Source organism: Durotheca rogersii (genome assembly GCF_024521655.1).
Source record: "Durotheca rogersii strain YMJ 92031201 chromosome Unknown GGS23scaffold_38, whole genome shotgun sequence".
Lineage (NCBI taxonomy): Eukaryota > Fungi > Ascomycota > Sordariomycetes > Xylariales > Xylariaceae > Durotheca > Durotheca rogersii.
The window spans coordinates 10,153-273,266 of NW_026251269.1; the positions used below are offsets into that span (position 1 = coordinate 10,153).

At 53.1% G+C, this 263,114-nt stretch overlaps 70 protein-coding genes across 70 annotated transcripts in view; 34 read left to right on the forward strand and 36 right to left on the reverse strand.

The window, feature by feature from the left end:
* The first annotated feature begins 24,069 nt into the window (after window positions 1-24,069).
* On the forward strand, window positions 24,070-26,393 carry GGS23DRAFT_341329 (uncharacterized protein). The gene is made up of 3 exons (XM_051513044.1): window positions 24,070-24,175; window positions 24,232-25,901; window positions 26,117-26,393. The coding sequence occupies exons 2-3, from the start codon at window positions 24,456-24,458 to the stop codon at window positions 26,312-26,314; spliced, it is 1,644 nt and encodes a 547-aa protein (XP_051367727.1). The 5' UTR covers window positions 24,070-24,175; window positions 24,232-24,455; the 3' UTR covers window positions 26,315-26,393.
* Window positions 26,394-26,982: 589 nt separating this feature from the next.
* Window positions 26,983-28,577, forward strand: GGS23DRAFT_341421 (uncharacterized protein). Its single transcript, XM_051513047.1, has one exon. It carries the CDS (start codon window positions 27,197-27,199, stop codon window positions 28,313-28,315), a length of 1,119 nt encoding a protein of 372 aa, XP_051367728.1. The 5' UTR covers window positions 26,983-27,196; the 3' UTR covers window positions 28,316-28,577.
* A 2,018-nt stretch (window positions 28,578-30,595) lies between these two features.
* GGS23DRAFT_341356 (putative sugar transporter) lies at window positions 30,596-33,206 on the forward strand. The gene is made up of 9 exons (XM_051513045.1): window positions 30,596-30,852; window positions 30,917-30,945; window positions 31,011-31,109; window positions 31,195-31,831; window positions 31,996-32,025; window positions 32,078-32,219; window positions 32,277-32,373; window positions 32,426-32,642; window positions 32,716-33,206. The coding sequence occupies exons 1-9, from the start codon at window positions 30,786-30,788 to the stop codon at window positions 32,916-32,918; spliced, it is 1,521 nt and encodes a 506-aa protein (XP_051367729.1). The 5' UTR covers window positions 30,596-30,785; the 3' UTR covers window positions 32,919-33,206.
* A 1,274-nt stretch (window positions 33,207-34,480) lies between these two features.
* Window positions 34,481-36,162, reverse strand: GGS23DRAFT_341414 (Metalloprotease). Its single transcript, XM_051513046.1, has 4 exons — window positions 35,716-36,162; window positions 35,316-35,657; window positions 35,024-35,199; window positions 34,481-34,950 (listed from the first exon to the last, which is right to left on the reverse strand). The coding sequence occupies exons 1-4, from the start codon at window positions 35,968-35,970 to the stop codon at window positions 34,878-34,880; spliced, it is 846 nt and encodes a 281-aa protein (XP_051367730.1). The 5' UTR covers window positions 35,971-36,162; the 3' UTR covers window positions 34,481-34,877.
* A 4,387-nt stretch (window positions 36,163-40,549) lies between these two features.
* Window positions 40,550-41,910, reverse strand: GGS23DRAFT_600762 (uncharacterized protein; the record flags this gene model as incomplete). The annotated part of the gene is made up of 2 exons (XM_051519117.1): window positions 40,550-41,734; window positions 41,794-41,910. The coding sequence occupies 2 exons, from the start codon at window positions 41,908-41,910 to the stop codon at window positions 40,550-40,552; spliced, it is 1,302 nt and encodes a 433-aa protein (XP_051367731.1).
* Window positions 41,911-43,368: 1,458 nt separating this feature from the next.
* GGS23DRAFT_600763 (uncharacterized protein) lies at window positions 43,369-43,917 on the forward strand (the record flags this gene model as incomplete). Its single annotated transcript, XM_051519118.1, has 2 exons — window positions 43,369-43,401; window positions 43,468-43,917. 2 exons carry the CDS (start codon window positions 43,369-43,371, stop codon window positions 43,915-43,917), a joined length of 483 nt encoding a protein of 160 aa, XP_051367732.1.
* Window positions 43,918-45,006: 1,089 nt separating this feature from the next.
* On the reverse strand, window positions 45,007-46,829 carry GGS23DRAFT_341796 (uncharacterized protein). Its single transcript, XM_051513049.1, has 4 exons — window positions 46,640-46,829; window positions 45,827-46,554; window positions 45,659-45,771; window positions 45,007-45,591 (listed from the first exon to the last, which is right to left on the reverse strand). Exons 1-4 carry the CDS (start codon window positions 46,710-46,712, stop codon window positions 45,273-45,275), a joined length of 1,233 nt encoding a protein of 410 aa, XP_051367733.1. The 5' UTR covers window positions 46,713-46,829; the 3' UTR covers window positions 45,007-45,272.
* GGS23DRAFT_341782 (uncharacterized protein) lies at window positions 46,635-47,746 on the forward strand. The gene has a single exon (XM_051513048.1). It carries the CDS (start codon window positions 46,790-46,792, stop codon window positions 47,612-47,614), a length of 825 nt encoding a protein of 274 aa, XP_051367734.1. The 5' UTR covers window positions 46,635-46,789; the 3' UTR covers window positions 47,615-47,746.
* Window positions 47,747-47,938: 192 nt separating this feature from the next.
* Window positions 47,939-48,556, reverse strand: GGS23DRAFT_600765 (uncharacterized protein; the record flags this gene model as incomplete). The annotated part of the gene is made up of 1 exon (XM_051519119.1): window positions 47,939-48,556. The coding sequence occupies one exon, from the start codon at window positions 48,554-48,556 to the stop codon at window positions 47,939-47,941; it is 618 nt and encodes a 205-aa protein (XP_051367735.1).
* Window positions 48,557-50,353: 1,797 nt separating this feature from the next.
* GGS23DRAFT_607768 (S-adenosyl-L-methionine-dependent methyltransferase) lies at window positions 50,354-51,895 on the forward strand (the record flags this gene model as incomplete). The annotated part of the gene is made up of 3 exons (XM_051520102.1): window positions 50,354-50,533; window positions 50,760-51,688; window positions 51,736-51,895. 3 exons carry the CDS (start codon window positions 50,354-50,356, stop codon window positions 51,893-51,895), a joined length of 1,269 nt encoding a protein of 422 aa, XP_051367736.1.
* A 526-nt stretch (window positions 51,896-52,421) lies between these two features.
* On the reverse strand, window positions 52,422-53,994 carry GGS23DRAFT_341841 (DEAD-domain-containing protein). Its single transcript, XM_051513050.1, has 3 exons — window positions 53,788-53,994; window positions 52,652-53,692; window positions 52,422-52,583 (listed from the first exon to the last, which is right to left on the reverse strand). The coding sequence occupies exons 1-3, from the start codon at window positions 53,903-53,905 to the stop codon at window positions 52,525-52,527; spliced, it is 1,218 nt and encodes a 405-aa protein (XP_051367737.1). The 5' UTR covers window positions 53,906-53,994; the 3' UTR covers window positions 52,422-52,524.
* A 187-nt stretch (window positions 53,995-54,181) lies between these two features.
* On the forward strand, window positions 54,182-56,132 carry GGS23DRAFT_587375 (uncharacterized protein). Its single transcript, XM_051517480.1, has 2 exons — window positions 54,182-54,476; window positions 54,537-56,132. Exons 1-2 carry the CDS (start codon window positions 54,387-54,389, stop codon window positions 55,974-55,976), a joined length of 1,530 nt encoding a protein of 509 aa, XP_051367738.1. The 5' UTR covers window positions 54,182-54,386; the 3' UTR covers window positions 55,977-56,132.
* Window positions 56,133-57,894, forward strand: GGS23DRAFT_587376 (uncharacterized protein). Its single transcript, XM_051517481.1, has 2 exons — window positions 56,133-56,832; window positions 56,898-57,894. Exons 1-2 carry the CDS (start codon window positions 56,378-56,380, stop codon window positions 57,631-57,633), a joined length of 1,191 nt encoding a protein of 396 aa, XP_051367739.1. The 5' UTR covers window positions 56,133-56,377; the 3' UTR covers window positions 57,634-57,894.
* A 4,420-nt stretch (window positions 57,895-62,314) lies between these two features.
* Window positions 62,315-68,878, forward strand: GGS23DRAFT_341973 (jumonji superfamily protein). The gene is made up of 5 exons (XM_051513052.1): window positions 62,315-63,098; window positions 63,221-63,269; window positions 63,326-64,144; window positions 64,473-64,570; window positions 64,648-68,878. Exons 1-5 carry the CDS (start codon window positions 62,637-62,639, stop codon window positions 68,548-68,550), a joined length of 5,331 nt encoding a protein of 1,776 aa, XP_051367740.1. The 5' UTR covers window positions 62,315-62,636; the 3' UTR covers window positions 68,551-68,878.
* Window positions 68,879-73,202: 4,324 nt separating this feature from the next.
* GGS23DRAFT_587388 (carbohydrate-binding module family 1 protein) lies at window positions 73,203-74,751 on the reverse strand. The gene has a single exon (XM_051517482.1). It carries the CDS (start codon window positions 74,651-74,653, stop codon window positions 73,502-73,504), a length of 1,152 nt encoding a protein of 383 aa, XP_051367741.1. The 5' UTR covers window positions 74,654-74,751; the 3' UTR covers window positions 73,203-73,501.
* A 2,488-nt stretch (window positions 74,752-77,239) lies between these two features.
* GGS23DRAFT_342032 (mitochondrial carrier domain-containing protein) lies at window positions 77,240-79,209 on the reverse strand. The gene is made up of 2 exons (XM_051513054.1): window positions 78,650-79,209; window positions 77,240-78,544 (listed from the first exon to the last, which is right to left on the reverse strand). Exons 1-2 carry the CDS (start codon window positions 79,064-79,066, stop codon window positions 77,477-77,479), a joined length of 1,485 nt encoding a protein of 494 aa, XP_051367742.1. The 5' UTR covers window positions 79,067-79,209; the 3' UTR covers window positions 77,240-77,476.
* Window positions 79,210-80,206: 997 nt separating this feature from the next.
* On the forward strand, window positions 80,207-81,231 carry GGS23DRAFT_342094 (ferredoxin). The gene is made up of 2 exons (XM_051513055.1): window positions 80,207-80,539; window positions 80,651-81,231. The coding sequence occupies exons 1-2, from the start codon at window positions 80,304-80,306 to the stop codon at window positions 80,991-80,993; spliced, it is 579 nt and encodes a 192-aa protein (XP_051367743.1). The 5' UTR covers window positions 80,207-80,303; the 3' UTR covers window positions 80,994-81,231.
* A 238-nt stretch (window positions 81,232-81,469) lies between these two features.
* GGS23DRAFT_600776 (Rrp15p-domain-containing protein) lies at window positions 81,470-82,474 on the reverse strand (the record flags this gene model as incomplete). The annotated part of the gene is made up of 1 exon (XM_051519120.1): window positions 81,470-82,474. One exon carries the CDS (start codon window positions 82,472-82,474, stop codon window positions 81,470-81,472), a length of 1,005 nt encoding a protein of 334 aa, XP_051367744.1.
* Window positions 82,475-82,791: 317 nt separating this feature from the next.
* GGS23DRAFT_600777 (uncharacterized protein) lies at window positions 82,792-84,642 on the reverse strand (the record flags this gene model as incomplete). The annotated part of the gene is made up of 2 exons (XM_051519121.1): window positions 82,792-83,623; window positions 83,723-84,642. 2 exons carry the CDS (start codon window positions 84,640-84,642, stop codon window positions 82,792-82,794), a joined length of 1,752 nt encoding a protein of 583 aa, XP_051367745.1.
* Window positions 84,643-85,666: 1,024 nt separating this feature from the next.
* On the reverse strand, window positions 85,667-86,764 carry GGS23DRAFT_342179 (uncharacterized protein). The gene has a single exon (XM_051513056.1). It carries the CDS (start codon window positions 86,608-86,610, stop codon window positions 85,990-85,992), a length of 621 nt encoding a protein of 206 aa, XP_051367746.1. The 5' UTR covers window positions 86,611-86,764; the 3' UTR covers window positions 85,667-85,989.
* A 1,383-nt stretch (window positions 86,765-88,147) lies between these two features.
* GGS23DRAFT_607777 (putative benzoate 4-monooxygenase cytochrome P450) lies at window positions 88,148-90,044 on the forward strand (the record flags this gene model as incomplete). The annotated part of the gene is made up of 5 exons (XM_051520103.1): window positions 88,148-88,520; window positions 88,581-88,772; window positions 88,832-89,163; window positions 89,238-89,772; window positions 89,857-90,044. 5 exons carry the CDS (start codon window positions 88,148-88,150, stop codon window positions 90,042-90,044), a joined length of 1,620 nt encoding a protein of 539 aa, XP_051367747.1.
* Window positions 90,045-91,305: 1,261 nt separating this feature from the next.
* Window positions 91,306-92,520, forward strand: GGS23DRAFT_342296 (HotDog domain-containing protein). Its single transcript, XM_051513057.1, has one exon. The coding sequence runs from the start codon at window positions 91,585-91,587 to the stop codon at window positions 92,299-92,301; it is 717 nt and encodes a 238-aa protein (XP_051367748.1). The 5' UTR covers window positions 91,306-91,584; the 3' UTR covers window positions 92,302-92,520.
* Window positions 92,521-92,739: 219 nt separating this feature from the next.
* On the reverse strand, window positions 92,740-94,483 carry GGS23DRAFT_607778 (tannase and feruloyl esterase; the record flags this gene model as incomplete). Its single annotated transcript, XM_051520104.1, has 3 exons — window positions 92,740-93,849; window positions 93,915-94,049; window positions 94,115-94,483. The coding sequence occupies 3 exons, from the start codon at window positions 94,481-94,483 to the stop codon at window positions 92,740-92,742; spliced, it is 1,614 nt and encodes a 537-aa protein (XP_051367749.1).
* Window positions 94,484-96,973: 2,490 nt separating this feature from the next.
* On the forward strand, window positions 96,974-98,109 carry GGS23DRAFT_587470 (uncharacterized protein). Its single transcript, XM_051517483.1, has 2 exons — window positions 96,974-97,631; window positions 97,684-98,109. Exon 1 carries the CDS (start codon window positions 97,053-97,055, stop codon window positions 97,620-97,622), a length of 570 nt encoding a protein of 189 aa, XP_051367750.1. The 5' UTR covers window positions 96,974-97,052; the 3' UTR covers window positions 97,623-97,631; window positions 97,684-98,109.
* Window positions 98,110-98,435: 326 nt separating this feature from the next.
* GGS23DRAFT_587480 (uncharacterized protein) lies at window positions 98,436-100,180 on the forward strand. Its single transcript, XM_051517484.1, has 4 exons — window positions 98,436-98,664; window positions 98,816-99,132; window positions 99,196-99,819; window positions 99,923-100,180. The coding sequence occupies exons 2-4, from the start codon at window positions 98,852-98,854 to the stop codon at window positions 100,023-100,025; spliced, it is 1,008 nt and encodes a 335-aa protein (XP_051367751.1). The 5' UTR covers window positions 98,436-98,664; window positions 98,816-98,851; the 3' UTR covers window positions 100,026-100,180.
* Window positions 100,181-103,649: 3,469 nt separating this feature from the next.
* Window positions 103,650-105,644, reverse strand: GGS23DRAFT_587482 (heterokaryon incompatibility protein-domain-containing protein). The gene has a single exon (XM_051517485.1). It carries the CDS (start codon window positions 105,571-105,573, stop codon window positions 103,996-103,998), a length of 1,578 nt encoding a protein of 525 aa, XP_051367752.1. The 5' UTR covers window positions 105,574-105,644; the 3' UTR covers window positions 103,650-103,995.
* Window positions 105,645-106,102: 458 nt separating this feature from the next.
* On the reverse strand, window positions 106,103-111,190 carry GGS23DRAFT_342427 (phospholipid-translocating P-type ATPase). Its single transcript, XM_051513058.1, has 2 exons — window positions 106,854-111,190; window positions 106,103-106,787 (listed from the first exon to the last, which is right to left on the reverse strand). The coding sequence occupies exons 1-2, from the start codon at window positions 110,993-110,995 to the stop codon at window positions 106,214-106,216; spliced, it is 4,716 nt and encodes a 1,571-aa protein (XP_051367753.1). The 5' UTR covers window positions 110,996-111,190; the 3' UTR covers window positions 106,103-106,213.
* A 448-nt stretch (window positions 111,191-111,638) lies between these two features.
* GGS23DRAFT_587484 (uncharacterized protein) lies at window positions 111,639-113,375 on the forward strand. The gene is made up of 2 exons (XM_051517486.1): window positions 111,639-111,880; window positions 111,980-113,375. The coding sequence occupies exon 2, from the start codon at window positions 112,195-112,197 to the stop codon at window positions 112,765-112,767; it is 573 nt and encodes a 190-aa protein (XP_051367754.1). The 5' UTR covers window positions 111,639-111,880; window positions 111,980-112,194; the 3' UTR covers window positions 112,768-113,375.
* Window positions 113,376-114,812: 1,437 nt separating this feature from the next.
* GGS23DRAFT_342483 (homeobox-domain-containing protein) lies at window positions 114,813-117,284 on the reverse strand. The gene is made up of 3 exons (XM_051513059.1): window positions 116,827-117,284; window positions 116,565-116,770; window positions 114,813-116,506 (listed from the first exon to the last, which is right to left on the reverse strand). The coding sequence occupies exons 1-3, from the start codon at window positions 117,186-117,188 to the stop codon at window positions 115,257-115,259; spliced, it is 1,818 nt and encodes a 605-aa protein (XP_051367755.1). The 5' UTR covers window positions 117,189-117,284; the 3' UTR covers window positions 114,813-115,256.
* Window positions 117,285-122,511: 5,227 nt separating this feature from the next.
* GGS23DRAFT_342555 (uncharacterized protein) lies at window positions 122,512-123,289 on the forward strand. Its single transcript, XM_051513061.1, has one exon. The coding sequence runs from the start codon at window positions 122,629-122,631 to the stop codon at window positions 123,025-123,027; it is 399 nt and encodes a 132-aa protein (XP_051367756.1). The 5' UTR covers window positions 122,512-122,628; the 3' UTR covers window positions 123,028-123,289.
* A 3,865-nt stretch (window positions 123,290-127,154) lies between these two features.
* Window positions 127,155-129,252, reverse strand: GGS23DRAFT_342597 (uncharacterized protein). The gene is made up of 3 exons (XM_051513062.1): window positions 128,756-129,252; window positions 127,925-128,473; window positions 127,155-127,830 (listed from the first exon to the last, which is right to left on the reverse strand). Exons 1-3 carry the CDS (start codon window positions 128,832-128,834, stop codon window positions 127,253-127,255), a joined length of 1,206 nt encoding a protein of 401 aa, XP_051367757.1. The 5' UTR covers window positions 128,835-129,252; the 3' UTR covers window positions 127,155-127,252.
* A 331-nt stretch (window positions 129,253-129,583) lies between these two features.
* GGS23DRAFT_587502 (uncharacterized protein) lies at window positions 129,584-130,869 on the forward strand. Its single transcript, XM_051517487.1, has one exon. The coding sequence runs from the start codon at window positions 129,850-129,852 to the stop codon at window positions 130,426-130,428; it is 579 nt and encodes a 192-aa protein (XP_051367758.1). The 5' UTR covers window positions 129,584-129,849; the 3' UTR covers window positions 130,429-130,869.
* On the reverse strand, window positions 130,870-131,687 carry GGS23DRAFT_587503 (actin depolymerizing protein). Its single transcript, XM_051517488.1, has one exon. It carries the CDS (start codon window positions 131,360-131,362, stop codon window positions 130,922-130,924), a length of 441 nt encoding a protein of 146 aa, XP_051367759.1. The 5' UTR covers window positions 131,363-131,687; the 3' UTR covers window positions 130,870-130,921.
* A 655-nt stretch (window positions 131,688-132,342) lies between these two features.
* Window positions 132,343-135,539, reverse strand: GGS23DRAFT_342775 (glycoside hydrolase family 78 protein). The gene is made up of 3 exons (XM_051513066.1): window positions 134,293-135,539; window positions 133,758-134,198; window positions 132,343-133,685 (listed from the first exon to the last, which is right to left on the reverse strand). The coding sequence occupies exons 1-3, from the start codon at window positions 135,380-135,382 to the stop codon at window positions 132,607-132,609; spliced, it is 2,610 nt and encodes an 869-aa protein (XP_051367760.1). The 5' UTR covers window positions 135,383-135,539; the 3' UTR covers window positions 132,343-132,606.
* A 3,257-nt stretch (window positions 135,540-138,796) lies between these two features.
* Window positions 138,797-140,878, forward strand: GGS23DRAFT_342673 (MFS transporter). Its single transcript, XM_051513065.1, has 6 exons — window positions 138,797-138,923; window positions 138,987-139,388; window positions 139,453-139,474; window positions 139,527-139,912; window positions 139,982-140,086; window positions 140,148-140,878. The coding sequence occupies exons 1-6, from the start codon at window positions 138,876-138,878 to the stop codon at window positions 140,622-140,624; spliced, it is 1,440 nt and encodes a 479-aa protein (XP_051367761.1). The 5' UTR covers window positions 138,797-138,875; the 3' UTR covers window positions 140,625-140,878.
* Window positions 140,879-141,601: 723 nt separating this feature from the next.
* Window positions 141,602-143,468, forward strand: GGS23DRAFT_342648 (lytic polysaccharide monooxygenase). Its single transcript, XM_051513064.1, has 5 exons — window positions 141,602-141,671; window positions 141,738-141,897; window positions 141,949-142,095; window positions 142,167-142,844; window positions 142,897-143,468. Exons 2-5 carry the CDS (start codon window positions 141,799-141,801, stop codon window positions 142,942-142,944), a joined length of 972 nt encoding a protein of 323 aa, XP_051367762.1. The 5' UTR covers window positions 141,602-141,671; window positions 141,738-141,798; the 3' UTR covers window positions 142,945-143,468.
* GGS23DRAFT_342611 (amino acid transporter) lies at window positions 143,201-145,649 on the reverse strand. Its single transcript, XM_051513063.1, has 6 exons — window positions 145,629-145,649; window positions 144,492-145,469; window positions 144,216-144,415; window positions 144,076-144,162; window positions 143,528-144,012; window positions 143,201-143,463 (listed from the first exon to the last, which is right to left on the reverse strand). The coding sequence occupies exons 2-6, from the start codon at window positions 145,086-145,088 to the stop codon at window positions 143,297-143,299; spliced, it is 1,536 nt and encodes a 511-aa protein (XP_051367763.1). The 5' UTR covers window positions 145,089-145,469; window positions 145,629-145,649; the 3' UTR covers window positions 143,201-143,296.
* Window positions 145,650-146,888: 1,239 nt separating this feature from the next.
* GGS23DRAFT_587565 (NAD(P)-binding protein) lies at window positions 146,889-148,837 on the reverse strand. The gene has a single exon (XM_051517489.1). The coding sequence runs from the start codon at window positions 148,708-148,710 to the stop codon at window positions 147,535-147,537; it is 1,176 nt and encodes a 391-aa protein (XP_051367764.1). The 5' UTR covers window positions 148,711-148,837; the 3' UTR covers window positions 146,889-147,534.
* Window positions 148,838-149,081: 244 nt separating this feature from the next.
* GGS23DRAFT_616628 (uncharacterized protein) lies at window positions 149,082-151,209 on the reverse strand. The gene has a single exon (XM_051520797.1). It carries the CDS (start codon window positions 150,785-150,787, stop codon window positions 149,558-149,560), a length of 1,230 nt encoding a protein of 409 aa, XP_051367765.1. The 5' UTR covers window positions 150,788-151,209; the 3' UTR covers window positions 149,082-149,557.
* Window positions 151,210-156,193: 4,984 nt separating this feature from the next.
* On the forward strand, window positions 156,194-158,852 carry GGS23DRAFT_607791 (putative alcohol oxidase; the record flags this gene model as incomplete). The annotated part of the gene is made up of 12 exons (XM_051520105.1): window positions 156,194-156,267; window positions 156,330-156,555; window positions 156,612-156,730; window positions 156,780-156,827; window positions 156,883-157,009; window positions 157,072-157,208; window positions 157,270-157,388; window positions 157,443-157,607; window positions 157,667-157,889; window positions 157,954-158,443; window positions 158,505-158,641; window positions 158,714-158,852. The coding sequence occupies 12 exons, from the start codon at window positions 156,194-156,196 to the stop codon at window positions 158,850-158,852; spliced, it is 2,004 nt and encodes a 667-aa protein (XP_051367766.1).
* Window positions 158,853-159,841: 989 nt separating this feature from the next.
* Window positions 159,842-160,711, reverse strand: GGS23DRAFT_616638 (uncharacterized protein; the record flags this gene model as incomplete). Its single annotated transcript, XM_051520798.1, has 3 exons — window positions 159,842-160,022; window positions 160,113-160,271; window positions 160,328-160,711. The coding sequence occupies 3 exons, from the start codon at window positions 160,709-160,711 to the stop codon at window positions 159,888-159,890; spliced, it is 678 nt and encodes a 225-aa protein (XP_051367767.1). The 3' UTR covers window positions 159,842-159,887.
* A 7,000-nt stretch (window positions 160,712-167,711) lies between these two features.
* On the forward strand, window positions 167,712-168,416 carry GGS23DRAFT_343181 (uncharacterized protein). The gene has a single exon (XM_051513067.1). The coding sequence runs from the start codon at window positions 167,807-167,809 to the stop codon at window positions 168,158-168,160; it is 354 nt and encodes a 117-aa protein (XP_051367768.1). The 5' UTR covers window positions 167,712-167,806; the 3' UTR covers window positions 168,161-168,416.
* A 904-nt stretch (window positions 168,417-169,320) lies between these two features.
* On the forward strand, window positions 169,321-171,997 carry GGS23DRAFT_587575 (MFS general substrate transporter). Its single transcript, XM_051517490.1, has 2 exons — window positions 169,321-170,185; window positions 170,552-171,997. Exons 1-2 carry the CDS (start codon window positions 169,669-169,671, stop codon window positions 171,835-171,837), a joined length of 1,803 nt encoding a protein of 600 aa, XP_051367769.1. The 5' UTR covers window positions 169,321-169,668; the 3' UTR covers window positions 171,838-171,997.
* Window positions 171,998-174,585, reverse strand: GGS23DRAFT_587579 (uncharacterized protein). Its single transcript, XM_051517491.1, has 2 exons — window positions 174,126-174,585; window positions 171,998-173,872 (listed from the first exon to the last, which is right to left on the reverse strand). The coding sequence occupies exon 2, from the start codon at window positions 173,845-173,847 to the stop codon at window positions 172,141-172,143; it is 1,707 nt and encodes a 568-aa protein (XP_051367770.1). The 5' UTR covers window positions 173,848-173,872; window positions 174,126-174,585; the 3' UTR covers window positions 171,998-172,140.
* Window positions 174,586-174,662: 77 nt separating this feature from the next.
* Window positions 174,663-177,146, forward strand: GGS23DRAFT_587581 (glycosyltransferase family 21 protein). Its single transcript, XM_051517492.1, has 2 exons — window positions 174,663-175,450; window positions 175,522-177,146. The coding sequence occupies exons 1-2, from the start codon at window positions 175,353-175,355 to the stop codon at window positions 177,065-177,067; spliced, it is 1,644 nt and encodes a 547-aa protein (XP_051367771.1). The 5' UTR covers window positions 174,663-175,352; the 3' UTR covers window positions 177,068-177,146.
* A 1,251-nt stretch (window positions 177,147-178,397) lies between these two features.
* GGS23DRAFT_607796 (uncharacterized protein) lies at window positions 178,398-183,919 on the reverse strand (the record flags this gene model as incomplete). The annotated part of the gene is made up of 2 exons (XM_051520106.1): window positions 178,398-183,562; window positions 183,865-183,919. 2 exons carry the CDS (start codon window positions 183,917-183,919, stop codon window positions 178,398-178,400), a joined length of 5,220 nt encoding a protein of 1,739 aa, XP_051367772.1.
* Window positions 183,920-190,714: 6,795 nt separating this feature from the next.
* On the forward strand, window positions 190,715-191,505 carry GGS23DRAFT_587591 (uncharacterized protein). The gene has a single exon (XM_051517493.1). It carries the CDS (start codon window positions 190,719-190,721, stop codon window positions 191,433-191,435), a length of 717 nt encoding a protein of 238 aa, XP_051367773.1. The 5' UTR covers window positions 190,715-190,718; the 3' UTR covers window positions 191,436-191,505.
* Window positions 191,506-192,342: 837 nt separating this feature from the next.
* Window positions 192,343-194,299, reverse strand: GGS23DRAFT_607797 (glutamyl-tRNA synthetase; the record flags this gene model as incomplete). Its single annotated transcript, XM_051520107.1, has 4 exons — window positions 192,343-193,437; window positions 193,513-193,732; window positions 193,914-194,077; window positions 194,114-194,299. 4 exons carry the CDS (start codon window positions 194,297-194,299, stop codon window positions 192,343-192,345), a joined length of 1,665 nt encoding a protein of 554 aa, XP_051367774.1.
* A 332-nt stretch (window positions 194,300-194,631) lies between these two features.
* Window positions 194,632-195,886, forward strand: GGS23DRAFT_343808 (50S ribosomal protein L1). The gene is made up of 2 exons (XM_051513069.1): window positions 194,632-195,034; window positions 195,120-195,886. Exons 1-2 carry the CDS (start codon window positions 194,763-194,765, stop codon window positions 195,787-195,789), a joined length of 942 nt encoding a protein of 313 aa, XP_051367775.1. The 5' UTR covers window positions 194,632-194,762; the 3' UTR covers window positions 195,790-195,886.
* On the reverse strand, window positions 195,887-197,262 carry GGS23DRAFT_343809 (COG complex component, COG2-domain-containing protein). Its single transcript, XM_051513070.1, has one exon. The coding sequence runs from the start codon at window positions 196,875-196,877 to the stop codon at window positions 195,984-195,986; it is 894 nt and encodes a 297-aa protein (XP_051367776.1). The 5' UTR covers window positions 196,878-197,262; the 3' UTR covers window positions 195,887-195,983.
* A 1,754-nt stretch (window positions 197,263-199,016) lies between these two features.
* GGS23DRAFT_343842 (uncharacterized protein) lies at window positions 199,017-200,922 on the forward strand. The gene has a single exon (XM_051513071.1). It carries the CDS (start codon window positions 199,111-199,113, stop codon window positions 200,881-200,883), a length of 1,773 nt encoding a protein of 590 aa, XP_051367777.1. The 5' UTR covers window positions 199,017-199,110; the 3' UTR covers window positions 200,884-200,922.
* A 1,755-nt stretch (window positions 200,923-202,677) lies between these two features.
* GGS23DRAFT_600807 (uncharacterized protein) lies at window positions 202,678-203,096 on the reverse strand (the record flags this gene model as incomplete). The annotated part of the gene is made up of 2 exons (XM_051519122.1): window positions 202,678-202,967; window positions 203,063-203,096. The coding sequence occupies 2 exons, from the start codon at window positions 203,094-203,096 to the stop codon at window positions 202,678-202,680; spliced, it is 324 nt and encodes a 107-aa protein (XP_051367778.1).
* Window positions 203,097-213,735: 10,639 nt separating this feature from the next.
* Window positions 213,736-214,532, forward strand: GGS23DRAFT_616647 (uncharacterized protein; the record flags this gene model as incomplete). The annotated part of the gene is made up of 1 exon (XM_051520799.1): window positions 213,736-214,532. A coding segment is annotated over one exon (759 nt), but the record flags the coding sequence as incomplete, so codon positions are not given.
* Window positions 214,533-214,967: 435 nt separating this feature from the next.
* Window positions 214,968-218,241, reverse strand: GGS23DRAFT_616651 (uncharacterized protein; the record flags this gene model as incomplete). Its single annotated transcript, XM_051520800.1, has 2 exons — window positions 217,485-218,241; window positions 214,968-217,411 (listed from the first exon to the last, which is right to left on the reverse strand). Exons 1-2 carry the CDS (start codon window positions 217,705-217,707, stop codon window positions 214,968-214,970), a joined length of 2,667 nt encoding a protein of 888 aa, XP_051367780.1. The 5' UTR covers window positions 217,708-218,241.
* Window positions 218,242-220,318: 2,077 nt separating this feature from the next.
* On the reverse strand, window positions 220,319-221,822 carry GGS23DRAFT_587605 (uncharacterized protein). Its single transcript, XM_051517494.1, has one exon. It carries the CDS (start codon window positions 221,597-221,599, stop codon window positions 220,436-220,438), a length of 1,164 nt encoding a protein of 387 aa, XP_051367781.1. The 5' UTR covers window positions 221,600-221,822; the 3' UTR covers window positions 220,319-220,435.
* Window positions 221,823-222,673: 851 nt separating this feature from the next.
* GGS23DRAFT_343927 (Mu homology domain-containing protein) lies at window positions 222,674-224,443 on the reverse strand. Its single transcript, XM_051513073.1, has 4 exons — window positions 224,313-224,443; window positions 224,121-224,249; window positions 222,972-224,066; window positions 222,674-222,917 (listed from the first exon to the last, which is right to left on the reverse strand). Exons 1-4 carry the CDS (start codon window positions 224,349-224,351, stop codon window positions 222,837-222,839), a joined length of 1,344 nt encoding a protein of 447 aa, XP_051367782.1. The 5' UTR covers window positions 224,352-224,443; the 3' UTR covers window positions 222,674-222,836.
* A 4,215-nt stretch (window positions 224,444-228,658) lies between these two features.
* Window positions 228,659-231,073, forward strand: GGS23DRAFT_344037 (transcription factor Opi1-domain-containing protein). The gene is made up of 2 exons (XM_051513074.1): window positions 228,659-229,369; window positions 229,471-231,073. Exons 1-2 carry the CDS (start codon window positions 228,748-228,750, stop codon window positions 230,727-230,729), a joined length of 1,881 nt encoding a protein of 626 aa, XP_051367783.1. The 5' UTR covers window positions 228,659-228,747; the 3' UTR covers window positions 230,730-231,073.
* A 785-nt stretch (window positions 231,074-231,858) lies between these two features.
* On the forward strand, window positions 231,859-232,350 carry GGS23DRAFT_600814 (uncharacterized protein; the record flags this gene model as incomplete). Its single annotated transcript, XM_051519123.1, has 1 exon — window positions 231,859-232,350. One exon carries the CDS (start codon window positions 231,859-231,861, stop codon window positions 232,348-232,350), a length of 492 nt encoding a protein of 163 aa, XP_051367784.1.
* A 262-nt stretch (window positions 232,351-232,612) lies between these two features.
* GGS23DRAFT_344233 (acyl-CoA N-acyltransferase) lies at window positions 232,613-233,798 on the reverse strand. The gene is made up of 4 exons (XM_051513075.1): window positions 233,577-233,798; window positions 233,523-233,527; window positions 232,717-233,412; window positions 232,613-232,647 (listed from the first exon to the last, which is right to left on the reverse strand). Exon 3 carries the CDS (start codon window positions 233,405-233,407, stop codon window positions 232,778-232,780), a length of 630 nt encoding a protein of 209 aa, XP_051367785.1. The 5' UTR covers window positions 233,408-233,412; window positions 233,523-233,527; window positions 233,577-233,798; the 3' UTR covers window positions 232,613-232,647; window positions 232,717-232,777.
* Window positions 233,799-234,837: 1,039 nt separating this feature from the next.
* Window positions 234,838-236,858, forward strand: GGS23DRAFT_607806 (FAD-binding domain-containing protein; the record flags this gene model as incomplete). Its single annotated transcript, XM_051520108.1, has 5 exons — window positions 234,838-235,062; window positions 235,141-235,229; window positions 235,283-235,688; window positions 235,740-236,633; window positions 236,685-236,858. 5 exons carry the CDS (start codon window positions 234,838-234,840, stop codon window positions 236,856-236,858), a joined length of 1,788 nt encoding a protein of 595 aa, XP_051367786.1.
* A 998-nt stretch (window positions 236,859-237,856) lies between these two features.
* GGS23DRAFT_607807 (Gtr1/RagA G protein conserved region-domain-containing protein) lies at window positions 237,857-239,169 on the forward strand (the record flags this gene model as incomplete). Its single annotated transcript, XM_051520109.1, has 4 exons — window positions 237,857-238,029; window positions 238,138-238,834; window positions 238,946-239,101; window positions 239,146-239,169. The coding sequence occupies 4 exons, from the start codon at window positions 237,857-237,859 to the stop codon at window positions 239,167-239,169; spliced, it is 1,050 nt and encodes a 349-aa protein (XP_051367787.1).
* Window positions 239,170-240,486: 1,317 nt separating this feature from the next.
* Window positions 240,487-241,484, forward strand: GGS23DRAFT_600818 (uncharacterized protein; the record flags this gene model as incomplete). Its single annotated transcript, XM_051519124.1, has 3 exons — window positions 240,487-240,588; window positions 240,713-241,003; window positions 241,233-241,484. 3 exons carry the CDS (start codon window positions 240,487-240,489, stop codon window positions 241,482-241,484), a joined length of 645 nt encoding a protein of 214 aa, XP_051367788.1.
* A 281-nt stretch (window positions 241,485-241,765) lies between these two features.
* On the reverse strand, window positions 241,766-243,345 carry GGS23DRAFT_344277 (SEP-domain-containing protein). The gene is made up of 3 exons (XM_051513076.1): window positions 243,166-243,345; window positions 242,640-243,040; window positions 241,766-242,566 (listed from the first exon to the last, which is right to left on the reverse strand). Exons 1-3 carry the CDS (start codon window positions 243,235-243,237, stop codon window positions 241,789-241,791), a joined length of 1,251 nt encoding a protein of 416 aa, XP_051367789.1. The 5' UTR covers window positions 243,238-243,345; the 3' UTR covers window positions 241,766-241,788.
* Window positions 243,346-244,252: 907 nt separating this feature from the next.
* Window positions 244,253-245,342, forward strand: GGS23DRAFT_587633 (TOM13-domain-containing protein). The gene is made up of 2 exons (XM_051517495.1): window positions 244,253-244,520; window positions 244,604-245,342. The coding sequence occupies exons 1-2, from the start codon at window positions 244,296-244,298 to the stop codon at window positions 244,709-244,711; spliced, it is 333 nt and encodes a 110-aa protein (XP_051367790.1). The 5' UTR covers window positions 244,253-244,295; the 3' UTR covers window positions 244,712-245,342.
* Window positions 245,343-245,378: 36 nt separating this feature from the next.
* GGS23DRAFT_344452 (60Kd inner membrane protein-domain-containing protein) lies at window positions 245,379-247,826 on the forward strand. Its single transcript, XM_051513078.1, has 3 exons — window positions 245,379-245,576; window positions 245,665-246,705; window positions 246,865-247,826. Exons 1-3 carry the CDS (start codon window positions 245,502-245,504, stop codon window positions 247,345-247,347), a joined length of 1,599 nt encoding a protein of 532 aa, XP_051367791.1. The 5' UTR covers window positions 245,379-245,501; the 3' UTR covers window positions 247,348-247,826.
* Window positions 247,827-250,714, reverse strand: GGS23DRAFT_344435 (DUF1688-domain-containing protein). The gene is made up of 5 exons (XM_051513077.1): window positions 249,912-250,714; window positions 249,564-249,839; window positions 249,222-249,438; window positions 248,459-249,108; window positions 247,827-248,389 (listed from the first exon to the last, which is right to left on the reverse strand). The coding sequence occupies exons 1-5, from the start codon at window positions 250,329-250,331 to the stop codon at window positions 248,306-248,308; spliced, it is 1,647 nt and encodes a 548-aa protein (XP_051367792.1). The 5' UTR covers window positions 250,332-250,714; the 3' UTR covers window positions 247,827-248,305.
* Window positions 250,715-253,681: 2,967 nt separating this feature from the next.
* GGS23DRAFT_600823 (uncharacterized protein) lies at window positions 253,682-255,155 on the reverse strand (the record flags this gene model as incomplete). The annotated part of the gene is made up of 2 exons (XM_051519125.1): window positions 253,682-253,918; window positions 255,063-255,155. 2 exons carry the CDS (start codon window positions 255,153-255,155, stop codon window positions 253,682-253,684), a joined length of 330 nt encoding a protein of 109 aa, XP_051367793.1.
* Window positions 255,156-257,168: 2,013 nt separating this feature from the next.
* Window positions 257,169-257,631, reverse strand: GGS23DRAFT_600824 (uncharacterized protein; the record flags this gene model as incomplete). Its single annotated transcript, XM_051519126.1, has 2 exons — window positions 257,169-257,513; window positions 257,578-257,631. The coding sequence occupies 2 exons, from the start codon at window positions 257,629-257,631 to the stop codon at window positions 257,169-257,171; spliced, it is 399 nt and encodes a 132-aa protein (XP_051367794.1).
* Window positions 257,632-258,614: 983 nt separating this feature from the next.
* On the reverse strand, window positions 258,615-261,568 carry GGS23DRAFT_344974 (P-loop containing nucleoside triphosphate hydrolase protein). Its single transcript, XM_051513082.1, has 2 exons — window positions 259,053-261,568; window positions 258,615-258,997 (listed from the first exon to the last, which is right to left on the reverse strand). Exons 1-2 carry the CDS (start codon window positions 261,191-261,193, stop codon window positions 258,814-258,816), a joined length of 2,325 nt encoding a protein of 774 aa, XP_051367795.1. The 5' UTR covers window positions 261,194-261,568; the 3' UTR covers window positions 258,615-258,813.
* An 863-nt stretch (window positions 261,569-262,431) lies between these two features.
* GGS23DRAFT_607812 (aldehyde dehydrogenase) overlaps window positions 262,432-263,114 on the reverse strand; it is a gene marked incomplete at both ends in the record, with an annotated part of 1,712 nt that continues 1,029 nt past the window's right edge. The window contains one exon of the mRNA XM_051520110.1: window positions 262,432-263,114. This exon is cut by the window's right edge and continues 331 nt beyond it. Within this exon, the coding sequence (XP_051367796.1) occupies window positions 262,432-263,114 (683 nt within the window).

The following is a 263,114-nucleotide window of genomic DNA, read 5'->3' on the forward strand; positions in this document are numbered from 1 at the left end:
TTATTTAAGCGGTTTTTAATTACCTATATATATTAATTACCTTTCGATAGAGATAGGTTTACGATAAAGTCCATTTATATATCCTTAAAGTAGCGGTTCGGTATAGAAAGGGATTTAAAGAGATTTTTTTTATATTTCCTTTATAACTTAAAGCGGCCGTAAACGTTATAGTTACGGATAAATCTCTTTACGTATTAGTAAAGTATCGGCTAGTAAAAATCTCGGCTTAGGATCGCTATAATATCCTCCCGACCGGGGTAGCTAATAACGTATAAGTCGTAGGTTTTTTAGATTATTTTCGTCCGTAGTTCGTTAAGTTAATCCGTACCTAGGGAGTTTATTCCCGCGTCTCCGGAAGGCGGACCCCCCGGTACTTATATCCGGTCCTTAAATAATAACCGTCCTCCGGCGTTTATCGTATACTTTGCGATTTATACTTTTAGCTTTATAATCGGGACGAAGGAACGGGCGCTTTATTTTACCGTTTAATACGCTTATTAATATAACGTATCGAGGTACGTCGTCCTTTCCTATAAGAACTAGAGTTCGTTATTTTTAAAGACTTTAATATCGGGTCCGGCGGGCTAGAACGCTATTACTACGTAGGTTTAGTTTTAGAAAGCCCTTTTAAGGATAAACTATAAATACCGTAACTCCTTATCGTTAACGCTTAACCGGTCTTAGTTCTTTCGAAAGAACGCGTCGGGAACTACGGCTTAATTATTAGCGCGGTAAACGAGGTTAAAGTTATACCGGGATAGGAGTTCCGCTTAACGCGCTTACCGCTCCGAGAAGCGCTAGCGGATTATAAAATATTCGAGGTTCTTATAGTCGGTTAGGATAGTAAATTTCTTATAACTCCTTAACTCGGCGTCTTATTATTTTAAGTACTTAATAATAGCTAACATTTCCTTATCGTAAATCGGGTAATTAATTTCGGCTAGCCCTAGCTTCTAAGAATAATAGGTTACTACCTTTCTTCCCTCCTCGGCCTATTAGGATAATACGCCGCCGAGCGCCTACCCTAAGTAATTTACTTCTAGGAACGTTAATTTATCTAGGTCTTACTACGTTAAAATAAATACCGACGTAAATAAGGTCTTTAAGCGTTAAAACGCCTCTTCGTAGGTAAGGTTCCATTTAAAAGGTTAATTCTTCTTTATTAGAGCCGTAAAAGGGGCGGTAATTTCGGAGAATCCGGGGATAAATATACGGTAGTAATTAACGAACCCTAGGAAGCTTCTAACTTCCTTTACTAAGGTAAGGGCCTCTTAGTTTAATATTACTTTTATCTTTTCCGGGTTTATTTATATTCCCTTATCGGTATATATAATAAACCCTAAGTACTTAATAATCGTTATTACGAACTCGTACTTCCCGGGGTTTAAGTAAAGGCCGGCTTCGTAAAAACGCTCCAGGACTATGCGTACTTTAGCCATATAATCCTTACGGAACCCGCTCGTATAAATAAGGACATCGTTTATATAAGCGCTAGTAAAGTTATCGAGAAATCCCTTTAAAACGTTATTTATATATCTCTAGAAAGTTACCGGGGCGCTTATTAACTTAAAAGGTATTACTAGCCATTCGAATAAACCGTATCGGGTCCTAAACGCCGTTTTAAATTCGTTACCTTCCGTAATACGGACTTTATAAAAGGCCGCGACTACGTTTACTTTTATAAATTACTTTACCGACGTTAGGTTACGTAAGGTATCGCCGATAAACGGAAGCGGGTAACGGTTCCTTTAAGTTAAGCGATTTAACGCCCGGTAGTCGTAGTAAAATCGGAGGCCTCCTCCTAACTTACGGACGAAGAGGATTAAGGCTCTTACTTCCGAGCTACTAGCCTAGATAAACCCCTTATTTAATAAGTCGCGAAGCGTTTTCCGTAATACTAGGAGCTCTTCCCGAAATATCTTATATAAGGAACCTTAAGGTAATAACTTCTTCTTTCCGTTTAATCCTTTCTCTATATCGATCTTATAGTTAACGCCCGGGCGATACGGGGCGAAACGATTAGCTTCTTCCTTTTTTTATAGCGGAAATAGGTCGTAAAACTTCCGTAGGATTATCTTTCGTAGCTCCGCTTTCGTTTTTACGGGTTTCGGCTTTAAGGCTTTCTTTATATCTACTAGGAAGGCCGCGAATATCGATATACCCTCCGTATTTATTCCTTCTTTCTTACGGCGGCGCATCCTTTTAATTAAGCCTACGAACGTATTAGTTAATACGTACTAAGCCTCTTTTAGCTTCCTTATAAGCGGGGTCGTACGTTCCTTTCCCTTATATTATACGTTTATTTATACTCTTCCGTACTATAATCGATTTTCGTATAGATACGAAACTACCTCGTTATATATCTACTACGGTTTTCCTAAAATTATTAGGAATTCTAGTAACGGAATAACGTATACGTATATTAACTACGTATACCCGTTAATTTCTAGAGCTATATAAGTAATTCCTTAGATTACCGCTTCTTTTATAGCGCCTAAAGCGCCTTTAATACTACGGAAAGGAATAGGAATAAGGGGTAGGTTAAGGAATCTAAATAAGTCCTTACTAATAACTATAAAATATAAGTAACCTTCGTTTATAAGGGCTTCCGATAGCGACGTTTTATTAACTATAACTAATAATAACGAGGAATTACTTTTTATTCTATCCTTATAGGCTTCCTATTTATTTATTACTTCCTAGCTAGGCTTCGTTACCCGACTTCGTAACGGAGCTACTTTTTTCCTACCGTTATATTAACTAATATATTCTTTAATTCTTTTAATAATGGTTCGATAACTTACGTTATCCGTACCGGTATAAGCGGAGACCGCCTTTAATTACCCGGGCGAGCTACCGGTAGGTAAAGGTAGTCCTTAACCTAGTATTAACTAGCGCCGTAGCGGAAGTAACTACCTTAGACCTTCCTTTTTTCGTATTCTTCCTAGGGTACTTACCTTATCCGTCGGGTACTACTACTAAGCCTATTACTAAACCCGCCGTAGGCTTAGCGGGGCTTCCCTTACGATTTAATAAAGCCCGCTATAATCGTATCGCCCTAAGTATTTATCCGGGCGGAATCCGAACGTTAAGTAACGGATATTAATTCGTAGTTCGGGGTCGCCGAATAGCGTTTATTTTCGCTTAATTAATTCGTAAGTCGCTTAAATTCGGCGGTTTATTCGTAGCGCTACGCGATTAAATAAATTTAGGCGATAAAGGTATCGTAATCCTAAGATATTTAAATCGGGATTAATATATTTTAAAGGTAATTAGATAATACCGCTTTTAGTTACGTTAGCTTATTATCGTTATCCTAGCTAAAGCCTTTAGCGTTCGTTAGGACTTCTTCGAAATCGGATAGGAAGCTCCCGAAGGTCTTCCCCTTTTTCTACCGTAGTTTCCGTAGTTTCTATTACGTATCCTCTTTAACCTAAATATTATTAAACGTCTCTTTTATATACCTTAATAGGTCCTTAGGTTAGAATCCGCCTTTTAGGCCGCTAGATTTCTAGAAGTATTTTATTTTCCGCTACCGATCCTCGGGTATCGTACCGAGGATAGAGTACTATATCGCGTTATTATTACCGAATAACCCGTTTAAAGCGTCGATTAGGATTTTCGCTTATAGTTTTTCTAGGTAGAAGTAGAACGATATAGCCTTCCCGTTTTATTCGTATTACTTAAGAGGTTTTCGTTAAGTTCCGTTTACGCTCGTAGGTAAGGTAGCTATAACCTCCGGTACGGGTACGGGTACCGGTAGTACGGATACTAAGGAGTTACTTCGTAAGAAATCGGTTATATACTCTTTTATGGAGTTTAGGAAATAAAGGTTTTATAATAATACGTAATAAGCTAACGTCGCCTCCTAAGCGTTCGACTACGCCTTAGATTTATCTTCCGCTATCTAGGAGTCGGATATCGGAAGTTTAAGTACTAACCTTACGGAAAAGATAGTATAGCTTTTTATTACGGTTTTAAGAGCTATTCGCTAGGTAAAAGGATATAAATTAAAGAAATAAAGTTATACGAGGAAGAAAAGGAAGAAAGGTACGCTTTATTAAGGCCGCGCCTTTAGGAGCTAGCTATATGCGGGAGGAGCGGTTACGTACCCTAGTATTATGCCAACCAGGGTTCTATGACTGGGCGTAGCCCATTACAGTAAGACTTCGATTACTCGTTCCTTAAGGGGTATTAGGATAGGGATGCCCTTAGCTTATTAAGCGTTATATAGTACCGTCCTAATCTCATAATCGGAATAAACCTTAGGTCGGATTTTCCCGATTTTAGAGAAATCCTAGGCTAAGGCTATCTCTCTTCGGTATAAGATCTTAATAAGTACGTCTTTCTTTTAATCGGTTAATTCCGTATCTAATAAACTTACTTTAATAGCGTTAAGTCTTTCCGTTATTAGTCTAATACCTCGGGGGTTACTAGCGAATCTTAATATAATGTTTTTATAGGATTTATCGCGTTATAATACCTCTAGCGGTTCGTACTTCGATTTAACCTCTTTTATTACTTAATCCTTTTAATCGAGTATTCCTAGCGGTATTTAACCGTTTAACGGTACGTTATTTACGGGCTAAACTTTACGCGACTTAGGCTTATATATGGTATTAATTAAAAACGTACGTTTAATTTAGTAAGCTAATTCCGAAATAAGGGCTAGGTTTCGCTTATATTATTTCGATTCTTACGTCGTATATCGAATTACCTTCGTAACGGCTTTATTAAAGACGTAAAGGAATTCTTCGTCGCTTAATCTAACGATCGCTTTATCTCCTTCGTTTAGATTAAGTTCGAGGGCCGATAAGTCCTTAGCTTCGGAGATAAGTATTACCTCTATATTATCGTTATAAAGGCGGATATAATTAATTTTAGCTTAGAAGCTAGCGTTAGTTTCTAGGTACTCGGCTAGGAACGCGTTTTCAGGCCTATATACGCTATTAAAGCGGCCTAGGGTATTAATAGCATTTAGTTTTCTTAATCGCCGAATATAAGGCTTAGTAGCGTATCGCTTTTTAAGTTAATAACGAAAAGGATTATTATCCGGGCCGAGCTAAAGTTAACGGTTCCTATGAAGGTATTTCCGTCGAATTTAAGTTTTATACGGGACTAGAAGATAAAGTTTATATTAAGTAATAAGGGATAACTAACGAACCTATCTTTAACGACGTAGATCGGTAAGCGAAGGTAATAATCGGTAAATTAAATAAGACCGTCGATTATTCCTATATATAGGATTTCTATAGAGGATTTAAAACCTCGCTATGTCGCTTTAGTACCGGTTATAGGGAAACGCTACTTCTTTATATAACTTTCTACGATTATACTAAACTACGCCCCTATATCGATTACCGTAGATACGAAAGCTTCGTTTCCGTTAGATCTTACGTTAACTATTAACTTAGGAAGAAGCCGGATATAGTTTTTAATATCCTTCGCGATAATAGAATTTACCGCTATTTTACTCGAAGGGTTAATAAACGGGGCGGTAGTTTACGGTACGTTAGATATCTTAACGCTTTCTTCCCGATCCTTTTATACCTATTCCTTTATAATCTTAATAACCTTAGACTAACCTTCGTTAATCTCTATAGCGCGTATCGTAAGGTACTTAACTACTTATTCCGAAAACCCGGGTATAAACTTAATTAAGTCGTCCTACGAAACCTCGAAGCGTTTCCTGCTATTCTTATTAATCTTATCTAACTAAAACTCTCTTAGTAGCTCGTTAATAGTCTTCGTCTTCCTAGCTAGGTCGTTCGTATTCGAAGTAGCGTTCTTACCGGCTTTAGTCGGTCTACGCCTAGGCTATAACGATAGGACTTCTATATCCTCTTAATCGGGTATTTCTCTTTCGATATATTCGCCGTTAGGACCTCTAGCTCGCTTAATTACGTTAACTTCGACTAGGTTTATTTTAATAATATCCTTATAATAATAAATACCTTCGTCGTCGATAAAATTCTTAGTTTAATTATAACCTAAGATCCCCGTTTCGTATAATTCGTAGTTATATTTACGTTCGACTATTTAAATAACGTTAATTTCCGATATAGCTCTTAATATCTCTTCTTACTTTAATATTACCTCCTCGTTCTTAAAGTATCGTAAGTTAAGGGATATAAGCTTTAGCTTTCCGGCTAAGTAGTAATATATTATCCTACGTACTTACTCTAGAGATTCCTTACTTTAATATACGTAAAATAAGATATAATAAGCGATCGGTTCTTCTTTACGCTTAGCTTAGGTAATAATCGATCCTAAGACTAGCGTTAATTCTAGCTTATCCGGGTTTCCGTTCTCGAAGTAATATAATCGCTTATTACTCCTATGGTAGAACCGATTCTACGTTATATTTATTAATAGCGGGTAACGGCTATAGTTATAAAGCCGATCGAAAGTATTATAAAACTAATATTCGAATTTCTTATAATTACTTATCTAGGTTAATAAAATCTTATTACGTATACTTCGGTAGTTTAATATGGTACTACGTTTAAAACCTACTAGGGTTCTTTCGTTAGTTTATAGGTTATAAAGACTTAGGTTTCGAACCGCGTTTATTAGGAACGGATTTTCTTATTAATATTATTAATCGGCGTCGTACGTATCCTTAGGGCTATAAGAGCTATTATCTTAACGGTAGTTCTACGAAGTTATCTTTATCTTTAAAGCGTTAAGTCGGTTATAAAAGGCTTATATACTAGCTTCTTAATTAATACTTAGGTAGCCGTAAAAGGATTTAGGCTACGAGAAAGGCGGTAGTAAAGGCATTTAAAGGCTAGGAGTCGTTAATCGTTAAACTATTTATATTATAAGTTTCTCGGGTTCCTCGAAGGTTACCGTCTTTTATTATCGTCGTTCTTTAGCTTAGGTTTTATCGGTAATTTATATTACTATACGACGTTCCGTTTACTTATAAAGCTAAGTATAAAGAATCCGGTAGTCGATATTTCCGATCTTATTATAGTTATAGTCTCTCGTTTTATAGAACTTTATAATTAGGAATATCCGGAGTTTATCGGTTAGGTATCCTACTTTCTAGGGAAGCTTTCCGTTATTATTTACGAGCTTAGAAAGGCGTTTATAGTTTATAAGATACGTAAAAATCGCCTTAGGATCGTTAATTACGTTGCCTCGTTCTAGCTATACGAGTTTACGTTTAACGTTAGCTTAGCTTAGTTTATCGGTAATCCTAAAACGGTACTTTAAGGCTATAACGATAACTCTTTAAATCGTTTAATCCTTCGTAACGTCGTTAATACGCTCCTTAATAATTTTAATCGTAGTTTATTCGCCGATCTTCTTAATCTTATCGTCGTTACTTATACGGTAGCGGTTAAATAATCGATCTACCTTCTTTAGTTACTAGGTTACGTTATATTCGTTAAACTTAAGCCTAGGGTAATCGGTAGGGTTAGGAAACCTAATGGCTAGTATTACGATAGTCGGGATAGCTATCGGTATATTTTAATTACTAGAGGCCCCGTTATTATTATTTTAAAATAATACCATAGGAATTAGCGGGATAAGTATAGAGCCGCGGGTAAGGAGTAGCTAAGTAGGAGTTTTATCGTCGTCCTCTTTTTCTTCGGGCGGATATAAGGGCGGAAAGTTAATATCGATTCTTAAGGTCTTTATTAATAGTTTAATCTTTATTACTTCGGGTCCTAACGGCGATTTACTTCGTTTTCTAGCTACGGATTCCGTTTAATTTATCGATACGAGGTATAAAGTAGAAAAGAGGGTAGTAGGGGTTTTATTATTTAATATAGGGGTAAAGATATAATAGCTATTATTTATATCCTAATACTTTTCCTTTAGTATAGGTATATTATTATTTATTATACTATCCCGATCGATAGGGTTCGGGTATTATACGAGCTTCTTTAATCGGCTAACGCCTAACTAAAGTACGATACGTATTCCTTAAATTAATAATTTAACTATTATAAATAAGTCGACGATAATTCCTCTTATTAAGATTTAGAATTCTTAACGTATAACCTTCGTTAAGGTAATATATATAAGGAATAAATCCCGAGTAAAGGATCGCGTTAAATACGATACCGGTTATAGCTATAGGCCGGTTTCGATTTAACGGGGGTTATTTAATAATATTAACGGTATTACCGCTAGGCGCCGTTTTACGCCTATATTAATACTTCTCGCTATATTAATTATTAGTTAGTAATATAAGGCTAGCTTATATATAGGTATACCTATTAGCTCGACTTTAGTTCCGTTTCCTTAATCCTTTATATTTACGTAGTTTTATTAATATTAATTCCTAATTCTTTTTAAAACTATCGGTTACTAGTAGCTATTAGTTTATTAATTTTTATTTATGCTATTAATATAAATATCTATATTATATCGTATATTATATCGTCGAATCGCTACGCTTAGGTATCTTAAAATGCCTTTAGTATAATAAGTTATTAATATTTATATATTTAATTTATATCGATTAATAGGTTTAAAGGGAAAAAGAAGCTATCGTAAGATCGGTTAAGGTATAATTATTATTAGCCTTTATCCGCCTTTAATATTAATAAGGGAGTAGCGGATCGTATAGGTTATCGTAATTTATGCTAAGGCGTTCGTACGTTCTTTATATAGTAAGTAGGTAATTATAAAGGGGCTACCTTAATCGTTAAGAGCGTTATTTATTTACGTAAGATATACTATACTATTAGCGGTTCGAGGAAGCGGTTAGTATCGAGGGCTAAGTATTATTCCTAGTAGCGGTAATATTATAACGATAGTTTCCTAGGCTTACGGGTTCCTCCGTATAGGTAGGTAAATAACGATACGAGGGATATCCTAATCGGTATAAACGCGGTTTAATCGTCGTATTATATCGTAGTATCGATAGCTTATTAGCGTTATAAGTATTAAGGGCTAGGTAGTATCTTAGCGGCTATAGTATCGTAATAAAGATTTCTAGGCTTATACGTACCTTTTTATAATAGATAAATAACTATAAAGCGGGATATTTTATTTAACGTAAAACGCGGGCTACTTCGCGGGTTAAATAACGGCGCCGACGGCGATCGGTATCCTTTAAATCCTAATAGCGTAATAAAAACTCCGTAAATTAAAGGTTAAAGGGTCGAAAAAGTTATAAGGTAATCGCTACTAAGGAGAAGTAAAGCGTACGCGATATTAAAGACCCGGATATATTTATTCGTAAGTATATTTTATCGAAGACTATAGTACGTACGATAATCCAAAATAAATAAAACTAATATCGCTATATTAATCGAAAGGTAAGGAATCTAATGTAATTATCGTATCTTAGCTATAGCCCTTAATCGTAGAGATATAGTAGTCGCTAGCCCGAAGACATAAGAAATAAAAAAAGAAAAGGGGTAAAACGTAAAAGTTACTTATTCGGCTATAGCGGTACGATAAAGTAACTTAAGCGCCTATAACTAAAATAAATGTACTAATCGGAGAACGACGAATCTAATAATAAAAACGAATCTTTAATTAAGGTAAAAATAATAAAGATAGTAATCTAACTAGGTAATAAACTAGATAATAAGCATAGCATATCCCGTACTTATGGGAGCTATGGTTACTCTATATAGGTATAAGGCCTATCGTAACGTGTTACGTAATGCATCAAGAGGGCATGTCTTACCGCACCACTATAATAGGGGCGGAGAATTAATATCGACTCTTAAGGTCTTTGTTAGTAGTTTAATCTTTATTACTTCGGGTCTTAACGGCGATTTATTCCGTTTCCTAGCTACGGATTCCGTTTAATTTATCGGTACGAGATATAAAGTAGAAAGGGGAGTAGTAGGGGTCTTATTATTTAACATAGGGGTAAAGATATAATAGCTATTATTTATATCTTAATACTTTTTCTTTAGTATAAGTATATTATTATTTATTATACTATTCCGATCGATAGGGTTCGGGTATTATACGAGCTTCTTTAATCGGCTAACGCCTAATTAAAGTGCGATACGTATTCCCTAGATTAATAGTTTAATTATTATAAATAAGTCGACGATAATTCCTCCTATTAAGGTCTAGAACTCCTAACGTATAACCTTCGTTAAGGTAATACGTATAAAGGATAAATCCCGAGTAAAGAATCGCGTTAGATACGATACCGGTTATAACTATAAGCCGGTTTCGATTTAACGGAGGTTATTTAATGATATTAGCAGTATTACCGCTAGGCGTCGTTTTACGCTTATATTAATACTTCTCGCTATATTAGTTATTAGTTAATAATATAGGGCTAACTTATATATAGGTATACTTATTAGCTCGACTTTAGTTCCGTTTCCTTAATCCTTTATATTTACGTGGTTTTATTAATATTAATTCCTAGTTCTTTTTAAAACTATCGGTTACTAGTAGCTATTAGTTTATTAATTCCTATTTATATTATTAATATAAATATTTATATTATATCGTATATTATATCGTCGAATCGCTACGCCTAGGTATCCTAAAATGCCTCTAGTATAATGAATTATTAGTATTTATATATTTAATTTATATCGATTAATAGGTTTAGAGGGAAAAAGAAACTATCGTAAGGTCGGTTAGGGCATAATTATTATTAGCCTTTATCCGCCCTTAGTATTAATAAGGGAGTAGCGGGTCGTATAGGTTATCGTAATTTATATTAAGGCGCTCGTACGTCTTCTATATAGTAGGTAGGTAACTATAAGGGGGCTGCCTTAATCGTTAAAAGCGTTATTTATTCGCGTAAGATATACTATATTACTAGCGGTTCGAGGAAGCGGTTAATATCGAGGGCTAAGTATTATCCTTAATAGCGGTAGTATTACGACGATAGTTTCCTAGGCTTACGGGTTTCTTCGTATAAGTAGGTAAATAACGATACGAAGGATATCCTAATCGGTATAAACGCGGTTTAGTCGTCGTATTATATCGTAGTATCGATAGCTTATTAGCGTTATAAGTATTAAGGGCTAAGTAGTATCTTAGCGGCTATAGTATCGTAATAAAGGTTTCCGGGCTTATACGTACCTCCCTATAGTAAATAAATAACCATAAAGCGGGATACTTTATTTAACGTAAAACGCAGGCTACTTCGCGGGTTAAATAGCGGCGCCGACGGCGATCGGTATTCTTTAAATCCTAATAGCGTAATAAAAACTCCGTAAATTAAAGGTTAAGGGGTCGAAAAAGTTATAAGGTAGTCGCTACTAAGGAGAAGTAAAACGTACGCGATATTAAAGACCTAGATAGGTTTACTCGAAAGTATATTTTATCGAAGATTATAATACGTACGATAATCTAAAATAAATAAAACTAATATCGCTATATTAATCGAAAGGCAAGGAATTTAATATAGTTATCGTATTTTAGCTATACCCCTTAGTCGTAGAGATATAGTAGTCGCTAGCCCGAAGGTATAAGATATAAGGAAAGAAAAGGGGTAAAACGTAAAAGTTACTTATTCGGCTATAGCGGTACGACGAAGTAACTTAAGCGCCTATAACTAAGATAGATATACTAATCGGAGAACGACAAATCTAATAATAAAAACGAATCTTTAATTAAGGTAAAAATAGTAAAGATAGTAATCTAGCTAGGTAATAAACTAGATAATAAGTATGGCATATCCCGTACTTACGGGAGCTATGGTTACTCTATATAGGCATAAGGTCTATCGTAGCGTATTACGTAATATATTAAGAGGGTATGTCTTACCGTACCACTATAGTACTACCTATTTATACTAAGTACTAATATAGCGAGTAGGAATCCGTACAGAGTACGAGGGAAGCCCTTGGAAGTAATAACCGCCCTAGGATTATGTTAATAATGCGATAAATAACGTAGCCGATATTAAAACCTTAAACTATCCCGTAAATCTCGCTTGCTAGAACGCTTCGGGTTATCCGTTTATACTTAGTAGACGATTAATGGATAATATTACCGTTAATCCTTAGCTCGTTATCCTAATTAGTAGCCGTTTTATTACCTAAGATAATAACGAAGCTTATTTACGAGTTTATATCCTTATTATTAGCGAAGAATCCGTCGACGAAGACGTATAGGTAGAGGTTCTACGGGTTAAGCTTAATATACTTAAGGCCTCGGTCCTTATTATTTATTTATTACTTAATCTTAATATTAAGAGCCTTAGCTTCTTTAATACCAGGCTTTATATATTAAGCCGCGGTAAAGTAGTCGAAGGCGGTCTCGGGTTAATAAATCGATAATATATAAGTATCTTGTGCCTTTTACTTAATATATTACTTAGGTATATCGGACGCCTTCGGGTTTAACGGTTTTAATCTTTCGGCTTACCCCTTCTAGATCGTCGAGATACCGAACCCTTCCTTATATATTACGATACGTAATCCGTTAAAGTCCTCGATTACGCCGTTCTCGAGGATCTTTTAAGGTCGTACTTTAATGCCTGCCTTAGTTAGTGCCTTATTTTCCTCTTCTAGGAATTCCAAGGTACTAATGTTAAGGATATCGTCCGTTTAAAGGCCTATTATACCGAAGGATTAATCGGGTTTAGCGATTAATAAGTATGGGTCGAAAGCCGACGGTTCTATATATAATTCTCGTTAGTAGTATTTTAAATACGTTTCGAATTAATACGTACCTAATTCCGTTAATCTATATAGCGGCTTTATAATACGTAAAAGCGTTCCCTCGGGATATTTATTTTTTAATTTAGAAGGTAAATATACGAAAATTACTCGTTATATAGGTATTTTAAACTATATATATATTATTATAATATCTCGAATTATAATTATTATGCTTTATTAGCGATATATTAATACTAAAGCTATGATTAACCGTTAATTAGCTCTTTATATTATAGGTACGTAGGTTATAATAAACTCTTTATTAGGGTTTCCATACCCTTATACGATAAGTCGTAACTTCTCGTACGGGATTAGTATATTCTTCCCCTTAACTTCCCGTATCATTCGTAATTTAAATATAGTAGCGTTTCGGTAAGTTACTTTATCGTATACTATAGGCTATAGTATTCTATCCGCGAATAGTACGTTTAATTTTACTATATTTAACGCCTTATAAGGTCTACTTAGTATCGTAATCTTCCCTTTTGCCCTTAGCTTTATCGTTAGCGTACGGTTATTCTTTTTCTTCGTACTAACGTATATAGCGTTAAGGTCTTACTTAAAGACGATCGTATAATCCGAGGGATTAAACCGAAGTTTAGGTAGTTTAATTTAGAGTTCTTAAGAAGGCTTCGGGTCGTTCTTAGGTTAGACGTAGGGCTTAATATGGGAACTTCGGAAGGATAACGTTCCTTCCGAGGCGTTAAAAGCGATAGTTACTTCCTTATTTATAACGGCTATTACCTTATATAGCCCCTTTTATCCGCCTTTTTCGCGATAGATTAAGACTTCGTTCCTTAGGGGTAGTAACGTTAATAAAGTCCTTAAGGTATTAGGTCCGTTTCGTATGTTTAAAGCGTCGCGGATAAAGCGCTAGGCCTTAATCTTCTTAACTTCTATTATTACTTTCTAAACTACTTAGGCCTTTTATAATTATAAAGCCGTAAGTAACGAGTTTATATTAATTTTTAGATAGGCCCTAAAGACGAGAAGTATAGGTATAAGGTTATTTAGATTCGCCGTATCGTTAATTACCTTAACTACTATCTATAGACGCGATATTCGGGATCCCTATACCTCTTTTAAGATAATCTCGTAGGCTCGGCGAATCGGGCCGTAGTACTCTTTAACCTTATTAATGGATTAATACGCCTCTACGGGTACCTACTTATAAGTAACTCTTACTAGGCGTGCTTTATTACGGAACTCGGTACTATCGAAGTTTATATTAATATTATAGGTAATAATATCTAATAATTCCAGGTAGGTATCGATTTAATATTACTTTAATATCTCCTAAGTTTCTTTAGCGGAAATTACTTTAAGGAATCGAACTACCTAGAAGCTTATAGCTATATTAACGATATAAAGTACGGGGCGCTCGTCGAAATATATAATATCGATAATAATTTCGTAATTAAAGTCGATTTCGGGATCCTTAAGATTAAACCTAAACCATTACGGCGCTTTGCCTTTAACCTAGTAGTAATAATAAAACTTATTAATTTCTTTAATATCCGAAACCTCGACGTCGTATCTTACTTTATTTAATAAGTCGTATAATTTATTAACGGATAAGTAGCTAAAGCGAGTATATATTCGTCGAAGCTTTACTTTAATAAGATAGACTATAGTATTTAATTAAAACTAAGGATATCCCTACTTACGGATAATCGGAATTATTACGCCGTTTCGGTAAATAAGTTAATTCGTAACGTTATTAAGGTATACTCTTATATAATTTATATTCTTAAGCGAGAATAAGAATAATATATTTATTTTTATAATATAAAAGTCGACGTAACCGAATGGTATTTTAACCGTTACTACTTTTAAAGATTTAATTAGTAATCCATTCCCGAATTTAATGTTAGCCTTTCCGGCCCGGCTAATATCTATATTCAAGTATTACTCGGGATATTCCTTAAGTAATGCTAAGTATTAGCCCTTTCCGGCTATTAAAACTCGTATTATATTTATATCGGATATAATTCCCTAAAAAATATTCCTAGTATATCTATCGAAAACGAATATTATATCCGTTTCCGGCTTTTCGATAGGAAAGTAAATCGAAATAATACGATATTAGAAGGCTTGGTTAGAGAGGTAGGCCGTAGTTATAAACTATTCGGTATCGTCGTCGTTTAGTTATACTTTATCGTCGGGCTCGTCCTTCTTCTCGCTTTTTATATCCTTTCCTTCGAATCCTTCGTATTCGGCTAGGAAAGTTATATAGCTTTCCTTCGACTAGTATTTCTTAGTTTGCTAGTTCGACCGTGCCTTCTCCTAATCCTTACTTAAATGCTTAGTAGATTAGCATCTTATTTATTTATATACCTAGTATCTTTTCTTAGATATGCTTCGAAATTTATTCGACTTATATTTACCTTCTTTATCGTTGCGATAGTATTTCCGATCGATATAAAATTATTCGTCGTCCGAGTCGCTATTTTCGTTATTAACTATAAATTACTTAGCTTCTTTTATTACCTTATAGGTATTAATAAACGCGCGGAATTTATTAGCTAAGTCCTCGAACCGATGGAATGGTTCGAAGAATACGTATTATAGTTAAGGAATAGCTCGGTATATACGGTAAATTATTATAATAAGCTGCTATTCTCCCTTAAAATCGGGGCTAAGTACTCTTTAATATAATGCTAGTTTATTTAACATTAATTATAGGACTTTTAGATCGGTCTTGCCCTCGTTACCTTTTATTACCTTCGTATTAAAAAACGTAATTACCGTTTAATTATAGTAATATTAAACCTTGTTTTACTCCGTATTAAAGTATCGCTTTATAGCGGTATATATATCTCCGAAATACTAGTAACGAGAGACGTTATATAGAAAGTATATAGCGGCTTTTCCCGATAGGATTATTAAAAATACGGTATGAAATTATCCTTAGCGTATACCTATAGTATAATAAACGTTTAGGAAGAACCTAAACTTATCCTCTAGGATATTATATATCTCGCCCGTATAGTTATTCTCCTTATTTTATGCTTTCTTAAAGTATTTTACGATAATCGGAGGATATAATTCGTTTGGAATACGCGCCGGGGGAATGTTATAATAAGTCTACTCCTATTAATTCCTAATAAGCATAGGAAATTATCGTAGCGGTTTATTACCTCCTAGCGTACGTAATAATTCCGTCGGGTAGTAAGAACCGGAGCCTCTTAGGGGTTACGTATACCTCCGTTCGGCGTTTAGGTAGTCCGCTAGAAGTTAGTATACCGGGGTTTAGCTAGGTCTTAGAGTAGCGTATTAATTCCCTTAGGGGGGTATTAGTATTAACGGTTAGAAGCGTTCGCTTATTTCTATTAAGGGATATATAAATAATAGTAGTAATACCGGAGCTTATTACTTATATAAATCGTACGGGGGTTATATTCTTAGGTTAATATATCCTTAGTTTAAGGGATATATTATTATTTAGCTCGGGTAATAATATACGCCTTAATGTTAGTACCTTATAGAAACTAGCGGTTGCTATAGTTATTAAGGAGGGAGAGGTAGTTATCGTTACCTTAATAGCTCCTAGGGGGGTACCGGGATTAGTTATGCTAGAAGATTATAAGGTAACGGTAAGGGAGCGGTAGGAGGGTTATTAGTCCGAGGGTTACGCGGGAGGGGTTAAGGAGGATTACGAGGGAGGGGGAGGGAATTATTATATAATCCTATATAGCTTCTTAGTTAGCTTTACGGTAGTAGTAGCGGCTATCGTTTTCCTACTTATAGGTTCTTAGGTTCTAGCGATAGATGCTAGGAATAGGAATAACGAAAGTTAAATAGATTATTCGATAATCCGCTTAGTCCTATTATATGCGGTATAGGCCTTAGCTTAGGGGCAAGTGGTTTTATTTAAAAGATACTTAATCGGGTAGGGGTTTAGAACTATATATTAGTTAGGATAAATAAGAGGTTTCCTTCGTAAGCTACTTAGCGAAATAGGATAGGCGTTTACTACGCTAATAATTCTACGGCTACTTCTTTAAATCTTAAGGATTAGGATTTCCCTTACGTCGATTTTACCCGTTCGGGGTATATAATTCCTTATTCCGTTTTAATTATTAGGGTTCTTTAAGCTAACGTATTAGGTTATTTTACTTTAGCGGTTATTAGTTCCTAGTAATTCTACTAAGGAGGGCCTTCCGCCCTTACTAACTTAATTAGTTCTCGAGAATACTTTACGTTACTTCTTTCTATATAAATTCCTTACCGCATTAGTATATTCCGTAATATAGCCCGAAGCGGGGGGGGTAATAACTCGAATTCCCTTAATAAGTAGCCTCTAAAGCGTTCCTAATATTCGCTTAAGGCCTTATCCGTGATACGAATATTAAGAATATTAATATTAGTTACTTTAAAATCCGCTATCGCTATTAATACCTATGTTACTTTTTATCGTATGTTTACGTTTTCCGGGTTAAATTATTACTATTTAACTACCTATAGATTAAACTAGGTTATTATTATTATTAGTCGTCCTATAATAAGTTTAAGTAGCTAAAGGAGGTCTTCGATATCTTTAGGGTTCCATCCTCCTAGGGGGCTACCTAGGGGTTCTCTCCTAAAGATAGGATTAAGGGATATCTCGGGTTTAGGCTAAGGTCTTACTCTACCGGCTCCTTGAGCTACTATCTTTAGTTATTTACCTTTTAATATCGTAGATTATAGGATATAAGAGGAATAAGGAGATAGTTAAGCTAAGTAGGGAGTCGTTTAAAAGGTATTACTATTTATCGCTTATATTACTACGGTTATTCTTCCGATTTCTTAAAGTAATAGTAACTCTTCTAACCTTATTAATTTATGTTATTATTCTAATAATACTAATTAGTATTAATAGGTACGTACGTAAGTAAAGTAAAGTAAACGAATATAAGTAAGAAATAATTAGGATAAGACGATATATATTATAATATCTAAGGGAAAAAGGTTCCTTCCTTAAGGTAGCCTATGGAAAACCATCTACTTATAGGCGTAGGTACATGTATACACATGCTATGGGCCGCCATGTATTAGTTAACCATCAATATAAGATACCGATAAAATACGATCTTAAAGGAATAATACGAATAATTACGATAGCTTTATTAAACCGTTACGGCTATATAAGTAACCGGTATCCGAACTATAAAAATATAAATTAACGAATTCTAAAGGTAGGTCGTAGAGTAAAGTACTTACTTCGCTTAAAACGTATAGGAAATAATAGCTAAGTTTACCCGATAAAACGAGGTACGAACCGCCGCCGTAAACTAACTTAAAAACGCCGCCTTCTAGAACTAACGGGCCTTAGTTTAGCTACGTAAAAAATATAATAAATTAATAACGGACGTTAACTTATAAGCTACGTAAAAGAATAAATAGATTAACGAAATCCTTAGTAAGGAATATCTTATCCCCGGGGCTATAAAAGAAAAGACTTAGCTAATTAAGGACGATCTTAAGGCTTACGCCGCTAGTTTAATTAAAGAATATTAATAGCGACGACTAAGTAATAAGCTAACGGATATCGAGTTTATTATAGCTAGAGCTAGCTAAAGGACTCGAATACCTACCCCCGTATTAGCTACTCGCCTTACGACGGTATCTATAGGACGATATATTAATAGCGAGGCTAAAATAAGGGAGATTATTTCGGACGGCGTACTTTAAAACGCCGCGGTTAAACGTACCGCCGCGCGCGTAAGAGCCCGGTTTTAAAACGCCGTAATAAGCGCCTTTATATTAAGAGGAGCCGGGTAAGGATTACCGTAACCGCTAAAGACCCCGCGGAATACCTTAAGAAACCTAAGGAATTCCGACGACTCGGACGGTTTAAAATTAAGGGACCCGTAGAAGCCGCGACGCTTACCCGGTACCCCTAAAGAACCTTAAGAATCTCTCGACCTAGCTAAAGAACGTATGGTTCGGGCCTAAACTAAAGCTATAAATAATCGACGAAGTATTACGATAACGATTAACCCGGTATACTTTATTAAGCCTACGGCTTATAACGGTAAGGACTTAATTAAGTTTTAACTATAATAAATTAAGGTTAAGTCTTACTTCGAAACCTACGAGGAAAGCTTTACTAGGGACGTTTAAAAGATTAACTAAGTAAGATCGATACTTATTAAAAAGGCTTAGCTTTAGTATTAATAACGATTAACCTAAGTAAAGAGGCTAATAATCGTCGATACTTAGGTAGGATATTCCTAAGCCCTCTAAAAACGATTTAAGGATCTTACCGAACGATATCGTAACTCTAAGAAAATATAGGAACTTAAGTACTAAGGAAACGTCTCTTAATACCTTACCGAACTTATAAATCTTAACGACGTCGTCTAATAATCCGGAACTACCTTCTAAAATTATATCGCCCGTACCTTACCCGACGAAATAATTAAGCTAGTTTATTTACGATTAAATAATATCCCCGAAAGCGACGAAGCCTTCCTTAAAATAATTAAAGAAGCCGGTTAAATCTATAAAAACATAATAACTAACCTAGGGATTTCGGGAAAAGGAGGATCCGCTTCGTAGAAGAAGTATATAAAAGCGGATTAGTAATAAAGGTAACCCGTAAAAAAGACTCGCTTCCGCTTAAGCTAACCGGTAAACGAACGTAAAAGTAAGGAAAATAAAAAACCCGTACCGGCTAAGGACTTACGATAGATAAGTAATAAAAAGGCTTTAACTAAAATTAACTAAGCCGTAATCGATTAGCGAAAGAAGGATAAGAAAGCCTACTAGCGATATAAAAAAAATAATTACTAAACCTTAGCCTACTTCGTAAAAAAGGACTTAGAAGGACGGGACTTACCTATATTACCTAAGAAGGTCTTATCGGGAAAAAGAGGAAGGAAGGAACCCGAACCATTACCTAATAAAAGGGCTAGAATCGATACTATTATACGATAAGAGGAAACTCTTCCCCGTATTATGGAACTATCTGATTCCGATAAAGAACGGGATTTTTAAATACCTTCCCGCAAGCGTTAATAAAAGAAAGGGATAATAAAGATAACGTAAAGATTACGGTTATAAAACGGCCTAGAACGCCCGAAGTAACGGAAGTAGTACTAAGGGCGAAGAAACTACGAGTTCCCTAGCGTAACCTAAGTAAACCTCGGTCGGGTAAACGGCTTATTTATATAATATAAATAAAATATTAAAGAAAAGAATACCTCCTACGGGTCCTCTTAAATACCGGTAGCGAGATACCTTTAATTAACGCCGCTAAGGTCGAGTAACTACGCCTTCCTATTAACCGACGCTTATAGCTAAGAACTTTAATAGGATTCGACGGCTCGGAAATTTCGTTAGGAAGGCTTTAGTATACTAATAAAATAAAGCTCCGTAGCTATAAATATATCTACCCTATCGCTTAAGAAGTTAGTAAATTAAACGAAGAGGTCGACGTTATCCTACCTTAATAATAAATAAAGGAATATCCTCCCTAAGGTTTATTTACGGAAGGACGGTTATATTTTAACGTATCTTAGTACCGGAATTATCGCCCTAGGCCGATCCGGGTAAGAACTACGCGAAAAAAGGACGCTTTATTATAAGTACCCGAATAATTCCGCGACTTCGTCCCTATTATAACTAAGGAAACGGAATAACGGTTCCTTAATCGGTAATTATAAGACTACGCTATCGAACTTCGTCCGGGAACTACTCCCTTATAAAGACCCTTATACGCTATAAGCGAACGATAATTAAACGCCTTAAAACCTTAGCTCGACGAAATAATAACCATGGAAAGAATCCGGAAATCCAAGGCCCCTTACGGCGTATCTATAATATTTATACATAAAAAGGACCCGGACGCCCTAAGACCGGTAGCTAATTACCGGGGGTTAAATAAAATTACGATACCCGTCTGATATCCGATCCCGTTAATTAACGAACTATAGAACCTATTTTAAACGGCGTAATGGTTTACTAAGATTAATTTAAAGTTTAGCTTCTATATAGTACGGATTAAGGAAGGCGACGAATGAAAAACTACCTTTAAAACGCGTTATAGGCTATACGAATATATTATTATATCTATAGGATTAATTAACGCCCCCGCTACTTTCCAAGCTATAATAAACCATATCTTCCGCGACTTCTTAAACGTAAGAGTTATCGCGTATCTAAATAACGTTTTAATTTATATCGATACGCTAAAAAAACATAATAAACTAATTAAAAAAGTCCTAAAACGGCTTATAGAAAATCATCTAGTAGTAGCCCTAAAGAAATATACCTAGCGAACGTAGGAAGTCGAATTCTTAGGGTATAATATAAGCCTTAAGGATATTACTATATCTAAGAATAAAGTAAAAGCTATCCTTAACTAACGTATCCTAGCTATACTTAAAGACTCGTAAAGCTTTATTAGGTTTGCTAATTTCTACCGTAAATTTATACGTAACTTTTTAGGTATAATTACGCTAATTATTAGCGCTAATAAGGGAAACCGTAAGCTATAGAAATAAAAAATCGAAATAAAAAGGGCCTTCTAGGAATTAAAAAGGACCTTTATAAAAGCCCCGGTACTTATATATTTCGATCCTAATCGAGTCCCGATCGTTAAAACCGACGCCTCAGACTTTATTATTTCGGCTATCCTCTCGTAAAAAAACGATAAAGAAAGACTAAAACCGGTAGCCTTTTTCTTAAGGCGACTTATTCTAACAGAAATAAATTATAAAATATATAATAAGGAATTACTAGTAATCGTCGACGCATTCGAAAAGTAGCGATACTATCTTAAAGGTACGTAGCATTAAATAAAAGTATACTTAAATTATTAAAACCTAACGTACTTTACTACGGTAAAAGTATTAAATCGACGATAAACCTATTAAGCTTAATAGCTTTTCTCGTATTACTTTATGATATATTACCGCCTAGGAAAGTAAAATAAAAAGGCCGATATTTTATCTAGATTATTATAATATCGCCTTAAAAAAGGAGGAATTAAGGACTAGCCGATAGTAACGATCCTATAGGAAAAGCATTTTTTAAGAAATTCAGACTTACTTACGGTAATACTTTCTAACGTACGGCTAAGTAGCATTCTAATACCCGCTTAAACCCTAAAGTTCGTTAAATAGGTTAAAACGGTAGCTATATAGGACCCGGAATATTAAACTAAACTAATTAAACTACTTAATAAGGAGATAGTATTCTAGGAAGGCCTTTTCTATCGACGAAACCATCTTTAGGTACTTAAGGACCTATAATAAAAAGTAATTAAATCGGAATACGATACTAAAGTAACGGGATATATAAGCATAGATAAAACCATGGAACTTATTACTCGAAACTTTTAGTAGCCGAACCTAGAAGTAATAGTTAGGGAATTCGTTAAGGGATATCGTAAGTACTAGTAAAACAAGGTACCCCGATATACCCCGTTCGGATTATTATAACCTATGGAACTATATTACCGACTATAATAAATAATCGCGATAAACTTTATTACGGACTTATTAATATCTAACGGCTACGATTTTATATAGGTTATTATCGACCCCTTTACTAAAATAACGTACTTTATTCCGCTAAAAAAGGACGGTAAAAAAGCCGAAGACCTAATACTAATTTTTATCCGTAATTATTAGCGGCTATATAGGATCCCCTTAAATATTATCTCCGACCGAGACTTACGATTTACCTCCTATATATAAAAAGGCGTCTTAAAATTCCTCGGAGTTAAGCCTAAAATAAGTACCGCCTTCTATCCCTAGACGGATAAATAAATGAAAAGACTTAACTAAATCCTAAAAACATACCTACGCGCTTTTGTAAACTACGAAATAAGCGACTAGGAAAGTTTACTTCCTACTACCGAATTCGCTTATAATAATACCGCTTCGATAACTACCGGTATATTACCCTTTTACGTTAATTATAAATAGTACCTAATAATATATAACCCTTCTTTAGGTACCCTTAAGAATCTAGAAAGTAACCTCTATATTTACTAAATAACTCGGGTATATAACGAAGCTAAGTAATATTTAGAAAAGGCGCGATAACGGATAAAAGGATAAGCGGATAAGTATAAAAAAGAGAAACCTCCTTTAGAAATAGGATAGCTCGTTATATTAAATACCCGTAACATTAAAACCAAACGCCCGGCTAAGAAAATAAATAAGAAGATACTCGGTTTCTTTAAGATCTAGAAGGTCGTTTCGCTTATTACCGTAACCTTAATACTCCCGAAAGGCTAACGTATTTATAATATTTTCTACGTATTCCTTATCGAACCTTACCGCGTTAATAATTAGGAACTACTTAACCTTAACTAAGTCTTACGAAAAGTAGCCCCGATCGAGGTAGAAAACTACGAGGTAAATAAGGTATTAGATTCCGCTAGGACCGGAAAAGTCGTTAGGTACCTAGTAAAGTAAGAAGGCTAGCCGATTAAGCGCTATTAAACTTAGGAACCGTAGAAATACTTTACTACCGAAGGGGCGAAAGGAACCGTTTAGTTATTTCATTAATAAAACCCTAATAAACCTATTAACTATCGAAGTTTAAGTAATTAATCCGCGCTTAAAGACGAGCTCCTCCGAAGAAAGGAGATAATATTATACGGGAATAAAACCCCGTACTAATAATTAAGTCATAAGAGGTTAAGAGGATAACATTAGGCATTAAAGTCGCTGGTTTAATAACCTACCAAGAAAAGTCCTAGATAAGCTACGAATAACTTCGGTATTAGGGTACCTAGGTACTAAGGTACGGAAGTACCTTAAGGATATATTAGGATAAAAATAACACTAGAAAAACTTAAAGAAAGTAAGGACCTAAGAGATCCCCTATAGAATTATTAACTAAATTAAATCTATTCTAAGCATATCCCCTTATCATACATATTACGGTATTCGCTTCTTCATTTAGGCTGCCTACATAACCGACGTTGCAGCAGCCTTGCGATCTGCGTAGTCTAGTCGGCGACCATTACTAGGGTCAGTAGACAAATTCCCAGCCTCGTTCATGACAGAGTTAGATTGTTTCTCTCACCCGCTTTGGGCTAGTTACCAATACGTAGACAATCATATATTAATCAATCAGGGCTTCGTTAATTTATCGACTCTGAACAACCGGGCACATTAGTTAAGTATAACAAGTAAAGGGTGTCTAATCTTTATAGTTGATAGTTACTATATACCGTTACATTACAATGCCGTAGTGGACCAAGTACGCCCGTCAGTCTTGTTTTCAATTTGGAGGGTTGGGTGAGATTCTACCCTGTTGAGGATATCCCCGTTGCCCTCGACATATGTGCAACACGTACACATTAGACAAGGGGGACAGCTATGACCGAATCACATCCTCTGTTGTCCATATATAATACATCACATTTAAAGTCGCTACTGTAAAGCCCCCAGGATTCCGGAGAGTCGGGATCTTCAGAGCTGAGGGCAAGGAACCGAAAATCGACTAACACAGATTATATCACCCCTATAATACGATGTGCCTAGCCGATTTTACGGACTACAAAACGAAGAGTTTCTGTTCGCTTCTGTCGATTCTGCAGCAAGTGGTAAGAAGTAAGTCGTACACATTTTCCATAAACACAAGATCAACCAGGCTGACGCTTCAACAGGACGATACGGAATATAAGGCACCGCTCTATGCCACATGCGGAGACAAGTTGAAGAGACTCATCCACAGGCGACGCTTGTCTTAATATCTCGCATATAATATTGGGACACTGTATCTTAAACTCTTGCGTACCTTAGGTATGGCTAAGTCTATATCGTTCGACGAGTGGTTTTTGCCTACTAACGCCTTCCTCTATTGCGCCAGTAGCCCCAAGCTAGAACCAAAATGTACTCTGTGTCGGTTGAAGAGATTCAACAAACCGTGGCTCGGTCGAATTCCCCCTCCAACTTTCCCATCGAGGATACTATCAACGAGTACTTGAAAGAGGAGAAAAGTCCCAAGGTCGTCGATTATTTGAAAGAATTCTTCCGAGTCAACGAATGCTGCGGCAATGACCTCGTGTCTGCCGACTGCAAGTCGCTGTTTCACATCGTGTCTATGTTGGATAAGAGTCCGTCCCAGAGTCAAGCTGCTCGTCCCCATAAAAAGGTACTCCGCGGCCACGACGAGCTCCGGCAGCATCTTAAAGAAACAAACGTCCATAATCTAAAATTCCACGCCATAATTGCAGAGAGTATTTGTCCACATTCGATCTGTCTCCTCGGGATGGAGTTCGGGGTTCGGCCAAAATACTGGGCCACGCACTTTGAGAAATCCTATCATACCCGGGAGGAAGACGTGGACCCGTGGTTAGCATCACTTCCTTCCAGGCAGGAGGATCGGCACGACCATTCGCTTAACATCCAATATCTCGAGCCGCGACAGCTCATCTGCGATCCTCGACTTAGTCAATCGACCGATTTTATCCAGACAGTATCACGACCACTGACCAACTCCCAGAAGTTCGATGTTGCGAAGGCTAGCGACCTGCGGGTCTCACAGGGGGCGAATCGGGATGTCCAAATCCTACCAGCCAGGAGCAAAACAGGGACACCTGTGGCATTTATCCCAGGACCGCTATCGGTGTGGAGTACCACCATGGGATGCAGTGAATTCATGGTGATACTTATTGACCCGCAACCGCCCGATCTCAAGGTGAAACCCAACTTCCACCTAGACCGCGCTAGCAATGAGAGCCACCGCAGTGAGGAAGAGTTGCGTGTCCTGACGCCGACTGAACGGGTGGCCAATGCCCTCCTGAGTGACAGCCTGGGGAAAGACCACGCGTACCGCGGCATCGGGAGGCTGATCTCGAAGCAATGGCAGCTGGTCCAGGGCTACATGTCGTGGGATCTACACCGCATCCAGCTGATGCTCAGGGACATCCCGAACTTCGACGTAGCGGAGGGGATGCTCAAGGACCTGTTTACGCATCGGCAGAACTGCACAGAGTTCATAAAGATGCTCGACGAGACGGTGGTGGAGCTCAGGGAGCGGAAATTTGACGAGAACAACATGGTGGTGCGCGACCTCCGCATGCTGCAGGAGGACCTAGGACAGCTCTCGGTCGAGATCGAGAAGAACGTGAGCCTGCTGACAGGGCTGACGTCGATCAGGGAGGCGCGGCAGGCACGGCACGGGTTGGAGGAGAACCACAGTGTGAAGGCGCTGACGCAGATCGCCATCATCTACCTGCCCTTCTCGACCGTCGCGGCGGTGCTGTCGATGCCCGGGAGCTACGCGCCCGGTGAGAACCTGTTCTGGGTCTACTGCGTCGCGTCGATAGTCCTGGCCACCGTCGTCATCGGCATGCTGCTCCTGTACCGCCCGCTCGACCTCGAGACCCTCAACCTCGCGACTCTCAACCTAGCGACCCTCAACCTACGGCAGCGGATCGGGTGGCTGAGCGGGCGCGGAGAGGGGGACCTGCCCGTCATCGAGTCGCAGCGGCGCGAGAGCGATGTCGAGGAAGGGTTAGCGACGGGGCCAGGGCGGAAAAGTCCAAGGGGGGGAAGCCCAGGGGTTCCCCATTCGGCGGATTAGGTAGGCGGCTGTCCCGAGACGTCGATGTCTACGTATCCGGCCGCTCGTCAGAAGATCGCTGGGGACTCTGTGTGCTTAAGTACCTACTAAGCTCACACGTCGCAATGCCCCACACCATTTCCGCTCTGCCTGGGTCTTCAAGTGGAAAGAAAGCGAGGTAAACCCTATCAATAAATATTCACCGTAGGTATGTATGTTTATAAGGCATGTAGTTACAATGACGTCTGTATAAAGAGGTGTGTTGTAGTCCTCGTAGCGCGCGTCACAAGGCGGCTTACCAAGGCCCCGTTTCTTGGGTAACGTACCTAGCTAGGCATTTTACTTGCCTACCAGAGGTAAGGAGGTAGCTAACGTACTCACTAGCACCCCTAGGGCCCTGTATATCATAGTGGACAACACCGCTGTTGTGGCTCGCTCACCCGCGAGGTTAGCGAACACTCCAGCGAACGTTCCAGGGGGAGCACGTAACCGTCGCGCGCTGAGAAGCGGAAGAATGAAGAGACCGCCGGGATCGTTGCATTTATCATCAACCTCCCCCCGCCAACAACACCAGGACCACGAACACCATCCCCGTCACCTCCGCAGGCTGCAAATCACGACTACCTCGTATAAATAATCAAAGGATTACAGTGCATAACCTACCTTTGGGGCCTGGATGCGGTGCCTGCCATTGGCTCACGCCATACCCAGCGACCCCACGCACTTCGTATAGCCTGTCATCTTCATCTTCATCTTCAACGCCCCCTCCCGTTTTCGGTCATATCACTCCTTGCCGTGGATACGCCAAGAATGATAGACGGGATGATGCTGACAATCGTACGAAGCGGCGCGGAGCCGGGATCGAGGCAGAGAAAGCGCCCCGGTCCGCAGTCTTTACCCGAGTGATCCGAGCATTCTCGTCGGCATACTGGTCCAGGAGCGGTGTTCCGCAGCTATAAAGAAGAGAGCTGAGCACTATCCCACTGCGCCAGCATGATGGGTGTCAGCGACTGTGTAGAGGAGCAAAAATAAACCCACCGCTTGCTCTGCTTGACCACGTAATCATGTCAGCTCTTCTCTACATCACCTTGTTCGCCCGTCTCGCCCAGGCCATCCTCACGCCTCCTTCGACGGGCCCTTATGTCGTCGGCACGTCCGCTCTCGAAATTGTCGACTACACGCGCCGCGATCCCTTCGCGCCGATACCCCAACCGCGGGATCTCGTTGTCTCCCTCTTCTACCCGACCAACATAGACACGGCTAAGTGCATACCGCAGACACAGATTCCCGATCGCACTGCTGCAGCCCTCGAGGGGTCAAACTCCTTTCCCAACGGCAGTCTGCATAATATAGTGACGCATGCCTGTCTCGGCGCGCCCTGGACGCAACCGTCCACGCCGCTGCTGCTCTTCAGCCCCGGGCTTGGTATTCCGATATCGCCCCACGCCGCTCTCCTGGCTGAGATCGCCAGCTACGGTTGGAACGTAGTCGCAGTAGACCACCCGTATGAGTCCGCGGCGGTTGAGTATCCGGACGGACGCATTGTATACCAGATCCCGTCCAACGCTACGACCGAGGAGGAGCAGCTCCAATACACGCTGCGGAACATCGAAGTGCGCACCGCCGACCTGGTAAGCGTGCTCGACGGCCTCAATAACGCCACGATAACCGGCCAGATCCCGGGACTGGGGAGCTGTACACTCCGTACAGACAGGGTAGGCGTGTTCGGACACTCGCTCGGCGGCGCCACGGCGCTGCAGGCGACCGCAAACGACACGCGCTTCGCCGTGGGTGCGAACACGGATGGCTCCTTCTGGGGGGACCAGCCGCAGGTCGGCACAGACCAGCCGTTTGCCATCCTCGCGGGGCGGAACCACACGCGTGAGAACGACGTGAGGTGGGCGGCGGCCTGGCCGAACCTGCGCGGCTTCAGGCGCGAGTACCGTGTCCACGGCGCCGAACACCTCGCGTTCACAGACGTGCCGCTGTTCCGGGAACTATGGGGCCGCGGACTGCCGCCCGCCATAGAGGAGCTCACCGGCCCGATCAACAGCACGAGGATCATGGGCGTGCAGACGGCCTTCCTGACGAGCCTGTTCAGGAGGTTCCTCGATGGCGAGAACGACGGCCTCTTGGATGGCGTCGGAGTGGATGCGTGGCCCGAGGTTACGGAGATAGAGTAACGATGCTTGCTAAGGGGAATAGGCAGGGCAGGTCGTAAATCGTAGTAGCTTCTTCCGAGAGAAACTAGGGGGGGGGGGGGTACACATGCCTATAGGCCGTCGAGCGGAGCAGCTCCTGGCTACACATCACATTCATGGCATACCCGCCCTCGAATATCCGCTTCACCTCTCTAATAACCGAATACAAATATTTTTCGATCTATCATCTCGGGATGTCATAACGCTTCTATACCCGTCTTATCCCTCCCTGAACCTGCCTAGAAATACCGCACCGGAAAATGGGTCTGGACCATCCATGCTAAGGGTGGGAAGAGCGCAAGTCCGAGATGGAATGTGCAAGATAATATCGGGCATCACAGCGACTCCCACGACACGTCTGGCACCCACGAACAGAGTAAGGTTGCTGCGCGCGGTCAAAGATGTCCCTACAATGCTCCTCGCGCTCCCGCTTCCTCCCTACATTTACCTCTCTGAGTTCGATCAGTATCACACCCGTAGCCCGAGACGCGCACGATAGCAGGGACCATGTACAGGCGACAAGCCGAAACCTCGAGTTCGTGCCGTCACATGAATCACCGGCGGAGAAACATCAACACGCGCACCCTGCACAAGCGTAACACCCTGTCGTTTCCACCAAAGTATCTACGTGTCGAACCACCCGCCGAGGAGGGGAGGAGGCCCGGAGGATCTCGGCCCTCACTTTACCAATTACATGCGGTGCTCCGCAGAGCGCGCCCATGTCGTCAACCAGCTAGTGCGGAATGTCGACACGCATCTAGGTTGGGGTACACGCGCTACGGAGGCATAGTTGACCGTGAGCTCCTGCGCTGCCGCCCCCCCCTCATCCGGCGCAGGGCCCTAGATGGCAAGTGTCAGCGCCCCCTATGACTTGGTCGACGACGCAATAAGGCGCGGCGCCAGGCTACAGTGTGCTAGGTCACGTCGGCGCGTCGCGATGTGCAGAAGACGGGTATTTCGATACCCCAATACTCCTCATGGGATCTGTGCAGTTAATCCCACGCTCAGACGGAGTCGACTCTGGAAATCGTAGTGGAACGGCGGCTCTCCTCGCCGGTCCGGAATACGCTCTGCTATCTAACGGGCGTAATTGTCCGAGCTCGTGCTCCTCTGGTTCTGGTCGTGATACTAGCTTTCTGTCCTCGATATTAATTCGAAGGGCGCGGCAATAGCGCGGGGAAGGCGACGTGACAGGGACCGCATATATAGGTAATATATGACCCTGCTGGCGTGCCCCTCAGATGGTTTGATGTAACCATCGAGATCGACAGAGACAGGAATGCCTTTCGGGAGATCTGGTGCGTGCAGGCTGCCGGCCTGGCAGGAGGGATGGGTAGCTATTCGATTTAGGGGACCAACAATAATGCCACCCTTAAACGCAGCCTACGCGTCTGGAGCTCGACGGGGCGCTACGGCGGCACGGTCTCATCCCCCGCCAGCGAAGTTTCCAAGGAAAAGAACTGGGGGTGTTGGGAGCAGACGCATTAGGGCCACCGTAAGCGGTCCTATCGTCAGCCCCTACGGTGGAGGCGTGGTGGTCACGATAACGGTGGGCCGGGCACTCGAGGTCGCTCTAGACTTGCGCGAGTTGACGAGACAGTGACAGGTCCATTGGTAATGGCTGCGACGGCGGAAGCGTCAGAGGGAGAGGGAGAGAGCTAGTTGTGCTCGGTGGGTCGTCCCGAGGGGCTGGGAAGAGGCGGTCAGGCCGAATAGAGTAGCTCCGCCAGCGACGGCATCCGGTGCGGGAGCATCACATGCGTCTGTTTACGGTAGAGTGGTGTCAAGCTCTGTGGATAGGATTCACGCATACTTTCCGGAAGGTAATCTTGCGAGGGGATTACATGCCGAGTTTGAATTCTAGACAGGACGGGAACAGCATCATGAGCAGGTCACTCTTCGGTCGGTCTTATACCTACGGTGGCGTCGATCCTTGGACGACGAGGCTTCCCGGCGTCCTACGTCTTCCGCGGATAATAATACCGGAAAGATGACGTGTCGAATTCTTGCCGGAAGAGATAAGGGCCCGTCCTATCTTCGCCGGTGCCTGGCGTTCGCGGTGTGGTAGCATCCAGATGCTCCCCCTTATCTCGGTGTGTAGTCGACAACCCGCAGCGGTCCACCTTGACTAACCACAGCCCACCGTTGGCCGGGGTATTGGCTTCAGCAGAAGGGTCCGGCTGCAGGCCAAGGCCGGACTCGCGAGGATTGCCGCCGGCTTCGGCAGATATAAGCTACCCATCGCTGGCGGTTAGAATTTTTCGCACGCAGCCAAGGGCAGGCGGCGGCAGCTTTGCACATAAAGCCACCCTTCGGCTTCCGCATCAACCTCAAAGGGACACACGGAAGACACCGCCGTTGTGCCAAGTACTCACGCAGTCTATACCAATCAACAACTGAGTTGTCATTCCCGAACCCCCTCGGCGTATTCCGTTGGTCCAACTCCGTCAGGATGATCCGGAAGCAGAGCCGTATCTACGGCGGCAGGCTGATTGCCACGATCACGCTGGTGGATGCGAGTAAGGAAGCTTAGCATTAGTTCAGTACGCCCCTGAGGAACGGTTTCCCGTGCTGACCCTCTAGTCTCTTCGTGCTGGTTCGGCTATTGCCAGGTATGCCTCGTAACCGTAGCCGCGGCCGACGCCGAGAGACGCGATGCTGACACCGCGCGGGATAGGGCGTGTTCGCCGGCGTGCTTGTCTCCGACGACTTCAAACAAAGCTTTCCCCAGACCCTTGACCCGAACGTGTCGGGGATCACCGCGAGCTGCTTTTTTGTAAGAGGCATCGCGCTCTTGCTCTCTTCGTTCTCGCGGCGAGACCTCTACGTGTAAAGGGGCTGACAGGGGACGGCAATCGCAGTTCGGCGCCTTCGCCGGGTCGCTGGTGGCCTTCGTCTTGGGCGACAAGCTCGGCCGGAAGCGGACGATTGCCCTCGGTTTGATGTGCAGCTTCGTCGGCGTCATCCTCCAGTTCCTGGCCTGGCACATGCCGCAGATGATCCTCGGCCGGCTGGTCAACGGGATCGGCATAGGGCTGACCTCGACGATGACGCCCGTTTACCTCTCCGAGTGCGCAAAGCCGCATCAGCGCGGCAAGCTTGTCGGTATCGGCGCCTCTGCCAACGTCACCACCTTCTCGTTGGCGAACTGGATTAGCTACGCCCTGTATTTCCGCGACGGACCGTTGCAATGGCGCTTCCCCCTCGCGTTCCAGCTGATATTCCCTTTCCTGGTAACCCCTCTCCTGTTCTGTGTGCCTGAAACCCCACGATGGCTGCTGCTAGTGGGCAGGGAGGAGCAAGCGCTAGAGGTGCTGTCCCTGCTGGCCGGGAAAGACATTCCGATCGACGACTCGACGGTGGTGAGCGAGTTCCGCTCGATCAAATCGGCCATTGAGCTCGAGAGAGAAGACCGCACACCCCTTTGGGACGTCCTCTGCTTCCGAGACAAGACTCACAACTTCCGCCGTCTGATATTGTCGTGCGGGACACAGTTCAGTATGTATCTCCCCGTGCCCGTTTTTCAGCGTCCCTCACTTTCAGTATGGCACCCATTAAGATGTGCGCCTTCTGGCCAGTCCGCCAAGTTGTTACCCTCGCAATGGATGCCCGATCACTTTCGAAGAGGTTCAGACATAATGGTTGCTAACTCCATATTATAGTGCAACAGTTCAGCGGGATTAACGCTTTGGGTCAGACATACTCTTCCCATGCCCCCTATAGAATTACTAACATTTTCTCCAGGCTTCTACCTCCCAACATTGTTGAATGAGAATGTCGGATTCAACCAGGAGATGAGCAGGCTGATAGCGGCCATAAACGGGACGATCTACTTCGTATCCGCATTCGGAAGCTTGGTCATTATCGATCGCTTCGGCCGGCGAAAGTAATACGCTCCGCCCTTCTCGCTGCATTACCTCCATCCACCGCTAACCTTTGGTAGGATGATGCTGTCCGGGACCACTGCGATGGGCGCTTGCCACTTGATAGCGTCCCTGTGCCTGAGACAAGGTGAAATAGACGCTTCGCAGAGGAAGATGGTGAGCCCCCTTGATTATTGTACCCCCTAAATCACGCTAACGAGAGATGTAGATGGGCAACGTCGCGACGGCAATGTTTATCGTATACCACGTCTTCTTCGGCACGTGTTGGGCGAGTACGCCGTGGGTCTACAGCGCCGAGATCAACTCTCTTGGATGGAGGACTCGCGGGGCCGCTGCTGCGACTGCGATGAACTGGATGGGTGGCTTCGCGGTGACGCAGTTTACCAAAGTCGGTATCGACAACCTACAGTGGGCCTTTTTCTTGAGTAAGTCAGCATTTTAGGCTAAGCCCTTATTATGTCTCGGAAAACTTGAGGAGGAGTCTTCTAACAATGATAGTAGTATTCGCCGTCATGAGCTTCTTCTTTTTCCCCGTTGTCCTCCTGTTCTACCCCGAGACTTCAAACAGGACACTGGAGGATATGGATCATATGTTCATACAAAACCCATCCGTCTTCGTCTTTGGAAAGGCGGAGATGACGCAGCGACAGCGGCCGATGAGTTTCATTGACGCGGAGAGCGAGCGCATAGGGAGCGCATAGAGAGGGTATGATCGTAAGCGGGGTATAGACGGCTCGGGAGTAAAGAAGGACAACTAGCCAGTTGTCACTCGAAGACGGCCGTTGGTGAGTCAAAAGGGAGGCTCGGCTGGGCTACCGACGTGGACCACCCTCGGATGTCATATTCGCAGGTGTCCAAGGCCATGTGGCCGCTAGGTCGAAGTTTCTAGAAGAGATAGTAACTGAGCCACGAGGACATGTTGAATATTTATGAGGTCCACGCGCTCTTATATGCTCCGTTCACATACCCAGTGAGGAAATCGGCTGTCCTGAGCGACCAACCACCGCCGTCGTATATATGAACTCACCATTCTCTTAAACTCAACCCAAGCATCCGCCCGCCATTTAGCCTATATTCATCCCGAAAGAGCACCGACGACGTCGAGGCCACGATGTCATCCGTATTGGCGCCAGAACCATATAAATCCGTTGAACCCTGACCAGATGTTCCTCGATCTCCAAGTTAATACCGATATCTCATTGAGTGTGCGAACCACGAATCCCCAATCACACCCCTCACACCGCAACGGTGGAATCGAGGTCAACCGAAATTAACGATGAGGGTTACAAGATATTTACGGACGGCAGCTATTATAATATTCGCGCACTCGACTAGAGCGCGACCTATGGGGAACGATGAGCTTGGGTTCATGGATGTGCTCAGCATGATGGGCATGGGAGCCGTGGCGAACGCTACGGCGGTGGAAATGTCGCAGCCACACGCAACATCAACCTCGTGTACACCGTTCAAGATGCCCCAGACGCCGGAATCGTGCCAGCGGAGGATGGGGCATCTCGCCTGCCACGGCTCCTCTCTGTACTGCAAAATCCCCACCGATTGGGGCTACGCGTATGAGATGGTTGGGGAGTGTTGGACTTGCAAATGACGGGGTATAAATCAGGAAAAGGGGAAAGAGGAAGACGTAGGATCAGGACGATGAATAACGCAATCGAAAAGAGCGATAGCTGGAGATCCTCTGCATTTACAGCCCCAATAACCGTGAAACCAGACAACGAGTCGAGGCGCTACGCGAATGACGAGCCGCGTTTAGAATAACGACGGCTTAGGCCGATTAGCCAACCCACCATCCCGAATCAAGGCCCCGTGACGACGATACCGAAACTGCATACCATTCCGACGTTGGGTGATGAGGGATACATCACGGTTTACGCGGGGATCTTACATACGAATGTCTCTACGATCGTGACCGAACGACGACACACAACCTCGTCAAGGTACAAGAGGCAGCTAGGCGCAATAATAACGAATCTTCCGGGCTCTCGGATGCTGCCATAGAATTACGCATCGCCTAGCCGGAGCTATCCTATTGCCAGGCCCCGCCTTTGCCCGGCTCTTCCCACCCGACACGCCCACCTCTGCCTCGGTCTTTGACGTCTTTCCGCCGTCACGCCCGAGCTGACCACCGTTCGGCCCCGTCCTACGCCGGTAAAAGTGGAACCCTGAGAACTCTTTAGCCCGGGCGAGGGTCATCAGGTTCGGAGCCCATCGGTATTGTCAGCTTACGGTGCCCAAAGTACAACGACAAGAAGATGGGGAAATGTGAGTGTAGAAGAGTTTGCGTTGGGCAATCTCGGAGCCTATAGTAATAGTTAAGAGTAATACTGTAAGACGTTTTCGGTCGGCATCATAGCGCAATATTATCATCAAGGCTGCTCCATTCGCAACGTATAAAAATAATCAAATTATTCACCCCATGCAACCTGCGTCTCTCATACCCCGTACATGAACCACACTTGGATATCTCGTTATCGCAACTCGACTCCACTCAACACCTCACAACCAACAGCCAACAGCCAACCCTTACACTCGCACACCCATGCTAATGCCCAGACCGTTTCTTTTTTAGTATAACTCGACACCCGCAACACCACCCGATGACCGGAACCAACCAACTCCGCGCGTCGTCAAAACCCAACAAGTTAAGAGCGGTAGGCCGACCAGGCGCTGTACATGCGCTCGGCCTGGCCGGGGGTGAACTCCTCGTAGCAAGCACTAGCGGTCTCGAGTTAGCAAAAGGAGGTCCCACGCGATCGGAGCCGTGACAATAAGACAAAGAAACACTCACTCTTCCGAGTAGTCCATGTAGTTGTGGATGGGGTCCACGCCGCCGCCGGGGCAGCTGTCGCGGCCGATGGGACATCCCGACGACGCCGACGCCTGCGGGGGCGTGTCGTCGACCAGGTCGCCCGAGCCGCGGCAGCCGCCCTGGAAGGTGTGGTAGAGGTTCATCCAGTGGCCGACCTGGGACACGCGCGGGTTAGCGACGCAACGAGTCGTCGGGTGAGTGGGTGCACGCGGGGGAGCGGGCGAGGTAGGTAGGTAGGCGCAATGATAGTCTGCTAGGTAACATTACTCACCTCGTGCGTGGCGGTGCCGCCCAGGTTGTAGGGGGCGGCGTCGCCGCCGGGGACGGAGTGCGCCAGGATGGTGCAGCCGTCCTGGTAGAAGGCAGTCGAGCCCTGCGAGACCTGGTCCGGGAAGTAGCAGTAGCCGAGCAGGCCGCCGCCGAGGTCGCCGAGGAAGTAGAGGTTGAGGTCCCCGTAGCCGCCCTTGCGCAGCGCGCGCTTCATCGCCAGCTCGCTGCTGTCCGCGGCCCAGTTCGCGTTCACCGTCCAGTCCGTGCTCACCAGGTTGAACGTGATGCCGTGCGGGCCGTAGTCGTGGTTGAGCACGTCCAGCTGGGCGTCGATCATAGCTTGCTGCGCGCCAGGGTTAGCGTTATCGAGGCAAGTCTTATTAGGGGCTGGGGTTGCGCACAGTCAAGTAGCCATCGCTGAGGGAGGTCGATGCCGCCACCACGTGGAAGTAGGTGTTGACGGTGAAGGCCTGGAGAGCGTGGAACTGGCCGTTCACCCGGGCCAGCCGCTCTTCCGCGAGCAAGGCGTTGGAGGCAGCGATCTGCTCTTCCGTGGGCTCGGGAGTGCCGCAGAGCCCGGTGGAGTTGAGGGCGAAAGACCGAGCTGCGGCCGAGGAGGCCAGGAAAGCAGCAGCGGCAACGGTCTTGAACAGCATGGCTAAGGTGTCTGACGGGCTCGACTCGAAACTTGAAGCTGATTGTCGGGCTGGATGATCGACTGGATGATCGACTTGACCATTGCTACGACTCCGGGGCAGCGGGCACCTCTTATACCCATCCCAACGGCTACTGAGACAAATATGGCTCGAGCAAGTCGTCGATGTCCAAGGAGTCAGTCGGCCTCAACGATGCCTCCACCCCCCCGGTGCGATTACCTGCCTAATCCATACTGCCGGCTACCCATAAAAATGTCTGATACTTCGCAGCGACGTCTGCGATGCCAAAAGCTCGCGGCGCCGAAACCCGTCTCAGCCAATCGGGGATGGGTCACGTTACGGCGGGATTAGCAGAGGCGCAAGACGTGTGACACGGCAATGTGTGTCTGGAGTTTTGAAGCTTCCGTAAATTCTCTAGATGCCCTCAACCGCAATCAGGGAACGCCGCTAGGAAGACCAGCTTGCCAATGGCAACCCTCTAACATCCCCCCCCCCCCCCCGGCTATCTATAAAAAGGAAGTTGGCGAGCCCACTCACGCCCCCCTGTCGGGCCTAACCGACAATCCTTTCCTGAACCGCTCTAGGGGGGGTGCTCGCCCTGCCCAGTTCGTGAGCCGAGGGTCGCGCGCGGCCGGGGGCGCGTGTGGTGGAAAGCTGCGCAGGCCTGGTTTCCCCGTGCTGTCGGACAGGGCCGTTCGCGGCAGCTTGGCGGAGGAGACCCTGATCAGCACGAGTAAGACTGGGCGAAAATCCTCGACCCCCAGCCCTCCGATCGAGCTCCAGCTGCCATTTCTGTCGCTCACGCAGCAGGGGGAGGGGGGAGGGGGGAGGGGGGCAGCCCACCCTCCATCTACCATCTATCACATAACCACGGGCCACCCCCCCGCGGGCCACCCCTTAATATACCAAAAAACGCTAAAATAAGCCCTTTTATAAATTAAATAGCTCACCTAAATAAATTCGGAAAATTATAAAAACTAAACTAGATTAATGCCCGTTACTTAATTAATCCCTAAAGCGCGCCGGAGCCTTAATTACGCGCGGTAATCGGACGCGTTATAGTAATTAAGTATCCTATTTATCCTCGCTTGATAGGCTTATAGCCTCCTCCTAGGCTACCGTTACTACTACCTCCTTTTATTACTATTATTACTCGATTACGGCTTCTAACGTAATATTAGGTAGCTATTAGCTATCCTAATCGTTCGCTAATATCTCGTAAAAGGATTAAAAGCGCTTATTTAGGTTAGGAATAGCCCTCCTTTTCGGCTAGCTTTTTAGCTCTAATTAAGCCATTAACGAGGAAATCTAGTAATCTCTAAAAGCTAGCTTCGTATAAAGGTCGTAATAATCGTTAGTAACGTTCCTAAGCGTTACGCGAGTATATAGAAATCGATTAACGGCGAATTTCCTAGCCTTATTAATCGCGTTTAACGTCGAGACCTAAACCTCTAAGCTCTCCTTTTTAAGGTTCTTTCGTTAGTTCGTTTTAGCCATATCTTTCTCCTATTAAAGCTTAGGGTATACTAATGCCTTATTACGGCTTATTAGTTAATTCCTAGTTACCCTAAAGCCGGTATAAACGTTTTTCTTAGTAAAGGCGTCGATTCTCGCCGCGTATAAATAACGTAAGAAGTTTAGCTTATTAATCGGCGCGGTATCCGTTAAGGAGTATAACTAGCTTAAGTACTTTCTATAAGTTATTTTAAAAGCGTTAAATAAGCTATTATCGAATAATTATAGGCCGTAAGAAGTATACGCTAATAGGAAATATAGGTAAATATTATACCGAAAATAGGTAGCCATAAACTTATCTTAAGATCGTAATACGTTAATAATACTCGCTTATAAAAAATCAGAAAAAGATCGTAAAAATACGAAATTAACGTTAGTTAATTAAGAAATAAATAAACTAATAATTATATAGCTTTTATAGCCGTCCAGGATTAATAAGCAGGCGTTAGACTCGTAGGAAAGAAGGCTATCCGTTTCCTTAATAAATACCCCCTTTAATTACTTTAACGCGATATAGCTATCCGACTAGCCGTTATCTAAGGTAATAAAGTACTAATCGGCGATCTCCTTAAATTAATTTATAAACTAAGTCGTTTAAAGCTCCTTTCCTTTAAAGATAATATCCGGTTAAAGAATATAACCCGTAGCGCTAATATACTCGATAAACGAGGCCTAAGTCCTAAGCTAAGAGCTCTTAACGATCGCTTTTCTAGTATTTAAGCTCCCGAGAACTAAGCTATCGAGCTTTAATACCTTAATTAATATAGAAACGAAAGAATAAGGCTAGATAAGGCTCCTTACCCTAGCTAAGTATAATACCCCCTTTATCGACGTTAAAGGTAAAATAAGGCTTTATCCAGCCGTATTTAGCCTCCCGGATATCGAAATACTAATTTATAGCCTTTTAATTAAAGTAATTAAAACGCGAAGCTTTAGTTTTACGCCCGGATTTTAGCGTAATTAAAGGGTTACGCTTTAAGAAGTTATAGAGCTAGTTCTTACCAAAAGGCCGTAGATCGCCGCTCGCGTTTAAGATATCCTAAGTAATTCCGCGAATAATACGGTAATTAAGAGCTAGCCCTAACGTTTCCTAACGTAAAACCTACGAAACGAACTATTCCTCCTACTTATTCGTTAAGCGCTATAAAAATTAAAGCTCTAATAACGCTAGCCTACCCTAAAGCCGAGCCGCTAGCGTAGTTCGCGAAACGCCGTATATAATAATTAAACGGCGTATCGAAACGCCTTCTTAAGTAATAAATCGAATAATAAACGCCATAAAATCCTCGTTAACGAATTTTATAGCAAAAGAAGCTTATTTAATCGAGATCTAATTAATATTTACTCGTATTAATTAGGTAGTAATTTATAGTTATATAATTCCATTTACCGCTGTTTTTAACTAATAATAACCCCGGTAATACGCATCCGATTTAATCCGAAAAAACGCCAGATTAATAATAAAGCTCTACACGAATTATATTTATAGTATTTCCTAAATAGCTTTAAAACTAATGGGAAGCGGTATAATCTAAAATGGCCTATTTTAGCGTTTTTTAGTATATTAAGGGGTGGCCCGCGGGGGGGTGGCCCGTGGTCATGTGATAGATGGTAATTACCGATCTCTCCCCCAGCGGTTATCACTGCAGATCACCCGCCTTAGTGCACAAGAAGATAAGGCTGGCAGGCGAGCCCACCGCCGACCTAACCGCTTGCCTCTTCCGGCCGTCGTGAGAGCTGCTGCTGCTACCCCAGCTACAGGACGTCATTTAATATGATAGCAGGGAGTTGCCTGCAGAGGTGCGCCGATGCCCCCAGACCTTCATCTATTCTCGAGTGCGTGACGGCGTCGCGTCGCGCTCTCACACCGCCGGATCCGGGGGACGAGGCGAGAACCGAGCAGTTTTCACGTCCCGTGCCGCTAGGCACAAGTGTCCGGGCCCAGGCTGTCATGTCATGTAACGTTCAACATTGCGCTGTGATGTTGTGTGGGTATGTATGCGTTGCCTGCGCGTGTGTGAATAGGTGGGAAATCTCAGCATCCTCAACAACGTCCCAAAGCGAATTAGGGGGAGGATTTCAGACGAAACTGCACCCGTCTCCCGTAGTAAGGCTTTTCAGCTGAAATAACTCCCCCTCCCATCCCGTCCCCACCGGTTGATAAAGATGTGGTAATTTCCATCGCGTCGCTGTCGGCGGGGTTGCATTGCAGCCAAGTTACCCAGCTTAGCATCGGTATACGCGTCCTTCTAGATCCGGACTTGAGAAAGGGCTCATTCCAGTTCGCCCGCGACAGAATTGCAACTTCGTTATCATCACCGAGCAACGAGCCACTGATCAGTCCGAACCTGGGTTTCTATATCGGATCAGTGGTGCGTTGCGGAACAGGGGGATATGGCTTGGTCGGACCCCTGAATCGGAGCAGATTCGGTGGGTATAGCGGCACAAAACCCCTTCTACTCGTCTCCTACCTATTTTGGATCTCGGTTTCCCCAGTTCTCGATATCGTAGGTATGTCCACCATGATTCCTGACTCTAGGTGAGCTACTGGGCAGTCCTTCTCTTTCGCGCACATCACTAATACCGAGGTCCTCGGTCTTGCCCGTCCTTAGGTGAATATTAAAAGTTACTACGTTCGAGTTGTCGCTGATCCTGCGCTCTCAAGCATCTATCTAATAGGGAATTAGTTTCAGTCTTCGATAAGGAATTCCCTCTCGTTTACCCTGTAACCACTAGAACAGTGCGACACCACGGTTTCGGGTCCTGCGCTATAAATATTACAACATCGCGAAAGCCACTACGTTTAACGTAACGTAACCGCTGAAAGACCATTCTGAACGGAATTTCACATCGCCAACCCTTTTTATATTACACTCATATTCTTCTCCAATTCCAGGCACCCCTTTGGTGTACTAATAAGGAAAGTGAGTGCGTGTCTCGAGTTTCTATTCGTGCAGGTAGTAATGCCTAGTATCATCAGTAACGAGATCCTGCTCGCCCCCTCGTCTGTCAATCGTCACATACCTTTCCGGGCGAGCTATCAGTTGTCATTTTCTACGCGGGACTACTTTGCCTTCTCAGTGTCACGTCGCCGCCTCTTAGAGACTCGCTGCACCCCCGTCAGAGCTTCTACGATCTCCATGTCTGCGCTTCTTCCTCTCTTCCGCGCTGTGGTCGATGGGTTCTCCACTGTGCTTGAGTCGCAAAGCTCTATGGAGGAGCCCCGAGGTGGTAGATCCCCTGCCAAGGGCTGGGTGGCGGGTACCGTCGGGGCCTCGCTATCACTATGACTCGGTCTAGGTTGTAGTCCCAGCCCGGGCTCGGGCTCGGGCTCGGGCTCGGGCTCGGGCGCTGGTTCCGGTGCTGTGGCTACCGCCGTTTTCCTCATCTCAGGAGTATCCATGCCAATAACCCCATCAGGAAACCATTCGTCGTCACTGTATTCCAGGTGAGGAGGAGATATACCGAAGCGATTTAGCTTCAGAGCCGTGTCCGGCGCGGGCGTCTTGGTCCCCGACTTGGCGCTAGACTTTTGGGGGAAGATCAAGGGGTCGTCATCCCACAACGCGGACTCTTTAGGGGTACGCTCATATGTCATGAAATTCTCTGGGGGCAGTTCGTGCCTCCACGACATTCCAGGCAGAACCCCCCATCTTTTATCCCAAATGCCCCTATCCAACCATAGCTTCTTGACCCTCTCGTACGCCCTCGTGTTGATATCGCACGGAACAGAAGTAGGGTCTTTGCCGACGTTCAACTCGCGCTCGATTCGCTTCCTCTCCCTTGACAGCTGGTAGATGAATTGTCGAATCGGGCGCGACTCCTCGCGCTTGCAGGGGGGCTCGGTCAGTCTTTCGGCCGCCTGTATTGCTGGGTTTTTGCGCTGGAAGGGCTGGCTCCTGTGAAAGTGGTGGTGTGCGACGGGAGGGAGATATACACCGTCTAAAATGTCGTCCATGCCTGCAGTCTCCGGCTCGGGTTCGGACTCGGGTTCGTCGGGGTCTTGATGCTTCCATAGTCCATCGTCCATCGCATTCCATTTGTGGTTCCAGATGCGTTGCCGAACCCATCTCTTTCTAGCCTTTTCTCGAGCAAATGATTTAGAGGGCATACCCAAGGGCGTGCCACCTTTCACCAAAAGCGTTTTCTCTTCGTCACCGGTTTGGTCTGAGAATTTTTGGCGTGGATACGAGGCATTGCGATCCCCCATGTACAAAAGTTTTCGCGCCTCGCGGGTCCTCTCTTCGGCCTAACGCTCTATAGGGTTTCTGTTCGAGTAGAAGAATACGACGGTTTAGGTACGTATACTAGTGGGCTCCGGTTGAAGCGCTCCCTGTCCTGCTCCAGTCGCTCCGGGTGCGCAACGAGCTCTTCAAGAGCCTGTTGGGCCTTGAATAGACACCGACTTATAACACTCTCACCCATGACTGGAACTTCTGATATTAGTGTTTCTAGAATCGGATGGGTTTGGGGAAACCAGGAAACCATGAATGAGAACGATGGAGACTCACACATTTAGTACTTGCTCTTCAGGTCATACGGATGATTCACCACATATCAGTTCGAATTATTCGTGACTCGAACTGGCAAGCTGTGCTACTTAATGTAAAGCAGCAAACATTCTACTCATCACTTTGGTTTCCCGTATTGTGCTACGAATGTGTCATGGTGTGAGCTGTATAACCATCGGCATATTGATACACCCCCTTTTTCGATAGCGTCGAGGCTGGGTCTGGATATCGGGATGAGGCTATAGCGTGTAGATATTACCATAATATCTGATGCAGGCGGTCCTATGCCGTAAAATACGGCGTAGTAAAAATTCGACTGACACAGAGGCATCCAAGGTGAGAGGTAGATATTGCAAATGTATTAACCACGACAGGGCCCTGAGGCAACCCGATTATAACATGCCCAGTCCAGTCCAAAGAGTACACTGAAAGTCGAAGTGTATAACACTACATGTTGTATCTTGGCTTGAGATATTCCTTGAGTAGAACGCTCAGGATGTCCTATTGAGTATAATATTCATTAGCGTAACCATACTCCCAGTTCTTACAGGGCAACGGGAAAAGCTAGTAGGTAGTGGAAGTCGAAGGCAATAGAATCATTCATGTCCGTGAGTTATTGTGATCACAGCCATCTCCTACGACTCAAAAAGATGGGAGTCTGGGGTTGGATGTTTATTTTCATATCCGGTCAAAATCACACACTCTCACAACACTAGGGCGAGGCGATGCAGATATCATTTTGGACGGACCCGGAACCCCTAATAGGATCCAGTGCTCCTCTGAGATAGAGCCGAAGACCAACGTGGTCATATTTTACGATTGTCGTACTGCCAAACCTGCTAAGCTATCGAAGACTCTCCCGCCCCTTTCAAGCACGGATGTCTTCGCAAAGTCGCCGTGATAGAATAGGCTAAACTCTGGTTTATTAATTGGGGGCACTGAACAGGACTATATTGAATCCCGGTTAGAATGGCGCCGTGGCCACCTTTGGACGACCTAGAAAGTTGGCGAGGGAGCGGATGTTGTTCCGGCTGGCAAAGAGTATCCCAGAGCAGCTCGAACCTCGGAAGAAGCTGAAACAGATGTGCCATCTCTCATGGAAACGAGGGCCCATGCGCCGAGCCAGAGGGTACGAATACGGTACGCAAGAGTTTTCGGTTCACGGACGGTCCCGATGTGTAGGTCTTCGAAGTTGTCGATGCGGCGAGATTGTACTAGGCTTATATCGTCAACTACCTTCCGTCGCAAGGATGGGACGGTCCCCAGGTAGAGATATTCACGGGCCTCAAGAACGGATCCTTGCATTCATCACTGGTGGTCAACATCTTTCTGCCCCCCTGTCAAAGCCACCGCCAGGCTTCTCTTGCGCCACATGCTTCAAGCGCTCGACTATTCGGCGGCCAAGGTTTTCGTCCACCGGGACGTCAAGCGCGAAAATATACTCTACTAGGCGTCGCGACCTGACTGGCAGCACCATTTCGTGCTTGGCGACTTCGGGCTTTGCTGTAGCGTAGCAGATTCCACGTCGTTCTTCGGGACGAAGGCTTACATGGCTCCGAAGCTGGTATGTGGGGGAGCTCAGACGGTGGAGATCGATGTGTGGTCGCTCATGGCCACGATGCCGTGGGCGGTCGATGTAGACAAGTTCCGCGAGATGCTGGCGGCGATCGAAGCGCCGGGCGATGCCCAGGGGATGGCCGTAAGGGCTGCTTTGTGCCTGGCGGCGGGTCCGAAAATAGTGAGAATCGACCCAGCCGGACGGGCCTCGGCGGTGCAGATGCTCGTCAAATTCTTCGACGGGAAGGGACCCACCCGCCTCGACGGCGAGTCCCAGAGATCGGCTAAAGTGGTATCGAGGCTTCGGGCACGCAGGGCGCATCTCGTACGACGAGGTCTCAAAGCACATACTGGAACGTCTTAAGCCCCGTTATAGATCAGTCCCGGGTTCACAAGCCTTGGACCTCCCCGACCCTCAACCCCATGAATTGAGAGGGCACCGCGGTCGACGGCCCCATTCTCCATCCTATCCTCGTCTCGCGGGCGGAAGAGGGCGAGGATGTGAACGAGTTTCTTCTGTGAACAGAACTCTCTGGGGGGGAGTAGCAGACCAAGCCTTAGTAATCAACCCCTTTTGTGGAGCTCGTACGTCGGTTAGTGTTGCGTCATAATACTTGGCTGATGACCAGCCAAGTATTACCAGGTTGCAGTGGATGACAAGGGCTGTTACGGGGAAACAATCCTGGGTTGCACTGGTGGCACCTACGTCATACCATCGGCGATTATTGGACAAATTGCCCGATGTTCCCTATTGAGATAAACAGTCTCGTCACAAACCGAATCTCGAATCAACACCGCATTGCTTCACGCACTGTTAGCTACGACAAGGGGGACGGTAGGTCTTCCACCGTCCTCGACATCCCGAGTAATACGTAAAATACCATCGCGAGCTTCGCCGACGTGGCGCGAGACCCGCAGCTCCATTGATCACGCTTAAGCCACCGCTATCACCGCGTCCTCCCATACCGTCGCGGTCGAGGATGTAAAGCACTCGGCGATACGAGGCAGCATTAGTAGACAGCGCCGTAGCCACCCCGCTAGCACGCCACCTAGCAAGTAGTCGACCTCGAGAACATCCCACGGCACATATAAGATGAACGATTCCCCTCCTTTCGCATCCTCAACGTGCCTTCGAGCACACAGCCTCGAGCACACCGTTTGACCACCAGCCATTCGAAGTCCGTCCATAACGCCGTCCGCCCCCTTCGAGTCGCCTCGAACACGTCTCCGTCACCACAGCCACAGATCGCTCTCGTCGCCGGAGGCAACTCTGGCATCGGTAAGGCCATCGCGCACTCGCTCGCGCGTCGTACGGGACCGCGGGTATCACGTCATCGTCGGGTCTCGCGATATCGAAAACGGGCGCCGCGCCGCGGAGTCGCTGCGGGCTAAGGGGTACCTCGCATCGCTGTGGGCCTCGGTCTGACCGATGAGGCGATTAGGCGTCGATACAAGCCGCGGCGCGCGCTATGGAGGAAAAGCACAGCCAGCTCAACGTGCTCGTGAACAACGCCGCCGTAGTCGCCGAGTCCAACCCGCGGAACGAGGGACCCAACGTGCGCGAGAGCTCTGAGTACAGCTTCACGCCGAGCCTGCTCGGGCAGCAACGAGGATATTACCTGGTAGTTGTGACTCGTTTCGCTCCGTACCGACAGTTAACCATCGTGATCCCTCCCCCACACCCGACACCATTAAATGTAGTCAGTATGCACACAGCTTTCAGATCATAGTCGCGGCGAATGTGAGTAGTAACCCCAATTTGTCCGAAATCGCATACCATTTACGGAGATCCCGGCCGCGCTCCGAATCGGGCGGGCACGACCGTGCTGCTATCAGATCGCCAAAAGTCCGTATCGAACACTTGTCGTAATCTCGATACTTGACCCGGCGCAAGTTCTCCCATTCCTCCTCCGTCCTGGCGCGCCAGAGTTGCTCCGGACAGGGAATCGGTAGCGAGCGGCAATTGACGACGCTCGAACATAAGACGCCAAACTTCAGATCGATCACGCGACTCATGAGGAACCAAGTGATGGAGAATCTGTCGCGAGGTTAAGTTAGGTCAAGCGAGAGTAAGGCTAGTATGATAGAAGATGAGGTCCTCTCACCGTCGTCGCGTCTCGGCGTGGACCCAACTCTCCCACGTCACGTTTGTATCTGTCAGATCCTCGACAACGAAGGGGAAGCCTTTGATGATCGTGGTGCACCTCTTACAATATAGCTAGTACTCGTTAGGCCCACGCTTTCCGGCACCATCACTAGGCTCAGCACGTTACCTCGAAGACCATGAGCATCTGCAGACGCACCCTGGGGATTTCGTTGGCGGATCTGCTGTCGAGGGCGAACATGATCATGTATATGATCTGAGCCTGCAGCCCGTAGATCACCTCCTCGACCGAGGAGCCGGGGAGGTCGCGCAGGAGGCGCCTGTTCTCCTCGTCGACCATGTTCCAGAAGGCGTCGTCGGTGACGTGCCCGCGGTTGCTGTACAGCCGCGCGAGGTCGGAGCAGGTGGCGATGGTTCGAGGGAGCTCGGGGTGGTACCAGTAGCCGTGGCTGAACCACGAGAAGGTCTCGCGGTTGGTCATCATGAAGGGTAGCCCCCACACAGCCTCGAGCACGAACCGCACGCCATGCTGGGCGATCGGGTCGGCGCGGAGCTCGTCAGCCGAGCGTGGCGACGAGTCGGGCAGCTTCAGCGTGCTCGACGCGCCGAACCCCGAGATGAGTAAGCCATACACCGAAGAATCGAGAGTTGCGACGGACAGGTCGTTGGCGGCCGGCTGGCCTGACGCGTTATCCAACGTCCCAGCTGTGTTGGCGGCCGGGGTTATGGCGGTCTGCTCGTAGACGCAGTGCAAGCCCTTCCTGCTACAACGATGGCAGGTGGGCTCGAAGCTACACTTGACTTTGGCCGAGTGGCATTCCATGCAAGAGCGCTGCCGTTTTCTAGGTCGACTTTGCGCGCGGCGGCAGTAGGTAACGTGGCGTTTGTAGGCCGCGTCTAGGGGGGCAGAGTTAGTTTAGCAAGATCCCGGAAATAGAAGGAAAGCCAGGAGAGCGGAAAAGGGGAAAGGGGTCTGGTTCACTCGTAGTGATGGGCTTATTGCACAAGTCGCAGAACCGCACCAAACCCGATGACCCCGCGCTGTGGTTCTCCATGGTTACGCGTCGGGGTTAGATCTGACTGCGCGGCAGCCTGATTTTGGAGATGAGATTCGACGAGACAGAAAGAAAAGATGAAGGTAAATGGGTATTCAAGGCTTCAACTAATTTCATCAACTAACGGGTATTTTGATGACGTATTTGTCAGCAGGACGACTGGGGATCGTCGACTTCTCTTGGCCCCGTATATCTACGCGTGGGACTATGGAGTTTTTCAAGTTAACGAGGTGGACCTTTTTTGGCGCCGAGAATTGAAGCTGGAGACAAGTAAACGCGTTTACGCGCCACAGCGATTCTACACCTACGTTCATTCCTATCTCCGTAGAGAGTTACTAAGATCTGACTTGCGAATGATGCCTTTATTCCCGTTCCCATTCCCATATACACGGGCTACCACCGGACATTCGGCGATACATCGCCACGTGCAGCTAGCATCTCGTCAACTCACTGTGCGCACGCAATTCCATTCTCAAGTGCCTCTCTTCCCTATCAATAACAACAACCCCCATCCTTCCTCAGCCGAGCCCCCATCCCCGAGCTGGCGATGTCCTTTTACCATTCGCCAACATCATCTCTGCACCGCCGCTGCTCCCCCTTCGATAAGGCGAGCCGCTGACATGCATAAACAAGCTCTAAGCACCTCTACGCCGTCTCCGCAGGGTCCTTTGTTCGTGCGGGTTGGGGCGTCTAACCGGCGATCCTTCGTCGACGCCAGTCAGCCACGCCGTGCGTTGCCTCGCCAGCCAATCGCCGTCCGCGCGCGCAGTCCCAACAAACGGCGCAAGTCGTCGAATTCTGTTGATTCTCCGCGGCGATCGCTCCTGGGATCCGCCGCGGCGTTCTTATCTCCCGAGCGGCCAATCGGCGGGATAAGACAGCTAGCCCCCCAGTCGAAATAGACGATAGCGAGGACCCCGACTTGCGCCCGCGGCCTCTCAGATACAGCGCCGGCGCGCCGGGACCTGCGCGGCGATTGGCGGCGCAGGTGTCGCAGAGCGGCGCAGATGCACCTGGGGCGAAGGCAGCGCGGTAGGTAGGTACTACTGGCGCCTTGCCCCCGGGCTGAGGCTTACTCGCGCTGCGGGTGCCAGCGGTCGAGGACACAGCAAGACAAATCACGGCTCACGATCACGAATTCCAGAGAATTTGCAAACAAGCAATAGATGATGGTATTCACACTTCTCTCGCGAATACCTAGGTATCTGAACAAGCTCCGCGCGCCCTCACGAAATCACAATTTGCGGCACGGCGGGGGCGCTCCCGCGGGGCGCCCGGTCCTCCCAGGTGGAGTGGACGAGGCGGGGGCGGGCGGCGACGACGCAGCCGACGCGGCAGGGGCCGTCGGCGTCCCAGCAGAGGTCGTCGTCGTCGGCCGCCGCCCCCAGCCCGCCCGCGTTGCGCGCCGCCGCGCGCACCTTGCGGTCCATCTCGGCGGCCCACGCGGCCGCCTGCTGCGCCGCCGCGCGGTGGTCGCCCGCGCCCGCGCCCGCGCCCGCCGACGCCCCCCGCCGGTACGCCCGCCGCGCCGCCCGGTACTGCCGCGCGCCGCGCAGCGCGTGCCCCAGGTACAGGTTGCACCGGGCGAGGGGCGGCGGCGGCGCGGGCTCGCCGTCGTCGGTGCCCCACGCGTCCGCGTCCGCGGCCAGGAACAGCGCCTCCGCCGCCAGGCTGTGCGCGTCGCGCTGGCGCTGCGGCAGGTCCGCGTCGGGCGCGCGCCGGTCGCGGTCGCGGTCGGCGAGCAGCGCGCCGCAGCGCCGCAGCGACGCGCTCACGTGGCGCCGCGTCTCGGCCTGCTCGTCGGCCGTCAGGTCGAAGCGGGGCATGCGCACGGTGTCGGCCATGGTCTGTCTGCGCGATCGGATGTGGTGGCGGTGGTGGTCGTGGTGGTGGTAAGAGCGGCGGCGCCTAGTTTGGGGAGGGGGTGGATGGGATGGGATGGGATGAGTCGATGATGAATCGCGGGATGGGCGTACAGAGCGCGCGCGCGGAGCAAGCAACAAATACGTAGGTAGGTTAGGTGGGTGGACAACGGGCCGACTTCACAACTCGATACAGCCGATCCGTGTTTGCTCGCGAACACGTGGTGGCCAGAGGACGCCTCGCACGACCTAGGCTATTTAATATCACGAGTCAATAGTTTTGTTTCGCCAAAAGCCTGCGGGTTGGCTTTGGTCCCGTTGTCTGGAAGCTCGCGCTGCGCTCCATTTTTCTTCGCACAAGGGCGTCTGTCTTATCTTAGGGGCGGCGACAAAGGGGGATCGCTATTCTAGAAATATGAAGACAAAGAAGTTCCATCAACAGAATTCAAAGGGGCGCTCAGGCGTCCCACGCCACGTCCGGCACTTCACCTGTACTTCTGGTAACCAGTAAGTAGTATATATGGCTGCCCACAAGGTCTTTGTAGTTTCTGTCGGCGGCTCTTCTCTGATGGTGATGGGGCCTGAGGAGGCAATGCTGGTCGTGGTCCCGCTCAGCCTCAGCACTTTTCTCGACGGTGTTCAGCACCCCTCTCCTCTGTCTGTTTGCAAGAGGGTCGAACGCAACGTGACTCCTTGCTATCCTATATACGGGATCGCCGGGAAAGCCGAACGGCAAGCTGCCTCAACCCCGGTAAATCGATATGGGTAAATCGTGGCGCAAGACATATCCCTTAGCCACCCCGAGCAGTCATATTTACGCACAGCTACACAACACAGCACACGATCGATCGGTATGAATAAGAAAAACGGGCCGGGGTAACCGACATTGCTGATGCGACGATGCTTAATGAATTCAGAGCCACGTTTATGTATGGGCGCATGCGCAACATGGCGATCGAGACGGGACCGATCGCGCTCCCGAGACCCCCGATCCGATCGCCAAGCTGCGCGCCATGCAGGGAGCGGGAGGCCCGCACGCGCGGCGGCCTGCCGCTGGGACGCCTACTATAGGCCGGCTCTAGTTTTACGTACGTGAAAAGCGCGTCTCCCTCCACCAAGTCGGGCCGTCCGCGCGAGGCTGCTGCTGCGGCCGGGGCCAACATATCTTGCGGGCTGCGCAACCGTCCGCACAGCAAACACGGATCGCGCGGGGCGGCCCGTCCAGCCGCGCATCTCTCGTCTTCGCACAGCTTCAGGACAGGGAGATAACGCGGTGTTACGTGCCAAGGGGATTTGTCTAGGAGATATTGCCGGCCGTTGTAGCTAGCAGGGTAGAGTAGGTAAGCTAAGCCGTCGGTCCGGGTGCTGAACGCATCCTCAGTAAGCATCACCCCCCTCCCCGCAAGGGGGAAGATCAGACACCCGTGCATTCTCATTGGCATCGATACGCGGAGCGAAAGGCATCAGCGAATAGGGATTAGATCAATAACTCCGCGCCCCGGGCTGCTGGGTAACCCCAACAAAAGGACACAGGGAATGGCGTGTACGACGTGATAGCTGGCACGGCGATGTGGGAATCCAGCAACATGCAAGCCCTTATAAGCCCGGGGCGCGTCTAGATACCGCTTACATGTGTGCCGGCAACATCTTTACCCAGCTGTAGACGGCATCCCGGGCGCCCGCATTCATAATCCCGCACGGCTCGAGAACGCGGGTGCAAAAAGCTGCAGGCAAGGGACCGAGAAGAGAGGGTAGAGACACATCCCGATGGGCGATCAGATGACAGTGTCTGCGCTCGCAGACATCATCCGGCAGCAGGCGGATATCCTAGAGACCAGTCTGCCGCCGCATGCTTATGCCGATGAACACGGCGATCCAAGCCTCGCCGTCGCGAGGTCGAAGCTCCTCGAGGCTTGTGATAAGCTGAACCATCTCGTTACCGGCCCCATTGAATGGTCAGTGGCGAAGGAGGGAGGCGAGGAGGGGTTGCCCGTCTGCCGCCCGCCGAGGTAATCGAGAGCTAACATTGGCCACAGTATGCCGCGCCATCTCTCCTTACCGTCTTTCTCCTAATGGCATTTCGCATCTGTTTATTTGGGCACGATCTCCGATTGGAGAGTCGAGAGGTTCTGGACTCCTGGGTGAGCGTTGTTGACACGAAGTAGATGTGATGGGCATCGCGCAGGGCCACCGGGTGCACGCCGCACTGCAGTATGCCTGCCACTTCCGGCTCGCTTCGTACGTGCCCGAGGACGGCACACCGATCACGTACGACGATCTGGCGCAGCGTGCCGGCGTCGAGACGTCGCAGTGCGCGCGCGTGCTGCAGCTGCTCATGACATACCATATCTTCCGCGAGCCGGGCACGCGCATCGTGGCGCACAACCGCAACTCGCGCGTCTTACTGGACGAGGATACCGGCATGGCCGTCGAGTGGCTGACGCAAGACTCGCTGCGCTCGAGCGCCTTCTTCACCGAGACCAGGGCTGCCCCGCGGAAGTGGTCTGGCAGCCGTCGCAGTAGTAGCGGCGATGGCCAGGACGAGACGAGTCGGATCGCGCCGCTAGGCCCGACATACGCTGTAGATCGACATATTGCTTCCGGCTCTCCACGGACGGCGGCCGAAGTGACGTCGACGAGTGGGGATAGATATGCGCGCGCCATGGCTGGCATGGCAAAGCGGCGACAGCTCAGCGTCGAACATCTGGTACATGGCTTCGACTGGGCAAGCCTGCCCAATGGCGCAACGATCGTTGATGTGGGCGGCGGCAACGGGCATTACTCCAAGGCCATCGCCGAGGTCAACCCTGGCCTCAACTTCGTTGTACAGAACCTGAACACGACAGCAGAGGAGGTTACAAAGAAAGAGGGGGTGGCTAATCTCGGTGGCCGCCTGAGATTCGTGGAGTACGACTTCTTCACGCCGCAACCCATCACGCATGGAGATGTCTATCTGCTTCGGCGGATTTTACACCTGCACTCCGACGGGGATGCAGTGGACATCCTACGGTCTCAGCTCTCTGGTATTCGGAAACCTGGGGCCAGAATCGTTGTGATGGATAATATTGCGGTCAGCAGCGGCACATTGAGCACTCTCGAGGAGCGCCAAACGAGGTAAGCAGGCTGTCTCATCGCCCCACCTCGGTCTAATATTTCACCAGGACGTTGGACATTGCGATGATGGCGCTCTTCAATAGCGTCGAGCGGGATGTAGACAGTTGGCGAGCACTGTTCAAGGCGGCAGACCCCAAGCTCAAACTTGTCAACGTGATTAAGCCACTCGGGAGCGCTTTGGCGGTGATGGAAGTCTGCATCGAGTAGTGTTCGTTATCTGGGGTCCAGTCAGAGTACGAAGAGTGTTGTTTACCGAGAGTTACCCAACGTGCATTTGGCTGTCGATAATTTGTGCTATAGATCTATGTATCGAATTCCTTGCTTATTACCTGCCACGGCGGTATCGGGACCTCAATCAAGTCACGCTTGTGCGGAGGTTTCTAAATTTTCTCTCTTCTCTGACAACAGACGGCCAGATGAGTTCGTGGAGAAACCTGAGTCCGGTGTGGTCAGGGTTGATGCGTCTCGGGGCCATTAAGAGGGCCAATCGCGTAGCATTTGGAATTACGAGTGCATTCCCTATATGTGCGACGAGGCGTGACATCCTCAGTCGAGCTCCCACGAGTTGAAGGTCTTTTGCACTTGGTCGCTAGAGACTTTCGATCTCGCGAGTGGGGACACAATCTGAGACTCTGCGCTATATGACTTAAGTTGTTAGCGGGAGTTTAGAACCATACTGACGAGATGCGACATGCCGTAAGGGCAGGTAAGTACTCACTTATAAACAACATGCCCATTTCCTCCCACTACTAAGACCTCCTCCAATCCGCGACGTCGCCTACTGGATGGTTACATCTATTTTAGGGAGAGCTGCCAAGTTCTCGATAAGTCGACAATCAAGAGATGAGATCAGCCACATTCATAGGCATCTCATCAATTTGCGTGGAATAGTACACTATACCCGTCAGTATTGTGTGTCCACGGAATTGTTGGGGAGGGAAGGGGTAGATGGAATCGACTCACGCTCAATATCGCGGAGGATTCGAACGTCCTCACTAGTAACAAAATTGATTGCCACACCCTTACGTCCAAAACGTCCGCTTCGGCCAATACGGTGGATGTAGTTCTCTCGGTTACTAGGTAAATCGTAGTTGATAACCAGGCTGACCTGTTGGACATCGATACCACGTGCCCAGACGTCGGTCGAGATCAGCACCCGGCTGTTGCCCTGTCTGAAGTCTTGCATGATACTGTCGCGCTCTTTCTGCGGCATGTCACCGTGCATGCTGCTAACAGTGAAGTTCGCCTCACGCATCTTGTCTGTCAACCAATCTACCTTGCGCCTGGTGTTGCAGAAGATGACAGCTTGGGTGATGGTGAGCGTGTCATAAAGATCGCAGAGGGTATCGAACTTCCAGTCCTCCTTCTCGACCGCGATGAAATATTGCTTGAGACCCTCGAGGGTCAACTCGTCACGCTTGACGAGGATGCGAACAGGGTCGGTCATGAACTTGGTCGTCATATCGAGGACATCGTAGGGTAGAGTAGCCGAGACGACGACGACTTGGGTGGCGGGCGGTAGGTATCGATAGACGTCGTAGATCTGCTCCCGGAACCCTTGGTTGAGCAATTCATCCGCCTCGTCGAGCACGAGCATCTTGATCTGACGAGTGCGCAGGTGGCGGCGACGAATCATGTCGGCGACGCGGCCGGGAGTGCCAGAGACGATGTGCTGGCCGTAGTCGAGCTTCCGGATATCCTCGCCGACGTTGGTGCCGCCGATGCAGGCGTGGCATTGGACATTCATGTAATCACCGAGCGCCATGACAACCGATTGGATCTGCGTGGCGAGCTCGCGGGTGGGAGAAAGTACCAGAGCCTGGGTCTCGCGGATGGCGGTATCGATGACCTGGAGCATGGAGATGGAGAAGGTGGCAGTCTTTCCGGTGCCGGACTGCGCCTGGGCGATGGTGTCGCGTCCCTTGCAGATCTGGACGATAGCTCGAGATTGGACGGCCGAAGGCGACTCGTAGCCGTACGCGTAGATGCCACGGAGCAGGTTCTCTACATCGGCAAGACTACAATCAGCATACGCACGTGGAGAGAAGAAGGGAATCGCGAAAGCGAGGAAGGGAGAGAGGGAGAGAACGAGGTCTCACCCTTCAGCGACATAGACTCGAAGGTGGGATGGACCGTGACCTCTTTCGAGGTGTTGAACTCCATCTTCTCGTCGGCACGGCGATCGATACCTCCTCCACTGCCTCCTCCTTCGGCCATGATTGCGGGTATTCTCGGGGGTTAGTATAAAATGGCAATGGTAAGATGCGAGAATGTATGCAGGAGGATCCGTAGATGATGTGAGAATGAAGCTGCTTGACTTGGCGATTCGGAGTATACGCAGTGAGAGGAAGAGAGAGAGCTCAACTGTCGACCTCACTTCAAGGTCGTCAAAATTTTATGGAGACGGCGGTAAGCAGGGTCTGTTTGGTACATAGGTACATCTATGGCTCGATAAAGAGATAAGAGACAGCTGAGAGCGAAAAGGGCTGCTTATGGCAACTATTAAGCATCCAATCCCTGTTTACAGTAGGAATTATATCCCATTGCTGCGCTCCATCAACTCAACTAGTATCCTCGACTCTTCATTCCCTACCTTCTCAGGTCGACCCCCATTTAGATCTTCTATATTTCTCGGCAGGTATAAATTCCACCTCAGGCTGTATCTCTGTTCATCTAGTTCTTTTCCCCGCTCCCCAGCATGCTCTTAGAAGAGCAGAGATTTCTGCACGAGGACCTCGAGCGCCTCGAGCAGGGCATCGCAGACCGTATTGGTGATGAGCCTAAGCACGTCCGTTCCTCCCTCCCTCCCTCCCGGGTCGAGAACCGCATTGCTAATACTGCCTCGCAGATACGCGACCGCCTAGCGCGAGACCACCAAATAGCCCAATTTCTCGATCGCATATCTTCGCAGTCCTCCAAACTCCTAACCATCTATCGCGATGTCGACGGGTCGAGGTCGCGTGAGATCCAGCGAATCGGTGCCGGCGATCCCATGGACGAATTCTACAAGCAGCTCGCCGACATCAAAAGCTTCCACGCGAAATATCCCAACGAGCCGGTTGAGAATCTAGAACGCGCCTATCGACCAAAGAGGGGGCCCGACGCCGAATCCCAACCGAGCATCGTGGATGCCATGTTCACCGGCGAGGAATCGTATGGCCGCTTCTTCGATCTCCACACCTGCCACGAGCTCTACCTCAACCTCACCAACGCCAAGAGGCTGAGTTATCTTCAGTACCTGGACCTGTTCGACAACTTCACCCTCGGTGCCGGCGGATTGAAGAGATCCGAAAAGATGACAGACCAATATTTCAACTACGTTGGCCAGCTGGCTCTCGATCTGGAGACCTTCATGCGGAAGACGAGGCCATTGGAGAACGTTGACAGGGTGATCGCCGACTTCGACAACGAGTTCAGTACCTTGTGGGAAAAGGATGAGATCACGGAATGGCAGAGCGAGGAGCCCAACTCGAAAGCCAACGGCGCCACCAAACAGTCGTTGGCGGCTGACGCGGTATGGTGCGACGACTGCGAGAAGGAGTTCAAGAATGAGAATGTATACAAGGGTCATCTATCGGGCAAGAAGCACATCAGGGCAGCGGCGGAACGAGCTCAGAGGTTACAAGGCGGGCCCGAGGGGCCGGATAGTATGTCCGACGGCGTTAGCGGGGGCGGGTCCTCCCCGTTCCGTTTGAAAGAGCGCGCCATCGCGGAGAGGGAATTCCGAGTGAAGCGGCTAGCGAGCGCGATGAGCACCGAGCGAGGCGATACGCGGGTCAACGTGGAGCGAAAGCAAGGTATGACGGAGCGCGAGAGGCAACAGGAGCTAGACAACCTGTTCAGCGTTGCCGCGGTTACGTCTCAGGCTAGGGATCCCGAGGACGGCGAGGAGAACGACGACGAAGATAGAATCTATAACCCGTTAAAGCTGCCCCTCGCTTGGGATGGCAAGCCCATCCCATTCTGGCTGTACAAGCTTCACGGGCTGGGCGTCGAATTTCCCTGCGGGATCTGCGGAAACTTCGTGTACATGGGACGTCGGGCCTTCGACAAGCACTTCAACGAGGCGAGGCACATTTACGGCCTCAAGTGCTTAGGAATTACCAACACGAGCCTCTTCCGGGACATCACGGGAATCGACGAGGCGCTGCGGTTATGGGAAAAGATGCAGAAGGATAAGCGCAAGGACAAGGTGGACGAGGGAAGCGTGGTGCAGATGGAGGACGCGGAAGGCAACGTGATGCCGGAGAAGGTGTACTACGATCTGCAGAAGCAAGGTCTGTTGTAGGGATGCCTCTGTTGAACTATTGGGGGTAATCAGCCATAGAGAGAGCTCACCACTAGTGCTGGCGTGAGGGAGCATAGAATCTGTCTGGGGGATTCGTCTTTATTCATTATGTGGTCTAGCTGGTTATTTGCCGTATATGCATATCATACCCACACCCGCGATGTATTCCCTTATCGATACTCTGTGACCGGGCTCCCACCGATTGGTCTGTGTCCCGCCAACATCCCTACGTGTGGACGGGAAGTCGGAGGATAACTGTGGGAGTACCTAATGTACCTGCCCGCGTTCTGTGGGCAGGCGTGTACCTACGTAGGGTACCCGATGCACCCCACCACGCCGCCCACCACCGTAGATTTATACCTACCTGCGGTGACGTTTTCAGGCCCTCAAAGAGGTAAATAATGCATTTGGTACATCCCTACCCACAACAGTCCCGATTCCGTCGCAATATTATCGTGGTTATTACTCAAGCTGCGTCCGACCTCGAGATCGCATGCTTCGAGGGAAATCGAGATGGAATTGGCATTCCACGGCGAACGAACGTCTGCCCCAACTCGACGCACCAACCTCACAACCCCTTCGCCGAGACCCGCGCGCCCGGCGGTAACCAGTACAATTCGAAGATGGCCTTGCTGAAGCCTATTCCTCCTCTATACACCGTGTACATATTACGTTCAACCGTCCGCAACAGCTCGCTCTATATCGGATCCACGCCCAATCCGCCTCGCCGGCTGAAGCAGCACAATGGCGACGTCCCAGGCGGCGCGGCGCGTACATCGCGAACCAAGCTGAGACCGTGGGAGATGGTTGGCCTCGTCTCCGGGTTTCCTGGGATGGTGGCTGCCTTGAAATTCGAGTGCGCATCCCTAGCCGGATCGGTCACCTTTGGGGTCTAGGTATACAGACTAACTGTTAACGTAGATGGGCCCTCAACAACTCTCACATATCCTCGCACATCCCGTCTTCGTCCCGGATCACGGTCTGGACCTCGAGGAAGCGGAACGGCATGCCTAAGCGCCCGAGGCACAACTTGGCCTTGATCGTCTCCAACATCCACCTCCTCCTGCGCGTCCCCAGCTTCTCGCGGTGGCCGCTGAGCGTGCATTTTTTCGCCCGTGACGCGCACGCGACGTGGAAGGAGTGGTGCAGCGCCGCGGACGAACCCCTCCGGAAAACGATCCGCGTTATGACGGATTTCGGCCCCCCGCGCCGGCGTGCGAAGAGGTCGAGAAGCCCCGACCCCGGCGACGGGGAGTCGGAGCCGCTTTGGGGCATCCACGCCCTACCACTGGATTACGCCCCGATGAAGGATTACGTAGCGAAGACCCAATCGCTGTACGACTTCGAGCGGGAGGGGGACTGCGTGGTGTGCGGAGAGCACCTCGAGCCCGGCGGCGGCCTGTATGCGACGTGCCCAAATGCCGGCTGCGAGGGTACGGGCCACGTAACCTGCTGGAGCAGGCACATGCTCGGGAGGGAGGCCGAGAAGCAGATCCTCCCCATATCCGGCCACTGCCCCGAATGCAAGGGGCCAGTCGTATGGGGCGATCTCATGAGGGAGATGAGCCTCAGGATACGGGACCCCAAGGAGATTGATAAGCTCCTCCGCAAGAAGCCGAGGAAAAAGCGAGCGACGCGGGCCGAGTCTACGACCTAAGCCTGCGCTATTTAGGAATGCGGGAATGCCTACCGGGAAACAGTGCAGTCACCGTGCAGGACCGCGCACGACAGCGTAGCGCTCTCACGCCGCAGTTGGATACTACCTCAGCATCGCGAGTAGTGGGTGACATTAGGTAGCGAGACGTCGATGATAGTCGACCGGATCAAGCTCAGGTTAGGGCGAGCTAGTTCCCTGTGCTACGTACGTGATATTTTCTAGGGATACGAGTGTATAGACAACGTTTCTCCTTCGGCTTACTCCCACGCTGCTGCGGTCCCCTGTCCGATGTTGCTTTTGATATGCGCGCATCCCTCTACGTAATCCGAGTCGATCGCGGCCTCGCTGTGAGAAACACCGATCGCATTCTCGACGCGCGCCACCCAACGAGCAGCTTCTGCAAAGGAGTTGCTTCTGCACACCTACTTCTATATCGGTGTACTCTGCAACGCGCTCTCTATCGCACACCGTAACTAGGACGGACGTTTCCTCGTATCTACCTGACGCAGCAATACCACCAGCAATACCACCTCACACTACGTAGGATAACGCGTAATTGTTGTCGACGATGATAGGCAGGGAGACGGGGTAGATCCCCGCAGCGGCGGCCCCTCCCCCTCCACCCCTTTTTTTTTCATTCTCGCAACCCAACAGCACCTCGGGTCCAGGGCAGGATGGGGCTTGGACTTGGGGCCGGTGGGAGGAATCGAACTGCTCGCGTGGTGCCCCGTCAGACCGAGCCAGAGGTATGGCGGACCGCCTTTTTGGACGTCACGGCTCTTCCATTGGCTCCTGGCAGGGCTTTATTGGTCTCGGCCCTGGCAAGTCTGCTTTTGATATCAATCCATCCCGCCCTTTTTTTCTTCTCTCTCGGTTCTGGGTTTTCCTTTATTTCTTGTCTTTTTGTCTTTCTGTTTCTTCTGCTTTTTTTCTCCCAACACCACCCCCCCCCTCCCCTCCTGCTAGTTGCCAGTACATCCTGTGACTCCCCTCCCCTAATGCTGCTGCAACCGGTAAACCAACATGACACCCTCCAGGCCCTGTCCGAGAGGACACAACCCAATCGTGTTCTCCGCCCCTAGCATGAGTCGCGGCAAACATCCAGCAGCCCGATTAAATCCGGCTGTACTACGTGAAGACTCAAATCTTGCAGGTTGTCGTCTGACCGCCACTATATGTAGGATGGCCTGGCCAGGTATATTCCCACCGACCGCCTATACCGCTGCTAGATGGGTGGGTGGATAAGCTTAGTCAAGGTGATACAGAACGATCCCGATTCATTAAGAGAAGAGGAGACAAAAGAAAACCAGAAACCAGGAAAACAGGTTGGTGATGCCGATACGAAGACCTCCAGAAAGCTCCTAGGCGACCCCAAATCATTACCTACAGGTTGTGGCACATCTTGTCCGGCATGGCACCCCCTCCCGCCTCATCGGTGTAGAGTAGACGCATTGCTATTGAGTTATCCGGCGGCGTTGGCGTCATTCTGTCCAGCCTCAACTCCTATCGTGTGAGGCAGGCGATGCTATGCAGCTAGTCGATTGTTACATGCATACCTGCTATGTAGTCGCACATACAACCTTAGGTACCTCTAACTTACTACCAGTTTGCCGTCGCTCTCCTCACTTCCTTTCCTGTTCCCGTTTTCCATCTTCCTTGCTTTCTCGTCCCTTCATACCTAACTCCTACATATCTGCTATACCTGAGGTAGAGAGTTGCTCGATTTCTCGCTAGAGAAGCCCCGCGAACAGAGCTCTCGGCTCTAACGGGAGCTAAACCTCATTCGCCATTATTTATTCGACAACCCTTCCCCTTGAGCCAATTCATTTATTTATTTATTTATTTCTTCTTCTCTATTTTCTCCCCCCTTTTCTTTTCCATTGCCCCCCCCTCGCCTCCCTTCCCCCGCTACGTAATCTTACGAACCCCCCGGGGCGCACACGGCGACAATGCCCGAGCTGAAAGCGAGCGGTTGCCAGCACCCGCCTCCATATATCCATATATATATATATATATATATATATATATACATACACCTATATAACACATACCTACGTCCAATACACGGATAGGTACATGCCGGCTACGTAAGTGGTACACGATAGGTCGGTAATGTTGCCTGGATGGAATTTTCGCACATCTCATCGTACGTCTTGAAGGTCCTAGTGGCCCCATCGCCTCTGCATTGCTTGGATTCCTAGGCTGAGACGGGGGAGCTAGGAGGATAGTTAATGTCAGCCCGCAACTTGCTTTGCACGGCCGCAGGTATACCCAGCAACCTACACTGAAGCTCACGCTCCGACAGCTTCTCGATTTCGGGTTGATTTTTCCAGGTTAGCGGGGGCCGGTGGGCTCCAGTAGTTTCGAGTATCGAGACACCATCCTGCTCCTTGTCTAACGTAGCCATTCCCTCTCTCGTAGGGTAGCCGTAGCCAGTGAGACGGCCAACCTCCCCACCTCACTCCTAACCTGCTCCTAGCGGCTGAATTGACCGGGTCCAAGTTGCTGCGCAGTAGGTAGGTAGGTAGGTAGTAGGCATCGTCTCACATGATTATACGATAGTAGAGGGCAGGGAGGAATCTGCGAAGGTGAGAGCTCACCCGCGACGAGGAACAAAATACGTGATTGGGACTCCCTCAAGGCGATGTGACATGGTTGCAAGCTCTAGGGTTGGCTGCTACAACGTCCCTCCATCAAATCTAGGTCGGTACGTGCGGATGAATTGGTCGGTACGTGGGACGTACGCGCTGCCTCGACGCCGGGTTGGGGCAGATGTGCGACGCGGATGTATTACTATAGGTATAGATTGCGAGTGAGACCAAGCAGAGAGTACATATAACCCTGCAAGCAGATTGGGCCCGTTTCCTCTCCCCGACTGCTCCTGGTACTAGATGCGGCCATGCAGGTGGGATATATGTATAGCTCAAGTACCCACCCAGGTACCTAGCCCAAGTTAACCTTGACGTATGAGTACGAAGGTAGGTATTGAGAGGTACCTCTAGGTGGGTGCCTACCTAACGTAGCACCTATAGTTAGCAGACATAAAATTCCGAAGACACCTGCTGTGAGTCGCAATCCCTCCCATCCACATCACGCCAAGCTAAGAGGTACTTCTAGGTACGTAGGGTCGACCATTCAATATGTACCCAGCCGCTTCTGGTTTGCTCAGAGGTACCTCGCCCAAGGTGCTTGATGTATGTATTTTGTATTTTCCGCGTTCCTGCCTGCCTGCTTATGTATCTCGGTAGGTTTTCCCCAAGTCCCCGCAAAAGCCGCCCGTGCCCGCGCCTGTACGTAGGTATGTAGACGGTACATCCCACCTGAGATCTAAAGGTACCAACCTACCTACCTCTAACCCAACATTTTTAGTCCCGCTCGCCTTATAATGGCTCTACCGCCTATATATAGGGCGTAGGGACCATTGGAACATTGGAACTTCATATCCGTGTATGCTCGTGGACCGGCTCCCGAGGTGTTTCTTCCGCGTATGAGATATGCTATATATACCTCCTATATATATACGTATGTATGGACCTGCGATGCTCACACAGCTAATACGTGCCTATACGCACTAGTAGGTTATTGCCTATGGCAAGTGGGTGTGCATCCGCGGCCTAGCAGATGCTCAAGGTTACATACAACATCCTCCCTAAGGCAAATGTGCCTACTCACCTATATGAGTACATTCTAGGAGTACCTATGCATGTACCTCCTACGTCGACCCGGGAGGTATGTGTCGATGCTGTCGGTTTTCCTTTCGGCAACCACGCATCATTCATTCTCTCTGGCTATCCATATCACGGAAGTTCCGCCGTCGTCGGTAAGCAGGTACATAGGTACCTATATGCAGCCTCCCATGCACCACGAGTACGGGGGTCACATGTACTGCGCTGCTTGAAGGTACGCTGCTGGGTAGTGGGCCGGTATGCCAGCGCCACCGAATAGCCCGCATCGTATGTAGCGAATATTTGTCGGCCTGGTACCCCGTACCTCTTCGGAAGGTCCCTTGCCCGCCTTAACCGTGTCCCTCCTGCCTGTACATAGGTAGGGAAGTACCTAACCGCAGGTACTTCGATACTTAGGTACCTGAGCATGTGGGTGCGCCGACTCAGAGGCGGAGGTATCTTCTTAGCCTGCCGGCCGTCGCTGTTGGATTAGTCCCTATAGCAGGCAATGCCTACCGAATCCAGCTAACTTGTGCAGTTGCATCCAGCCATGCCTACTACCCTCTTCTTTCTCCAATGCACCTCTATGCCTCAAAACCCTTCCTCACTAAACCTCCATACTCTCTCCCTCGTCCGGCCCTCTCCCTCTTCCTCTCTTCTTCTACCCGCAACTGCATACAACCACCACCGTGACTTCGCCGGTGCCACTGCCGACGCTCCAATTCCTCAGCCACGCCGGCTGCTCGACCCTGGTCCTTTCATTTCTGTGTTCCGAGCGGCCACAGCCCCGACCCTTGGCCTCTTATATCGCTAGGAATCCGCTGATCCTCCCGATCTCAAGATCGTGCGGCGGTAGTCGCGGCGCGCCGCCAGGACATCGCAGAAGCACAGGTTACTTTAGGGTTGCCAGAGGCGGCAAGTCGGACTGGCCGGTATATTCTAGGCCTCTGCACCTTTACATGACGTCTCTCTCCTCCCTCTCTCTCTCTCGACACGTCCCTCGGCTTTTCCCATCTGGACCGACCGATCGACAACCGACATCGCGCCCCAATCGAATCCACTGGCGACTTCGATATCGCCGCGTTCTTCCTCCCTAGCGCCATATGCTCGTTTTCTCGAACTCGAGCCGCGAAATCATCACGGCCTAGTGAAGCCACCCATGCGATGCACGTTCTAGCTCGCTCTCCCTCGACAGCGTCACACCCTGCACCACCACTTTCCGGTGGCCGATACAAGTAGTCGGCCATTACTCGAACCATCGCTTCCGCTACGATTGCCCAAGATCCCCCCCCTGGGACTTCTATCGGCTCACTGTGCCATTACCTGTCGTCTTATATCATGGCTTCTACTCCCTCGGCTAGCCTGAGCGGCTGCGTCGGAGGTACCAGCAGCGCAACTGCGAGTTCTCGAGCCTCTCCCGCGGTCGGATCCGTCAACGCGGCGCCTCATGCCGCGTCGTCCTCGTCGTCCTCCGCTTCCATTGCACCCAAGTCCAAGACGCAGGTCAACTCGAACGGCTATCACCCCACGAACCCTCCAGTACTTCTCAGCGCCATGCGAAGTGCCCCGCTAGACCTTACATCAGTTGAGCGAAGGGGCCAGCCCACTACGAGTCGCGAGCCACCGAAGCGAAACCGATTGTACGGACTCGAAGATGCACCAACTTATCGCCCCACCGAAGAGGAATGGAGAGATCCATTCGAGTACGTCCGCAATATTACCCCCGAGGCTCGTCAATTCGGTATCTGCAAGATCATCCCCCCGGATTCGTGGAATCCGGACTTCGCAATCGATACTACTGTGAGCAGACTCATTCTCTACGTGGTTCCGCTTGGCCTGTGAGGCAATGGACCCTGTTACGGCCATTAGCACCTCGCCCCGAAGCGTATCTCTGTCGATCTATACTAACACTAGGTATATAGAAATTTCACTTTAGAACAAGGAAACAGGAATTGAACTCCGTAGAAGGCAGTGAGTTGTGCACCACCTTTTTTCGTCTTCGGTGCCTCTGATTCTCAACGTGCAAGGCACCCGTGCGAATCTGACCTACCTTGATGCTCTCGCCAAATTCCACAAGCAGCAAGGTACCAACTTGAACCGACTACCGTATGTGGATAAGAAGCCTCTCGACCTATTTCGACTGAAGAAGGCCGTTGAATCTCGCGGCGGGTTCGAAAAGGTCTGCAAAACCAAGAAATGGGCAGAGATAGGAAGAGATCTGGGTTACAGCGGGAAGATAATGTCATCATTATCGACCTCTCTAAAGAACTCATATGACCGATGGCTGACCCCTTACGAAAACTATCTGCGCCAGGCAAAGCCCGGTGTCTATCAGCAATTGGAGCATGAGTATGGTGGGCCATTGACTCCTAGCCCAGCACCCAGTCCCATAAAACGGTCAATGGTCAATACTCCATCCAGCTTAAGAGCAGAATCACCTGCTCGGTACGCCAGTGATGTCTTGCAGGCAACGTTGAATGCACCCAAGCAGGAGAGCGATCGCGATACGATTATGGCCGATGCTGCTCCTATCCCCTCTCTGCCCTCATCTGGAGGCTTTACGGCTATCAATTCCGGAGGCTTCACCGCGGTCAATTCCGGATTCACCAGTGTCAACCGGCCGAATCCGACAGATCCGAAGAGCTTCACGCCTCCTCCTAAGGCTCATGGGAGCCCGCTCCCATCCGGCAAAAACACGCCGGATATCCGACCTTCCACGCTCGGCCACGCAACATCACTTAAACGCCAGCTCAGCTCCGACAGTCTAGACTCCACAAAGCGAGAGACCGGTACCGACAGGGAAGATTCAGAAAGCGGTAGTAGAAGGAGTAAGCGTCTGAAAAAAGGTATGTCTCTCCGGTGTACTCCTAAGAATATACACAGTCCTTCAGCTTGTCACTTGTGCATCTTTTCTGTCTTCCTGGTCCGCTTTGGCTGTCGATATCAAATATCACCGGAATTGTGATAGCCGTAACATTTGCAATGGTCTCGTTTGCGAGGCATGTCCGTTTCCGCGTCGGGTCCACCGACCAGACACATCCAATGCCACCACTCATACAGGGTGCCTATGCTGCAATATATAGCACGAGTGGAGGCCATGTCATTCAATGATTTTGATATCAGTTTCGATCATTGATTTGACTACGCACGGACCCAAACTAACCTGACATCCAGAAACCGTTCCCACTGTTGCTGGATCCCATATGTCGGTCTTTCGGCCATCTGCGCCCAGAATTCCAGCACCCCGGGATGAATCATCGAGTCCTGGCGAGGTAAGTATCTGATACGTAGTGCCCTGCCCTCCTTTCGCAGTGAGTCTGAGTGACCTATTTATTGACTACTTGTATAGAAGTGCGAGACTTGCGGCAAAGGCGATGACGCGGGCTTCGTTGCTATTTGTGAATCGTGTGATCACGGGTATCATGGCACGTGCTTGGACCCTCCGCTTAAAGCCAAGCCCGACGCCGACTGGAATTGCCCCAGGTGCCTTGTTGGAGACGGCCAATTCGGGTTTGAGGAAGGCGGGCTCTACTCTCTTAAGCAGTTTCAGGAGAAGGCCGCCGAATTCAAGCAATCGTATTTCGAAAGCCGCTTGCCTTACGATCCCATCCTTAATTGCGCCCGACCGGTCACCGAGGACGACGTCGAGAGGGAATTCTGGAGGCTTGTCACCAGCATCGAAGAGACGGTTGAGGTGGAATACGGCGCCGATATCCACTGCACTACCCACGGCTCCGGATTCCCAACCGCGGAACGCAACCCGTGTGATCCGTACTCGACCGATCCTTGGAATTTGAACCTCATGCCTCTTCACCCTGAAAGTCTTTTCCGCCATATCAAGTCCGATATCTCGGGCATGACCGTTCCTTGGGTATATGTTGGCATGATATTCTCTACCTTCTGTTGGCACAACGAGGATCACTTCGCGTACTCAATCAATTACCAGCATTTCGGAGCCACCAAGACGTGGTACGGCATTCCAGCCGACGACACCGAGAAGTTTGAAAAGGCGATGATGGAAGCGGTGCCGGAGCTGTTTGAAACACAGCCTGATCTCTTATTTCAACTTGTCACACTCCTCACCCCCGAGCATCTCAAGAAAGCCGGCGTCCGTGTCTATGCCGTCGATCAGCGAGCCGGTCAGCTTGTCATCACCTTCCCTCAGGCCTACCATGCTGGCTTTAACCATGGCTTTAACTTCAACGAAGCCGTTAATTTCGCGCCAAGCGATTGGGAGCCTTACGGATTTGATGGTGTGGAGCGGCTGCAACAGTTCCGACGACAGCCATGCTTCTCCCACGATGAGCTACTTTGGACGGCCGCAGAAGGAACTAGTTCCATGCTGACGATACAGACTGCAAAGTGGCTTGCGCCAGCGCTCGGCAGGGTACGGAAGCGAGAACTAGGGGGGCGCGACGACTTCTTCGCCAGGCACGGGGAGGACAATCACGATCCCTGTTCTCTAAATGTCGAGCCTGCTGGTAACTGCTCCCTCGATTTTGAGGTTCTCGATGAAGACGTTCCCGAGGAGGAATATCAGTGCGCTCAGTGCAAGTGCTACGCCTACTTGTCGAGATTCAAATGCCACCGCTCGGGTAGGGTTCTGTGCCTTCGGCACGCCGGACACCACGCGTGCTGCGACATGTCCGAAGCTGAACGTTTCGCTGGCGCTGAGCATATACTATACTACCGCAAGACCAACGACCAACTAGACGAGACGTACCAAAAGGTGGCAGACAAGGCACATATGCCGGAGGCCTGGGAGGAAAAGTTCGAGAAGCTACTAGATGAGGGATCTAAGCCGGCGTTGAAATCGCTGCGGAATCTCCTCAATGAGGGTGAACGAATACCGTACGACCTCCCCTCCTTGCCAGATCTTAGGGAATTCGTTGACCGGTGTAACGAATGGGTCGAAGAAGCGACTAATTATACGGTACGAAAGCAGCAGAACCGCCGTAAGAACGACAAGGTCTGGCAAAGCGGACTGCGAAGATCAGTAGGTCCAGGCCTCTCCGCCCAGGAACTTAGGGAGCGCGAATTCCGCCGAGTTGACAACATCTACCGCCTAATTGACGAGGCCGAACGCATAGGCTTCGACTGCCCCGAGATCCAACACTTGCAGGAACGTGCCAACGACATCCGGAGCTTCCAGAAGAGTGCGGAGCAAGCCCTAGAGCACATCCGTAGGCACGACCAAGAATCGATCGAAAAGCTGATCGAGGAGGGACGCGCCTACAACGTGGACATCCCGGAGCTTGACAGGCTTTCGGAGATTCTAGAGCAGATCAAGTGGAATGCTAAAGCCAGGGCTAGCCGCAGCAGATTTTTGACCTTGAAAGAGGTCAGAGATCTCCTCGAAGAGGGCCATCGGTTAGAGATCCCGCTGTACAACGACAACATGAAATACTACGGCGACAAATACCAGGCGGGTCAGCAATGGGAATCCAAGGCAAGGGAGCTCATCAATGCCGAGATTGTCCATTATCCGCAGCTCGAGGCCCTGTCCAACCAAGTCCAGAGCAACTCCCTCCCAGTCAGCGCGGACACATTGGCCGCCGTCGACCAGATCTTGCACAAACAACGAGAAGCCCATCGGCAGATCATCGATATTACCGAGCGGTCGCTGAACCCCGACTATAGAAAAAGGCCAAAGTATGCCGAAGTGGTTGAGATCATGAAAAAGTTGGAAGACCTTAACTCCAAACCGACGGGCACGCTGGATCTTGAGAAGGAGCAGAGACGTCACGAGGATTGGATGCGCAAAGGCAAAAAGCTCTTTGGCAAAACCAATGCACCACTCCACATTCTGAAATCTCACATGGAATATGTGTTGGAACGCAATCTGGCTTGCTTCGACATTCGCAACGACACGCCTCGCCTGCCTGCAGAGCCTGCATCGAGGGCCGCGAGCGAGGAGGGAGAGGCAAAAGTGTCTCGATCTTGGGAGGATCCAACCCAGGTCGAGGTGTTTTGTATCTGCCGTCGTATCGAGGCCGGGATGATGATCGAATGCGAATTATGCCACGAATGGTACCACGGCAAGTGCCTGAAAATCGCTCGAGGGAAGGTTAAAGAGGATGATAAGTACACCTGCCCGATTTGCGACTGGCGCGTCAAGATTCCACGAGACGCGGCTCGGCCAAAGCTCGAGGAGCTTATCAGTTGGCAAGAGGAGATTCCGACCTTGCCGTTCCAACCTGAGGAGGAGGAACTGCTCAAGAAGATCATCGACAACGCCCAAGAGTTCAGAAATCATATTTCAGCATTCTGCAATCCGGTCCTTGCGACACCGTCCGAGGCCGACACCCAGCGCTTTTATTTACGAAAGATTGAAGGCGCCGAGATCCTGCTGTCCATGGAGACAAATTTCTTCCGGCAGGAGTTGCATAAATGGAGCCCCGTCGCGCCCGAGCCGCCCCCGGTTTTAGAAATTTCCAAGAGTACTCGAAAGCCCCGGCCCACGAAATTGCAGAAGATGCTAGCGCAGTATGGCGTGGAAGATCCCGACGACCTCCCGGAAAACATGAAAAGCAAGGCGAACAGCCTAAAGCGCAAGGCAATGAACGCCGAGGCGGCGGCGGCGGCGGCAGCAGCGTCATCAACCACCGGGCTCGCCCACCCGAACATGACCAGCCCCACCCCGCACTCATTCGCTACCGGAAACCATTCCTTTTTTTCACGCGGCTCACAACCGTCGACGCCGTCGCTGGCGGGCGCCCCTCACGCCCACGCGCCCCAGCGATCTAACTCCATATCCTCTAGTAGGCCGGGGTCATCGCTACGACCTGATCCTCTGGAGATGGGCAACCCCCCGGGCTTACATCCTGACTTCTTCATATCTGGTGGCAATGGTGGGCCGGGACCTAGCCTGGCGGCTCCGGATTCCACGTTGGCGTTCGAAGATCGGCTGCCCCGCGGACAAGACGACGGTATAAACTTGAGTACGGACGCTGGCAAAGCCAAGGCCCTGGAGATGCTGCGCCTGACGGAAACGGGGCGCAAGCGAGCCGAGGAGATTTTCGGTCCCGGGGTGTGGAATAGCCGTGACGACGCGTTCGGCAGTCGGTCGAACATTGGCCAGGGCCAACAGGAAGACGATAAAGACGTGGATAAGATGTTCCAAGACCTGACTAATGCGGATGACGAGGACGACCCTAAAAAAGATCGCCAACGCGAGAGGGACCGGCAGAGCGTCACGGCCGACAGCTTCGAGGCAGAACGAAACGCTATGGACATGGAGGACTCGGATTAGGGCTTCGGGAGCTCCGAGAAATACGCCCAGGCTGCTTTTACAACGTTTCCGCAGTCGACCAGACACAGATAATCAAAGCTTCTACCGGCACGGGGGGATCTTTCTTTGAGCTACAATGATTGGCGTCGAAAGGTTTATTTTTATCCATTTCGTGCAGTGCCAGAGACTTACTCTTTTTGGCGTAATGATAACAAGCGCATTTACAAGGACAACGACCATTACTACTGCTACCACTGCAGCTATTACCACAAAAACGCAGACAAGCAAGAAGGGGTTGCGTTAGATATAGAGTTGATAACGGTTATATTCGGAGATTACATGGCCCTACCCCGTTGTACAACTAGACGACAGTCGGGTTAACTGGGTGTCGGGGCTCGTAGAGCCATATGCCAACATTGCATTAGAGAGGCGTTGCTTTCTAGGTGGTGGCACAGCGGAGTTTTATGGTGGGAGGGAGGGAAAGGCCATGCATACCTTTATTCCTGCCGGATACGAATGTTCACATGTGTTGTTATCAATAGGTGCTGCTTAATGTTGCCTCGGCGACGTGGATGATTTCTCCCAAGCAATAAAGCCGTTTACGTACGTTTCCCTGACGGTCATGGAGAGGGTGGTGAGGTGGTCATTATGCACACGAGAGAGGCGTTTGTCGTGTTCTAGTTACATCCATTGCCGGTTCGTGTGACGATGCGAGTTCGGACGGGTCGGGCGTGGGAAGAGGACGGGCGAGTATGTAGGTAGGTAAGCAGGCTAGACCAGCCGTCTCCGCTCCCACCTGCGCAACCACAAACCACATGACACGCTCCACGGCCCAGCGACATATATCTACACCGACGGGATTGCATCGCAGTGGCTTATGGCAAATTTTTAAGAAAAAAGGAAGCGGAAGGGGGTCACTCCAAGTGTGTGTATCGACCTCTACTGTCGCCATTCCCGGCTCCTGATTAGAGAGCTCCTCTTCGAGCTTCCGGCCCATCCGGCGTTGCGGTTTACTTACTTGCCCGCTTCTGCGCCGCGGACGCCCCCCGGCCTTTGGGTACTTAGGAATGTCTCGGTTCTCGTCTTGCGCCGCGGCAGGCTCTGTGTACGAGGAAGCGCGCGCACGAGCACGGGGCGCCGCACGCTCCCGGCACGGTTCGTCTTCGTCGCCTAGGGACGCGACTCGTGCGCGCGCGATGCTACCCAGCGCCTAAGAGTCCCGTGACGAGGGTGTAGCTACCGGGTTAAGGTCCTCGGCGGGTGCTTGAAGATGGACTGCGGCCTGCCTAGTTAGTTGCGCCCTAAAGATAAAGCAAGGGGGTCGAATACACCGGGATACTTGGTCGTCTACGTCCCCTCTACGATGCAGATACGGGTAGATACAGATAGATACATGGCTGATGTTACGGGGGAAAGGGGAAAGAAAGGGGGGGGAGGGGCAGGGGTGGGAGACGGGATCATACGGCGAAGCAACCCAGACAAGAATCCCTCCTGTCAGACAGCAAGCCGTGTATGTCTACGTGTCCCAACCAACCATCACGAAGTCTGTGACGAGAAAAATAGGCGATGAATCGAGAAGAGGCGCCCATCGGAGGCGATATCCAGCCCGTGTAACGTTGTGTAACCATTCGACTTTCAAATCCTCAATTTTTGCAGTGCCGATCGCTAGCACTGTCGGCGGCCCGCCAAACGCAGGCCTCGCTCCGGCGGACCAGGTGGCGTCGTCTACGCCAGCTGCACCGCTCCGGCAACAAATTACTCACCCGCCCGTGGGCAACAGTAATAGAGATTCAAATAGGGGGAGGGGAAGGAGGGAGGTTGAACTGAGACGCGTGTGGATGGCGAGGAAACCCGCACGATCTGCTTATCTAGCTCCTAGGTACAATCTTCAACGCACCGCATCTCTTATTCCTGTTGTCATGCTATGGAGATTTCGTCCTTGAGATCCGCTAACAGACACGCTTCAACTCCTCGTCAAGAGCCGTCCGTAGCTGGGAGTCCAGTCCCTCTTCTGCACCACCCTCATCCGAGACGGGCCAGAAGCGCAGCCAAAGGAACACATGGGCCTATCCCGCCATTCACAACTTGTCCCATGCGGCATCTCCTGCATCGCCCGGCCATATGGTCTTCACCTTGCGGAGCTCCTTAGCCTGTAGCAGAAGGATGTGGTTGAACTTGGAGTCGAAGATGTCGTCAATCATGTAGCGGATCACCCGCACTATCTCGTGGTCGAGGCGCTCTTGTGCCTCGGAGCACTTGCGCGCTATCTCGTAGGGTGTGACGTGGGGGTCGGCCCGCAGCGAGTCGCGCAGCGCGTTCTTGCACTTCTGGTACTCGGCCTGGGTGTTCATCATGGCGCCGAGGCGGTCCTCGGCGAGGCGGATGCGCTCCTCCGTGGAGGTCAGGAGGGCGTCGAATGTTCCCTGCGGAATATTGGTGAACGTCACCAGGCGCTCTTCTTTGGATCTCCCGGGTGCATCAATGTAAGACAGGCTCTTGCCGACGTAGGCTTGGCCCGGCGCGCCGGATCCAAGGGTCTCGGGTGGCTCTGGGGGCTTAGAACTCATCCTGATACTAAGCTTGCGTTCTGCAGATGAACCGAGATTAGCATTCGACCGACATCCCTTCGGAGTGGAGTGCCTACGGGTGACGACGGAGTTTGTTTCGAGAAGCTGGAATCGAGAGGGGATGTCGAAGCGTGTATTCCCTTGTGGGAGTCGGTTGGTGCTGAGAAACAGAAGGTGGCAGAGATTCCCCTTGTGTTTGAGGAGGGTTGAAAGATGAGGGGCTAGGAAAGGACACGTAATCTGTAGAGAGAAGACAGGCGGGAGAAGTTATCAACAAGACCAGCCACGGCGCGAGATTCGTATACTTGTGTCCTGTCGCCCGGCAACTGGGTGCACAGTGTTTGTTATAGGCGTTGGATTATGGGGAAGATCCCACTGGAAGCATTGATCGTACCTAACTCGCGACGTCGTAAACAATTTCCAGCAAGATCAGGAGGGCATCGTGATTAATACGTGCGTTACCGTGCCATAGAAGGGCGTATCCGAGGGATCTCGCGGGCAGAGGGTGAGGTTGCAGCGAGAACAAGCGGAAGACATGCATTATACATCTAACGGAAGCCAGCAAGTAATCTGAACGGAGATGTCCTTTTCTAAGGAGACAAACTCCAGACACTTGTACTCTTACGACTATACAGGAATTCATCATACCCAAAGACATTTAAGTCGATAACAAATCTAACTTCCTCTATACGGCGTGTGAACAACTTCCTGCTGCGATCTTACGAATCTATACGAATCAGTCAACAGTAAATCCTCAAGAGTACATCTAGCACCAGGCTGGCCTTGTAAGCAGGTGGCTATAGGCAACTATCACGGGCATTTTACATGATGTGTCCGAGACCTCTGGCAGTCAAGATCAACTACTTCGGCTCAGTAAAAGTACCTAATGTCACTACTTGATCCCATTGCCGAATCTATCTATTCTATGCTATACGGATTCAGGCCCATATGCTCTTATAAACAGCCGAGGTGGAAATGCTACATTTGTATTGGAACTTTCAGGACGCAAATTGACGGATCATAATGTTTACTGCTATGGAGTACCGGCACTGTGTTTCCAGAGTAAATACCTACCTACGGTAGACGCCTACACTTCCCCATCTAGCCATATAGGCTTATTTGCGATCCTGTCCATAATACGATACATCCCAATTTGTGAGAAGCATTGGGAGATACGAGTTATTATATAGCTGCTGCCTTGCTGGCGCACTAGCTATGCCTTCTTATTAGCTCTATCACCTCGATCTCCCAGATATCTGCTGCCTCCCCCTACCAGATACCGCTAAAAGTAGGCCCTCAATAACATCCACCCTACGTAATAGTAATGGTAGAAGCTAGAAGATACCCATGCGCGACTATCTGCCAGACTATCTAGCACAGTGGGGCTTACTCTACGATAGTGATGCCGCGGCCTGGAACAGCAAGGCCACCTTCAAATAACCACGGATATCAATAATACCTTCGAGAGCAACCTAGCCGAGCCAGTAGACAGCGTGGTCGCGCGCGCCAAACAGCAGGAAACGCATCACGTCCCAGGCGCGCGAGCTCCGTCGACACAACTTACCTAGGACCATTTAGCGAACCGACGACGGAGACATCTACCCAACGCCCTAGGGCACAGACAGCAAATTTCCCCGGACCGCCTCTCCCACCCCCTCCAGCCACCTACCTCATAATAGCACCCAGCGCCCCGGGCCCCCATACCCGAAGCGCACAAGAATAGCAGACCTCGGCTAGCCCCCCCAGCGCCCTAAGCGAGAGCGCGCGCTAGCCAGGCGGCGCCTAAGCTGGAAAGGCGGGAAGGCCGGTTCGCGGCGACGCGCGGGCGTTTCAGGTGCGTCTGGCGGCGGCGAGTTCGTCTGCAGGCGAACTACGTACGTACCTACCTACGTCAAGGCCAAGAGGCCACGCCCTGTTCGCGAGGCGTGGAGGGGGTTTACCGCCGTTCTGGGCCGCCTAATTCGGCCGGGTGTCGGCCCACTGCCAAGGAGAGTGAGAAAGCCTACTATTACAGATGGTTAAGGAGACGGGGGAATAGGCTGGAGTGTTTAGGGCCGCCATCTACTAGTTACTACGATGCACACTCACGAGCACGGGGGAGCACGGTTGATTGTATGTACTGTCAATTCAAGAAGGCGTATAATCGTAGATACAAGAAGGTAAGAAAGGGGGTTGCGGAGCCGAGACCAAGTCGGTTCACGTAGTCGCGTCGTCGTCGCTATTGTGTTTTTTTTTCGTTCCGGTCGGCACCAGGCGCGGTCACATTCAAGTGTGCCTGTGTGCCGCATGAGTGTCGAGTAGTTCCCTCTTCGTTCCTCCCATCCCTATCTATCCCGTCTAAACCCCCCATTTACCTGTCGCATGCATCCTCCCCCGAAGCGTTGGCGTTCGTCAGCGTGTCTCGCTTACGCGGACACGCACTGGAAGTAGTACGGGTTGTAGTTCTTGCAGGTGCCCTGGGCGCAGGCGGTCGGGCCGGTCCAGTTGATGCCGCCGCACTGGCCGTACAGGCTCTGCGCGCCGACACCGGCGGTGGGGGAAGCCTGGGCAGTAGTGGTGGCAGGAGTGGTGGCGGGAGTAGTAGGGGCAGCGGCCCTCGACGAGGTGACGAGAGTCGTGGGAGTGACGGGGTTCGCGGTCGTGGTAGTGGCCTGCTGGGGCTGCGTGGTAGGGGTGGTGGGAGCAGCAGCGGTGGTGGTCGGGCTGGCAGCAGCAGTCGTGGTGGCACCGCCGCCGTTACCGCTGCCGACGGTCGCAGTGCCCGTGGCAGTGATGCGGGACGAGGACTGGAGGACAGACGAAGAAGCGCCAGCAATCAGCGCCGGGCCGGGGATCGTGTACTGGAGGCCGGTCGTGTAGATGTTGACGAGGACACCCGGGTCGTCAGCCTTGTAGAGCTGAGTGCCGGGGACACCAGTGGGGACGTCGCTGCCGCCGCCGGTGACCTCGAGGTTGAAGCACTGGGGGTAGGCCTGGGCGCCGTTGAGCTGGCCAGAGGCGTGCAGGGCGATCGTGTCGTGGCGCAGGACGTAGTTGCCAGCCTTGATGTTGGCGGGGATCTGGACGAGCCAAGTGAAGTTGTTGGCGATCATCACATCCGAGCCCCAGAGGCCGTTCTGGGCTCCGTTGGGGTCGACGATGCCGACCTCGTCAATCTTGAAGAAGTTGAGGCTCTCCTTGGACACGCTCTCGCAGGGGCCGTTGCAGGGTGCGAGGAAGTCGATCATGGGGCCCTTGTGCGACTCGGGCCAAGTGTTCCAGGTGATGCTGATGCTATCACCGGCCTTGACTTGGACGTGGCCGCCGCCGGGCGCGCTGTTCTTGTGGCAGATGATGTCGGCGCTGCCGAAGTTGTTCGGCTCGACGAACCCGTTGTCCGTCTGCGACGTGCTCCAGCCGATGACGGTGGGGGGCGTAGCCATGTAGGGGAAGACGGTGGGATCGTAGCCTTGGTAAAAGACGCCATTGACAACAATGTGGTTGACGTGGCCGTGGGCGGCGACGGTAGCAGCGGAGGTCAAGGCCGCGAGGATAGTGGAAACTCTCGTGTTACCCATGTTGACGGTTGGAAGTGATAGGTGCAAGTTGGGTGCGTGTAAGCAAATGTGAGGGAGCGAATGGCAGTGGGAGTCAAATGTTACTCTGAACGAAGTGAATTGAAGATATCGATCAAGATAGCTTAGTTGCTCTCACCTGGAGGAAAAGAATGACTAAAAGGAGGGAGGAAAAACGACTGGACTCTGCGAAAGGACTGTGTGAACCGATGGTGGTGGTGAGGAAAGGAAGAGAGTTGTCTGTTGTCGGGCGACGGACCCCACGATATATAGACTTTCAACCTTCGACGTCGAAGACGACGACGACGATAGCCTTGCCGTATACACCCTAGTAAGCTGCCGTGTTATTGCAGTTGTATGGGCTCCGCCATCACCAGATTCCATGGACCGGGGCCATGAAGGATGGAGAGGTGTAGACTCCGATGCGAGGTGGTGAACTGACGATCCCGTGAGAAGGTGATTGGTCGTGTAGCCACCCGATGGGGATGAGCCCCTGGATTCGAGGTCCCACCTTGTCTGAGGTTGGCGAGGTAGCATCCCAGATCCCAATACCGGCCGGGCCCGCGGTCCAGCAGCGTGGGCGACTATATGTTATGACGCTGAGATCTGCCCGAGCGCTTCATGCGACAGAGTTGGCCCTACACAGACTAGCTATTCCATAGAGCGGCCTGATAGTAAAGGCGGAGTGGGGATGAAGGCGGGCTCCTCTCTCTCTCTCTCCTCTCTTGTTCTCTGTCTCGCCCTCCCTGTCTCTCGTTCTCGCTGTCGTATCCGAAGACGTCTTGCGAATAAGCACCCCATCATGTGAGGGCCGGATCTGGTGATGCTTGGAGGAGAAACCCGTACGAGCCAGTCCATCCTCGATGTGAACAGTAATCCAGGTCTGGATGTAACACGTCTCGCACTCTTAACGCCGTAATTAAATTAAAAGGGTCTGAGTAGTCGTGTTGTCTTGGCCGTGACCACACTAGCGGTAACCGGCCCCCTAAGCCGCCCTATGGCCCCCAAGACCCACGCCTAGCTGAGCCGCGAGCGAGAGAGACAAGAGATCATATGTGAGTGGCATATGCGTAGGGTATGTCAGCGGTGGTGGCAGTCTGTACCGAGTACGGAGTACTGGTAAGGATGATGAACTTGGCCTGGCCTGTCTCACTGGCCCCAGAGGATGGATTTGCATACGTAGGGATAGTATGTGTGTACGTAAAGGCTATCCATGCTGCTAATCTCGCATACTCTTGACGCCTTTATCTCCGGCGTGGACCAAGAGGCGGTAGAGCTCGGCGCGCGTGTCCCCCACCCGGCGCCCCCTTAACCAGAAGAGAGAACCAGACGGCTTCGGGGCCTGCTACAGGGACGGCTATCTCATCCCATCCATCCCCGTCGCATCATGGCATTACGTGGCCGACGTCGTCTGGAGCATGGCTTGTTTCTCTTTTTTCCCCTTATGCAAATAGTAGTGGACTTGTTGGTCCGGTACGGCGAGCCGGCTCGACTTGCCCCGTTTCTCAGTTTGTCTGTTGTTTTCGCGCCTGTGCTTCACGTCCAGCGCGTCCGCCGACAATGAAAAGGGGTCAACCGAGAGCGTGCGGGTGGGCACAGAGAAGCGATCGATTGCGAATCAGCGGGGGATCATCCTCGGGATGCGAGGCAAGGAACGGGCTTGCGGAGCCAACAACCTCGTCCGCCTTGACGATTCCATTTACTCCACCTACCAATACCCCTGTCGCGCATCACGTTTTTCGCCGGGATGGGTTACATTAGAACACCCCCGGGTGCCTCCACCTTCGCCGTTTCGCCTGGCCGTAAGCGGAAGTATACCCCGGGGCGGGTTCGTGCCACCTTCGTTCGAGCCACAACGACGCCGTCCAAGGTGAGATTGGAACATCGTGGAAGTGGTATGTGAAATTTCGAGAAGTAAGCCGTACGAGAGCGGGGGTTTGATTAGTGGTAATTTTTTCCTCTTCTCGGCCATCTTAGTGTTCCTAGTGTCCCCCCCTACGCGGGTAGGCGGCTACACCGCAAAAGCCTTCGAAACACCTTCGTGTGTGTAGACTAGGTATATCGCAGTCGTCCATTGCAGAGTCGTCCCAGGGGTCCTCAGCAAGATCTCAGCGGATCGTCTGATCGCGAATACGTATCTAGGAAGATATGTACGTGGTAACGTGGTGACGGTGGTGGCGTAGACTTGATCCTTTTGGTGCCCCCCCCCCCTTCCGCTTGTGTGGGGGGAGGATGCCTCCTGGAGCTTCTTGTCCTCGCTAATAGGAAAATGTGGTGGAAGCAATACTACTCCCGACGTTGCGGAAAAGGGGGCGGGTGTGTAGGTGTCTAGGGTGGAGATGAATACATTCATTCACGTGCCCCCTCTCTTGACCTGTTAGGGGACACCAGGGAATCGAAAGCTGTTTTCCTTAAGCGAAATGCCGCTGGGCATCGGGTTTAACGTGAAGTTGAGAGTATGTCAAACTGGTCTAAATCTCGTGTTTCTGCTCGGGGTCGCAAAGGGCGGAATCTCAAGGGTACAACAATAGGTATAGAAGGATATCATGCCGTGTCTCCGTATCTCGTGAAAGTGTTCTTTCTTTTGTGCCGCTTTCTTTTCTCGTTTCTTCTTCCTTTTTTTTCTCCCTCCACCCCCCGCACACCGACATATACACGTTCACGCTGAGTAGGGAATATACTGCCTGCCCAAGCCGGGGGGGCCCAACGCATCGGCACCTGAACTCCGTCCACCTGTCCGTTCCTCTCCCCTATTCCGCCAGCCACTCGGCTCGAGGTATGATAACGGGAAAATGGTTGCACGAGAGAAGCGATGTCATAACCACCTCAAAATTCTCCCTCACCGCCGCCGCCCGCGACGCCAGCAGTCCATAAGCCCACCAGACCCCACCAGCTCACCTTCCAACCTCGCCAAAGCCCCCTGAACCCTTGGCCCTTCTTATACACGACCTTCGCTATGCTCGGCTTCCTCTTCTTACCTTGCGTCGGCATCTTACCCACCGCCGCAACGGCTCGCGAGCCTTCGTCGGCTACGATAGCGTACATGGTGCCGAAAACACCGCGGTACGGCCCCGGCTGCACGACCATCTCTAGCCTCTCCGTCTGGTCGAGGGCTTGTAGATACGTCGGCCTCGATAGCACCTCGACTTGGCCGCGACGGAGGACGGTCTCGAGCGGTAGCTTGACAAACAACGACACGCACGAGGCGCAGAACTTGGCGACCGAGAAGGTCAGGGGGGACTGCTCGCGGTCGATGAGGAACTGCGACCGGAGGACAAGGGGGGTCGATAAGGTGAGGAAGGGGTGGACGAGAGAGTTGAGAATGGTGGGCGCCAGCAGCGCCGGGGGGCAGACCAACGAAGGTAATGACCGTAGTGTTGCCAGCGTCCGGCGCCGAACGTGCCCGGTAGACGTAACGATTAATCGTGTCCGAACCAAGTCGAGGGGGGCCAGGATAAGGCCCGTCGCGACGGCGGCCGTAGCGGCGACGCATAGCGACGCCCAGGGGTAAGGGGAGGCGATGTCAACCAGCCTATCGACGTCGTCCTTGAGACCCAAGTCGGGGACGTTTAGAAGGGCGCTAAGGAGACTGCGCGACCAGTTCTCCAGCAGCGACTGTAGCACCGTGTAGAGGAACGTAGCATTGGTCCCTTTCCAGACCCCCCAAACCGACTCCTTCGCCCAAAGCTGGGAGATCACGTCGAATATCGAGTCGGGCCGGCGGAGAAGGAGCTGGTGCGGGGGGAGGACGGCTTTGTCAGGTACTTTTCGCGTTGGCGAGACCGCCGGCGACGATCCCCGTCGGGTGCCCGATCGCGAGGAGGGCGTGGGCGTGTACGGGGTACTTGCACCAAAGAAGGCCGACTCTTCCGGGTCAGAGTCGGAGTCGGGATACTACCAGTTGCGGTCAGTTCCAGCGCACATAGGAAGGGATGGCGATGTAGGAGATAGGTAGATGCGATATCGCAAAGCAGGTAAATGATCACGCGCCCATCTTACTTGGTCGAATATGGAGTGCTTAGGGGCGACGAGGCTCGGGCTCGCGCGCGGGGGTTTCTCTGGAGGGGCCTCCAAACCACCCATGTCGTCCTGGTTGCGGACTTGCAGGATCGTCTTGGCCGCCTCGAAGGGCTGGGCCATCAAGACGGAGGTGTACTTCCATAGCAGCTCGTCGACGAACTGCTTGACGGAGTGGATGGTGCTGGGGGATATGTCGTCGAGGTGGTCCTTGTAGTCTATGTCGGAGAAGATGTCGCGCGCCCTCGACGCATACTTATTGGGGGTGGACGTCGGCGCCGTCGCAATCGAGTGGGAGAAGGGATTCGGTCGCGAAGGCAGCGCCTCAACCTGGTCTCCGATGGTGGGCGGGATGTAGTACGGGCGCAGGGGATTGACGCCTTCCCGGATGGAGGCCATCTCGAGGTAGTCCGAGAGCGGCCCGTCTTACTGCTGCAGTGCTTTGCTATATTCCACTCTGTGCTTGAGGGGCAGCAGAGGCGGAGACGGTGACCGTGGTCCTCGTGGATAAGAGATACCTAGGTATGTACGCGAGAGGAATGATGGGACGGGGAAGGCTGGCAAAGGTCGGTGAACATGCATTAATTAGCTAAGGTGGGGTGTGCAGACTGCATATATTGGGAGCAAGTGGGAATAAAACGAATAAAACTGGCATAGCGCAGGGGGCAAAGGAGGGTTATGCACGATGATCTGCGCACATAATCGATATGTCACGCAGCCACAGCAGCAAGCCGGCGGTCGTAACAGGGAAACGGATAAATGCGCACTGCGCTGGTCCCGCGATCTCGTATCGATAAGCGAGAGCCAAGCCGGAGAGAGAAGAAAAAAAAGAGAAAATATACTACCTACTCAATAGAAAACCCAGCCAAGAATTGAGATAAGATAAGATGAGACCGGACAAGGCCTTTAAAGCTGGGCGAACATCTCGGGGTTAAGAGGGGGAAAAGCACGGCGGCGGGGAGGGGGAGGGGGATCAACCCCTCCATTCGCCGAAGCTGAGACGGGTGCGGCTCGGACGAAAGTGCCAGTCCCCGACCGAGGAGCGCGATTAGATAAGAGGCATATCGCATCTTCGGTTTTTCTGCATCGACCACGGACTCGGCCCGCCGCCATTGGAGAAGATTTTATTCGGAGCTATCCAGGCCAGTGCAATACCTCTGCTCCCATTCGCCAGGCCAGGCCGTCCCATCCCAGCCCTCGTCGCATGCCGTCGACGGCTTTCACACGTCCAAGCACGACATCTTCTTCGTCTTGTTAGATGCAGGACGCTGTCGATACTCTACGACGTTGCCCGATTTGTAGTGCTGTTAGTCGCCGTACCGTCATCCGTGCAGTGAGACAGACACATCACCATACCATGATCTTGCCCGTCCACCGTCGAGGGAGACCGACGAGATCAATAATCCGCCTCATGAGCCAAATTCCCATCCCCGCCTCCTAGCAGTTCACCATTTTCAGTTTGCCTCTCTCATTCCCTGTCCCTCTTCCTCTTCCTTGTCTCACCCCCTCCTCCTGCTCCTCTCCCAGCTCTCATAAGATCCGGTGCAGTTTTGCCTCATATTCCACATCTCCAGCTTTGTTGCCGGGCCCCCCGGATTCGCCTGTCACGCGCTGAGGTTTTGCCCTCGACCCCGCCATGTCAGCGCCCCGAAGTCTCGTCCGAAGCTGGCAGCACCTTCGATCCTACTCTCTCCAGTCTCTTACACGCTCAACCCGACCCGTGTTCTCGTCGTCATGTAGCGGCATCCTAAAGCCGAGTCCGTCATTCATCTGGAATCCTCGCGCACCCCCCTCGTCGGCCCTGGTGCGACAATTCAGCGCCTCTGCAACGCGCCGACACGGGCATATAACACCACCAAAACCCGGCGAAGCGTAAGATTCACGCCCCCCCTTCTCCCCGTCTTCCTCTCCTCGGTGCAGTCGCATATACAAACTAGGCATAACGCTGTAATGCGCGGGTGAGCTGACCTCGCCACCCATCAGGCTGTCCATAACGTTCGTCGACAAGGAGCAGAGGGAGCACGAGTTCGCCGTGTCGGCGGGCGACAACCTGCTGGACATCGCGCAGGCGAACGACCTCGAGATGGAGGGCGCGTGCGGCGGGTCGTGCGCGTGCTCGACGTGCCACGTCATCGTCGACGACGCCTACTACGACAAGATCCCCGAGCCCAGCGACGACGAGAACGACATGCTCGACCTCGCCTTCGGCCTCACCGAGACCAGCCGCCTCGGCTGCCAGGTCCTCATGACCAAGGAGCTCGACGGCATCCGCGTCCGCCTCCCCTCCATGACCCGCAACCTCCAAGCGAGCGACTTCAACAGCTGAGCATACCCATCCTACCTTAAATCCAAGTGCGGCTTGCGTGGGCGTCGAGCAGGGGGGAAGGGGAGAATACCCAAAAAGGACAGCGGCGAAAGGGGCATTTATGTGATAGATCATCGGATGGATTGTACCAATGTAGCCCGCAGCTATGCCTGCAGACGCTTGAAGAGAGGGCGGCAGCGCCGAAAACGCGGGGTGTGATCTTGGGAGAGGGTTTAGTTTCTAAGTAGGACTACAGCCCGGGCCACACATCGTCTCGCGATGCGCAAATCGTGTATGATAAACTCAGCGGCACATACGGCTGCAGGACGTGGGAGATTGAGAGACCCCCCAACTCTAACGCGACCATGTTGACCAAGTCAATTCTGCTCTGGTATCATTCCTGTTAGGTATAAAAAAAAAAGACAACCTCCCAAAGGAGCCCCATATGTAGATCTGCCTACACTCCACCGTGCTGTCCCCCCTACCACCATGCTCAGCTAAGCCTCCTCGAGGCCCCCCTTCTTCAGCTTCCCGCCGCCGGCCGCGATCAGGTCGAGGAAGCCCTGGCGGCTCATCTCGCTGGCCTTGTGGCGGCGGCCGTCGACGCCGACGGCGCCGTCGCGGCGAGCCTGGCGGTCTGCGGCGGCGGCGCGCTCCTGGGCCTCGCGGACGGCGCGGAACAGGACGACGACGCCGCGGTGGGCAACCTTGCGGAGGCGGCGCTCGGTCTGCTGGGCGGACTCGGTGGCGGGTGCCGCGGCCTCGCCACCGTCGCCGCCCAGCACGTCCCGCACCCGCCCCTTCTCCTGCGCCAACCGCTTCTGCTCCCGCAGGTGCCGCCGCGCCTTGGTCTCGAGCGCCGCGTCCACCGCCGCCTGCGCCGCCCGCTGCGCCGCCCTGCTGCGCGCCAGCACCGGGTCCGCGCGCCGCACCGACGACAGCTTCGTCGACAGGATCTTCGTCATCGACGTCGCGAACGCGTCCGGGTCGTTGCGCTTCGATTTCGACTTCGCCCGCGCCGCGGCCGAGGCGTCGTCGTCGTCGTAGTCGTCTTCTTCTTCTTCCTCATCCTCTTCTTCTTCTCCTTCCCTGTCGTCTACGCTTTCGCCGTCTGGGCCCTCGGCCGCCCCCCCGCTCCCGGACTTGTCGTCCCTTGGGGCCTTCTTCGTCTTCGCCGGCGATTTCCGCCGCGGCGCGGCTCGTTTTGATTGAGGTGCGGCGTCGGCGTTGTCATCGCCCAACTTCAGGTCCGAACCGGATGCTGCTGAGTCTAACTCCGAGTCCGAACCCGACAGCGACCCGACGTCATCGACAGCCGCATTGTCGAGGTCGAGGTCGTCGTCAGAGTCGAGGAGGTTGACGGGGTGGAAGTCAGGGTTGGCGGCTTCTTCGTCCGAGTCGCTGTGGTACTGGGCTTTCTTCTGCTTCTTCTTGGGTCGTTGAGGTTTCGACTTGGAGCCAACGTCTTGATGGTTCCTCTTTTTCGAGTTCGGCCCAGCCATTGATGCGTGTGTAGTATTCCGTGTGTTATGCCGTATGCAGTAACAGAGTGTGGAGGGCATCCAGCTACGGGCTTAGCAGGTGCAGTAATTGTAGACGCTGGCCAGACAGCTGCTACTTTTTTCAATTATTTTCGTATTGCCTGGAAATGATAAGATAAGGAAGTTGACCGCTTTCCTGAACGGTTCTCGCAGCGTAGTATCCAACGAATGAATAATCTCAATCTATTACATTAAGCGAGCATTGGCTTATTTATGAATCTTTCGAGTACTAAACTGGAGAATCATATTTATTCTCATTAGATCGTCATTTCATGGCATTACCTCTCCTCCAGATCCAGGATTACGAAGCTAACGGACATGGCGGGTAACGCGTCAATAGCAAGTTGGCCATCCTGCAACTCCCAGGCGAGGTCGCCGAACGGTACAGCCGCGATACCTGCTACAGGCACTGGCAGTGCTACCGTAGGGCGCTCGTTGATATCGACAGTCCCAGCATTGACTATGCTGACCAGTACCTGGTGTCCGCTCACCCAATACGACCCCTCCAAGAGCTCTTCATCCACACTCTGACCGGCCGGCACCGTGACTAGAATCCTACCGACGGGCTGGCCGCCGAGCAGGAAATCGCTGACGGGCGGCTTCGTAACCGCGGCCGCCATGCGCGAGTGCGCGTCGAAAAGCTCCTGGCTGCTGGGCCACGTCCAACCGAAGATGCCCGTGATGCCGCGATTGAAAGCGAGCGCGTTCATCACGAATGCCTCCCCCGTCGTCGGGTCGCGGGCCCAGTAGTCATCGCTGTGGAAGACCTGCGGATTGTGGAACTTGGCCAGCGGCCAGCGGCCGAGCCACCGCTCGTATCGCTGCAGGTCGTCAAAGCGACGCGCTACGTCGCGCACGCCGTCGCCGACGCAGTTGTCGCAGCCGCAGTCGCCCAACGTCGCGTTGCATGTCGTGCCCCACTTCGTCCAGGTCGTGTTGATCCCGATCGGGTACGGGTCCGCCATCAGGATGTCCGCCCCCGACGAGTACTCGGCGAAGTAGTAGTCCTGGCAGTTGAGCGTCACTGCAACCGGGTGGTACGGGTCCAGCTCGTGGATCAGGGCCTGCGCCGCCGGCGGCAGATCAAACGGGACTTGCCAGCCGTCAGGTCTACGCCAGGTCCGTCAGCAAGTAGAATATAGGTAATAAAATCGATCGGCAGAGGTATAGAGATAGACACAGGCGAGGAGAGGAAGCAGCAAGACTTACTCGTCGGCAGTCCAGTACGCGAACAACGAGCTATGGTTCTTGATAGTATTAACCCGCCTCTCGACCACCTCGAGGTCCTTGTACGAGCCTCGGAGATCGAACATGAACCGCATCGTCGACGCGTCCATGCTGTCGTACACAGGGTTCGTGTCGGCAAACCCGGCCAGCGACACGATCGCGTTGAGGCCCTCGCCGCCGCTCGTGTACTCGTGTACGAACGCTTCGCTCTCGGCCGTGCTGTTCGACCCATTATACAGGCCGTAGTATCCGTACGGCAGCAGCGGCACGAACTCGCCGCCCGTCTGCTCGTTGCGAAACAGTATTCCCCCGTTTAGGTTGTCGATCTTGGTCGCGCTGTGCCCCGGCGCTATTTCTGGCAGGAACCGTAGCTCACTCGTCGCCGTGTAGTTGTAGCCGTTGCCGGCTCGCCCCGAGAACACGACTGTGTACGGCGACGTGCGGGGCTCGAGGCCCTCCAGGGAAAAGTCGAATACGGCTCCAGTTGTGTCGATAGGTATGCTGCTCTCGACGAGGGGTGCGTTGGCGTCGCCGTCTTCGGATGTGAGACTAATCGTGAAAGCGAGCTCGGCGGTTGATCCCTCGTTGGTAGCTGTGGTGTCCGTCCATAGTTCGCCGAACCACGGCGAGAGGGCGGCATTGACCACAAAAGACCCTTGCGTCTCTCCCTCGAGATAGATGCTATGTCGCGGTTTGAACTGCACGTGCAGATTCAATGCACCATCCGGATTCGCCGGCGCAGGCTCCGTCGTGTGCCCGCCCGGCTCGAAGGACGGATACCCACTCGCGTAGACCTTGCCACACCATCGCGGCCAACCCGGATTCTCCCCTGTTTCGTCCTGAGCGTATGACAGACCGGCAGCGAGAATTACGCTGCCGCTTGCGAGTGTGCGTGGCCTCATCTTCTTCAAGCCGTTTCTTGCGGGGAAGAGTGCAAGGGGTGGGTATCTCAGAGGATCGATTTGTCCCTGTGCATTTAACCTGAATTTTCCCGCATCAAATATCCTTCTCCACCCTCCGTAACGGGCGAGGGCACGGACTCGGGTGGATATAGGGCGGGCGATTACCTCCTAGGTATCGTGCGTCCACGTCGCCGTCTTCCGCGATGCTCACGTCAAGGCAGGGAAGAATGTAGGAAGGTAAGTAGCAGCAGTGACTAAGTCAAGTAATAGGCGATGAGGAGAGGGAGAGCTGAATGGAGAAGGCGAGTTTTGTGCCGATCAGACTGCAACGTCCCGTCTCCCGAACTTCCTGTTTGAGAGACACCCGAGAAAGGGAGACGCTGTAGTGCTGGGTTGCCCCGCATCGTCGCGGATCCTGGGCAACATGTCGAGGGACGATCAGCGGAAATCTTCATTCGAATCAGCAAGTCGCCCTTCCCCCGGTGTGCATTTTGGCTGTAGATCGTTGGGCTTATGACTTACAACGACGTAACTTGGCCCGATATAGAGAGTCTTCTATATATAACTACTAACAACAGCGCTATAGACTTAGTTTCCTTTTGACTGCCGGTCGGAAATCGCCAACCATCCTCCTCAATTCACCTGGTGTTCCCCCTTCAAGCAACGATGAATTATGATAAATAGGACAAATACTATAAGCATAAAGAAGTAGGTAGGTAACGCTGGCCTGAATGAACGATACTTGATATTTACAGTAATAAAACGTTTCCTCGGAAATATTATGTGTTGATATCTCTCTCGTTAATCCGACGATCATATGGCTGAAGGGCAGTAGGTATTAAAAATGGCGGCGCGTAAGCTGCCTGTTAAGGAAGCACCCATATACACAACTCTCCATGGGGATTCGCCGATGTGAATTCTCCTGCTGCATCGAGCCCTCGTCTCTCGCGTGGTAACCTCCGGGGTTCGTAACCGATTGGATATGCTGAAAGCTCGCTGCGCCCGATACCCGTCGAGCGAGCGGCCGACTCCGTCTTGGGCCTCACCGTCGCCAACAACACAGCCGACCCCTTAGGTGTATCCTGCCACTACTTGTCGGAAGACATCCGGCAGCACCACTCCTTTCCCGACATATGATTTTCGAACTACATGGCGCCAATAGATAGCTCGCTTGCTCGAGTATTACTTGGGAGCATTCGTCGCGTTACATCACCTTGCCTTGCGCGACTCGGGAGGACGGATGTAACCAAGGTGATCCCGACGGAGAGGGGGGGCGCAACAAGTTGCGACAACAGTTCTAGAGCCGGACGAATACTTTTCAGTGCTGCAGACGGGCGTGACATCCCATCAAAGGGCCGCGACGAGGCCGACAAACATTAGCACGGCGATGGTCCATATCCTTAGACTGTCTGATGCCCTCTGGCTGTCGTACCGGCCGCTTCCGCCATTCGTCGGCGTGGGCGCCGCGCCGGCTGTCGAGCTGGCTGGGCGCACTGTCGGGACGTTAAGCGGGTGTAAGGCCGCGGAGGTCCAACTAGGCGGGGCCTCGGCCGCCGTAACAGCAACGGTGTCATCGGACGCAGCCAGCGTGTCGTCGTAGTTGCGGACAACGCACCAGTGGCTGGCCCCGGTGATGTCCTGGGCGATGTCTTCGGGCAGGTCGGTCTCGTCGACGAAGGTCATGCAGGTCTCGACCTTGCGCGGCGGCCCGATCGACCCGTCCAGCATCGTCTCCCCGGGCACCTCGCAGAACTGCATCTCGCACGCCGTGTTGCCCGGGATGCGCTGCACCCGCGCGCCGACCTGGTCGCAGCACTGCTGCAGGGACACCACGCCGTATTGCATGTCCGGCGGCGACTCCAGCGCCCAGCTGCGGTACGAGAAGGTCACGCCGCACGCGAAGTCGGTGATGTTGCGGAGCGCGTTGCGCGTGCTGCACGTGCTGTTGGCGTCCACGATTCCCGCCATGGTCCGAAACGGGGAGGGGAGTGGGGGTGTGCAGGGAGTGAGTGGGCGATAGACGACTCTCGGAGCCTCCCTCGTATCGGTTGGCCTAGATGACGATGGTCGTCGGGATATGTCGTGGTCTCGAGGATGCCAGACTGATCCACTTCCGCCCAGTAATGGCCCCGGTCCAAAGCGGCAGCGGATGCCACGCGGTGACGAGTGAGGGCCCTGGAACCACGTGTGCGAATCTGTGCGCGCTATAATAAGTGCATGGCAATGGCGGGCGGCGAAGAGCCTCGACGGGTTGGGTGCGAAGATGATGCGATCAGATGGTGATGGAAGAGGAGAAAATACCAAGGCGAGCGCGAAGTCGATCTGGTCAGCCTCCTGAAATCAAGCCAAGGCCTTCAGATGGAGTCAGGGTGGCGCTTGGCGCTCGCCATGGACGGAGCCAACGGCCAACAGAGACTTGGCAGAGTCTTGGTCTGGGAGGTCGACCGACGACGAGACTTCGAATAATGAGCCCATATCCAGCGTTACCTGCCTAGTCTGCCTTTACAAGCGTTTACAAAGAAGTTCACAAAGATCAGCAAAGACGTGGTGTCGCTGATGGCGCCAGACCCGATGGCCCCCCTGCCCTGCCTGGTGTGGGAGTGGGAGGGGAGGAGGGGTTGTCGCTAAACTGACTGTTGCATCGCGATGATACTATCGAAGTAGATATAGACGTCACGGCGGAAGATATACAGGCAAATAAAAATAGATATATTTCGCGAGCTGAAGCAGTCGGTGCTGACGCCACACCCGCATTTACACCATCTGGGTGACTGCACACCTTATCGACGAGAAGAAGTTCCGATAGTTATATTACTGAGTTTACCACCATCCAACGCCTACAGAAGACAATCGATAGGCAATTCATCCCAAGTGACCCCAAAGCGCCGACTATCTATTTGATTCTGATAAAGCTACGATGCAACCATGATCGCTGATATATGCCTAGGTATGTATGTTCAGGTAAAAATCGATCCCCTTACTCAGACCTCGACCATAGTATGACGATGGCAAGCTGACCACCTACCCCGCAAACATGTCGATGGGAAGAGGGCATAGCCAATCTGCGTGTGCAGGAGGAGGTTGTATGCGTTTTATATGTGTGTAATATGTAGGGAGTGCAGGTAGGTGGTAGGTATGCCATCATCTCATCTTCGGACTTATGCCCCAACCTGCAGATGTCGGGCATGAGAAACCCGGTAGTTCTAGCCGGTGAAAATACACCCCATACCTCCCATCGCGAGTGAGAATGATGCGCTGGAATCCCGGAGATTGGATGTGGCCGGCCAGTCTTTCTTCCCCTATAAGTAATCCAACGCTCTTGATCGAACCCGCAGCGTCGCCGCTGCGAGCTCTAAACGTCAGTCCTCTTCATCTAAGCATCCTCACACTTTCTCACCCACAACTGGTACATCGGTTCCTTAATATGGCTGCCATGGAGCATATATCTCTCCTCTCTAAGTATACCCTTGGCCTAGGCTCTCAGGGCCATGCTGCTCAAGTCGCCATGTACAGCGGCCTGTTAGGGGTTACGTTCCATCTCGGTTTCGCCCGCGTTGTCTTCCTGGAGCGCTTCATGTATCAGCTCATCGGAATGGTCTGCCTCATCATTGCTGGCCTCGCCTATCTTTACGCCTCTGCCGGTCTTCCTGTTGTCGACATCTTGACCCGACTCTCCATCGTCGCCGGCAGCTTCAACGCAGGACTCTTTTCCAGCATGACCATCTATAGGCTATTCTTTCATCCGCTGAACCGGTTTCCTGGGCCCCTAGACCTCAAGATTTCGCGTATCTTCTCCTCGTTGAGAGCAGCAAAGAAGCTCCGATACCATAGGGATGTTGATGAGATGCATGAGAAGTATGGGGACTTCGTACGATCAGGTAAACATGGGATAGAAATGCTCCACTACCGCAGTTGCTGATTAACGACGAGTCAAATAGGCCCACGAGAGCTTAGTATCCGTCGACGATCGGCCGTTGCGACAATTTATGGACCAACTTCGAAGTGTTGGAAGTCATCTTGGTACACCCAAGTGAGTACAGACTCTAAGAAATCCTCCGTTCATATGGCGACGGACCCAGCGGACCATAAGCGAAGGCGTAAGGCCTGGGACATGGGGATGGGATTTAAAGGTGCGTCCCGGTAACACTCAAGAGCCGGGCTGCGACCAGCTTGCTAAAGCAGCGAATAGCCTTGAATATGTACGAACCGCGAGTTAAGAACCTGGTTGATCTTTTTGTCGCCCAGCTATCTCAGCGTAATGATGGGATAGACGTGCCCACTTGGACAATGTACCTCTTCTTTGACGTCGCCGGCGAGGCCGGGTTCGGACAGAGCTTCGAGTGCGTCTCGCGCGGGATAGAGCATCCTGCTATTCAGGCTCTTCACAGTCATATGAGCATGCTGTCTATACTGAGCCACGTACCCTGGTTGTTGAACTTGATAGGGGCTATCCCAATTCTTGCGTCGGGATATAAATCATTCTTCGACTGGTGTAACTCACAACTGGACTCGAGCCAAAGCGTAAGCCTCATTCCTCTAGCATTCTTATTATTACTTATCAACTGTTAAACGCCCCACTGATTCGAACTCTCTAGAAATTCGATCCCGAAAAGTCCCCCCAAGATGTCGCTTCTTGGCTCTTGAGAGCCGTTGCCGCCAAAGACTCGTCCGCCTCGCCGAGTAGAGACTCACTTATTCAGGATTCCCGTGTCATAATCGTGGCGGGAAGCGATACTAGCGCCATGACACTGGCGGTGGTTCTGTATTATATGGCCAAGTTCCCTTCCGTCTTCAAGAAGCTGCAGGCTCGGGTCGACGCCGCGGTGCCTACTCCAGAAGCCTGGACTTACGAGAAGGTAAAGTCGATCAGCTATATTGACAATATTATCGAAGAAAGCCTCCGGTTAAAGCCAGCCCTGCTCATAGGCGGCACTCGGACGACGCCGCCTCAGGGCATCCAAGTCGACGAGGAGCATATCCCTGGAAATACGAACGTCTTCGTGCCGACGCAGATCATTCACACCGACCCGCGGTACTGGAAACAGGCGACGGAGTTCGTGCCCGAAAGATTCGGAGAGCGGCGGGCCGAAATGGGGACTAACGAGGCGCCCTACATACCATTTGGTCTAGGTAAGTGATATCAATAGCCACTTAGGCTTGGTTCCGCAGGGGGAAGAGGACTTCGAAGTGATATTATGTTCCTAACAAAGGTAGGCCCTACCGCTTGCCCGGGGAAGAACTTGGCCATGATGGCCCTGCGCATCGCCATTTCCCGCATCGCCCAGAGCTTCGACATCTCGTTCGCCCCCGGCGAGACTGGCGAGGAGTTCGATACTGAAGAACTGGAAAGCTTCATCACGAAATTGCCGCCGCTCAAACTTCGATTTTTGCCCAGGGCATGAGAGGGAGCTTGCTCTCCTGTCTTGAGAATACTAGGTCAACCAAGCTCGCAGGGTTGGGTCCGTCTGCATAAACGATAACGACGGGCACGTAGTTGGACAGCCTGGCGTTCGCCTCGATACATGCCATGATCCTCCACTCACTCCTCAAAACAGGATAGCTGGGATATACACGGGAGACTTGAAATCTACGAAAGGAAACGTTGCTCTTCTCGGCTAGCTTAGGACGGGGGCCACATAGGATAACGAGCGAGCGTCGGCTCGACTTCGATGCTGTCACTAAAGAACTAGGCGGAAAGATGGGCTTGCAGCTGTCAACCGACCCAGTTGAGAGTAAAACTGGTATAGGTGTCTAATATTCAGACAATAGATTGAGTACCTGCCTTCAGCCGCAACTATTTCAATTCTAGTCATTTTTCCCCATTATGGAGATTCTTAGATGTGCAAGTTTCTCATTCGATATAAGATCCACCCTTTTGTATCAAACTACACGATTGCCCAGGCCCCGACAAGGCAGGAATTAGTTACGCTAGATGCGGCCTCTTCTGCATTTTAGGTAAATACCGGCCTCTTTGGCGCGCAACTCATGCCATTAGACGAGAAAACCGAACACGGAGGTTCCCAGACCCAGCGCTGGCCTTAATATAGTAGATAGTAACACTACTTTCCGTTGAAGGGATATAAATAAGGGTGGCTATACATATATGTTCCATGGGGAGCTCATGATAATTCTAGGTACACCTCCGAATAGGGAAAACGTAAACAAGCTTCAACGTTTTGCTCTAGCACAGCACAACCTTCCATAGTTACGATACCAATGCCTTTCGCTCTCGGGGCAAAGAAGGGTGACAAGAGGATCAGCAATACCTGTTTCGTCATCTTGAACGAATCCTCATACTCGTTGATCGCATCAGCCCTCACGCCCATGTCCATGCCCATGTCTACGCCAGCGACCTTGGAGGGCGGAAACTCTGGTTACCTTCGTCTGTCCATTTTCGAGAAGGGAATTCTGGTGGTAAATCTGTGAATGATTTGAGGCCACCTAGACGGCGGACAATGCAGCCTCTACTTCCCCATGGGCTCAACAATCTGCAGTTCTTACTTGAGCACCGTACGTACGTCGCTAAATCCGCACCGTGGCGTACAGTCACTGTCCCTTGACGATCACGAACGACAGGGGGGGCCCTGGAGTTGGAGGGGTTACGTATCGGGTCGAGGGGGACCAGGGTTGTTGGCGCTTGGCCCTCTCCGTACAAACCATAGTACCTACATACTTGCTTGTGTAGGGATGCCGATTGGGCTGGGACGCCCGCTCAGAATCCTCACTGTTTACGGAGCTCTCATACACAGTTGCGTCGACGTCCATCCGTCCGCCCGTCCGCTCGTCTCGCTCAACCGATCGACCAGCTCAGCTAACAAGTCAACGAATCGAACACAACACTAACTCCGAGTTAGCCTGTGCCATTACCACCACCACCTCGCGCCCGCGCGCCGTCCATCTATCAATCTGTCTCTCGTCCCACTCCATTTGCCCGCCACCACCATGTCCGACGACTCCGACTCCTCTCCTCCCTCGTCGCCCCTCTCCCCCTCCTCCTCCACCTCGTCGCTCCCCCGCAGCACCCACACCAGCAATACCACCAGCAGTAGCAGCAGCAGCAGCAGCCGCGGCAGCGTCGTCGCGGGGACGCCGCCGTCGGACTACGAGCACTTCCTGTCGATCCCGTGGTGCGCGGCGCGGCTGCAGGGGCCGGGGCTAGTGGTGCGGACGCCGCCGAGCCGGACGGCGAAGGCGGACGGGGAGGACGCGCTGTTCGGGGAGACGCTGCGGTCGCGCGAGACGGTGCTGGCGATGGCCGCGGCCTGGGACGCGCCGGGGCCGGGCGCGCTGGTCGACGCCGTCACGCTGTTCCTGACGCTGGGGCCGGGGCTGGCCGGGCACGCGGGCGCCTGCCACGGCGGCGCCGTCGCCGCCCTCCTCGACGAGGCCGCCGGCCTGCTCGCCACCGTCAACCTGCCCGCCGCCGCGCGCCGCCGCGGCGCCTCTGCTGCCGCCCTCCCCCCCGGCCCCTACGTCACCGCCTACCTCAACACCACGTACCTCCGCCCCGTCCCCACCTGCGCCACCGTCCTCGCCCGCGCCCGCTTCCTCCGCGTCGAGGGCCGCAAGTACCTCGCCGAGGCCTGGATCGAGGACGTGCGCGGCCGCACGCTGGCCCACGCCGAGGCGCTGTACGTCCGCGTCAAGAGCGTGCTCTAGTGCTGTCGTGGCAGAGGGAGGGGGGGGGTGTTTACGAGGGGTATTGGGCCGCGGTCGGGCCGCCGCTCGGAGTATCGCTTTTATTGAGGGTGCTAGACGTTTGATCTTTGGGGTTTAGCGATAATCACGGTAGCCGTGGTGTTCTGTTGTGCTATGATTGTTGGAGGTGCTGCCTCGAAAGTACCTACCTACAAGTTGCTTGGTGGGATGATGGGGTATGCCCTCGACCCTTTATCTACGGTGGCCTACGATGGGTGGCGCGCTGCACTGAAGCTTCACGGGAAGTCAAGATTAAATAGGGCAGATGAAGCAAGTGGCTGGGAGAATTCTCTCTCATGAGGTTCAGCTAACGCGAGGCCATCCCAAGAGAGGCCGCCTTTTATACCTATGTACACTATGTCCACCTATACCCTCGCGAACCGAGTGTGTATAAGTCCTTTAATACAGGTTCCTGCACTCCCAGCTTTCCGACTTGTTCAGATCTCCGGCAATGTACTTGGCGTGCTTTGGGTACGGGCAGAGGGGCCGCTGGCTCTCGACGCCCAGGGCGGCGTTGTCGTCGACGAACTTGGTCGCGATGAGCTGGTCGGGAGCCGCGCCGTCCTCGACCCACTTCACCATGGCCAGTATGATGTCGTGCTCGGCGTCCTGGAAGCCTGGGACGGAGTGCGTCGCTCCGCGCAGCGACTGGCTCGCGCTGGCGATGTACCACGGGGCATTGAGCGACCCGGAGCAGTGGTTCATGCCCGGGACGAGGAAGAAGCGGTAGAAGTCGTCGAGGTCGATGCCCTTCGGTACGAGGGTCTTGGCCACCTGTTGGTAGAAGTAGACGCTGCTGCCGGTCGGGATCAGGGCATCTACCGCTCCGTGGTATTTCAAGATCTTGCCTCCGCGCTCTTTGAAGGGGCTGAGATCGAAGTCGTCGGCGGTCGCGCCGCCCGGGTTGATGGAGTTTGCAAATTGCACATCAGCATACGTGAATTTGGTGTGGTCCCAGTCGGTGTTGTTGTACACCCACCACTTGAAGACACCGTACGCAAAGCCCGTAAGACTGGGAATCCCCATAGCGAATCCTGGGTCCGTGCCGAGGGCCATGGATGGGAAGACGAACGTCTGGTTTACGTCTACCCAGGGATTGTAGAATTTGTAAATAGTATCAAGCTGCGCGGCCGTGAGGCATTCCGTATCCGAACTTCCCTTGCACAAGAGCGATTCGTAGTTGAAGTTGCAGCCGTAGGGGTCCGAGATGATGCCGTCGACGAGACCATCTTGCGGGTCACACTGCTTTACGATCTCTGCCAGGATCGCCGGGAAAAGCGAGGGGGAAATGTGCTTTGGGTCTGACAGCGGAAGATTGTAGAGGCCCTGCTGCAGGGTATTCGCCGCCAGGTGCACCGTCCACCATGCCGGCGCGCCGATCGTGACGCCGTCAAACGAGTCCGGGTACAACTGGACTTCCTTCAGGCCCTGCCGGCCCCCAGTGGAGCACCCAGCATAGTACGAGTACTTGATGCCGTCGGCGGCTGCGTAGTAGGTAGTGATGATGGTCTAGAATCCACGTATTAGTTTTGCGCATCTGGAGAGTCTGAAAAGAAGAAGCTTCTCAGACGCACCTTAGCGAGTACAACAGACCCGTGCATGGCCCGGTGAGCCCAGTCTATCACTTTCTCAGGGGCGTCGAGCCCCCACGAGCCGTCGTCGGCAGCAGATGAGTGGCCGGTGTCGGTCGACATGGTAGCAAATCCATACTACCCAAGTCGATCAGCTGGAGTCTTGAATTTTAGAATGTCATTCATGGACGAGAGTTGCCTACCTGGGAGAGTATGCCCATGTCGGGCCAGTTGATGCCCCCACCGAACCCGCCATTGCCGGTAGTCATGAACCGCTCATTCCATGTCGTGTCGGGGAGGAAGAGGCCAAAGTTGTACGCCGAGCTCTCCAAGGACTTGACGTTGATGCCAACCGCGCACAACGCTGGCAGGTTCGTCGCGTTGAAGGGGAAGGGGATGTTGGTCTCGGCCTGGCCGAAGCTGCCGTTCTGCGGCACGGCTTCGACGAAGCTGACCGTCACCTCGGGACGGTCAGCGAGGATCTCGGCGAAGTACTCGGTGGTGCATCCGGCGGCTGCGGCCACCGCTGAGCCGGCGAGCACGGCCAACGGGATCATCAGAGGTTGCTGCATGGCGGGCAGAAGCGTGCCGACGCCAGCTAGATCCGTGGACGAGTGGCTGGGCATGGCAGTATTTATCCCCGGATATTACTCCAGTCATGCAGATGCGGGATTCACATGTGGCAGGTCCCTTTCCGAGCCGTTATATACGAATGCAACGATGCGTTGCATCGAGATGGGTTTCTACCCAGATCTACGCCCGAGCCCCGGTGCCGGCGCAGAAGACGCCGGGGGGATCGCCATGGGGGATATGAGCCTGCTCAGGTCTGGATTGGCGGATAATACCACAGAGAAGGCCAGGAACAAGGTCCTGGGTGTGCGGAGCGCGCGAGGCATTAGGCCTAAAAGAGAGATTCAGCAAGGCCCCATCGTTCGAGACGCCTATTCCTCGGCCTCGGCACTTGAATATCGAGGAGGAGAGGTGTAGAATATCACCGCTTCTGCGGGAGAGGGGGGGGGCATCTGCGGCAAAACCCTGGGACGAGAATCGTAATAGCAATGCCGGGAGATTGCGATCAATGGGTAGATCATACGCTACACCGAGATGCCCGAAGTGGCTTGGCGTGTGTCTATGATGAATACTTGGCTCAGGCAGTGGACTGGCTGTCGAAAACTCGTTGATACGTTCAAGCTTCCAAGTGCTGGTGCATAGGAGGGCTCCGACGCGATTATTCTGAGACGGTGAGCTCGAGCCGCGAACGTGTTGGAAGAGGGGCCGGACTTGTCGCCTCGCCGCTCTCACCCTATTTCCAGACTGTGTAGGTAGATAAGTGGTAAAAAGGGGTGGTGGCTTGGCTGCTGCCCCTGGATCGTGGACCGTGAATCGCGAATCGAGCGAGATGCGCTGTCATGTCTTTCCTGATTCCGTCGATGAAACAAGCGGTTGTGTCTATGTGGTCACTCTCCCTCCTCCCTCGCCGATATAAGTTCCGTGGATATATTTTTTTGCGCCGCCCGGGACCCCAGAAAGCAAACACCCGGCGGCGGTCGCTGGGGCCCTGGAAACAGAACACCTCGCAATACCACCCGAAATATAAAACTCGATCTCCCCTCTCCTCCCTCCCTCTTACAACCTCTTTTCCTACGCATGCCTCGACGTCAAGACAATAACATGGATGCGACATACCCAGATGAAACCTCTGACTACGGAGATAGGAGCCTCGCCCTAGTAGTTGCCGAGGGGGAATATGCCCGCCCACGATAGTGGCCGCCGCCGCCAGACAGAGTTCCGGACCCTGCCATTCCCCTTACCGTTGCTACAGAGATAGAGCGGATTCCGGCAGAGGAAGTCAAGAAGATGCAGGTAGCCGGGTTGCGGGCAGTCGATACTCTAGGGGGCGAGGTATCCCTCCGCATATCTCCTGTCCCCATCTGCCTCCGGCGGCGGGCTAACGTCCCCGACTCGCAGCGTCAGAAAGCCTCAGGGCGTATTACGAATTCACGTGGGGCGTCATGTTCTCCGTTGCCAAGCTTAAGGATCCTCTGTCTCAACATCCTTGTTGCTATAATACTGGGAGCAATGCTAAATCCGAGTGTCACGACCCAGGGGGCAGGCGAATACGACAGGCCACCGGAAAAAAGGCCGGGTCGAACCCGGGGCGATTCGGGCTGCATCATTGCTCCGATCGAAATCCGGCAAACGGGTTGCCGATGAGAGCGTTTCTCTCTAGGTGGCCATGGCTACGGGCTAACGGTGACACCCGTCCGATATTATCTCTTCTCTGTATGTCAACATGGCATGTGGTGGCGGTTTGGCTACGGGAGGGAATGTTACGAAGTATTATAGAGGGAAACAGTGGCAATCGGTCTCTGTATTGTGCTGGAATTAGGGACCTCTCTAGATGCCGTCTTCATACCTATATCCAAACAAGAGGGAGTTCACGATTTCGTACATTACTGAAACAGGAAGTTGAACTTCCCCCCTTTCTCTCTCCCTCTCTCCCTCCCCCCCCCCCCCCTCTCTCTCTCTCTTTGTCCTCCCTTCTTCTTCTCTCTCGCTACCTCTGCCAGCACAGGCATCACCACGAGATAGGCACCTGACCTAGCAATACCGATATAGCATCCCCCATTCCGAAGCGACTGCTTTCCTTCCTTCATGTAACGTCGGCGCCTAGTAACACCAGAGTGCTAGCGTGCGTGTGCGCCGGGTTACCCCCGGGACACGCCGACACCGACATTACCCGTCATCCAGGCTGGTCTACCCCTAGAGCAAAGAGGGCCGGGTTATGCCCACACGGTGAGGACACGAAGCAATGCAGTTGGCGTACATAGCCGACTTGAGGTTATGTACTAATGCAGGCTATACGATAGTAGTAGAGCGTACCTTTCGTATAGGAGGTCCTTTATCTACCGTATGGAGACAGGCAGTATCGTATGGTACTAGCGCGCGGGGGCGCGTACCTTATAGTAGCGGTCGAGATTAGTAGGTTACTTAACGAAGGATAGGTTCGATTCCTAATAGCGCTACTTGGTAGTCTTCGCTACTCCCAGAGGTGTCCATCTCTGATATTTCTTCCACTCTCCCCTCTCCCACCATCCCCAGCATCACCGCTCTCGCTCTTCTGACCAGATATTGTCCGTGATGGGCGCTGCTATCGGCGCCGACTTGTTCCCGCTCCACACGAGCCGCAACGTCAACTTCCGCCTGTGTGACTACACTCCCGACACTGCTGCCCCGAAGAGTGAGAACGGCTGTGGCGCCCATCGTGACTACGGCACCTTCAGCATCATCTTCCAGGACGGCACCTCCGGTCTGGAGATCGAGAGCGCGTACGAGCCCGGCGAATGGCTTCCCGTCCCAGCCGATAAGGTTGTCGTGCTCTGCGGCTGGTGTGCGTACATTGTTAGCGATGGCGAGCTACGAGCTGTCCGAAATCGGGTCCGTCGTCAGCCTGGAGTGAGAAGGCTGAGCGCCGTTTTGTTCGTGGCTCCAGACCTGGATGTGACCCTGAAGCCCATCGTCTCGGTAGAGCGCGCTTTGGGAAAGCCTGCCGCCCTCTTTTCGTCCGAGATCATGGAGGGCAAGATCAACGTAGGCTGGTTCAAGGAGTTTATGGGTAAGAGGTGGCGTTGGCGTGAGGGAAACGCTCAGCTTGAGGATAGCGAGGACCCCACCCAGGACGAGGATATCGAACGCCTAATCCTAGGCTAGCTGATTAGACTTAATGCTGTTAGTTCCGGGCTACAGCAACGACTAGGACAGCAAAACCCACCACTCCTTTAGAGAAAATGGTTGATGGAATGGCGAGAATCGAATGGATTGCATGGCGTATCCATCTGCCCGTTTTATCAGGTAGAGATAAGCAGAGCCATGATACCTAATGTTGAGGCTACCAGGCGACTGGTGAGAGGATCGATGGGCACTCAGGTGGCCTGCTACAACGGCCGAAATCGCGTCAAGTGTCATGTCCCTCTACTCGTGAAGACCGCAGATCACATCACCCCCATGTCTTATTCTAAGTACCTAGGTATTATCTAAGTCTACTTGAGCTACCCCGGATCGAAAGTCTAGCTGACTGCCAGGTAACGCTGTTAGGAATCAAACCTATCCTCCATTAAATAACCCATGGATCTGTAGGAGGTAGGTAGGTAGGTAGGTTAGGTAGTTCAGGCTCCTGATGGAGGTTGTCTAAGCTCCCAATCTAAGTGGTCCAAGCCAAAGCTCCAAGATGCACCGCCACCCATACGGAGCACTTGACACAAGAATACCTACCTGCCTATGCATTCAACATCTGCCTTGCACGAGTATACAGAGAGGAGTATACAGACCAGCCCAACTACCTAGGTACCTAGGTACTCATAGTCCCCTATACCTCGCCCCAAAGCGGGTTACGGCTTCCTAAAGATTCTATTGGCTCTTTTCAAAACAACTTACCTAACACTCCACCAACTGGTTGGGGTGAGTTTTTTTTGGGATTACTTAAGCTACCACCGCCAAGTCTGCACCACCAACACCAACTAGCTGCACCACTACCACAACCACCACTTATTACGAGAAACGAGCTCCTGGGCAACATTTGATTGCGACAAAGAATCAAGTTCACTGTCGTACGGTGGCTAGAAATGCAGTTGGGAGGAAACTCTCACGACCCTTGTACGGAACAGGAATACAGCTCGGCACAAAGCGGGGTTTTTTTTCGCTTAGTCCGGTTAGAGGTCGGGGCGAGGTACAGGGGACTAATGCAGTTGGGCTGGTCTGTATACTCTCTCTCCTCCTCCTCGCCTTGCACATGTGGTTGTCCGGATCGATAGGCATCCTCAGTTGGTGTTGGTTCGTGACTCATGCCGATACTCGCGAGCAGCATAAAACCTCCCAAGTGTTTTCCAAAATTCTTACCTGCCTAGGTAATATCGGCTCCTGCTTAGTGACCAAGCTACACCATGGGACCTCAAACTAGATCGGCTGACGAAGACAAAAAAGTCTCTCAGATACACTCGATCTGTCGTGAGATTCGCTCCATTTACGACGCTGGTACTCCATTCTACACAAAAGATGCCATCCGTAAAGTCGGAGAAGAACTTCGGCGTTTTCAGAAGGGAGAGCGGCCTGATGGTGGAAACATCATTCTGAAAGGGGTCAATGGGGTCGATTACGAAGTCTTCGTCAACCCCCTTACCCGCGATCCACTGGGAGAGAATGAGCATCTCGGGGCTGCGAAGTGGTGAGACAGCACCGAGGTTTCCACGCCGAATTACTATTCTTTTTGTGCTAAAGTTGGCGATAGGATGATCCGTTACCACTCGGTCAACTGTCTCACTACTTACCCATACAAACACGCGGACTTCTTCGATTTCCCGTCGGCGTACCTCCCGATGCGGATTTTCCCCCCCATCATGTGGCTTCGAGATGATCACCCCGTATACAGGATACCGCCTACGCCACCCGCAGAAGACTTCAGCGCGTACCAGGCCATCGAGCGACAATGGAGGACGACCCAACATTACGAGCGGCTCCAGGAAATACTTGCTACCGTCGAAATCCCCTTTGCCCTAACAAAGCTTGTTGCCCTTGCGCTGGGTCCTTTTACTATCAAATCGCGCCTACTCGATCGCCCCGTCCTTCAACACGCGCTAGTCTCCGCGATTCATTCAACTCTGGTTCAGCGTGGTATTCTCTCGTTATCGTCCGAGCGGTACGTGCAAGACCCAGCGTACACGCAGCGAGATAGGGATATCCTTGACTCCCTCGGATTGACCGTTCTATACGACCCGCAAGCGTTTTTGGAGTTAGACGAGTCCAGTGTACTCGTGTGTATCAGCCCAAACCCTCCAGTAAATGAGATCGTGGCAGACATATGCCGCCCGGGTATTATCATATGGGATAGAGAAAGCCAGATTTTACCTTACAGGTAAGCCAGAGCTACAATCCCACAGCCAAATTTGCGACATACCTAGGTACCTAGGTGGTTTTATGTGTGGACGCACTTGTCTAACATTGTTGGTACTTTACAGTCCGAGAGTAAAAAGTATGGTCGGGAACGAATATTACGAGATCGAGATTCCCACTCACGAGGGCTTTGGTAATCTCGTCATGCTAGTCAGAAAATCTACCTAATTGTGCCGACAGTCGTAGCTTGGTTAGGCAGATACCTAGGTAGATACGAAATGAGTAGGCCGGGCAGGACAGAGACTGAAGAGAGAGACCGATCTTGTAAGGAAGCAAGTTTTTATGAAACACGATCGCGTTAAATAAGCAAGCCAGTAAAGACAGTATTGTTCCGCATTATACCAGTATAAAAACGAGTGACTTGAGTTAGACCCCTAGTATCAAAGGCAACTTGTAGCACCCATCTTTCCCGAGCCGCAACGAAATTCAAACGAATGACCTGAGTTGGACAATAGAAACCATACCCGTGCTCGTACCCTTCGTACCCCCTATCCTCACTCGTGCCCCCTATCCTCACTCGTGCCCCCTATCCTCACTCGTGCCCCCTATCCTCACTCGTGCCCCCTATCCTCACTCGTGCCCCCTATCCTCACTCGTTCCTAGTGATGCATGGTAGCGGTTCCCATTCTCATTATCCATCAGTCGTAATCTGGCGTGTTGCACTCATAGCAACGGCGACGCATCCTGTAGGTTTCGGTAATCTGGGGGACACAATTCGGCCAGCGATCGCACGCCCTAGTAATGACAGTCCTAATGTGACCGCAAGTGTATACGTAATCAGTTCCGTCACACATGTCTATTGCTTATTAGCTGATTAATCCATCTAGGTAAAAATAATAAAGCCAACGAACACCACTGCAGGGAGGAAATAAGAAAATAAAGGCCCAGGAAATAGGGGAAGCGACGCTATACATACTGGCTTTGGTTCGGGGTTGTTAGATTGCTTGAAAAAGCTCAAGTTTTTTCTAATCTCGAAAGACCTGATATCGAATCTGATGTCGCTTGGGAATCGTAGCTTGTTTAATAGTGGTGGTGAAACTTGATCGTTGAATGCTCTGATGTCGAGTGAATGTTGACTCGGATGGCATTTCTAACGAGGCATTCGTAACTTATATACTCGTCTTCTCCTCGATATCGCTGGCAGCACGCGTGACTTAACACTTCTCCCAGTTGGTTCAACGATTATTACATCTTCACAAATGGAAATAGGTCCTCTGTTCTGCGACCTACATAGTCCAACATCTTCGACCGGGCCGCAACCATCATACCCTGTCTTTCCGGTGACAGTAGGTGCCTACGTAGGCTGAAAGACGGCATGTTGGTAGGATAGAACCAGATAAACATGTCATGTTCCAGGTCGAAGAAAGTGGCCTCTGTGCGTATGACATATTACTCATATCAGGGAGGCAGGTCGATCAGCAAGTGCTGTAATTATCCAGCATGTCGCCCAGGACGACTGAAGCATCACGATAGCTCCCTCAAGAGTCAGCCTCAAGGAACTACAGAGAAATCGCGGCTTGCTCGTTGGAGGTTTGTATTATCAAGGATAATAGGACGTTCTAGGTTATTTCTTGTGGGCATAGGCCCTGCCTGACCTGACCAGGCAAGTCCGCTTGGTTTCACCTCTCCCATCCGCATAACCAGCCCTTCAAAGTCAATCCGTCCTCCCTAGTGAATGTAGATACCGAGACCACAACACAACGCATTTTGATTCTCGCCGCTTAGGTATCCCTCAGCGGCCATTCGACGCCACATGATCCTCGCAGCATGACCTGCTCAGCCCTTCAAGGAGTCAGTGGTTACCTCCAACAAATCGTCTACTCGCGTTGGAACGTGTTGTTGGCGCTATAATAACACAAGGTGCCCAATTGTGGCGCAATAAGGCTACCTCACAAAAGAGCCGCTCAGAGACCACACCCAAAGTTGGGATGCGATGTTGGCAATTCGCATACATACTGCCCGCCAGTGTAGTAACCCCTTGCACATTAAATAACCACATGTAACTAACTACCTGGGCACGCTCTTGGGAGGAAGTGGGAGGGCCCCTTTTTCCACAGGCAAACCTTGGCTGCTTCTAGTCCACGCATCAATAAGATATTTGAAAGGTACTTAGGTATTCGAGCATATGACAATAATATAGGCAAATAATTTCGGACTTCATCTACCGCTATTTGTCCCAAATTTGCCTACATAAGCTAGGTCACCGCTTCACGAGCCACCGCTTCGCGGACCACCTTTTTACAAATATGCTTATAAATAAACGATTTTTACCCGTAAAAAGGCGGGTGAATTTTTTTTAGGTTGATTAGTAAATGATTTAACTAGTTTTATATAAATTTAGGATTTTTTCCCTTATCTTGATAGGTTTTTATATAATTTTTTAACGAAGGTACCGAAAAAGTTCGTAAATACCGTTTTAAACCCGATTTTTCACGGTAATAAAGTGGGGCTATTACGTAATCCTTGATAGTATAATTAGAGAAATGGCTATTATTATTTAACCTTTTTTTTATTTAGTAATACGATTTTTATTTAATTTATTATTCTAAATAATATATTAAATTTCTTTATTTTTTTAGCGTTATTTTACGCGATTTTATATGGGAAATTTAGACAGTAAAGGTTGGTACGATTTCCCATACAAAATGACCTTAAATAACTGCAAAAAAATGATAAGTTTTTAGGTGTTTTTTTAAGATAATAAATTAAATAAAAATCGTATTACTAAATAAAAAGAAGATTAAATAATAATGGCCATTTCTCTAACTATACTATCAAGGATTACGTAATAGCCCTACTTTATTGCCGTAAAAAATTAGGTTTAAACCGGTATTCACGAACTTTTTCGGCACCTTCGTTAAAAAATTATATAAAAACCTATCAAGATAAGGGAAAAAATCCTAAATTTATATAAAACTAGTTAAACCATTTACTAATCAACCTAAAAAAAAATTTACCCGCTTTTGTACGGGTAAAAATCGTTTATTTATAAGCATATTTGTAAAAAGGTAGTCCGCGAAGCGGTGGCTCGTGAAGCGGTAACCTAACTTACTGAAGAGGGACAATTTGGGCACGCTGTTGGGGGAAACGGATAGGACAAGAACAGCTACAGCTGCCAGCAGCTGTCCCAGTGCCGATCAGACGAGCTTACAGCTGTAGCCGGCTGTGGACTATTAACCGGCTAGCTGTAAAGGCAGCTGGGAGCAAAAGAAAGTGATGAGGGCTAGAAGGGCATATTAGAGACGAGTGAATTCCTATAAGTAGGTGGCTATGGTGATAACTACAGGATGAAGTGTGTACGATGAAAATCTGTGTGCGAAACCCATATAAATACTTATTAAATGGCCTACGTGGCCTAGTCCCACCGCACCACTACAATATCCTTAGATTTAAGCCTGCTAGTAGTTATATAAGAAACCTACTTGCTCAAGTAATCAATTAGTGAGAGGTTAAGGGGTTTGGCGAGGGTAACTTTCGGGTGATGCGATAGGCTAAGAAACTTATAAATGTTAAAAGTCTGGAAAGCATTAGGCGAGTTCTTTTATTATACTAAGAAAAAGACTAAAAGGTAAAGGGGGTTATTGTTAGCGACTCCGAGATACCATAAAAGGCAAGAAAGTTGTATATTAATTCGATTGTCTTCGAGGAGAAGCTGGTCTGCCTCGCTGATCACCAGGACTCTGGAAATAAGAGGCCGGACTTCAGGTTAGCTTCTTGAACCCAATAGGAGATTCCATTCATGTTAGGGGGGCAACACCAGGACGAAACGGCTTGATGCGAGGAAGAATCTTGTTACTTCGCATTATAGCTATGCAATATTCTATTATCGCCTCGCGGATTCGTAGGCAAGCCGTAACTACTCTCATGAATGTTGCTTGGATAAATACGAATCCACCCCTTTGCCAGAAGTATACACAACGAGGCACAGAAACCCGATCCTCCTGAGTTTCTGGATCCAATTCTCACATACAGGTAGTGGAGTTAATACCCTACGTCTCAGTGGGGTTCTTAAGGGATCGCGTTGCTAATAAGCCAGTTGCTTTTACCCCTTCCCTGTCCATATCCTGCATCGGGAGTAGCCAGATCCTGTAGCCACTGTAGTAACTGGCGTCTCGTTCTCATTAACACACCGCACTAGTCATCGTAGATTGAACTCCTCGATGAGAATCTCTCCGCGCTGAATCTTCTCAAGGTATATCTGGTCCGGTCGGGTGTCGAGTCGACAAGTGCCGACATAAGCCCAGGTTGACTCGTCCCGACGTCTCAAGAGGGCGGTCCAACTTAGACCGTCGAGGAAACACAAGACATCTCCGGGAAGAGTCTTCTCCGGGCCGGAACCCGGGTTTCCTTGTTCCGTTCGGAAGAAATTGCTTGCTTCACACCGCTCTCCTTTAGTACTAGGTATCCCCATGACTCCCATTTGTTCCAAAGACGACACCTTGTCGGCGACAAGGTCGCTTTGGAACTCGTAGATGTTTATTTCGGCCACGGCCTCCAGACGGGCGCCAGATATACTCAATATGTCGCCTGCTTTTATTGACGGCAGCTGTAGAGGAAACGCGGCCAACGGTGCATCCCGGACTGCATTCGGGCGCCACACGAAGTCTATGGGCATTTCCCACGAGAATCCTGCGCGCTTCGCCCTCATGCCCAAGTTCGGAAGCCAGGAGGGGAATCCGTCGGCCTCTGAATAATCTTTGTGCCCTATGCCGGCCCAACTCAACATGTCCTTGTAGTCGCCCTGCGCTAGTACGCCCGCAAACCATTCGCGATACAGATCGACAACTGGCTTTTCGTAGTCGGGCGTGATGTCCAGCTCTACGACCCCGAGCAGACCGTAGATGGCGTCGAGCGGGTTGCTCGAAGAGCAGCGATTCGAAATCCCCGCCACCACGTACGCGGGCACGTCCCGGCCGTGTTCCTTCAGGTATCCGACCAGCGGGATCAACGGCACCGTCGGGGAACACTTCATGGGCGCCCCATCGACGAAGTCGTTGTAGTCCTCCAGCTGACGATAGGTAACGCAGTCGTTGCCGTAGCAGAACAGGTGCCTGTCCGGGTCCGACGCCAGGACCAGCTCCTGGACGATCCAGGTCCGGGTCCAGTACGGCGATTCCGCGAGGTTTATCGCGCCGATGTATTCCTCGATGTTCGAATAGCGGCCCATGCAAGGCGAAGGATCCCTCAGCACTTGCTCGAACGTCAGCCGCTTTCTGGCCGCTTGGCCCGCCAGCCGACCCCCCCTTGACCCTTTGTGGAGAGAGGCAAAGCGCCGCACAGCTCCAAAGTTGATGTCGCCCTGCCCGCCCGTCGGAGCCCCCAGCCACGATACCACGTATAGGGCCGACGAAAATACCAAGCCCATCAGCCTGACCTGGTGTCCCCTCTCTGCGACGTCTCTCTGGTTGATGCAGATCGCGTCGGCCCACAGCGGGAGAGATACCGCCCCTCTGAACAGTTTCCACCTACGTAAATGACGCAAAGCGACGGCCAGGTTTCTCGTAATCTCGACTTTCGACCCATTAACTACGGCCTCGACGTTCTGCGTTTCGTCGCCCCACACGTAGGATAAGGCAGCATAGCACGGACAGTCCTCAAAAGGTGCCGTAATCATCCGGGCCGTGATCGCTTCATCCTCCTTCCCATTCCAAGTTAAGTAGAGCAGCCGTATTTCCCCCTTGTCTTGGTCCAAAGATTTGTATATCGGGGCCGACATATTACCCACATCCGAAGGCGAGGTTCTCCTAAAAGGGCAGCCGAGGTTTAGGGGGCGAGAGAAAGGAAGAGGCAAAAAAGAGGGGGTGAAACCGTAGAGCTTCGTTCGATACTTACTTACACCACCCCACGTCCATGCGCTGACAGCTCGCCAACCCTCGATGTAACACACCTACCTGTGATCGTCCAGTAGGCAGCCCTGCTCTCACATATCAGGCATCGACGGGTGTGGCTGACGCGGATGTGGTTAAATAGCTAGTTCAAGCCGTGCGCAAGGATGCGTTCCAACAGAGATCGCGCGACAGCACAGCCCCCCCCCCAGCAACCAACCGTCTCTACCTAGTCTCAAGGTCGTATGTAAATATTTGTACGCAAAGTAAATTTGAATGTGCGTATATATTGGAGATTCAGTTATCGTAGTAGTCTTACACCGTATTGCATCTGGGGGTATCTATAAGCGTCCCGAGTCATAAGCCCCATGATCACTTGGTATTCCCGTCAAGTGGTAGCCTGCCCTCCTCCTGCCTTCGAGAGTGGAAAAACAAAACAACCGAGAGCTTCCACATCGAAGCACCAAACGCCAAACTACTCCGAGAATCATATGTATATCTCCAAAGAAAAGGCTCCCTCCCTCATGTCGTCTATATCCGATCACCCATATGGGCCGTAAGCCCATGCGCGCTCGTGTTAATTAGGGATCGCTCGCCCCGCTGCGCTGGCCCGGGCACATATTGGCTGTTAGACCTTTCAGGTCCGTAGTAGTAGCTGCGGCGCTGCCCCTTTCCTGACGAGACCTCGCTCAGCACGGGGCTTAGAGGCCGCTGGTCGAGATCGCTGGCGGCCGCTGCGCCGTCGCCCCGGCGATCTGCCTCGGCGGACGCGCGGCCCTCCTCAGCGGCGTGCTCCGCGAGCACCTCCAAGACGCCGCCCTCGCGCTCGATCTCCTGCCACAGGTGGTGGTCGCGCGGGAAGTAGATGCGCTGCAGCGCCGTGATGCCGAGCTCGAACGCGATCACGGCCGCGGTGGCCGCCCCGGCCGTCGTCCACCAGCTGAGCTTGTTCCCGAACTCGCGCACGAACGAGCCCCGCACGATGTACGGCCCGATCCCGACGGGGTAGATGCCCCCTATCGCGAGATTCCACATAAACCACAGTATGATAGACAGGGCAAAGCCGGTGAATGTGATGATGGTTTTGTTATGGCACTCCAAGATCCTGTTCGGAACATCACGTTAGACTCGTTTCGTAAAAAGATAGATGAATACCTGGGAAAAGACTTACAAGATCTTTACGTTGATAACCACCACAGCGACGGTAAATGCTAGTTGCCCAAAGGGGAAGAGGGAGTTGTTTTCGGTGAAGAGTATATCCTTGAAGAAGCCCCAGACGACCATATAGATGATTACGGTGTCGACGGCGCCGGAGAGCGACCAGGCGAGATACTTCTTGAAGTTGAAGCCCTGGTTCCGCTGGCCGAACGTGTACAGCTCAGGGACTGCGAGCAGTGTTTCCGCCTTGAGGTCCTGCTCAAACATACCAAGCATAATAACCGGCAGGGAGGTGAAGAGGGCGTTAAACACTGTCAAGCTCCACGCCTCGTAGATCGACGTGCCCGTATATCCGTTCCAGCGCTGGTACTGGGCCTGTACGATATAAAAGACCAGTTCCTTCCAAAACGTCGCGAGGATGTACTTGGCGGTGCGGAGGTACATCCAGCGGCCGTGGACGAGGAGGAGCCGCTGGAGGAATCGGAACTGGGCGATCGAGTAGTCGGCCACACGCGCGGCCTGGAGGCCCTCGCGGCCGGATATGCCGATGCCGACGTGTGACGCTTGGATCATGGCGATGTCGTTGGACCCGTCGCCGATCGCCAGGGTCAGGGAAGACGGGACTGTGTCGCGGATGGACTGGACCAAGCCGGCCTTCTGCGACGGAGACGCCCGGCAGCAGATCACGGAATCGATGCGAACGGCGAGATCGTAGAACATTATTCGCAGCGATTCGTCCTTCTCGATGATGCCTAGGGTGTGGCCGTCTACGACGAGGACGGCGTGGGCCACAGTCCCGCGGCCGACGTCGATCAGAGTCGAGGTTATCTTCTCCTGCAAATCGCCCTCGGCGACGTCGAGGATGTAGACCTCGGAGAAGGGCTTCGCCAGTCTCGCCGAGTGCGCGATATTGATGGCAGTCTCGCGTTTATCGCCCGTGAGCATCCACACTTTGATGTTGGCCCGGCGAAGCTTCTCGATCGTCTCGGGGACGCCGGCCTGGAGCTTGTCCTCGATGGCAGACGCGCCGGCGAGGTCGAAGTCCTGCTCGATCAGCTCCGCCGCCTCCTCGATGCGCTGCTGCCGGTCCACCAGGCTGGTCGAGGCGGCGCGGTATGTCTTTTTCCATTCGTCGTACTCCTCGTCGCGCATGTAGCGATAGGCAAACAGGAGCGTCCGGAGACCCTCCGAGGCGAACTCGCCGATGTGCTGGAAGCACCGCTCGAAGATGGCGCCGTCGTCCGCCGCCACCGCCTCGTTCACGAGCCCGTCGTAGACTTCGTTGGTCCCCGCGAGCAAGACCGGCGAGAGGCCCATCGACCGGCGAGCCGTGTCGGGATCCTCGTCGTATATTGCTGCGGCAGCATCGTCCGAATCCAAGGCCTCGCGCCTCGCGAGCCAAATGTCGAGGTCGTCCGACACAACGGAATGACGGGCCACATCAGTGGACTGGCGCTCACTACCTCTCCGAAAGATGCTGTTACGCTTGCTTATGCTGTTCCTGGGGCTGTATGGGTTGCTAAACGTGCCACTCGTGCGGCTCATGGCCCTGCTGGCCTCTATGCTCCTCCGCTTACTCGCCCTTCGTTCCACATCGGACGCTTTCTTCTTAGCCAGGTGGGCATTCTTTAAACGGGGGATCAGGATGTTATCAGCTCCCTTGCAGAAGACGCAGATTCTACCGTCGGGCATGCGTATGACGATCGACATGCGCTTTCGCTTACTGCTAAACTCGACGACGTCCAGAACCTCGTACGTCTCCGTGACAAGCTCCCCTTCTAGGTTCCGAGATTGGAGATGGATGGAGTGCGTCGGGCGGTCAACGAGGAGGTAGCCGAGATCGCGGGCCGCCTGCACCAGGGCGAGCTCATCCGGAGACGCAGCCTGGAAAGCGATCTTGCCGTCCTCTTTGACCTCCGGTAAGCACGTATGGCACAGCGCTACACAGAGGAGGAATTGCCGGGCCTTCTTCGAAAAGGCAGTGTTGGGATTTTGGTGGATATAACTCAGCATGGCTTCGGTCTTGGGTGTTGTCGCAGGGTGTGCTGGGCGATGTCGTCGCCCCCGAACGGAACCGGACTGATGCTGACTGCTAATCAACGGAGTCTCGACCCGCTCGTCCCTTTCCAGGGCCAGATTTATGCTTGCTTCGCCCTCGAGTTGCGGACCTTTCCCTTTCAAATCGACAGTCTCCTGATCCTGGCTGGTATCCATATCATGGAACCATGCTGTCCCTGCAACGCTGAGCTTCTTAAAGCGCATCTTGTTTTCCGTCAGAGTGCCGGTCTTATCGGAGAAGACGTAGTTGACCTGGCCCAGGTTTTCGAGAATGGTGGTAGTATTGACAACCATGGGCGTATCGGTTTCAGGGTCGTACATCTCGACATCGTCCAACAGGAAGAACTGCCCGACCTTGATAATCTCAAGACTGACATACAAGGACAGCGGGATTAAGGTGTTGAACGCGATGATGAACCCAAACCAAATCTGGGTAAAGGGCACTCCAGCATCGCGTAGATAGGGGGCGTGTCGTTCGTAGGATTCTCTGAACAGATAGTAGCCACCCATGCACCCGACGGTAAGAGTCAATACGACGAAGACGAGGAGGATGACGATACGATTCAGCAGAGTCTGGATCTCAGGAGCCTTCGTTCGAACGTTCCTGTTTGCGTTCATGCGGATCTTGCACTCCTCGCCCGTGTTGACGACCAGCCCGATCACCTGGTCCGTATTCCGCAAGGTCGAGCCGCGGTACACGACATCGTTCATCGTCAAGGGCCGAGTCTCCCCCTCGACAGTCACGCGGCCCTCGAAGTTGTACAGGTCGGCGTTAGGATCCTCGGACACGATTTCGGCTTGGCAGCTCCCCATCTTCTCGATGGTATCGCAATGCTTGGATATTAAGGGGCACGCTTGCTTGCTTTTGAGGTTCGTCTCCCCATCGAGCGCCATGGTTTCGATATACGCGATCCCGTTATGGCCGGTGGCATGGAGGACCACGATGTCGGCCGGCACGTTGTCGTCCCTTCGCAATCGAATTACGTCGCCGACTCTGAGGTCTTGCCATTGAATCGCAGACCACATCGGCTCCTCTTGGATCTCCCCAATTTCCTGCAGCTCCGTCATGTCTTGTTCCTGCTTCCGTCCTTTCCTAAACCTCTTCGTCGCAAACCCCCTTACCTTAATATCTCTGGCGGTTCCCTCCGGGTCGAGAACCCACGCCGGCGCAAGATTCTCGGTCTTATCGAGGATATATCTTCTATAGTCGTCGTAACCTTCCTTCGCCATACTAAAAGACACGAATATGAGCAAAGGGATGAGGGTGGTGTACGAGCCCGTGGTGCTCAGGCCTGGGATCAGCTGCAGGATAGCGATGACCAAGAAGTAGAAGTTGGCGAGCTTGCTGAACTGGAAATACAACTGCTTCGGGAGGAAGGACCACTTGGTATATCGGCTGGAGCGGATGAAATTCGAAATGTAATGTTTACCGCTTCGTTCGTCGATTAGGGGTGTCTTGCGGACAGCGCCGGCGCTGAGGGGTATATGCCGGCCGTCGACGCTCGGCGGGAGCGGTCGCTGGCGCAGCAGACCTTCGATGATCCATTTCTGGTAGTATTCGTTGAATGCATTTTCCAGCTTGACCCGCGGTCCTCGCGCTCGTTTTTGTTGGCGAGTTACCCACGCGCGATAGTTGTCGAGCCGGAATTGCGAATCGTGGCCGGCATCTTCGGCTTCCTGGGTTCGCTTGTCATTCTTGCGCGAACCTCGAGACTCTTCCGCTTGTAAAGGCGCATCGAACGGGTATCCTACGCGTCTTCCCTCATCCGGGCTACCCGTCATTGTCGGTAAGGAAGCATGAGCCCGTGACGGATCGCCAGACCCCATTCGCAGGCCCGACCCGGCGGCTTCGTCAATCGAATCGGAGATCATACGGTCAGGCATGTCTATGCGATGTCGCGCATCATCGTAGGGGACGTCGTAAGAAAACCGCACGCGCTGGGCCGAGCTGTGGGTATTTGATCGTCTTGGTCGCCAACTATCGAGATCTGGTACTTCTTCGCCAATGTCGGCGTCCGCGTTTCCATCCCCGGGATCGAGAAGATGACGCTGCTGCGGTGTTTCAGTAGGCCCGGATCTGTCATTGTAGTTCGGCATGATACCGAGGGGTTTCAGCTATGGGCCCGAGAACCTTGCCCAGGCGTGCCAAAGCGCAACTCGGGTGATATTCGACGGCCGGGGATCCCCACGAGAGAACCAACAAGGGCTTGGCCGTTAGGATCGTCGGTTCATTTCCAGGCTATGATTGGACGGTTATTGTATCCCCAACATATACCAAGACCCGGCTTGCGCGATCGTAGAACAGGCAGAATTGACGAGGACTCGAAGACGCTCCAGCGTAGTGTATAGGCAGGTATACAGGTCAATAGCCACGTATCCAAATGGCTATCCAGATGCGAAACCGGAGGCGGAAAGATGATATGATGCTGTCGACGAGGGTGGTAAACAAAACACGCCCACACGATCCTTCACTGGGTACTACGACACATGCACCTGCTTGTCCTGAAACGAGAGAATAAAGGCGACACTTATCGAGGCAAGAAAGGGAGGGGAAAGGAGAAAGAAATCAAAGAAAAAAAAGATCGTCCATGCTCTCCCAGATACCTATGGTCTTACTGCCACACTACACCTCGACATAGCCGCAAGATCTAACGAAGCGCCCGCGAGCTACGCGGCCCCGAAAGCCACATCCTTCAGTGCCCAGCGCATTTTACATGGCCACCACTGCTTAACCCCCCGCCGTCCAGCCCCCCCTCCTCCCCAATAGGCTCCCTGTCGCTCAACGTGGAACGACAAGGAGAGCAAAAGACCAGACGGGCGAATATGCGGCGAACATGACTGGACGAGACCAGCCTATCCGTATGTGCATTCCTGACGCTATGCTATCTCAGAGAGGCATCATCCGGGCTTGGAACCAAGCCCAGCATCGTCACTAGAACTCTAGAAGCGGGAGAGATATGGTAAGCTGGCGAAAAGTAAAGCCTGGGAAAGTCTTAGCGTTAAGGACAGACAGGGGTTGGATACATATCCAGCCCCTCTCGAAGATCGCGAGGGGTTGTTCATCCCACACTACCTACGTACCTACGATAGATGGAGTGGGTGTGTATTACCCACCTACAATGAGGTCCGTGGTGAGTTGAAGCCTACCGCCCACAGCGATGCCACCGCGCCGGCTTAAACGTATATCCACCTGTACCCGTATAATAGGGTCGAAGAAGAATCCGGGATTCTATTTCGAGAAAACGCACCCACTGCCAGATCCATAACGAGACGAGGTATGCCGAGCTATCACGGCTATGATCCCAGAGGTGCGTCGGAGTAACGCGCTGCGCCTCGCACGACTAGGACATGATGACGAACGGACTACGACGCCTAATGAGCTCTGGATGGCGGAGAGTCGTCAGGATCCAGTGCGTATCCCGTACGCATACGTAGGATATCTCCCCGCATCGCTGGGCGCTCCATCACCGCAGCGACACGGTCTCCGAGGACGCCGACGAGCTGGTCCGACACACCACTCTCGTCGACACCCCTCTCGGAAAAGTCTATGTACATACACATACCTATGTATACAAATACATATATGGGAAAGACCTCCGGGTTCCGGGTCACAGTCACGGCCCCAGAAGCATCCTTGCAGCGGATGCACGGCACTCTGCCCAGCAGAGCTCGGCAGACCTTTAACACCTGCCAGACGCGGAAAAGAGGAGCACCAACCAGTTAATACTCCGTCGGAAATCGAGTCGAGCCTTCGTAACGCCGGTGGAAACACAGCTGCACCGAAGAATCGATTCGCGACAATGGTCAGTGTTCGGAAGCCGAGGTCGACCAGATCGGTCCAAGCCTGCCACTGTCTCGCTTGTATATAGTGGCAGTGCTGCGTCAGTTAACCCGCTCTAGGGCTATGATCTTCACCTCGGTGACACGGCGCCCAGTGCACTGCCCCAATCTGTCTTGTGCAGATCGTAGCGTGTCGCCGGCCATAGCCAGGGGGCGGGGGGAGGGCACTCCCGTTTCTCTTTTTTTCCTTTTTTGCTTGCTTTGGGCTGATATTCGCCGATTGGAGACGCAGGTGAGGTTGTAGGCGTTAGATACGGCAGCATCCAATCGGCTGTTCGCCAAGAGGACAATGCGCAGAAACATCGCAACGACGGTCTCATACCCGGCCAGCATCACATCTACCATAGGATGAAGTTGTCCTGGAAGGTTGGTTAAGCAGTTGCTGCGTCGGCGCGCGCTACAGCATCAAGGGAGGAAAAAAAGACAGATTGTATGAGCAAGTAGCTTGGTTTCACGCATCAAGTCAACCCAGTTGGCGATTTGCACTAGAGGTAGCGCCTCGTCTCAACCGGGGAGGAATTCGTATAGACCTAGCTGATTGACAAGATTGTGGAAATGGCTCGAAACGAACGCGTTAAGCATAGAAACAATAAATCCAGCATTCGATATACCTATAACGGATGTTACTACAGACACGATCTACCTACAATTTGAATGCTCCCCTTGAGACAGAAGAGATAGGTACTATGGCTCGATCCATTGTGCAGCGTCGTTCAAGATCGCGGTCGAGTCTGGTATAAGCCGTACTCGATGCGGCAGGAAAATGCAGCCGCCCACACTTCCGTCTTAGAGGCGTAGGCTTGTGATATAGGGTCCTACTTGACAGGTCCTACTTGACAGGTCCTACTTGACAGGTCCTACTTGACATTAAAGAGCATAGGGGAAATACCCCAAGGGTAGACTTGGCTCTTTGGACTATATGTTCGGAAGCCTGGCGGCGAGAGGCATTGTTAGTTTCCGGGCACGACGAAGCTTATACGCTGCTCGTAAGACGGATCTAACCTGGTAGGTACACAGTAAAAAGCGCGGGTCGAATGACCCCCAATACACCGGTATAGGGGGAAAGGGAAAAGGCATAAGTTTATCATCTATCACAATCGTAAGTCGATACGCCCGTCCAGAACCCCCGAGGCACACGACATCCCGCCGAGCCGAGAACACGGCCAATATCCCGAACAAGAAGCAAAACAGAGAACATGACCCGCCCCCCCTACTTACTGACATACTACGCACACGCCAGCTGGGTAGAGACGAAAGTCGACAGAATCAACCTGCTGCTCCATTTCGCTCCGAGGCACCAGATACCGCCACTGCTCCCTACCTCCGTGTTAACGTATGAAAGGTTCAAGTCGACGGCATGGCTATCTAGAGGGACATACCGTCCTCATCCACTTGGCAATCCTGTCCATCCTTATCCTGGTGATGTAGACAACCAAGTAAACAGGTTCGGCCAATGCTGGATAACCACAATTAACAAGTAGATAGTGCTTCGAGTCACGCTAAGATAGAGATGCTGCCTCTCTTCCTCTCTTCAGTGGGATTGGGCTCAGGAATACCCACTGCTACGATGCGATCCATCAACCAGTCTCTTACGGAAGCAGTAATACGTAATACGATGCGCAATACATAGGTGCAGTCACTTCTTTCTCGCTATCAACATTCAGCTTGCGTTATTTTTCTATTCCTTATTATATTCCTCGCCGTAAAGTCGTGACAAGGAAAAGTGATCAGAGAATTTTTCGTCTTCATCCAGCTACTATTAGTACTGGTCGGGTTAATCCACCTACACGAGGCGGGGCTAAGACTAGAGGGAGAGAGAGAAAGAGAGAGCAACGGGGCTTTCGCCGCGGGCCCTCTACAATCAAGGGGGTGGTGAAGAGGCCCGACTGCTGATCCCCGGCAGGTCGGTTTTAAAAATTACTATCCGCGAACCCAAGCCTCCTGGGCTTCTTCCATATTCATCTGCTTTTTTGTTCGCCCGGCAGCCAAAAAACGAAAAAAACATCGCTTATGATCGTAAATGCTTAAAAAAAAAGGAAAAACGAAAAGAAAGGCTGGAAGATTCAAGACCAGATTGAAGGGAAGGATTAGATCCGAAATTCGCAGTATTAGTGCAGAGCAGGCCGCTTGAAATTCAAGGGTAACGAGACCGCAAGGGTAAGAAACAGAAACCAAAAAATACCGCTATTGAGGTAGAGTAGAACGTACGATCGCTGTGCCGGACACGCATAATCGGATACCGAAACAAGGTGTCGTCGTGCCCAGCTTTGTGGCCGGTGGAATCGAGATGGGATGGGACAAGAATCGAACCAAAACTCGTACGTCGAGGAACAGACCGGAGAAGGGTGTTTGAGAGGGAAGACAAGTGAAAATCACCGAAACGACAAGAGGTATATAGATCCGCAACGCCACAACGACAAAAAGACGAAAACATGATAGGGAACACGATATCAGACCAGTGTCCGTGGCCCTAAGACGAATCTCCGACCTCGCCAAGCCGTGCCACATTCCCGCATCATTAAGGGTGAGACATGCTCTCGGGGGAGAGGCTAGACGGGTCGACAGCGTCGAATTGCACGAGCTGGCTCATGTCCAGGTCCGCTTGACTGGGCTCCATATAGCCAGGCGAGTGAGGATGCATGGGAATGTTGATGGTGTGCTTCGAATACATCTCGTTCAGGCCGTGGCCGTCATCCGAAATAGCCGAGTCGCTCATGCCGTACATGTCGGTAGAGGCTGGTCGCTGAAGCATACTCAAGGGCGGAGACTGTTCAACGATAGCCGGATCGCCGTGGCTCGTATATGACAACGGAGATACAGACTGAGGAATCTGAGGCAGGGGCGAAAGAAACGCACCGCCATACGGCGTACCGAAGCTCGAGGCAGGTAACGGCGTGCCCCCGGGAGCTTGGGAGAAGTAGTTCGGGCTTGAATATTCCGACGGAGCGGTAGTGGCGGAGAGCGGATACTGTCGCATGTCCATGGCGTAGGATGCCTGCGTGTCTATGCGCAGATTCGGGCCAGCATTGCTCATGCCAGCGGGCTGCTGGGGAACCGGGGAGTAAATGCCGGGGCTGTGCTGCGGCTGGCCCTCGCCCGGATGTTGAATATAGAAGGCGGGCATCGGGTTCTGGAACATGGAGAAATCGACGGCTGTGGGGACGGATCGGCTACGCTGTCGCTTATGGCCGGGCGCGCGCATACCGGCGTGCACCGGGTTCACTCCCCATTGCGACTCCTGGTACATGCCGATATGGGGCGGACCAAAGTTGGGCTGCGAAGCAGGGCGGTTAGTGGGAGACACCGGAGCAGAGACCGACATGGCGTGGCTCATGTCGTAAGGCACCGTGTTATGTCGGTTCGTGAAGGATTCGAGCGACGCTAGCTTGGCGAGCTGGCCACTGAGAACCTTAGGGTTACCGCCGAGGTGGTGAACGAGGCAGTGAGTGGCTTGGTGGCCCTCGGTGAAGTCCTCGACTTGGACAAACCCATTAGAGTTCGGCGACGAATCCATGAAGAAGCTGGGAGCGCGGTTCAGCTCGATGACAATCCCGCCCAGCTTCATAGCGTCGCCATCGGGGTTCTCCAGGTAGATGTTCTTGATGGCATTGAAGTTGTACTCGATCTTGTATCCAGCCTGATCATTGTTGATGTAGTAGGTCATGGTGCACTTTTCAGGCGAGTAGAATATGATGAGATCCATCGTGTTCTGGCCAACGCGCGTCCACTTGCCGATGCTCAGGGACCGGCAGGTCAGATGATGGATGACTAGGAAATGTGAGCCGGATCCTCTAAAACAAGCGGGTATTATGGCCACGAGACTTACGGACTTTGCCCTGTCCTCCTTGCTCGCCTCCGAGCATCATGGAGCCGTAGGGAAGGAGACCGGTGCGTCCCATGTAGGGGCCACCGAGGCCCTTCCCGGATTCCATGGCCTGCATTGCCAGGTATGCTCGCATCGACTCAGGGATAGAGTCGATATCCTCGCCTGTTTCCAGGCTCTTCTTGGCCAGAAGCTTAATCTTGGCACGCCTGCTCAGGGTCAGCACCGAGATTCTCGAAAGGAGGCCGAGGCTACTCCGACGTACCGGTTCTGAAACCAGATCTGAACAGACCTTTCGGTCATGTTGATTTCCTCCGCAATCCTCTCGCGAACGTTGGCGATCGGGGTGGGATTCTTGTTGAATTCCATCTCGAGTGTCGTTAGCTGATCCTGAGTCGCGCGCTGCCGCTTCTGGTTCTTCTGCTGCTGGGTCAAAGTACTCTTGCGCGGGGGGCGCCGCGACGCGGAAGCCTGACCGTTCGACGGCGCAGAGGGGGAGGGAGACTGGCTGCTCTTCGCGTCGATCGAGCCGGTAGGCGTCGAGCCGGTCTCCGGGGTAGACAGACCCGGGGCCACGACAGTCGGCCCCGCGGAACCCGGGTGCTCTACCTTGAGCGAGATATCCATCTCTTAGTCGAGATCTCGGTCGAAAAGGAGCGTTCAAAGTATGAAGTGGGAATAGGCTGGGCTTGGTGGTCGACGTTCCGTGATCGTGGGTTCAGTCGCGATGTCGACGGTGTGTCCTGCCAGGGCCCGAGTGTGTGCCAGGTATTATTATGCTGAGGATAATATCTCTGAGCGGTGAGAAGGGGAGAATGGATGTCAAGGAGTGTCGGCGCAAAGCAATGGGGCTACAGCGCAAGGACGGGCTCAGGTAGAAGTGGTCAGTACAAGATACTACAAGCAGGCGGTATGTTGGTAGTAAGCGACTACGTGGGCCGTGGTCAAGTGTATAATAGTTATAGTAATAGTTGCGAAGCCTAAGGAACGAAATGGACCCGAAAGGAGTGACGGAGTCCGTAAATGGCTATGAATACGAAAAGAGAGCGTGGGTTTGAAGAAAAAGGAAAGGAATATGGGGGAGAGAAAGGGTAGAAGAATTGCCGAGAAAGCGACGACAGCGACGATACGGGATGAAGAAGATGAAGACGGAGAGAGTAGAGCGCAGGTGGACGGGCAAGGAAAAAGGGAGGAGGGGGGGGGATAAGGAGGGAAGGCCAGAAAAAAGGGAATAAGGGCGCGGGTGGTTCCAGCGAGCCAGTAGCGAGTACAGGCAGCCCAGTGGCCGGCCCGCCGCAAGTGCCAGGTTAGACGCACCTAACGCACTCCCTCCTAGGTTAGGTACCTGAGGCAATGCATCATGATGTATCTACGTCGTGTATCGCATTGTACACGCATAGAGGTGACACGGCCGGAGGTACCTGTCTGCCGCGGCGCCAGCATGGGGCGGAAGGTATGCACGTATAGGTATTATAAGAGGTACCTAGGTATACCTTAGGCAGGTACCTAACCTGCCTCTACGTGTTGGGTGCAGGTACCTGAAGTATGGAGGTACCTACGTAGGTACCTGGGCAGGTACACGTCTAGCCCAATCTGGGGGGGCCTGGGGGACCTGCGCCAGACGGGGATGGGGGGCCTGACTTACTAGTAGCAGGTGGGCGGTCCCCCGGAGTGGGCAGTTGAGGTAGCTCTCACACACCACACGCTCGCTCGCGCACACACACACCACAGCTCGACTGAAGGGAAAAATTGTGAGAATAAGACAAGGCCGCCAGGGAGAGAGAAAATATTGGGGATTTTTTTCCCTTAAAAAGATCCGAGTGGGCCGCCCAAGGCATATACATATACATGCCTACAGACACACGCGCGCGCACGCACACAGCTGCTGTGCATGCATATTCTAGCGCGCCAGGCCGTCTGTAACCCTGATCAGGTAGGTACCTAGGGCAGATATGGATAAAGTAAGAAGGACAGTGTGTCTTGGCACTGTGCATCTAGTCCATGTCTCCGCCATCGCAGGCTATAATAGGTTGTGGAAGGCGCCGTGTCTAGCACGAAGTTGACTAGTACCCAATGTACTCATATGTGGCCTCGGACTTGTCGCCTTGCATACGAGCTGTCAGGCACCTCCTCGAATAGCATAACACGTATCTTGGGTACCTCGCCTACCTCAAGCAGGTACGGTGCAGACAGGTGGGGCGCCTCAAGCGCGGCAGACCCATATTACATAACCCAATGGATGCCGTTTCCGCGAAGCAACTCGCCTCATAGGTACACCCGCCCGAAGGTACCCACGTCCGCCTCCCATTAGGAGGTAGGCAGGTACCTACGCACCACTCAACCGCCGCACAACCGTAGGAGCACACGTACCGTTGGGTACATCTGTCCTCAGAGCGAGCGCGCAAGGGAAGGGTGGCATATGTACATGCCTAGGAGGTACATATAGATTTGGCACTTGCCTCCGGTACTGACACAACTCAGAACGCAGGCAGCCACTGGAGGTAATGTACCTATACCCAAGGTACCTACGGTACCTGATCCGCTAATGGGGCGTGTTTCCAGTGGCCCCGTTGAGTGACGGAGGTGGGGATTCTGGCTGTCTTCTGCCCAATCGTATAATTGTTAGCAGACTTCGTCGTGGTTCCCTCCATCCCATCCCGTCCCATCCCAAGTCCTTTTTTTATCGCTGTCACCTTTCCCCCCTTCGTCTCCATCCTCCTTTTTTTTCCCTTCCCTCCCTTTCCCTCGCGAGACCGCGGCCACGCCTCATCTCCTCACGCTTGCAAAGAAATACGAAAGGAATCTAATAATATCCGAGACCGAGTCGTCTTCGTCCCTGAGCACATCGGCACGTCGGATCTACTGAATTGTTCCCCCCTCCACCCCCTCTCTCACAGCACGTGCACATACGTAAATACATTGCCCGCATGCCTACTCATACATGCCTGTGTGGACACGGCACGTTTTCCTAGCCACCGTCTGGGTGGTGGATAGGCAGACCAGACAATCGCCAAGTCGTATGAACATCGGCCTCGAGGGGTGGGGCCGACCAGATGGCTGAACGGAACGTGAGCGTCGGACAGGTCCAGCAAGCCCAGGAGCCCGGTGGAACCAAATCCCTGACGATGACCTCAAACCGAACGAGACAGTAGTCCAGGTCGCTTCGACCAATTGTAAGAGGGTTGTCAGGAGTCGATACCCAACACCTCCTCAAAGCAGCATTGTGCCACCCGAGGCTGAGTATGTATACGCTGCTGCTGCTGCTGCTGTTGTCCTTGTTCAGATGTGTGCACATTTGGACCTTGTGCAAGTCTCTGACCATCGCTCTTCTGCTATTTGTTCCCTTCCTAAGGGGATCGCAGAGGTGTCCTACCTTGCTCCCGCTGACAGTACTACGTAGTATGTATGGATGGGCGCCCCATGTCTGCATATCGGCATGGACAGGCGGGAGAGGACAGGGTCTCTCTGTACCTATTCCATAACATAGTTTCGGAGGTAGTGTGTCGGCAGGGATTCCCACCGTGCTTTTAGTCGAACGTGCTCGGCAATCCTAATGCCCTCCGGGACTTGCTTAGCTGACCTTCACTGTCAAACATTTGTCGCCTCTGTCCTCCGTGGTTCGCCAAGCTCGGCGCCTGGTTCCGTTGAGCGTTTGTGGGTTTGGGCGGCGGCTCTGGCGTAGGAGCGTCACGATCTTTGTCGAGGCGGCCTCGCCGACTCGAGAACACAGCCAGACCTCTCCCATCACCCGAATGTGTGGCGATCTTCGTTTGTTATGTCGCACAATTCGCATGGGGCATCTACATGTTCGTACGAACAGGGCGGCAATTCTGGAACCGTCTGACTTATCTGCTAGATGGGAAATATCGAAGGCCAAAGTCCTACCTCCTGTCTCACAGACTCGCGAAGCTATTCCGGCCATTCTAGTAGGGACGAACTCCGAACTACGGCGTTAGGCTGATATATAATCCCTGTAGTTGACAGCCTTGCCGCACGAGAAGGCAGAAGATAAAAAGCAACGACAAAAAGAGCGTGGCTACGCGGTAGCATGTAGTGGCGGCACAAGCAACTAGCAACAAGACGCGCGCTTCCACCTGAGGGCTTCAATGGCGATCCGTCCTACCGGCGGTGGTGGTGGGGTGTGTATGTAGGAGTCTGTGCCTGTCTCACCGCTCGACGAACCACAGAGACCGGCCCCCCCAATGCAAGAAAAGGGGGTTGAGAGCCAAGAATGCTCCTTCGCCAAACTCCGATACAAATTCTCAACTTGCGCTTGATGGGGGCCGCAGGACCGGTCATCTTTACCGCCAGTGTGCGACGTCCCCAATGTCGCCGTCGTTGGTCGAACTCACCCAGAAAAGCAGCCAGCGGCTTGGGTCGCTTCCCGCTTGGATTCAACCGGCTGAACCAACGATCATGGGGATCTCGCATCTGGTATCTACATACATGCATGCCTACATGACCATCCCATCCCTGCGTGCTCGTCCGTAACGGTCAAGATGCCCACGGTCAACCGCGTCCGGACCAGGCCGGGACCCTCTTGAGAGCCAATCACTCGACGACGGCAAGATCCCTGCCCATCCCCGCCAGCAACCCGCCTCACCAGGATCGAGGGTAACGTCTGACAGAACAGGCTGGCCCATATTTCTCTCTCTCTCTCTCTTTTTTTTCCTACCGGGGAAAAGCGCAGAACCACGGGTGGGGGATTGGGCATTGGGGCGCCTGTACCTGCGTCGGTGAGTCGCTAGGCTGAAGCACAACAGGGGACTACTGGACTATCCGTCGTGTTCCTGCAGCCATGATGCAGTCGAGATGGTTTCTGTCAGTCTTTCTACACTGTGTACAGATCCGGTCACACCTGCATACAAATGGTACATGTTCACAATGATTTGGAAGAGTTGCTCGCATACACGTACTACGTACCCAGGTAGTAGAGAATCACGGCACCGTCGACATGGAGTAGGGATCAGGCTGCCCTTTATACCGGGGACATTCCTCGCTCATTAACGCGTCTCGCAAACGTCGGGACACCTGCCATTCTCGATCGACGGATAGTTGGGTCGCACATCTCACAAGGCAGCGTGGAAGATCTGAAGACGGACACCTACCACACCCTCTCTCGCGATGGCACCCTATCATTGGGCCGTCTTGTCTCTGATATATTCTTCTCCAAGAGACTCGCGCAGCTTGAGCAGCTTTTGCGACTACCAACAGTCAGCCCGGTACTCCGTCCGATACGCCGGTCTCAGACAGGGCTGCTCGCTGCGGCCGTGTTAAGCGCTTACCGTGAAAAGGGTCTAGTCGCGCGCAATGAAAATCCCTTACGGATTCCCTCGCGCCTCTCCACGTCCCTTTCAGCGTGGGTTGCCCGGGTTCGATAAGGTTCCACGAAGAGGGATTTTTTTTTTCGGCGACTTGAAACGACGACAGACTAAGACGAAGGCGAAGGTATACATGCACACGTATATATCGGCTCTGGACCTGTCAGAGCAGGGGACGCGAAGTGGTGTGAAATGTAGGTCACGTCATCGACATTCTGCTCGAGGAGGCACTAGGAACATCACAGCCAATCGAAACATCAGACATATCGGCAAACGAGGGCAAGCCGAGCAGCCCAGATCGACGAGAAGACGACGGTGGGAATCTAAGGCAATCCTTCGTAGCTGACGCCAGACAGTGCGTAGTGTAGACACACTACTACCTACTGCTACTACGTACGTGTATGTGGTGACTAACATGGCTGGCTCAGACATACGAATACATAAGCCCACGCATGCCGCGCGCGCGTCCATAGACCTGGTCCTGTCATGGATGCTTGGAGACTTGTCTTCATACCCTGGGCTGTGGACCCGCAGAGGCATCACGCGCCCCCCCCCCCATTATCCGGTGCCTTGCAGAAAGGGTGCCCACCCTCCACAAACGTGCTTCAACTCGCCGCAACCTAGTCCCGCGGCTCCCACGCCACGGGAAACATGTCAGGAACGTGTTATCAGTCTCGGCCTCTGAAAAGAACAAGAAGTTACCGAGAAAACTTCTCTACTGCATCCATAGTTCCGCCGAAGGTGGGATGGGGGGAGGTAGCTGGGGCGTCCGTCTTCCATCGGCACAAGATCCGTTCCCGAGCGCCGTCTCGTCAGATCGGATTTTCTTTTTCTTCTTTTTTTTTCTTTTCCTTTTCAGCTGCGGAAATACTCCGACACACGTTCGATCTGGTGTTGATAACATGCCACGATCCTTGCTAGTGATCAAGTCTGCAAACCGCATAAAGGAGGCCGTCTTTGCTGGTCGATCATGCACCGTGTGCCTGGCGTCCGTGTCTATGATTTACCTACGTGTAATTCGTCAACCTTCCCCTGACCTTCTCCAAAGTCCCCTCCCCCCCCCCGACCAGGGTCGGCTTATCGCAGCAATGCTTTCACGTCACTCAAGAGCGGCCGCGCAGCAACGATGTTTTTTTATGGCTTAAGTGGCGACGGAGGTAACTGGCGCACGATAGTCTCGCAGCGTCGCACCTCTAGTCGAGCCTAAGACCGAATAGGCGCACCAACTACAAAGCACTCACAGAGATCGTATTGGAAACTGATCGGCGCTGTTGCATTAGTGTGCCAGACTGAGGGGGGGTCTGGCTGGTAACCCGGGTCCTGGCGTTTACTTTTCCTGCTCGTGACGATAGCCCAGGTGAACGGCGGAGCAGAAACGGGGGCGACAGCACCACCGAAAGGGGGTTCCGTCTCCAAATAGAGCGGCAACACACCAATATTTTCAAGTCCCCGACCGTACCCCGATCGTCGATATTATCGGTGAAGCTCCCGCCGAGTATTTGCGAGCACAGAAGTCCTAGGTTGCTAGTTTCGCTTTCCATCACCCACCCACTCCTTCATCCCTACCTCGTCTTCGGCCGATCAAGTTCGGGAGGCTTGGATTTATCGGATCCCACGTTCGGGTGACTTGACACAGCAGGACGGGACGACGGACATGGGTTTTTATTTTTAGAGAGAAAAAAGAAAAGAAAGACAAAAAAAAAGGAGCCGGCCGGAGAGAGAGAGACCCAAAGTCGGTGGCTTTTTATGCGTCAACCCATACCACTGCGTACGGACCTCACCCGAGAGGCATGTACATGTGCATATACTCATGCATTCACGAGGCGTTGCCTTCGGTTTACTTACTATGCAGCCGATAGTGCTGGGCTCAACATCGCTTCTTCCCTCCGTGTCCTTGCATGAATGATCGGCTCGAGCTTGGCGCGTTGAAGACGAGCTAGGCAACGTGCCGGATTCTTCCCACATACCTACCTACGTACCACGTACGTGCATTCTAGTCCCCCCTCTACTCATACGGACACACACACACACACACAACACCACACACACCACACACACCCACACACAGGGGACTATCACCTGTCGTTGGCGGAGGAGGAACCGGGAGGAGCAGTCTTGTTGCCTGCTCCAGTCAACGCATGTTACTTCTGCGTCACTCTCCTCGCCCGTCTTCTCGCCTCTACGTGTGGAGTCCAACCCTCCGTAGCTAGGCTCATCGGCGTGTTCCTACTTTCTCCCTACCTCACACTACTACACACGATATGTACATACGATAACAGGCGAACATCGCATCCGTACGAACGGGCGGCCCGCTATTACCAAGACTGTTCCGGATCAGGGGCCCATCCGCGTGAAACATCACCACGTACCTGACTACAATCGAGCACGGATGTTCTAGAAGATCAGTCCGGGGTCTTCACATGTACACACACGTTTTTCTCGTATGTACATGGTCAGGTACAACGATACGACAAGGGAGAACGACAACAGGCAAGGGAGACGAGGGCGCTCTGCGGCCCTGGCGTGGATGTCAGGTCCTCCCATCCCCCCCGGCCGGCTTGGCGACATGGCTCACTCATCGCCGGATTATCCCCCGCTTACGTCGCTCTGCTAAGGGGAATCCGAGCCGTGGCGCTGCGCGTGTGCTACTACACACCTCGTAACACGTCTGCCGTCTCTCCCCTCCCTCGCTGGCGCTTTGCTAACCCGTTCGAGCGCACGCGCGAGAGGTCTTAGCCTCCGCCGCCCTCCCTCCCTAGAGAGATACCTCTCTGCATGCAGGTACATATTGGAGATAGCTCGCGCCTCGCGATCGTCTCTACCCCCTTCCCTCCCGCCGCCGCGGCGACATTCTGTACCCCCGATCGCGCCTTTTACCGCATCGAGACTGTGCTGAAACCCCCTGTCCGCTGTGCCTTGTGGCACGGTCTGAAGACTGGGGAAAATGTATACATGGCTATTGATTCCGCCACAACCGTGCGGGTGCGACCCGGGAAAAAGAAAAAGAAAACGAAAACGCCCCCGTATTGATAGTTCCCAAGCCGCGTGCGTCGCCTGTATTCATATTCATCTTCGCATCCATTCCTTTCCCCCGCCGCCCCCTCTGGACCGCGACGCCCTCGCCCCAAAATAGTTAATCAGGCAAGGCGTTGCGTGCGGGTGCGTGCGGGCTCGCGTCGCTAGCTTAGACAGCTACCTCGGTCTACGTAAGACTTCTAGACAAGCGTCCTTTGCGGCCGCGCCCGAGAGACAGACAACAGAGGCGACGCGTACGCGTAGGCACGCCTATTCGCCATCGACGTAGACACCTGGCCCGGGCGGCTCTTACTCCGCCCCTCCCTCTCCCGCAGCGCGGAGCCTCAGCAAGGATCGGCCGGCCGGTCCTAGCGACGTGCCCCCGGGGCGCGCGCGTCGACTCGAGCTACGTATCATCGGGTCCGCCACGATGGATTCAGGCGCGCTGTCGTGGCGCCCGTCTCGCTGCACACGTGCCGCAGCCAGGCGCTATACAACCTCCTCCTCCTCCTCTCCCCGCCCCCGGCGGCCATGCCGCGGCCCACGTCGAGGTGGGCACGGTAGCGAGCAGCAGGAGCGTCGCCGATGAATCCGCATCGGACACGATCTGCCGCGCCAGCTCTACGTAGTCGTCCTAGCGACGGGCGAGCCCCGCCTACTGGCCGCGAGGTAGCTACGTAGGCGATGCGTTCCGCTCTGTGGACCAGGCCTGTCGGGAGGGAGGGAGGAGGAGAGCGCGGAGGAGGGGACCTCGTCGTCTGCGCTCCAGCACGTACATGTATGCATAATTATCCCCGTACGTAGGTAGGTATATACCCAGAACCAAAAGCTTAGCCTTAGCGGTGACTCTGGGTCGGGTTGGGCTGGGAGCGGAGCGAACATCATGGCGGTGAACCCGCGCGCGCGGACGGTCCTCAACCGGGGTCAAGAAGAAAAAAACGCTCGGGCAGCGCCCGGCAATCCGACTACGGCTAGGTCATGCTACGTCGAGCTCCTTCAGCCCTACCCTACCGACGAACCAGGTTTCGCGTCCGCTGCCCTCTCTCTCTCGTCGTCTGAACAGAAATCCTTCTTCTTCTTCCTTTGCTGCCTTCCTTCTTTTCCCCCTCTCCACCTAGGCACATATGTATCTCCTTCCTCCCACCCCCCTTCCCTGCGTCCGTCCCATCTCATCATCCATCGCGTCCTCCTCCTGCGCCTGGCGCCGTCATCCTTCACGGCTACCTTGGGCTCCGAGTGCTTACCTATATTGTATCTATGCGTGCGCACACGTACTTATATAATAACCCTGCCAACGCCCGTGCCGCTGAACTCCCCCCAGCTGCGCTCGCTCGCCTCCCGCCTTCGCCCTTTAGAGTAGGAAAACGGACGACGCCCCAGCCACACACGCACCGGGTATATATATACACGCGTGTGCGCATCTGCGCGCGTCCCTAGCCGTCTCGGGCATGCGTATGTGCGATATGGGGGGGGGGCCGGCTCGCGCGCGTCCTTTTGGCGCTTGTATCCGGATCCCCCTCCTTCCGCTCCGCGCGACACGACACGGAGGGCATCTAGGCAGCCACGGTTCAGGTATATGCGCAGGAACACGGAGCCAGAGATGGCCGTCGCTACTCGACGACGTCGCCGGGGAGCAGGCAGGTAAGCTAGGCCAGGCTAGGAGAGTGCTAAGTATAAGAGAAACAGAGGAGGGGCTATAGAAAATAAAATAAAATAAAAGAGAGCGCGAAATCCTCTCGCGCGTTTCCGCCACCGTCTCTATATCACTCGCAGGTAGATCAGAGAAGGGAACCAGCAAACGTATCATGATGTTCGCCGAGGCGGCACGGCGTAGGTATCGATTTCACCGGAACCTGGGAGGTAGGACACCCACACCGAACCCGTTAGTGCGGCGCAGATATTCAAGTCGAAGATAGCTCGGTAGGTCACCTAGTCGGCTCTTCGTAAACCTACAATATATATTATATATATATGTGTGTAGCCCTTGGGCTCTTCGCCCCTAAGTGTATACGCCGCCACTTATACGCCGTTGGACTATACGAAGGGAGACGAGATGGCTGCAAGCGGGAGAAGCTAGAAATATATCATGTCATGTACCGGCAGTGTAGATATACATCTGCGCGCAGGGCCCAATCCGGCCGACCGTCTACCGAGATCTGAACCGCACGACTGATGACGTGCACCTTGAAAATACCTCAGGACTTACTTACCCTTGCATACTCCGGACCGCAGTAGGCAAGTAGCTATTATAGTTGGCGCCTCTAATGCCGCATTAATCCCGCCTCCCAACCGTGCTGCGTATTCCTCGTGCGCGAGCACCCCGAGCCAGCTTCGGGTCTGCAGGCGAGCTTTCGCTTACAGCTCCTTCATCACCTCGGCTACGGCTTTCGCGGCAACTCGCCTACGTTGGTCCTCGGGTAGCCCGGCGCTCGTGTCACGCACCGCCTGGAGCTTGAGCATCATGCGCTCTATCTTGCGCACCTCCTCATCGTCTAGCTTCTCTTCTTCGTCATCGGCGTCATTCGCGTCGTCGACACCCGCCGCGGCCGCAGCCGCCGCGCTAGCGGCGTCCTTTTTCCTCATCATCCTCAAGGTCGAGAGTCCCCTCGAGATTTTCGTTCCCCCCCCATCGTCGTCGTCGTCGTCGTCGTCGTCGTCATCATCATCGTCATCGTCATTGTCATCCTGCCGAAGCCCGGCGGTCCAGATGGCACGTCGGAGGCCCGCGAAGTCGTCCTGGTCAAGCCCGAAGTCCATACTCTCCGGGTCGAAGTCTAACCCGTCCTTGTCCCGGCCGGGGCTATCGACATCCTCATCGGCGTCTAGCCCGGCTTCGAAGTCATCCAAGTCAGAACCGAGATCGTCGGCACCGATGGCTTGCTCCCAGTCATTCGACTCTAGCGCTTCCAGGGCCCGGGGGATGCCAGTTTTTTCTACATCGTAGTGAGCGAGCGAGCCGCGGTTAACGGGCGCGTATCGTGATGTGCGGGAGAGGGTGGGGCTGAGGCATAGGGAGAGGGTACCTACCGCCGAATTCGTTCCGGGTCGTCGTGCTCTGGCTCCGCACCTGCACGAACTCGAGCCCGGCCTCAGCGCAGCAATCCTCCCACTCCTCGGTGTTGTCCAGCTCGCCGATACCAAGGCACAAGCCGACACCGTCCCACGTCCAGCCACCAAGCCCTTTCTTGATGACACGGCCAATGTGGTGAATTAGTTCCTTTGCGCGCACCACCTCACTGCTAGCGGTGCTACCGCCACCGCTACCGCTACCACTGTCACCGCTGGCGTCGTTGCCGTTGGGCTGTGGGGTCTGTGCTGTCGCAGCCTTTGCCGGCAATGGTAATAATGGGGTCAACGCAGGAGGCGGCAGGGCGAAGACGACGATAATGCCGCCGAGGACCTCGAGGACTTCGCGCGCCTCGGTGGAGAGGAAGGAGGCGGACCACTCGGCCGGCGACGCGATAACATCGAGCCAGATGGGGACCTCGGCCACGTAGTAAGCAGTGCGGAGGACGAGGTCATGCGACGAGCCGGCCAGAGAGGTCGAGGTCTGCTCGGGGCGGGTGCCGGTGAGGTCTAGTGGCGGATTAGCGGCTGCGACGTGGTGCATGATGATCGACCTGGCTATAAGTATGGAGTGGGGGCGGGGGTGGGGGTGACGAGGAAGGGGGAGCGGGAAGACGGCGGGAGCGGGAGCGGGAGCGGGAAAGGGGCGAGGGGGTGCGGAATAGAGATAGGCTTAGGCATATACGGGCGTGGCACAGTCTGGCATGGATAGAAAGATCGTATTATAGGTATCACAGACACGCCCAGGAGAGTTAACGACTCGGCAGCAACCAGGTCCACCGGCATACGTACCTTTGATGACCCTGGTGAGGTGGTGAGTGGAATCGGCCAACGACACGGCTAATATCCGACGGGGGTTTTTGATATCCATCCCGTTGGAGAATTGAGGAAGAGGAGATGGGGATGGAGATGAGGATGGAGAGAGAAGAGGGAGAGGGAGGACGGAAGAGGTGACCAGGTGGAGATTGACGAACAAGCCCGCACGTAGGTAGTTTGGGTGGATGGTAGCTGTGCGAGTGGACAGAGGGCTGTCGGGTGGGCTGGACCCGACAGGTCGAATTGGGGGACGGAGGGTGGAGGCTGGCGATTGACAGGTGGAGGCGTCGACGATGCAGATGGACAAGACGACGAAGGAGAGGGTGGGCGAGGGATGAAGAGAGGGAGAGAGAGGTGGGAGGATTGGGAGAGGGACAGAGGACGAGAGAAGAGAGAGGGAGAGGGAGAGAGAGGAAAGGTGGGATAAATGAGAAGTGAGAAGTGAGAAGTGAATGGGAACGCGGTAACGGCGAGCAGCAGGGCCGGTCGGTCAGTTCTGGCGAGTGGCTAAAGACTTCTAACTTCAACGCCATGCTGTCGCATCTGCGGTGCAGGTAGGTTAGGTAATTTGTAGGACAGGTACCTCGGGCAGGGCAGGTACCTGGATGCGCAGGGCGGGTATACCGTCTCGATCGGTAGATGTACCCGCGATGCATGTGTGCGAACGTATGTACCTACCGTTCCCTGACCGAAGTACCTGGATACCTACACGTCTAGGGAGTCAGGTCGCGTCCCGACAGGCGATAGCATACCGACAGCACCTGGCTGCATCGCCGCATGGCTGCTTGCGCATCGCGATGGAGGGGCAGCCTCGACGAACCCCGCGACGCCCCCCTACGATACCCGCCGCCTGCGATGTCATCGTGACTAAGCCGCGCTTGGTGCCACGCACCTCCCGAAATGCATACTCCAACGTTGCTAATGCCTGCCTACATGCCTATATTAGGTGCCGTGCCTATAGCAACTCCATGCACCTGCATACACATGCAGACATGCAGGCAACATGCACGTAGACCAGATTATACCTGTACGGAGACGGGACGATCGCGATAGGGTAGAGGTACCTGCCTATGGCAGGCCTTGCGTCGATCTCGACCCTTCCCACCGCCCATCCACATCCCATGCAAGGCATCGGATCTCAGCTCTCCTCATCCGATCCGCACCCTACCCGCCAGCGCACCGCCCACCGTCACGGTTACACCTCTCGAACCTCGACGCGTCCAGCCGTCGCCGCCATGTCGCACCCCGTGCCGCCGTCGCAGCCTGTCCGCCTGACCAAAGCCGCCAGCATCGTGCCGTCGGGCGGCCAGACCGCGGGCATGGTGCGGTCCAACGCCATCGTCGACCAGTGTGACGGCATCTGCGCCACCCACATGCTGGCCCTGCCGCGCACCGCCTCTGCCGTCCACCACCACGGCCCCCAGGACACCGTCGTCTACGCCGTCAGGGGCCGCGGCAGCGTCGTCAGCGAAGGCGGCGCCCGCCGCCTCCACCTCGAGCCCGGCGACTTCGCCCTCATCCCCGCCTTCGCCGAGCACCAGGAGGTCAACGACAGCGACGAGGAGGTCGTTTGGGCCATCGTTCGTAGCGGCCGCGTCCCCGTCGTCGTCAACCTGACCGGCTGGAATGGCGAGCCCGTCGAGGGGTGACCTCTCTCTTCGGATCGTCCTGTTGCGTATGCGTATAGGTATATGGGTGTGTGTGTTGGTGTGTATATGTGTACGTAATACGTGTGTAGATATGGTAGGAACAGGGAGGAACAGGGACGGGAGAATAACCTCGGTTTTCTTCCGCACGTCTCCATTCGTATGGCTGGCGGAATGCACGCCGATGCACCCGTGCCGTAACACCCGAGCGATATCCCCCGATGTCGAAATGTTGAATGCCTCATTGGGCTTGTATGTATGTGTATGTGTGTATGTTTGTATATATACGGCACCCAAGAGATATTCATGATACCATCCGTCCGTCGCCCCTTGTACCCAACCGGTCGACTCCGTACGCTTCCGCACCTCTACTTCTAAATTCCTTTATCTCGTCTTCACACCATCTCATCCCACCACTCCTTACCCCCCCCTTCGTTCCCCCGCTCCCGCCCTTCCTCGTCCTGGTATTTCTTATCATTTCTCGATTTCTTGTCCGTCATCCCCGCCCGCCGTTGTAGTCGGCGCCGCCGGCCCGCCGCAGCCGCGCGACGATTTCCTTCTCGTCGAGGTCGGCGCGGTCGCGCGCGTCGATCGAGATGCTATGGTGCGCGAGCACGCGCTTGACGCTGCCGCTCTCGATCGAGACCCGCGCCTTGCGCATCACCTTGGTGCCCTCGCCGATCCAGATGACGAGCACGAACTTGACCCGCGTGCTCTCCGTGTCGTTGGCGTACTCCACCCGCGCGTACCCGTACTGCGCCTGCCCGTCGTCGAGCCGCCCCGCCAGCTCCGCGAGCCCGCCCGTCCCCGTCCCCGTCAGCGTCACCTTGTCACCCACCGCCCCGGCGTACGACAGCAGCAGCCAGTTCGTCGTGTCCTTGTCCGACCGCACCGCGTCGTACGCCGCCAGGATCTCGGGCGAGTCGACCCCGGACATCTTGTCGCGCGGTGTCTTAGGAGAGGTGGGTTGATGGATAGTTAGGTGGGTTTGGCCGGAAACGCCGAGAGAGAAGCAAGGTAGATGGAGAAGTAAGCAACCCTCTCCCGGGAGGGCTGTGTTGCGGTCGAGCACGGTCAGGGGGGAGGAGGAGGAGGAAGATGAGGACGAGGAGGAGGGGAAGCGTGGCTGGTTGGGTCGCTCGCGACTATAACGTGCGGGTAGGGTGTGGCTACCGCTTGGACGGGATTGGCTGCGGGAGCGAGGGTATCCTGCTCGCGAATGGCTTTGTCGGCTGTGGTCTTGTCGAGTTGTTGTTGGGCTTTGGGCGTTGAGAGGGAAGTTCCTCGGCCCCCATTCAGGGTCCCTTTTATCCCAAAGAAGAAGGCCATGGAGGTAACAGCTGTTGGCGGTCTGCTGCCACTTTCTGCCAGCTGTGGGGCCTCTTCCCCTATTTCTTCGCCAAGAGATCGCCGGCGCTCCCACTCATTTTAACCACAATAATTACCACATGTCCCCATTCCAATATCATTACGGAGACCCTCAATCCACCAGCCTCGTCGGCGGGCGATCGTGGAGCCTACTCGGGTATCCGGTTGCGAAGCCATGTCTATCTTCTATTTCAACCCCCAAGATCTTGGCGAGATCTTCGAAGCATTGCCTGCCTAACTCGTAGGTACCTGATTCTGACGTGACGGCGAGCCCGCCTTCTCCCATGGGTGCGGAACGACGGGTCCCTTGGATGCCGCACCCGGATATCTGTGGTGTATACGTCCCCCGTACGCGATGTTTATGTTTACGTGGTATGCGACGGTGCCGTGCTACCGCGGCTTTTGCGATGGGAGGCTGCCCGGAGCATCCATGTCGCCTAGACTGGACGACATATCCTCGATTTCCGAGCACCCTGGGCACAGCACTTGAAACACCCTGGATGAGTACACGTATTATCGTGATTACGATGGTCTGATCGGATATTAGGGAAGACTGAGATATCGTCTATTACGTGGACACTCTATCAGCTTGTCCTCCCTTCGTTATTCACGATCGTTCGTTTCCCCACGGGTTACCTCTCTTACTAGCAGTGTGAAAGGACTGAATGGTAATCTCTATGAACACGTGTAGCGATATATCTACACGTCATCACAGGCATCGTCACGCACGCTCATTAAACGTGAACCATTTAGATCGGCTATAATCCTACATCATTTTGTCCGTGTTTATTTTATTCACCCTTGCTCACTAACCTAGGCCTGAAACCCGGGCACAGAAAACTCGTGTGTCCCACTCCCAACAACACGCTGCGCCGTCCCGCCGCTTCCGGGCAGCGTCACGTCGGCCCTCGTATTCGGCGGCACCTCCAAGCGCAGGTGGAACCCGGCGTCGTTGACCTCCCACTCCGTTGAGATCCTGCCGTAGGGGCTCACGTAGCTCGCCTTCGCCCACGTGAAGTTGCCCCCGGGTATCACGTTCACCTTGACCGTCTTCCATCCTGGCTCGGCCGGCGCCAACCCCCCCACGACTCGATAGATCCAGTTCGCTACCGAGCCAACGGCGTAGTGGTTGAACGACGTCATCTCCCCGGGGTTGAGCGAGCCGTCCGGGAGGAGGCTGTCCCACCGCTCCCAGGTCGTAGTCGCGCCCATCTCGATCTGGTAGAGCCAGGAAGGAACCGTCGTCTGGAGGAGCATCTTGTAGAACGTGTCGGTCAGGTTGTGTTTAGTCAGGGCGAGCCCGAGCAGATGGGTTCCGGCGAATCCCGTTCCGACGAGGTGGTCGTTGTCAACGATGATTTTCTGCAGCCGACTCGCAGCTGCTTCGGCCTCGTCCTCTCCGTCGAATAAGTCGAAGTATAGGGGCAATGCCAACCCCGTCTGCGTCTCGTTAAAGACGGTACCGTCCGGGTTGACCCAGGCCTCTCGGAAGGCAGTTTTCAGCTCCGACGCCCACTCTTCGTATCGAACCCTGTCATCCTCGAAACCAAGCTCCGAGGCCATCTGGGCGACCAGCCCGGTCACGTAGACGAGATACGCATCGGCGACGTAGGACGAATTCGTTGTTGCCTGCCCCGCGTTGTCAGGAGGGGCAAGGGGATCGAGCCAGTCGCCAAACTGGAAATTGGAGCGGTTCCAGAGACCGGCCGCGTTCCTCGGAACCCCGTGATCCAGCCAGGCCTTTGCCCCAGTGTACTGCTCGCGCAGCGCGTCTAGGTCTCCGGAGGCGAGATACGTATTCCACGGATTTGCGACGACGGCGTCGCCCCAAATCGCCGTCGGCATCGCCGCCCCTGAAGACGGCACGGCTGGCACAACCACCGGAGGCGCGCCTAGAGTCCGAGTTAATGCAAGTGATCATGCACGAATCGCAACGGCGATGAGCCGAATGGCAGCACACTCACCATCTACCTGCTCGAATTGCACGTCCTTTAACCAGCCTCGCCAAAAGCCCGTGGCGTCGTACAAGAAGTTGGCAGTTGGCGCAAACGCATGGGCGTCGCCAGTCCATCCGAGTCTCTCATCTCTCTGCGGGCAGTCTGTCGGGATGCTCATGAAGTTGCCTTTCATGCTCCAGAGCACGTTGCTGTGCAGCTTGTTAATGAGTTCGTTCGAGGACTTGAAGGACCCCGTCGCCTCCATGTCCGAGTGAACGACGACAGCGGTGACCGAGCTCTCGTCTAGGAGAGTGTCGTCAGCAGGCCAGCCTTCTACCATGACGTATCTGAACCCGTGATAGGTGAAAGTCGGCTCCCAAACTTGGACACCCTTTCCGGAGAGCGTAAAATGGTCGGTCTGGGCCGCGTATCTTAAGGGGCGAGTCGCGACCTCTCCGTTTTCAAGCACTATGAATCAATTCATCAGTATGCGGCCTTCAGATATCGGTGCCGGACCACTGGGTGTGACTGCAAGACATGTGCTCAATCGGACGCTTCTTACCTTCGGTGTGTACCAACTTGATTGTACTCCCCTCCGGGCCCGCGACGCGCAGGCGGAGCCACCCTACCAAGTTTTGCCCGAAGTCTAGAATTGTCTTGCCAGTAGGGCTCGTGAGGATCTGTTGCAGTTTGATTTCCTCAATTCGGCTGATCGGGGGCCCATCTGGGGCCACCAATTGCCCGTGAGGGGCGTCTAGTGTCTTGACGCCGACCCATTGAGCTGTGTCTGGGGCTTGGAACCCTGGAGTCGACCACCCGGCTTGCTCCAGCCTAGAGTCGTAAACCTCGCCGTCGTAAAGCTCCGAAGTAATTATCGGCCCCGTGCCCGAGCTCCAGGTATCGTCCGTACGAATGATTTCTTTGGTCCCGTCCGGGGAGGTGATGACCAGCAGTGCTATGGCCCCCAGGGTGTCGCCCCAGAGATTGCGGGTGCCCCCTCCGTACCCGAGACGCCCGGAGTACCAGCCTTCGCCGACTTGGATCCCGATGGCGTTATCCCCTGCCCGAAGCAGGTCGGTGACATCGTACGTATCGTAAACATGCCGATACTTGTACGACTGCCAGCCGGGAGCGAGCACGGCGGTGCCGACCCTCCCGCCGTTGATATACGCCTCGTATACGCCGTAGGCGGTGATGTACAGCCTGGCCTTTTCGATGTCGCCGGCCGCGGAAAACCCCTTGCGGAAGAGCACTGGCTGGTGGGGGAGGTTCACCTCGGTCGGCTTATCCGCGGCTATCATCTGCGCGCCCGACCAGGCGTCTTCGGCCAAGAGCCCAGTTTCGACGGTCACGGCTTCGGACCAGGGGGTGTCGGGCAGGTCGCCTTCGCCGTAGGCTCTCACTCTGACCTGCGCCGACTCCGCCGACGCAAAGGACACGGTGGGCCACGGCACCAGGACGGAGTCGGAGGAGTTCGCGTGGAAGAGCTGCGGCTCGGCCTGTCCGTACCGGAATACTTCGACAGTATATCCGCTCTGCGTCCAGTTAGCGACATCGCCGTCGAATCGCCACGAGATCCGCGGTTCCGCCTCGCCGATGCCTAAGGCAATCCGATGGTGCTCGAAGGACACCTGGGAAATTTTCACCGCCATAGTGGTCTCGCCGCGTAGGCATGTGTCTTTGAGATATGCCTTGTCGAGGATGCTTCAGCCTAACCCTAGCTGAGGAGGAAACATTAAGCAGCCGTGAGCCTCTTGATGTTGGTGCCTTCCTTTCTCGGCTTTGGTAAGGTAGTGGCGGTCCATTTATATACCTCCTCGGGGTCTCTTCGAGTCCGGGCGAAGTAATTGCAGCCAGCTCGGCAACCGGCTTGGGAAGAAGTCGTGAGACGATCACATGAGGGGACTTCGGTCTCTCTTAGCCCGGGGCATAGCTCTTGCTTCAGTCGAGGAATCCGGAGAAAGGGATGTGGCCAAGTGAGGAGAGCGGCCGTTTAAATCGCTGTCGGGCCGTAAGTAGGCGATGCGACTCTATTCACGCCATCGAGACCACTTCAGCGGTGGGACTCCCCAGATTTCGATCATGTGATCTACCTGTGCTAGCAGGGTGGTGCGAGATTATCTCGCCGATTGCGCCGGCATTCGCTCTCTCATGTACCGGCCTGCGATCGGTCGACGAGCATGCGTTTACATCTAGACCCCCCCGGCCTGGGGTCCCCGCAAGAACCTGCATCGTGACCTGGTCCGAGTTGGCCAATGAGTGCGGGCGTCGGGACGCAAACTCGGATTGCTGGTGGAGGTGTCGGCTGCGTCGACGAGGAGAATATGATGCCGTTCTCGGCTACACGGTGTTATTAGTGGCGTGAGGAGTCATGATGGTAGGGGTCGTGGCGGTATTATTGCTAGACGCTGGGACGATCACTGAAGCTGTTGTTGCGCCTCCCGAAAGACGGGCAGCCGTTCGGTATTACGATACACCTAGGGACGCTTTTTGAAGGCGTATCCCATGACTATTGACACGGGGAGCAAGCTGTGTAAGTAAGCCCAGATCTCCAAGCAGAGAGGCGGCGTGGACGTCGACATTTTCCCGTCTCCCGACGCCGTTTCAGCATGCCTGTTAATTTCTTCCCCGCAATACGATACATCGTATATCAGCGGCAGACTTTGCGGGGGTAATGCTGCAATGCGACGGTAAAAACGACAACGGCGGATTTCCGGTACGGTAGGATATGGCTGCACCCATCACCTTCCTCATTGCACCCCCTAAACTTGTCGCGTGTATATATTACCCTTCCGTCATGTTCGGCCTTGATTCAGTTCCGCCATGCCGTACTCTCCTCTACAGATCAGGTGTAGAATATGACGGACTGACGAGCACCGATAGCCCCTGTCCGAACGACTGGGAGACTGCCTACCCCTGTTACTTCCCCGCGTGTGTGGCGACCGAGCCCGGATTTACCTGTTGCCGGCAGCTGAAGATGCGTACGATTCGACTCGCCTAGGCCGGTCTGCGTTCTGACGACAGGACACTTGATGCAACCGTCGTCGGATGGAAACGTAGGGGCGCGAGGTTCGAGGTACCGGACACCTCGAGCAAGCGGGCGAGTTGCCACATGGCCGGGTCACTCTGGGTCGATGCATCTGCGCGAATCTAGCTGTCGACTGAGGGGAGCGATCCTAGGTCTGCTTGGTGCAAGGTATATACAGCACAGCCCTAAGGGTGGTTATGAGACTTTCGAAATATGCAGCCTACGACGGGAAGGGATACATAGGTCTGTAGAGAGTCTCTGAGGAGTCAACCGGAAGGAAGGGGGGCAGGACTAGGTACGGTATCCATCATGCTGTGTGCTGCACAGTTATCTACGTACAGTCCCGAGTCTACACGGGCAGCTCGTCGGGTTTGGCGAGCCGACGACGGCGTAGCCGGGTTGCCTGGACACGGAGAAGCAACCTCTTGTGCCGCCGACTGAGTCTTCCATCGCGGGCCCTGGATGTGACATTTCGGTCTAGCGCGGGCCTCGCCGTGCCGCTCGCCTTCCCCGCGCGGATCTCCGCTCCCAACGTGACCGGTGCTGCATCTCGCGCATCCAGGAAACTGCTGGCTAGGTGGCTACGTTAGATCGATGGTAGGGGAGCGGCGTCCAAATGTATCGGGACACTGGCCTGGGGGCGGCTAACACTGCTCTTGGCCCTCGGAAGTGTCTAGGACAAATCGGCAACGGAATCATTCTGATATCGCAGAGAACCAGCCTGCTGGCGCCTAGATATTAGAATGTTGGCGAGCCTCTTACAGCATCATCGTGTCCACGCTACGAAAGCCTTTGATGACTTCTGGCGGGTATTCCCCCGCAGCTGCAGCTCTAGTGTCAGCGATAAGTTCCCGCTGAGAAAGAGACTGCTTCTTGGCTCGGGGTGGGGTTTAATCATTACGAACTGTCGGGGGAGATGGGGTGGGAGCCGCGATGCAGGAGATGATTCGAGGAGTTGGGATACAAGGGGAGAGCTGATATGGTATTTCTAGGCCTAGGCTTCGGATAGGGACAGTGTGCAAGGGGATCTGCGTTTATGGTATGGGATATGTAGTGCTCCTTCGGTTAGGAGTAGCTGTGTTGACATTCTTCGGCATCCCGATCCTCGCCGGCAGGGTAGATTATTCGAGGCCCGTCGTTGGCCGAAATCCACCAACCGTTATACATAAGGGTAGATTATCTGCCCCGGCTGAGGTTTTCGAAGCGAGTACGGTAAACCGATGATTAAAAGGAGGTGTTCTCAGCCATTAATTTGAGCTTCCTACAATTGACCGACACCTGTATTGTCAGTTCACTTGACGCTAACCACTCTTTCCTCGAAGTTGACATATACCGATACTCTTCTATCTGTCGTCAGGTTGAACAGAGAAGCAATTTAGTGCGATAACAACAACTGTAAAGAGTTTATGCAAAATGCTAATATTCGTTTCCTGCGACTTGCACGGCAGCTTGACTATCAGGTGAAGACTCTGTAAGTGGATGCGGCATATGGCCGGGATGATTATCCTACACCTGGTTGGTTCCTTGAACGTGGCGACGACGATCTGAGTGCGGTCGGGGGCGGAAACAATATATTGAAGGATCCATTGCCGCCCTGAGACAGAAACCAGAACGGCAGCCTAGAACATCTCGGTACAAGCTACCGCGTGGTCTTCACCACAGTCTGGAGAAATCTGCCTATGAAAAGCCGGTCACCAGGGATTTACCCCGCGTCGACGGGCGGGTGATGGAGTAGCATGCACACCTCCGGATGGGCTGGCTCCTCGGGTTACTCCCTACAGCCTAGCCGGTCGAGGGACGACGTTACAGTCTGTGGGGGGATCGGGGGGTTCGTATGGAGAGCCCCGGTGCCGCTGCGGAGAAGGGGGGCTCGGGACTTCGTCGACTGCTTCCACCATGCTGTGATACATGGAGAAAAGTGGTCGCGGCGTAACGTGGGATCGCCATCTGGGTTGTAGTATATGAGATAGAAGGAATGGATCCGCCTGGGCCTCGGGTCTCGTTCCTTTCTAACACGCAGCTCCATCCATCGCTCTACCTCTGTCCGTCAAGTTTTCCCGTCCATACGGTCTCAAGGGAGATCCTCGCCGGCGGATCGCGGCGCAATTCGACAGATCATGGAAAAGATACAGCCCTCAGAGCACCTCGAGGGGGGCCTCGAAGTGGTGATTTCATCTCCGTCTCCGTGCCAGGCCGCGAAGAAAGACTAACACGAGGCGGCAACGCAGGGAAAGCCGTCCGAGAGCGCCGGAGCGGAATTCGACTACGAGCGGAGCAAGCGCCTCAACCGACGGCTCGATGCCCGCATCATCCCGCTATGTTGCTGGCTGTACCTGCTCAACTTCCTCGACAGAGGCAACATCGGGAACGCGAGGGTGCTCAACAAGGAGACCGGCGACGACCTGCTCGCCAAGACGGGGATGACTTCCAACGGGTACGCGCTCACCGTCACCCTCTTCTCCGTCGCGTACGCCGTCTTCGAAGTGCCCTCAAATTGGATCATGAAGCATTACGTGCGCCCCTCCGTCTGGCTGGCCTTCCTGCTGGGCTGCTGGGGCGTCTTGACCCTTGGATTTGCCGGGGTCCAGAACTTTGCTACGGTGCTGGCGTTACGTCTGTTCATCGGTCTGGTATGTGTGACTGTCCTCAGCGATGACCATGTTAGAACAACGACATGACTAAATGTTCTTGTAGTTTGAAGCAGGCTTCTTTCCTGGTGAGTGCCGTCGAACGTACACGAAGGCGTGGTCCTCATTGACCGGTCTTAGGCATCGTGTATCTCATCACGATCTGGTACCGCCACAACGAGCGAGCGGTCAGGATTGCTTTGGTTGTCGCGTTCTGCAACCTTGCCGGTGCATTTGGGGGCGCTGTCGCCTACGGAATTGGGCACGCCAACCGTGCATCCGGGCTTGAGGGGTTCCGATGGCTGTTCATAGTGGAGGGCATCATCACTATCGCCAGCGTGATACCAACCCTCTTTATCCTGCCCGACTACCCGGCTCGGGCCAAGTTTCTCAGCGCCTCTGAGAAGAGTTTCGCAGAGGACCGGCTCAAGGAACGCGGAGGCGGGTATAACAGGGAACATGCCACGCGCAAAGAGCTTACGGAGACTTTCCTCAATCCCCGAATGCTTGCCCATTACTGTGCCTATGTGAGTTGCCAGCATATATCTTCTCGCGCTCAAGTCTAGTTAGTTCATTCATTGACCATGGGCGGATAGATTGCCAACGTGGTCACGCAAGGGTCATTCACCTTCTTCGCGCCAACCATCGTCACTGGCCTCGGCTACGAGTCGATCCATGCTCAGCTGTTGACCGTTCCTCCCGTATGCCGATTCACCAGGAAATCCTCGATCCGGTAGAGCAGCCGCTAACTTCCATGATCAGTGGGTGGTCGGCTTTGTAGTAGCCATCGCATTGTCCTACTCAGCCGACCACTTCAACGCGCGAGGTCTGCACATCACCGTGATCTCTATCGTCGGCGGCCTCGGGTGGCTGACGGCAGGCCTGCTGCCGCCGACCTCGTACGTGCAGCGTTACGGCTGCCTCTGCATGGCCGCGGCCGGCGCGTTCCCCGCCGCGCCGTCCATGACCAACTGGGTGACGTGCAACACGCCCAGCCTGCTCACGATCCCCTTCGCCATCGCCCTGCACAACTCCTGCGCCGGCATCGGCCAGATCATCGCCCAGTGGATCTGGAAGGCCGACGAGGTCACCCAGGGCTACCCCACGGGCAACTTCGTCTGCGCCGCCTGCAACTTCTTCGTCGCCATCGTGGCCCTTTGTCTTAGGCTCTGGTACGGCAGGATGAATAAGAAGGGCGAGCGCGATGCGCGCGGGGAGGAGAGAGTCTGGTCGTATTAAATGAAGATCGAAACCAAGGCGACGCTAGAACTAAGGGACTGGTTACTCTATGCTTTAAGGCTTTAGGGAGGGGAGAAAATAAAACACTTTGCCCTCGGCACGTCTCCACATAGCAAAGGGGAAACGACTAGGACCTAGGTATACCCGGCAGAAGCTCTTTGTATTTGGCGATAACCAGATTATAACGAGGGGAACCCGAAGGCACCTACCAGGAGCCGAAGCTATTAGGCATACCTATATTTCACTTACCTTCTGACCTTGGCGGCTCTCGCAGCTTCTGGGCCCGATCCATCAGATGACCCGAGGCGGAATCCTCTCCCCTGAATTACTGGAAAGAGGGAGACATAGGCAGACACCTAGATAAGTGTTATCGAGCAGGGCCCCGACCACCCGGTTCACCCCTTCATCTCTTTAACCGCGGTTCCCGCCCGCGACCCGGACGAAGGGGTGGGACGGAACTCGATCGCATCCTGGCGCCGGCGACCTGGTTCGTGGCTTTCGCATCGTATGAGGTCACGCCGGAACCAGGTACGGATCCCAGAGGCCCAATCCGGCAATCTGGAGAGGGATTGCCGTTCCCGTTTCGACCTCCACCGCGCGCCTGTGCTCTCCCCACCCTCTTCCCGTCTTCGAAATACTTACACCAATGGGTGCGGCGCCTTCGTTGGGGCTCGCTACACGATTCGCAGATTATGTCTCGCTTTCGCGGCCAGAGAGCCAGCAACCTTCCCCGTTCGGATACTCTCTAGCCTCTCCGGCGGAGCTGGGCTGGGTGCATCGTTCGGGTTGTCCCCTGTCGAACACGCACATCACGCACCGCTTCTTTGGAGGACTGTCGGCTGCTAGCTGAGGCGAGCTAGGAATTTCGGTCTGTCAGCTCCGGGGCCGCGCATCACATGAGATCGCATTGGATGGCCAACGCGGGTAGACCAGACACGTTCTCCGGAGGATCAGGAATTCCTCCGTCTAGTAGGGGAGGCTCGGCAGTCATGCCGTGTTCCAGAAATGCTGTGCAGATACGATTGCATAGGGGACTAGAGAGAGGATGTACGATTATTTATAGGGCCGCGCATCGCTAGCTGTGTAGATTGCTAATTCGCGGTCTGCGCTCAGCCTCAAATTGCGTGATTCACCTGCACTCGCCTCCCGTTACCGCTGAACGGAACCATACGCCATGAAGTTAGGCTTGATCTCTGCCGCTGCCGCCCTGGGCGCCACGCGGGTCGCTGGACACGCCACCTTCCAGGATCTCTGGGTCAATGGCGTTGATATGATAAGTGCCCCGGGATGCCGTGCTTATAACTGGCGCTAACATTCGAAGCACGGCGAATCGTGTGCGAGGTTGCCGTTGTCCAACTCACCGGTGACGGACGTATCGTCGAAGGATATCGTTTGCAACACGGGGACGAGTCCTGTCCCCGGCAAGTGCAGTGTGGCCGCGGGCTCGACAGTGACGGTTGAGATGCACCAGGTTGGTATCGACGCCCGGCGGTTCTGATGCGATTTTCTTCCATCAATGGCGGGCTAATGAGTCGCTACTAGCAACCTCGCGAGCGCTCCTGCTCCTCTGAAGCGATCGGTGGCGCGCACCACGGGCCGGTACAGGTTTATCTAAGTGCGGTGTCAGACGCTTCGACCGCGGACGGGTCGACACCGTGGTTCAAAATCTTCGCCGATACCTGGGCGAAGAATCCGTCGGGCGGTTCCGGAGACGACGACTTCTGGGGCACCAAGGACCTCAACACCTGTTGCGGTCTCATGGACGTCAAGATCCCCGCCGACCTCGCCCCGGGCGACTACCTCCTGCGTGCCGAGGCACTCGCTCTACACGCCGCCGGCCAGAGCGGTGGTGGCCAGTTCTATATTACGTGCTTCCAGCTTACCATCACGGGCAGCGGCAGCGCAAAACCCGCAGGCGTGTCGCTACCCGGAGCCTACAAGGCCAGCGACGCGGGTATTCTCGTTAACATCCATTCTTCGCTGTCGGCTTACGTCGCTCCTGGCCCGGCTGTCTACTCGGGCGGGTCGACAAAGAGCGCGGGCTCGGCGTGCGTTGGTTGCGAGAGTACTTGCACGGCCGGAAAGGGCCCCTCCAGCTCGGCCGTCGGCAGCCCTACATCGACAGCGCCGCAACCGACCAGCACGGGCGGGTCTGGATGCTCTGTCGGGTTGTATGGTCAATGTGGCGGGATCGGATTCACTGGCTGCACCGCTTGTGCCGTAAGCCGTCCTAAACCCACCTTCAACGAAACGTGCTAACTGTCATCCCTAGAGCGGAACTTGCAAGGCACTTAATGACTACTATTCGCAGTGTGTCTAATAAGAGCCGGAAGCTGGTGAACCTGCGAACGCGTGTCTTAGTATGCGAGCAGGGAACGGGCGCATTTTGAGAAGGGAGCCATTCTTAATTTAGTGGCCGAATTGTTAACGTTGTTCATGTTGATATTGGTTCGCTCGAGCTCGCGCTTTGAATCGGTCTGTGAACTATTGGTATCAACGACCGGTCGTGACGATTCCTCTGTATAAAGTCTAAGCCTTGCCATCTGTGTTCCCGGGTATCATACCAAAAATAACAAGCATGGGCCGACCATGCGTAGGACGCCACAGGCCAGACCAACATCCCCATGCCATCGTATCCAAACACACGGGGTAAAAAAAAAAAAAAAAAAAAATCAAGCCGGGGGACCTATATAGTTCTCACGGCCGTGTATCAGGTACCACCCCACTGAAATGACGGTAAATCCCACGAACACAACCGAGGCGTAGTTCATGAGACTAGGGTCGTCGACCGGAACGGTAGAAGGCATGCAGAACAGCGGAATCGCTAGTAGGGACCAAGCTATCAGGTATCGTTAGCCCCCGAGACCAGGGCGGCGCGCGGTCGGAAAGTGGGTTCGACTTACCGATCGCCACGATGTTACAGAACCAGCCAAGTGGGCCTAGGAAGAAACTTCCGGTGCGAACGGTTTTGCGACCGTCGAGGATGCTAACCAGAATGGGGGCGGCATAGGAGGCCGTCAGCGCAATGACGCCAACGCCAGAAAAGGCGTTGAAGGCGGCGGATGAGCCAAAGTAAATAAGGCCCAGGGCAATTTGCACGACCATGCTTAGCATCATGGCATTTAGAGGCACGTCGAGAGAGGTGTTGACTTTCCTCCACCATTTCGAACCGGGAATGGCGCCGTCGCGAGCGAAGGCGTAAACGCATCGCGAAGCCGCCGTAGTGCAACCGATGCCGCATATAATAGCCAGGACGAGAAGCGGGATGAGCAGGCCAAACGCACCTCCCGAGCTGCCCACGGCACTTTTTATGATTGCGGGAACGGGCTGCGCCAGGGTAACGAGCCCGGGTATATCGGGAAGGACAAACACCAACGGAACCAAGAATCTGGCAGGTGAAGACGTTAGCGCTCAGAGCCAGCGGCGGGCTCGTTAGCAAAGGGGCCCTTACGCTATGCCGGCTATAGTGTTGATGCAAATAGTCAAAACCATGGCCTTGGGAACTTGGGTGGCTGGCGATCGCACTTCTTCACACATGCTAGGAGCGGGTAAGAATGAAGAGCTAATGAGTCGGGGTGGGCGGATGCTCACGAGATAATCATGCCGGTAGAAGAGGTGGCATATGCAGCGTGCAAGAGACCGACGACGAAAGACCAGCCCGGCTGCCAGCCGGAATTGGTTTCGAAATGCGTAAAGACCCAACTCGCGTTGTGGCGGCCTTCCTTGGCGATGACCAAGATGCAGACCATCATCGCGATCACGCCAGCGAATGTCCAAAAAATTGCAAAAGTCTAGCGATCGCCAACGGTATTAGAATCAGTACCTGAGCTGTGGGAATTGAGAAGGGGGGTGTTGAGTTGGCCGTACGTCAAGGATAGGAAGCCATCGGTTGCACAGCGACGAGACGGCATTGCACAGGAGGGTGATGCCCATGAAGATGAGGAAGACCTGGTAGGGCTCGCCAGGGAGCACGCCCACACCGTCGGCAGTCTCGAACACGTTGACGCATCCGACGAGGAACAGCGTGGTGCCGAAGTTAACAGCCAGTGTTATAGTGACATTCCCGACGACGTACAGCCAGCCGCAAACCCAGGCGGCAATGCGACGCCAGCGGGGGGGCGCAAGCATGAAAGTCTGGTAGTAGACGCCGCCGGCGGTCGGGTAGACACTGGTGATTTCACCGAGAGACGAGGCGACGCAGAGGATAATCATGGAGACGGCGACCCACCCCCAGATGATGTTGACGGGACCGCCGCCGACTAGGGGGTAGTATAAGGTGGTAGCGAGGCCGTAGGGGATCGAGGCCAGCACAAAGGACATGAATGCGACTTGGAGGGTAGACCGGTTGCGGGACAGTTCGGGGGTGTATCCGAGGGACACGAGCAGCTGATCGGCCGAGGCCGAGTCGGTGCCCCCATCTTCGCGGATTTCGCTGGACCGCTTCTTCTGGTCGAGGTCTGCCATCTGTTCGGCTCGGGGAGGTGGACACGCGACCGGACAGGCAGGGCACGCGACAGGCAAATGGCCCGAGATATCACGGGTGCGCTAAGCTGAGCGGAGCAACGAATCGGCCTGGGACGGTAGCAGCGCTGCCTAGGTAGAAGCGTGAGGTATGCACAGGAGGGGAGGGGGGAGAGGAAAAGGAGGAGGAGGAGGATGGGGATACTAGAAACGCAGCATAGAAAACGAGCGAGGGAGAAAAGGCGAATGGGACGAATTATGAGAAATACCTGGTGACCGATTGGAAAGGCGCAAAAAAAAAAAAAAAAAAAAGAATAAAAAAGGATGAAAGATAAGGAGAAAGGTGGATTGACATCACACAACAAGCTGAAGCCGCCGAGGCCCCTAAGCACTTAACAAGTTAGCGAAGGATCTGACTACTTACGCTTACGTAGGTGGTAGCAAGGTAGCCTCAGCGTATCTGTATCCCGGACGGTTCCCAGATTGAAGGTTGCAGGGAAGCAAGATTCGCAGATATGACAACGTGCATAGATAAGTTCTTACCGGGTACGATGCCTGTCTAACTGTATCCTGCCGATGCACCGAGAGACGTTGGGTTGTCAATGTCGATGTTCGTAGCAGATTGCAACATCTCGTTTGGGCAACGATAGAAGGCGTCGAGTCGCGTGTTGGCCCCCGTCGTCGTCGCTCTACTCGTCATAATGGTAGGTAAATCTATGTTCCTAATGTTAACTCACCTACCCACCTTATAGGTAGATCGAACCTTGCGAGCAGCGACAGCGTGCCCACGAGAGGGGCACCTGAGGTAGTGCTTCCGGATGACTTCGCGACGGTAGCCGTCGACGCAGGCCGACTCGCAGCCCTCTCTTCTGGGCGATCTCGCCCGAGGTGGGACGGCGATCGGCTGCAACGTGTTATGTCAGGAGGAAGAGGGGTGTTTTTGGCAAGTTGCAGGACCCGAACTTCCTAGCGTCGCTCCCGTCCTCCCACGGATGACGATCCGTTGCGGGTCAAGCAGTAGGTATAACTCGTCAATCGGTCAGTCAAACGTCGTTCAATTATGCTCCCCCTATAAGAGAAACGCTGGGCAAGCACTCGTACCTACATCGTAGCCCAAGCCGCGAGATCCCTCTTCTTGTGTTTCTGCGTGAGGTACCTAGGTACCTATGTATCCCTTGCTTATGGCACAGGCCGGCCCATTTGCTTGTGCTGCTCGAAACCCTTTCGGAAACGATCACGAGAGCGACTCGGGTAATTGGCTGCACAGCTTCATTAGGTAGGCAGTTGACTACCTACCTCTCTAGTAAGTAAGCAAAATTGCCTGCGAATATGTCCTAATGTGTCCTGTAAATTAAAAAAAAACCCCCCCCCCCCCACAATTCAGGTAAACCTCGACGCATCTGCTTCTTTTGGGTGCATGACGTATACGGGCTCGTTCAGATAGGGAGCCAACTCGGTCCGCCGGCACGTTGCCAACCGAACCTGTGAGTAGTTGTGGCTTAGGTAGGTAGGTACCTAGGTACCTACTAAGTGACATGGAAGTGCCTACTGTCATCCACCTCTAGGGAGCGTTTAGGGACCTTAGTTAGGTGGGTGCCTAAAAGGTACCCGTCAAGCCATGCATGCTAGGTACCTAAGTACCCAGCCCGACCACTTACCTCAGGAGGCAACCTGCTAATTGTCGACACGTCAGGTACCTACCATACGACATCTAGGAACGGCCTTGGCAAATTCAGATACCACGGGCTAAGGCGACAACGTGGATGGCGTACAGGTGTGTGTACCTACATCCACATGCCGGAGAGGATATTGGCGGGCTTCTTCTTCCCACCTCTCTGGTGCACACAGCCACGCCAATCTCCAAGGAGTTGTACCTAGGTGGAAGTAGGTAGTCATTGTTAGAGAGAGATACCTCCTCCTGATATCCCGCATCACGTCCCTAGTATCTACAGTTACCGAGGTGCTCGGGGTGCCTCGGCGGCATTTACCTGTGAAACAACTAGCAGCCATGTGTGTATACGATTCGGCACCTAAGCTGAAGGGATCGAGTGGGAAGCCAAAGTCGTACGGGTTGAGGCATCATGTAGGTACGTGTGTGTATAGGTAACGCCACGCCGAGTTACATGCCTTCTCTACTGAGCAGCCCGCCACCTACCTATGAGGAGAGACTCTACCTAACGACCAACTGGCCGACCGACTGACCGACCGACCTACGCTAGATATCGCCCCATGCGACGGACGAGGCCTGGATTAGGTGTAGGCTGCGGGTGCTTGGATCACGCCAAGACCTAGTGCCCCCGAGGCGTTGTCATATCATTGGGCAGCGCCGTCGCGACGTGCGACCAGGACGGAGCGACAATACCATAGTGGAATCCTCGGCCGGCGCAGTGGCCGGCGTACAACCGATAAGAGAGAGAGAGATATGAGAGAGGGATACACACTCTCGCCCTCACTCTCCCCTCTGCGCGTCGTACTGTCTGAACACCTCGTCGAGCTCCCTCATCCTCACCACGGCGTCGCCTAGCCCCGGCCAATCCCGCGTCCCCCCTTCGCCGCTCTCTCGCCAGTGCGCGTACCGCTCGTACAATACCGCCACGGTCCTCGCGCGGTTCGGGAGCTCCTTCTGCCACGCCTCCCAGTCCCACGGCACCTCGATCACCTCGTCGGTGGCGTGATCGTGGATCCGGATCTCGATCGGCCCACTGTGCGCGTCGTACTGTAGGTACGGGCTTGCCGCCTTCACCATGATCTCGCCCGCCGCGCCGTTGATCGTCCACACGAACCCCGGCGCGCCCTTGAACTGCGGGCCGTTGCGGTAGAAAAACGACAGCGTGGCCTCCTCGGCGACGTCGGCCTTCCCTGGAGCCAGCTTGCCGTGCGCCACCAGCAGATCCGGGACGTCCGTCTGCGTCTTCCTCGTGGTCGGCTGGCTGCCGCCACCGCCCTCGCCATCGATCGCGATCGTCCGCCGCTGGATCTGCATCCGGCTCTGGAACGACGCGAATTCCCCCAGGGTCTCGTGCACGGAGTCGATGGCGTGCGCGTACGAGATGGTGACGGCGTTGCCCCCGACCTTGCGATCCGCAAAGTAGGCTAGGCCCTCCCGCATGGCGTCCCTCCGAAAGAGGTTTCCGTACGCACGCACATCGCTGCTCAACACCTGCCCGATGCGCCCCGACCTGAGTATCCCCTTGAGCTTGAGGACGATGGGCGACACGCGCCCTTGGAGTCCGATGATGTTGTTGTCGAGGGGAACACCCTGTGTCAGGGCGATAGCTTCCTCGTAGTTCTCGACGAGCGGCCACTCGATGAACACGGCCTTCCCCGCCCGCAGCGAGGGCCCTGTCGTCAACGCGTGGGTATCGACCCGGGTGCAACAGACGACGAGGTCGACGTCCGCGTCAGAAGCCAACTCGGTTGGGTCTCCGTATGTTTTCGTGCCCGAGGGTAGGTTAAAATGGTCCCGCGCTGCCTTGGCGGCCGAGATGCTCGAGTTGAGTAACGCTACAATCACGTAGTGAGACGCTCCCCGCGGGGATAGAAGGTATGGCAGGTGGCCCTCGGCTGCCCAAGAGGTCTTTGCCGACGAGGAGAGGCCAATGAGGGCGACGCGGATGGGCGCCATGGTAGGTAGTCTGTGGACCAGGCGCGCAGATTTCAATAGTTAATAGTAAGATGTTGCTTTGCGGTGTGCAGAGCGATCTCCTCGTATTGGCTCAGTATGAGGCGATCGGTAGATTTATATAGAGGTAGGTATCAGCCCCGCGCCTCAAAATCATTAGAAATCGTGCCCATGGTATGCCACCGGTCGTGAACCTACATACTAGGTATGCATAGTGCCCATAGGCAATTCCATACGGTATCACCAACAGAATTAGAGCCGTAACGGCAGAGACCCGATGATACACCACAGTGTGGCCAGCGCCGCCCTAACTTGGGCGTCCTACTTCGATTTCCTTTTTCGGCAAATGGTCTTCGACATGCCAAGCGCCAATATCGAGCTTGGTAAGAGACCAGAAACACTGTCAACTGCATACTATAGTGCGATTACTGCTTTGAAATAGTAGATATGTCTTTAATAAGCAGTTGAATTTCGTTTTCCGAGGCCTCCGCGAGGAATCACGCCAGGGTTTTAGAAAAGGAGAGTAGAGGCCGAAGCGAACCTCGACCTGCAGGCACGAATAAGCCGGACGCCGTTGTCGTCGTGCTAATTTTCTACTATGTTCTACGGGATCAAAGCACTGAGACGATCCGGGAGGGGATCCTTTATGAAATACTGTGTATATTAATTGTCGGGTAATATGTCATAGAAGCAGCGTCGTAATGCACCATTTCCCCAATATAACAGTAAGAAGAGCGACAGTCTCCCATAATGAACCGAGAAGAAACCAACATGCGAAGCAAACGAGAGCGATAGCACAGACGGGCCAGAAATATCTTGATATACGGCGAAGCGCTTCCGGAGAATGTTTTTAACAGTCTCCGCCCCAGCCCAGGTGTCGGTTGACCTCGTTCATGGCGTGGATGCTGGCTAGGAAAGTGTCGACGGCCTCGCCGACGGCCGCGTTGCCACTGACGAACGTCGGGTCCGGCTCCTGCGCTCGCCGCAGGTCCGACTGGTCCAGCATGCCCCGGCGCCTCTTCAGCACCGCCTTGCAGATGGCCCGGCCCCAGAGGTTATACCACTGCTCCTCGCTGATGGTGACGTACTGCTTCGCGCCGGCGCCGTCGGTCCGCGAGAAGTGCCAGTCGGCCGAGACCACTTCCCACCGCTTCGTGCGCAGCCATAGGTACGGCCACGAGAAGAGGAACAGCAGCGTCAGCGTGAACACCCACCACACCCACGCCGTCAGCCGCCACCGGTTCGTCCGCGCCTCGTTGTACACCTCGACGAGCGCGTCCTCCGTCACCAGGCTCACCGTCAGGTGCCCGCGGTAGTTGGTGTCGCGCACGAGCGTCTGCAGCCGCCGCTTGACCAGCGCCTCGTTGAAGCCGACCATGCGCCGCCGCAGCGCGAACACCTTGAGCCCCGCCGGGCTCGCGCTGTACATGTGGCACCACTCGCGCAGAGTCGGCTTGGGCGGGGCGCCGGCCTCGAGGCCGTGGGCGGCGCGGCGCGCGGCGCCGGGCGCGCGCCTGCGCAGCACCGTGCCGCGCCGCGCCTTCTCGCCGTTCTCGACCGTGCGCAGCTCGCGCCAGCCCCGCCGGTGCGTCGCGTCGGCATACAGGTACGGCGTCAGCTCGACCCACACGTCGAAGTCGGTGACGTCCCTGCGTTCCGTCTCAAGCTTGCTGTAGCGCGGCGCCTCCTCGTGCCTGCCGACGAGGCGCACGAACGGCCGCGGCGGCAGCGCCGCCAGCTGCTCGATGTGGGCCTCGAGTCGCGCCGGGTCCTCGAGCGGCCGCGACACCCACCGCAGCGCGCCCGTCCGTGCGTCCTTGACGAAGAAGGAGGCGTCGCCGATGTTCGGCCGCGGCGCCATGGCCGGGGCCGTGGGCGGCGCAAACGAGGCGCCCGACGCCTCGACTGCGTCGCTGTAGTTCGGCGGCAGGTCGTCGATGGCGGGCTCCGGGGCGTCGAGGAAGGGCTGCTCGTCATCATCGTCGCCGTCGTCGCGGTAGAGTCTCGTCGAGCTCTGACCCACGTTGCTGTGCAGCGAGAGGTCGTGGGGCCCCGCTTCGTGGTCTGAGGGCTTGCCCATGGCTCAGAACGCGGGCAGGGATGTAGGGCAGGTAGGTAGTTTTGTTTCCGGTTGACGAACGGGTTGACTAGTGTATCAACCTGTCTATCATCTGACGCGTGGATACTCCCTATTTCTTTTCTCTTTTTTTTTTACTCCTAGGCAAAGAGAGGAGAGAGAGAGAGGGATCTGTTCGGGTCACAAAGTGAAGAGGGACAAGCTGGCTGCTCAGGCTGAGATGGGGCGATGAGCTCCAGGCAGCGCTGGCAAATGAAAAAGGGTACGTACCTACCCGTCAGCACCACCAATTCACTCTCCCCATTAGGCTGATCCTTCGGGGCACTGCTCGTAACCTAGATGCTTCACCGAGTCAGGCACCGCCGAGGATAAAGGATCATGGGCTACCCTCCAGCAACTTATTACTCCTGCGTATTGTATTGTATCTAGTGGTGCGGCCGGACTAGGCCACGTAGGCCTTTTGATGAGCATTCATATGGTGTAGATCCTCAGGCATCCAGAATGGAGGCCTGTGATTGGTCGGATTGAAGAAAAACACGCAACAGCTAACTCTTCGTAAAACGCTGTATTTAAGCCTTTTAGCAGTTTAGTTTTTACACCTTCAATTGATCAACTAGGTTCAGCTTTCAACACGCTTTGTATGCCTTCAATAGGGCAGCGGAGCCACGAAAGGAACCTGCCAAAAAGCACAATGGGTCTCGCATTCATATTTTCATTGTATACACTTCAACCTACATTCACCACCTTAGGCTACCAGGTTGAATTCACTCATTTCCCAATATGCCTTCCTAAAAGCGCCTTCCATAGCTTACAGTTGTTCATAGCTGTTATTCTGTTTGATCGGCACTTGGCCAGTCGCCGGCAGCTGTAGCTGTTCTATTCCCATCCGGTCCCCCCACAGTGTGCCCACCCAATATATAAAGACATAATACTTAGGATGTGAGGTGTGTCCATCACAAGAGATACCCAGGTAAATAAGATTCCGGGCTCTGAGAATGTTGAAGAGGAACAGGGTCGACACGCTGTAGGGGGACCGGATGGGAACAGAAACAGCTACAGCTGCCAGTAGCTGGCCAAGTGCCGATCAAACAGAATAACCGCTGTAAAAAGCTGCAAGTCGTTGATTGGCCAGCTGTAAGTAACATTTGCGAGTAATAAGAACGATAAGTACTTTACGAAGGTATATTAAGGTTGAAGTGTTACTACTAAAAATATAGATACGAGATCAATATAAATACTTACGTATTAAAAGGCCTACGTGGCCTAGTCCCACCGCACCACTACAATACACAATATTTTTAGTTCTTCATCACTGAGTGATGACCCAGAACGAGCTTATTATGCTCGGGAACGTCGACTACCCAACAACCTAACTCGATAACTTGCCCTGCCCACCTTGCGAGATATTAAATAATTAGACGTTCAAAATCAGATCTTAGAGCATCTCGCTACATATCTCTGCATATACGAGACACTATACTTATCACGACTAATGGACGAGACTCGTAATGGGAAAAAGCTTATGTGGTGATGAAGCTATCTATCTGTCTCCTGAACTAAGCGAATTACCTAGAGCCTAAGCTAATCTCCCATCGAAGCTTATAAGGCTTATATAAGCTCCGTAGTCGGTATCGGAAGTCGGAGGATGCCGTGGATGCCGTAACAATACTGTCTCACTGTGTTATTTCTACTCCATCAATGCTTGTTATGTTTCTGATCCGTATGAAAGCCTAGGTTCTTCAATCCCTCTACTGCTACAAGTTCCATGGCAAGAGCCCGGTTAGGTATCTACACTAACGTAACGCTGCAGCGTAAGATTCCATCTTTCCCCTTAGCCCTCTTTTGGTCGGAAAGCCCGGAGACCATCTTACGAGGCCTCGAGATGGCACGGGAACATATAGTCCCTGCCACCAGATAACTTAGCTCCAATATCCTGGGTATTCAGGCATCGGAAGACTCGGCGCTAGAACTACATACACCTAGGCGCTGTTAAATACGGGCTCCTTTATTTAACCCGAGCGCATGACTTTTTAATAGTGTCTCAACATGTTGATGGGTTAGGTCGTACGTATCAACCTAGAGAGGAGGGATGAGTGGAGACAGAAGAGAGGAGAGTGAGGGAGAGATCAAAGAATCAGGTTTAAAGTTGCCTTCGATCGGCGAATTCAACGTGTCCGTGGTAGATAACTTCATGGCACCATTCTAGCCATGACAGTCTAGGCTCGGCAGCCAAGTGGAGAATACCCCAGATTATTGACCACGCGAGCTGATCTTAGTATAGGGCGATTTTCCTGATACGAATACAGGAATGGCTACTTTGAAGAGATCCTGCACGATGTGTATGTCATGATCGGCAGATGGATATCCGGCAGAACTCTAGATCGCGGGGGACTCGAAGTTTTACCTAACCACGTAGGATTTCCAAGTAGCACGCCTAACCACCGTAGGTATATAATGGGCCGTGGTACAGGACAGAGAGTTCCGGGCGAGGCCTCGTTGGTGCTGGAGTAAGAGTGGGATTATACCGACTACCTATGATTCTTGGCTGTTGGCTATTATCAGCGGCCCCTAATCCGCCCTCTCCTCCCCAGACCTTGCCAAGATGGCACTACGCGCCTAGTCGCATTCTAAACAACTTCTATTAGCTTCTTCACGAAAGCCCGTCGCCCTGTTCTGCCAGTATTAGCTACGGAATTCCGTCTTTCTATTCTAGACTTGGCTTGAGGAGCTAGCTATAAGCACATCAGGTTGTCGTACTCCGCACGAACTCCTTTTATTAGTAACCATTGCCTAAGGGGAAACGGTAGCTTACGTCAGTCTCGTCTCGTGGATGCATTAGCTAACATGCCCCTCAATGCTAATATGCGTCTACAGGATATTCACGATCGTTGACATCCGACGTATGGAATGACTCGCGGAGACCCATATGGCCCGCAAGCCTAGCCATGACTTAACGGAGCTGCGCAGAGATAGTACCGTCATATCACCAGGGGTATTTGTTAACCTGTGAATTTGATACCGAGTTTTCTCCCGTGCGGAGGTCGAGATTTACAACTACATATAGCATATCGTAGACTCGTATAATGTACACACGAAGGAATGGGGCAGCCGGAAGCATCCTTGGCGGCGAGGCACGATCCTTTCACCGGCGCAAGGGTCGATGTGACTTGTAAGCTGTCCCTAGCTTGCATGTGGCGTCGACAGAGCGACCGGTGTTCGAGACATCGGCATGTCACCATACGGATATTAGCCATACGGCTTCGCTACCCTGGAGGCGCCCACATGTTGCAGTGTCTCTTCGATCCAGTGGCTATGCCCCGATCGAGTCGGAAGGGAGATAACTGCCGATCAGCCAAGTTGGACGAATAGCGGAAGAGAGCGCCTCTGATTTGCGCGAAGTATCATATGTTATACGACGCCTCGTTCAAGTCGGATACAGGAACAGATACGCCACCAACGACTTATCGTATAACTATCACGTCTATCTGGACACGGCAGAACGTGGGGGATAACAATGACGACGACGGCCCCGATTGGCCGGCACGGGCATGCACTCGCCTTGCTCTTCTGGACAAAGCTGCCTCCGACGTCGTCTCGAAACCCCCCATAATACCGGGCTTCGCGGTAATCCGATATAAGAGTATCACTACGTAGACGCCGTGAACTTGCCCAGACAGCATCAACTGCCGCCGCGCTCGGAAGGGGGCACATGACCCACGAGTGCCCCATCAATTGTCGTTCATCAAATCTCACGCCTAGTCTGTCGCCGTCTTACGCCACGCGGGATGGATGGAGAGGTCGGAGGGGGCTAGCAGCTTAGCATGAGGAGTATAACCGCCATCCTATCCTCAAAGTAGCCAAGTGCCTTCGTTGTCGCGACGATCCGTCACTTATATGTAGGGGCAGAAGAACAACCCCCCCCCCCGCTGCATTCGAGTCGTCTATCCGTCCTGCTACGTGCCGAAAAGTGCTTGCTGACAAAACTGGGAGGCATAAGAGTCTCGGGTCCGGTGGTGGAGGGGATATCGTTTGAATCGGTCGGGGGGAACCATCACGGGTTGCCTGCTGCAGTGTGAGAGGTCGAACGTCTCCAACTTTCCCCTCGTCGAGGAGCAGCGATCGAACGCATTAGGTCGAGAGTTGCCCGCCCCGAGTTCCATCGGTAAGATTACTAGAGGACAGTCCTATCGGCAGTTCGACCTCGTCGAGATGCTCAGCCCCAAGCCGCCGATCGTCTATATCGAACCAATGGGCGACGCCCTGGGCCCACGGCCTAAGGCCATCGAGCTAGACACGCCCGACTCCTCACTTTCCCCAAGACAATAAGCAACATCTCGGGAGTCACGGATACTGGACCCGCCACGGCCTAGGTGAAGGGGAAAGCCGCCCGATCCTACTGGAGGCACGCACTCTGGTGGTGAACCGGGCGAGCGCGCGTCGACACTGGATGTCGTGGAAAGGAGGCCGTTAGGGCAAGCTCCCCATGCAGCGAGCTCTGAATGGACACGACGGCACGAACTACACCATCACACCCACCCCTGAAAACTGCGGGGGAAACATGGGTATCGTGTAGCTCGACGGCTATTTGGCTTTACGCCGACTCCACCCCCGCATTCCAGTATCCGGCGTGCATGTAAGCTGCATAGAGCACTTAAGTCGTGGCCAATGGCTTGGAGGAGATATGTAGAATCATCCAGGAAAACGAGGGCCCAGGGGTAGGGCGACCACGAGGCTGTGGAGAACCAACTTCCCGAGCCTCACCGAGATGCCGCCACTACGCTACATCGCTAGCTGCCTCTCATATACAGCCCCGTGGAGGTCAGCATGGGGTTACCCGGGTCGCGATTGGTAACGACCGGAATTGGTGACGTGGATAGGCTGGACGCGATGCTTGGGGGTGGGTGGCCTACATAGCTAGCTCGAACAGAAATCCCGGTTGCGTAAGTAAGTCTCAATCGGGCAGGACGAGACGTTTGATATCGGTTGGAGTCGTGGATTGCCTCCCCAGCTTGACCTTGTTCCGCGTGCCAACCGACCAAAGCCGCTCGGCGGTTAGGAGGAATGCAGACATGTTACATTGGAAACTATCAGATGACCGCGACTGTTAGTAAACATGGTCCCGGGAGAACGGACTATCGACGACAGCGAGCAGCCAGCGGTTGAGCCTGAATGCGCGTCTAGACCGATGTGAAGTCATAATAATTGGCAGCCACCTGCGGGTTATTCAAGGGGGCTTGCTTTAGCTCCTCCCCCCTTGAACGGTTTTCCCTCTTTCATTGTGTATTTCTAGATCCTTTCCGCCAGTTCCTCGAAGCATAAGAAGGCCACCGGCACCCCTCTGTGCGATTCTACATCATGTTCTCTAGAATCTTCGGCCGCGATCAGAGGCAACAGCAACAAGACGACAGCATGAGTCCCCTACCCGAAGAGTTTGACATTATCGTATGCGGTGGTGGCAGCTGTGGATGTGTAGTGGCTGGCCGGTTTGTTCCCAAGCTCTGCTTTCCTGTCACTGCGTCCCTGGACTTACAATGTAATATTATAGTCTCGCGAATCTTGATCGCAACCTCAAGGTCCTTCTCATCGAAGCCGGAGAGAGTAACCTGAACAACCCATGGGTTTTCAGGCCGGGGGTTTACCCCCGTAACATGAAACTGGACTCGAAAACTGCGACCTTCTATGAAGGTCGTCAGTCCAAGTGGCTGGCGGGACGGAAGGCCGTCGTCCCGTGCGCCCATATCTTGGGAGGCGGTTCGAGTATCAACTTCCTGGTGAGTGGAAGAGGGTAGAGGCTCTTCCCAGCTTTCGTCAAGCTCATGGGTTCTAGATGTACACGCGCGCCTCCGCCTCGGACTACGATGACTTCCAGGCCAAGGGATGGACGACCAAGGAACTTCTCCCGCTTATGAAGAAACATGAGACATATCAGCGGGCCTGTCACAACAAGTCAGTCCTATGAGACTAATGTTCCCCGAGATACAGCTAACCGGCGAAGGGACGTCCACGGGTTTGAAGGGCCTATCAAGGTTTCTTTCGGGAACTAGTAAGTAGGAGATTATCATCTCGGGTCGTAGACCCCCGAAGTTAACTCGAAGAAGTACATATCCTATCAAGGATGATTTCCTGAGGGCGGCAGAGTCTCAAGACATTCCCATCGTCGACGATCTGCAGGATCTGAGCACTGGCCACGGCGCCGAACACTGGCTGAAATGGATTAATCGCGACGTGAGTTATCTACCCCTTCCGTGTCTCATCCGGGTCTGACGCTGACTGCCTGCGTGCCTTAGACCGGTAGACGCAGCGACAGCGCCCATGCCTACGTCCACTCAACTCGTGCTGTCCATGACAACTTGTATCTTGCTTGCAACACCAAGGTAGATAAGGTTATCATCGAGAACGGCAGGGCCGTGGCCGTTCAGACAGTGTACGACTCCCTATCAAGAGTATCACCCAGGAAAGAAGACAGGAATCTAACTCAAACCAAGGCCTACCAAGCCACTACACCCCAATCAACGAAAGACGCGCACCTTCAAAGCTCGCAAGCAGATCATCGTCTCTGGGGGCACCCTATCTTCCCCACTAATCCTCCAGCGATCTGGTATTGGTATGTACAAAACCCCGGAAACCTGGCTTCATATAGATAGCTGACGTACTCTAGGCGACCCCGAGAAGCTGAAGAAGGCCGGTGTTGAACCTATCGTCAATCTGCCTGGCGTCGGGCTCAACTTCCAGGACCATTACCTGACGTTCTCGGTATATCGTGCCAAGCCCGATGTCGAGAGCTTCGACGATTTCGTCCGGGGTGACCCAGAGATCCAGAAGAGTAAGCACAGACACGATAACCATTCGCCTGCCCGATCACAAGTTTTAACCATATCTCAGAGGTGTTTGATGAGTGGGCCTTGAAGGGAACCGGGCCGCTCTCTACGAACGGTATCGACGCTGGTGTGAAAATTCGCCCTACCGAGGAGGAACTGAAGGAATTCGAGTCTTGGCCGACGCCGCATTTCAACGACGGCTGGAAATCATACTTCAAGAACAAGCCCGACAAGCCGGTGATGCACTACTCCATCATTTCTGGCTGGTTTGGCGACCACATGCTTATGTGAGTACCCCTTGCCCCTAACCCGAGCACCGCAGCACAGATGATATGCTCACCAGTTGTCAAGGCCCCCCGGAAACTTCTTCACCATGTTCCACTTCCTCGAGTACCCCTTCTCTCGGGGCTTCATTCACGTTAAGTCGGCCGACCCTTACGAGACCCCGGACTTCGACCCGGGTTTCATGAACGACGAGCGCGACATGGCGCCGATGGTTTGGGGCTACATCAAGTCGCGGGAGACGGCTCGCCGCATGGACGCCTATGCCGGGGAGGTCCAAGCCATGCATCCCTTCTTCGACTACGACTCGCCTGCGCGTGCCAACGACCTAGACCTCGAGACGACCCAGCGCTACGCGCTCCCCGGCAACTTAAGCGCCGGTCTCCAACACGGCAGCTGGAGCGTCTTCAACCCCCCGCCGTCCAGGAAAGCGGAAGTCAACATCCTGAGCAGCAACAGGACCTCGGTGCGCGAGGACCTCAAGTACGGCAAGAGGGATATTGAAGCGGTGGAGGAGTGGGTTAAGAGGCACGTCGAGAGCACCTGGCACTGTCTGGGCGTAAGTACTCTATTAGTCTTCACCGTTGCAGAGAGCGAAGCATGCTCACATTACACCCTAGACTTGCTCCATGGCTCCGAGGGAAGGCAACAGCATCGTCAAGCACGGTGTTCTTGACGAACGTCTCAACGTCCACGGCGTGCAGGGACTCAAGGTCGCTGATCTCAGCATCTGTCCCGACAACGTCGGATGCAACACGTAAGTGCATGATAAAAACGGCGTTCTATCAGTCCGCTGGCGGCGGGATGTCTTGCTGACTTTCCATTCTAGATACTCGACTGCTCTCCTCATTGGAGAGAAGTGCGCGGTGCTAACCGCCGAGGATCTTGGGTACACGGGTGAGGCTCTAGACATGAAGGTTCCGACCTACAATGCTCCAGGCGAGGTGGCATTGCCATTCCGCGTCTAAGGTGAACCGACATACCTACCTACTGGAACTACGTGGTGAGTTTTTGGGCACAACACTTGTATTATGGATGGAATGGGGATGTATGTATATATTGAAAACAGACTGATCAAACCAATACCTAAACGAATTTTTATTGTGAGAGCCGGTGTCGTTTAACCCCTGAATGAAAGGCTTCAATCCCCACTTCCCAAAGGATCGAGAGTAGAGCGCCGGCGGTTCGTAAATAATCTAATGTGTGCGCACTGAGAAAGAACCGTGACAAAATTGAAGTCTTGAATGGAGCAAAGTCCACTGTAAAAAAACAACTATGGAAAACAAAAAACTGGCCTTCATCTCGGGCGACCATAAAAAACCACTTGTGAAGAAGAAGAAGAAACTCGCCCTCGTATATCGGGCCGTTGGTCATTTGTGTAATGTGTGCGCATCTGAAAAAAACCGTAACACACTTGAATTCCTCGATGGAACAAGTCCACCATAAAAAACATTGTTTGGGGGAAAAAAACCGGCCCACGTATGTCGGGCCGTTCGTAGTTTGATGTGTGCGCACTTCCGTAGAAAAACCTCTGAAGGAAAAAAAACTGGCCCTCATATCGGGCGGTTGGTGATTTGAGTAATATGTGCGCACTTGAAAAAAAAACCGTAACACACTTCGAATTCCTCGACGTAGCAAGTCCGCCGTTAAAAGGCATTGTGAAAAAAAAAGGAGAAAGAAACTCGCCCTGACTTGTATTGGGCCGTTGGTGATCCAAGTAATGTGTGCACGGAAGAACCGTAACAGAACTTGAGTTCCTTGGTGGAGCGAATCCACCATAAAAAAATCACTGTAATAAAAAAAAACGCGCGCTCACTTATATTATCCTTTGCTGACTTGTAGTTCCTGCGTTCCCAGGTCACCGTCCCCTCTGTGTGTGGTCGAGTTGACCTCGTCGGCCAGGGGGACGGGTGTGAAGGTTGCGCCATCGTTGAGCTTTTCTTATGATTAAACGACGCGTCCTCCGGTTCTCCCCGGGTTTTGTCCCTGATGCTTTTTTTCTCTTACATCGGGGGAAAGATTCTGTGACCATCGTGCCCGTCCCATTGAATCTGGAACATCATGCGAAGGTCTGGGTCTCGCAACATCTCGCAGTCGCGCTTATGACCCTTTTCTTGCCAGCTCGTGGCTTGGCAGTCCTTAGACGTCTAAGTCGGTAACTGTCTCTCTGTTGCTTTTCGAAGAAGCAAGGGGAAAAGGGGGCAGGAGGGGGCAGAGAGGGTTCTCACCTGGTTGCAATACCAGAAATACCCGCAGCTGACACACCTCAGTGCCGTCTCCCTCTTTGCGTCGCACCCGTGGCAGACTCGCATTCCGTCCTGCGTGCCTGAATATGCCTGGACCCTATCGCTGAGTTGCAGGATATCCTCATGTTTATAGGGGAAGATCTACTGCCGAGTCAACGCCAGTCCCTCAGAAGTATGGCTGCACGGTCAACTCTCACCTTGATGTTAGAGAGCTCTTCCTGCCGTATTCCCAACGAAGAGTCCATGAACGCGTGCTGCTGGGCGTAGAATATGGCGACCGTGTTTCCCCTCTGGACGAGGGGGGGAGGGACTGTCTCGCCTCGATCCTCCGTGTGGAAGGCTATCTGGATGGTCCTTCCGGCCCGGTCACGAACGTAGACCCTGAGACGGACCAACCTCACAGAGTCGACGATCTCGGCTAGGAAGCACCAGTGCTTCGCCGGAAACCAGAAGGACCCGTCGACCGAGGTGTAGAAATTAGCGTCGAGATTGCTCTCGACGGGAAGGTCTGAGAAAGAAGGGAAGTATTTCTCTTCCCGGAAGCTAACGATCGTGGGGGGGATGGCTAGTACGTTGTCCATTGCTGTGGCTGCCCCTGAGAGGCTATAGGACTCTCTATAGCCTATATTAAAGTGGGAAGTGTCGTGGGCGCCATGCTGAGGAGAGAGGGGGGCTTTCGACAAACGGAGGAGACGGGAGACGTAGAATTTATATTCTTTCGACGCGGCCTCTCCCCCGTATCTCCTTCGATACCTGGCCGTTTGCATCGGCTCTCTACATGGCCAAGGATACATGGCTGTCTGTCGTGAATCATTAGGGGCTTCCCGTGTCCTTCAGCCACAGTGCACCTTTTTGCTGTTCAACAAACCAATCATGTCAGCAGCCACGTCGGGACAAACGGAAATGCCACTCCCAGCAAGACATCCATAGAGGTCGGATATGTCCTATGAAGTAGGTAGGTCGGGATTCTGCTCGATATTGTGGCGTCATGTGGTCTCTAGATCTGATACTACACCAGACCGTAGCCGCTCACCACCATGTATGCAGCCCAGTGTATGTGATCTCCGGAACACGTTGTGTGAAAATATGTGCGGTTGTAGTGCTCTGTAAGATCTGGGATTGTATTGGTGCCGTGTAACTCCGGCCATGTTTGCACACCAGTTGGGATACTCAGATATTGCCGCCGATAAGTCCCCATTCGATGGCATTCTACTCCAAATGCAAACCTGGATCATGGCCGCTCGAGCATATAGTGATTCCATGCAAGCTTCCTAGCTTAGATCCCAGGTTAGACGTGACCGACAACTCGCCGTCTTAACCTGAGGCCGAGCACATAACAGCTGGCTTGGCAGGGAGGGTTGCACATGTTGCCGGGATTAGGGACGAAATCGGATTTCCCGCTTCAGCACGACCCCGAACTTGCCCTCTCTCGGCTGCACTTATGCTATGTCCCAGCTCTCCGTCAGGCTCTCATCGGCTTTCCGTAGTTTGTAGTGAGTCGATACTTCCACGAGGAACCCCTTTACGACGATGCTGGTGAAGTTCCCGTCCATGTATTGAGAACCGCCGACGCCGTATCATATCATATCCGACCAGCATTGTGTCGGTGAGAGGGCCAAAAGCTCAACCCGGAAAGAGGCTTGGTTGGTCTCGCCTCGCGGCGGAATATGGGCGCTCCATATGCCGCTTTCCGTCTTGAGGCTTGCCTAGTCGATGACGCACACCGTGCCGGCTTCGAGGCGGTATCTATCTCTGTTGAGATCGGCGGTGGTATACTCCGGCAGGGTGAGACAGGCAACAAGATAATACAGACGTATCGATCCCATGCAGGTGTACTCCGGGAGGCGTGTCTTCTGGACGTAAGCGTCGACAGCCGCCGCCTCGCTAGCCGGGTTGCCTCCCATTCGTCGCAGGGTCTCGTCGCGAGCTCAACCTGCGCTGTCCGATTAATCGACGAGCTGGCGAGATGTAAAGCCAGAACGTCCTATGTGATACCTAGCTTTTTCCAATAGAATTTCGTCTCACTTATCAAGCCAGCCGCCACATGCCTGTATGAATCCGAGACCATCCATGCCATGTATGTCTGGTACTTTGTCAATCGGAGAGCTCAATGGAAGTATAACGATAGTAAGTAGATTGGATGCGTACCGTCTTCGCACACACCTCGAGACGACTCGCTCGAGTCAAATTGTCTCCCTTGCGAAGCGAATGCATGTAGATGTCTGTTAAAGTCCGTTGCAGATGCATCCTAAAGCCGGCTTCCTAAAGCGGCTATGCAGACTTAATTACGCCTAGAGACTCTTTACCGTAGAGCTCTCGCACAATCCGGAGGACATGGCCATCCCATATGACATGCGGTTTAATTTCTTGTCGCCATGGGTTGCTAGTGACCAAATCCATCGTCAGCGCAAATACTCAGAGGAAGGCAGTGCAAGAATGATGTACCACTCGTGGGGATGCTTTGCCGTAATATGCTCGACCTTAACAAAGGGTGCCCCCATATTACCTGGACCATAACCCGTTCCGAGTGCATAATGGCCGAACTCACTAGCCCTGGAAATAGCCCTGCCAACCTAGTTCGTACCCTTGAAGACGAAGGCAACCACTCCGTAGGCGAAGGAGTATGTAGAAATGGCTACCATAGACTGGCTTATAAGTATCCCTAGTTCAGGTGTCTCGTGAGAATGCGTCTTGCAGCCCTGAGCGCCGCGACGGATGTTAATCTTTAGTATGACAATAGGGTTTGTGAGAATCAAAGAAAGTCCAATACCGACGTCGACGTACAATACATCAACGATGGCCTCCACTGTGTACGTCTTGAGCTAAGCAGATCGAGTCTGACAAAACTTGCGTCCCCAGCTGAGCCCACCGTGGATGCCGAGTTTGTGATTTTGTAAACCTGCAGTCAGGGTCGATCTAGACAAATGGCTATGTTAATATTGCTTAGATTTAATAGCCAGCCCCTGGCTGCTCCTTTGTATCATATCAAGCTTGGCAGTATGCCAAGGTCGCTATTAGTTCACTCTATTAGGAAGCGGGAAGACTTTGGGTAGGTCTTATCTCAAGACAGTATTAGTAGCAACAACCAAGCAATTACTCCAGACAGTCCCTCGTACTATACCTAACATAATATAAGCCGTATTACCAGGCATGTAATGATTACCCAGGTGTGAAAGGATAGCGTGCACGGCGGACTATCCACAATATTATTGTATCCTCATTAAGTAAGCAATAGGTGTTATACTAAACGGAAATAGGTTGGCAACTCAGTTGACGACGGATATGGAGTAAGATGCGATTCTGGCCACTTTGAATATATGCACATCACTCACGGATTATGCTACTTCAATCTCCCTTAGGTCCTAGAGATTTTAGCCCCTGATGTGGATGTCAACATCGCTCGTCTCAAAAGATTTCTTAATGAGCGACAGTGTCGACGACTAAGAAAAAAGGCCACTCTCCCGCAATCCTAGACGACATAGTCTGCAGGGCGCGAGACTCTGTCGAGGCTTTGTATCCCTCTCTAACTTTCATGACAGCAGTGTACCGGGTAGCCTATACCAATGCAGTTTTGATAATATGCGCGTTGGTGATACAAGATGCCAGCTTCGGGACGCCAGCTTCGGGCCGGTATGGTTAGGGACACTTTTCACACGTTGCAAAACATGAGTATAGAAGTGTTGTCGAAGCGGGGGATATTATTCGAGACTTTAATCCTAGAAACTATCGATTGACTAGCAGAGGTTCTACCCAGCCCTAGGTCCTGATATATCTGAAGCCCCCAAGAGAGAAGACAAAACCGAAGCAAGTTGAGTTCGGCCCGAGGCAGAAGAAACCGAAAGTGACATTTGCGAAGCTTTACTGGGGACAACCAGGAGCCCTATATGGGATCAGTTTACCCAACACCGTGGACCCGGACCACCGTCCAACTACGAAGAGGACGGTGTGGCGGGGTTTGGCTAAATATCATATGCACGAGTAGCCTCAACACAAGTCGACGGATCCGCCGTCACTTGGGGTATTATCAAGAACATCCCGATGTTGACTCGTCGGATTGCCTACCCTTACACCCCGCCAAGGCATGGAGAAATTTCCTTCTAACCACGGGGAACCCAGCGGCAGCTCAGTCTCATAGGCCGCCGATAATCACGCCTTGGGGCTCATTAGGCCCTGCTGGCTAACAATAGCCGGCTACATCAAAGGGCCAGGGAATAAGCGTATCAGGGCCGAGCCCCACGAGGTGAAGATATTCTTCTGTAAGCCGAGCGCAGCGTAGTTGTAAGCGCTAGCAATGAGATCAACGCAGAAGTCTTAACTCGCGGTATTTCCACAAATAAGAAATAAGCAAGCAGGCACCGGCAGATCGCAAGCAGACGCTGCCATCCAGCAGTTTCGGTTGGGCCTCAGGGCCGCAATTCGTTACCCCAAGTACCTCTTGTGACGAGGATTCTAGTTCCGCAGAATAGTACTATTATAATAATTCTAGTTGACAGGCACTTTTATCCTGAGGGTGAGTGCTAATTCCCGGGAGACAAAAATTCCATAGCGTACTTTAGAATACCGCCTTGACGCACTGGAGGCCAGGCTTTCTCCAGCTGGGCAACCTGGAACAGGTCTCACCAGAGCTCGGTCCCAGGTCCCCTTGGGGACTCCAGAGGCGCCGCGCAGGAGATCCAGTAAGATCTTGGTGAATTCCTTCGGATTGATACGCTTATGGCAATCAGCCACTCCTCGATCCACCAGCTTAGTTCCGTGAGGGACGCCTCGACGCCCCTTCCCGTCGTCAGCGGAACGGCCTCGATGGCAGATATAGCACGTATAGCGAGATCATACGAGCTTTCTTCGATGGAGAGAGCACGGACGACGCCTGGGCACACACACACACCGCAAGATGCGCCGCAAACCCGGCATACGGGCGAGAAATTTTGGAGGCTAACCACAGCCGACTCGCACTGGCCTCCCTCGTCTCTCGCACTGCGTGTACGTACGCTCGAGCTTAGCTCGGGGTCAGTTCGTGCAGGATGTGACGGAGGGTTGGGCAGCGCAGCATGGAGGCCAGGAAAGCCAAGCACCTCCGAACGTGTGAGGGAGGGGGCGAGCCGCGGGGAGGCGGACGCGCTGGGGACGGGATTCAACAGCACGCACCTATTCAGGTGACAACACGCATGTCTCGAGTCGGGAGCCCAGCTAGGACAACTGTTGGAGGAGGATGCGTTGGAGCGGGCAGACCTGCTGCTTCACCGGACGCCGTTTGCGATCCAGACTTGGCGAGGCGGTTATGAGTAGATGGCTGGATGAGCGGGCATGCAGCGTGTACGGGAGGGGGGAAAGGGGGAGGGGGAAGGGCCTCATCGCCGAGCCATCATTGCCAGATTCGAGTCGGTCGACCGTAAGCCCTCGCTGGACAGTACCTATCGCGTTGGCGTTCCTTCGTGACACGGATACGACGCAAATATGAGATGTGATGAAGTTCTCGTTTGCTTGAAGGGGCGTACGATTCTTGTCTCCTGCCCACCCACATGTACGAAGCACGCCACAGCATCACCATCCTCGATGCCTTCGAAAGAAAAGCAAGAAGGTCGCGGACCTCTTTATATCGTATATCTCGATACGGTTGCCTATTCCGCGGGATGCATCTTGCCGTGTGCCACTGTAACATCGATAGCACCTACAGTACGTAGAAGACGGCTCGGTTACGATCCCAGCTTGGACGATGCATATCGGACACTGCGTCGGTTATATGATTACTATGTAGGCCAGTCAATCCTCAGTGCCGGCATGGTAGATGATGTAGAGCCAATAAAACACGCGAGATTTAATGATCGCCATCGCCATATGCCTACAGTTATCATATATGTAGGCGTATGTGTATGTAGGACTCACCTCCACTGCCTCCATCTACCAATGATAAGTATCACGTACGCGTGTACGTACGTAGAGGTATATTATCTTCCTCCACGAGCAGGCCGCCCGCCGAAGCCGGCATGTTAGAGGCGACGTGCAATCCATGTAAAGTCGTGAAGCCAAAGAGGGTGCTTACATACGACACGTCACAGACGTACCTAGGTAGTAAAAGTAAAGGCGCGGAACGCCGCCTGAAATGCAACGCGGCGTCAGACAGGACATGCAGGAGAAGCTTGTTTTGGACAGACAAGACACTTGCTCACCGGTCTCACACACACGGAGATGAGGGGGAGTTCTATGCGGAGAGGCGTCAACTTCCACACATGTACGTAGGTATGTGATTGGGTCGAGGAGAAATGGGCAGCCGTCCATGATGAGCGCGGGTGTGGATGGTTGGTCCAGGGGGGGGGGGGTTCTGGATGGCCAAAAGGAGAGAAAGCAAGCAGACACATATTACTGTCCGTCTCACACAACAGTCTCGCACAACATCCATGTCGATCAGAGGACAACAATGGCCTCAGATGTATCGGGAAATCCGCTGTGGCGAGTGTGGTGAGATGGCAGACACAATCAGAACCATCCGGACTCGGTCCAAGTTGTTGCCGCTTTCCTACGGACTCGGAGATCGGATGTAGGTATCCACTCGGCCCGTGGAGTATTCTAAGCAAGTCTCGAGGCTTCTAGAGAGCAGGGAACATACCGGGGCACACGCAATCAAATCAAGAACGGGGATGATCTGTGTTCGAGTTATCGTGCTACCCACAGGGTAGGAGAGAAAAAAAGGGGAGGGGGTTTCGTCTTAGGTAATCGTAGCGGCCTTAGGCCGTCCTCTCGAACAGTCACGTCTTCTAAAAACAACAACACAGAGATCTCTTGTCACTAGATGCGTAGAAGCTAAGAGGATGCCGGACCTGGGAAGAGATTCCCTTTCTAACATTATCCATATACGGACCGTAACCTAGCCAGCTCTTCCTGGGCCGAGAGAAGGGGCGAAAGGAAGGACAAGAGTACGATGGTATCCGTCTGTATTGAAAGGACAAAGATGGGTAGGTTTCTAGCATCATATCCGTTCGCTGCCGTGACGGCACTGGCGTCTTCATATTAACGCGGTGGCTGACAAGCAACAAAACAACACCCAGCCTATTATACGCAGTCTCCAACTACGAAGGTATCGGCACCGGCTCCTGCGCCGGCATTCGCCCCTCCAGGTGAATGCCGTTATGCTGGACTAGCCGTGGCCGATGGTTGGACTTCCTAGTTCTGTTCGCTTGGTTTCATCAACGCGCCGAGGACGTCCCGGTTAATCTACGAGGAGAATATCCCCCATCAAGACGTCCTCAGCGATCTCGTGGATCCTCGCTCGTCTTCTCGTCTCAGCTGGCCGGCTTTGGCACCACGCCATCCTCCTGCCGGCACTCGTCTTCTCCAAGGATGGTCTCACTGCCGACGCCTTTATTTCTGGCCTGGTAGTTGCAGGACGGTGCTTCGAAGAAGCGCTGGGCATCAGCCTCGGGGATCGTAGCCGGTGGGAGATCATGCCGTATGCGCACATATCTCTGAATCGCGAATCGCCTGCATGTGAAGAAGGGGGGAGCGAGCGAGAAAGGTGGCATCAGTTGTGGCTTGCTCGCGCGCGCTAACCGAGACATAGGAGTAATATTCCCTAGTATGCTGGTTGAGCTGTTTGACGGTATCGGATTCGGAGCTACTTTACGATGGGCGTCTCTGATGATTGGAGTGATGCTCCTCATCGGCCGGCGTGATCGTCACATATGCGTTGCCCCCCCAAGGGTCAGGCCGGTCAACAACGGCCGATAAGCCTCGCGGCTTTCGAGCGGCCTGCGTTCCTCACCCCTGTCTTTGGAAGCTTCCTCTTCTCCTGGGGTATTTTCGGCCCTTTCGACCTTCAACCCCTCTTCTCCGGCGGGAACGCCTTGACGTCATCCGCATCTCTCAATATCGCGTCCAGAATGAAGGAAGTTCTGGTCGAGACGACAGACGACACGGCACACCACAGAACCGCGGTGACATCGGACAACTCCCCATTCTACATGCTCGTCCCCCACCGCCTCCACGCCGGCCGGCAAAGGTACAACTTGGGACAGTGCTGCGTCGGTGTTTGGTAGGATCCTGCCCAGCATGCTCTGGGACGGCATTGGCTCGTCTCTGGGGGATCATCACGGCTAATGCGTATCTCGCCGCCGCCACCATTCTCGCAATCTAGCCGCCCATCAACTACCGCCATTCGTTGCGCGGATTGGTCGTGTTCGCAATCGTGTTCGCAATCTTGTTTCGGTCCTCGCCGGGAAGAGGGGAGAGGGGAAGTTCGTATCGCTCATGGCACCCGCGTCGGTGGAAATCGTGTGCGAGCACATGTAGGGTCTCGGTCATGATAGGTACCTACCTTCTTTGCCTCCATCGCCATCGCAAGCCACAGAGGCCTAATCGTGTTCTGTGGAGCGGTGATGCTGCCGGGTACGACGCTACCGGGCCTGACGACGCATCTCGTACAGAGGTAGTTGGAAGCGAAGGCGACGGCCGAGGAGGGCGCAGAGGCGTAGGTGGCGAAGAAGGATATCGTGCAGAAACAAAGGGGAAAGCCACGGCTGAGGATGGAGAGGCGAGCAGGTTACAGACAAGTAGACATCAGAGAAGTGATACAACGCTGTAGTGTTACCGCGTCCCGCGACCTTCTTCAGACATGGCGCGGTGGCTCCGGAGAGACACCCGTCGACATCCACGCCAATCCTTGCGAGATAGATCGTCGTGGGGTCGTGATAGGCGCCGTCCCTTCTGCTCTCGTCTCCAATTTCATTGGGCGAGGCCACACGGCGTCATATTAACTGGCCACTTGTTCGAGTTCGTCGCTTGCAGCTCGCCAGCGCCCAGCGGCATGCGACGCACTATGCACTATGGTCCTGAACATGCTTACTGGAATTCCGCTGCTGCGACGCAGGAGGAAGACGGTGAAGCGGACGAGCCGCCACCTCCGACGGCCATGTATGCCCCTGTTTATTAGCGGATGGACAGAGACAAAAGGAAGGTAAAACAAAAATTAATGGATACAGGGATGAAATATAAAAATATAAAAATGCATAAAACAACTAAATATGTAAAAAGAAGGAAAAAAAAGGGGATCGACCTGCGGACTAGGAATTGTGCACTGTGGTTGTGTCTAAGACAGTGCCAATATTGTGTGTACACTATGCAATAATACGGTACCGCCTCTCTGCTTTGCCGTCCTCATCGACGGCGCCGCAGCTGCGTCGCACCCCGGCGGGTCAACCTTTTGGCTACCACCCCAGCTCCCAACCCCCAACCCGGACGATGCTTGGTGCTTATCTTTTATAACCGGCGAGAAACGACCCTGACGCAGTGCAGGTCTGCTGCGCGGCGCGCATCCTACCCTCGACAGGCTTCAGCCAGCCCGACGGCGGTGACGCAGTCGGCGGGCACCAGGATTGGGTCGCCATCGTGCGAGGAGCGGCGGAGATCTTATCGCACCACGAGCGCCGGCCAGGTCGTCGCCCTCTGCTCTCGATATAAGCCGACCGGGTCGCGCGGCAGGGACGAGAAATCGACTGGCCATGCCATCTACCCGTCCACGGCTTGGTAAAAGAAGACAGACGGACTGATGCGAACCGACACAGCGTACACACCACCACCACTACCACCACTACCACTCTCAGACGACCATCACTTACACTTACACAACACATCCATCGCTTGCACTGCTTGCATCACTCTCATACCACACACATACATACCGTACACACACATACTACCTCCTCTCTCCCGACGCGATTCCACAATGGCGACGAGAGCTTTCCAGAACTCCGCCCTCATTGGCCGCAGCGGCAACATCAGCCCCGGCCCGGTGAGCGCCCGTCTCGCCGGCGCCAGCGAGAGCACGCCGCTTCTCGCGCCTGACGACGATCCGGACAGGAAAGTCCCGTCGTCGCCGGCCTTCGACCGGGCCGCGGGCCAGTCCCGCGCGCTCCCGTCCCGCGCGCTCCCGTCCAAGAAGAAGCCCGAGACGCCCCTGCCGAGACTCCAGATCCTCCTCCTGTGCTATGCTCGCCTCGTCGAGCCAATAGCTTTCTTTTCCATCTTCCCGTACATAAATCGGATGGTACAGGAAAATGGCAACGGTACGTGAACCCACCCCATACGGTCGACTGAACCCCCCTTTTCCTGCTGTTTGAGCGGAAGGGAGGGAGAGAGCGAGCAAGAAGCGCACACCGTCCGTCCGTCCGTCCATGTTCCCATCCCTCCCCCCCCCCTTTCTCGGCCTTCCCTTTCTCGGCCTCCCTGTTCTCGGCTTCCCTGGAACAACTGGCTACAGTCCTCGCACAAGTCCCCGTCCTCCCCAAACCCCCTGTCACTTGCATCTGCCGACTGGCATGCGCACACATATACACGCGCATCCGTCACCTCGGCGTGCTGCTGTGATAGAACGTGAGCGGAGACGTCCTCCGACGCCGGTAGCTGACCCCCCCGCCCCCGTGATGCTGCAGTACCGGAGGCCAACGTCGGCTTCTACGCCGGCGCGATCGAGTCCATCTTCTCGCTGACGCAGATGCTCGTCATGATGTTCTGGGGCCGCGCGTCCGACCGCTGGGGCCGCCGCCCCGTCCTCGTCCTGTCGCTCGCCGGCCTCGCCGCCGCCACCTCCGTCTTCGGCCTCGCCACCCGGATCTGGCAGATGATGCTCCTGCGCTGCGTCGCCGGCATCTGCGCCGGCAGCGTCGTCACCATCCGCACCATGATCGCCGAGCACAGCGACGCCTCCAACCAGGCCCGCGCCTTCAGCTGGTTCGCCTTCGCCGGCAACGTCGGCATCTTCGTCGGCCCCCTCATCGGCGGCTTCTTCCTCGACCCCGCCAAGACCTTCCCCCGCCTCTTCGGCGGCGTCCCCTTCTTCGAGACCCACCCTTTCGTCCTCGCCCCCATCGTCGTCGCTCTGATCGGCTTGACCGCCGTCGTCACGAGCGCCGTCGGCGTCGACGAGACCCTGCACATGAAAGACGGTGCAGAGGGTGGCGGAGACGACGTCGAGGGCGCCCGCCCGGGACCCGCGCCCAAGGCCACCGTGTCCGAGCTCGCCAAGGCTCCCGGCGTCGGCATCGTGCTCGTTGTCTACGGGTACGCGATGCTGCTCGGCTTCGCCTACACGACGCTGATCCCGACTTTCCTGTACACGACGCCCGAGCTCGGCGGCTTCGGCTTCACCTCGATCCAGATCTCCATCTACATGGCGCTGACGGCGGGCTCGCAAGCCTTCTGGATCCTCCTCGTGCTGCCGCCGCTCCACCGCCGCTGGGGCTCCAAGGCCCTCCTGCGCTACTGCGGCGTCGTCTGGCCCTTCTTCTTCGCCATCATGCCCTCGATGAACTGGCTTCTCTGCCGCGACAACGACCCCGCCCACACCCTCTTCTGGGTCATATTCCCGCCGATGCTCGTCGTCGGCTCCAGCGTCGTCATGGCCTTCACCGTCGTCCAGCTCGCCCTCAACCAGGTTTGCCCTGCCAAGTCAAGCCTCAACAAGCTCAACTCCATGTCCCTCTCCATCACCAGCGGCCTGCGTGCCGCCACCCCTGCTGCCTTTAACAGCATGTTCGCCTTGGGCGTGCGACACAATATCCTTGGCGGCTACTTCGTCTGGTTCGTCGTCGCCGCGCTGGCTGTGGGCTTCCTCTTTACCGTGTCGTACATGCCGCCGGCTACGGACAAAGGGGGGGAGGACGACGACGATGAGAGGGGGGCCGAAGAGTCGCCGCGGGTAGAGGTAACTAGCAATTAAAGCAGGATAATTATTGGGAGGTAGGCGAGGGGTTCGGGGAAAATAGACGGAGGGAGGAAGGGGGAAGCATCCTCACCTCCCTGGTCACCAACGTAGAAATCCAGGCTCCAGTGTGCATTACTGCGGATAGACAGGTTTTGGGGGATTCACTCATCAAAAAGTTTAATAATATTCTGGTTTATTTTCTTGTGGATGTCTATTGTTGCCTTTTAGTGATTTCTGAGCAAGCTCTGCTATAACCATCGTGTCGTCCCACTGCTCCTAGAACATAAACCTATAGGATTTCGGCTCTAACGTAACTGCTCAATCCCTGTTTCGGTTGCTGAGCCACCTCTTAACGATAAACTCACGCACGTTATAGCGCTCCAAGATCTCGGCGGCACCCAGCGTCTCGTCGGTCGGGGGTGGTATGTCAACGTACACAACTACTAAAGTCTTCAATGCCGTAGACTGCACACGGTTCATGGTGTGAAGCCAGTGCCACGATCTGCGAGGGGCCTGGCGACCCTCGGCCGTCCACCACGGATCCGAGTAGGACGGCAGTACGACGATAGCAAACTCAGCATGGGAGAAGACGGGGCCGCGATGGTACAGCAGCCAATCTACACCGAACTTGATGCCAGGTCGGGTCACCCAGCCCAGGGAGCGAAAATGGTGATATACGGCATATTGGACGAGAAACGGGTCATCCGGCTGCAGATCTGCTTTTCTCGCTGGTAAGTACGATGACCGACGGAAGAGCGTAAACAAATCCGAGGTGGTAAATGGCGTATCAAGTTTAGAATCCGTTACCGTTAGAGTTCCTAGTGCAAAGACGAGATAGAAAGCCTCCTCTACGGTTAGCTGAAGATGTTCTCTGTCCACAATTTCAGTACCAGGCGCAGCAGCGGCGTCGGATGTGATATTGGCTTCGCCGTGTGGTGGTGATGCAGCCAAATCCGACATTTGAGACAACGGCGAATTACCAACGGTCGAGCTACCCTGCGCGACATCTCCGTTAGGCTGTACACGGTGGCGGGGACTGGGAGGATCCGCAAGTTGAAAAGTAGTCGACTCGACCTTGGCCGAAAATCGCACACTCTTGCGCCGTTTACCAGAGCCACCGGCTTCTGGCGCACTCTCTAGGTCGATCGGCCTGGTAGCATCGGTCGGTGTACGTGGAGGGGAGATATGGCCATTCGCCTTAGGCAATATCGACAGGTCGTCCGCCTTTACCGTAGGATGCCCGGTGCCATTCGCAGCCTCCGCCAGCGATTGCGGTGAGGGCGAACCATTCGGAATCGCATCACGCACCACCGAGCCGATAACCCCCCGGCCATTCATAGCAGGTACCCGAGCCGACTGTCCATTAGGCGAGTCGTTATTGTGACGGTCAGGCTTCTGATCGCGTATAGAGTTCGGGAGGGCAAGCAACTCCAAGGGGCCCACAGGAGCAATCCATGCCTCCTCGAGCTTTGTTCGCCGGATAGCTTCCTGCTCCTTTCGGGCCCTATCCCACTTCATCATCTTGCGCTCTTCGCGCCTCTGGTTGGTCCACTCCTCGGCGACGTGGCCGTCGTGCTTGCCTCTTCGGGCCTGTTCGCGCTTGAGCCAATTTGGCTCGCTACGGCTGTAATTGCCCTTGCCGAAGAACCCCTGCTCCCATAGCGCGCGAATCGACCTGGGGTCTTTGATATGAACCGACCACGTCTCCGGCGACCAGAATCCCTGGTGAATCACGGCCGGTTCGGCGGGTGGTGGGGAGATGAGCTGGCTTACCCAGGCGAAGGCAAGCTGGAAGAGGGAGAGCGGGTTGCTCGGATAGAAAGTGGGCAGTGGAAATGTGCGGATCGGGGCGGGCAGAGCATAGATCTTATGTAGCGGAGGCCCGCTTGGGATAGCCGAGCGACGGTCCGACCTGGCTTGGGCCCGGGATGGAGGTGCCGATTTTGTAGAAGACTCTATAGCAGTGGAGGCGGGAGAATTCTCATGTTGGCGCGAGGTGGGGACGGCACAGGGTGTGTCTGCCATGGCTGCTGCACATCATCTCGACCTGCTTTCGACGCCGTTAGTTACATCATCACGACAACACCAGGTCCCATCCCCACCGCGCCGCCAACCACGTCAGCCAACTAAGACGGCGTGGTTCAATCGCTCAGATACCGTTGTAGTCTATTATCGGGACACTCATCGAGAACATATCGTCTCTAAGCTCCGAATAAAGGTGTCATCACGGCGACGATGTGCGTAGAGGGGCAGAGAGGACCGACGTGGCTGCGGAAAGAGAGAGACTGGTTGTTTCCACTCACGTTATATAAGAGAGCATCTATCCTCTGGAGCCGGCCGCGCAGGGATTCAGCTAGCAATCGTTCGCTAGGTCGGCCTCGCTGTTGTCCAGCCTTTCGTTACTTTGAAATCGAGGACGACGGGCGACAGCAACTGTCGTGGCTTTATATTGTTGATTTTTAGTGAGTGTGAGAAGATGAAGAGGAGGAAGATTCAGATAGATTTTGCGACGGGCGTGCAATCGTGATTTCGAAAAATAAAACCGGCGAGGCCCATTGGTCTGTTCCGATCCAGATGTACAATGTAGGTATATCCTAGGCAGCATAGAGATTGAAGATACCTCTGAATACCCTTTCCGGTCCGTCTATGCCCGAGAAAAGGAGGGGCGGCATGAGCGAATTGTTCCGTCTGCCGACGAAGATCCGCCCGTTGTGAGCATGTGACCGTGGGATTGCAGAAGTCGTGCACAAAGAAGCAAGTACCTATGCATACTTGGGTACATAAAGTACGATATAATAGTGCAGCTTATGCTAGTTTTGTACGCCTCAGATATTGGTCGTGGTCTTGTAGACAACAAATATTGACTTGGCCCTTGTTCACCCCAGCCCCGTCCAACCAACGCCGTGGAAAGCTATCGTCCACCTTCACAACCTAAGATCCCCTCGGAAACCTCGTCTGCGTCAGCTGAATCTGCTCCCTTGGTCACCTGCAATTTAGAAAAAATTTTCCTCTCTCCCGTATCTACACCCTCTTCCTGACCCGGCTTTCGGGCGGCCCACTAATCCCCCCCTTGTCGGCCACCCGCTCCTACAAAATACGTCCACACCAATACGCACACCGTTCATACCACGTAGTAGCCGGACGCATTTCGCGTACGTCGCCGTAGCTCTGCGGTGGGATCACGAGATATGGGGACGATGCTCTCAACACCGATCGTCACAAGGTAGCCCCAGCAAGGTCGCACCGGTTGCTAAGGGGGGGAAATGACAGCTGTCGCCGATCTCTGCCATCGTCGTTCTTCGCCCTTCCTTCTCCCTTAGCCTACCTCGATATCCAGTCCCGCGTCTGGCTCCAGGCTAAGTCCAAGCCTATCTAGGAATCCCCTCGTTATTAAATAAGCCATCCGAGATATCCATCTCACCTATCCACGTACAGCGCCCCCTATCTATTCCTCACAACCTCGCCTTTCTTTTCACATGTCGTAGCTGTTTCGTGGCCTCCCAACCACCATCCCATCTTTGCCTTGGCATATGGCGATGGTTTCTACTATCTTCGAGGTTTTGGGCTATGTCGGCCTGGTATGGGGTGCCGTGGTCCTTGTCGTCCAGGGCATAGGCTCCTACAAGATGTAAGCTATTATACTTCCTCAACCCCTTCCGTAGCCGGTAACCCCGGATCCCTAACCCCCGGCCTAAACAGCTTCCGCTACTACTCCTCGGTGCCCGCCCAGCCCGTGTCTCCGTCGCTACCCAAGGACGAAGTGCCGCATGTGACCATCATTCGGCCCGCGAAGGGCTTGGAACCCGGCCTCTACGAATGTCTCGCCTCCGTCTTCCACCAGTCCTATCCCAAAGACAAGTTGACCATTTACTTCTGCGTATCGTCCAAGGAGGATGCCGCCTACCCTGTCATCCTCAAGTTGCTCGACGACCATACCGACTTCGACGCCAAGGTTTTCGTCGAGGCGGAAGACCCTTACCTTCACGGCGACAGCGGTCATGCCGACAACCTCGGTCCGAACCCCAAGATTCGCAACCTGAGCCGCGCATATAGGGAAGCCAAGGGCGATATCATCTGGCCGCTTGACTGCAATGTGTGGGTCGCTAGGGATGTAGCCGGCCGCATGGTCGATAAGCTCTGCGGATATCGGCCGGATGGCCAACGCGCGAAGCCTTTCAAGTTCGTGCACCAGTTGCCGCTGGTCGTAGATACCGTCAGCTCCATGAGCAGTTTGAATTCCGAGGGTCAAACCCTGCTCTCGGGATCTTCTATCACCGGCGGCTCGGACGCGGAGTCGAATGTGTACGTTTCCTCTTCCCTACATTCGAGATCCTGGGCCCATGGAGGCGGTAGACTCGAAGAGATGTTTATGGCCACAACCCACGCCAAATTCTACGGCGCCATCAATACCGTCGGGATTGCGCCATGCATCGTGGGGAAGAGCAACATGTTCCGCAAGTCCCACCTCGACCAGGTCACCGATCCTGCCCGCAATCCCATCTTGACGGGCAAGGCTGCAGCTCTCCCCAAGGGCCTAGACTACTTCTCGATGTTCATGTGCGAGGATCACGTCATCGGCGATCTCTTGTGGCGTTCCGACCTGCCCGGCTATGCCAACCACGGCCTCGTCTGGGGTGACCTGGCAATCCAGCCTATGGCAGGCATGTCCATACCTGCCTACGTTTCGCGCAGGGTCCGATGGTTGCGGGCCAGGAAATGGACTGTGCTATCCGCAACACTCGTCGAGCACGGTGTAGAAAGTCTTGTCTGCTGCTTCTACCTATCCTTCAGCCTCACCAGCGTCCCCTGGTTTCACGAAACCCTCGGTATCCCACAGACATGGCGCGCTCTATGGTTCTGCTGGGTCACCGGTGTCGTGCTCTGGATGCTTGTCGACCGAGCTGTATTCAAGAAGCTACACGCCGGGCAGAGCATGTACCTAGACGAGCATACGCCATCCTTCGCCCGCGGGGCCGGCCGCGGGGGTGCAGAGAAGCGCCCATTTGGCGAGTGGATCCTGGCGTGGCTGGGCCGCGAGGTCCTGGCCCTGCCCATATGGACGTGGGCCGTCTTCCTCGGCACCTCGGTGAACTGGAGAGGAAAGCGGTTCCGCGTCCGGTCGGACATGATGGTCGTCGCGGTGGACGATCCCCCCGAAGACGAGAGCACCGAGGCATTGCTCCAGAACGGACGCGGCAGCATCGATAACGGTGTCTCCACGACGACACGAGGCAAGGTAGATTAATATTAGACGTAGATACTTCTCTGAAGATACCCCGACACATCTATATATTATTAATAATTAGTACATTCGTCGATCCTACTTGAAGCGCTTGATGTGTGCATGTTGATTTACCATCTATTACGACTCTTGGTTTATTGTTGCTCCGAGTCTGGGCATCTGCATCGTTGCCAAACCCGCCGACATCTAGTAACCCTTGCGGCGACGAGAACCATACATATTTCCGGTGTCCCGTGTAGGGGGGCAGGTAGACGACTACATAAATATTTCCCCCCACAAGGAACCTCCCCTGAACACACTCCTACCGACCTGAGTCAACAATACCTCTTACAGTTGTTACTCTCTCACGCAATTCACCCAACACATACATACAGGTAGACAACGCATAAGACTGCACGCTCCCATCAACCAACCCAAGCGAAGTCAACTTCACCTGAGGAATACTTCAATTGCGAAAAGGGGAGGAAAGTGATTTTAGGTGATCGAAAGAGACAGGGGAAGGAAAGGCCTATCTGAATGGTATATCCGTCACGCTCGTGCATGCGTACGAGTTTCATCTATATATGAAAGAGTGAGGCAAAAGGAAGAGGAGCCCAGGGGAGGAAGAGAAAGAAGAGGCTTGTATAGAGGCGAAAAATATACGCCTAGAGTATCCCGTCATTTTCATGGTCATCGTTTGCCATCATCGTGTGGTATCCGTTCCGTCTCATTCTGCCTCATCCCATCCGGTCTGGCATAACAAATAGACAGAGCTTTCCTTTTTTTTGTTAGACCGAGAGCGTCGCAACGCACGTACGCGGGGTGTTTTGGGTATTGGTACAGGAGCCTATCGCAGGACTTCCCATTCCTCCATGCTGGAGGTGTCTTCGTTGGTATCTTCGTTTGGTTTGGGGGGTTTTAATCTTTTTTCCCCCCCTTCCCGGACAGCCAAAACACGTTGTACATATTTGTTTCCGTTCCCAACGAATCCCATGCCATTCCTACCTTATTCTTATTGCCTATCCTGCGGTATCCATAAAGTCCGGTGCGAGGTGAGGACAAAGAGACCGATGGGGGTATTGATAATCTTTTAATCGGAACAAGCATAAAAAGGGGCCAGACGCGGGCCGGGGTATCCAACGAACGATGGGAAACGTGTTAAGCAGGGAAATTCATAACTCGACCTCCGTAGCCGGAAACTCGCGGCTGGGGATATGTGTATTCGCAATCAGAGAGGATGAAAGGGCAGAGAAAGAGAATATAGCAGAGCGAGAGAGAAAAGGAGATAAAATAAGAAGAGAAAATAGGAAGCAATCAGGTAAAGCACGACCGACGGACTTTTAGATGGCGATCGTCACAACCCCATCTCGTGCTGGCCGATGAACTGCCTGGCCAGCTCGTCTCCGCCGCGCTCGGCCTCCTCCATCCAATGGAGAGCAATGCACATCAGAGCCGGGTCGCTCCTCACATCGCCATCGACGCCCGCGTTCGCATCCGGTACGCCCGAAGATGCTGTTCCCACCGTACCCAGGCCGCTACGGCCTCGGTCAGCGGCGTGGCGCGCACCACCGCCGGGTCGCGATCCAAACTTCTCCATGACAGCCTGCTTGAAGACATCACGTGGTTTCGACATCGGTAGCATGCTTCTCTCGACGAGCTCGGGCTTACTGAGGTTAAAGAGTCCTAGCTCGCGCTGCGCGATTGCGCTGCCCTCCTTCGCTGCGATAGTCCACATTGTTGCTGCATCGCGGAGCGAATGAGATGGCGGTTGCCGCGCTACCTCTGGTATCTCTTCGCCGCCGTCCGGTCGCTTTCTCGTTGGAGTGTAGTAGGTCAAGATTTCGTCTGCAACTTCGACCATCGTCGTGATCACGTCCTGCTTGAGCGACACGACCACCGCTGCGATGTCCCAGAACGGCTTGGTACGGTCAGTGTCTAAAGTAGAGGATGAGACAAATGAGTTGATGAACTGTAAGTCGCGGAATAATGTCTTGGGGCGGATGCCCGCATCTTTGAAAAGCGACCGAAGCACTTGCGCAATGGCATCTGCGTTAGCTGTGTCTTTTATGGAGATGACGGAGCGAACGTCCGAGTTCTTGTTGGAACGGGGCTGGAATGTAGCCATATGCGACTGGAACGACTGGGGGCGCCGTTCCCTCATACTGTCCGTGCCCAGATCAATCGTACTAGCCCTACCGGACATGCCTAGATCGTCGTCGATGGATATCGACTGATGTCGCGGCAGCCATCGAGAGCGACGCCCGCCGCTAGCCAACGACGCAGCGATAAGGTGTTCTAGCTCAATGAGGGCATTAAGCTTCGTGTATGGGTTAGGGTGGACAGAGAAGATTCCCAGCAGCCTTTGGTAGGCTTTCGTATAAGGGAAGTCGGGGACTTCGCGTTTCTTTGAAGATCTCGCGCGCGCTGACGTCGTGTCGCTCGTGGCAGAGCTATCATTACTAAACCCGAAAGCGCTGTCGGGCCTGTCCGCGTTCGGGTCGGCTCTAGAGGCCTCGCCGGCCTGTCGAAGGTTACCGAAACTCTTCCTCTTCTCGATCACCCGCTGCTTCGCGAGGTTCTTGCTAGAACGATCCCTCTTCGATAGTCGCCGCGCTTTCCGCTCCTCGGCGTCGCGACGGTCGATGCACTCTTGCCCTAAGGTGCCGAACCATCCGTCCGTCTCCGACCCCGACGAAAACACAAGGTTTCCCAGCTCCGACAGCAACAAGCTAGTAAGGGTCTGACGAAGGTCGGAGAGGAAACGCTGTTTCCCTTCCGAGAGCTGCCGCAAGTGAACAGTCTCGTTCGATGACACGGATATTACAGATCGTCCGGCAGAGGAGTGATGAGATGGTAACGGATGGTGATTGTTGGAGTGCGAGAAGGTGCTCGAGAGGTTAGTGACACTCGTCGTAGGGGACTGGGCGCGCGACGTCGCCGAACTAACGGTTGACATCGTAGACTGAAAAGGGGACCAGTAAGTCGACAACGAGTCAATGGCATGAAGCGGAGGCGACGCTCCATAATAATCGTGTGCGTCCAAGGTATCAGACATCGCAGTGCTTGCTCTGGAAAAGCTGAAGCGGCGGTGGGAATCGAGAGAGATCTGGCTAGTGTTGAATGCGGAAATGTTTCTCGGGTCTCGAGCTACCGAGGCCGCCCGACGCGACGGAGAAGCATATCGTCTATCGTGTTCGCTGCTGATGACACTGGAGGCGTCGTCGCCCCATACGCTTTCTCTTTCACGGGATGTCCGGGGGCCCTCGAACGTCCTCCGGTCCCGTGAGTATAGTTCACTCGACCAGAGCACAGGACCGTCCATGATATTCTCGCCCACCAGCTTTCCTACGCAGCTATCGACTTCGCAGCAGAAACGATGTATGCGCTCCTCGCCTTGGCAGAGATTCTGAATACCGAATTGTTCTAACCACTTGCTAGTTATCTCGGCCTGGGCGTCGCTGAGTTTGTTGGGGCCGCCTTGATCCTCACTCGCGGCTAAGAGATCCAGCATTTGGGATTCGTTGCGATAGATGTAGGCGGAGGCTGCCCCACGGGACAGTTGGGCTCGGCTGCGCTGGAACGCGCTCCATTTCTTCGGCATGCCCATGATCTTGAGAGCGCTACAAATGTTTCGAGTATGTTCGTAGGGAGCCGAGTTATGAACGTCTGTCACATACCACATCTTATCCCTCAGCGCCTTCAGGCGTTTCATCATGGTCTCGATGAGGCCTTCGTGGCGCTCCTGGCTCTGCTTCAGCCAGACTAGCCAGGCGTCATATTCCTCGATCGCCGAGGCGGAGCGCCGGATAGAATCGCGAGGACCCCGAGAGAAGATGTTTAGAAGCGTGGCGAATCCGTTTTTACGCAGGGACGGCGAGGCTAGGGCGTTCAACTGTTGGAGGGTCTTCCAGTAGAGATGCGCCGATACGAAGTCGGATTGGATGCGAGATTGTGAGGAGGCGGCGGCCAGCATAGTGATCAAGGCGGAATTCTCAGGCTCACTTGCCGGTTCCTTTCCCTCGGAGGCGCTTTCAGGTTCATCGGCAGCCCGCTTGGACTTTTGTTCATCTTCGCACCTAGTGCGATACGGGTTGCGGCTACCCATCGACGTGCCCGGGGTGATGATCTTGCTCCTGGATCGATACCTCTTCAACCCGGACGCGCGATTGCTAAACGTCGTCTTGGTACCATGGTCTTCGAGACCTTGCGGGATCTCGAAATCTTCGACCAGTTTCAGTACCGAATCTCGCAGCTGGTGATAATCCTTGTCAAGGTCGGGCTTGTCGTCGGGCTCGTCGTCCTCCGTGTCACTGGTTGTAGAGGAGTTCTCCTCCTCGGGATCATCGTCGGGGTCGTAGGTCATTTGTAGGGAAAGGCCGTTGCCATCGGCGGAGATGAACACGACCGCCCAGCGCTCGGCGCACGGGTGGCACGCGCCCGAGATGACGTCCGAGCCTAGGATCTGGGACATCTCATGCATGGCCAGGCGAAGGCGGTACCCATCATCCTCGTAGTTGTTGACGTGCTTCTGCCTGGCCCCGTCAGACCCAGGAGGCGACAATCTCTGGGGTGTGCCGGCTAATTGGTCGTCCAGCAAGGGATCACCCGAAGTAGTCCCATCGCTAAAGACGGATGAGGCGCTCATGCTGAGGACGGAGGCAGTCTCAAAGTTAGTTCTTGATGTGGCGATAGATATCGGCTGGGATATGGCAGAGAAGCCCGATATCGACGGCGCGCCAGAGCGGATGCTAGAGTGGGCGGACGGCGGCCGACGGTCCGGGTAGAGCGCATTGACAAGCGTGGATAGGTCAGCAGGGCTAATTACCAAGTAAGGGTGCACCTCGACAGTCTCTCTCAGAGACGTGATGGACCTAGCTGGAAGCAGTCTCCCAATCCTCTGGCTTGCCGTCGGCTTGAAACGGCCTAGGATATTCTCAATGTGGCCTTTGACCTTCAGGGGCGTAGACACCGGCTTCTGGAGCGGGTTGGAATTGGCGAGCATCTCCACCACATAATGCTGTGCTAACGTGGCAACCTGCTTCAAGATCTTCTGGCGGCCGTACTCGGTGATGTGGTACTCCGCCATCATCCCGTAGCTCTCCGGGTGGATGACGACGGCCAACAACCAACTAGAGAAGAGCCACTTGTATACAAACCATTTCCGAGTAGAATCGACGAGGCTACGCGTGGTATCCTTCATCTCGAGCCGACGAAGGATCTCATTTCCAAGCTCGATAACGCCCTCGGGGATGCCGGTCGCGTCTTCGTCGTCTATGACGGCAAAGAGATCGTTCACGGCACGCTCGTAAAACTCCTCGGCGGCAATAGTATCCTTCGTAGACCAATCCGAGAGGTTAAACCTAGTCCCATTCTGGTCCTCAGCTCGGTCGAGCAGGAACGCGCCATCCTCCAGTATCTTCATAAGGTACCATTCCATATTGGCCCGTCCGGACCAGTCACGCATAGCAGACCAAGCATTGAGGATGGAAATCAAAACCGGCTCGCTAGTCGACCTAGTGGAGATCAGGCGAGCAAAGGCGGTGGCCCAGATCCCGGTTCTCCGCTTGTCCTCGGCGCTGTCCGGACCAGCTGAGTTAGCAAAGCAGGTGTGTATGAGAGCAGAAAGGGGGTCGTGGCGCTGGAAGGACAAGAGTCGATCCACGGCATTCAGGGCAGTCTGGCCTCCTTGTCTACTAGGGCCGCTGGTGTGTCCGCGTCCGCTGGTGCGGCCGTGGTAGGGCAGTACGGACTCTATGGGCTCCAATCCCTGGTGGAACGTAGTGAGGGCCTGGAGTTCGGTGGCATTCAGCGCGCATAGTCTCGTGGCTAGGTAGTCCGGGTTGGTCCGGATCTGGGTGAGGAAGTTGAGGAAGGCCTCTCTAGCCGAGGCGGAAATGTCAGCGAGGAAGGGGACGACGAAACTGTTGGAACCGATGGCTTCAGCCGAATGGGGTGGGGAGATCAAGGTTTCCACGGACGCCACCCCCGACGATTGCAGGGACTCCACGTCGGGCTCCAAGAGGGCATGGCGACGGGTCTCGTCGCAGCGGTTCCGAATATCATGGATGGCAGCAAACAGATTAGCAAAGGCTCTCTTGTCGTCGTTTCGGAAGCTGTCCGCCAGGTTTCGCAGCGAAGTCTCTCCACAGCGAGTTAGGCGCGCCGAGAGAGCAGTCGAGATCAAACTTCTCTGCAGGCGAGTGCGGGTATTGACGCACTTGCGCTCTTGATATTTGGACAGGCGGACAAGGTGGGCAAGTTCTTCGAGAGTGGTGCCCTCGTTCTCAATAGCCAGGTGATGATTGGTGTACATGGACACGTCGCTTAGAAGCGGCCGCGGAAGGGGACCTGAGTCTTCATGATCCTTCAGGATGGGCTGCAGCGGGCTCGACGGGACGGGCGGGCTGGAAGAGGGAGTCGGGGAAGGGTTCCTCGACGGGCCTACAGCTTGATCGATCACCGGCCTCTTGGGCGCACTCGCGCCGGCGGCCGGGCTGGCGGTCGCCTGTTGCCTCGAGGCTCCATCGCGAGGACTATCGCTGTCGTTATTGCTGTTGCCGTTGTCGCTTCTGCGGACCGACCCGGACGACTCTCGCCGACGGTGAGTGGACCTGGCAGGGCTTCGCGATCGATGGCGTCGCGGGCGCGTCGCTTCGGGTCGAGTCTCGAGAGAGGGCGTCGGAGATCGCGAGGACGGACGGGTGGCGGTAGGAGTTGCCGCTAAGGTCGAGGTCGGGGCAGTCAGCAAGCTGGCACGGGAAGTCGGACGGCGGATGTCGGCACTACTACTCATCGTGCTCCTTATTCACTCCTCGACTCACGTGGAGAGGTATGTATACAGACGGGCGACGATAGAGATCGCTGCATTGAGATCATGGTGGGCGCGTATGAGAAGATATGGCAAGCCCGCTGCTATCAGTCCCCCAGCACTACTACTGCCAACAGCACCCCCGGATGCAGAGTTGCTGGTTAGCCACGATGGCGAGATTGTACTCGGTCGTCGCTGACGTCGTCGTTGTCGGATCGGTGTCGAAAGCAGTCACGCAGACATGAGCGTCGTCTTAGCTAGCGGACAGGCAGAAAGACAGACAAGTAGGTCGGTCGGTGGCAGTCGGTCGAGTGAGGAGCGGCGGTGGCGCCTGTGGTGTTCGGACGGGTAGCTCAGGTGGGTAATCCGCAGCGAGGATCGGGGGTGAGATCAGGTAGGTAGGTAAGGAGGTAGGAGGGTAGGGCAGGGTAGGTAGGGCAGAGTTGGGCGTCAGGTAGTTAAGAATAGCTGGAGGACAGTCCCAGTCCTAGGCGCACGCGGTTGGGCTGATCCTATATCAACAAGGGTATTATAGTCAAGTCCCGTCAGCGAACGAGCGTGGGTGTGTAGGTGATGTGTAGGCAATATGTACGTGAAGGCTGGTGGGTGGTGGGTGGATGGGATGTAAGACCGAGAGCACCTACGTAGCGTACATACCTGTATACGATGTATGTACAAGCTGATATGTAATTATCAATTGGTGGGCTATGCTAGAGGTGTAGGTACTACCGCCTAAGGTATCGAGCCGTACCTTGCCTTAGGGTCGGTTCGCTGGCGGTGATGATAAAGTGGCCTCCCTGCCGCGTTTCGTTTCGTTTCGTCCCCGTTTTGCTCGTTCGCCCGCTCGTCGGTACATCTGCCGGGATATGCGCTTCCACCGGGGCATGTTAGGAATATCCCTTGGGTGCCCTGGGAGGCAGAAGCCCGTATTTCCCATACTCTATACTCTATCCAAGGTGGGACGCGCCTAGAGTGTAGGTGTTATAGACGTATGCGTGTACATACAGCGGGATGAGGTACCTCTAGCTTCTAGGTACCTACAGGCAAGGCAGTACACGTATGCTTGTATGTATCACCTAGACGTTATCGCATGTACGTATACTGGAGGCCGCTACCTATTATCGTCTCCGGCAACCTGGTATGCAGCCTTCGACAGCGAATCGGGCGTGCGCATGGTTTTGTCAGGGGCTGCCACGCTCCGTGCTAAGAGTAGAGAACACGTTTATACCTGGTAGGCGAGCGACGGAGCAATTGGTCCTTTATCGCCGTCTGTCGACTTGAGACACGGCTGCTTGAGATGCAGATGGCGAGGTGGCGGGGAAAACAGCGAATGCAGGATTCAACAAAATCAGCTACTTACCTACATAAGCCACATGAACCAGAGACAGAGACGTCAACAACAACATCGACAACGACAACATAGCCCTGGCAGGACAAGCCAGCAGCCGGTGAAAGGGAGGTGGTAGAGCGGTAGAGTCGGGAGGCCGAAGTCAGAGCGGACATGAAGATGACGATAGATGATGTGTCTTCCCGAGTTTCCTCCTCTCGCCTTTGCCTCCCCCCTCCCTTCCCTCATCTTCTTCATCGCCATCATCGCTTGGCCGTCGATAGCCAACCAACCAACCCGCAGACCGAATACAATCAGGTGTGGATTGGAACCCTGTCGAGCTGTTGAGGACAACCTGTTACACCCTAAGCTGCTGAACAGAGTTGTCTTGTCGCACCGTCGTTGGCGGGACGAACGACTTATCTCAGTTGCCTCGGGCAGCGGCATTGCCCCCCAGCCTAGAGGGGAAGAGGAGGACAGCATGTGCCTACCTAGCTCCTATTAGGGCAACAGTACCAGGACATGCCATCTCACCCATGCCGCCCCCCTTCCCCCACCCTACATTCAGTACCTTAGGTAGCCTAACCTCCCGTACCCGTCGTAGGTAGGTACCTCTTATATTTAACCATGGTAGCTACAAGAGGCTACGGACCCTTGTGTAGTTGGGGTTTTTCTCGAGCATTAAATTGGTGCGGGTCGGTCTCTCTTCCACATGTACGCACCGGGATCTCTCATGCATTGTCGTGTACCCGGGTAGGTAGATTCCAGGCTGTCCTGGGACTAGGTAGGTACTTACAAGTACCTCCTCTGCTATCTCTCCACTCTACATGATTGGAGGCTAGAAGATTAGGTGCCTCCCGAGGTACCTAACCTAACTAGCCTAAGGTAGGTACCGCTGGCGTCGTTGATTACCTACAGGCCGCGGTTGGCCGTCGGTACAAGAGGTACACATGAACCCCTCCGCACTTCAAGCCACCGTGATCCCACCCACTCAAGTTCAGGTAGCCAATCGAATCCGCCCCTCCTCTCAGGTAATGTTGGACAACGCATAGAGTGAGGTGATGAGCCCTGGCACGTTGAATAATGACACTACATGCAATTCAGAACACGACCCTCCTCTCACCCTTCACCTCCGCTCCCCCCACCACCATAGCCAAGGCTGAGGCGCGTCAACTCGCTCGCGAACAAAAATCGGTAAGCCCCAACCGGCCGACATTGGCAACGTGAGAAGTGACATTCCTTCTCCCCTCCCTCCCTACCTGTCTAACGCTTGGTTCGGCATCAATCGAGTCCCGCTACGCGCCTCTCTCTCTCTCTCTCTTTTTTTCCCTTTTTTTGGTTGAACCCACCACCATCTTATCTCTTATCTCGCCTGCTCGCTCCCCTATCGGACGCAGAGCCTCCTTACTGGTGCTGAGCACCGCATCCGAAGTCGAGTCCCTCACGACGGCTACACACCGAGCGAGAAGGCGGGGGGGGGGGGGTGCAGGGATGACAGCAAAGAAGCAAAGTACCCCAGGGTACGAACACGGCACAGTCAGGACAAGTCCACCGTCTTCTGTGAATGTCTCCAGGTCGGCGCCTCTGCTCCTCTATCGCTGTCGCTTTCGGACCCTTGAAGTCTGGATACGTACGACGATGCGTAAACGGCGCAAAACGAAAGGAGGGAGGGGGCCCGCGAAACGGTCCAGACATGTGGCGACAAGCAAGCCAACCAAGAAATTACCGATGCCTCACATCATCGCCCATGCGGTGCTGTCCAAAGCGGCCCGGAGGGGCGATGGCGGCTGGTAGGCAGTGACACAGGTAGGGAAAACGGGGTAGGCGGGTGAGGAATCGTATTACCGCATGCCAGAATCCATCTCGCTTGATCGCGTGGTGCCCATACCGACACCTCTCCGCTAGCTACCTGACACCTGGGTGTCCAGTGGGACGGAGGGAAGAGGGAGATGGCGCAACCGCGCGATAAAAAAAAATATCAAAAAAAGAGGGAGCGGGACACAAGGGAGGGGGCACAACGAGAGGGCTAGGCAAGATGGACGATGAGTTGGCCCTGCATGCCGCTGCATTGCCCAAGCCGCCATGCCTCTTACCCAAATCGTCGCTTCTACCCTGGACCTCCTGGGCTACAGAGCCCGACGGCGGTCAACGCCGGAGATCCGACAGGGCCTTCGATAGCCCTTTAGGGATATTTCCTGCTGGCGGCTCGCTAATAATAATAATAGCTGGTGAGAAGGCATCTATACAGTAACAGGGTCTTCCACAGCGCCCAATCCTCATCGTCCACGCGGTGCCAACACATTCATCTATCCAATTACCACCTTCAAGCCCACTATATTCCCATTGCAATGCGTCTGACTACAACGATGCGCCTGGGCCCTCTCTTTTCTTTTTTTCTTTCCTCATCTTACTTCTTCTGGCGTTTATTTTCGCTGTATTATTTCCTTAAAACAAAAGTCTCTCCTCTTTCCTCCGTCTGATACCGGAATCCTTTTCCTATCTCATCCCGACCCCGACCCTTCCGCGATGGTTGGCTGGGAATACTGATAGTCCGTTGCGGGTACGATGCGGGCTCTCGCGTTTATTGGAAAGAAGAAATCAATACGGGGATGAGATGCGACAGATGGAAAAAAAAAACCTCAGCTGCGCACATGCATGATGACCAGCGGCTGGTTGACTGGCAGGCGGCATGTTCACAGATCCGTTCTCACGTTGGGGATGTTCTCAATGTAGCCCAACACTGCCCCCGGCCTCATTTCTAGCTTGGAAACGCGATACCAATCTTCACCAAGTCTCCCGTTCCCCCTTTCAGCCTTGTACAGATCTCGTGGATGCACGTCAATTGCACCTTGCTGAGCGCCAGTGGAGCCTCTCTCGCGAGAATGCGAATGCGAGAACGCGTTCGCAAAACATTCGGTTCCGTGACGGCAGGTTGAGCGCGAGCCAATGGTCCACCCCTCACTCTCCTAACGAGTCTCGAGAGACGTCCCGGGTTGGAAACAGTAACCCTCAATCCAGTTATTTGCATCGGATCGGGGTTAATATGCCATGTAGGTAGGTGCATAGCCGGCCGGCCATGATGCTACAGCACCGCGATCCAACCTATCCATCGTCCCGACCTTACCTATCTACTCACTATGATCAGACTCCAACAGCATCGCCTTGGCACGGCCACCCGCGCTGAGAAATGCCAGTCATCGGCTTACAACATATCCGGTCCCTCTTTGGGGCCGAAGCCAACATATATGTAGACATGCCGTGATATGCACACAGGTATATTCATTCAGCTTAAAACGATGGAGAAGTCCGAGCAATTATTTTGAGGTGAAAATCTGCTTACCTGCCCGATTAGGAAAGCCTTCAACCAGTCTCGACTAGCCAATAGCATGTTACGAAATCCCACTTCCCGACATTGACAACTAATACCTTGTTGCTTGCGCCACGAGCGAACGCCCTCGAGCTAGACCAGGCGGCCGCTCTGTGTCGGCGGCGGCGGCGGCGGCGGCGGCGACGACGACCGTCTAGCCGCGGCTAACTTCACCACCCCATTCACCGTCTTCTCCAATGCGGGATTTAGGCATCGAGCCCTGGCTACCCTGGCAGCTTCATCGCTTCCTTTCCTTGTGCTAATACGGGCAAGGCGGTCCCATTTGCCCGACTAGAACCTGCAGGGTCCGCTCGTAACCCGTGTAAGTCAAACTTGCCCCGGTACTCTCCCCAGCTCCTTGCGTTTTCCCTGCCTGCCCAGCACACGTAGGTTAGGTACCCAGCTGCCGTCCCGCGACGGGGCCGCGTCACGTTGATGGACGTGGAAGCATAATAGCTGTATTAGCCCAGAGCAACTGGCTCCTGTCAAATACGCATGCATCACGAATGCTTGCGTTACCCACCCAGGTCCGGTTCCGTGGAGAGTCGCCTTGTGAGCAGGCAGTGCGCTGTCCATGGATACGGGGGTGTTTATGTGTCGCCAGCGTGTATCGGCCTAAACGACACATCGTAAAGTAGGGATATATATCGCGATGTACCTACCAACCTAGGCAGTAACTAGAGGCCTGGGCACGAGCAATCTCTATAGCAAAAGGGGAGCCATTTATCATCGGCCTATATCGTCTAAGTTGCAGTTAACCGCCGCATAGAACCAACGAGGCGAGAGGAACCCATTACAAACGAACGATCCCCAGTCTGAGGAAACCACGTTGAATGTGCCGGTGAAAGCTTGATCCTGATCCTTGGCCAGTAAAAGGCGGCGGCCCAACCCTGAAGCCTCACAGTACACCAAACCCATTTCAAGTTCACCTCGTAACTCTCGAGTCCATAGGCATCCGGGGTCACCCTTACTCTACTTGTCCTTACCGATATTCCGAAAAGTCGTTTTGTTATACCTGGCTTCACATCCGACGTCGGAGTCCACTTGTCCGTCGAGTTAACAATTCATCCGAGGTAAAAGTAGCACACAGGCGTTCAATAGGATACCAAGACTTCATTAGGTTTAATCATCGACTCTAAATCCATACCGAAGTAATTCACTAAGACCTTATATACGCTTACGCCCGAGATCACACTCGAGTTAACCGACGGCCTTTCAGGATGCGGCACAGGCTAATAGTAGCAAGATCCCTAAAACTGCAGAGGGCGCCAAGCTGCATATCGTGGTGGCTTCAGCTTATAAGCACGAGATCGCCGAAGGAGAGTAGCTCGCAGCATCCCACCCCCGGCCTCCTATGGATCTTATATCGAATCAGGGCCTAGTCTTTTAGAAGTCGGCGAGGTTGGAATCTCCGCTTCGAATCGGAACTAAAAGAGGCGCACGAGCTCTCGGATGCTTAAGTGTATCTCGACAGTCCTGAGGTTATGGCTGCTAGCGCTCTCCTCGGTGGCGCCTACGGACGTGAACTTCCTCGCGGCGGGCCAGGTGTTGTCGTGAAACATACATCGGTAGGGCACGTAGTCGCCGCTCCTAACGAGCTTTCCCTCCGGGAGACTAACAGCACGGCGCTACACGAGTTTCCCGCCAAGGTTTGCGACGCCTCCTTCTTGGCTGAGGCCTATGCTAAGGGGAACTCGATCTCTGGGCTATGCGAAGGTGTCGCTCGGTCAGAGACCGTCGCGCTCATTAAACGAGCGGCGGTACGAATGCCAATAGAATGATGTACGTGCGAGACACTGACTCAATGGGCGTTGACTCGAGACACGACTGCTTTCCTGGCCGAGCCATCGAGCTCACGGGGCGGCCGCGGCCTGGGAGAGTTGGCCTCCGGAGTAAGTCAAAAGAGCATAGCAAATCACCCACCGCTCTATGCCACATGGCGTGCGAAGGGTGGAGCGCAGGGCGCTGGGAGAGATCGAAATCGGTGATAGTGAGAAGGATACGAAATACCGAGCACCAATTTTCTTTGTGCTGCATGGGTAGGTACTATCACGTGCCCAGCGTCCCAAAAGGGCAAAGGCCGAGGCCGGACCGGGCTTTGTCAGCCAGGTACCTGTCAGCGAATATCAACAACACACAACACCGATCAGGAACAAATTATCTGCCAAGATACATGGCAGAGGAGTATAACTCAACCTCCGGAAATTCACCTACGGGCGATCGAGACAAGCCGACTCATTTTAGCCTATCTCCCCGAACTGCTACTTTACCTAGTTACGTTACCACCGAGTCTCGTCACCATCCTAGCATTCTGGAAGAAAATGGAAGAATCGAAGGGAACCAGCAGCTCGGTTCGTTCACATTCGTTCCAATCCATCGATTCGTTTCCGAGAGCTACTCCCTTCCAGACGCATACGTGTCCCCCAGGAATATCACCGCAGGCTCGGTTCAAAAAAAGACTGCTGTGGCAACTATTGGGCAGCGTTTGGCCAGTAGCTCGGCCGCCTCCTTCGACCGAGCTCCCTTTTCGTCCAAGCTGTCTGAGCAGCATTGCCCTATAGCTTCCGACCTCGACCCAACCTCCCACGTCCCGCTCGAGCCCGAAGGCAAGCTGACTTGGGCCCCTCTGCCGACCCTTCCTTCGACCAATATATCCCCTCCGCACTTACATAGGCGCCGCTCCAACGCCGCACGGGAATGCCTTCAAGTCAGGCCTCCGGCCTCTCTGCTTGCTCTCCAGTTACAACCCGCAGACGCACTTACACCAATAACCATAGCTTTCTCCCCCTCCCTTCATGCCTTCTTTCCGCCCCTCCCGCCCCCTTCCGGCCCCCCCTTTCTCCTACCGCCCAAATCGGACATACGTAATGTCAGGCGGGTAGGTAGGTAGGTAGGTAGGCAAGGTAGGTGGGCTAGATGAAGCCCGACCGGCATCTCGGAGTGAGACATTTTCAGCAGGAAGGCAGAAGGAGGAGGAGGAGAAGGAGCCTATCGTTCCTATCTACGTGTCAACGTCAATGGCGAACCGAACCCTCCGCGCCCCCTCCGCGCGTCCCCCTTCTCCTCTTCCTCCTCTTCCTCCCCTCCTCGCCCTAGCCAACAATCCGACAACTAAAATTCATGCTTGGCTATTACGTCCTATCTCTCTCTACTTCCCCCCTCCCTCCCTCCCTCCTGCGGGCACGGATTCAGCTCCAGCTCCTGCTCGAGCTGTAATACGTGCCAGCCAATGCATTGTTGTTGGGTATGAGTAATCTTAGCTGCCGTGTTATCGTAGACGCGGGCAAGGCTTAGGGGTTCCTTAATACTACGACGCTTAATATCAGATGTGGTAAGGCGTGGCACGATTCGACGCGGAATACTACGCAGGAGTTCCCTGTGGTTCTCTCGACGGCTACGTAACTGATATGACTGGCGCCGCTAGCTACCTACCATCCGGTTGCCTACGCGTGAAACCGCGCTACCTATGTACGAGCGATATCATAACCCGGGGTTAGCCTACCTGCCCGTTAGGCGGCACTCCCCGTAGATCTCCAAGTTTGAGGTGCTTCGGGTGTCTTCAGATGATGACGATGATGACGACGGCGGCGACTGTGTGATTGTTGTTCGGGCTTATGCGCGACACGGAGACACCCAACACCCAACATCGTAGAACATCGTAGAGGCCCGAAAACGAACACAAGGTGAGGCGAGACGCGTCGCGGGTCGTGACTTGGTCCGGGTCAATTGCCGGTGATTCTTTGTATTGGTGGCTCCTCTTCTCCAACATCACGGTGCGTCGTCTATCTACTACCTACCTACTTGCTCTTACCCGTGGGGATGTAGAATAGGACAACATTCTTCTCGTCACCCTCCTCGTAGCCCTTGTCTACGCGGTAGTATCCCCTGCGCTCTAACTGGATGATATCGTCCTTCTTAAGCTTGGCCACGCCTTCGTCGCAGTAGGCTTCCTCCATGGTAGCAGTGACCGGGTTAAGGAACCGCTCCAAGTCGTCGTCCTCCTCAAGCTTATTTTTGGTGATCAGGTAGTCGAAATCCGAGAGCTCCGCGTCGATCAGCTTCTGTCCTTGCGCTGAGAGCCAGGTGACCTTCTTTTCGGTTGTGCGAACATCTCCTTTGAGGCTCAGGTCGCAGGTCAGGCTGGTAATCGGGTCACCGCCAGTCGTGGTCTTCGCGATCGCGTTGCCCCATTGCATCAGAATAATCTCCTCACCGTCCTTGAACAACTTCGCATCCGCTTGGTCCAGTATTAATTCCTTGCTGTATGCCGCCTTCTTCGTTCCAACGGAAGGGTTCTTGGTGTGCAGGGGTTTTTCTTCGGAACGTGGCTCCGCAGGTGCCTCGTCTCCCGTGACGGACACCTTGACGTGGTCTTTCTTGAGAATGGCGGTGTGTCGTGGCGCAACAGGGTCGATTTCCTTTTTGTCTGCGGCCCCAAAACTAGACCAGTCCATGGACACGACGTTCCTCGAGGGGCCTTGCTTGAGAATAAAATCACGCAGCGCAGCAATGGTCATCCCTCGTCGCCGGACACCGCGGATGGTGGGCATCCGCGGGTCGTCCCAACCCCAGACTTTGCCGTTGTCGACGAGCTTGGCCAGCTTTCGCTTGCATAAAAAGGTCCGAATGAAGTTCATGCGGGCGAAGTCCCACATGTGCACTTGACGGAGCTTCGGCGTGTCGAGAAGCCATTGGAACTGGGGGTTGCGATCTGTGTACTCGGTTGACCTCAGAGCGTGGGTGACTCCCTCCAGGCTGTCAATAACGGGGCACGCAAGATCGTAAGTGGGGTAGATCTTCCACTTGGTGCCAGTCCGGTGGCGAGGGCCGTTCGTATTGCACCGATAGATGACGGGGTCGCGCATGGCTTTGTTCGGGTTGTTGAGAGAAATCTTGGCACGAATTCAATTCTTCAACCCTTCCTCTGTGCCGTTCTTCATGTCTTCGAAGATGGCCAGGTTCTCCACCGTCCGGCCTCGCCTCTTGGATGCGATACCCTTTCCCCTCTCGTCGCGCATCGTTTCCACGTCGGTGTCATCAGCGTAGGCGTTCCCGCGCTTGATCAGGGTTAGGCAAGTTTCATAGAGGTGATCGAAGTAATCTGAGGTATAGGTAACGGTATCGGGCTTGACGCCCATGAGAGCGAGATCCTCGATGATGGCATCCTGGTATTCCTCCTTCTCCTTGCTCGGGTTGGTTCAAGCCTCAGGCGGAGCTGGCCATTGTAGGCTTGGTGCGCAAAGCAGTCGCTGAGCAGCAGCGCTGCTTTGGCGTGTCCGATGTGAAGATAGCCTCTGCACGTGAGTTAGCAACATTCGCTTTCTGTAGCTTAGAGCCGCCCGAAGAGCGGATGGGTTCGTCTACTCACGAAGGCTCGGGCAAGAACCGGGTAACGACGCCCTTTTCGGCCCGTAGAGCGAGATTGTAACTCGCACCAGCTCGACTAGCGGCTTGGGGTTTAGTCTTTCGCGCCGAGTCGGCAGCTTTGGCTTCGACTTGGATCTCGGTGTGAACCTGTTCAATGTAGGTGAACTAGCGATAGAGGTTTACGTAGAATCCTTTGCGCACGAAAGAAACGGCGACGCGGTTACTCTTGATGGCGTCCCATGCCTTGGCGTCGAGGTCGCTCAGAGAGTATCCGGAAAGGTACGTTCTTAGCGTCAAGTGCTTCCCGAGTTGGAGGAGATGGGGCTCGATGGACTTGAAGTCTCCGTCGAGGGAGGTCGAGGCGGCGACGAGCTCGTCAGCCTTCATCGTGAACGGGTTTGAATGACCCTCCCCGAAAATGTACCTAGATGTGAAGGGGTTGTCGACAGTGAATGTGTGCTCTTGCGTCGACACCCAATGGCTTTGCTCGTCAGGCTGGTAGGCAGTACCTATAATATCAGCGTCTCTCGGCTGAGCCGAGTCAATCGGAGCAGACAACTTTGCCGGTTTGGCTCATCTTTATTGTGGCGGGGTCACCCCACTACAGCGGGACGGTGTTATCGATAGGCAGGTGGTAGGTAATGATCATAGCCAGCGCGAGATAAGCAACGATGTGGCTGGTGTGGGCGACGCGTGAGGCGCCGTCGTCATTTGAGGCTCAAGAAAAAAAAGGGTCCAGCTAAGAATTCCCCTCCGAATTGTCTTGATGAGATCCCGAGCTTCCAAAAAGTAAGCACCTGGTGCCCGTAGCAGCGGCGGATATTTCTGCACACACCCGCGAGGAGTCCCAATGGCTGCGATTAATCAGTGCATCGCCTCGCTATCGAGGATAGGCCTCGGAACCGCCTCCAGGCCCGTATACGCGACAGTCCCCCTCTTCCTTGCCCCGGCTATCATCCAGACGAGATGGAAGGGCGGCCCCAGTGCTGGCACGATGGCAATGCGCGCGCGTCAAAAAGAGAAGTTAAAGGCTAAGTTGAAGCGGAAGCAGTCGCGCTTCAAAGAATATAAATATGCCGTCGCCAGCCACGAGGAGCGATTCACGCTATGCGATGCGATGCGGTGCGTAGGGCCTCTTCGCGATGACAAACCCGAGCTCCCTGTAGGGTTCTTCATCTCCGGTTCGTAGCTAATGCGATCAGCGCAGATACCTACGAGCAGCTGAAGTTGGCCGCCCCCCAGCATCGGCCACCTACGAGATCGCGATGAGAGTCAGGACACCCAAGAACAGCCCCGTCCTCCGAAGCCGTATACAACTGCCGTATCCCGTCAAGAGCGACACGCGCATCGCCGTCATCTGCAAAGAAGGCAGTGGTGCCATGCAGGACGCCCGTGCAGGCGGAGCTGTCGCGTTCGGCGAAGAGACTCTATTTCAACTGATCAAGGACAATCCGAACGACCTTCCGTTCAACCGCCTCATCTGCCACGCCGATTCCGAGCCTGCGCTCAAGAAGGCCGGACTCGGCCGAATACTCGGTCCCAAAGGTCTCATGCCCAGCTTGAAAACCAATACCATCACCCGCAGCGTGAAGACGCTCATGCAGGAGATGGCGGGCGCCGAAAACTACAGGGAGAGGATCGGCTCGATCCGCATGCCTATCGGCAACATCCAGTTTACGCCCAGGCAGCTTTCCGAGAACATCCGAGCGTTGGTCGCATCGGTGAAGAGCAATATGGTGAGGCTGGAGGAAAAGGTCAAGAAAGACATGATCGAAATTGCGCTCAGTTCTTCGAACGGACCGGGTTTCCCCCTTAGCGGTGGCTTCAATTCTACGGACGAAAAGGTCCAGCCTGCGCACTTGAGCACGGCCATGTAGATACCTGTACAACCCGTACATCATAAGGTCATTTCTCCCGAGAAAAGAAACCGGTGCGAGCAAATAAACACGTAAATCCTATATCATATCAAATCAGGGCCTCGGCCGTCTTCCGTACAAGCCAGAGGCTTGGGTATCTCCGTTGCCTGTTACGCTTTCCCTCTAGTGTCGCATCATTCCATTTGTACGGGTCGTCAATTTGCCTTGAGAATCTTTACTACTTCGGCCGGTGCATCCATTAGCGAATAGATGCCCATGAGTTTGAGTAGTCTCGCCTGGCCCGTGACGCCCGCCTTTTTAGCTTCTTTCAGCGCCGTGCCGAGATCGAGGAGGATGGTGTTCCGACACCTGATCATCCTCTCCTCCAATTTCCGTACGAAGGGCGTCTCCCGCCCAACGTCGTTGGCTAGCTCGTCCACCGTCAGGTAGTCGTTGGCGAGCTGCGCGAGCTTGGCCGCACCACTCTCCGTCCCGTCTTGCGAGTCTCCTGCCTCGGTCTCTTCCTCGTCGTCTTCGCTGTCATCGCTGCCGGACCTCGCGCTTCCGAGAGCTAGCCGGCCCTCGAGCGCGGAAATCCTCTGGTCGAGCTCTAGCATCTTCCGGCCGGTCTCGATCTCTCTCCGCACGTAGGCTAGATCGTTGGTGAGACCGGCGGCCTCATGCCGCCGCTCGCGCACACGGCCGCGCACATCCTCGACGGCGCGGCGGAAGCCGAGCAAGGCCACGCGGACATCTTCGACCCTTTCCTCGCCGCCCTTGAGCTCGTCGCCCAGGCTCAAGAAGCTAGTGTAGTTTGCGTTGACGAGCTCCAGGAGCTCGGTGCTGATGGAGGCGCTGCGCTCCCGTAGGTCGGAGCGCAGGTCCTCGAGTGTCTGGTGCCGGTTCGCGAGCGAGGAGAGGTATTCGGCGGCGTCGAAGTTAGGCGCCAGGAAGTCGGAGCGCGGGAGCGCCGTGGGGAAAGGGAGGGGAGCATCGTCGCCTTCGGCGTCGGAGGAGGAAGAGGAGGAGGGCAGGATGAAAGAACGGGAGCTTGTGGGTCTAGCGCTCAGCAGCCTCGCCGGCGATTGGGCCGAGAGGTGGTTGGCCATGGTGTTGCGGCAAGTCGAGACGGAGAGGAAGAGAGAGAACTAGAGTCGGTCGGAGAAGATCGACCGGCACACGTCGAATGGTGCTTAAAGATTTGGAATCTCGAGATTAGACTGATCGTGTCTTCGGGATTTCGCGGGGTGGTGCATTTAGTGATCGTATCTACAACGGCGAGACGTGGTTCTCGGGTGAATGGTTCATTCGAGATGTTCTGAACAATGGGAAAGCGGGAATAGGAGGTAGGCACCCGCTAGGTATATACCTTTTCGCTGGAACTTTAGGGAAATTCTCGATTTCTGATATACCTATGCGCCTTAGAAGCACCTACATGGCTATATGATATATCGAGTCCGTGGTTGTCCAAGGTAGGGGGTTAGACGGGACCTGATGCGCACACTAGGAGGTAGTAGGTACCTAATCGTAGGTGGGAGATCAGCCACCTGGGGTTGGGGCTGCCACAGGTGCACCCAGGTGGCTTGCGCGGAGAGGTCTCGTCGACATTGAGGCTGGGCTTCCATCGCGGAAACGCGCCATGTTGGGCGACGCTCCGATACCGGGTGGACCAGGTGGGGGCTTTCCCAGCTAGCTTCGAGGGCTTGTTCGGGCGCAATAACCAGAAACGGCCTCCGGACTCACCCGACCAACGGCGCGTCACAGCCAGTGGTAGATTTCCCCCCTCTCCCGGCTTTCCGCTGGCTACGGAGACTTCCATCCTCCCCTTACTTTACTACCTACCCACGTACCTAGTAGATCTTCACCTCCCTATCTCTCTGTCTGCCCGTGGATCAACACCCGCCACACACACACGGCAGAGGTTGCAGGCCGCGAAAGCAAGGGACCCGTACCTGGTGCCCACGAACACATCGCCCCAGTACTCGACCAGACGTACATGCCTGCGAGACGTGCCGACGTGCTAGCCGTATCACACCACCATCTAAGGCCATACAGACCGTCGAACCTGCGATCAACTTGGACGGCCGCTGAACAGACGATACTCCTAGAGTAGACCCAACACGCTACGCACTCAACTCAACACGCTGCTAACCCTGGTTGGGAGACCCGCTCGAACGAGCTCGGAATCCGACAGGCCCGAGGGCGCAAGGGTGGATCGGCGCTCTAATTTTTTTAAATTCTTTTTTTTCTCGCTCTTTTTCCCGCACCTATCCCCTCTTGGTCGTCTTGGGGGTCTCCATGTGACATCCGTTCAGTGCCTGGTCTGGGCGAGAGTGGGTTACAGCTGGGAGACCGTTGGGGGACCTGGCATAATCTTATCAATCTGATCAGTGATCTCGAGCCATCGCCATCTGTGCCGGTCTTGGGTTACGCTCGCTATCGATCTGCCACCTCCTCACTCGCCTCTTTCTACCTTTTCCATTATCTACATCCCCTCCCCACACACCCCTACATCTCCGTACTTACCTACGCGCTCCTCTCTCCATCTCCGCCCCCTCTCTCTCTTCTTCTCTGTTGGCCAGGCCGTGTTCGCATCGGCCTCGCCGTTAGAGCCGGGGAGTCAGGAGGGACAATAAGGGCGAACGAAGCCGGGAAAACCCCCCCCAAGAAATCTTCACTCCTGCAGTGTCGGTCTCGAGCCGGCGAACGGAATGCAGGCTTAACTAGTCCCTAATTTCTACCAACCGGTTCGCTCTCATAACTCAAGACAAATACCTAGTCAACCCCTCTCTCTCTCTCCAAGCATCCAAGCCCCAAGCCCCCAAGGACTTCTCCCGTCAAAGCCAGAGCCCTAATTCGGACGGCCTGGCTGGGCCTGCGAAGACCACTTCGGCCAGTTCCCACTCTTATTGGCTTCGTCACTTCGGCCTGCCACCTGCAAGTTTGCTTGAGTGGAGGAGAATCCTACCAATCTATCTGCCTAGCTTCTTGTCTCTTGCGCTCTTCCTCCCATCTTCTTCATCCTCCCTCCCTCTCCGTCTCTCTCTCTCTCCCTCTCCCGCCGGATCGGAAGGCAGGAAGACATCCCGCAATTCAAAGGGAAACGCAGAAACAAAGACAAAGAGGCGCAGCATAGCACAACCATCTGGGTCATCGGGACTATTCATCATCCGCCTGCTTACCTGCCCACGCTCGCATCTGCATCTTTGCGGAGCCAAGTTCCGCGGATATCCCAATTCATAACACGTTGGATGTCCGAGGTGCATTGCATCGCCGACCACTGACAGCGAATAAGGGTCGTTCGATGCCTTTCCCGCTTAACGGCTCCAGAATCGGAACAAGATGTCGACCCCAACTACTTCTGCCGCTGCCGCTGCCGCCACCGCCGTCGTCTCGCCAGCAAATCTGAAAGCAAATCTCAAGCCACAGCCAGCCAAACTTGCCATTACCCCTATTTCCGCCGCATCCTCCCCCGCCTCAGCTCTTTCACCTGTTTCAAACGTATCCACGCCCACGTCCGCCCATCCGCTTATCATCAAACCCGCCACTACCCTTCTACAGAACACCGCCATGGCGACCGCCGCCATCGCCAAAGGCTCCATAACTAGCAAAGAATGGGTAATCCCGCCCAGGCCGAAGCCCGGTCGAAAGCCTGCTACCGATACTCCGCCGACGAAGCGCAAGGCCCAAAACAGGGCCGCCCAGCGCGCATTCCGCGAGAGGCGAGCCGCTCGCGTCGGTGAATTGGAGGAACAGCTGGAGGAACAGAAGGAAGAGCACGACCGTTCGCAACAGCAGCTACGTGACCAGGTCCAGGGACTAGAAAGCGAAGTACAGACACTGCGAAGTAGATGCGTCGCCCTCGAGGACCTTCTTGAGAAGGAGCGCTCCGAACGCTCCAGGATCGCTAACGAACTCGACGCGCTACGACGAAGGTGGAATCGAGAGGGCTCGAGGGTATCGTCGAGGAATGGAAGTTTCGCTCTTCACCACGGAGGGGGCCCCAGTTCGCTCAATGGGCCCCAGGGATCTCGAGGAAGTGTTTCGAATACTGCATCCGATCACCGCAACTCGAACACGGCTTTCTCCATATCCCGGATCATCTCGCCTCCAGATTCGTCGGATTCCCCGGTCGCCTCTCACGAGTCTCCCGCCGATCCCGCGGGTTGCGGCAACTGTGAGGCTAATGGGCCGTGCGTATGCGTCGACGAGGTTCTCGCCGCTCCCGTCGGGTGCGGCAAGTGTGCGGTCGGCACCAAGTGCGAGTGCATCGAAGCTGTGCTTAAGGGGCCCTCTCCGAATTCGGATTCCGATCTCAAGCGCAAGTCTTCGTCGATCCCTGCGTTGGAACCAGACGAGAAGAGACAGAAGATGCCTGACCCCTATCCTAATGAGATAGACTTCACCCATGTATTCTCGAAGAAGAAGCCGGCTGTCGCCGAGCCGGTCCTGTATCAACCGGTCGCGCAAGCAACGGTGCCGCCGCGTGACGGTTGTGGCTTCTGTAAAGAAGGCACTTATTGCATGTGCGCCGAGACCGCCGCGGCGCAGTCTCTTCCCCCGGTTTCTCACCAAGTTCAAACCCCGCCGCCTTCGGAGAACGATGTCGGCCCCACCCCTATGGAATTCACTTCTACGGGGGCGGTCAAGCTTCCTGGTATCAATTCGCTGCATCGCACGTCGATCCCGGCGGTACGGTCCTCGGCCGGTTGCAGTCCGAATGGACCTGGAACCTGTGCTCAGTGTCTGAACGATGCCAAGTCCGGACTCTTCTGCCGCAGTCTTGCCGCAACCTTCGCCCATGATGCGAGCGGGTCCGGCAGTGGATGCTGCGGTGGTTCCGAGGGATCTGGCTGTTGCAAGTCCACTGACGGAGCAACGACCGTCTCCACCCCGTCACTTGGCCTCAGTGTGTCATGCGCAGATGCCTATAAGACGCTATCTAGTCACCGCAATTTCGAGAGAGCCGCGGACGACATCGGGACATGGCTTCCCAAGCTTAAGGCTATCCCCCAGCTGGCGAATACGCCTACGCGACTACCTATAGAAGTCGAGACGGCTAGTATCATGGGCGTGCTAAAGGAGTTTGATGTTAGATTTGGACGAGACGCCTAAGCCGTCTCTATACTCTTGGGAGGAAAGGTGGGAAGCCCAGTTATGGTTTACGCATGTCAGACGACTCGGACGTGGAATCAGGAAACTAATGCATTTAGTGGTGTTGATGGAGGGAGGGCTAGGGAGGCCGTGGCGGTTCGCGGCCGGGGGTCGTCACCGATGCTATTAGTATACGGCGGAGAAAAGGCGGCGAGGCTTATTGACACATTGGGTTTCGGACGCCTGGGAGCCATTCGCAGCTCCTAGGTCTTGAACATGTATATCTATCAAAAAGTGCAGTCCCAACGAACTCGGAGTTCGAGTCTATAACGCTGGATGTTTGAGTACAAATTTCACAATTGCTATACCTAATAAAAGCCTCATCTCTCAACGTGATATTGATATGTATGTACGCTCGGAGAGAAGGTTTCGAGGACCGAGGGGTGATCGAATAGGTTCACCGCCTTCTCGATGGCACTGTTAACCAACCCTCCGTGTTAGCTGCCATCCTCCCGTCTGTAAATTGGAGACTTTGCCAATCGCCAGGCGATCTCGGCTGTACTTCAGGGTCAGTGCTGTCTCACAGGCCGTGTCTCCCGGCTTCCTACGTAGTATTCCTGAAATAATGCATGACAGGCTTGCCTGATTTGGGTTTCTCGGTGTCAAGGGATCGTCATTCTTCACCCTCGCCTGGGTTATGGGTGCGCCATTCGTTGACATGTCGTAGTCTACCTCGTGGGGATATAGTATCATCGCCCGTAACACCTTAGGGTCCTATGTGAAAGGGAACTTAGGGAGCTAGCGGAGATATATCTAATATCTTCGGGACCGGGGAACGGGATGGGGGGGAGGAGGGGAGAGAAACTATTTGTAATGATGTGCTCACAGAGATGATATGGTGCCTAAGCAACGATAACCTTCATCAAATCAAGAGTTTATCTTTGCCGTCTTATCCCCGGACTCATTGCATTACGCTATAGCAGCACTTGCTATAAGCTATGAAATATACGTGCTAGAGGTCTAGAAGCCAGCGTGGAGCAGTTGAGGGTAACGATTAACAGAGTCGTTTTTTTTTCCCTGCCAGGGAACCCCCCTGGCTAGTAGGTAGTCATAGGATGATGGGTCAAAGACTCGGGCCTTATCCATCCACCATGTACGAGTGTTCTCCCATGCCGGTTATTCCTCTCTATTGCAGCACTAAGATAACCATGCCTACCCGCATGTCAGTACGGTATTATATCTCGGAGCGTTGTGCCCATCGCGCCCACGGAGACTACCCAACCGAATCTTCAACTCTTACTTACTACACCTCCCTTCTAGTCTGTCCCTTGGCCCGGCGGACCGTGGACACAATAGGAGACTGCGCCGACTACACGCAGAAGCGCCTGTCCTGGTAACGTCAACCTCAGGAAGCTCGCAACGGAGCGTCTACATCGAAGAAAAATAGATATGTATAATGGTTATGTAACCTGCCTGGCGGACGCCGACCGCGTCTATATCTAAAACAGAATGTCCCAATTAATGCCAATAATGCGATGCCGGAGCCCACGCGGTCTCTAGCGCCGCGGGGTGGTGCGAACCAAGTCCAACCAAAGAAGGGGAGCCAAAGATCTTGCCACGCCTCTCCCCTCCCCGTCCCCTCTCGTGCAGGGTCGCAAGCTGTTCCGTCGCTCAGGGGGGAGAGGGGGCAGCTTGCTTAGTACTCCTCACGCGTAAGTCTACAACCACGCACCCTCCGATCCCCGCTCCCTCACTCTCCTCCCCTTACCCCCTTTTCCTCCCTTCCATCCACGATACCCTCACCCTACCACGCCCTTAAACCGCCGTACCGTTCCTGGGGGCGGCGCTCGACGAGGCGGACGGGGCGGCTGTGCCGCTGACGGGGGATGCGGCGTCGCCGAAGCCGCAGCCGGCCTTGCCGGCCTGGAACTGGGCGCCGAGGCCGGAGCACACGCCGAAGCTCTCGCCCGTCACCACGGCGCAGCACGTCGACGCGCAGTCCGCCGAGCTCAGGCACTGGCCCCCGATGAACTGGACCCCCTGCCCGTTGCCCACGTTCTTCTCACCCGCCGGGTCCGGGGTCAAGGCCAGGGAAAGCGTGGAGACTGCGAGGGAGCGGGTGTGTGTGAGCGAGAGTATTCTAGTGTGACAAGGGTGGGATAGGATAGAATGGAGTGAGCATAGAAAAGGGGGTACTTACGGGCGAGAGTCGCGAGGGAGGTAATGCGAACCATTTTGCTTGGTTAGAAAAGTATCGACTTGAGACTTTGAGGGGGACGATGAGGTGGCTGATGGCGTGGAGTTGGCAGTTGTTTGGATATCTCGTTGGTGCTTGATGGTTTGCAGTTCTTGCTGGTGATCATGACACTAGCCATGAGCGGCCGCGCCAGACTTAAATACCCAAGCGAGCGGTATGCCTCACGGGTGCGATATACGTCAGCCTAGCTCTCTCCGTTCGAATGTTTCCCAGCGGCGACCACCCCTCCCCCTGACGCCGGGTTCGTGCTGGGCCGTGAGGCTGGGTTGCCGTGGGTTCTGCTACGCCTGCGGCCTCAGCTCCGGGCACCCCCTGTTTGATACGTCGCGCATCGCAATTAGCGAGCGGTAAAAGATGGAGGGCGCCGAATAGCTAGGCCGCGGAATCATTTGGTAAACTTTTCCCTCGGCGTGTATAACACGGACGATTTCGAGGCCCCCTCTCCTTTCGAGAAGACCTGGTTACCGCCTTGCCGGCGCTGGGTCGGTGCCAATCGATATAACCAAAGACTCTCTTCTCTAGTACAGTCCCGGGGGTGCTGGGTACAACTCCTTCACAAGACTATGCTAGTTAATGATGAGGGATTTATGGCTTTATTTGCGATCTAACCTAGTTATAAATTGACATGGAAAATGTGTGTATATACATTGTAAGTAGCATTGTAGGTAAAGCATTCAGCGAAGTGTGGAGCGGGAATCAGGGATAGCAATACAAATCTAAAGACCGTGAAGAGCATGTTTCTGAAGAATCATATCATAAGATGCTTAGATCTAGGAATTTCTCTAACGACGGGAATGTTGCTACAATTGCTACACAGAGACGAATTCCGAGCCACACGGCGGCTCCTGAGAAACACATAAAACCACGTTGTGAATTCCTTCCTCATGGATGGTTCGGCCGCGTCATGTTCCGAGGTGGTCTGTTTCCTCGTCCGTCTAAATTCTGCCTTGGTCCGGGGGAAACACCTTCTACGGTATCGGACGAGGCGGAATTTGGGCTCGACTCCAATCCTGGAAGTCTCGAGGAAGGGGGGGTTGAAACGTTCACGGTTAGGGGGTTTCGTGGGCATAATCCGGGGAATGGGAAATGTCGGTGATGGGATCGACGCAGAGATCGGCCGCATCATCGCTGATCTCGCCTCCAACATACACACGGTATTCCTTACTACGCATGCAGAAACCTGCGCAATCATGTGAATTCTCGAGCGAATAGGAGGTGAATGAGAATTTCGGAAACTCTGGCCGTCTGGACATCCTGACACCGCCGGAGTGCTGGGATAGGCCTGAAACGAATGCGTTTCGTTTTCGGACGGGCATTGATTCTGTCCGCCAATCAGTATTCCCCAGCCACGAGTCCTATTATACTCGTCCTTATTATGATTGGCGCACTTCCTGGCTCGAGTTCTACGGTGAGGAAGTCTAGATATACTTACACATCCGTAAAAGCCAGATCTTCATTCGCCGCGTTATGTATTACTCTGGCTAAAAGTAAGTAGAAAAGGAGAGACGTAATAGCGCATCCAACTCGATATCTAATTAACTACCACGGAGTTTGGTTATATTATACCAATCTCAAGGTGGCCCTAGTTTCTAATTGTGAAGACCAACCTAGATAGTAGAGAGCACTAGAATTGACTATGCTACAGCAATATCTTGCAGCCTGCTCCCTTGATGACACGTATTAATTCATTCAAATAAGTACCGTCGGACTTGATGCTTGTCTACTCAAGATTACCAAAAGCAGTAGGTCAACGTATGAACAAGAGAGTCCCATCGCCGATGACAACGCCGAAACATTAAGAAAAAAACATGTCACTCTGCTCAGAGAGACTCACAGGATTGGCCAGCTTATGATTCGACTGAATACGAACAGTAGCCTCGCATGGGTAAGATAGGGATCATGTAGGTAATTCATTTAAGGTTACGTATGCGGCTGATATTCTGATATCTCGACCGTATTATGTGGCATGTCCCCTCGCCTCCTGATTGAATACATATCCAACACATGACTTCGAGACAAGGTATATTAATTAACACTCGTTCCCAACGTCGCCGTCGACGAATTGGGAAACTCGCAAATAAACGAGCTTACCCTCCATGTGTGTGACCCCTTTCTGAATACCGAGGGAAAAAGCAACTAAGACAATTGCGCGGAATGCAAAACATCCAAAAGCCCCGTATGCCGTACGACTTGGAGACGAACATATCTTTTCCACATCCATCTGGGTAAGCCATGTAGGCATCCGGCAAGTAGGTTCGCCCAACCATGCCACACTGTGGCCGTGGCCGTGGCCGGGGGTGATGAGGGTGTGTCCAGGTGGCTTGTTCTAAATATATGTGCATTTCATCACGTCTTCAACGTTAGTCTAGCCGTCCCGCGGGTCTTCTTCTGGGAGCCGGTGCAGAAACTCGGGGGGCAGATATCTCCTGCAACCTCTGTCCACTTACGTGAGTATAGGGGGAGGGGGAGGAGGGGTGAGGATGTTAGTTGGTGAGGAGGGTACCCCTAGAGGAGACTCGCCACGCATATAAACTGCAGCAAGCACTAGTTTTCACGAAATATTAGACCAAGACTGCCTATACATGTGTATGCGGATGCGGGCCACTCTATCACACCGCCTTCTCGCCCATTATACAAGTCTCTCAGGAAGACCAATCGACGCCAGCCATGGCTTTTTCGCGGCATGCATCTCTCTGCCGTCCCGCGGGATATCAGAAGCCCCAGGCCGAACAAGGTAACCCGATGAGGGCTAGGTCGTTGGCTTCTGCTGTCTTCGCCTCGCAGACCGCGAGCGGCGTTGGCTGGCGTTGGGGTAATAGATTTCGAGGCCTACAGCAACTCCATGTGGGCACTTTGCACCACGACCAACAGCTTTCGGCCCCGCGATGCCACACGGGATGCTGCATACCCGACTTCACTTTGAGAATCGGATAGCAACCCTGATAACTCTGCACCTCACAACGCCACGAGACATGTGCTGGCACTCGTAGGGTCCTCCTTGCACGCAGAGAGCTTCTCCTTCGTATTCCTACAGTAAGACTTTCCTGGAGGAGAATGGTGCAGATAACGCTGCTGTTGGAGATATCCTAGCCTCATCTATAGGCAGGTCTCACATACTATTGGGTTGATGTAATAAGGGGATATGCTTGGAATAGGTTTAATTTAACTAATAATTCTATAGGGGGTCTCTTAGGTCCTTGTCTTTTTTTTTTCTAAGTCCGTCGTTCCCTTCTTAGCTTAATATATCTCGAAGGTACCTTTATACCTTAATACCTTTATACCTTACTACCGAAGCTATCCGAAGCTTATTTAGGACTTTCCTTAGTAGGTCGCCGAGGTAACGGCTTTAATGCCCGATATTATCCTCTTAACCTTTATAGCTTAATTATTAATATAGGGTTCTATTTCCGTATAATATTATTCCTCTTTATCGAAGAAGCTCGTTTTTAAGCGTTAATTAGGTACCTAGGCTCGTTAGTTAGCGGGCTTATTAGGGTTTTATTAATAGAATAACTTAATAGCTCCTCTTATTCCTTCGGTAGTAAAGTATTCCTACGGCTCCTAGGTTTAGTAGCGCTTAGCCGGCTATTCTTATTACTTTATTAAATATTTAATAACTTCTCCGGTTCTAGCGGAATTTAGTACCTTATTTACCTCGTAGTCTTCTACCTTAATCGGGGCTACCTCTCGTAAGACTTAGTTAAGGTTAAGTAATTCCTAATTACTAGCGCGGTAAGGTTCGATAAGGAATACGTAAAAGGTACTATAAATACGCTAGCCTTTCGGGAGTATTAAAGTTACGGCGGTAGGGGAGACGACCTTTTAGATTTTAAAAGAACCGAGTATCTTCTTATTTATTTTCTTTATAGGGCGTTTGGTTTTAATGTTACGGGCGTTTAATATAACTAGCTATCCGACTTTTAAAAGGAGTTCCTCTTTTCGGTATTTATTTATTTATCCTTTTATCCGCTACCGTGCTTTTTCTAAATATTACTTAGCTTCGTTATATACCTTAATTATTTAATAAATATAAAGGTTACTTCCTAGATTCTTAAGGATACCTAGTAGGGGATTATATGTTACTAGGTATTATCCGTAGTTAGCGTAAAAGGATAATATATTAATAGCTATTAAAGTAGTATTATTATAGGTAAATTCGGTAATAGGAAATAGGCTTTCCTAGTCGTTTATTTCGTAATTTACGAAGACGCGTAGATATACTTTTAGGATTTAGTTAAGTTTTTTCGTTTACCTATTTATTTAAGGATAAAAGGCGGTACTTATTCTAGGCTTAACTCTTAGGAGCTTTAGAATATCCTTCCATATATAAGAGGTAAACCGTAAGTCTCGGTCGGAGATAATATCTAAGGGAATTCCATATAACCGCTAATAGTTACGGATAAAGATAGGTATTAAGTCCTCGGCTTTTTTACCGTCCTTCTTTAGCGGAATAAAGTACGCTATCTTAGTAAAGGGATCTATAATAACTTATATAAAATCGTAGCCGTTAGATATTAATAAATCCGTAATAAAGTCTATCGCGATTATTTATTATAATCGATAGTATAGTTTTATAAGTTATAGTAATCCGAACGGGGTATATCGGGATACCTTATTTTATTAGTACTCGCGATATCCCCTAACGAATTCCCTAATTATTACTTTTAGGTTAAGTTATTAAAAGTTTCGAGTAATAAGTTCTATGGTTTTATTTATACCTATATATTCCGTTACTTTAATATCGTATTTCGATTTAGCTACTTCCTATTATAGGTCCTTTAGTACCTAGAGGCGGTTTCGTCGGTAGAGAAGGCCCTCTTAGAACTTTATTTTCTTACCGAATAATTTAGCTAGCTAGGCTTAGTACTCCGGGTTTTATATAGCTACCGTTTTAACCTATTTAACGAACTTTAAGGTCTAAGCGGATATCGGGATATTACTTAGTCGTACGCTAGCGAATATTACCGTAGGCGAGCCCGAATTTTTTAAAAAATGCTTTTCCTATAGGACCGTCGCTATCGGCTAGTCCTTAGCTCCTCCTTTTTTAAAGCGATATTATAATAATCTAAATAAAATATCGGCCTTTTTATTTTACTTTCCTAGGCGGTAATATATTATAAAGTAATACGAGAAAAGCTATTAAGCCTAGCGGGCTTATCGTCGATTTAGTACTTTTACCGTAGTAAAGTACGTTAGGTTCTAATAGTTTAAATATACTTTTATTTAATGCTAAGTACCTTCGAAATAATATCGCTATTTCTCGAATACGTCGACGATTATTAATAATTCCTTATTATATATCTCGTAATTTATTTCCGCTAGGATAAGTCGTCTTAAGAAAAAGGCTATTGGTTTTAATCTTCCTTTATTGTCTTTTTACGAAAGGACGGCCGAAATAGCAAAGTCCGAGGCGTTAGCTTTTACGATCGGGATTCGATTAGGATCGAAATATATAAGTACCGGGGCTTTTATAAAGGTCTCCTTTAGTTCTTAAAAGGCCCTTTTTATTTCGATTTTCCATTTCCATAGCTTACGGTTTCCTTTATTAGCGCTAATAATCGGCTTAACTATACCCGAAAAGTTACGTATAAATTTACGATAAAAGTTAGCGAACCTAATAAAACTTTATAAGTCCTTAAGTATAGCTAGGGTACGTTAGTTAAGAATGGCTTTTATTTTATCCTTAGATATAGTAATACCCCTAGGGCTTATGTTATATCCTAAGAACTTAACTTCTTACGTTCGCTAGGTATATTTCTTTAGGATTACCGCTAGATGGTTTTCTATGAGCCGTTTTAAGACTTCTTTAACTAGTTTATTATATTCTTCTAACGTATCGGCGTAAACTAGGACGTTATTTAAATAAGCGATAACTTCTACGTTTAAGAGGTCGCGAAAGATATGGTTTATTATAGCTTAAAAGGTAACGGAGGCGTTAATTAATTCTATAGGTATAACCGTATATTCGTATAGCTTATATCGCGTTTTAAAAGCGGTTTTCTATTTATCGCCTTCCTTGATTCGTACTATATAAAAGCTAGACTTTAAATTAATCTTAGTAAACTATCGCGTCGTTTGGAATAGGTTCTATAGCTTATTAATTAGCGGGATCGGGTATCGGACGGGTATTATAATTTTATTTAACCCCCGGTAGTTAGCTACCGGTTTTAAGGCGCCCGGGTCCTTCTTATTTACGAATATTATAAATGCGCCGTAGGGGGCCTTAGATTTCCGGATTCTTCCTATAGCTAGTATTTCGTCGAGTTAAGGTTTTAAGGCGTTTAATTATCGTCCGCTTATGACGTATAAGGGTCCCTACGGGGGGGTAGTTCCTAGACGAAGTTCGATAGCGTAGTCTTATAGTTACCGATTAAGGAACCGTTACCCCGCTTCCTTAGTTATAATAGGGACGAAGTCGCGGAATTATTCGGGTACTTATAATAAAGCGTCCTTTTTTCGCGTAGTTCCTATACGGATTAGCCGGGGGCGATAGTTCCGGCATTAGGGTAAGTTAAAATATAATCGTCCCTTTATAAATAAACCCTAAGGAAGGTATTCCTTTATTTATTATTAAGGTAGGATAACGTCGATTTCTTCGTTTAATTTACTAACTTCTTAAGCGACGGAGTAGATATATTCGTAGCTACGGAGCTTTATTTTATTTATATATTAAAGCCTTCCTAACGAGATTTTAAAGCCGTCGAATCTTATTAGGGTTCTCGGCTTTAAGCGTTTGTAATGGGCTATGCCCATAGTAGGGCCCTGGCTAGTGCCAGGGCATAGCACGTGATCAGGCCCTCAGCACCTACGGCGGATAAGGCCAGCTGTCGCAAGTGCGGCCCACAGGGCACACTTTCTTACTTTTTCTCCTCGTCTAGCTTTAGTTCATCAACATACGGCTTTTACCCAGCGAACAGCTCTTAAAACCGTGACAGCGTTAGTTAATTAGGAGGCGTAGCTACTTAACCTTAGCGGCGTTAATTAGGGGTACCTCGCTACCGGTATCTAGTAAGACTCGTAAGGGGTATTCCTTTCTTTAATATTTTATTTACATTACGTAAATAAGCCGTTTACTTAACCTTAATTCGTCTAAGTTACGCTAGGGGATTCGTAGCTTCTTTATTATTAGTATTACTTTCGTTACTTTTAACGTTCTAGGCCGCTTTATAGCTATAATTTTTACGTTATTTTTATCGCTTCTTTCTTCCGTTAACGCTTACGAGGGGGCCTTTAAAAATCCCGTTCTTTATTAGAATCGGATAGTTTTATAATACGGGGAAGAATTTCTTCTTATCGTATAGTAGTATCGATCCTAACCCTTTTATTTAATAATAATTCGGGTTCCTTTCTTCTTCTTTTTCCTAATAAGACCTTCTTAGGTAGCGTAGGTAAGTCCCGTCCTTCTAAGTCCTTTTTTACGAAGTAAGCTAGGGTTTAGTAATTATTCCTTCCGTACCGTTAGTAGGCTTTCTTATCCTTCTTTTGCTAGTCGATAGCGGCTTAGTTAATTCTAGTTAAAGCTTTCTTATTACCTATCTATCGTAAGTCCTTAGCCGGTACGGGTTTCTTACTATCCTTACTTTTACGTTCGTTTATCGGTTAGCTTAAGCGGGAGCGAGTTTCTTTTACGGGTTACCTTTATTACTAGTCCGTTTTTATATACTCCTTTTACGAAGCGGACCCTCCTTTTCCCGAAATTCCTAGGTTAGTTATTATGTTTTCGTAGATTTAGCTAGCTTTTTTAATTACCTTAAAGAAGGCTTTATCGCTTTCGGGAATACTACTTAGTCGTAAGTAAACTAACTTAATTATTTCGTCGGGTAAGGTACGGGCGATATAATTCTAGAAGGTAATTCCCGATTATTAGACGACGTCGTTAAGGTTTATAAGCTCGGTAAGGTATTAGGAGATATCTCCTTAGTACTTAAGTTCTTATATTTTCTTAGAATTACGGTATCGTTCGGCGGGGTCCTTAAATCGTTTTTAAAGGGCTTAGGAATATCCTACCTAAGTATCGACGATTATTAACCTCTCTACCTAGGTTAATCGTTATTAATACTAAAGCTAGGCCTTTTTTATAAGTATCGATTTTATTTAATTAATCTTTTAAACGTCTCGGGTAAAACTTTCCTCGTAAGTTTCGAGGTAGGATTTAACCTTAATTTATTACGGTCGAAACTTAGCTAAGTCCTTATCGTTATAGGCCGTAGGCTTAATAAGATATACCGGGTTAGTCGTTACCGTAATACTTCGTCGATTATTTATAGCTTTAGTTTAAGTTCGAATTATACGTTCTTCGGCTAGGTCGAGAGGCTCCTAGGATTCTTTAGGGATACCTAGTAAGCGTCGTAGCCTTTACGGGTCCCCGGATTCTAAGCTATCCGAGTTATCGGAATTCCTTAGGTTTCTTAAGGTATTCCGCGGGATCCTTAGCGGTTACGGTAGTTCCTACCCGGCTCCTTTTAATATAAAGGCTCTTGCGGTAATATTCTAGAAGCGAGCTCGCGCGCGTATAGCGGTACGCCTAGCCGTAATATCCTATAGTACGCCGTCGGAAATAATTTCCCTTATTCTAACCTCGCTATTAATATATCTCCCGGTTAACGCTATCGTAATACGGATAGCCGGTACGGGAGTTAATATCCTTACCCTTTAATTAATTCCGGTAATAATAGATTCGATATCCGTTAGCTTATTATTTAATCGTCGTTACTAGTATTTTTTAATTAAATTAACCGCGTAAGCCTTAAGGTCGTTTTTAATTAGCTAAGTTTTTTCCTTTATAACCTTAGGGGTAAGGTATTTCTTATTAAGGATTTCGTTAATCTATTTATCCTTTTACGTAGCTTAGGAGCTAACGTCCGTTATTAATTTATTATATTTTTCGCGTAGTTAGGTTAAGGCCCGTTAGTTTTAAAGGGCGGCGTTTCGAAGTTAGTTTATAGCGGCCGTTCGTATTTTATTTTATCGGGTAAACTTAGCTACGGTTTCCTATACGTTTTAGGCGAAGTAAGTACTTTATTCTACGACCTACTTCTAGAACTTATGGATTTATATTTTCGTAGTTCGGATACCGGTAACTTATATAGCCGTAGCGGTTTAGTAAAGCTATCGTAATTACTCGTATTACTTCTTTAGAATCGTATTTTATCGATATCCCGCGTCGACTTAATTAACTAATATTACTAGGCTTTAATAAGCCTATTCCATTTACTTATGTAAATCTACGATTTATTACGGAGGGTTTCGTATAACTACTCCTAAGTTCGCGATTTCCGGAATATCCGCTATAACTACCTCGTATTCTTAAGGTTAATATACTACGAGGGATTTATCGGTCGGTTCGGAGGTTAGTTCCGGCTAAGGCGCCGGGATAGCCCGCTTAGCGTCCTTCGCCTTTAGTTCTACCATTACGGTTTTTAATTTATTAATCGTAGCTATTATTTAAGCTACCTCCGCTATAAAGATCGACGCTAACCCCGAGGTAGCCGGTCGCGGGAGTAGGAACGCCTACGGCTCCGGTTCTTTAGTAAAGGGTCGAGGTTAATCTAATAATAGTAGTAGGGCCGGGTTAGCGGCTTCGGCGTACGATACCGGCTTAGGCGTAGGCTTTCCTTATTATTAATTTATAATAAAGTTATAAGGGTAAAAGTAGTATAAAATTATCTATAACAAAGGGATATACTTAGAATAGGTTTAATTTAACTAATAATTCTATAGGAGGTTTCTTAGGTCCTTATCTTTTTTTTTTCTAAGTCCGTCGTTCCCTTCTTAGCCTAATATATCTCGAAGGTACCTTTATACCTTAGTACCTTTATACCTTACTACCGAAGCTATCCGAAGCTTATCTAGGACTTTCCTTAGTAGGTCGCCGAGGTAACGGCTTTAATGCCCGATATTATCCTCCTAACCCTTATGGCCTGATTATTAGCATAGGGTTCCATCCCCGTGTGACAGTTGATATCTCCCATTACAGCTTCAACTTGCTTATTATTACCTAGCTACCAACCATAGACATGAACCCCACGGGCGGGCGCCGGCGATGCAGCCTGTTGCGGCCGGCCAACCATGCACGCCGGGCTTGGGTACACACGACTTCGAGTTCTGCTATCTCTCGCCGGCATACTCGTAGACTCGTCGAATGAGCGAAGAGAGCATATCGTGAAGGAAACTAACCCGCCAGCAACGCCATCTCTGAGGCAATGTTTTAGTTAAGACAAATGTGAGAACTGACCCATCAGGCGAAGGCCGCCTTACGGCGAGTGTAGCACAAGAAAAACGATGAACACTGAGACAAAGAAGAGGTCGGCGGCCTCGCCGGCGCTACGATTGCTGCCGGCGCCATCGCGAGCGGACGAGTGATAAAGCCCGCACACTCTACGCTGTGACCAAACACGTCTATTGTCCTGGGCGGTCTGTAGGAACAATGCCATTGCCCGCCCAGCTTAATATCGAGTACATCTAGCCGTGCCCCCCTTTTCAAACCGACGAATTGCTGCTCCCAGGAATATCACGGCCTCCAGTCACGGCTTCGAATCGCGAGTTGCCCTCGGTCCGCGTTGCCTAGATCGGCTGAGAGCATATTGTTATATTACCTACATTGATAAACACCCTTGAACAACAAGCAAACACACACACGCACACACCCGCTGAGACGCATCTACGCATACCTACATACATACGTACGCGTACGCACGCATATTCACACATATTACGCACACATACATACACGCACCCACACATATACACGCACACACGCCACACACGCCATCCAACCCCCTCCCCCCCCTTGGCCAAGATGCCGGTCTATCTCACGCGCCAAGTGTTCGAGTGCCTGGACTCAGTGTACTGCAAGGTGTGGGCGGTGGGGTCCGGGGACAACACGATCGTGGTGGAGACGCAGCAGGTGCCGTCGCGGTGTCCGGCGTGCGCGCTGCTGGTCGACTTCCCGGCGTCGGGCACGATCCGGGCGACGGGCACGGCGCGCCTCATCGGCGACGTCCTGCCGCCGCGCCAGATGCGCCGCCTCACCCGCTGCGTCGACCAGCTCAGCACCGTCAAGCGCCAGTGCATCGCCGCCGGCGTCTGGGGCCGCTCCCGCACCGACGAGCTCCGCCTCACCCGCCGCCTCGACAAGCTCATGGCCGGCATCGCCGGCGAGTGGACGCTCGCTAGGATGCGCGTCCTGCTCCTCGCCCTCGTCCGCTTCCCTGACAAGGTGCCACCCCAGGCCTCCAAGATCATACGTTCCATCTGAGTACCTAGAGTGTGTCATATTATTATACCTATGTAGAAGACGGGATCAACGGTGGCTGTCGGTTGTGGAGGCGGAACCCGTTAATGTAGGTAGTAGGTTATTAAATAATAGTAGGTGAGTTAGCATAACGATTTGATTTGACCACGAACTAAACCTAGCGAGACCATGGGGTAGACAGACCATGGGTATTCCCTCTATCGAATGTCTGCCAGCTTTCTCATACACGTAACCCGCCCAACTCGCAGGTTGTCTTCTGTAATAGCAAAAAAAAGTTCCCAGTTGTCAATTGACCCAGACCACATTCGTGGCAGAAGAACTGAAAGTAGTACATGAATTTCATTGCAATCCCTTCCCCCAGTCCCCACCAGTCCAGCCTGAAGCCGTTTGCTTTCGCCGTAGAGAACTTGCCAAGGTGATTCAAAACTCATTTCGAGATATTTCCGATACCCTTTTGCCCTAATTACGTCTTCCAAACTAGTAATGCTCCAACTAGTATGATCGAACCTTTGGGTCCAACCGAGTGAAAGAGAAATAAATATAGAGGTAGAGTACATGCCGAGTATTAAGCCCTAAGAGGCGGCCGGGGTCTAGTCAAGCCACATCGCCATAGAGCATCCGTTTGCAGACCTCGAGGCGACTGCTGGCCTCCTGGAGAAGCTCGGAAGGAGACTCGAGCGCGAGAGTACTTATGACGTCAAGCAGGTTGGGCAATCCGTCTTGGAGATTCGACGGCGTCGTAGCCTCGAGCTCGGGAAGCTTCGTGACCTTGTTGAGATAGTCAACAATCCCCGCCGTGTTACCTTGGATTTGTCGTGCAAACGGCCGGAGCGTACTGCATTCCTCCCTCGGTTGCGTAAATGAGCGCACAAAAGACCAGATACTCAGGGTCGCATAATACATGATCCATGGCCGATGGGGGTCGGGGTCCCCCCGGCAAGAGTATTGTATGCCGTAGGCATCAATGGGGTTGTTTGGGAACCCCGCCCCTCTGTTCTGGCGAGTATCGACCAGGATCCGGTGGAGGAGCTGGAAAGCGTGGAAGATGGCGTGGCGGGTCGTCGGCTGCGACGACCAGACCGATATCCTCGATACGACGTTGGCGTAATCCCGCGTGGAAACCTTGCGGCCAAGCAAACGTTTTGCGCCGGAGTAGACCTGGCAGTCAACGATGTCAATGTATAAGCTAATATGAGCAAGATGATACAGAACAGACGCGCTCTGGACAAGTCCATTTGAGTGAGCTTGTGGCGTAGTGCCGTCCGATTCAAGATCGGTTGAACCGATTGCGCCGTCAAAACTAGTCTTCCAATCATCAAACGCCTTGAGCAGCATACCACACCACTTGTCTCGCGTGTCCGACGGATTAGATCCCAGCTCCAGCCACTTTAGGTGGGTTTCACGATGCCTGAGGTGCCAGCCGACGCTGAGGAGACCACACATGATGATCATGCGACCAAAAGCATGGGTTTGCACTTCCTGTCCGTGAATGGCGCGCTTCAGCCCGTCTAGGAACGAGACGGGTTTGACGCCGTACAATCTGAAATTGGAGTCGTGATGACGGACAGTCTCGGGACTCGACGCAGACCACAGCGACTCGTCGCACGGCAGGGGTAGGCGGATCTCATGAGGGGCCATGTCGGCCGCGTGCCCGAACATGGCGGCGTGGATGACGTCCATCATGAATGCGGCGAAGACGACTCTGTGCATCGACTCGGTCCGCGCCCATTTCACCCACCATGTTCTCGCGTCCGACGTGGCGGGGTGCTCGGCGCCGTTCTGCTCGTCAGAGGGGGAATCAGCGCCTGCACCTCCAATTAGGGGGCTACCTCGTCTAAGTAGAGTTAGTGTCACCGAATGGTAAACGTGTGCCCTCTCGTGCAGGTTCCTCGACGAGAACATCTTTTCGTAAAACTCGACTAGGAGCAGGGCCTGGGCGACCCAAAGATCCACTGGAGGTGAAGCTTCATCAGCAGTCAAAATTTCGAAGCGGAGATTCGTGATGACGAGATCGGAGAATGCCTTGTACTCGTGCAGGCCCCCCGTCGTCTCGCGATTGTGGATCTGGGCGGCGCCCAGGGCAATCATGGCCATGAGGAGAAGGAGGGAGCATTGAGCGGGAGAAAAGGTAGGCTGGTGAACGATGGGTAGGCGTGGGGACACGTAGTCCCAGTAGTGGCGCAGGCAATCCCGCAGGAACTCTAGGCTCAAGCCGGGAATGTCGTCGCTCGTCTCGTGCATGAGGCTGGCGAGCTTCTGGTCGAACCTGTTCCGCTTTCGGTAGAATAGCTGTACACGGCGTATGACGTCTTGACGGCGATACTCGGAGATGAGCTCGTCGGGAGAATCAGGGTGTCGTGGAGGAGTGAGATCCAGCTGGGACCGGCTGGCAAGCGATTCGTGGTCATAATGAATGTTGTTATTAAAGGGAGACTCGAGACCACCCTCAAGAAAGGGAAGGCCGGTGTAATTGAAGTCTCTGTAGGATTGCTGGGGATCAAAGAGCCAGACACCGAAATTTTCACGGATCTCAAACTCGTTAGCATCAGCGGACACAGGGACGCCGGTATACGGCACAAAGGTGGAATGGCCCTGCATAGGTGGCTGCTCACGGCTGTAGAAGTTGGGCTTCGGGCGCACCATGTTGACGCCGTCCATCGAAGGCGTCCACGGGATGCTCGAAGCGAGGGGCCTAGGCTGGGTATGCGCTATGGGAGGCGGCAGAGGCAACGGGTGAGGCTGGATGGGTTCGTCAGACGTCAACAGGATATCCGCGTTGCGGGGAGCGCTCGCCGGCCGGTGGGAGAAGGGGGCTACTGGGCGGGGCGGCGGCCTAGCGGGGTTCGCGACGGTGGGAGACGACGTGAGGGGGGTAGCCTGCGGCGTCGTCTCCTTGGCCGAAACGCTGAAGCTGCTGGCGCGGTTCCTCGGAACATAGGACGAAGAATGTCTCTTCTTGTGCCGGGCCAGCAAGTCATGCCTGACAAAGGTCTGGTTGCAGCCCGCGGTATCGCAGGCGTAGATGGTCTTGGGATCATCTTGGAGGCGAAACGGGTCAGCTCGAGAGCGTGGCATCGGGGCAATTCGCACGAGGAAAGAGAGAAGACGTACGGTTTAACTGGTGCCTCTGCAAGTGCTCGGCCCTCGAGTAGACCTTGTCGCAGCCCGGCCAGCGGCACATGAACCTCCTAGGCGCGCCCTTGCGACTGGCGCGCTTGTAGGTGGTAGTAGTCGGAGCGGCAGGGCCGCCAGCAGCTTTCCCATTCGCATTCTCGCTACCACTGCCGGCACTGCCGCCTCCTCTAACCGGTGATTGCTGCTGCTGGGAGGCCATCTACTCGCGACATCGCTCGGGCATTTCAGAAAAGACAGGTGACTTGCATATGCGCTGGGCCGTGGGCGCGGTTCGACGGGAGCAAGAGACCAGGAGCGGACGGGGGGGGGGGGCAAGAGACCAGGAGCGGATGGGAGGGGAGGTGATGGGGGTGCAAGGCGGGTTTTCAATGGCGACGATGGGATTGACTGATCGGTCGATGATGGACTGGATCGTCCTCGTGGACGGGGACGGGATGGGGATCGAGGGGGGTCGATGGGGGGAGCGTGAGGCGGCGGCGAAAAGGAGCGGTGGACTGGCGTGACAAAAAGCAAAACCAGCTGGCCCGCTCGTGTGCAACGCACGTCTGTACGTCCGTAGGGAATGTGGCCGTTGTCTGCGACTGACCGGCGCCGTCTCGCAAGACTCTGCTGCAGGCTGCTCGACACGGCTGAGGCGGGCAGGACGGCGAAGGATAGCGGCCCAAGATGGCTTGGGATGGCTGGATCACGAACGGGGGATGGAGAAGCGGGCTGAGATGGGGAAAGGATATTAGGGAAACAGTTAGCCCAGATTTACCCACCCTTAAACGCGGGGGCTTTTTTCGGGGCTTCCCACGCCGCCCTGCCCATTGGCTCTTCCCCTGGCCCCCTCCCCCCTCCCCTCCTAGCCGTCTCGCACCTCTCTCTTAGCGTGGGGGGGGGGGAACGGGACGTCCACAGATCGACGTACCCATGTACTGTACATACCTCCTATACGCCCGCACCTTAGGTTAGGTACCTCCTCTGCGCCCGTTCCCTTCCCTCAAGGTGTCGGGACATGCCCACGCTAAACACCGGAATAGGCACCCCGCCATAGGTACACCTTGCTTACGTCCACTCCCCAAGGTACCTATCCTAGCCTTAGGTACAGTAAACACCCCTCCCTGTGGCTGGCTTTCTTGCGGTGTGGCTCCCGGGTGCCCCCTCTTAGTGCCAGCCTCGCCACCGTGGGAATTATCCGGGGTAAAACACCGCCTAAGAGAACTAAGAGAACGTGGGGGCCTCCCTTGTCCCTTTTGCGACTAGACCTCCTCGACTGTGTCTTTGTCAGCAACTCGCATTGTCTTCGGGTACACTGTTACCTGTTCTTTCTTTCATTGTTGTGTGGTTCGGGAAATACTACAAAGTATCAGAGGCCAATAGATGCTTTAAGAAATAGGGCTGCCCTATAATATTAGGTATATTAGAGAAATATGTATGCTACACTTCTCATAGGTATAGCTTCGTAAAGGAAATGCAGTTACAAGATCAAACAACGACCTTCAAGTTGCCGCAACCGTACAAAGCACTTCTACTGATGTCGTCTTTGAGTTAAAACAGTGGAACAGGCTGTGTAGCTATTCTTTGAGCTTTAATAGAGCATCCTCTTAGTTATTATTCTCTGTGCACCTCTTCTTTATTATTTACCTAAGCCAAAGACCATAAACCCATTTCCTAGTCTTATAATGAATTGCGGTGCCCTAGAATCGCAAAAAATGAAATCGAATGCTGCCAGACTACCTCAACTTAACCACACCTATGGATGCACTTCGAAACTTGATAACCTGGTCGTATGGGCAAATAATTTCATTATCCCAGCCCACTGCATTTGTTATCAAACATGCAAAACTATTATTTCAGAATTGGGGCGCCTTAGGGGTCGCTCAGGAAAGCAAGTTGGCACCCGTGCAGGACATGGACGACAAGGAGAGACTGGTTCGTTTTCGGCGCGAATCCCGCAATCAACCGATGGCTTTTGTTTCGATCAACGTTCAACCAAGGTGTCCAGATCGAGGTGGAATTACGGACATTGGGGTATCCACGTGGTGCACAACCATCCACGACGGAGAGGAAATGGATTCTCACTGCTGGAAACTCCAAGATGATATGTTTCCGGACGCTCCATCCCTCCCCGATACCTTTGCCTTTGGGGAGACTAAATTAATTGTTCCTTCCCAGGTGGCCGGGATGCTCGATGATATTTTGCAGCCATTAATGACTGGATGTCGGACCACCATCATTATCGGCCACGGAATCAACCACACAATGGCCCTCCTCAAGAACTACTGGAATCCGGCAGGCTCTATAGCGTTTCTCGATACTCGGAAAATATGGCAAAGCCAGCATTTTCAATTAAATGAAGTTTCTCTTGAAGAGGCTTTGGAAAGAACGGCGCAGATACCATATGAAAGACATTTACTTCGGAATGCTGGCAACGATGCTCGGTTTATACTATGTCTGTTACAAGCGCAAGGTGAGTTGATGGCGGAGAACAAGGAAAATTAATGACAAGGAAATTGATGGCTCCCTGCCCTAAAGTGCCATACACTTATTCCTATATAAATTTTTATGCTGCGAGTTTATATACGCCTCGTCGATTAATCATAAGTAGTTAAACCTCATGAGGCCTGATAATATTATTACATATTCATGGTTGACAATTTTCCATCGTGGGGGAAATGCACGGTTAATATATAACATCATATCGGACTTACCCTTTTTTCTGATAAAACTTTGTGGCATAACAGCCTCACACTGATCTCTTAGGTATTGCTCTCATGTAACAGAGAATTCAACATAGAGACTTGCAACTATCCTACACGATGTGTTGTGTCGTATAAGTAACACGTAGTGTTTGATAAGAGTGAAGCTAGTGAACCTATCGCAGTACAGAGAAGTTCCCGGTGTTCAGTATGCGGCACTGGAGACGTAGGTAAAGCGACACTGAATTAGGCAATGGCAAACTTTCTGCTGCTCTGGAAAATAACGCTGACTATCAGCACAGGTTTCTGAAATGCATCCTTGAGAGCAGAACTCTCTACAATGACTACCGGGTCCATTTCTACCCCCGAAGCCGGGCCTAATGAGCCCCCATATACATCGTATATCCCTTTGTGGAGTGAGTGCATAGCAGCTACGCTATTACAACATTGATTAGACTGAGTATGCCCATGTGTTTCGAAAAGGCAATTCCATTGTACCTGACGAGCCATTTCGCTGCAGACCTGTAGCTCAGGATCTGGGATGACTGTGTATAACCATGCATGGGGCCAAAAGTATTCATTCCAGAAGACCGAGAATATCAAAGAACGGCCGTCGCAGGATATCAATTGGTGTGACATTGTAGATGCGCCTGGATGTTTCAATGGGACAATTGAAAAATGGCCCAGTGGGGATACTTCTTTCATGGTATGTCCATACTGCGACAACTTCCCTGCGGCGACAGTAACAAGGACACTCGAAATTGAATCGTTCCAATTTCCTCCCAAATTTTGTGGAAGGCTGTGGGTGGGCCCTTCTATGGAAGGTTGAGGTGATTTAAGACTTAAAAATAGATCAGTTGGTGTTGGATTCCCTAAAGTTGCGTATGACTTTCCCATAAATATCTTGGATGATGGATGATGCACCCTGGAATAAGTGTCGTATGTTATACGGCACAGATGAATCCAGATCCGAAAGCGCCTGTGTAGCTTAACACCGTTTGGGAACTCTGTATGAGGAACTTCCCGGTACAGCTCCTTGGAGCAATTCAAGCCAACTAAAACCATCCCGGAGACGTGAGTCTCAATGAGAGCGAGTTGTATTGATATACCTAAATTAGTAACGGAATAGGCACGTCTCTGCATATCCCTGTTTCGAACTATTGAGCCGGCAAAGCGAAACTCATTGGGGGAGTGCGCTAGGGCACTCGTGGCGGAGTTAGCTGTAGGATGTAACAAGTCCCACGCAAGGAGACTCTGGTCATTGGAAACCAAGACAATTTCTTGCTGAAGTCTAGTGAATGCCTTCATTCCCTCGCCATATACTAACGGCATATTGATATCAAAGATCCCGAGAAGGCAATACGCAATATCTTCCTCGCGGCTAGTCTTACGATCAGCTGCCCAGGACATCCGCTGAGCAATCGAATAGCTCCGGATAGGCTTACGAGCTTCCAGGACCTCGATATGTATCCTGGTAATCTCGGAGATCGTCCGCGCCAACTCCTTGCGGTCACCCAGGACTCCCCAGGCGGCGTCGAAGAAGACGACGCGCGCGGGAGCCAGCAGCTCCTGCAGCGTCCAGCCGCGAGTGAACCAACGGCTCGTGGCGAACGCGTGCTCAGCGCCGGCCGCGACGTCGGCGAGGTAGGCGTAGCACACAGTGGCGTTGCGGTACCAGGCGAACATGCTGTTGATGGCCTCGCCGAGCTCAGATGAGCTGCGCTTGTCGATGCAGTTCGTATCGCACCAGAGGTACGCGTGGCCGTCGGCGCGTGCGCACGCGCACGCGCCCAGGATCTTGGCGTAGCCTGTCTTGCGCCGCACCGCCGCGCCCGCCGCGTCCGCGCGCGCCGCGCGTGCCCACTCCTGGAACGTCACTTCCTCGTTGCCGTGCCACGTGTGCGATAGGATCGCGTACGGCGGCGTCGGGGTCGCGCCGAAGAAATCCTCGAGCCTCAGCGTCTGGACGTTGATGAGGCGCATGGTGGCAGCTAAGGGAGGATGTAAAGGGGTGGGAAGATGGACAAGAGGTGGATGATGGTGGTGATAGTAGCCGTGATAGAGCTGGTAGTTCGTCGATCGGAGGCGACGAGACTTGCTGAGAGGTGCGGCGAGACTGGAGAATAGAGAGAGATGAGCTTTACGCCGGGGGAGCGAACTTAGTTTATAGCGTTGCCTTTCTCGAGGAGAATGGTGACCGATATGATCGCTCACCTGACCGGTTCCAGCTGCAATAGAACTAAAACGTAGTAGATCATAGAGCTGAATAGACTGCCGCCGTCCCTTGCTGCGGAGGTGGAAAGTACGGTAAGTTCCTACCATGGTTGGTTGCGAAAACCTCCAAGTATGTCGTTAGTGATCATCACTTATAAGGTAGATGAGTACGTTCCGGGACCATCCCAGCTCTGAGAAATGCCTTCAATGACACACTATAACAGATGATAAGTGATCATGGACGTTACGAATTATAGAGAAAAGGGGGAGGTTGGCGAGGTGGAGTTTGGAAGACTTCGTCTCATTCATATCCTCTTCGGAATGCCCGCGTTGTCACCATCAGTTGTGACATATCACCTCTAGCTGAAGCCTTTTTTTCTAGACCTGTCGGAAGCAATATTCTCATCATACATTATAGGTGGACAGTGACCTTTCATACGACATCCGGCAGTCTCACCGCAATATCCCCGGATTGTGTGATATATCTGACCCAAGGCAGGGATGGGTATTGCAACTACAGGTACACAGTTAATACGGATGAGAACGGGGTCGGCGGTGGGCGACGTACCTTAGGTTCCGTGATCTTGAGGTATCGCACTTGGATGCCACTCGTCGTGAAGTAGGGAATCTCGAATTTCACCTGAATCGGCCGCTTGGCTCCCTTACCGGCGCTAACACCACCCATGCTTCCACCAAATCCGCCGGTCATGCCACCTCCGTGCTCGTCGTCGCCTCTCACGCTAGGAAGTCCCAGCTCAGCCCGCATGAGGAATTCTTTACCGCCGCCGAACTGCTTGATCTTCCATACGATCGCGCTCTGCTCAGGAGCGTAGTGGACGGCACCGATATTGGTCCGAAACCGCGGCGAGTCGGCGTCGTCGGGCACCGGTACGATGATCTCGACGTTATTCGCTGTACTTCTCCTCTTGAACTGCGCCTTGGCCTTCAGCATATACTCGATCCGCGACCCCGAGTGGCTTTCGACCACGCATTCCACCCATATCAGTGGCTTGACTTGGGTGTTCAGCCGGTAGCTCATCAGCTCAAATTCGCCATCTGGCGGGATGAAAGAGATAGTCCGGTCGTTTTCGAAGCGCGAAAGCCGAACGCACTGGTGGAACTTGACGTCCTCCATCTCGATAGCCTTGCCTCGCGTTGTCCTCCCCGTCGTCTCGAACATGACCTTGTCGTTCAAGCCAAGCCGTAGTTCTGGCATGCCGGATAGATAGCATTTCATCTTGATGGCCCCGAGGATCTCCGATCTTAGCACGTTTCCGTTGGCCGACACTAACAAGTTCAAGCTTTCGACCACGTCCAAAAATACTTCGTTCTTTCGGTACCTTATACCCTCGGAGCGCCACGAGACGGCGTTCGTAACTGCGATGGGTGGGCGGGCCTGCACCTCCAGCTTGTGCGACTCCTGGGTGATGTATTCCTGTAAAATCTTGGACTCGGTCGTCTGCGGGTAACCGAAATCCATCATCTCGTCTAGGAGCTCGTATATAACGACGAAGTTATCGCGAATCGACTCCTCCTCCAGCGCTTTGAAGTACTCGGTAAAGACTTCGACGACCTTGTGCAGGAAAAGTAGGATCTCGGCGGCATTGGTATTCCGCTTTGTTAAGGCAAGCAGGTAGAGGTTGTTGTGTCGTATGTAGAGGTACTGAGGCTAGCAGTCAGCGTTGGCACCGGGGGCGGCGACATCCCGGATACGCACGTTTATGCCCTCATGCGAGAAGCACGGCGGGACAGCAGAGGACTCTTCTTCGGCTTCGCTGAGGAGGATGGGGAATTTCTCGACGGCAGACATGGGAATATCGCCTCGATAGTTTCGAGCGAGGAGGGTCTACAGCAGCGGCTGGTTAGCAGAGGTGTCGCCGCAGGGAGGGCCGTACAGAGATGGCCGTACCTTGCCCTTCAGGTCGAGAAAGAATACTGCTGATGCCATGGCGTCGAATATGGAATATGACGATCGATGGGGGAGACGCGGATGGGAGTCAAGGTCGCTTGGCACTTGGGCCAGACAGCAGCAAGTCGCAGTGATGCTCCGTCATGCGACTTGGTGCCGGTAAGTAGGCTGCGACTTGGTGCCGGTAAGTAGGCGGGAGGGTCTTTAGTGGTGGTGGAGGCGGATGCTAGGTATACGGCGCGTACATTCGACGGTACCGGGTGGTTTAATCGCAAGTGTGCGTGGCTCCTACGCAGCAGGGGATGGTATTCATGGACAAGGCCGTACGCGAAGTCTCCCTTCTCGACCCTTGGCTTGTAGTCGGTCGTACCAGAGGTTTTGCTAAATGGGTTATCAGCCACATACATGGATAGCCACAGCCACAGTCGGCCCTACTACCAGGCACGCAAGGTACGAAAGGCGCCTAAAATCTCGACTGGAATTTCCCGTGGTCACATGACGACATCCCACCCCCAATTCATATTTTTGGCAACATAAAAGTTCGTCTGTTCTTTTTTTTCTTTCTTTCGCTTCCTTCCTCTCCTTCAACGCGTCCAATAGACAGTGCAACTCATTATTATTTACCACACAACTGGTGCCGGCATACTCTGTCGGTTTCCCGTCGTGCCGTTGATGTAGTCTGCGATTTCGAGGCGCGGAGAAGGATTCAATCTAGAATATGGTGCCATAAGAGCTGCCCGAGCATTATCTGCCGTGCTGGTAGCATACTGTTGCTTGGGCAGCGTCAGAGGGACCAGACATTTCATCTTCTTATCCTCCTTCCCCTCGTTTTCTCGGCCCATTGTTATCTATTCGCATTCCCGAGGATGGATAACATACGGCTCTGTTGCGAAGAGAGAGCTTCATGTTTCACCATCACATACTAAAAAAAGAAAGAAACGAAAAAGTTTTCAGCCGAGGTGTGGTAGGGCAATTCTTCGTGTGTCCTCACCAGGCTGTTCTCTCAGTGTCGTTATGGTGAGCGTGCAATTGGGTCACGACAAAATATCACATGTGTGGTCAGGTCGAGGCCCAATCATGCTCTAGCTAATCCAGCTAGACTAGACCTGCTTATCGGGCTCGGCGACGAGTTCGAATCCTGATAAATACGGGCGTCTTTTTGGGAGCCTAGTGCCAATGCAGGATACATGCCTCGACGTGCCGCGGCAGATGCTTGGTCTCCTCGTGTTTTCCAGAAGCTTTCGAGGAGAGGGAGTCTTGGATTGGCTTGCTTGTGCTCTACACTTATCTCCACTTAGTCGGCAACTCTCTTCAGCACCTCGCACATATAGGTGCCATACACGTACGTACATTACTCCGAGTATACCTTCGTATGATGTGTGCAAACCCCGAGGAAACTCTAGTGACGGCTTCGGGTGGGACTCTTACGTATGTGCGAAGATAGCATGGCGCACCCTAGTGTGCAGCAGGCGTTGGACACGGGGAGGTATTCCTCCTGCGATAGGGTAGATCGGGTTGAGTTTTACAACTCGTTGGAGGGGAGAAAATGCGTAGGGCGTATGATGCCAACCCAGAGCTGCCAACCAACCCTGCTAGGATGGGACGGCGTGAAGAGTTGGCAGGTCAGAAAAGGGTTGGGAACAAAGGGAGAGGGAGAGAGAGATCTGACGGTCGATGCCCGGCTGTGACGGAAGGGAGACCAGATGGCTTTGGACCCCAAAAATGCTGACGGGAGGGAGAAGGGAGGAGGGATGGCCATCAAAGGGATTCGATCGCGTCCAGACGACGGCAATCATATGTTAGGTAGATGTACATGGTATGTTGTCATACAGTGCCGGCAGGCGAAGCGGCAGGGAGCGTATGCACTGTTCCATGGGAGCAGTTAGCGACCCAAGGCGATACCTACGTGTATAATACAGGTACCTAATGTTGTAGTTGCATGTGATCATCCGGGGCCAGCCTAGGGTGATTGACACGTGCTTGTACCTCCCTTGCGCCAGGGCCGGCCGTCGGTACTGGGCTTCCTAGCGTCGCCCAATCTCGCGCCGGTCGTGGCTCCATCTGCTACGTATGGGTATTTATCCAGATGGCGCGGGCTACGGATAGGATCGCGTTGACAAGTCGGGCGTCATATGACACCAGAGGGTGTTGTAGCCGTAACGTATTAGGCATGTCCCTCTCGCACCGGTCTCCCCGCGGTAGGGCAGCTCACCGGTCGGCCATAGGTGGGTGGTGGGCAGTTTTCCGGGACGGCGAAAGAAGGGCCCGTGACGATGGGTAGGAGGGGAGGAGGGGAGGTTACCTATTCCAGCGGTTGCAATGGCGACGGGCAACGCTTAACCCTCCCTCATATAGACATAGAGGTATATATATAGATATAGATATACCTATATGTGTGTGTATTTATCTACCCACCTGCGCTCGCACCCGTAGGCCTGCCTACCTACCTCTGTATATGCCCCAAGCAAATGGGAGAGGTCCCTGGCACGCATATCCTCCGAAAACCTGAAATCGCCGCCGTTGGTACCTCCCTTCCTGCCATGTAACACACAGAGCTACCCGGATAAGGCAAATGGCTCGTGCCGGTGTCTCGTAAGGCGGACCTCGTTCCTCTCCCCGGTCGTCCCTTTTCACATGGCTGCTGGCAGCCGACTCTGGCGCGGAGGTACCTGAGGTGGTTACGGTACAGTACGAGACACTGTACGCATATACTGCCTGTATACTGCCTGTATACTGCCTGGAGGTACCAGATCTCTTAGGTAGGGTGACAGGTACCTTAGGTACCCGTATGTGGGGCCCCCTCCTTTCCCCCCCTCCCGGACTCTCCCTGGCCAATTGGCGCCGCTGCCCAGCCCCAGATTGGCTGGTGGCCGCGCGAGGCGTCGTGTACCTTTTTGCCGTGCCTCACCCCCCTTCTCCAAGTGATGGTAGCGGCGCTGCAGTCCCAAGACCACCGCCTGACCACCTGTGCAGGCGAACATGCCACTGTAGCAGCGCCTCGCTGTCTGAAGCCGCAGCCACCCCCAGAACACCTACCCAGCACCCATTCCATCGAGCAGGCTAGCAGAGAGCTCTGCTGATAAGCAGCAGCCTGCCTCTCCGCGGCCAGGTACCTAGAACACTCCCAAGGCTTACAGGCGTATCACCTCTTTTTTCCCGCGCCCGAGGTACCTCGCGATGCTGTTGGGGATCGTATCTTAACACCGGCCGGGATCCCTTCTCTTATGCCTCTTCTTGCCCCCCTCCCCATTCCCGTCCCATCCCACCTCTTTTTTGCACGCATTCTCATTCTTCATCTCCCTTGTCTGCTCCCTCCCCCCTCTCTCACTTTTTTTTTCATTAATTTTTTAACTACTCTCCCGGGCTCGCGAGATATCCGATGCCGATAGACACGCTCTGGCAACCCGCCCATCCACCCACCCATCGCATAGGTACACGGTCGGTCCACCACCGCGGTTCGATTTCCTCACCATCCCCATCCCATGCCTAGGCCCTGCCCACCTATCTCTCCAGTCTCCACCGGGGCGACAAGAGGCGTTGAAGACCTGCATCTGCATATTACATAACTACCTGCCGGTTCCCCATATAGCACGGGTGGTGCTGATGGTCTCAGTTCCATTCCCACATGTGTTACATCACTTCCTTACAAAAATCCAAATCCACAGGGTCCCTGTCTCCATGTCTCTGACATCGCTCCCCGTCTAGCCCGTACATACTTACATATCATCCATACCTAGATCGTCAACGCCTACCTACCTAGGCATCTAATCTACCTATTCACTACCGCTTCTTGTCTCTACCACACCTCCTGTCTCCCGTTGTCTCTCTCTTTCTCTTTTTTTTTTTCTCTCTCGTTGTACGTCTCCCGTCGCTTCGCACGCCGAAATCTGGTGAGGCCGACCTCATCTCACCTGTTGTTACCTGACGGGTCATCTCTCTCCTACCACTATTACTTCGATCATTACTGCTACTGCTATTATTACCTACTATTTGCTCCTCCTTGCATCCTCTCGCTTTTTAAACCACACGCCGTATCGTATTATATTGATTTTTATGCGATTCTGTCTGTTCAACCTCGTATTAGACTTTGGAAGGGTAATCCGGTAATTCGACACAACAGTCAAATCGTTACATGAATTTCTCAATCTTCGCCTAACCAAGTCGACCACTACCGACGGCCTTCGCCTCGTTTCTTTCTCTCTCTCTTCACCGCAGTAATCGCCGCCTCTCGTTCGCCCATTCATGCATACGCGCATACACGCATACGTACTACGTTCGTGATACCAGAGGTCTCTTAGATTTGAACCCGTCGCCGGGGCGCAAATGATCGCTGTTTGTCATTTTTGCGACCCATCGCCAGTCAGTGCCCCTTGAACAGGAGCCACTTATTCGTGCTTGGAAGCGATACAGATATACAGCCACGAGCACACACGCGATGGAGCACCGGAATCACATGTCTCTTCCCCCGCTGTCTCACGATCATAAGCATGGTCTCCTAGATTCCCAACACATCTCTCCATCCTCCGATCCGACAACTTCCATATTTGACCGATTCGACCGATCCTTCAAACTCCCGCTATACCCTCCACCATCCTATGCGCAATCTCACGATACGACGCCCTTTCGGTTCTCCGACGGCCCCAAGGCTGAGCTTGCACCTATTAAGTCTATGAATACCCACAATAATAGCCACGACGATACCAACCAGGAACCCAATAGCAACACCCTGCCCTCTCTATCCACCTTGACAGGTCCACCCGCTCCTCCTCCTCGATACCCGCCGCCTTACCCTCCCGATCCTGTATACTCTCCCCCGGCACCGTCTCCTCTCAGTCACTGGCCAAGTCTCAACCCGCTCACCGCGTACTACACCCCGAGCCATGCGCAGAATGCCGAGCCACCGATGCGGATGGACATAGATACGATCAGCAACAGCGGGAACAGCGGCGCGGGCGCCCCGTCGCCCGATCGATTCCCGGATGGGAGAGCGAGCAGCGTCAGCTTGGACGACCCGGACGTGCGAATGGCCGCCGAGGCCCTCGGCGATCTGAGAGCAGGTTAGTCGTCACTACCGCCGGCAGCCACGTTGCTACTTGTCACAAATCGTGAATTCTCTACCGCACATGCATCGCCGCTAATGATTAGTCTCTTCCGGCAGATTTTGTATCTTCTCCGACGAACAAGAGCACCACAGTCCCGAGGTCGCCGCGCTCCCAGGCGAACGGATCCCATCCAGAGCCGCTCATCTCGCTACTCACCACTTCGCACCCTCTACTGGCCACCACCATCGAGGGCGCCACCTCCGCCTATGTCAGCTCCAAGAACTACTCGCCCAGATTCAAATCGGGCGCCGAATACGTGGAGGGCTACGTGATCCCCATTGCGAACACGGTGGGTTCCGTCGGCCGTGTGACCGGCGTAGAGGGTGGCGTCCGATGGTTCTTAGGGGGTGGGAGAAGGCACAAGCCTCAAGGCTCAGACGTCGAAGCTGCCGACTCGGGTTCCAACAAGCGTAGAAGGGTCAATGGGACTGGCACCTTCAGGGAGACCACTCCAGAGCCTGGATCCGGCATGGAGACGCCGAGGGCCTCCTTGGACGGCTCACAGAGCCGCCGACTCTCAGTTGCGAGCACCGTAGACACCCTGCCAGCGTACGACGAACTCCGATCCCCACCCTATGCAGAGCAATTCGTACCGCCCGAGACGCGTCCGAGCAATGCGGCGTGGCAGTCGCGTCTCATCATGTCGACCTCGGGGCTGAGTATCGCCATGAGTGAGGAGAGCCTGCGGAGTCTCAAGTACTGCTTAAGCTGGCTCCGGTGGGCCAACGTTCGTATCGGAAATGTCATCAATTCCCTAAAGTCTACGATGGAAAAGTATGAGCGGAGCGATCCTAACCGAACGGACGGCGATCACCCGATGCAGGGTACGTCGTCGTCGACGGAGGAATTCGCGGATAGGAGCCAACTCGCCGCTAAGATCGCCGAACTCAAGATGGATGTCCTGAAAACACTTCAGGATGTCATCAACACGGTCAGCAGGTATGCGGGCGGTGCTCTACCGGACAATGCGCGGGAGCTGGTCCGGCGGCATCTAACGAGCCTGCCTCAGCGGTTCCGAGTAGCAAGCATGGTCGGCGAAGGCCAGCCACCTGAGGCTCACCACACCGAGGCCAGTAGGGCGGATTATCGGGAGATGTGCGAGAAGGAGACTCGCGAGAGTGCCCAGCGAGTCCTAGTTCTCGCTAAGGAGGGCCTCGATATGATGTCTCAGGTGTCTGGAGTCCTCGACGGCACCATTATCAGTGCCGAAGAGTGGTGTGACCGGCTTGGTAGGCGGAAACGGGAGCAGCGGGAGAGTTTGCTCGGAGCGCCCCACATTCCCCCGACCCCCCTGGATGAAGTGAAGATTGGGTGAATGATGTCGAGAAAGTGGTTCGGAAAACAAGACCAAAAAAAGCCAGTTACTCAAAAGTTGGCGGCTATTACAAAACGGGTAGGGGGTGATCTTGGTGGTACTGGAGGGAGAGGCAGGGGGCGAGATACAGCGTAAAAAGGGAGGCGGTCTTGGCAATCTCCGACGGAGCGATTGCCTTACACTCAGCTCACTTCGCTGCTGACGACAACGGTCTACCACGACCTACAAAATCTTTTTCTATTTACTCTCGCGACTCTTGCTAGATATGCGGCTTATACCCATATAGTGGATATTCGGAGCGCATCTGTCTCGAGTGTAACGATACTACGTGTTACCCCTTTGCAGAGCGTATGTTTCTCTTCCATTAGGTGACGCTGGTTCAGGCGATTTGGCTCAGGCCTTGGGTGATGTTCTACCACGGACGGGGCACCTGGAGTTCGTTAGTTTGTGTTTCCGTACTTCGTGGGGGTAAACACAGTTAAGGGAGCGTGCCAAATATACCTGAGCGGCTTCACCAAACTGGATAGATTACAGTCCTATCTGGTGGTCTTTTTGACCCCTATGTGCAGTCCCTTGGCTCGCGTTTTTCTGTCAATACTCTCCCTATACAAATGGCCAGCCTATCAATTATTCTTGTGTATTCTTTCCTTTGGACAACATTTCCATCCATGACCAGGCTAGACCAGCAATGTTTATAGCCTTGGAGTTGCTACCACTTTTGTGCCAAAATCTCGAAATGTTGCGTTACTTCTGTATACTAGACACCCTCATATTCCATCCAGCCTCGTCCGCCCTCCGTCTATTTGCCGCGAGTCTGAGTGAACGCTGTTGTCGGCTGTGTGACGACAAGGCGGGTAAGAAGAGTATAGAAACGAACAAAGGGGCAGTTTTCGCCTCGGGAACAACCATCAGTGAAGGCTCCGTAGTTAGCAGTCGAGCCAGACACCTTGTACAAAGCACTAGAACCGTCACCAAGGCGCTGTCTTTAAGGTCCGACGACCCTTATAAAATCTAACGGTATGCCTAACTCTTTGAACGACTTGCCCCCTTACCGGGGGGCGAGCTGCTTCGGAGAAACTACTTTTAGGTACATCTCACGGCGCAGCTCTCTGTCCCCTCACGAGCCACAATGCCTTTGTCCAATTCGCAACCCAGCGGCGCCGCCCTGGACGAGGAGGAGCGGATCCGGCGGCTGCGCCGGATGCTGGGCGGCTCGGACGGGCGCCCGGCAGAGCCGCCACGGCAGCGGGACGAGGACCGGATCGCGCGGCGGCGGGGGCAGGTGTGGGAGGAGCAGCCGGGGATCCGGGGCACGCTGTCGGTGACGCTGCGGCCGCACTCGGAGGTGCGCGGGGCCAACGACGAGGACATACCGTTCCGGCTGCTGCTGCTGCGGCTGGCGGCGCGCGCGCGCGGCGGCGCCGTCGCCGATGCGGACCAAGTCGACCTCGCGTCGAGGGTGTACACCCAGCTCAAGCTCGAAGGGTCGCCGATGATCCACATGAGCGAGGCGGAGATCCGCAGCCCGCTCCCGAAGGCGTGGCACGAGCAACTCTATCGGGTGGCGCACGAGCAGTACAGGCAGTGGTGTATTGCTAGGGGGATTCAGGAAGGGTGGTGAACAGGTACATCTGTATTCTACGAAGCCCCGATTCTAGTCTTCGTCTGGTAGGTAAGCCTCTCGATGAAGGGCGCCGAGTGATTACAGCGATTTAGGCCTGTCTCTAGGGCTAAGGTGTAGGGGAGGTTGCGAGGAGGACTGTTTATACTTGTTTATACGATGTTGAAAATATAACTAATACCCCATTGCACTCGAAGTAAAGAAAATGTAGGTTAATTTAGCCCAATTCGTGGTTAGACCTTACGTTTCCAACCTGGGGAATGTTGTCCCCTGAAAAGGGATATATACCGTGCTGCCCTAGGCATCGGTTACTCATATCCATGTTACTATCCAGCTGGGTTCGAGACAGGTAGATGGAAGTCATACCGCCTTTGCGTTCCACTCGCTCGCGACATCATTGGTTGCATCCCGCGATATGTAGACATGCTCATGCCGGGGAGTCCTTAGCCTTCCGGAGCATAAACCGTTCCACGTATGGCTCAGCAGCGCCGATGTCCACCTCGACCTTCTCAACGATCTCGAACCCGTACTTCGCATAAAGATGGAACCCGAACGGGCTCGCAGCCAGGAATCCTTCGACTCCATCCTCATCGGCCTTGCTCACGCCCCATTCCACAAGCCGCCTGCCTACCCCCCTCCCCTGGTACTCCTTGCGGACGCCCAGAATTTCTAGGTACCAATGGGGGCGCTCCCCCATTATCTCGTCGTGCTTGGTCTTAACCATCCCGAAGAAGAGTTCAGCGAAGACTACATCACCACCCTCCGGCCAGCTTGGAATCGGCGGTGGAGGGGAAGACGCGGCCGTGACCGGCTCGCGCCATTTGCCGAACGCGATGATCCTCTCCGGGGTCGCAGAAGCCGGATCGGTTACGACGAAGTAGTGCCCTTGGGGATCTTGTATATCGCCTTGAACAGACTCGGACCAGAATGCCTCTGTGGATTCCGAGCGTGGCATTAATACACGGTGGGTGACGGGGTGTCTGTCAAATGCGTCGTAGAAGGCGTCCGTGATAGCCGGTGTGTCCGATAAGACGGCCTTCCGCAGCTGGAACGACATATCAGCTGGCCGTCAGACACCAGTATGGTGTCTTGGTATTACTATGGGGCAATGGTCGAAAGGCGTCGGAGGGGGAGCAGCCTGGCAATAATAACACGGCACACGACCAACACACCTAGGCTGAATTCATTAATCTCTCGACGTAGCTATATTAGATTGGGTGCGGCACCAACAATGATTGCGTATGATTAGCCCCGAACTAAATACCCACAAAGAAAGTGGACTATGGGCGTCTGATTTGTTCCGAAATGCAAGTATCTAGATAAGAGTTGAGGTGGCGTTGTCTTGGACTTCGAAGACATTGTCAGAAATCCGCAGAAGTCACCCCTTTTAAACAAGCAGCTCTGGTGGCATCATAAAATGTAGGCAGCAGTCGCTCGACTGAACCCCGGCGTGAGTCATGAGGTATGGAGTCGCACCGACATGTCAAGGCCTGGCTCTATCAACTATCGCGATTCCTACCCCGGCACGTGGAATATATCCGGGGGTGAGCTGAGGGGGAGGCAAGACGGGAGGGATGTGGGACGAACGGCTGCCGGGTAAGCCATTCCCGATGCTAACCCGTGATCTGATTATAGATGTAACTGGGCATTAAAGATATTGGCAAGTAAATCATGGCCTCATTACATCGACGACGCTGCTCCGGGATAAGTAGCCCTTATCCTTTCCGTGGCTAGCGACGCCGTAGGATTCTTCTGGGTATATCTAGTTGCCAAGAACCCCGCAGCGCAGTCCGGGAGGATTGAACAACAGGCATCCCCATCTGCCCCTGGCTGACGCGGAGAGTACAGGCACATTTCTGTAGACTGCAGAGACGCCGATCCGAGGGTTGGGCGCTTAACTCGCCTTTGCGCGCTCGCTAATGACTTTCATTGGTCCTCTTAGACTATGCGAGGTTGACGAGTTAATCTTCCGCTTAATCGCGGTGCAACCATCATGGCGCCTTGAAGAAGGAGAAACCCCCCATATATTGCTACTATCAAGACAGAACCCTTTATGGTAAACGAATATTGTTTCCGTCCAGCCTTTATACTGTAGAGCTAATATAGCTAATCGTGCCACCGCCGCCCGGCCGGTCTAGCCACTCGACTGATTCATAACGGAGGAAATATCCGAGCAACAGGGCTAGTGGGATGACAGCCCTTAAGAAAACGCATCTATGAAAACGGCACTTGTTCTAGCCGTACCGGGAATTTAGTGGTGGACAGATATCCTGCGATGCCCGTCCCTAGGCGTGCCCAGGGAATCGCTGCTGAGACTACTCGGTGGGGTTAGATGCATCTGTATCTCGCGGAAGCGGAGGTTCTGTGAACAGCCAAAGGTCCGGTACGGGATCACCTTGAAATAGACGCCAACCCTCGGGTTGGGCTATGGGAACCTTCGACTATTCTCTCGATCAGTATCACCATCCCTTAGACGCGTGAGTGATCATGGCTCGACTCTGGCTCCTGGGGTACAACTTTCTGAACCTCCTTAGTAGTGTCTCCTCGACACCGCCACCTCTTGTTGAGCGCATATGGAACGGTACCCAGTACGGTTGCAAATGCTATCTGGGAGATGACTGTTGGCCGAATGATAGCTCTTGGACGGAGTTGAATTCCACGATCGACGGAAACCTTCAAGTGAACATCCCTCCAGGGGCATCCTGTTACAATGTAAGTCTCCAGAAAGATTTTCTTTCTTGCGTTTTCGTGGGAAACGAGCCGATAGACGCTGACCTTAGCGAGTCGTAGACATTTCAAGGCCCGTTGGGTTCTGTGCCGACCTACAATGCCGCTAGTTGTCTGAACGCGACAACTAGGTTTTACGATGAATCGTGGACGTGAGTGGTGCCCATCCGTGGCTTCAAGACGGGAGCTAATGCTTGATGTAAAGGGTCCAACAGCCTGCGGCGGCGTTGTGGACGTACTTTACAAACGACACTTGTCGGCCGACGAGGAATCCTCGTGATAGTTGCACCATTGGGTACTATGGCGTATATGTGATCCGAGCCCAGTCTAGGGATCATATCAAGGCAGGAGTCGATTTCGCTAGGGAGCACAATCTGCGGCTCGTCATCCGTAATACCGGGCACGATTTCATCGGACGCAGCACCGGATGGGGCTCGTTGGTAATAAACACGCACAGCTTCCAAAATATCGAGTTTGCCACCACGTATGGCGGCCCTGGAGGCTACACAGGAGGCGCCGTGACCATAGGGGCGGGGGTTCAGGCTCGCACGCTGCTCACGCGAGCCCACGACCAGAGTCCACCGGTCACGGTAGTGACAGGGGAGTGCCCCGTGAGTGGAATTCCCGGAACGGGGGAGACTGGAATCTAACGCGTTGCGCAGACGGTCGGGGTGGCTGGCGGACTCGTCCAAGGTGGTGGCCATGGTCCCCTGACGCCGCTATACGGGTTGGTTGCGGATAATGCCCTGTCATTTGATGTCGTTACAGCCGACGGCGAATATCTGACCGCGAACTCGGAAGAGAATCCTGACCTTTTTTGGGCTTTGAAGGGAGGTGGACCGTCAGCATTCGCTGTCGTTCTTTCTGTCACCTTTAAAACGTTCCCAGAGCAAAAGGCGACGGGTGTTCTCCTGGACATCAACTCGTCCCATACTAGGAGCGCAGAGGTGTTCTGGGACGGCGTCAAGTCGTTCCATAAGTACTCAAATAGGTTTGTCGCTGCTGGTCTGTATGCCTACTTTGAGTTGATGGCACTACGCCTGCACGTAGCACCGATTGTAGGCGTCGGGAAGACACCCGCAGAGTTGCAAAGCATCCTCCAGCCGATGCTCGACGAATTCAAATCAAAAGCCATTCCCCACAGCATAGTTATCAAGGAGTTCGACACGCTGTTCGACCTGTACACCGAGATGTTCGAAGACGAGTCTGCCGGCACCTCGGCCCTCACAGGAGGATGGATGTTCAGCCATCAAGACGTCGAAGAGAATAATGACGGCATCATCGAGGCTTTCAAGACCGTAGTGTCGCCGCGAGGAAACTTGGCAAACCAGGGATTCCTCATCGGCCACCTCTGGGATGCCGGTCTGAACATGCCGGTCTCGAACAGTGCCACCCACCCCAGGTTTAGAAACTCGACCGACTTTGCCATTGTCGCGCTACCCGTTCCCTTCGGCGCCACTCTGGCTCAGAAAGAAGATCTCCAAAACGTGCTCACGAATATCCAGGATGCGGCGATGAAGAAGGCCGGCACCAATGGATGCGCCTACGCGAATGAGGTACGTAGGACGCGCGGTCGCATGCAAGTCTTGGACGCTGACAGCAAGTAGGGCGACCCGTACCAGCCCGATTGGCAAGATCACTTCTGGGGCTCCGAATATCCAAAGTTACTCGAGATTCGCAAGAAGTGGGATCCTAACGGGGTCTTCTACGCGGTGGCCACACCCGGGACTGAAGATTGGGAAGTGATCGAATACGGCACGAGGTTGTGCCGTAAACGTTAAATCACCCACTTCCACCAGGGGACAACCCGATCTCGCGTCTCTCGTCTAAGACACCATGGCGTCAATGGAACTCGAGTCACCTGATGGCGCGTATTTCCCAGTGATTATTCGGGCAGGATACACATGATGTTATGATACTCCGCCTATGCTATACGTTGCGGAGAAATATCCTCACGCTCTTCTGTCCACCGATCGTTAGCGTCGCCGTCGTCGTCGTGATGCCGCAAGTTGTGTGTAGGAATGTAAACAGTCGAGGATACCCTGCGGTCTTGTTCCTGTAGGCCGGGCCAGATATATAAGTGCCTAAGGTAGGTATAGAGAGTGCGAGATTGGATTGGGTCGTGGGCTTAGGATATTCGGTAGGTATTTTTATTATTAAGTCAGATGCTGAAGAGAGGTTTGCGTAGCGTTAGGAGGCCGGATGATTGACTGTCCAAGATGGCAATGAATTGAGTAAGTACACTGGCCTGGCTAGGTACATACCGAGGCCTAAGAAGGCATTTAGACGGGATATGCAACTACTGCCGGAAATGATGAGTCACGTGATTAATCAACATGCGACGCCAACAGGTCGACCCAATTCCTCCCATCCTTGCCAGTCCTCGGACTCTCCCGGTCTAGCCTCGAATTCCTTCTCCGAAGCTCACCCCACCATCTGAACCCCTCCCCCCTAACCGCGACGGCCATCACTAATAGTAATAAGGAGCCTGCGTCGGGTGGATGCGGATGGCATCTTATCCAATTGCGACATAGAAAGCCGCAAGAGGAATACAATCGAGTGTTCAATTATTGGGACCCAACCCTTGTGATAGCGGTCCATCCATCCTTATCGCCGTCGTCTCTACCTATCCTCGAGGCCGAGAGATCATGCTGAAGCCCAGCTGAGCTCACCTCCCAACGTCGCGTCGAGACCACGACGGACCTTGGCAGCATATCGCCTCTCCGCACGGAACAGGAACGCCACCCCACCGCATCGGCCTGCTGTCGATAGCTGCAACATGGCAGACCTCGAGGCGTCGACGCCCAGCCTGGGCACAGTGAGCGACGTTCGGAGCGAGGTGAAGAAACCTAAGAAAAAGAAAGTTCTGCTCATGGGCAAGAGTGGCTCTGGAAAGTCTAGCATGAGAAGCATCATATTTAGCAATTACCTTGCGAGGGATACCCGACGTCTGTGAGTCCCGGCCATCCACCCATCCATCCATCCATCCATCCGTTCCTTCACGATCGACAGCGAGCATGTCAGGCTGACCCGACCTCCTTGGGGATTGCCTATACAAAGCGGTGCTACCATTGATGTGGACCTCTCCCATGTCAAGTTCCTCGGGAATCTAACCTTGAACCTGTGGGACTGCGGTGGCCAGGAGGCATTCATGGAAAACTATCTCTCTCAGCAGCGCGTCCACGTCTTCTCCAACGTCGGCGTCCTGATATACGTCTTTGATATAGAATCCAGAGATGTCGATCGTGATATGGCCACCTACGTGGGAGTTATCTCCGCTTTGACACAGTTTTCTCCGACCGCCAAGATCTACGTGCTTATCCACAAGATGGACTTGATTACTCCGCACGCCCGCGAGGCTGTCTTCGTCGACCGCGTGCGGCTGGTGCGTCAGAAGACGTCCGAGTTTATCCACGGCGCCGGATACCAGGGCGACTTGGACCTCACACCCTTTGCGACCTCGATATGGGACCAATCCCTGTACAAGGCGTGGGCGGGCATCATTCACGACCTTGTCCCCAATCTTTCCGTCATCGAGTCGCAGCTAGGCTCATTGGGCGTGTTGATCGAGGCCGAGGAGTTGCTCCTGTTTGAGCGGACCAGCTTTCTCGTCGTGTCGAATTGGACCTCAGAGGAGGGCCAGAATAACCCAACGGGAGATCGGCAAGAGCGCATTTCCAACATCCTTAAACACTTCAAGCAGAGCATCAGCCGATTCACCGGCACTCCTCGTAATGCTGAGCAGTTCACCCTGATGGTATGTATACTTTCTGGTTAGTTGTCGCGAAGGAGTGGAAGGGAATCGTCGACGAACTATGATGAAGGCCTCGCTGCACAATCGCCAATAGCTGCTAACGGCTACCTTCAGGAACACAAGGCCGGTGCCAGGTTCTCCATGTTCGTTTGCAAGTTCACCACCAACACGTACCTGATGGTCATACTACCACCTGGGGAGGCGAGGTTTAATTCGGCAAAGCTGAATTGCCAGATCGCCAGTGAGAGCTTCAAATTTTTGGATGGCCCTGTAATTGTCGCGGGACCTAGCTATAATTTCAATACGTGACCAAGCCTAGCAGCCGAACGAGCCGGTGAACATCCGAGAAAGAATAACACGAAGCCTTATATCCCCGGCGTTAATCTTCCACGATTTCGATATAGCTCTCTCCCAGCGTAGAACCGGCTGGGGGCGTCCTTGCTACCTCACTAGAAGTTCGATCTCTGAAGGCATTCCTCCGAAACGCGAACATGGCTCATCTCATCATCCAGGTTGGCGGAAGTCGGGAAGCAGTTTCGGGCGGGGAGGCGTCTAGTGTAGCCCGGGACTTTGCTGCTCTGCGGGCTTTGCTCGAGCCCCCGGTCTAGTGCCCGACAACTTGACTTGCATAGATATCAGGGGAGTCCCACTCGAGCGCTGAGAGCGTATATGCGGTGTTTTGATGCGGCGGGATAGCTGTTCTGCAATTTGTCGAGAGCATCGTGCTAGGCGGCGTCTTTTATCAGGCCGAGCCACGTTGGCCAGTAACGGGGCGTTATTGGCTTTATCAGTGTCGGTTCTGGGAGCGATAGCTCGGTGCGGCATACCGGCCGGGTCCCTTGGTGATCGGCATACCTCCTGAATTAGGAAGGTTGACGATAATAGGCCGCCAGCCAATTATACCTGCCCCAGCGCCCATAAGGCACGTATCACGCGCCGTTACAGCCAGATAGACCTTTGGTCTTGTTTCTGCCGTCGAGTTGAATACTTGTCCCCTGAAGGGTCTGGTGGATTGGCGATGGTTTTACAAACGGAGGACTGCCTAGCTCGTGATAGCCTCTCTCGCGCCAAGAATCTCCGAACCCCTCGCTTGTTCCCCATGATTTTGTCGGCATTCGGATAACGTGAAGTTCCCCTGTGCCCTTTTCCAGCGACAGACATGTGTCTCCGGCGTTGTGCGCCCCTGATCGTCGCCCTGTTCCGATCTCAGCGCGACTTGGATGGTACCCACTACCCATCCGATTGGGCAGGTCCTCTTCGACTTGCGCGCCACGCAACGCACATCTTCTCCGGATGATGGGCCTGGCTTGATCACTACCCCGTGGAGGTGCGGCACCCAGCAGCTAGCCATCATCTTCACGCTACCCTGTAGACCTCGATATCGGCGGGCCCTGCCTTAATTCCAGCGTCAATTGGCTCATGCATTGGGGCTGGCACCTAGGTGGGCTGGCGCTTGCGGTTGAGGGTGGAGGCGGAATGTTTACTACGAAGAGATCGGTGGGCAGCATCCGGATGCCAGTCACTTATAAAGTGAACGATATCCCCCTTGTGCAGCGCCGCTGTACTTGTCTCCTGGACTGCCCACGCAATTTGTGCCGACTCCTAGTTCTCCTATATATTGGTCGTTAGATCTAGGTACTTGCCAGATAGACATGATGAAGTTCTCTTTCGCGCTCGGCGCCCTGCTCTCTGCGGGCGCCGCTCTTGCGGCCCCGGTCCCGGCTCCCGTCGCCGAGCCTATGCCGATGCCCACTCCTGTCAGTGAGCTTTTTTCTCATGCGGAACGCGGCTACCGAGAACCGTTTCGCCCATCTATCCGTCCGGATATCTATACCTATGTATTCACCTGACTAACACCGTCCTTCGACATACGCCATCTAGCCCGGTATCCCGTCCGCATCTACGGCCCGCTCGCAGCTCAACGGGCTTACCGTCGGGACGAATGTCGACGATGGCGGCTACAACCGCAACCTCTTCCCCACGTGGATCACTATCACCGGCACGTGTAACACCCGCGAGTATGTGCTGAGGCGTGACGGCACCAACGTCCAGGTCGGCTCCGACTGTTACCCCACCAGCGGCAGTTGGACGAGCCCCTACGACGGCGCCACCTGGACGTCACCTTCCGACGTTGACATCGATCACATGGTACCGCTGAAGAACGCCTGGATTGTGCGTACTTTTCCTCTGCTTCTCGCTTGCTACCGGCCTATATATAGGCCTTACTCCTGAGAATGAATTGTCGGAGGTAGTAGTTGCGCGCACTGCTTCACAGCCGACAGCCAGCATCACCTCTTTCTTCTCTCCTCTCTCCCCTCTCCTTTCCATCTCCTGAAGCTCTTGGATTCCCAAAAACTGTAAGCCCAGTTCCTACCGACTGACGAATTCTATTACACCACAGTCCGGGGCGAACAAGTGGACGACGTCCAAGCGCGAGCAATTCGCCAACGACGTCAGCCGACCGCAGCTTTGGGCGGTGACGGATAACGTCAACTCGTCCAAGGGCGACAAGTCTCCGGACTCGTGGAAGCCGCCCCTGAGGACCTTCTATTGCACGTACGCGAGGGCGTGGGTCGGTGTCAAGAGCTACTGGGAACTCTCCGTCACGTCGGCCGAGAAGTCAGCTCTCACCGACATGCTCAGCACTTGTTAGTAGATAGGAGGGGCGACAACAGCATGCCGCGGTAGATCATGTGGATTAGCATACACCTACGTATGGGCAAATGGGTGGCTGTGTTGGATTCCGCACTACAGCTCACATAGTTGCGACGGGGTTAAATCATGTAATCATGAAAATAAGCAAGACAAATCCTTCCCACGTCTATGTGAATACCTACCCACATCGAATGCAACGACATGGTTTGTCGTGCGGAAATCGCAGCTCTGCCGCGCATCGAATTACGAATTGCTGACTTGCTCCCTGCGATACCATTGTCTATGACATACCGTCCCCATGCTCACGTGTTTCTCTTGACAACCGCAGTACCTCCTCTCTTGAATTCAGCCATCTCCCCAAGTACCAACGATTTGTCGGTGTGGTCCTTATTGGGGAAGGTCGTCGCCAGCACCCAGCCGCCAGCGCTCAGGCCCGGAGAAGCGCGGGAGATGAATTCGTATACATCGTTGACAGTATGAGAGGTGTTAAACCGAGCTGGCAACCGGGTACCATCGAGCATCTGGATGCGGATCATAATCGTAGGCTGCGACTCATCCACTGAAGTGCCTGGAGAGGCGGCCGGAGGCGACGCACCGACGGTCGTGGCCGAGGTTGCCGGAGCAGGCCCAACTGTAACGGCCGACTCGCCTGGTACGGGGCTTCCAAGGCGGCGGCCCGAGCCACCGAAAGGTCGATAGACCTTAGGAAGTGGGCGATACTCCTCATTATGTTGCTGGAGTTTAACATCTAAAGGTTCGTCGTACCTAACGTTCATCAAATGGGTCGGAGCACGACCCTCTCGAATCATACGCAGAGCCTCGGCATTAGCCGGGTCGTCGAATCGACGCAGCTCCCCATCGTCAATGCTGAACCCATCCCGCCACAGATGCAGTGTTCGCTCTTGGACCTCGCCGGGAGCCCGTGATCCCCGCGCAGAACCGGCCCCCCCAGCCGGTGCTAGAGGATCAGGTATGATACGGCTGGGGGTGTCTTCACCGCCTAGAGTCTGTCCCGAGCCACGGAAGGCGCTCGGACCGGAGGGACCAGCACCCGACGACGCTTCTGGTCGTCTGGCATTGCTACGAGATAGAGTATTAGCTCGTACCCTGGCGGGCCCGGGGGCTACGAAATGTCACCTAGCAAATGACATACCTCTTGGCTTTGGCTAGTAGCTCGTCGATGATGCGTCTGGGGCCATCACGTTGGCTCGGGTCCTGGACAGCGAGGCCGCTTTTCTCGCCTCCAGCATAGGTGTCTCGGTGCACGTCGTGATCGTCGTCATCGCTGTCGTCGTTGTCGTCGTCGTGCGCGTGGCCGCCCGCGAGCGAGCTCAAGGTTGCCAGGCCCTTCTTCTTGGGTGGTTTCTTCGAGGAACTAGAGGTCGAAGGAATAGGCTGGGGGGCGGGTCGGCCATCGAGAGTTCGAGGCCCCGTGTACTCAGCTGGTGCGACTTCAGAGCCAGGGCCGTCGAGGTCGTCATCATCGTCGTCGTCAAAGTAGGCCTGGGCAGCTGAACGAATGTCCCAGTTGTTGTTAGAGAGGTAGTCGGTGGCCTAGTGTAGGAAGAGGTCATGTTAGCCGAATGGGAGAGCAGGCAAGACGATGAAGGAGAATAGAATAAGGAGGGAGGGGTATGGTCCGGTCGGCGGGAGGGGAATGGCAACATATAACTGCATACCTGCTCTATAGAAGCGCCAGTCATCGCCATAAACTCGCTGGTGAGAAGGTCGTGGTCGGCGTTACGCGACATGGTGATCGATCAGATGAGGCTGCTGATGCCCGGGAAGCTAGTTTTGCGAGGTCGACCGATGGAGGAGGAGGGCCGTCGGGGCAGTGGGGGGGGGGAGGATATGGATCCCACCCTTAGACACTGAATAACTGGAGGCCAACAGAGCCCTTCTGTACAACCTTGGGTGAGGGCTTGGGCAGTGATGGCGGGAAAAGGCGGCTGTGGGATTCACGTTTTGTCATTGAGGAGTAGCAGCAGAAGTAGAAACAACTTTGGCATTGCTGGAGGTCGTCTCAAGGCAGCTTCCCGGCGACGTCAAGGTCCCCACATATGTACACCCAACTCTAAATTCGCTGGACGGGTACATCCTACTCCCTCTATCCATAGATACCTGGAGGTACGCCTTATAATTACCGCAGGTAGGTACCTCTAGTAGCTGAGTTTCCTGTCCAGTACATATGAGGACCGAGGTAGGTAGGTACCTACCTGGGTACCCCCTGATGAGGGGCACCCGCAGGTGACGCAACTAGGAGGTATACAGATACCTAGGCAGGTACATATTACCTATAAACCTTCCACTGGACAGACACCTCACCTCCTAAGATGTACCCATCTCCTGGACCGAGGTATAGTAGACGTATCCGGGGATGAATGCACCCCCTAAAGAGTAGAGACGGTACATGGCCTAACCTAGGAGTACAAGAAGAAGAAGAAAAAGAAGCCTAGAGGGGGCGAGATACCTACAGGTCTAGGCAGGCACCTCATGCTTCATACTCGCCGATAACGCCGGCATCTACCTATTTCCCGTTTCCTATTTCTATTGCAGGAAAGCGCCTTTTCAAACCGAGGGCTAACAGGAACACATCACATAACCCACCTGCCTTGGCCACTTGCATTCATTACGCATAGCAATTCGCGAATGGTGGGTAGAAGCCTCGGCAGCTAGAGCGTATTATCCGTTTCCTCTTCTTTCATGTAGCATTTCTACCCTGCCGTCTCCCTCAAGCCCCCCACCCCCCATCAGTTCTCCAGCCATGTCCTCCGAAGAACCGCATCCCCTTTCCGGGTCAGGCGTCACCATGCACTCCGACAGCGAGCAGTACTCCGCCGGCGAAGACGTCTCCACATCGCCACCTTCGTCCTCTTCGCCGCCCCTCGTCCTCTACAAAGCCCCCACCGCCTGGTCCCTGATCCGAGGCGCCGCCATCAACCTGCTTCTACCCTTCATCAACGGCATGATGCTCGGGTTCGGCGAGCTGTTTGCGCACGAAGCCGCCTTCAGGTTAGGGTGGGGAGGCACACGGGTAAGCGATGCTATGTGATGCTGTCGAGCAACACGCGAGCGGATCAACCTGACGAAGCGGCTGACCTCAACTCTACCACGCAGGTTTTCCCCCTCTCACGACGAAGAGCACATCCCATCGGCCCGGGCATCGAGATTCGCGACCGGCCGAGGACGCGACCGGACCTACAAGATCTCACGAGCTTGGAGTAATCCTGCGTCGGATGAGCAGGGATTTGTACATTTACGGGATAATAGGAAGTCGCGTGTGCCCGGTATGGTCTTTTGATCCGGGAGACCTGCGGGACCAGGCACTGGGAGGAAACCGACGACGGAATTAGAAAGGGCGGTCGGCTTTAGGATATTGCTCGTGTATGAGCCCTGCCTCTCACCGTCTCTCCCTCTCCCTCTCCCTCTCTCTCGGGACACGCCGGGAGGAGCCGCACGTATTTAGGTACATGTGTTCGTACACACGGCCGGAGGGAAAGGCAAAAATGATACCTCGCTAGGCAAAAAAAAAAAAAAACTCTTTCTCGAGTTTCCCGCGCGGAACCGAGTCACGCAGATCTAGATAAATGCGTTACTTTTGAAGACAGTGAATAACTGGAAGCACCTGGCCGCTGACGGGTACCACGCCAATGCGAGCCGGGCTAACGGGTGCCATGGAGAGAGAGGATCAAACGGAGAAGAAGTGGCCGGGTTCCGTGTCTCTAACCACAGCGTTGCCGGGCCCCGATACAGAGGTATACCACAAATAGAGAGCCGTGGCCGGGTATATGTAGGTACCTGATGGGAATCGCGGGGTATGTACGTACCAGGTACCTACCTACCTGGGTATCTCCTAAGGTCCATGAGGTAAGTTGGTGGACCCCCCCTCGGAAGCTACCCAGAGGAGGGAAAAAAAGCGAAAAAAAAGTAGAGCAGACAAATTAAACCAAGGGACGATTCGCATCCCACTCAACCTCTCTCTCCATTTCTCAGTGCGTCCAGCGTCTACACAACTATGCTGCCGAGGAGAGGACTTTCGGCATCGGCCCCGGCCTCTGCACTGCGAAATGTCTGGCCCGGCCGGACGCAGGTACATATATCCCATCTCCACATAGAACCCGTCCCGTCGCGCATGTCCCGGCCTGGGATTGCGAGCATGGAGCTTACTCCCTTTTCAGGCCCCTCGACCTCTTCTAGTCGCTCGCCGGTTCTCTTCTCAGGCGCGGCACCCGCCGTCGACACCGAGCCGAGTCGCCATCCCCCCGTATACGCCTGTACGTGGCGCCCAGCTGCGCCGCCCGACCGTCTTCGGTTCCTCCAGCCCTATCGTTGTGTCTGCCTCAGGGATCTTAGCTCTGCGCGCCGGCTCTTCGCGAGACCTGTCGCTCTGGCCCTTCTCGTCGAAAAAGCAGCCGCCTGCCGAGCCGCAGTCTGATTCCCCTCCTTACTCCTCGGCTTCATCCTCCTCCGTCCCCGAGGGCGAATCATTGACCGATCCCGCTGGCCCCGCCGAAGTATGGCAAGACTCGTTCGCAAACACTTCTTCGACGACGACCGCGGGCCTAGAATCAGCGGCTCCAGCGCCGCCGGCGGTGCCGCCGCCGAATCCTACGAGTGCCGTCGATCTCAGCACAACAGCGTATTCAAAGTCGTTCACCGATCTCGATTTGAGATCTATCCTCGACATACCCGAGCAGATCGGCTATCTCAAGACTCTCGGACTAGAATGGGGATATGGCCCGACCTCGAGCTGTGAATGGCTCGTCGAACACCTATACATCTACTCCGGCATGCCCTGGTGGGCAACCATTGCGACATTGTGCATCGCGTGGCGCGCCGCCTTCTTCGTGCCTACGCTAGCCGGCAGCAGGCACCAGGCGCTACTCCAACAGCTCTACAAGAGTCCCGAGTTCATGAACCTGAAAAGGGAGTACGACCATGTCGCAGTCCGCACACGCGACCCCGTCCTCGTGATGCAGGTGCAGGACAAGATGACGAGATTAAAGAACCGATCTGGCGCTAGGGTGTCGATGACCTTAATCGGGCTCCTCACTATTCCATTCAGTATCGGCATGTTTCGACTCCTCCGGGCCATGGCCGCTGTGCCCGTGCCCAGTCTCGAGACGGGGGGCTTGGCTTGGTTCACCGACCTGACTGTTCATGACCCGTATTACATTCTACCCGTATCCTCCATCGCCCTCACTTCCCTCATGTTCAAGGTATGCCCCCATGGCCTCGGCCAATAACATCACAGACGGCCCGTTTTCGATCTCGCCTACCCCCGTATTTTATCGTGTAGCCGCTCTTAACGCCTCTATCCCCCGCCACCTCCCTTTTACAGCTCCCTCCTTCGGGATTATCAGCTAATAGCTCAGTAGTATACGCGAGCCGCCAACCCGCCATTGACCTCGAGCGCTGACAACGTGTCCAAGTTGATGATGTACGGACTCCCTCCTGTGGTTTTCATGGGCACCGCCTGGTTACCAGCCGGTGTGCAATGGTTTTTTTTCCTTCTCTCTGCCGGTTCCGTCGCGCAGACCTGGGCTACTCTCAACCCAGCCATTCGTCGTTGGGCCGGCATCCCTCCTCTTCCTCTCCGGCCTACGGAGTCCATCATCAGCTCCGCCAGTTTCTCCGGGCCCGAGTGGCAGGCGCCGACCTCGCGCACCGAACCAAAGAAGAGCAGCCTCGCAAGCAGAATTGGCGATATGACGAATGACGTCTTGGGAAATACCCGAGAGAAGGAGGAATGGCAGAAGGCCCAGGACTATGAAAAGCGCAGGGCTGCAGAGGAAAAGGAGAAAGCTTTCAGGAGGCTGGAGGAACGTCGACGAAGGCGCGACGAGAAGAAGGCGCAATGAAGAGAGAGAGAGAGAGAGAAAAGCCTTTCTCCAGCATCGTCATGCCGCTTGTCGGGAACACTTATCAGAGGCCGCGTTCCCTTCTTGACCACCATTCGTCTACTGGAATTTCTGGCGCGTATATCCGGGAGGTCAAGTTCGGCGACATACGTCGGCTCTAAGCTGCGATTCACCAAGCTCGGAGCGGGATATTGCACGATGGTGGTAGCTGGGGTTGTACCATAGGCGTATCTTCGTTGTCCGGGACGGGGGGAGGACCCATCGGCGAGGACGAGGCATCCCGATACTTGTAATTACATGTGTATATATATATATCACGGACCCCGGACAGCAATTTCAAAGTCGGATCCTGGTTGAGCGATGGAAAGAGCTGATGAACCGTCGTTCTCAAAGCCAACCGTGGCCGCTACTATGGGAGAAATACGCAGACAAAGGTGGTACTACTTATAGCTTCGCACGCGAAGCCATCGACAGCCGATTAATTCATTGATTTCGGCCACGCTGTGACCCCTCCCCGTGACGCGGGAAACGCAGATGGCATGGATAATTACCAATAACTCGCGAGAACAAACGGCGGCGGCATAATGATGCCGCGCCCGTTGCAACAGACTCAACAATCCATGTTTCTTTTTTTTCTGTTCGCTTCTTTTACAGTTTTTTCTTTTCCATCCCCTCGGTTTTCGTCCTGAGACGACAATCGGGGAAGGGAAACGGTAAACCAGGTCCGCAAGCCCGCCTGCGTCTTTCAAGATGGCCGCGTTCTGCTTCGTACGAATTCTAAGGAAAAGGTGGTTTGAAAGTGGGTATGGGTCCTCTCGAGCAAGAATCTAGGGAAGCTTCGCTCCATGTCGGGTTTCGCGCACGGTTGCGAAGGAAAATGGGGAGGGTTGGGAAGCGAAGACGGGACAAAGAAAAGGAGAGAACGCGGCATGACACAGGGCGGAGGATGAGGATCCAACTAAAATACGGTGCCGTCGGAATCAATGAGAATCGGCGGTTCCTTCGTGTTTGGCCGGCTAACCTCGGCGATTTCGCGACCACCCTGCACATCGCATATTAGCTTCTCTGTTCTTTCCGGCCGACTACGCGGCCACAGCGGGTCGAAACTCACCTTCCAGCTTCCCGCTTCGAGCAGTTGAGCCAACGTCAACTCGCCACCGTTGGGGTCCTTCTGGAGGGCCCTGTTCACCTCGACGAGGAGCTTGTCGAGAAAGCCAACAGTGACGCCACGCCACTCGACGATCACGTCGTCACCAGGCTCGAACATTGGCGCCACTTCGACGCCTTTGGCCCCCGTCCGTTGGCAGTAATTGCTGTAGTTCTGCAGGCCGCGCTCCGTGTCGTGAGGTTTAAGGGTTAGGACGCCGAGGTCGATGAATAGGCCTCCGTTCCGGTACTCGGGCAGCCCCGTCAGGAGCTCGGTGCCGGCAAACTGAATCTTGAGGAGGTTCTGCATAGGTTGCATTAACGAGTAGGTGAGCCACTGCGTCAGCTTGTGGAAAGGGAGGATGGACTCCCAGGGCGCGGCACCCGGCCCGGGCTGGGAATTGGGGAAAGGAGAGAGGGTAGGCGAGGTAGGGGTCGGAGTCGGTTGCGGCATAGAGGAGCAGGGCCAGGCATCGCCGAGCGAGACGCCGTTGATGGCCGTTCGCGACGGCGGCCAGATAGGGGCCAGTCCGGCCATGAGCGCGTCCCACAGCACGGGCAGGACCACGATAGGATTGGATGACGCTTGCGTCGTCGGGTGTGCGAGGAGATAGTCTACCAACCCGCACCGTCAGCATGATCGGAATTCACTACACCGACGGAGAAGTACATAGACAGGGGGGGGGGGGGGGGGGAGACCCCGAAAAAGAGGAAATACTGGTACATACCGACAATGTGCCCCGGTCGTCCCTCGTTGCCGAATATTTCCGGGCTCCTGGACAAGGCGTCGCCGAGCCGGATCAGGAGTTGTGCTCTGCCCTCTAGGCCGGCCACCTCGCTGCCTGGGCGTGACTGCAAGCCCTTAGCCAGCTGGTCGACCGTCAGCTTCGCGAGACCGTCTTTGTCGACCTGGAATTTGTTGTTTTGGTTTCCCGAGAAGATCCCCTATTGAAGACGCACGAGTTGTCAGCGCGCGGCCTGTGGCGATAGTAAGAAGGCCCCCTTCCTCCCCCCCCACGCACACCCTGTCTATCCCTCCACGGCGGCAGATGTGGGAGGTCGATACGTACGGTTTTGAACATCTCCAAGCTGGCAATGGCCAGGCCCTCGGATCGTCTGTAGATGCGACCATTCTCAGCGCTCTTAAAACTCCAGGTGGTGCCGGCGCCGGCGTCGAGCAGGACGCTGACGAGGAAGAGGTCGATCAGGCGGCGGCACTGCTCGGTGCTGTCGACGCTCTCAGCGAAGGTGGAGAGCAGGTTGGCGATTCGATCGCGTCCGCCGACGCAGAAGTGCTGGTACCGGCCATGCGATGGAATGGACGAGAAGGGTGGGTCGAAGTCTCGCTGTCTCCGCGGTCAGCAGATGCTCGCCCCTCAGCGGCTCGCAACCCCGGGGAGGGCGGGTGGCCAGCGTACCTTGATTATGCCACAGACGAAGGAGACAACGTCGGGGAACTTGGCCATGTCGACGTCGAAGTGGTGGAGGGCGTTGCCCAAAGCCCTCTCGGTAACGAGCCTGGACCTCTCGCGGACAGCGCCGAGACTCCTCAGGTAGCCGGCAGCATCGAGGGTCGGGTCCGGGGCCTTGGGCAGGTTGACCTTGAGCACGGGATGGGGCGTCATCGGGGTTAGGGGGGTCTGCGGCATGCTGCTGGCAGAGGCACGGTGGCTCTGGCCTCGGAAGCGCGAATAGGTGGCGGACGAGATGCGGTTGCTGGATTTTTCCGACTCGATACTGGCAGAGTCTCCGGTCGACGTGCCAGGCCCGGCTCCTGAATCTGCGGGTGCCGTGTTGACGGCCTTGGGGGTTCTGTGTTTTCGCGAGAAGAGACCCATGGTGAATGCTGTGGGCTATTGGCTGTTTATCTCTGCCCTCTTTTTTTTTTCTTCTCTCCTGCTCCCTCCTCTTTTGTTGCTATGCGTCCTCCACGATGATTTGCTCTTTCGCCTCTTTTTTTTCTCTTGTCTCTTATCTGTCCCCCCTTGTTCCGTTCCGGGGTATTGGATGGGGTTCGTCTCGTTGGCTCGGTCTGGTCTGGTTTGCCAGCTGAGTCGATTGTCCAATTGGGTTGGCTCTTGGTCGGTCCGGTTGGTGTAAGTGTAGCTAAGCAAGCGAGCACGGGCAGTGGCTTGTGCGGTGGTGCTAGGTAAGGTAAGTAATGTATTTAGGGAGAGGTATGTTATGTATTAGGGAGTTCCTCGGCAGGTGTCGAGCCCGTAAGGTAGGGTATGTATGTACCCACAGTCTGCCCTCGGGGTAGGTAGGGGTACCTGACGTGGTAGGGAGCGGGTTAACTGGAAGTGTGCCTGATTCGAGATGGATCCGATCCGATTAACCAGAACGGGGTCGAGGGGTAGGTGCTGTACCTAGGTAGGTACCTATGTATCTGCAATAAGTGGGCAAAGTTAGCGGGCCTAGCTGGATAGGTTTGGGCCCGTCCAGGCCTATCGGGGCCCGTGCGCAGGAAAGGGGCGCCGGACGGGCAACGGGCGACGGGCTTCTGGGAGACGGGCTCTTGGGCTGCCAACCGTAGCACCTCATTAGACCAAGACAGTCGGACAGCTTCCGGCTAGTGGGGACGAATGGATGGAGCCACTGGTAGATGTGGAGGGAGAGGGGGGTGGATGGGACTGAAAATCTGGACATGGGAAAAAAAAAGAGTCATGAGTCGATCCAAATTCAGGGGAATCTGCCTGTCCAACTTGCCTTCGCCTTTCCTCTCGTCCGGCACGTAGGGCGATCTATGCTGCTGTTAGGATCTGCCACCAGGTAGACACCGCCGCGGCTGCCGCTGGCGATAACGATGTTTCAGCAAGCAAGGAGAAGGTGAGCGGAGATGCTGAGGCCAGAGTTTCTCCAAGAAATCGAACACAGATACAAGGCCCTCGGAGGAGCAAGCTGGGTCTCTTCTCGATGGCGGATGGTGGTGTAATAAAAGTCGAGTTGTGGAAACAAAAAATTACAGACTAATGACTGGGCTGTTAGTCAATAGTTAGGGGCCAGTACGTGGTAGGTAAGGGGGTGCGGACGATGTACATAGGTCGAAAACGAAAACAGAAGGGGTAGGCGACGAGGCAGGAGGTAACGGGTCAATACGCTAATGAATGAATGGTAGGCGCCTCGTCGACCTGCTAATACCGAGGCCGTCCTCTCTCTCTCTCTTATCCCTAGTTTGCATCTGAGTTTGTTTCGGTTTTCTATTTTCAATCCTTGCTCTCTCACCTCTGTCGCTTGCACTCTGATTCTGTCTATACACACATGGGAAGATCTCCGGCCAGACGAGCAGAGCCGATTCTCGACGACAGCGAACAACGGGGCCTATGTGCACGTTTGGCTTTCGACGACTTCGGGCGCGAAGGGGTACGATGCCGTTCAACCTTCTTTTTTTTGGTAAGATGAAAATTCGTTCAGGAGATCCGACCGATAGTGGAGCCTGTGGCCCTGCCAGGATTCATCAGGATCACCAGGAACCGTTGAACCGGGGACGGGGAAAGACCAGGGTTCGGTCAGGGGAGAGAGCCAGGGGCCCCGATCCAACAGGTCCAATCTTGTGATTTCCCTACGCCATCCCCAATACGATGACACCTCAACCTCCGTATAGTAACGGCCCTACCAAGGATGCACATCCAACAGGCCCTCGAGAACGCTTCTCTCATCGGCGGTGCCTGCCAGTAATACTACCGCTACGCGAGATTGCAACCTGTTTGTCCATCTGTGGGAGTCTCGTTGAGCTCTCGAGAGGCACGACTGGGAAGGTTGCAACGTCGTCGTCCGCGAACGGTTCGATCCTTCGATAGAGTCGCCCGACGACTCGTCCTTGAGGAGACAATCTCGTCATCAGGGGGCATCGAGGATGACTTGCAGGTGAGAAAGTCTACATAGAGACCAACCCTCGCAGAGAGAAGCAAAAGAAGAAAGCAAGGCGTTCGCAAATCCCGGTAGATGATGCCGTTGCTCACCACAACGTCAACTGTACCGGATATATTGTGTAGACGTAGGTGTGTGTGTGTGTGTGTCTGTATGTCTGGGTGTGCTGTATATCTGTATATGGATAAGTGGACACCTATACCTACCTCGTGGCAACAGAGCCCCACGTCTATCCTTTTCAGAAACATATGTCCTTATTCTATATTTCCCTATGAATCTATATACATATGCATCTGCATTGATATCTATATGTGTGTGTGTGTGTGCATACACTCACATGCCTACACTCACCTACCTACCTACCTACCTAGGTATGTAGATACAGGTATAGCATGCTTATGTAGTAACCATTCATACATAGGTAGACCTGGACACCCTTGGCAAGAACCAGGACCCTGATCGTCGGCGTCTTAGCGGCGTGGCCCGGGTGTGATTTTCCCTAGACGTGGGCCGAAAAGAAACGCACCTCCAAGAGCCAAGCCCGCAGAATGGATGAATGCATACATACCATATTATTTATTGTAGGTCACGTTGAGCTAGTGCCCAGTCCGTTGGATCTCCTCGAGCACGCGTTGACCGATAAAGTTGTATTTTCTCTTATGAGTAGAAAAATTAAAGAGAAGGGGGTGGAGGGAAGGGGGGGGAATGCGAGGGAGGTGGGAACCCGAGGCTGTCGCTTTCGCCTGCCTAGATAGGTAGATATTATCGGTGATGTTATTGCCCTACTCCGTCGTCAACAGGGAGAATGTAAGCATCAACATACCTCCTCATGGACACATACACAGATATGCATACGTGTAGTGTGCATAACGGGCAGAGACCACGGGGATGACCTGCTTTTGAAGTCACGCTGATCGTACGATAGCGGACAAACGTAGGTACTAACCACCTACCTAGGTAGGTACCTACATAGAACAACTTCCTACGACAAAGTTGTACCCTTATTGCCCTCGTCGCCCCGATAGCGAACCGTGAGCCCATGGCTGGCGGATCGGCTCCCATATCCACCACCGCCACCAACAGGCGAGAGCCCAGGTCCAAGAAGAAAAAAGGTGCGGTTTGTGGGGAGGGGTTGGTATGTGGTATGTGCTGTGTGCGTGTATGTAGACACAACATGGTATGGTTGGTGCTTTAGGTACTTACTACCATACCTAGGAGGTAGATGCATTCTGAGATAATACATGCGTATATACATGTTCATGTCCGTCTCTCCAGGGTGTTTCTCGTCCCATAAGGATGGTATTCCTCCCAAGACGGATTAGATCAGGGACAGGACCGGGGACAGGATCAGGAAGAAACTAGGGGCCTTGTTTCTAGAATAGCTTCGTTCGGCCGCTTCCGGGATGGCAGACAGCACCGAGTCCTCGGCCCTGACGCGCTCGATTAAGGCCATGTTCCCGAACTGCATAGTCGACGACAACCCAACAACCTCAGGGGGCCGTCGCGGGCCGGACATGAAGAATACCAAAAGATTTGCCGTCGCCGCCACCACGCACTAGCATCGCCCGTGTCCGGTCCTGGCCTGTGCTGCACATACCCCTCCCCAGGTTAGTCTACCTGCGTAATATGAGTAGGCAGTACCTAATAGTCGAGCGCACGGAAGAAGGCCGTTTCACTAACCTCATCCCATTTGCCGTGGCTTCATCCGTCGCTTGTACTAGCATCCAGCTTTGGGCCCCGGCGGCTAGCACCGACACGTGCAAAGCTGACCGTCTAGTTTCCGAAGCAGAGCGACAGGTCTCGCGGTAGCAACGTTACTGCAGGCCCGTTCGCCATCGCCCAAATCCAAGCCGTAGGGTGAGGCTATCTGAGACAAGAAATATCAGATGGCGGGGCGCTGATACGCGATCCCCAAAATCCCTGGATACGTATGTATACTTGACCCTCGCTCCGGCTGGTTCAGGTCCCGTCGTGCCACCCTGATAGACATATATATGACGTGACGAAAAGGACTCCTGTATGGCACGGGTGAGATTGAGCATCAAGTCCAGGTATCAATGAACCCTGTCCAACGCATGCTGGTTTACTCATAATAAAAACACTCTTGCTGGGCGAACTACCAAGATGGGCACGCGCTTCTCGTCCAGCTAGCCTATGCTTGACCATATACACAGGGCATCACCTTCGAGTCTGCTTGGAAAAGAAGGGAAAAGAAGAGGCACGCCGGCCGATTTCTCATCTCTTCTCGTCTCTGAATGGCGTAACCATTGCCCCGAGCTGAATATCGTAGGTTGTTAGTACACCTACGCGAAAGACTAAGACCCATCCATATCTATATGGGGCATAGGCCACCCGGTGTCTCTCGGAAGACTTCAATTAAGCCGCCCGGGCGCCTTTATCTCAGGTCCTATCCGCGGAGCCTCTTAACCAACTCGAGCCAATCGAAACCAGAAACACGAGCGCATTTCGTGCTTGTGAGTTTTCGTGTGTAGCTAATTTTCGAAGTTCTATACGAAATACGTACCTACCTAACCGTATTCCGGTCTCGTACAAAACCGCCTCTGCGCCGTCGCGCTTCAGCATGGGCGAGCTTGATTTTCGTCGCTTGGCTTGGCGTAAATCACCAGGTCGGCCATCACTTCTCTATCCTAGGGCCCTCCGATAGGAGCTGAGCTGATCCGCCGGTTGCCAGTACTTACCGACGACACCAGAGAACGCACGACACCTATCAGGAGCGAATCGAAACCCTCGCCCTCTTGGAGGGCTCGCTCGCTCTCGCCTATTTTCGGCATGGTGATGCTCTACCGCCTAGTCTCTCTGGTCCGGTCAACCTTCCGTGGGTTGAATTCTGTCACTTATTCGACGGATGCCACTTTGCTAAATATGGATGATGGACATCGCGACCGGCGAGGAAGACAGAGAACACGCTCTTCCGGAATCACCCTTCTAGCTTTACTACCTAGGTACCTAAGTATGGCCCGATCTCAGGTTAAAAAGAGACGGGTCGGTCCTAGCACCCTTCGACGGTCAAAATAGTAGGTCGGTACAACATCCCGATTGATTACCATCGCATTATCACGTATAATGGGGGCGAATACACAACTAAATTTTCAACTGTCTTCGCTATACGTATCCTCTTGCGCTTTTTCGACCGAGCGGCCCCGTGTGCATCTCGTCGCGTCTCACGAGGAGAGGAGGCAATTCCTTGACAAGACACGCGCCTAGCTACCATATCCACTGACCTTCATTTGATTGAGCATTCTAGCAGGAAGAATAGGACTCGCCACTAGAGGTCGTTAGATGTAGATGACGGTTTGTGTTGACATCTCAGCGCATTCCCAGCACATTCCTTGCGGACATATGATTACGCGTTTGAATTTCAATCCGGAACGTTGTGCTCAGACGGCCATGATAGCAAGCCGGGAAACCCAATTGCCGAATGATCTCGTCATGAAGATGCCAAGGAGACGCTCGAGGATCTGGTCCCAGGTCTCGAGGGATTTCGAACGAGCCGGGGTTCTGTCGGCTAGGTATGATTGCATGTTTCCGGAGGTTCCGGCAGCTGACGGATGTCCCCATCATAAAGGGCTGCGACGATATTGATGTCGGCCACCTACGTGCCGGCATCTCGAACGGATACCACTGCCTCTACATAGGCGGCCTCATTTTCGAGTCCCGCTGGCGGTATCATGGTAGATGGGTACAGCCCGTCGAGACGGTGAGACCAGGCCTACCCAGGTTTCCGAGCAATCGGTTCAAACGGAATTGGCGGCAAGGAACTCGAGGGTCGTGCAATTACCTAGAAACCTAGGAGTGAGCACACCGGGGTTTGGATAGGGAAATAGCAATGTTTTACTTGCTTTCGACTCCACTGTATTAGATTCATCTCGAACGGCGCAGTCAGAATCCGAAGAGATACGGTAGCCTCTTCTGAGCTCAGGGCCGCGTAGATATCCGATGCGAAAGTAGGTATCGTGAGGATCTTTATAATAAGACTGTCGGCATCTTCGAAGTAGGACTTAAGCCTATGCGGTTCAATCAAACCACTCTGCAGACACCAGATCACATTGCTGGGGTTCGTGGAAGGCAGTTAGGCTCCGTGGGATGTGGCAGGGTCAGATTTGAAGACGAAGACTGCCGCAGAATCGGTGTCTCCGAACAGGAAGGCGAAAGTCTTAGAGCTTCTCTATGGGCGCTCGCGTCCTCCGTCCTCTGGAATGGCATACGGCTCGCTAGCAAGAATCATCCCGCGGTGAGCTCAGAGCATTTCCCGTACTGGCCTAGCGACAGTGGAGTTGCCTGTGCTCTTGAAGTGCCTGGTCCTTTCGCCCTATTTTCAAACATGGGCGTGTCTAGCATATGAGGGAAAATCCGTGGCTAGTTGCTAATCTTCGTCGGCAACATATGCGATGAGAGCTCCCGCAACTTCAAGGAGCTCAACCCTACTTGTAGGCCTTCTTGACAACTTGATACGATCGTCGGGGCCTTTCAAAAAGCTTAGGAGGGTATCTGTCCGTGTTAATCCGAAGTAGGCGTATTTTGTAGTTTAACCTTTTGTGTATGCCGGGATAGAATCGCTTCGACGCTGTCCCAAGGAACTCAGCGGCGCGATGGACGACTCGTTGTTGGAATAGCTACTAACTTGACGGGACGCGTGACCGTATCCATCCGTCGATTAGCATAGGATTCCTTATTATTAGACAAGCACAGAGATGAATCCTTGAGGAACTGCAGGATGTCGTTAATCTTGGATGGAGGCACTCTCCACTTGCCCAAAATCGTAACCACTTGTAACTCAGAGAAATCTAGCCCGTTCCGTCGCCGTTGACTTCGAATGACTTGTGGATGGCGCGGCCGTAGGACCGGCGGTTTGCCAGGAAGAGTGAACAGTACACTCCGGGCGAGCATCCTAGTTCGTAGTTGGATAGTTCTAGTGACATGACTTCTCCGGGATGCACTAGACCATCTTTCGTATGAATAGACTTGCTGCCGGCATTCTGTGTGCTGAAGACGACTGTATCTGAATAGATGTGTCCGGATGATATTCCAAGCGACACCGAATCATCCTGGACCGTGTGCGGCACTCCGACGATGATCTTTTCCACCGATTCCAGAGCCCCAACCCGTGCGGGGATGATGCTTTCGAACGACTTGGTTTCAGAGTTGGCAAAAACGCTGATGTCATTAGTGATGAGGAATAATTGCTTCCTCTACCTTGCCTAAGCTGCGTCTGCAGTCCTTAGCCATGCCCGAGCGCTCGCGTCCCATTTTGCGAGTTCTTCTCGTAAGATATCTTATTATGTAACTGTCGCCATCAACGCAAATGGTAATGGTTCGCCACTCGCTAAGCCAGTCATAATTTCTCTCCTCTTAGTCGCGATTTCACCTCAGAGGGATGTAGCGTCGGCATCACTCCACGCTCGAGCCAGCCTACTGGCGAGAAGGTAAACTGGCTAGGAAACCTGTCTTGAAGTTGCTGCCACCCCCAGGGAGGTAGAGTCTACACCTGTATACCCTGAAAAATATCTAGTTTTCTGCCGGCTTATGGCTTTTATTTTTGGTGGCGTCCCTGGAAGTCTTAGCGGCAGGTTTACTATATCGGCTGATGAGATTGGGGGTGTTGGGGCATATGCCCTCGAACAATGCCACAGCCCGAAGTTCTAGCTGTAACGTGCTGTGATCCGGCCTCGGCCTCCACTCCACGGTAGGATGGTAGTGTTTGAAAGAGCGGTTGGTATTCTGGTGGTGGCTCTTGACGAGAGCGAAATCGAAACTGATAATCGCTATTGTTATTGTGACCTCATTTATAACTGAGGCTAGAGCAGCTTGCAGCCTTCCTACGCTCAAGCTGTCTGCTATTACTGTTACCTGATAGCCTGGAATGTGTGTTCGCTTTCAAGTCCCGTGTGAGAGCAAAATAAGGCTGCTGGGATGATGATAGTACTGAAGCCTTATATAAGATTGAAAGAACGCGCACACGACCACACACACAGATGATATCGTACCCAACCTCGTCGAATCGCCTCCCTTCGTGTCGTCGTAACCGCGACATGGGCGAGGCTGCGTGGATAACAATGGTAACCCTTGTACGGGTATTACTAGGAGTTGGGAGATCTTAATATGTGATTTAAGAGCTGAAGTGGGCGTTATCGTATGGGGTAGATGTATTCGCTAACGTTCATCCGTGATGAGGTTGCGTTAGTCTTGAAAGATAACAGCGTTGTTCGTCGTCTATATCAATGATCTCCATGCTGCTGCTATGTCACGGTACCTGCGGCAAGGCACCTGACATGTATTAATGCGTCTGGCGGGCCATGCGGACTAGAGATCTCTTACATACCAGCGGACTTGGATCGGGCGATGCAACAGGGAGGGCGGGTTATACACGGGACAGCCAGGTCCCAATCCTGATAATATGCCTCTGTAAGGGTTACGCGTGCCAGCCCAAAGCTATTCTTTCGCGACTGCGTGGATGCCGGTTCGCGCCGTGAACGCATCCAGTTCCTTTAGACCATTTTCAAGGACGTTCAGCTTCTTCGTCAACTCAGCGCGTTCCTCGACAGTCCTGTCATCTTCGGACCCCAGTCGTTCAACTTCCTCTTGAGAAAGGTCCCACACGACGTCGGGACAGAACCTTGATGCGAGGTTAGAAGCTTGTCATTCATGCAATGTTGTTGATGTGTGCTTACACGTCTGGGAGACGTTGGATTAGGCAGGTCTCGATGGCATTCACGCTAACATCGTCGATGAATTTCTTAAGCGCAACCTGTGGCACGTTAGCATATAGACGGGTATAGCTTGATGTTCGGGTAGAACGAGAGGTGCTGGGACGAAGTACTTGGTAGTATGCCGCGGCGACATCGGCTGCGAGTGAGGCAGAGTACTCTCTAACATCAGGCCGAGTCGCTTTCTGCAACGAGGTAAGAAGTGTAGATAAGTTGGTATTTGCCTGAGCTGGAGCGGTCTTCGTCGTGTACCCGCATGCTGCCGCAGCAACTTTGTCGAACATTCGATCGTGGCGCTGGGTCTGAATTTCCTGTACGTGCTTGGTTAGGTAGTCGTTGTAGGTGATGGGGTGGATTGACAAATGAGGCTCCAGCAATTCATCCACTTTGTCTTTGAGATCCTGTCGGAGACGATGTAGTGCCGGCTGGATATGCCATTTCATAAGGCGGGATCGGGTATTTTCGTCGCAGATCTCGGAGATGATCTTGTTGAAGTGGCTGGCCGCGGCTTCATGTATCTGCTCGACCAGGTTCTGTGTGATGAACTCCCACGGCTTGCACTGTCTGCTGAATAGGTCCGCGACGACCATGGGATTATAGGTTCCTGGGAGCTCGCGGGCGCGGCACTCAATCAGCAGAGTCTTCACAGTCTCTAGATAAGCCGCCCTCATGGTATACTGCCTGGCCAACGCCCTCGTTGGTTCCAAATCGTCTTCCACAATCTCCAGAGTGTGCCCGTTGACACGCATATCTTTGGCATATTCATCGAGAATCTTCTGCACATGGGCGCGCAGTCTTCTCACGAAAGCATCTTGTTGGTTAGGTAGAGACTCGAAGAACTGATTGGCATACACCCCGTCAATGGCAGCCCTAACCAGTGTGCTAAGGAGACTACTAATTCGTTGGAGGTAGGTATGCTTTTCCCGCAAACTGCTGCGCGCCTGACCCAACTGTTCCAGCTTAGTCCTGCAATCCTTGATCCCCGATTGCACATCGGTCTTGACGCCTGGGAGGCCCGTCTGGATTTGCTTCCAGAGGATATTGCGCAGCCGCCCCCTCAAAGCCTCCACGCCAAGCTGCGACGAATCGAGGGTGGTCCAGACGGAATTGGAAAAGAATTGGGCCTCTCTCTCGTCTCGTTCCTCGATCGTGTCCTTGGCTGTGGTGTGGCTCCGGTTGCGCAGGACATGCCACCCGAGATACAGGTACACGTTGAGATTCTGTGCCAACTCGACGTAGTATCTCTCCAGGTCTGTGCCCGGGTCGATTTTGTCCGGCTTCGTGATGAGCCCGAGTGTCCGGATGCCGCTAGGGTCGATCTCGCGAGCAAACTTGGTCACTGGCTGGTTGGCGAACGGGTGGTCAGCTGCGACGACGGCGAGAATTATGCTGCGGTGCTGGCGCATATAGGACACCACTAAGTTTTGGACGAGATCGGCATCGTCGTCAGACTGATTCTTGTCAGAGGCGCCAAATAAGCCAGGCAAGTCGACGATGGTTAGGTTCGGCGCGTTCGGCGACGTGCTTTCGATCCGCAACACGTCCTTGCTGAAGATCTTGGAGCCCTGGCTGCCGGTAAGACCCATCGCCTCCTTGGCGGCCTCGATGATCTGGGGAAAGTCATCCTGGTCTTTGGTCTTCGCAGCGAAACCCGACAACCGAGCCCTCTCCTCGTCCGTCCTGTCTGCGCCGGGCTGAATATGGACCTTGATCTCGGGCCTCTCGCCCCGCCGGAGGATCAACTCGGTGGCGAAACGAGTGCAGAGGCCCTCAGCAGTGGGAAAGGCGATGCCAGAGAGGGATTCCAACGTCGAGCTCTTTCCCGACGACTGGCTGCCGCACACGATGATCTGCGGCAGGGCAACGTAGTGGCTCACGCCATGAGATCGGAGAGAATCGACGATATCCAGGAGATCCCGATGGTTGCTAGACTGAATAAACCCAGTGGTTTTCAGGGATATCTCTTCAGCAAGATTGCTCGTCATATTAGCGCGTTTTTTCGTTTCTGGCTGGTGTCGTTTTCGCGTCATCGCGTCAGAGGGGAGATGGTGAGAGGCTTCTGGATTAAGTATGCCATTCACAGGATCTGTGGAATCCTCAGGCATGGCTGCGACAGTAGAGACTGAATGGCCTGAAGCGAATCCCCTCGAGCAGAAGCCCCTCAAACAGGCTCAGAATACCTCGTCTGGATGCCAGAGGCGTCAAGGAAGTCAGAAGGACATGAAACTGGCAGGCGATTGCTTCCTCAAAGTCAAGAGGAAAAAAAAGATGCACCAATCGGAAGAATGAACTTCGCTTTGTGATGCTCTAAGCGTCTTTCACTCACCACACCTATAGGGTTATAGGTATAGAGAATAGGCGTATGGTATCGCCTATGTAAGGAAGGGGAGAAAGAGTGTATGGGAGTTGAAGGCATGGATGCGAGTTAGACAAGGGCGGCATTGATCTGGGTGTGGACGTCCGCCTAGGGGTTAGGTACCCTAAGGCAGTAAGAGGTAGGTAGGTACCTAAGTACCTTGTAGGGCGATACCCTCGCCTAACAGGCTCGTATACCTGCCTAAAGAATAGAAGATCTCGGGCATTGGATGCCCTGAAAGGACAGGTCAGATAGGCATCTTAAGAGGTGTGGCGTGCATTACTACCTTGGGTACCTACCTACCTGTATTCAGGTACTAGTGCAGTGCCTCAGGTAGCACTCAGTAGAACGCACCAGCTAACCTTTTCCCATGCCCACCGCTTCTTACCTGTCACTAATGGTACTCTATGGCGGGCATGTTCTATTTTCTCGCGCCTTACAGGAAGTTCGATGATAAGATGGAGAAAGACTTACAGTGTTGCATTTTTCTTGAAATCCGCCCTTTAAAAAGCCGTCGTCTTAGCCAGGTGGGTGCAGTGTGCAACATGTCCACCAGCTTTGTCCGCACCGCCTAAAAAGGTCGCCCAACCTCATATATAGCCACCTAGTCTAGGCGCCTAACTTAGATGAAGGTTCCCAAGACCCTTATGAGATTCCAATGAAGGGTTCTCACCACCTCCAGTTCGCTCTGGGACTCCCGGCGGGTTGCTCTTATTTGACGAGGATGACGTTGGCGCGGCGCGGGCCCTGTCGACATGGGGAATCCGTCATCGCCGTTCCACAAGGGATGCTGCTCTATAGGGGATGCGTATGTAGACGTGATACTCGAGATCAACTTCGAGTAGATTGGACGTATAATGCGGCGTGCTATAGAGCGCGCGGGGATACAATATGACCTCTCTCTCTAAATCGCGCCGGAGAGCCGGCTTGACATGCCCCAAGAGCGCTGAGGATAGACCACCCTAGACTAGCCTAGATCCAAACCATCTAGAAGACATATTTCATCCCCGACTTTCCTAGACTGATGATCTTAGGCTCGGTGAACTCGTACACACCAGCAATCCCGCCGAAACGGCCGTATCCGGAACTCCCTCCCGTGCCGCCGTTGGGTAGAGTGGCTTCGATGTAGACGGTAGGCCCGTTGATGTGGCAGCTCCCGGCCCGGACGCGGCGTGCGATGTCAAGGGCTCGCATCACGTCCCTCGAGAAGACAGCAGCGCAGAGGCTGAAGTCAGTGCCGTTAGCAAGCGCAATAGCTTCGTCGTCGGTATCAAACGAACACAGGCAGACCAAGGGCCCGAAACTCTCCTTGTGGAAGATTTCCATGTCCGGCGTCACCGCATCGACTACGTGCGGCGATAGTATCGTTTTATTCGGTCCTGATGCCGACACGTCGCCACATAGCAACTTAGCTCCCGACGATACCGCACCATCTAGCAGAGCTTGCACACGCTTGGCTGAGGCAGCATTAAACAAGCCCGAAAGGGAGACCTCGGGATCCTCTTCATGATTCCCCACTTTGATACTTTCGATCCGTCGTAAGAGGGCCGCTTTGAATGGCGCCGCGACCGAGTTGTGCAAGAGCACTCTTTCGGTCGACATGCAAATCTGGCCAGAATTGGACAGGGCTCCGAATGCGACGGCTTCGACCGCATCGTCTAAGTTTGCAT

Coding starts and splice junctions, on each gene's coding strand:
- GGS23DRAFT_342648 (XM_051513064.1), top strand. CDS start 141,799: ATGAAGTTAGGCTTGATCTCTGCCGCTGCCGCCCTGGGCGCCACGCGG. Junction 141,898..141,948: donor GGGTCAATGGCGTTGATATG/ATAAGTGCCCCG, acceptor CATTCGAAGCAC/GGCGAATCGTGTGCGAGGTT. Junction 142,096..142,166: donor TGACGGTTGAGATGCACCAG/GTTGGTATCGAC, acceptor AGTCGCTACTAG/CAACCTCGCGAGCGCTCCTG.
- GGS23DRAFT_587482 (XM_051517485.1), bottom strand. CDS start 105,573: ATGTCGGCCCCGATATACAAATCTTTGGACCAAGACAAGGGGGAAATA.
- GGS23DRAFT_587633 (XM_051517495.1), top strand. CDS start 244,296: ATGCACTCCGACAGCGAGCAGTACTCCGCCGGCGAAGACGTCTCCACA. Junction 244,521..244,603: donor TAGGGTGGGGAGGCACACGG/GTAAGCGATGCT, acceptor TCTACCACGCAG/GTTTTCCCCCTCTCACGACG.
- GGS23DRAFT_344974 (XM_051513082.1), bottom strand. CDS start 261,193: ATGCCTGAGGATTCCACAGATCCTGTGAATGGCATACTTAATCCAGAA. Junction 258,998..259,052: donor ATCCAACGTCTCCCAGACGT/GTAAGCACACAT, acceptor CCTCGCATCAAG/GTTCTGTCCCGACGTCGTGT.
- GGS23DRAFT_342296 (XM_051513057.1), top strand. CDS start 91,585: ATGTCCGACGACTCCGACTCCTCTCCTCCCTCGTCGCCCCTCTCCCCC.
- GGS23DRAFT_341782 (XM_051513048.1), top strand. CDS start 46,790: ATGAAGGTAAATGGGTATTCAAGGCTTCAACTAATTTCATCAACTAAC.
- GGS23DRAFT_342673 (XM_051513065.1), top strand. CDS start 138,876: ATGGAAAAGATACAGCCCTCAGAGCACCTCGAGGGGGGCCTCGAAGTG. Junction 139,913..139,981: donor TTGCCCATTACTGTGCCTAT/GTGAGTTGCCAG, acceptor ATGGGCGGATAG/ATTGCCAACGTGGTCACGCA. Junction 140,087..140,147: donor AGCTGTTGACCGTTCCTCCC/GTATGCCGATTC, acceptor TTCCATGATCAG/TGGGTGGTCGGCTTTGTAGT.
- GGS23DRAFT_344452 (XM_051513078.1), top strand. CDS start 245,502: ATGCTGCCGAGGAGAGGACTTTCGGCATCGGCCCCGGCCTCTGCACTG. Junction 245,577..245,664: donor TCTGGCCCGGCCGGACGCAG/GTACATATATCC, acceptor CTCCCTTTTCAG/GCCCCTCGACCTCTTCTAGT. Junction 246,706..246,864: donor TCACTTCCCTCATGTTCAAG/GTATGCCCCCAT, acceptor ATAGCTCAGTAG/TATACGCGAGCCGCCAACCC.
- GGS23DRAFT_587575 (XM_051517490.1), top strand. CDS start 169,669: ATGCGAACCGACACAGCGTACACACCACCACCACTACCACCACTACCA. Junction 170,186..170,551: donor GGTACAGGAAAATGGCAACG/GTACGTGAACCC, acceptor GTGATGCTGCAG/TACCGGAGGCCAACGTCGGC.
- GGS23DRAFT_341421 (XM_051513047.1), top strand. CDS start 27,197: ATGTCAGCTCTTCTCTACATCACCTTGTTCGCCCGTCTCGCCCAGGCC.
- GGS23DRAFT_587581 (XM_051517492.1), top strand. CDS start 175,353: ATGGCGATGGTTTCTACTATCTTCGAGGTTTTGGGCTATGTCGGCCTG. Junction 175,451..175,521: donor GGCATAGGCTCCTACAAGAT/GTAAGCTATTAT, acceptor CGGCCTAAACAG/CTTCCGCTACTACTCCTCGG.
- GGS23DRAFT_344277 (XM_051513076.1), bottom strand. CDS start 243,237: ATGTCGCGTAACGCCGACCACGACCTTCTCACCAGCGAGTTTATGGCG. Junction 243,041..243,165: donor CTGGCGCTTCTATAGAGCAG/GTATGCAGTTAT, acceptor TTCCTACACTAG/GCCACCGACTACCTCTCTAA. Junction 242,567..242,639: donor CTACTAGCCAAAGCCAAGAG/GTATGTCATTTG, acceptor TCTATCTCGTAG/CAATGCCAGACGACCAGAAG.
- GGS23DRAFT_343927 (XM_051513073.1), bottom strand. CDS start 224,351: ATGGCATCAGCAGTATTCTTTCTCGACCTGAAGGGCAAG. Junction 224,250..224,312: donor TTCTCGACCTGAAGGGCAAG/GTACGGCCATCT, acceptor CCGCTGCTGTAG/ACCCTCCTCGCTCGAAACTA. Junction 222,918..222,971: donor TCAAGATCACGGAACCTAAG/GTACGTCGCCCA, acceptor GTGTACCTGTAG/TTGCAATACCCATCCCTGCC.
- GGS23DRAFT_342483 (XM_051513059.1), bottom strand. CDS start 117,188: ATGGATATCTCGCTCAAGGTAGAGCACCCGGGTTCCGCGGGGCCGACT. Junction 116,771..116,826: donor CAGATCTGGTTTCAGAACCG/GTACGTCGGAGT, acceptor GACCCTGAGCAG/GCGTGCCAAGATTAAGCTTC. Junction 116,507..116,564: donor AGGAGGACAGGGCAAAGTCC/GTAAGTCTCGTG, acceptor CACATTTCCTAG/TCATCCATCATCTGACCTGC.
- GGS23DRAFT_587502 (XM_051517487.1), top strand. CDS start 129,850: ATGGCAGGCCTTGCGTCGATCTCGACCCTTCCCACCGCCCATCCACAT.
- GGS23DRAFT_587579 (XM_051517491.1), bottom strand. CDS start 173,847: ATGGCAGACACACCCTGTGCCGTCCCCACCTCGCGCCAACATGAGAAT.
- GGS23DRAFT_587605 (XM_051517494.1), bottom strand. CDS start 221,599: ATGTCCTGGGCAGCTGATCGTAAGACTAGCCGCGAGGAAGATATTGCG.
- GGS23DRAFT_587388 (XM_051517482.1), bottom strand. CDS start 74,653: ATGGGTAACACGAGAGTTTCCACTATCCTCGCGGCCTTGACCTCCGCT.
- GGS23DRAFT_616628 (XM_051520797.1), bottom strand. CDS start 150,787: ATGGGCAAGCCCTCAGACCACGAAGCGGGGCCCCACGACCTCTCGCTG.
- GGS23DRAFT_587484 (XM_051517486.1), top strand. CDS start 112,195: ATGATCCCAGAGGTGCGTCGGAGTAACGCGCTGCGCCTCGCACGACTA.
- GGS23DRAFT_342179 (XM_051513056.1), bottom strand. CDS start 86,610: ATGGCGGGAATCGTGGACGCCAACAGCACGTGCAGCACGCGCAACGCG.
- GGS23DRAFT_342775 (XM_051513066.1), bottom strand. CDS start 135,382: ATGGCGGTGAAAATTTCCCAGGTGTCCTTCGAGCACCATCGGATTGCC. Junction 134,199..134,292: donor CAAGTTGGTACACACCGAAG/GTAAGAAGCGTC, acceptor ATTGATTCATAG/TGCTTGAAAACGGAGAGGTC. Junction 133,686..133,757: donor GCAATTCGAGCAGGTAGATG/GTGAGTGTGCTG, acceptor CTCGGACTCTAG/GCGCGCCTCCGGTGGTTGTG.
- GGS23DRAFT_341796 (XM_051513049.1), bottom strand. CDS start 46,712: ATGGAGAACCACAGCGCGGGGTCATCGGGTTTGGTGCGGTTCTGCGAC. Junction 45,772..45,826: donor AGATGCTCATGGTCTTCGAG/GTAACGTGCTGA, acceptor AACGAGTACTAG/CTATATTGTAAGAGGTGCAC. Junction 45,592..45,658: donor CACGCCGAGACGCGACGACG/GTGAGAGGACCT, acceptor ACCTCGCGACAG/ATTCTCCATCACTTGGTTCC.
- GGS23DRAFT_343181 (XM_051513067.1), top strand. CDS start 167,807: ATGCGTTGCCCCCCCAAGGGTCAGGCCGGTCAACAACGGCCGATAAGC.
- GGS23DRAFT_341329 (XM_051513044.1), top strand. CDS start 24,456: ATGTACTCTGTGTCGGTTGAAGAGATTCAACAAACCGTGGCTCGGTCG. Junction 25,902..26,116: donor GCGTCGCGTCGATAGTCCTG/GCCACCGTCGTC, acceptor GAAAAGTCCAAG/GGGGGGAAGCCCAGGGGTTC.
- GGS23DRAFT_587565 (XM_051517489.1), bottom strand. CDS start 148,710: ATGGCGCCCATCCGCGTCGCCCTCATTGGCCTCTCCTCGTCGGCAAAG.
- GGS23DRAFT_343809 (XM_051513070.1), bottom strand. CDS start 196,877: ATGGCCAACCACCTCTCGGCCCAATCGCCGGCGAGGCTGCTGAGCGCT.
- GGS23DRAFT_341356 (XM_051513045.1), top strand. CDS start 30,786: ATGATCCGGAAGCAGAGCCGTATCTACGGCGGCAGGCTGATTGCCACG. Junction 30,946..31,010: donor GCTGGTTCGGCTATTGCCAG/GTATGCCTCGTA, acceptor CGCGCGGGATAG/GGCGTGTTCGCCGGCGTGCT. Junction 32,220..32,276: donor GATCGCTTCGGCCGGCGAAA/GTAATACGCTCC, acceptor AACCTTTGGTAG/GATGATGCTGTCCGGGACCA.
- GGS23DRAFT_587375 (XM_051517480.1), top strand. CDS start 54,387: ATGCTCTTAGAAGAGCAGAGATTTCTGCACGAGGACCTCGAGCGCCTC. Junction 54,477..54,536: donor TTGGTGATGAGCCTAAGCAC/GTCCGTTCCTCC, acceptor ACTGCCTCGCAG/ATACGCGACCGCCTAGCGCG.
- GGS23DRAFT_587480 (XM_051517484.1), top strand. CDS start 98,852: ATGGGACCTCAAACTAGATCGGCTGACGAAGACAAAAAAGTCTCTCAG. Junction 99,133..99,195: donor CATCTCGGGGCTGCGAAGTG/GTGAGACAGCAC, acceptor AGTTGGCGATAG/GATGATCCGTTACCACTCGG. Junction 99,820..99,922: donor AGCCAGATTTTACCTTACAG/GTAAGCCAGAGC, acceptor GGTACTTTACAG/TCCGAGAGTAAAAAGTATGG.
- GGS23DRAFT_587376 (XM_051517481.1), top strand. CDS start 56,378: ATGCATTTGGTACATCCCTACCCACAACAGTCCCGATTCCGTCGCAAT. Junction 56,833..56,897: donor GTGGCTGCCTTGAAATTCGA/GTGCGCATCCCT, acceptor CTGTTAACGTAG/ATGGGCCCTCAACAACTCTC.
- GGS23DRAFT_341841 (XM_051513050.1), bottom strand. CDS start 53,905: ATGGCCGAAGGAGGAGGCAGTGGAGGAGGTATCGATCGCCGTGCCGAC. Junction 53,693..53,787: donor CGAGTCTATGTCGCTGAAGG/GTGAGACCTCGT, acceptor TTGCCGATGTAG/AGAACCTGCTCCGTGGCATC. Junction 52,584..52,651: donor AATCCTCCGCGATATTGAGC/GTGAGTCGATTC, acceptor TGACGGGTATAG/TGTACTATTCCACGCAAATT.
- GGS23DRAFT_342427 (XM_051513058.1), bottom strand. CDS start 110,995: ATGCCGAACTACAATGACAGATCCGGGCCTACTGAAACACCGCAGCAG. Junction 106,788..106,853: donor GTTATCAACGTAAAGATCTT/GTAAGTCTTTTC, acceptor TGTTCCGAACAG/GATCTTGGAGTGCCATAACA.
- GGS23DRAFT_344233 (XM_051513075.1), bottom strand. CDS start 233,407: ATGTCGTTCCAGCTGCGGAAGGCCGTCTTATCGGACACACCGGCTATC.
- GGS23DRAFT_342597 (XM_051513062.1), bottom strand. CDS start 128,834: ATGGATATCAAAAACCCCCGTCGGATATTAGCCGTGTCGTTGGCCGAT. Junction 128,474..128,755: donor CCTCACCAGGGTCATCAAAG/GTACGTATGCCG, acceptor ATCCGCCACTAG/ACCTCACCGGCACCCGCCCC. Junction 127,831..127,924: donor GACCCGGAACGAATTCGGCG/GTAGGTACCCTC, acceptor ACTACGATGTAG/AAAAAACTGGCATCCCCCGG.
- GGS23DRAFT_343842 (XM_051513071.1), top strand. CDS start 199,111: ATGTCGACCCCAACTACTTCTGCCGCTGCCGCTGCCGCCACCGCCGTC.
- GGS23DRAFT_342555 (XM_051513061.1), top strand. CDS start 122,629: ATGGGGGGAGGTAGCTGGGGCGTCCGTCTTCCATCGGCACAAGATCCG.
- GGS23DRAFT_342032 (XM_051513054.1), bottom strand. CDS start 79,066: ATGGCCTCCATCCGGGAAGGCGTCAATCCCCTGCGCCCGTACTACATC. Junction 78,545..78,649: donor AGCACTCCATATTCGACCAA/GTAAGATGGGCG, acceptor CGCAACTGGTAG/TATCCCGACTCCGACTCTGA.
- GGS23DRAFT_344435 (XM_051513077.1), bottom strand. CDS start 250,331: ATGGGTCTCTTCTCGCGAAAACACAGAACCCCCAAGGCCGTCAACACG. Junction 249,439..249,563: donor GCTTGGAGATGTTCAAAACC/GTACGTATCGAC, acceptor CGTCTTCAATAG/GGGATCTTCTCGGGAAACCA. Junction 249,109..249,221: donor ACGACCGGGGCACATTGTCG/GTATGTACCAGT, acceptor GCGGGTTGGTAG/ACTATCTCCTCGCACACCCG.
- GGS23DRAFT_587470 (XM_051517483.1), top strand. CDS start 97,053: ATGGGCGCTGCTATCGGCGCCGACTTGTTCCCGCTCCACACGAGCCGC.
- GGS23DRAFT_343808 (XM_051513069.1), top strand. CDS start 194,763: ATGGCTGCGATTAATCAGTGCATCGCCTCGCTATCGAGGATAGGCCTC. Junction 195,035..195,119: donor ACGCTATGCGATGCGATGCG/GTGCGTAGGGCC, acceptor CGATCAGCGCAG/ATACCTACGAGCAGCTGAAG.
- GGS23DRAFT_587503 (XM_051517488.1), bottom strand. CDS start 131,362: ATGTCCGGGGTCGACTCGCCCGAGATCCTGGCGGCGTACGACGCGGTG.
- GGS23DRAFT_341973 (XM_051513052.1), top strand. CDS start 62,637: ATGGCTTCTACTCCCTCGGCTAGCCTGAGCGGCTGCGTCGGAGGTACC. Junction 63,099..63,220: donor ACTTCGCAATCGATACTACT/GTGAGCAGACTC, acceptor CTAGGTATATAG/AAATTTCACTTTAGAACAAG. Junction 63,270..63,325: donor ATTGAACTCCGTAGAAGGCA/GTGAGTTGTGCA, acceptor TCAACGTGCAAG/GCACCCGTGCGAATCTGACC.
- GGS23DRAFT_342611 (XM_051513063.1), bottom strand. CDS start 145,088: ATGGCAGACCTCGACCAGAAGAAGCGGTCCAGCGAAATCCGCGAAGAT. Junction 144,163..144,215: donor TCTACCGGCATGATTATCTC/GTGAGCATCCGC, acceptor ACCCGCTCCTAG/CATGTGTGAAGAAGTGCGAT. Junction 144,013..144,075: donor AACACTATAGCCGGCATAGC/GTAAGGGCCCCT, acceptor TTCACCTGCCAG/ATTCTTGGTTCCGTTGGTGT.
- GGS23DRAFT_587591 (XM_051517493.1), top strand. CDS start 190,719: ATGGCAGAGGAGTATAACTCAACCTCCGGAAATTCACCTACGGGCGAT.
- GGS23DRAFT_342094 (XM_051513055.1), top strand. CDS start 80,304: ATGTCAGCGCCCCGAAGTCTCGTCCGAAGCTGGCAGCACCTTCGATCC. Junction 80,540..80,650: donor CCACCAAAACCCGGCGAAGC/GTAAGATTCACG, acceptor GCCACCCATCAG/GCTGTCCATAACGTTCGTCG.
- GGS23DRAFT_341414 (XM_051513046.1), bottom strand. CDS start 35,970: ATGCTGTTCAAGACCGTTGCCGCTGCTGCTTTCCTGGCCTCCTCGGCC. Junction 35,658..35,715: donor TCAGCGATGGCTACTTGACT/GTGCGCAACCCC, acceptor CCTGGCGCGCAG/CAAGCTATGATCGACGCCCA. Junction 35,200..35,315: donor GCGGCACCGCCACGCACGAG/GTGAGTAATGTT, acceptor CGCGTGTCCCAG/GTCGGCCACTGGATGAACCT.
- GGS23DRAFT_344037 (XM_051513074.1), top strand. CDS start 228,748: ATGGAGCACCGGAATCACATGTCTCTTCCCCCGCTGTCTCACGATCAT. Junction 229,370..229,470: donor CCTCGGCGATCTGAGAGCAG/GTTAGTCGTCAC, acceptor CTCTTCCGGCAG/ATTTTGTATCTTCTCCGACG.